The sequence below is a fragment of the Oncorhynchus keta genome, chromosome 35 (assembly GCF_023373465.1).
Source record: "Oncorhynchus keta strain PuntledgeMale-10-30-2019 chromosome 35, Oket_V2, whole genome shotgun sequence".
Lineage (NCBI taxonomy): Eukaryota > Metazoa > Chordata > Actinopteri > Salmoniformes > Salmonidae > Oncorhynchus > Oncorhynchus keta.
Genome location: NC_068455.1, coordinates 29073676 through 29359140, shown reverse-complemented (window position 1 = coordinate 29359140; position 285465 = coordinate 29073676). Strand labels below are relative to the sequence as shown.

The window sequence follows — 285465 nt, the reverse complement described above, 5'->3', positions numbered from 1 at the left end:
GTGGATTCCTATGTTAAAATAGCTTTCGGGGTGCAGTATGATTCTTTTAGGCTGGCAGGCGTGCCTGGATGTGTCTGTAAGGGGACCCAGCTAGCAATGAGGACGCGACCCTATTCCGGCGCGCCGGGACTGATTTAATCGGCCCGAATCCGGGTGCCGGGCTCGGACTGACATCATATTGAATGACTGCTCAGAGTAAGCCAGAACTAAGCCGACACTGCCGGTGTTTTGCCAGAATCCCTCCAGAAGTGTCCTGGTGCAAATTCATATTACTATTAACCATCCACCCCACTGATAGTTCTCAATTCAGTTGCATTACACTATAAAAAATACAAACAGCTGTAAACTAACACCTTACACAATGAACAAGTAGACAAGTACTCATTATTTTTTTTTTTTTAACTATACAAAACTGGAAAGATATTACATTTCATACAACAGTACAATGTAGGTAGGTAGTAGGGAGCAGAGACCTGAGCCAAACATCCCCAGCAGCACTGTCCCCTTATATGGTGTCTCCCCAATTATATGTGACATATGAATTGTCTATTTGTTATGCTCTTCTACATGTTCCTTGTTAATTGATTCCCTATTCGCCAGTCTGTAATCCACTATCTGCTTGCACCTGTTGGGCCTGTTACGCACACTCTTCTTAATTTGTTTGTTGTTTGTACAGCACTGATGAAGGCATAACATTCTGAACACATATCATTGGAAAGAGATGTAACATGCTGACCACACCGCTCGCGTGGCGCACTTGGGTGTTGCAAAATAAATGTATACACACGTCAATCATAGCACCCACACTGCTCGCTCGCGTCAACGAACGTCTGCGTAGCCAGCCGCTAAAATAGAACTTAGTTCTTTGTGTGATGCTTGAAGAACTGCAAGTCCCGCCTCTCCCATCACCTCATTGTTTTTTTGGAGCATATACCCACGTGCCATCTCCTCATTGTTTTTTTGGAGCATATACCCACGTGCCATCTCCTCATTGTTTTTTTGGAGCATATACCCACGTGCCATCTCCTCATTGTTTTTTTGGAGCATATACCCACGTGCCATCTCCTCATTGTTTTTTTGGAGCATATACCCACGTGCCATCTCCTCATTGTTTTTTTGGAGCATATACCCACGTGCCATCTCCTCATTGTTTTTTTGGAGCATATACCCACGTGCCATCTCCTCATTGTTTTTTTGGAGCATATACCCACGTGCCATCTCCTCATTGTTTTTTTGGAGCATATAAATCTCCTCATTGTTTTTTTTGAGCATATACCCACGTGCCATCTCCTCATTGTTTTTTTGGAGCATATACCCACGTGCCATCTCCTCATTGTTTTTTTGGAGCATATACCCACGTGCCATCTCCTCATTGTTTTTTTGGAATATACCCACGTGCCATCTCCTCATTGTTTTTTTGGAGCATATACCCACGTGCCATCTCCTCATTGTTTTTTTGGAGCATATACCCACGTGCCATCTCCTCATTGTTTTTTTGGAGCATATACCCACGTGCCATCTCCTCATTGTTTTTTTGGAACATATACCCACGTGGGTGATTGAAAGTTGAACTGAGGTCCACACTCCAGTCCAGTTGGTGGTGGTAATGCACCTTAAAGTTGGTTGCCAACCACCATATAAAGTCCAAAGAAGAAGAAGAAGCCTGAAGTAGGAGAGATCACTAGAAACTAACTCAGTTTACCATTTTATCTGTGGATTAATTGTCAGAATAGGTAAAGTGACAACTCAATGTTTATATCCCAGGACAAATTAGTTAGCAACAGCAAGCTAGCTGGCTAAATTGCCATAAATGTTTAATGCTTTTCGACCTGTCCCCAAATTAATATAGTTGGTTCAGAGTTAATTTTGATATTTCAACACATGTGTCCTGATCGCGTCTGGTGTGGTTGGACAAAATCAAAATGTGTAAGGCCGAAACAAAATCAACATGCGTGTAAGGCCGAAACAAATGCTCTGTTCTTTTTTTATTTTTATTAGCACCTTGCGCTTTCACTTTTTGTATTATTTTGAGCATGGATTAAATTAAGCCTCCTTAGGTTATTCCTTTTCATGGTTTTGAGTGCTAGTACTTTTCTCACTCTCTCACGCACCATCCACTTTTCATTCTAGCCTGAGCGCAAACCCTCTAACTGGCTTTCTAAACATATTATGACAACTTATTTTAAATGCAGTGTGAGACTGAGCAGACCCAAATTATATCCTCTCGGTTTTGTGTTGCAAGTGTGTGATGAAAATGTAAATACTGTTGTCTCCTGTGACAAACTATGGGGGGCCACAGTGCTGACGGGCCAAATCAGACCATTCTCTCTCTGGTCAAAGACAAAGTCAGCAGTTCTGCCTCAAGTGAATAACACAGAAACTGCATGCTCACTAAAATATACATTAGACACCCAATCCAAGGCTGCAATTAGTTGGCTATTTATAATGGGGGGAGCTGGGGCAAAGTACCCTGTTACCTCCAGGAGTGAATATCTCTGACTTACACCTTCCAGCAAGCATCTAGCCTCACTTCAATGTGATTCGCTGTTATTCAATGGTGAAATGCCATTTACTGTCAGTCTTACTGAGCTAAAAGTGGCAGCAGCCAAACCAATGTTAAATTAATCTCACATTTCCAACTAGGAAGTCCCTCCGGTTCCCCTATCCTATATGTCCAATCGTTGTCACACCTTTCTGATGAATGTGCCACTTCTACACTTCTGTCTACCACCCTCATCAATACATGGCTGTCTCAGTTGTTTTCACAAGGCTCTGCTTGGCTAAGTGCCCCATTCCTCCTAACTCTCCATTGTAAATAGCGCATTGAGCCCCCCTTCAGTGAGGTGGTGTTCAGTTTAGAAGTGCAATAACAGTTAACACAAAAACAAAAAGGTAGTGAGGGGAAACCACGGCAGTGTAATGAATCACCAAAAAGAGTTCTGACAACTTGATGTTATTTTTGATGTACTAATCCTGTCTATCCATCTGTAACTAATACAGCAACCAACTTTAAACCATGGCATTTGTTGGTTACGTTCATGGTTCTCCATATCATTCCATTAATACTACTGTTAATACTACTACAGATAAAACTCTAGGTCTGTCTAGCTGCTTGTGCTATATACCCCAATGTTCTTCCTCTTAGGCTAGTCTTAACAGCCTGGGGTATAATAACTATTTACAGCGCTTTTGTGTGAGACAGTCTTTGTCCCCCCATTTCATAGAGAGGGTATTGTCTGTTTAAAAGAGCACCATGAGACTCCCTTTCAATACCCCCCACACACACACACCACCAAACATACACACACACAAAGCAGGGAGATCAAAAGCTCTCTAGCACATACCACACTGATGGGGAGCAGATGCAGAGAGAGCTGCTCTGTGGAGGTGGGTCTGGCTTGAGTGTGTGTGCGTGAGTACAAAGTCAGATGTTTCTTGGTAATAGCCATGGAACAGAGACTCAATGCAACAAATTGCACAATAGTGACTAACTGTATGAGCCATGATGACGTATTGAAGACAAAGCTCCTATTTTCCTTCCTAGTTCCTCCATGCCCTCCCCCGGCAGCCTCCTCTACATCAGGAGTGGTCAAGTTCCCTGGACGTCTTAGACTGTGAGAGAGTGTGTACGTGTGTTAAGAGCTTGTGGGAATGGGATGTGATTGTAGAGTACTATTTCAGTGACAATTCCTTAAACTTCACATGGAACTCATTTAAACTACTTCTCCTCTCATACATTTTTATTGTATTTTTTATTTCACCAGGTAGTCTAGTTGAGAAGAAGTTCTCATTTGCAACTGCAACCTGGCCAAGATAAAGCAAAGCAGTTCGACACATACAACAACACAGAGTGACACATGGTATAAACAAATCATATAGTCAATAATACAGTAGAAAAAGTCTATATACAGTATGTGCAAATGAGGTAGGATAAGGGAGGTAAGGCAGTAAATAGGCCACGGTGGCAAAGTAATTACAATATAGCAATTAAACACTGGAATGGTAGATGTGCAGAATATATATATTATATATAAATAAATGTGCAATTAGAGATACTGGGATGCAAAGGAGCAAGATAAATAAACAAGATATGGGGATGAGGTAGTTGGATGGGCTATTTACAGATGGGTTATGTACAGGTGCAGTGATCTGTGAGCTGCTCTGACAGCTGGTGCATGAAGCTAGGGAGAGAGATGTGTCTCCAGCTTCAGTGATTTTTGCAGTTCGTTCCAGTCATTAGCAGCAGAGAACTGGAAGGCAGCCAAAGGAATAATTGGCTTTGGGGGTGACCAGTGAAATATACCTTCTGGAGCCCGTGCCATGGGTGGGTGCTGCTATGGTGACCAGTGAGCTGAGATAAGGCGGGGCTTTACCTAGCAGAGATTTGTAGATGACCTGGAGCCAGTGGGTTTGGCGACGAGTATGAAGCGAGGGCCAGTCAACGAGAGCGTCAGGTGACAAAACGGATGGCACTGTGATAGACTGCCTCCAATTGGTTGAGTAGAGTGTTGGAGGCTATTTTGTAAATGACATCGCCGAAGTCGAGGATCGGTAGGATGGTCAGTTTTACGAGGGTATGTTTGGCAGCATGAGTGAAGGATGCTTTGTTGCGAAATAGGAAGCCGATTCTAGATTTAATTTTGGATTGGAGATGCTTAATGTGAGTCTGGAAGAAGAGTTTACAGTCTAACCAGACACCTAGGTATTTGTAGTTGTCCACATATTCTAAGTCAGAACCGTCCAGAGTAGTGATGCGGGAGGGGCGGGCAGCGATCGGTTGAAGAGCATGCATTTAGTTTTACTTGCATTTAAGAGCAGTTGGAGGCCATGGAAGGAGAGTTGTATGGCATTGAAGCCCGTCTGGAGGTTAGTTAACACAGTGTCCGAGTGTAACGGATGTGAAACGGCTAGCTTAGTTAGCGGTGCACGCTAAATAGCGTTTCAATCGGTGACGTCACTTGCTCTGAGACCTTGAAGTAGTAGTTCCCCTTGCTCTGCAAGGGCCGCGGCTTTTGTGGAGCGATGGGTAACGATGCTTCGAGGGTGACTGTTGATGTGTGCAGAGCGTCCCTGGTTCACGCCCAGGTCGGGGCGAGGGGACGGATGTAAAGTTATACTGTTACACGAAGAAGGGCCAGATGTATACAGAATGGTGTCTGCGTAGAGGTGGATCAGGGAATCACCTGCAGCAAGAGCGACATCATTGATATATACAGAGAAAAGAGTCAGCCTGAGAATTGAACCCTGTGGTACCCCCATAGAGACTGCCAGAGGTCCGGACAACAGGCCCTCCGATTTGATACACTGAACTCTATCAGAGAAGCAGTTGGTGAACCAGGCGAGGGAATCATTTGAGAAACCAAGGCTGTTGTCTTGTCTGCCGACAAGAATGTGGTGATTGACAGAGTCAAAAGCCTTGGCCAGGTCGATGAATACAGCTGCACAGTGGGCATAAGACTTCCAAGAACAGACTAGTCATTATTTAAACAGAGTGAGATATACTTCACAGGACAATGCATGTGTGTGAGAAATCTAGACTGGATTCCTGGAGATCTGCATCATAGGAAAGTGAAACAACTGTTTATTAAGGTGTTTGACAGAGGCACTGATGTACGGTCCTGTATCATATCAGGGTAGAGAGGGTTATGCTGAGGTTATGGTGTGGCGCCTGTTTTGTCGATAGCTAGGTCTCTATGATGGCTAAGGCCCATAATCAGCTGACTGCAGCATGACAGTGGGAGAATTTTTGGAATGGGCTGATCCTGTGCTACTTTCTCCCCTGACCCCTGTGCTGAACAAAAGTCCTGTTATTCTTCAGTCCTGAAGGATCACATGCAGGTTTACAGGTGACAAGCGCAGAGCAATGAGTGTACTACATTGACTCACACACACACAATGTCAATTCTATGATCATGCCATTTTAGAACTGGTGTTTCCTCTCCTTCTTAGCTAAGGTAAAGTCGGAAACAAACACTCAAGGCTAATTCTTAAATGAACTACAATATATTGGAAAGGGATACCTAGTCATTCAACCGAGATGTGTCTTCGGTATTTAACTCAACCCCTCTGAATCATCTGAATGTGGTCAGAAGTATACGCCAGAGATGCGATGTCCTCCCTAACATGTTGAACTCCACCGGGAATGGAAGGTAAAAGCAGGATATGTAATTCACTGATCCACTGCTTGTACAGCTGCCAGTGACAAACCTGATAATATTTCCTTGTCCTTCTTGGCGATCTATTATTTCGTCACTAGTTACCACAGCCACAGTCATTATTATAGCTAAACCCCAGCTATTTCTACCATTTCAGCCCACAGCCATACTTCCACTAAACTATAGCATGATGAATCAACGTGTTGCACAATGTTTTGCAAAAATGCGGAATTAACCTGTTGAGTAACGTTTCGTTGCCATCCTGATGGCAACCTGGGTCACACAAAGTTTCATAATTGAGGTGTCATGCCAACACACCATAATCACATGAATCCCCTCCTGTGTCCTAAAATTACACCCACCACATGACAGCAACACGATTGTCTTGAAAGGGGAGGACAGCCTTACATTATTCTATTTATTAGTCATGCACTTAGAACGTTGGTCATCAGCGTAAAAACTGAGCAGAGTTGATGGCCTTCCCTTTGTTTAGTTCGGGTCTAAATTAAATTTCATAGGTCTGAAAGTATAGGTCCGATAGATGAATGCAAACGAAAAAAAGCTTCCCTCAAACCTCAAGTAGGCACAACATTTCAAGGTGGTTTCTAGATGTGTTGAGGGGTTGATTTTGTAAGTGTAGAATGGACAAAATTGCAATGAACTAGGCCCCATCTTTGCTCTTAAAAGCAGAGGTAAGGTCTGGAAGATTGGTGCCCCTCAGTGGTATGGCAAAGAAAGTGCAGTCAAGATGAGCGGAACTGAAGACAGGACACTAAGCAGATTTTTCAAGCATCCCTTTTACTAACGATCACCTGTTACAAAACCCCCCGAAATATTCAGTGTTAATGAAATGACCAACAATATAGCGAGCGTTGATTACAGATAATATGGGATTCCTCTAATAGTTACAGAAGGATTAAAAACCTCAGCTCGGTAGACCTGTCGTTCTGCTCCCACAGCTAGGCAAATCCACAGCCTCCCTCCTACTGGCTCTGCACTTACAGACTTCCTCTATGGATCTCCATGGTTACAGTTACTTAGTGTCCCATCTGACATGCTGGGACCCTCCCCTTCCCCTCCCAATACTCAGCCAAAGTATGCATGTACAGTAGTTATGTATTCATGAATCAGCACATGTACAGTACATGTTAGAGTTGTCAGGACAGGAGTCAAAGAGATCAACAATTGTAGTGTACAGTCAGCAGGTCCTAACAGTTACTTTTTTAAACAATGCATTTTTCCTTTTTTAACTTAAAAGGACAAAGAACCCAAAGTTAATTTAGGAATCCACTTCATCGCCTTCTTGACAAAGAAAACTAACAGAGAAATACGATGTATTCAAAGCGTTCCATTGAAAAAAGGGGGTACTAAACAGGGGGGATGCCACACAGTCTGAATGTGTAGGATGCCTTTAGTTCTGGCTGTGCTGTTGGGATCATGAGGAATGTGGTGGGACTTTGCAGTAATAAGGTCTGGTTTGGTGTCCGGCGTGTTTGTAGTTTAAGGGAGCCCCTCTGCTCTGGGGCCCAGCCAGGTCTCTCCCTGACCCTGCTGAGGAGGAGCAGGTGGGGGTCAGGGGTTATAGGTCAGCACTGGGCATGGGGTCAGCAAGAGGCTGCCTACAGTACAGGTGAAAGGGAAAGCGAGGAGTATAGCAGGAGAGGATGAGGGCATGATAGGAGAGGTAGAGGTGGAGAGGTTGTCTCTAGAGAGGGTCCATCCTCCCCTCCCTATACTTCAGGCGAGTCTGATTCCTGCAAGAAAGCACAGTTCAATATCTCTTTAGAGTTACAACGAACACTTACATGCCAGTTATACCCTCCATTTATTGTAAATTGACTCCTATATTTCAATGACTTCTTTTGATTGCTGAGTTATCCAATGTCCTACCGCCTCTTGTCCCTTGGTGAGTTGCCGGTTGACAGCCAGTAGCAGCTGCTGCAGTTCCCTCACAGTTTGGTTTAGGCCTGCAGTCTTCTCCTTCCTGTCAATATCCTCCTGAGGGACGGTTTAGTTACTCCCCTCTGGTCACTTTCAATATAACTACACCTACTGGTCAATAAAACTACCCCTAGGTAAAGACTGGTTACATTTAACATACAATATTACAAATACGCATAGCTACCTGTGTTTTTACCACGAATGTACACTACCTAGATCATATGCGTGACTGACTTTAAAACAAATATTTAAAATAAAAACTGCCACAGACAAAGTTCCCGTTCCCCTTCCCCTCCAATAAGTCTTACGTGTGATGAGAGGTTGCTGTTCTCTATCAGGTCACCCTGGCCGGTCTCTTTGCAGAACTCCTCCTGGATCAGATCCAGAGACTGCTGGGCCTGAAGTGGAGCAGGATGGGGGAAATTACAAGAAACATTTAAGCATTTCAGGTAATATAAGCGTGTTCCACATATTCAAATGTTCAGAGTGGATTTAGCTCCTAGAGTGTTTCATTCTAGACTTGGGACTGGTAACAAACTATTTCTCTAACAACATGTACATCCAAACATAAATTTATGGTAGTCCAATCCTGAGGGGTTGTCTTACCTTATAGAGATCCCCAGCCACCTTCTGCCTCTCACGCTCCTCAGTCTCCAGTTTAGACAGAGTCTCAGTCAGCTGGGTCTTCAGCTGCAACCAAACACCAACAGAGAGATGAGACACTTAACACATGACAATGACCGTTCCACTCCTGGTGAAATCTGATCTCAAACTGTTTGGAGGGGGGATTTGCATATGCATGAGGTGATATATTTGTACATTTCTACCAATAAAATGCAAACATCTGTTTTGCATACACCAAAACTGTTTTCACTTGGCTTTTAGAGCAGTTGAGGTAGACATGTAGCTATATCTACTAAACTAATAATAATTAGCTAGACACTGACAAACATTTTTATTTTTATGCATTGTCAAATGAAAAAACATAAAATGTTCAGGTATCCTTGAAGGCATTCACAGACAGAAGGGTGACAAGAGACAGACATTGAAAATGTTTCAACTGTGTGTGGAGGCAAATGAATGATAATGATGAAAGTGTGCATGCAGTTGAAGACATAGAATGTATCCCCAAAGTTGGCCAACATGGAGAAGCTCATTGGCTTGTACAGGAGTAGCAGAAAGCCACAGTCAACCTTTTAGTGGTAGTGATGGGATAGTGCAGGGCTATTCAACTCTTACTCTATGAGGTCCGTAAGCTTTCTGTTCTACCTGATAATTGCACCTAGCTAAATCAGTTCCTGACAATAGGAGAACAAGGGGGGAAAAAACAGTGGAACTGGCTTCAAGGTCCAGAGTTGAGTTTGAGGGGGATAGTGTGCAGGATGGAAACAGTAGCGTTTTAAGTCTGTCCTATCACGAGTAAGGAAGGTCCATCTATAACCAATGATACTAATAGCTCAGTCTATCGTTACACTAAGAATATAACTCCCCCCAAAAAGCAAAGAAAACCCACCTTACACATGCATATAAAAACAGTTTAGCCTGTTGCATTTGAACGTATATCACTAGTGTATCCAGAGGTTGTAGATACATAGCTGGAATGACTCCCAAAGGACATTGAGAACCATGTATTCCCCAGGCAGGTGATGACCCCAGAGATAATTGGGTGGTGGTGCTGGAGAAGTAGGGAGGAGGGACAGGTTACGGGAGCTCTACCTATATGGGTGAGCAAGGCTTACCAAATTCAACTCCTCATTCTGTCTGACTGCTTCTGTATAAGAGCCATCAAGTTAGCTCTGCAGTTCAGTCAACAGATCTTTAAACTGAAATGAAATGTGATATGTTTTTAATGAGCGGCTGTGGGACCCGGGGAAACAACGCTACACAGCCGAAGCAAGGGAACGGCTTGGGTGATCGGCTTCTAGGGTGTGTCCTAGTAGTGAATTAGGGTGTGAGTGTAATAGCATCTAAAGCTGTTTAGGAGAGTTCGATGGTTCTTGATCTGACCAATGATCTACAGCGATCTACATAAAATACTCTCACTCTCCGGAGAAACGTGTGATGATTTGAATGAATGCAGCTGGAATGTTTATGTTCTGTGTGCCTGCAAAGGGACTCCAATGGTTTTACAGGAAACAACTAGAAAAACACAACGTGCTTTAAGTTACTGTGTGAAGTTTGTAAACCCTCTAAAAACAGAGCATTCTACAATGAAAAATGTGTTGTGTGTATGAATGTAATGTTACATGTACAAACACAATGGTGGATACCACAAACAGTAAACAACACCCAGAAACAATGCAGAGGGGAATGACTACATTTGCATTTTATCAGACCCTCTTATCCAGAGTAATTACGGTTTAGTGCCTTGCTTAAGGGCACAGACGGACTTTTCACCTAGTCATCTCGGGGATTCGAACCAACAACCTTTTGGTTACTGGTCCAACGCTCTTAACCGCTAGGCTCCCTGCCGCCCCTATGACTACATAGATGGATAACCACTATGAAATGACCGAGTATGACAGGTAGATGACAGGAAGTTGAGTCGGCTCACCTCGCTGACCTCCGTCACATAGGTAGCGCTCTCGTGCTCTGCCCTCTCCAGCTCAGACTCAAGGTACTGCTTGTCCCTTCTCAACTATGGACAAACAAAATATTGCATTTTTAACTATGTATGAAAATCTATTAAATTGAATGTGTCAACTGATGTAAAGTGACTAAATAATACAATTGCTGAGCGGTATGTAAAGTATTAAACTGAAGGACTGACGTTGTCCAGCTCCCCGAGGTCACTCATCCTGTCCACCTCCTGCTCCAGTGCTGCCACTTTCACACTCATCTAGGAAAGAAAGGGCAGGAGAGTGACTATAAGCACCACACCAGTGGATGCTGGTGGAAGGACCTATAGGAGGTGATTGTAATTGCGGAAATGAAGGAACGGAGTCAAACGTGGTTTCCATGCGTTTGATGCTGTCCCATTTATTCCATTCCAGCCTTACAATGAGCCCGTCCTCCTATAGCTCCTCCCACCAGTCTCCACTGCACCACACATACCAATGATATTGTTAAAAGTGCAATATAAACAATTTGAGGTTAATTTAATGTTCTTCAGTGTTCACCTCTTTCAGCTCTGTCTGTGACAGATTCAGCTTCACCTTCCAGCGAGACTCCTCCTGCTCTACACTGCTCTGGAGGCGCTGCAGGATGCCCTCCTGTGGACAGTAGAGGTTATTACAGGTTAGTTTCACAGCCTCCTCACGACACCGTTTTAACGTCATCTACAGGACACTGATAGAGAGCGTCGCCTCACCGTCTCAGCCAACACTTTCTTGTATGTCTCACAATCTTTCTGTAGAACCTTCTGGGCCTCTTCTGATTCCTTCAGCTTATCAGCCAATATCTGGTGAAAGGAACAGCCCTGGTTTCACTTCTTTCCACCCCAGTTCTCAGACATTTTAAAACATACAAGTCTTTGTAAAAGGAAACCTTGGTGTCCTCTGAGCCCCCTGGAGCTGAAGGTCTGGGCTCTGCTGCTAGGGTCACCTCTGCTGCTGGGGCCTCTTTCACTGCAGTCTCAAACCTCTGCAGCCACTCCTGGTGGTTCTGAGAGATACACAACAATAGACCATGTGGAACAGATTAACTTAGAATTTAATATCACATCATGTGGTTCTCTGTATGGTAGTTGGTAGAGCATGGCTCTTGTAACGCCAGTATAGTGGGTTCAATTCTCGGGACACCCATATGTAAAACGTATGCATGCATGACTGAGTCGCTTTGGGTAAAAGTGTTTGCTAAATGGCATATTATATACTGTATTGTGAGACCTTACATGTTCAGCAGGCAGAGGCACGTTGGGTAGCAGTCTGTGCAAAACATCTCGACACTCTACCTGAGCTGTCTCCAGGGCTGTCTGGTGCTCCTGAAGGAGGTAGAGGAGAGCGAGAAGGAAGAGAAAAGGGGACGTTCAACATGGACTACACTCAGTGCTCTCTCACACACACACACACACACACACACACACACACACACGCTGTACAGGAAAACATCCAACACCTCAAATCGCTACCTCTCTGCTCGCTTGGTTTCACTTCTCCCATCTCAGAGTGCATACAGGAACATGGCCTGTGACAAACACAACTCCCTCTCCACGACACTCCAGTGTAACGAACAGCTAACATTTTCAACGGCTCATTTATTGAGTGTGCTTCAAGCAAGTATTCATCCACCCCAGTGTTCAGCAGCCACGCACCACCACACCAGTTCATTAAGTTTAGACCCCGCTCTGCTCTCCACAGGTTCACAAAGTTCACATTGGTCTCCTCTCAAGGAGGAACATGTTACTCACTCTTGTTCATTCAGTTGCAGTAATGCCCCAGAGGAGCTAACATTCTTCCCATAGAGCACCACACGTTCTTCATCACGGAAGCACCACCAAACAAAACCCACTACGTTGGTACCATTAATCACACTAGCTGCACAGGGCGTGAAACTCTCAGGAGAGAGATGTCCTGGCACATCCACCTCTACTCTCATTAACACCTTGTGTTGTAAGGGGAAAGGGATCTACGCTGTGACATATGCTTTGGATTGTGTATGAGCATGCATTTTCCTGAGAGCACACAACAGGTGCCCAGGAACTCCTACACTCAGCTTAAATGAAGGCCATTTTTACTGTACCAAGATGGCCGAGAGCAGCTGCTGGGAAAATCAGTTCACCATGTACCCGGTCTGCTTTATGGACATGAGGAGCGAGTCATTAGGGGTTAGAACTGTGGCAAGAATATACCGAACCCCCACAACTGTTTATAGTAGGAGAGCAATCTGTTAGTCTATGGTTTATTAGTGGGTCCCTAAATACATACGGCTAAGCAAAGGGTAATGGCAGATCATATTCTCACTGATGAAGAGGACTAGAAAAACCCCTAGGAAACAGCTGGGTGGATATTAACAACAGCTACAGCAGAGGAACTTGTCAATATTACTGTCTGGTTTCTACACTAAACTAAAATATAAAACGCAAAATAGTGTATTTCTCGCAAATCTGAAAAATTGCTGCAGTTGTCACACAATACGACGTCACAGATGCCAAAAGTTGAGGGAGCGTGCAATTGGCATGCTGACTGCAAGAATGTCCACCAGAGCTGTTGCCAGAGAATTTAATGTTAATTTCTCTACCGTAGGCCGCCTCCAATGTCATTGGAGAGAATGTCCAACCGGCTACACAACCGTGTATAGCATCGTGTGGGCGAGCAGTTTGCTGATGTCAGTGTTAGAAACAGAGTGCCCCATGGTGGCAGTGGGGTTATGGGCAGGCATAATCGACGGACAACGAACAGAATTGCATTGTATCAATGGGAATTTGAATGCACAGAGATGCCGTGATGAGTTCCTGAGGTCCATTGTGGTGCCACTCATCCGCCGCCATTACCTTATGTTTCTTCAGCATGACAACGCACAGCCACATATCGCAAGGGTCTGTACACAATTCCTGGAAGCTGAAAATGTCCCACTTCTTGCATACTCACCAGACATGTCACCCATTGAGCAGGTTTGGGATGCTCTGGATCGACCTGTAAGACAGTGTGTTCCAGTTCCCGCCAATATCCAGCAACTTCGCCCAGTAGGACAACATTCCACAGGCCACAATCAACAGCCTGATCAACTCTATGCAAAGGAGATGTGTCGCGCTGCATGAGGCAAATGGTGGTCACACCAGATACTGACTGGTTCTGATCCACACCACTACTTTTTTTTTTTAAGATACAGCATGTGACCAATCTGTATTCCCATTCTCATATGAAATCCATAGATTAGAGCATCTTATTTATTTAAATTGGTGTAAAGTACTTAAGTAAAAATACTTTAAAGTACTGAAGTAATTTTTGTGTGGATCTGTACTTCATATTTGACAACTTTTACTTTACTACATTCCTAAATAAAAGGATGCAATTTTTACGCCATACATTTTCCCTGGTCCAATTCACACACTTATCAAGAGAACGTCCCTGGTCATCCCCACTGCCTCTGATCTGTCGGAGTCACTAAACACACATGCTTTGTTGGTAAATGTGTTGGAGTGTACCCGTGGCTATCCGTAAATAAAATACAAAAATAAAATTGTGCCTACTGGTTTGCTTAATTTAAGGAACTTGTAATGATTCATAATTAAGTATATTTTACTCAAGTAGTATTTACTGGGTGACTTTCACTTTTACTTGAGCCATTTTTTATGAAGGTAACTTTACTTTAACTCAAGTATGACAATAGGGTACTTTTCCCACCACTGCTGATTTAAAATTGTGGCATGCTGCGTGTATATTTTTGTTCAGGATATAAGTCAATGCAGTAAGGTGGCGGCGTACACAAACTGAAAGATTTCTGTATGTTGATCAATAGTATCACTGTTATTTTAGCATGTTTTCAAAAATGATTTTACACAAAATAATGATAATGATGTTGACACTTTGCACATAATCTGGACATCATTTTCTAAATGGCAATTCTGCAGGATCAAATTTCTTGGAATAGAATTTCACTAGCGGCTGATGGCTGTATTGATGTCAGTGTATACACATCACAAAGCATAATGGAACACATGCAGAATTGGGGAAAGGAAATGAGAGAAGCACATGGCAGGAAGTGAGAGGACCATCACGAAGATCATGGATCACAAACTCATTATGACCATCCCGCTACATGAAATCTGGAGTCAGTCACTGCACACTCATTTTCAATTCACAGTTTTACTTTGCACTGGAATTTATGTAGTTATACAACTGTATAAGTAAAGCAGATTCTAGCGCAGAATAGCAAGCAGAACTCAAGAACAGCAGTGGTAAAGTGCATAAAGTTCATTAGTCTTCCTGATATTCCTGAGAGAGGAATAGTTCATGGAGACAATTATCCAGGGCCAGAGTGCAGAAAGAGGGGAGAAATCAGTATGCAGCAGCATATGTATGAAAAATGGAGTAATCTCACTGGTCGATTATGGCAATAGCTGTTTGGGGATGAATCAAGTTTTCAATCTAGAGTGAAGCAGACTGGAAGCAGTGTCCGAACCTTGAGGGCTTTGCCAAGTTTCCCCTGAAGCATGGACTCGGTGGCTGCCAGAGCCTCCATAGCGCTACAGCTTCACCCGAAGCTCCTGGTCAGTTTCAAAAGAGATACGACTTTCAGTTCAGCCTCAGGGAAAAGTATGTAGTGACCCACAAACACAATTCATATAGGGACGAACAGAACCATTAGCTAATACTATTTTCTACTCTCCTTTTCTGTACAGCGGTCCTATCCTGTTTCTGAGTGTAGGTTTAAAAGGAAATCCTCACTGCACTTTACCTGTAAACCAGTCTAAGGGTCAAGCGCAGCTTTATTTATTTATTTATTTATTTTACCTTTATTTAACAAGTCAGTTAAGAACAAATTCTTATTTTCAATGACGGCCTAGGAACAGTGGGTTAACTGCCTGTTCAGGGGCAGAACAACAGATTTGTACCTTGTCAGCTCAGGGATTTGAACTTGCAACCTTCCGGTTACTAGTCCAACGCTCTAACCACTAGGCTACCCTGCCGCTTAACATGAGCTGCCCATCTAACGATTGAGTCTTTGAAAGGATCGGCCACTAAATTGTATCGGCAAAAACAAACAGTGAAACAGTTAGTCACTCAGTAGAGGTCTTTGGGATAGACACTGAAAGAATCTGAAGGAGAGCTGCAGCTCACTGCCAAAAAAGTCAAATGTACCTAGATAGGAAAAGCCAAATCACGTTATACAGAGCTAGTCAACAAGGTAGCTCTCAGTCTCTGTAAAACAAGGCTGTTGTTATACTGTGGACACAGAAATAGGGACTCCTTGTAAACATGGCCATGAACAGAGAAGAGTAGACTGACAGCCCTTAACTATGCTGTTTGATTGTAGAAAGCCTTAGCCAACATAAGCATGGAATTTCAAATTAACAGGACTAAAATGTAAATGGTAGAGAAATTACTGACTTGAATAATTTCAAGTAGCTTAATTAATTTCATTCATAGTCTGCGACAAAATGCAATTTATCCACTTGGGAAAATGAGTAGAGTGAGATTATTCATTTGAAGCAGAGGTGCACAGGACTGCAGATGAATGGGTAGTGACATCACTGAGGGGTGTAGTTTAGGGCAGTGGTTCTCAAACCTCTCAGGGACCCCCCAGACATCATCAGGTGTGTTAGCTCCAGAATAGTTCAAATAAATAGAATGGCTGGTAGGTCCCCGAGGAAGGGTTTGAGAACCCCTGGTTTAGCAGAGTATATACAGGATGAGGTCTGCAGATGTATGTCAGGGCTAGACTGGAGAGGTAGGTAGTGTGGGTGTGGGCTGGGGAAGCAGCAGGACAGTCTGCAGCACAGGACGGGACACCTACGTTGTTCTTGTTCCTGTGAAGCTCCAGGGACTCCCTCAGCTTTGCCAGCTCTGCCTGGAGATCAGACACCTGCTTCTCCTTCTCTGCCAACCTGGAGGACAGAACACCACCACACATACATTACCAAGCATAACGCTGCTGGATAGCCCCATGCCAAGGGACACCTACTGTATACTGAAGGGAATTCTGTGAAGTATTGCTGTTACTCACGCTGTCAGCAGTTCCGGGCTTGGGGCTTCTGTGTGGGTCAGCTAGAACAAGAAAAAAAGTAAATTACTTATCTTATTATTTTTCACCCTCTCCCATTCAGCCAATACAGATGACCAATGAACTGTTTCCACCTCTTCCCTCACCTGTTGCTGCTGTAGCTCCTGCACCTTGTCGCTCACCTCCTTGGCCCTCGCCTCCAACTCACTCTGTAGGGTCTGGATCTCCTGGTCCTTAGCAGCAAGCCTGCAACAGAGTGTGTCAGTCTAATTTCTCAGGGTATAATGCAGTAATCGAGTAGGAAAGAGTAGAACAGTAGGCTTAAGGATAGTACTGTATGCTTACTGTGTCTGTAGTTCTAGGAGCTGGTTTCTGGCACTGGTGGTGTCCTCCGTCTCCTTCTGTCTCAGCTGCTCCAGCCCCACCACCTGCTGCTCCAGAGACTGCAGGGACAACAAACACAGGGTCACACCAAACACCCAGCAGGGAGACACAGCACAGTCTAGAACCAAAACAGTAACATTGGGAAAAGTCTAAACACATGCCAATAAAGCACTTCACTTGAATTTTGAGAGAGTGACTATGAACACACACCTCAATGGTCATCCCATTGCTGGAGTCACTCTCCTGTGCTGCCTGTAGGCTCTCCTCCATTGATTTAATCTGCTCATCTTTCTCTTGGATCCTTGAAACACAGAACAACAAAACTTAGCGAACACAGAACAAATTGACCATGAATATGGCAAGCTGTTTCATAGCAGTTGCTAAGGAAAAAGTGGTATTTTCATTGACTTACTTGCTCTGTAGTGCGTCCACTATCGAATCGGACAATGTCTGAGAGTAGGAAAAGACAAGAGGGAGAATCCATGAGGGAACAGAGTTGAGACTATCAAACGAGACAGTAGATCCGTGTGGGGGGGAAAAGTGTGCATAACATACCTGTTCAGTAGTCTGAAGCTTTAAAACCTCCATCTCTTGTTTCAGAACCTCCTTCTCTTCTCTTACAGTCTGACAGAGAAAGCAATTTGATTTCAAACACTTCAACATAATTTTTGTTTACAAAATGCACAATCAAAACTGTGTTTATCTGGTGGGAATGATCAAGCTCATTCCTGAACCCTGCTCACCTTCAATTCCTCCTCCTTATTGGCCACCTCAATCAGCCCCATCTTCAGCAGGTCCTCCACAGTCTTGATGTTCTCCTCCCGCTCTTGGAAACTGTGTGTGTGTGTGTGTGTGTGTGTGTGTGTGTGTGTGTGTGTGTGTGTGTGTGTGTGTGTGTGTGTGTGTGTGTGGGGGGGGGAGGGGTCAACAACAAAGACATAATGAGAGAGGGTCAATGTGAAGTAGAGCATTGTTTTCTGGTGTGGTCTTAATGCTCTCTGTTCTCACATACCTCCTCTGGAACTGATCCAAGGTCAGCTGAGAAGCAGTCTAGATGGGGAGAGAGGGTGTGTCAGAGTTATGCATACTGAGGAACTGGTAGATCACAGCAGGAGTTCCATCTAAGAAAACAGGCGTGTTTCACTTCTGACCTGTTCAGAAATCTTAGCCTGCAGATTCTGGAGCTCTACCTTCAATGACATGTTCTCATTGTGCATGGCCTGTGGAGGAGAGAGGAGGGTGAGGGCAGGAAGCCCAGATTCAACAACATTAATCTCACACAAAGGAGATATCACTATTCATTTGACAGTGTGCATGTAGGTCTACAGTAGGTTGATAATATCTTTATCCTAATGACCATTTTCAGCTAATTTACTTTGTTTTAATGAACAAAGGCAGCCCAGAGGGCTTATCATAGTTCTGTTTTATAACTGTACTAGCTACTATGCTTCACAAAGAAATAACGTCCATGTATAGTAAGCCCACAAATCAATTCAATGTACTGTGAGGAGCATTCCTACAGCTGAACACATTCCATCCGGTTAACAGACCGTATTTTACAGAGCTGGTGTAATAATGGGGGTTTAGACAGTACTACTGTAGGTACCTGCATGGTAGTTTCCCTGCTGGCGCCACTGCTCCTCTCACCATTCAGGGAGTCCTCCAGACTCTTCCTCTGCAGCTCCTTCTCAGCCAGCCTGGACACAACCACACAGGGCAAGAGTCAGCAACACAACCCATATGACAGGGACAAGAGTCAGAGAGGACATTATAAGGAACAGACGGACATTTAAGGATCAGGCTACACAGATGTGCAAGTGGGCTGGGGAAACACTTACAGCTTCTGTAGCTCCTCAAAGTGGGATACAGTAGTGGCCTGAAAGAGGAGGGAAGACAGTGGTCACAACACACTCACATATACAGTACCAGTCAAAAAGGGTTGGACACACCTACTCATTCAAGGGTTTTTCTTGATCTTTTACTATTTTCTACATTGTAGAATAATAGTAAAGACATCAAATTATGAAATAACACATATGGAATCATGTAGTAACCAAAAAAGTTAAATAAATCCAAATATATTTTATATTTGGGATTCTTCAAAGTAGCCACCCTTTTCCTTGATGACAGCCTTGCACACTTGGCATTCTCTCAACCAGCTACATGAGGTAGTCACCTGGAATGTATTTCAATTAACAGGTGTGCCTTAAATAGTGGAATTACTTTCCTTCTTAATGCGTTTGAGCCAATCAAATGTGTTGTGACAAGGTAGGGGTGGTATACCGAAGATAGCCCTATTTGGTAAAAGACCAAGTCCATATTATGGCAAGAACAGCTCAAATAAGCAAAGAGAAACGACAGTCCATCATTACTTTAAGAGATGAAGATCAGTCAATCTGGAAAATTTCAAGAACGTTTCTTCAAGTGCAGTCGCAAAAACCATCAAGCGCTATGATGAAACTGGCTCTCTTTAGGACCGCCACAGGAAAGGAAGACCCAGTTACCTCTGCTGCAGAGGATAAGTTCATCAGAGTTAACTGCACCTCAGATTGCAGCCCAAACAAATGCTTCAGAGAGTTCAACTAACAGACCGTCTCCTCTGAACAGTTGATGTTGAGTGAATCAAGCTTCCATGGTCAAATTGCTGCAAAGAAACCACTACTAAAAGGACACCAATAAGAAAAAGAGACTTGCTTGGGCCACGAAACACAATCAATGTCCAAATGTGAGATTTTTGGTTACAACTGCCGTGTCTTTGTGAGACGCATAGTAGGTGAAAGGGTGATCTCCGCATGTGTGGTTCCCACCGAGAAGTATGGAGGAGGTGTGATGTAGGGTGCTTTGCTGGTGACACTGTTGGGGATTTATTTAGAATTCAAGGCACACTTACCCAGCATGGCTACCACAGTATTCTGCAGTGATATGCCATCCCATCTGGTTTGAGTTTAGTGGGACTATTACCCAAAACACACCTCCAGGCTGTGTAAGGGCTATTTGAGTGATGGAGTTCTGCATCAGATGACCTGGCCTCCACAATCACGCAACCTCAACCCAAATTAGATGGTTTGGGATGAGTTGGACTGCAGAGTGAAGGAAAAGCAGCCAACAAGTGCTCAGCATATGTGGGAACTACTTCAAGACTGTTGGAAATGCATTCCTCATGAAGCTGGTTGAGAGAATGCAAAGAGTGTGCAAAGCTGTCATCAAGGCAAAGGGTAGCTACTTTGAAGAATCTCAAATATATTTTGATTTGTTTAGCACTTTTTTAGTTACTACATGATTCCATTTGTGTTATTTCATAGTTTTGATGTCGTCACCATTATTCTACAATGTAGAAAATAGTAAAAATAAAGAGAAACCCTTGAATGAGTAGGTGTGTCCAAACTTTGACTGGTACTGTACATATAAACATATGAACTCTTGTTGATGAACTAAAGGGTGAAACATACCTGTGAGCTCAACTGGTTCTGCAGAGTCTCAATCTGGGTCTGAAGGCCACTGTTTTCCCTCAGGAGATCCTGTCAGGATTAAAAGGATGTTATGTTGAGTGCATACCAGAATATGAAAAATATACATACAAAAATACTTCAAATATTTGGCCCATCTCAGTCTCTCAACTAAAACTGTTCCCCTTTAACTACTTCTCTCCCTCGTTTCCCTCGTGGTCTGAATGTGAAGTCCTGTTTATACCTGGCACAATAACTATAACTTCCAAGTTTAACTGTCAACCACTGGTGAATGTAAACACTAGGGAATGTGTTATTGTTATACACATCACATCTGTCATTACAACAATTAGGGCTGTGTTCCCCTACCTGGACCTGAGCTGAGTTGTCAGCCAGGCTGTGCTGGGACACCTCCAGCAGCTGCATCACCTTCTGCTCCACCTGGTCCTTGGACACTATGGTGTCGGTCAGGCTGCTGTGCAGCGTCTGGATCTCCTTGTTCTTGTTGCTCATTTCGGTCTCCACCGCCAGCAGCTGGCTCTGCAGCTCTGAGAGAGGAGACACCAGACCCAGTCATATCACCTTCGTCACATGTAACATTTGTTACATATTGGCAATGAGTCGTGCATTAGTTTGCGTTTCAGAGGTCTGTTTATAGAATCTCTGAGCACCTTCTTTAGCAGCATGAAGTTTCTCCCTCTCTGCGTTGACATTGTGGAGGTAGTTCTGGAGCTCGTCCCAGCGGCGCTTAGCTTCCTGCAGTTGAGCCTGGTGATCACAGGACAACACTTGGCACTGTGAACATACACTGACAACCTCTCAGAATCCATCTCACTGTACTGTGGTTATGAACACAGGAAAGGCCGACCTGGGTGTCTGTTGCAGGGAAGCAGTGTTCATACTGAGCACAAAGCCTCAAACAGGCCCACTTCCTGAGCTAACACAATCCTCCACTTCCCTGTTCTATTACACATCACACCCCCCCTTAGGAAGGGCGGACACAGGCCCTCCCATGGTTAGTGAGAAACCTGAAACAGTCCAGTCCAGGTCTGACCACGAAGGAGAGATTCCTTTGTGTTTAATCTCTGAGGCAGCCGAGTGAACTATGGGCTGAATAAATAACTAAATTAGATGCCCGTGTGAGTCATTTGCCCCTCCCCTGACAAACCACATACCTCCAGCTGAGACACATTCTGCTTGTAGTTGACCTCCAGCGACTTCCTCTGGTGCTCCTCCTGCTGCAGCTTGTTGTTGTTCTCCGTCAGCTCTTTCATCAGACCAGAGTACTCAGAGCGCAGCTGGTTCAGCTCCGACGACTGCCTGCCATGCACACCACAACCACTATTATAACCCACACACTCATCCATGCCGTGCCTCAAAGGCAACTAAGTATTCTTACAGTGCAATACAATACCTATCAAAGAACTTAACATCTTTATAATCTAGAAACAGATGGCTGGGAGGTGGCACTCACTTGCTCTCCATCTGGTTGGTGGCAGAGCTGACTGCATCTCTCAGGATGCCGTTCTCCTGCTGCAGCCTGGCGATCTGACCCTCCAGCTGCTCCCTCAGCTTCTGGAACTACACAACGTTGGGAGTCAGTACAACCAAACATACAGTATCATACAGAAAAACTCGTCTATACTGCCTCAGGACTGATGTTGGAATATAAAGCATGACAGTGAAAAGTGACAGCAGTTGAGGTTTGGCCTGTTTAAGTAAAGGTATCAGTGTGGTGGATGGTGGTCACCTTCATCTGTATGCCCTGGAGCTCTCCCTGGGATTTAGCCTGCATGACATTCAGCTCCTTCTCCAGCGCCCCACGCTGGTCCCTCAGAACAGCCTCCGCCCTCACAGTCTTCTGCTTCTCCTGCTGCAGCTCCTAACAGCAGACAGGGCAGAAATGGCAGCGGATCAGTACTGGAATGAAATGCCACCAAGCCACTGCCAGATTCCACAGGTAATAAACCAGTGCTGTAGTCAATGGATATATATTTTGGTACCGGTATGGTCAAGTTAAGGTCATCTTATGAGTATGTATAGGTGCACCTTGCTGAGCTGCTGGACCTTGTCCTTGGCGATGGAGGCCTCCTCCTGCAGAGTGGTGAGGAGCCTCTCTCTCTCCAGGGATGAGGGGTCAGCCTTAGCTGCAGACTTCTGCCAAGCGTCCAGGGCAGACGGGTTCTTCTCTTTAAGCACAGTGACCACACTGACAGCCTCTGCCTGTGACAGGGCCAGACTTCCCAGGCCCAAAAGCAGCTCCTTCAGCTTCACCTCAGAGTTCTCTACAAATACACACACATAAAGGCATAGGATGAACTATGATGTGTTACACAAGTGTTGAATGGCAGCGGAGTGGAATAGAATGATGCAGTTTAAATAGATTTATCAAATGTATTTTTCTTATGTCAGGTTTAAACATGATATAGTAGCTATATATTGGAGTGTAGGTTTCTCACCTTTATCCATCTCATTCTTCTGTTTCTTGACACTTCCCTTGGAGGGCGCATCACCATGGTGGTTAGCAGGACCTGCAGAGTCAGGCTGGATATCATCCACTTGGGCTGAGGGATACCGAAACATATTGTCATATTTGGGGCCAGACAAGGCACACAAATTGAGAATGGGCCCAAGGATTTCATAAATATAAATATTTTTTAAAAGGCAGAGTACGATTTTTTTGCTTTCTGCTAGTAGCTTCGAACAATGTCTGAACCTGCAGTATCAGTAGGTCTACATCCTCCTTACCATGCTCAGTCTTCTGCTTCTTGGCAGAGTTCTTCTTCTTGCTACTGGTTGAGGTGGCTGTGGGGGCCGCTCCATCCTGGGCTTTGGTTTCCACCGGCACAGGAACCTCCTTTTTGACTGGAGCTGGAGCTTTATCCACCTTAATCTCTTCTTCCACTAGACAGGAACCAACACGAGGACAATTAGGCTTTAGAGATGGAGGAAAAGAGGATGCCATTATGATGGCCTTGTGATCCATTTGTGTAGAAGGTCCTGCTCACTACTCATACTGGGCTTTAAATAATCTGATTTGATTCGGGAGGACACTAACAAGTGGCCTCGGGGAAGGCGCTAGCCCCGTCTGCAGACACAGGCAAGCGCATAGTGAACCACATCCTCTTATCCTATGAAACTCACCCTGGCCTTCTACTCACCAGCCTCTGTCTTCTGCTTCTTCTTCTTCTTGCCAGAGGACTGGGGGGGGGTCTGAGCCTGGGCTGGGGCTGAGGGTCAGGCTGGGGTATGGGGGGACTGGGTTTGGCCACTGGGGCAGGGGGCTCTGCTTTGTGGCCAGCTTGCTTGGAGCCATTCACCGAAGGCATCTCAGCAGGAGGAGCAGCTGCAGCAGCAGCTGCCTTTGCGGCTTTCTTCTCCTTCTTCCTCTCCCTCACCCCTGCAGGGGCCTCGGCTGGAGCTGCCATAGGGGCAGAAACAGGGGTGGGTGGAGCCACAGGTACAGGCTCCTCCTCCTCCTCCGCAGTGGAGCTGCTCACAGCGTCAGCCACGTCAAAGTCCCGCAGGTCTTCCTCAGACTCTCCTCCTTCCCCTCTACTACTGCTCTCTTTCTTCTTGCTCTTTTTCTTATCGTTCTTCTTGCGGGTTTCTGGTTTGGAGGGTGGCAGCTTGAGGTCTCGTTTCTGCCTGGCCAGCACCTCGTCATAGGAGGTCTCCTTCATGAAAAGCCAGAAGAAGAGGAAGATGAGGGCGATGACCAGGGAGGGGGCCAGGATCACCAGGTACTGAGAGTCATAGATGTCCAGCGCCATTCTGAAGAGAGAGCAAGAATAAGTCTTTGGTATCATGCACGTCATATGCACATAACCAACTTTCAACATAGCCAAGAAATAAAATAAATACAAATGGTGCATAGCTGCAAATATTGAATAGCAAAATAGCTGATCAGTTCATGCCCAAATGTCCTATATCGCTTTGTTGACACATATTTTAGATTTTAAAAAGTTGGTTTAATTCCAAACTTCAAGGCCAGCCAGACACTGGCACATCCCCATCCCATGCCAGAGCAGCCCAGTGAAAGGGAAATGGGCTAACGTGAAATGGGGCAGATGGTAGTCTAGGTTAGAGCACTGGGGCCAGTACCGGAAAGGTCGCTGGTTTGAATACTGGACCCGACGAGGTGAAAAATCTGTTACCCTGCCCTTGAGCAAGGCACTTTACCTAGTTCTGGGGGCGCTGTACAATGGTGACCCCACTCCTTGCGGGTGTCTCAATGAGAGTTGGGATAGGCAAAAACACACATTTGCACACACACACACACACACACACACACACACACACACACACACACACACACACACACACACACACACACATAATCACGCCCCAAAATTATTATTTAAACAGCTTTGGATACTTCCAGACAGCCTGATATGAATGCCAGAAGGCATTCCACCTCGCTCCCAGTGCCTCCCTGATGGTGACACGTCCTCAATACTTTATGGGTTTGATATACTACAGCAGAAAACCTAATGCCTTTTCCCACACCGCATTAATTGATTTGTAATAAATATAACTAAATTACTTTTTCTAGAGGTTGTCTGCTGAATGAGAGAACCAGCCCTGTGCAGTGAGAATGTGTGTGAGTGAGAGAGAGTGAGTGTACGAGGGGTGATCGTGTGCGTCCTCCCTCCCTCGTCTCTGTGATATGATCCTATTAGACTACACTGTCCCGGCCCACCTTCTTTACACACACACACACACACACACACACACACACACACACACACACACAAGCCAGCCAAAAAAAGTATCCAGCCAAGTGCCCTGGGGGGTCTGCCAGGGTTATTTAAAAACTTAAATATTACATTTAGATGTATTCAGACTCTTTACCCAGTACTTTGTTGAAGCACCCTTGGCAGCGATTACAGCCTTGAGTCTTCTTGGGTATGATGCTACAAGCTTGGCACACCTGTATTCTTCCCTGCAGATCCGCTAAAGCTCGGTCAGGTTGAATGACACCTCCCTGCACAGCTATTTTCAGGTCTCTCCAGAGATGTTTGATCGGGTTCAAGTCCGCGCTCTGGCTGGGCCACTCAAGGACATTCAGAGACTTGTCTCGATAGGCACCCCTGCGTTGTCTTTGCTGTGTGCTTTGGGTCGTTGTCCTGTTGGAAGGTGAACCTCCACCCCAGTCTGAGGTCCTGAGTGCTCCAGGCATTTCATTAAGGATCTCTATACTTAGCTCCTTTCATCTTTGCCTTGATCCTGACTAGTCTCCAAGTTCCCGCCATTGAAAAACAGCCCCACAGTATGGTGCTGTGGTCCGAGTCTTTTAGATGCCTTTTAGCAAACTCCAAGCGGGTTGCCATGTGCCCTTTACTGAGTAGTGGCTTCCATCTGGCTTCCATCAAGGCCCTCCTCCCCCGATTGCTCAGTTTGGCCAGGCTGCCAGCTCTAGGAAATGTCTTGGTGGTTCCAAGACACTATGTTCTTGGGGACCATCAATGCTGCAGAAATGTTTTGGTACGCTTCCCCAGATATGTGCCTCGACACAATCCTGTCTCGGAGCTCTATGGACAATTCCTTCGACCTCACGGCTTAATTTTTGCTCTGACATGCATTGTCAACTGTGGGACATAATATAGACAGGTGTGTGCGTTTCCAAAGCATGTCTAATCAATTGAATTTACCACAGGTGTCAAGTTGCGGAAACATCAAGGATGATCAATGGAAACAGGATGCACCGGAGTTCAATTTCGAGTCTCATAGCAAAGGGTCTGAATACTTATGCAAATAAGGTATCCGTTTTATATTTTTAAAACATTTGCAAACTTCTAAAAACCAGTTTTTGCTTTGTCATTATGGGGTATTGTGAGTATTTCTATTTAATCCATTTTAGATTAAGGCTGTAACGTAACAAAATGTGAGATTATATATCACACACAAAAGAAGGCAAGTGGCATTTAAGATGAATTTATTGAAACCGAATGTCAAATTATTATATTACGGAATACAATCTTCAAAAATGCAGTACCCTCAATGGCACAGCGTTGCTTTGTTAATTTAGAAGAAAAGGGCTCTGGAAATATCAGCAGCTTATCAAGGTCAAGACATCTATTTTATAGTAAAAAAAAAAACATGTAATATAAAAAGAGAATAAAATAGAACTGAATATTTTTCGAAAGAAAGTTGTCTGGAACAGTTGTTCTTAAAAAGTGATCATTCAAACCGGGCTCAATTTGGCAAGTTGAAACCATTTTTTATATCTTTTCGATATACAGGCTTTAGATTTAGTTTATTCTACCTTGTTTTTAGAGGTTTCTAACAATTCCACATTGAATACTGCATGGGGATGAATTACGGCCACGACATCCGTTTGTAGGCCTACACTTAAATATGCTCAGTCTTTATCAAACTAATGTTTTCACCTATTTTCAGTGTGGAAACTATATGTTATGGGGGGTTTTAGCATAGGCTAACCAATTATTATTATTATTATTTTTTTTAAATACAAGTAGTTTGCAAAGTAGCCAAAGAGGAAAATAGACAGGACAAATATTCCAAAACTTCAGCTCGTTGTTGGAACACATGTCCCTACTTCAAAATCAACCAATTTGTGATAAAAACGTATAATTTTGCAAGGATTGTAGCTTGTGTATCCCATCAGTTATGCCAGCACCAAACCACACTGCATCCCACCGCTGGCTTGCATCTGAAGCTAAGCAGGGTTAGTTTCAGTCCCTGGATGAGAGAAAAGATGCTGCTGGAAGTGGTGACGGAGGGCCAGTAGGAGGCACTCTTTCCTCTGGTCTAAAAATATATATCCCAATGCCCCAGGACATTGCCTTGTGTAGGATGTCGTCTTTCAGGTGAAACGTTAAATGGGTCTCCTGTAGGGATGTTAGCCAGGACACCGGGGTTAAATTCCCAATCTGGCACTCATACCATCACAGTCACCCAATCATTCCCAGCTTACAATTGGCTCATTCATGCCTTCTGTAACTATTCCCCAGGTCGTTGCTGTAAATGAGAATATGTTCTCAGTCAACTTACCTGGTAAAAATAAAAGGGATAAAAAAAAGTTAATTTATCTATGTAGGCCTAATGGGAGTGTGTGTGTGCACTCAGCACGTGTAGGGAGCAGTCGGAACGTGAATGAGACACGGAGGAGGAAGGGAATTGAGGTAAAAATAAATAAATAAATGCTTGGCTTCTTGTTTGTTTTGCCCCACATGTACAAATGGAACACTAGAGTCCAAGCAAGCTGTCTAAGACAAAATTTCACTTGACCATTTGGGCAGTCACGAAGCACATGCTACCAAATAGTTTTACAGTACTTGAACAAATTAAATCACTGGTTAAAGATAGCGCATAAACGTCTGTTCAAGTACTCGATTACTGATGCCCATCCCTAGTCTTAAAGGGATGCTTTGGGATTATGGCAATGAGGCCCTTTATCTACTTCCCCAGACTCAGATGAACTTGTGGATACCATTTTTATGTCTCTGCATGCAGTTTGAAGGAAAATGCTAACTAGTGTTAGCGCAATGTCTGGAAGTCTATGGGTATCTGCTAGCAGTCATTGCATCAACGCTAGTTAACATTGGCTCACAAAACTACCTCCAACTTCCTTCCTGCTGGACACAGAGCCATAAAAATGGTATCCACAAGTTCATCTTACTCTAGGGAAGTAGATAAAGGGCCTCATTGACAAAATCCCATAGTATCCCTTTAAGCATTCGATGTGGCACAGTGTGGAAATTATATTGAAAGTGCAGGAAATTCAGAAAATAATTGCTTGGAGTTGGATTGAACAGTATAAATGGAAAATCACTTTTAAATGTCAACTCGGCAAAAAAAGAAAAGTCCCTTTTTCAGGACCCTGTCTTTCAAAGATTATTTGTAAAAATCCAATAAAACTTCACAGATCTTCATTGTAAAGGGTTTAAACACTGTTTCCCATGCTTGTTCAATGAACTATAAACAATTAATGAAAATGCACCTGTGGAATGGTCATTAAGAAACTAACAGCTTACAGACGGTAGGCAATTAAAGTCACAGTTATGAAAACTTAAGACACTAAAGAGGCCTTTCTACTGACTGAAAAACACCAAAAGAAAGATGCCCAGGGTCCCTGCTCATCTGCGTGAACATGCCTTAGGCATACTGCAAGGAGGCATGAGGACTGCAGATGTGCCCAGGGCAATAAATTGCAATGTCCGTACAGCGAGGCGCCTAAGACGACGCTACAGGGAGACAGGACGGACAGCTGATCGTCCTCGCAGTGGCAGACCACATGTAACAACACCTGCACAGGATCGGTACATCCGAACATCACACCTGCAGGACAGGTACAGGATGGCAACAACTGCCCGAGTTACACCAGGAACGCACATTCCCTCCATCAGTGCTCAGACTGTCCGTAATAGGCTGAGAGAGGCTGGACTGAGGGCTTGTAGGCCTGTTGTAAGGCAGGTCCTCACCAGACATCACCGGCAATAATGTCGCCTGTGGGCCCAAACCCACCGTTGCTGGACCAGAAAGGTCTGGTAAAAAGTGCTCTTCACTGACGAGTCACCGGTTTGTCTCACCAGGGGTGATGGTCGGATTAACGTTTATCGTTGAAGGAATGAGCGTTATACCAAGGCCTATACTCTGGAGCAGGATCGATTTGGAGGTGGAGGGTCCGTCATGGTCTGGGGCGGTGTGTCACTGCATCCTCGGACTGAGCTTGTTGTCATTGCAGGCAATCTCAACGCTGTGCGTTACAGGGAAGACATCCTCCTCCCTCATGTGGTACCCTTCCTGCAGGCTCATCCTGACAGGACCCCCCAGCATGACAATGCCACCAGCCATACTGCTCGTTCTGTGCGTGATTTCCTGCAAGACAGGAATGTCAGTGTTCTGCCATGGCCAGTGAAGAGCCCGGATCTCAATCCCATTGAGCATGTCTGGGACGTGTTGGGTCGGAGGGTGAGGGCTAGGGCCATTCCCCCCAAGAAATGTCTGGGAACGTGCAGGTGCCTTGTTGGAAGAGTTGGGTAACATCTCACAGCAAGAACTGGCAAATCTGGTGCAGTCCGTGAAGAGGAGATGCACTGCAGTACTTAATGCAGCTAGATACTGACTTATTTTTTATTTTGAACCCCCCTTTGTTCAGGGACACACTATTCCATTTCTGTCAGTCACATGTCTGTGGAACTTGTTCAGTTTGTCTCAGTTGTTGAATCTTATGTTCATACAAATATTTACACGTTAAATTTGATGAAAATAAATGCAGTTGACAGTGAGAGGACATTTCTTTTTCTGCTGAGTTTGTGTTGCCACACTAGGGTCATGAACTACCCAGAAAGCATATTTTGAAATTGTATTTTTCAAAGACGAAATACAATCAAATACCATTATACCATCATTTATTCATTTTTTATATTGTGATATAATATTTTGGCACCTAGCAAGAGGCTGTTTTGTAGCACACGTGATGGCAGAGTTTGCAAAACAAAATACCCACTGAATTGATGGAAATAATCATAATATCATACTGCCAGGTATTCAAAGGCTACTTTGTGTCAGTATTGTTAACTTGCTTGGTAGTGCCCTTTGCTTAGTGGTGTTGCAGACTCTGAGGCCTTTCAGAACAGGTGTATATATAAACTGAGATCATGTGACAGATCATGTGACACTTAAATCCTGCCCCCTACACTCAAGAAGTTTCGTTTTTGGCAAAAAAAAAAACACCCATTTGAAATGGCCTATTTCTCAGGCCCAGAAACTAGAATATGCATATAATTGTCAGATTAGGATAGAAAACACTAAAAAGTTTCCAAAACTGTCAAAATATTGTCTGTGCATGTTCATTACATGAAATCCAAATAAAAATCTATTTAAAATTACAGGTTGTAATGCAACAACTCCCGAGATTGGGCTGGTGTAACGATGTGATGTGAAATGGCTAGCTAGTTAGCGGGGTGCGTGCTAATAGCGTTTCAAACGTCACTCGCTCTGAGACTTGGAGTAGTTGCCCCCCTTACTCTGCATGGGTAACGCAGCTTCGTGGGTGGCTTTTGTCGTTGTGTTCCTGGTTTGAGCGAGCAGAGGTACAGAAGCTATACTATTACACTGGCAATACTAAAGTGCCTATAAGAACATCCAATAGTCAAAAGTTATATGAAATACAAATGGTATAGAGAGAAATAGTCCTATAATAACAACCTAAAACTTCTTACCTGGGTATATTGAAGACTCATGTTAAAAGGAACCACCAGCTTTCATATGTTCTGAGCAAGGAACTTACAAGTTAGCTTTCTTACATGGCATATATTGAACTTTTACTTTCTTCTCCAACACTTTGTTTTTACATTATTTAAACCAAATTGAACATGTTTCATTATTTATTTGAGGCTAAATTGATTTTATTGATGTATTATATTAAGTTTAATTAAGTGTTCATTCAGTATTGTTGTAATTGTCATTATTACAAATACATATTTTTTTTAAGTCAGATTAATCGGTATCTGCTTTTTTTGTCCTCCAATAATTGGTATCGGCGTTGAAAAATCATAATCGGTCGACCCTCTAGTTGAGACTGGTGTTTTGCGGTTACTATTTAAATGAAGACGGCAGTTTGAGGATTTGTGAGGCGTCGGTTTCTCAAACTAGACACCCTAATGCACTTGTCCTCTTGCTCAGTTGAGCACTGGGGCCTCCCACTCTTTCTATTCTGGTTAGGGACAGTCTACCCTGTTCTGTGAAGGGAGTAGTACGAGATCTTCCGTTTATTGGCAATTTCTCACATGGAATAGCCTTAATTTCTCAGAACAAGAATAGACTGATGAGTTTCAAAAGTAAGTTTTGTTTCAGGCCATTTTGAGCTTGTAATCAAACCCACAAATGCTGACGCTCCAAATACTCAACTAGTCTAAAGAAGGCCAGTTTTATTGCTTCTTTAATCAGAACAGTTTTCAGCTGTGCTTACATAAATTTCAAAAGGGTTTTCTAATGATCAGTTAGCCTTTTAAGATGATAAACTTGGATTAGCTAACAACATTCCATTGGAACATAGCAGTGATGGTTGCTGATAATTGGCCTCTGTACACCTATGTAGATATCCAATTAAAAAACTGCTGTTTCCAACTACAATAGTCCTTTACAACATTAACAATGTCTGCACTGCATTTCTGATCAATTTGATGCATTTTTATTTATTTTAAAATCACATTTCTTACAAAAACAAGGTCATTTCTATGTGACCCCAAACTTTGAACAGTAGTGTGTGTGTGTGTATATATTAGATATATTTTAAATAACAGTTCCCAAATGTGGCTAGTGAATTAAGCATGATTATGTCTTAACTTCTTACGGATCATTGGGACGCTAGTGTCTCACCTCGACAACATCCGGTGAAATTGCAGGGCGCAAAATTCAAATGACAGAAATCGTAATATTAAAAACATTAATGAAAATACAATTGTCATACATCATTTAAAAGCGTAACTTCTTGTTAATCCAGCCGCGTTGTCAGATTTCAAAAAGGCTTTACGGCGAAAGCACACGATGCGATTATCCGAGGACAGCGCCCGCACACAAAAGCATTACAAGTTTTCCAACCAAGCAGAGGCGTCGCGAAAGACAGAAATAGCGATAAAATAAATCACTTACCTCTGAAGATCATCTGGTTGCAATCACAAGGGTCCCAGCTACATAACAAATGGTCCTTTTGTTCGATAAAGTCCTTCTTTATATCCCCAAGAAATCAGTTTCATTGGCACGCTCGAATTTGATAACCCACCGGTTTCCCTTGTTCAAAATGCATAAAAACTTCTTCCAAACATATCAAACAACATTCCTAATCAATCCTCAGGTACCCTAATATGTAAATAAACGATCAAATTTAAGACTGAGAATACCGGAGACCATTACCGGAGATAAATAACCGAAGTACGCGCACTCACCGGAACACGCATCAAACACTACAGCCAAAATGGGAGCCACTTACTAAAACTACAAATTCTAGCTCATTTTTTAAAAAATGAGCCTGAAACTCTTTCTAAAAACTGTTGACATCTAGTGGAAGCCCTAAGAACTGCAATCTGGGAGGTCTTCCTTTTATGCTCCCATTGACAGCCATAGTAATCAAGGGTGAGCTGAAATAAAACTAAATCTGGATGGATTGTCCTCTGTTATAGTCAGACATTATTTTAACAGTTTGAAACTTTAGAGTGTTTTCTATCCAATACTACCAATTATATGCATATCCTAGCTTCTGGGCCTAAGTAACAGGCAATTTACTTTGGGCACCTCATTCATCCAAATTTCTGAATACTGCTCCCTAGCCCGAAGAAGTGAAGAATGTCTCTATTCAGCTGGCGCCTAGCCGAGAACCGAAAGAGTGTGCTTGCACACTCCCTTAAAAAGACTGTAGCTTGGAAAATGAGAAAACAGCCGTTTGTCCATTTAGAGGCGCCGTAGCCAGTCCGAATTAAATCGGAGAACTCAAAAAATAAAAAATTGGTCATTAATTGACGTTTTTGCTTTGAAGATATTTTGCTTTGAAGACAAATATACTCTGGCTACAACCTTCAGCTTGCTTCTAGAAAAAAAAGTGTTGCCCGAACAGTCAAAAAAAAAAGAAAAAAGAAAAACTTAAGGAAGTCCATAACTACATAATATATGCACAAACTCTTCCAAACTGTTTTGGCTGGGAAGCATGCAGATAGATGCCTTTACCCGCCAATGACTAAATCCAACCCTGTTTGTCGTGAACGGCATTGAGGTACCACATAGTGCGGGCAGCATTTTAGCCATATACGTTTGTGCTAGCTGTCTAGTCTGTTTTATAAATGTGCAACATTGAGCATAAAAATACATTTATATAAGGAATTGGCATCTCGTTTTCATTCTGAGAAATAAGGCCAGTTGATTTTAACATCTAAACAAGTTATGGTGTTCAAACAGTTGGAGATGGACAGGAGGGTGTATTCATAATAATTCATAGTTCTACCTTGTTAGCAAGCGTATAGATCCAAGTTGGACTTGAAATATAAAAAAGATTAGCTGGCTACTCACTAGCAGGTGTGCTTGAGATGGTTTATGAGACCTGTTTATATTATTTTCTTTAACGCCTGCTGTAATACATTTGGTCATTATTCGTGAATGTGCATTACGCATGGTTCTGGTTGAATTTGTAACAAAAAAGGGAATTTTCATAGACGGACTTGGAAGCCAGATCAGCAATTTTCACACAAAAAAAATTGTTTATCAAATAAATGTGGGTTGAAGGCTTATATTCAGCTTAGGTATAAATTTAGCAAGCTCCGAATTCATTAGATCATTCACGACTGTTTGAAATGCAGTGTCTTGACCTTAAAATTGTGCAACAATGCATATTTACAGAAAAGACGTTGAGCGAGAGAGAACTATTATGAATCGCCCATAGGATTTAAAAATAATAATAATAATAATAACAATAATAATAACAACAATAATTAAAAATCAGCTTTTTAGGCCATGTAGCCCAGCCTTAATACTACACAACAAGAATGAGGAAGTGATTTGCTGTTTTGGGGCAAGTTTCTCCAAAACAAGTGAAACCACAAAAAAAGAAAAAAGGTGTCTGGACCCTTCTATACCATTTACATTTAAATGCATTTTTTCTGCCAGTCTCAATCCGAAAAATCTGTAACAGAATGACTGCAATTGAAGAAATCATAGTAGTCACAAGCCACAGTTGGGTCACCTGCTACTTACTGTCCTCCCTTCATGTTCAGCTAAACGCCTTTTTTTCTGTCTGGTGGTCAACGCAAGTGTGAAAATTCTCTTTCTTTCTATTTATTTTAATTTTATTTTACCCCTTTTTCATGGTATCCAATAGTTTTTTAGTAGCTACTATTTTGTCTCATTGCTACAACTCCCGTACGGGCTCGGGAGAAACGAAGGTTGAAAGTCATGCGTCGTCCGATACACAACCCAACCAAGCCCACTGCTTCTTAACACAGCGCGCATCCAACCCAGCCGCACCAATGTGTCGAAGGAAATACCGTGCACCTGGCAACCTTGTTTAGCATGCACTGCGCCCGCCCCGCCACAGGCGTCGCTGGTACGCGATGAGACAAGGATATCCCTGCCGGCCAAGCCCTCCCTAACCCGGACGACGCTAGGCCAATTGTGCGTCACCCCACGGACCTCCCGGTTGCGGCAGAGCCTGGGCGCGAACAAAGGGTCTCTGGTGGCACAGCTGGCGCTGCAGTACAGCACCCGCCACCCCGGAGGCCCTGAAATTCTCTTTCTTTAAACCAGCATCCTCACCCACTGAACACCGGACATTCATAGATGTTGAAAAGTAGTTGAAATTTGTTAAGTCCGCCCTGGCCTTTATTTCAATGTCCACAGATGTAGATTTTTGGTCTGAACCAATAATAGTTCATGTTTCACAAGTTCGGACAGCATAGTACTGTGTCCAGAAGAGCAGTGGTTCTAGGACACTTGGGGGTACTTGGCCTATCCACAAGGGGTACTTGAGAAGACTTGAGAGACCATAAGCTTACTGGTAAAATGCACACGAGTGGGCTTTCTGGGCAGAGAACAATTCAGTTGGTGGTAACAGTAACTGAAAAAGGTTGAGAACCATTGCAGTAGAGCACACTAAAGTAATGTACAGTGTAATATACTGTCTTGACTATACTCTACTGCACTGTACTCTATTGAGCTGTCCAAACAGGCATATATGATTGAATAAATGGTGTTTTTGTTCAAATAGCCTGGGTGTCAAATAATACCCAAATATGCAAAGGAGGATATTGCATATTGTACCTATTCAGGACACATCATCATAAAGAGAACAACATTCATATCCATAATTACACATTTCTGTGTAGTACAGATAAGGGACCCATTGTCATTCTGTTACAGGGTGTTGATCCACTCAACTTACTGTAGTCGAATAACCAAAATAGATGTATTTTCTACCCCAAGGTGTCAAGTCACAGCTGACACCCCATTCTTTCTGCAGACATCTTTGAATCTTAATTTGGAGTAGATATTTAACAGAGCTTTTGGAAAACTTGGTCACAAACAGTCAGATTTTATCATTCTGTTACCAAACTCCACATCAGCATTGTTCCAAGTGTTTTTGGAAAATGTTCAGTCTAAATTCCATGAATTTGCCCATATTCAAACCCCATAATGGTTAATGTGCCAGTTTCTAGTTGATCAGAAGAGCAAATATTGGCACAAGGTTTTTTGCCACATCTCTTTGTTGAATAAGATTTGCTTATCTGTTGAGTAAAATGAGCTTATTGGATACCTCATTTGAAAGTACTTAATCCATATTGGACATGATACCAGCAGTAAAAGGAACTAGAGGCTTTCAAGGCTAACAATATGAACCAAAGTTGCTCAGTAACAAGAGATGGGAGTAAAAGGGCATGATTGTCCTATGCCCAATGTATTCAAAATGTGAATTCTTCCATTGAGTACAAGGTCACACAGACACACAAAAAAAACATAATATATATAGGTACAAAAGCCAACACTGATTAGCAAGGGGCTGGGCCACAAACCCTTTCAGGGCCAAACTGGAGCAGCCAACGTAACATTTACTTCACCAGGAAACACCCTAGGCGGGACAACTGGAGCTGTGAAAGTAAACACCTCTTAAGCAGAAAAGAACACTAAGGCAGTGTGGACAGGATGGGTGGGGTAAATCGCATCATGCTTGCCTGCTTGCTTTCAGCCCTAGCTATGCTTTAGACTGGAGGGTGAAAAAGTTTCCCAGTACAACAGGAGCCATGTCCCAGCATGGAAATGAGCCCGGAAGACAAAGCCCTCTCGGGCCATTTGCTCTCCGGAATCCAGCCACTGGCTAGCTGGAGCTCCTGTTTTAGCATGGGCAGACATGGCAGCCTCTGTGTCAGGAACCCTTTATAAACTATCAGTCGTCAAGGAGAGAAAACAGAACATGACAAACCAGCCTTTAAGGGCACACTACACCTGACCTGTATCTGTAATATGTGTCAGTAATACCATGTTCAGAAATAACAGCAGTAAACTTGTTTTTAGTCTGCTAATGTTTCAGTAGGATATATTCTTGAACAGGCCAAAACATGCACAATTTAAGTCTTGCAAATAAACCCAACAGAGATACTGAGAGGAAGACATTGATAAGAACCAGCCATTACATCCCTCAGTATCCAGGTTACGCCATGAGGCTTACTGCAGCGCCTCTCTGAAGCCAGAGGCTGATAAGGTATCTCAGCAGTCAGCCCTGTGGGTGCCAACAAATAGAACCACCACCCCTTCAAGCCATATCTGGAATAAGATTCACAAGAGAAGGCTGCCATTCACACACACAGTCCTAACTGACCAATCACTACTGGGGTGTATTAATTACACCGAATTTGTTTCTTAAATGGTGGCAAACAGGGAAGAACCAAACTAAATTTGTCAAATAGAAACGCTTGTTTTAGTTGCAAAACTTCTTTGGACTAATAATTACAGCCCTAAAGTAAGGAAAAGGACCAGGGGTCTGGACGTATATCGCCTACTGCAAAAATACCTCATATGGCTGCAACATAAGGACAGCATTTACCAAATGTCACGCAATACAGATTTTGTAGATGGCCCCTGTCAACACAAGTCGCTGGGTAATGAATAAGAGCACTTGGGGGATTTTATCCAGTTCAAATGTTAGACATGACAAGCAGAGATCATCTTCAAAATACTGGAGTAGCCTAGCTAGTTAAACACAAACCTCAAGGATCACTCATTCTTCACAACAGCTGCAGATGGTGGGAGAGAAATGCACACTGATGTGAGGCTCACAACAATCATTGTATTAGACAATTAGAGATCACATGATAAACCTTAAACTTTTAGGTGCAGATGACTGGGACAATTCAAAACAGTCACCCCTCCACCCATTAAAACAGTGTAATGATGTGAATATAACCAGCTCGCTAATAAAACTATTCTACAGGTAAAGTAGTAATTTCCTTTACCCACAAAACTGCCTACAATGGGTGTTTTAGGCCATGCTTAATATGAGAACAGGCTCTGTTCTAAGCAAAACTCCCCTAGCTGGTATTGCATAAGGCCTAGCCCCTAGGTTAATCAGTTCTGTTTCAAGGTGATGAAATGTTCAGTCTCTGCTAGCATGCCTTCCTGTCCTTGCACGTAAGTTTGCAAGCAGCACTTGTGGTTAGATATTGTTCTGCTATTATCTTACTAACCATAATGTATTATCTATACTGAACAAAAACAAATACAACAATTAAATATTTTACTGAAAAACAGTTCATAAGAAATAAGTCAGCTTAAATAACTTAATTAGACCCTTTAACTATGGATTTCATTTGACTGGGAATACAGATATGCAAAAAAGGTAGGAGCATGGATGATTAAACCAGTTAGTATCTGGTGTGACCACCATTTGCCTCATGCAGCGCGGCATCTTCGCATAGAGTTGATCAGCCGGTTGATTGTGACCTGTGGAGTGTTGTCCAAACTCCTCTTCAATAGCTGTGCGAAGTTGCTGGATATTGGCAGGAACATGCTGTCGCACACGTTGATCCGGTGCGTCCCAAACATGCTCAATGGGTGACATGTCTGGTGAATATGCAGGTCATGGAAGAACTGGGACATTTTCAGCTTCCATGCGACGTGGGGCCGTGCATTATCATGCTGAAACATGAATGGGCCTCAGGATCACTTCACGGTATCGCTGTGCATTCAAATTGCCATTGATAAAATGCAATTGTGTTTGTCTGTAGCTTTTGTCTGCCCATACTCCCACCATGGGATACTCGGTTCACAGCATTGACATTAGCAAACCGCTCACCCACACGATGCCATACATGTGGTCTGTGTTTATGAGGCTGGTTGGAGAGCTTATGGTAGAGAAATTAACATTAAGTTCCCAGGCAACAGCGCTGGTGGACATTCCTGCAGTCAGAATGCCAGTTGCCCACGCCCTCAAAACATGAAATGTGTGAAAAAAACTGCATATTTTAGAGTGGCCTTTTGTCCCCAACACAAGGTGCATCTTTATGTAATGCATGTATCACTAGCCACTTTAAACTATGCCACTTTTATGTTTACATACCCTACATTACTCATCTCATGTGTACTCGATACCATCTACTGCATCTTGCCTATGCCGTTCTGTACCATCACTCATTCATATCTTTATGTGCATATTCTTCATCCCTTTACACTTGTGTGTATAAGGTAGCAGTTGTGGAATTGTTAGGTTAGATTACTCGTTGGTTACTACTGCATTGTCGGAACTAGAAGCACAAGCATTTCGCTACACTCGCATTAACATTGCTAACCATGTGTGTGACAAATACAACTTAATTTGTAGTGAGCATGCCATTTAATCACCTTGATATGCCACACCTGTCTGGTGGATCACATCTTGGCAAAGAAGAAACGCAAATTAATTTTAGCACATTTGAGAGAAAGAAGCTTTTTGTGCGTTTGGAACATTTCTGGGTTATTTTGTTTCAACTCATGAAACAAAGAACCAAAACTTTGCATGTTGCGTTTAGATATTTGTTCAGTGTAACTTGCTAGCAACGTACATCAATGGTGGACACGATACTGACGGGAGGGCTTTGGTAAGGCCTTGCTTTGGATACCAACTGGTTAGTTACAAAGCCGTACTGTCATTATTTGACTAGGGGCGCACATGTTTGTGGGTAACGTTAATAATGAATAGTTAACCACTCCGGCTTTTCCAATGAAGCCTACCTTACTTTAGCCACAAACGAAGTACGCCATCTTTTTGGGTCAAGGCGTTCAGCTAGCTAGGTAGTTTGCTGTCCAAGGTAAGCTAGCTAGCCAGCCAGCAATAAATGAAGTGAATAACGTTACGTTAGTCAGTTCCATCTGTGTCAACGTGCTACAAATCATGACACTTGCGGGAAAACTTGTCTGGTCAGTGAGTGACATCTCGATACGCACGGACATAGGTTTTATATTATAAAACAGGTGTAATGCTTTAAACAAAATCATTTGTAGTTTACAAATAACGTTCCCAAAACTGCTACTAACCCAGGAGTACAGCACCTGAGAAGCCGATCCCAACAAAAAGGCCTCGCCTAGTCACCCAGCCCTGTCCTGAAATCTGACCCGCTCTTGCGTCCCGATTTTCAGGCAGTGCGTTGGGGCTAGTGCCAGGCCCAGATTACTGTTTCATCTAAGCACAGCCTTGCGTGACTAGCTCGTTTTAAAATAATAATCATGTATGAGAAAATGCAATGTACATACCCTGAGGTGTTTTAGTGCCGCAGTTTCCTAAATGTTGAAATTAAATGGAGAGTTCCCCAGAGCAGCTCAACTCAACGCTGCCTGTGTATCTTGTTTCGCGGGGGCGGGTCGATGTGTCTCAGCACACAGCGTAAAATTCAACTAAGAGGACTGGAGATGAGGATATAGGAAAGGCAGGGCCTTCTTCTCTGATAGGGGTTTTGAAGCAACGTGGGTGTTTAAAATGTGGGCCCCTCCCTTGCCCCGCTCCATGTTAATAATAGACACTTGGAAAACATAAATGTTTTATTTAAATATTACAGATTAACATTGAGAAAACAAATACTACATATCTAACAACGTCATTGAATTTCATTATAGAAGATATAGTCAAACAGCATCACTCATAAGTCCACAAGCTCCCTTAAAATTCCTCTCTCCTCCCCACCCTTTGACATCCCTTTCCCCATCCGACTCATTCTTCCTCTGTCTCCATGGACACAGGCTCTCCTATGACCTGCAGCTCTGCTTCATAGTGTCTCTTCAGGCCCTTCAGATAGATGCGTAGGCTGTCAGGGTCCAGCCTGGAGTTCCTGGCTGTCTGCAGGAGCCGAGTGGCCAGGTGGTACACTGCTCTCTGCCGTTGCATTTCCGGATCACTGTGGTGCTTGGCCTGAGTTAGGGTTGGAGGAAGACGACAGGTTGACGGACCATCAGGGACTACAGAGAATAAGATGATGGATAGTAAGTTAGATCTAAATAATGATACTGGAAAGCATACCAAAAGCATGGCCTACTGGAAAAGCATACCAAGAGCTGTTGGCTGACTTTAGAGCTAATCGCCTTTGCTTCTTGGATTATGGTTGAAGGCAGTGCAGTCATCTCCGCAGCCCTCAGACCTGAACGTTGAACATTACAGTACACCTTATACAATTAAGGTGAATGATTGAGCTTGGACAATGTTAAGTGTCTGATTGTATTTCCTTACCGTAGTTTCTTTCCTCAGAGCTTCCACGGCTCAGCAGGAAGGTATAGATGACACGCTCTGTACCCGTGTCACCAGTGCGGGTGTGCTGAACCTCCATGTGCTGGTTTTCCACATTGGGGTACAATGTCTCCAACTCACATAGTTCCAGGAAGTGTGTGGCGAACAGCGTGAACGCCTGGGACCAGCAGGTAAACAGCTGAGCACACATTTATCTTATGATAGATTGTGAACTGAGCAGGAAGTCAAAGAAAAGAAAGGCCTCAATGATTCGTACACAAAAATACAATTAATCACATATTGTTTCAGACAGGAGAGAGGCACTGTGCTGGTTGGCCACACCGTACCTACCCTGAGGCTAAGGAGGAATTCGCAGACAGAGTGACAGATGCCGACACCCTCCTCAGCACTAGTACCACGCCCAAGCTCGTCTATGATAATGAGAGACCTATCACTCACATTATGGATTAAATATGAGACCTTGGGAGTACAAAGAAATTAATCAGAATTACTTTGCGGTATTTCGAAAATACATACAAACCACTGAGTGGCAAATATCTATGGGAAATGTACCTCCTTCATTTCCACCATAAAGGTTGAGGAGTTAGTCTCAAAGTCGTCATCCACCCCGATTCTGGTGAAAATCTGGTCAGCAATGCGGAAGGAGGCATACTCAGCAGGGACAAAGGAGCCTAGATCAGATTCATTATATAAGTAGCCTGTGAGTAAGCCTGTTGAATGGTTACAACACTGAAAATTAAGTTAATTATATAACTACATTCAATTTTAAATTAATTTAGTAGTTTCCCACCTATCTGAGCCATGATCTGGCACAGCGCCACCTGTTTGAGGTAGGTGGACTTGCCGCTCATGTTGGGCCCAGTGATGATGACAAAGTTGCTGCCCTCAGAGATGTAGCTGTTGTTGGACACGGGCTGCTGGCCAACGATGCGCTCCAGAATGGGGTGACGACCCTGCTTGATGGCCAGTGTGTCTGTAAACTCAGGACGCACTGCAGGCACAGAGAAGGAAAACAACTTTAGGAAGAACACAATACAAATTCATAATCACATGGTTAGTAAATAAATGTTTTACTCAGTGTTGAATTGCTGTGGATGACATTCAGTTGGGTTTGTTATTTTATGAGAAAATTCAAAACACTTCTAGCATGCAGTCGAAACAGACATCTACAGTAGTTGTGTCATGCAGAAAGATTGGTCTGGTCAAATACAGTAATGGTTTCTTGACCAGGGTAATCTGAGAGTGAGATGACAGGCAGAGAAGGCCGACAGTCAGCACGTGTCCCTCCAGAGATCTTGTTTCAGACAGCTGTGGGCCATTGGTCACCACCCACATGGTTATGGGAGCTGCTGCCCAGACAACTTAAGCTAGCAGGGCAACCAATGTTAAATAGAGAGCAGATCACAGCAGCCTCTTCGTCACTTATAGAAGAGAACAGGGTGCTGCTGCTGACACACTATTTACTCATGCTGCTATGAGAGATGGATGAGTGGGTGGGTTTCTTCAGATACTGTCTAGACTCAGAGCGAGGTCAAACCACTCCAGGGATAGCTTGAATCTGACTGAATTTGAGCAACACATATTTTTTGCAGATATGTAGGCAGGAAATGAATAATTGATTACATTTAACTTTCCTGCTTGATTTACCATAGTCTGAGATGGTGCATGCATTGGCTAGTGACAGCAGCATGTCTAGCATGGACACAGCATCGGACAGTTTGTAAAGACAGTGGATATGCTCATGAACTGTATTCAGCAGCTGACACACCACCCTGGAAAGAGATAGGTGGAAACAGGACAAAATTATCTACAATGCCAAACGCAATAGCCCCATCTACTGGGTAAACAATATTAAGTCAATCCAACTTCCCTCAAATACATTTTATGACACGTGATCATAACAGAAATAAAGGGTAGGTTTGACAGACAGATCAAAGCAAAGAATACATATTTTATGTACACATTATACACTGAAAATGTAGCCTGATAATTGTGAGACTGAAGCTGCTCTTTACTCACACATAGGACATGTGAAATATTTCCCTCAGGGCCTCATCACAGCGATCATTCATCTTCATCAGGTCTGCTGTGGTGAAGCTGTAGTTGTTCTTGTGCTTCGTCACCTGAGGAAAGTGTGAATAAAAACACAGCAATAATATGAAAATGTTGGAGAATTCCTGAACAAGTTTTAGTGTAATATAGAGCCAAAGCAATTGACAGGTACAACAATTTTAAACCATGAACATGAAGCTATATGACACTTTGTAATGGGTTCTCACTTAAAGCTCTGTATAATACCCCATTCACCATTGCCACAGTCCAGCATTGTCAGGTACAGAGGTGTTCATCAAATAAGTTATTACCTTGATGAAGTCAGCTGGGAGTTCCCCATCAGGTAAAGCTACCCCCTCCAGTTTCATCTGGATGAAGAAGCCTCGAGCTGTGCTGAAGCTGGTGCGTATCGGCAAGCCATACTTCTCCCCCACCTGGTCAACCAGCCCTGTGCATCAACATGGGTCATTATGTAATTCCCACCAGGAAAGATTGACTGTAGGCTACACATAACACATCAAAGTGTTTGAAATCAATTAGGCATAATCCGATAAGTGATTATACATTTGCATATCCCTTTAAGACATCATAACCATCTAGTGAACACCTGCAATGTCATCCACAATCTCAGTGTAGGCTCGCCGGGCAATGTCCAGGAACTCGTTGATGTTGGGGCGCACAGCGTAGCACTTCTGTGTGCGCATGTTGAGGCTCCCCTTCATGTAGCTGGTGTCATCATTAATCACTGACTTGATCTGCTCCAGGATCATGTCAAACCTGAGAACATAACAGGATCAATGGAGGCAATGTGCCTGAGAGGTGTTCTATCGAGAGGCTTGTTAACGGAAAATCCAATCCCTTTAGTGATTATGTACCTGTTGTCCTCCAGTGAGCTGCTGTAAGCCTTCAGCAGAGCAGTGTTACAGTTCTTCAGCACCATCTGTTTACACAATACTGGTAATAAAAAGGCACATGGTACAACAGTAATGATTTTGAATATTATAAGGACACCGAGCACTTACCCTCAGTGGTGGTACCAACTCCAGAGTATGCTTCAGCTGAATCACATGTGTAATCTTTGACTCTGCAACTTGAACCTTCATTGAGAAGAAAATGGACAGATTCTAACATTCCTCTCACTGTTCCATCATTATGGCTCTGACAACTCTAATCTTCAGGAAACCATTTTTAAAAAATCTATATGTACCGTTTCCTGCTTGGGGATCTGGACAAGAACAGAGAGCAGTTGGTCTATATCCAGAAAATGTCCAATGGCTGCAGTCACAGTAGAAATGAGCAAAGGAAATACACAAGTTCACACTAATCTGTACAGAACTGTCAATCAATATTGAAAACCTATCACTGTAATATAAGGTAATGCAGTTAGTAGCTGTTACTAACCATTCTTTAAGCCAAAGAAGAGCTCCTCATCCTGTAACAGCTCTTGAATGGTGTCTAGACGTATGTTTATGGTATCGACATCCAGCAAGGGCTCTAGAATGTTAGAGCGCAGCCTCCTTCCCCCACCAGGGGTTTTGGTGTAGTTCAGAACCCCTAACAGGGTATGTTCACTCCTGCACACACACACACTAGACGTCACATACTCTCTTGATGTATTGTTTCCTAGGAACGCGAAGCGAGGCGGCCATCTCAGTCGGAAGTATATATAGCCACTTTAAACAATGCTACCTTATATAATGTTACTTACCCTACATTATTCATCTCATATGCATACGTATATACTGTACTCTACATCATCGACTGCATCCTTATGTAATACATGTATCACTAGCCACTTTAACTATGCCACTCTGTTTACTTTGTCTACATACTCATCTCATATGTATATACTGTACTCTATATCATCTACTGCATCCTTATGTAATACATGTATCACTAGCCACTTTAACTATGCCACTCTGTTTACTTTGTCTACATACTCATCTCATATGTATATACTGTACTCGATACCATCTACTGTATGCTGCTCTGTACCATCACTCATTCATATATCCTTATGTACATATTCCTTATCCCCTTACACTGTGTATAAGACAGTAGTTTTGGAATTGTTAGTTAGATTACTTGTTGGTTATCACTGCATTGTCGGAACTAGAAGCACAAGCATTTCGCTACACTCGCATTAACATCTGCTAACCATGTGTATGTGACAAATAAAATTTGATTTGATTTGATGTATTGACCATGTTTGAAATACTGATAAGTGAGACAGTTTCACATCCTTCTGCCAAGCCACCATACCTGTGGTCCCTGTTGTTGACAACCAGCTCCAGGTTAGTGGCAGACGCTGAGTCGATCATGGCAGTATGCTCACTCCCTTTGAAGCTTACTTTCAGTGACTTTGGTGCATAAATGGAGTTCTGAATGAACTCAAAGTATTTCAGTAAAGCAGCCGCAGCTGCCAGGCAATAGTATCTGGGGATAAACACTGCAGTTTACTGGACGGGTTATTCTGCCTGATTGATTATTATGAAGTGACAGACTATTATTGTTGTGCTCTCTGAGCCCAGTGACATACTTAGCTTGCACCTCCATAATAACAGTGCTGTACTCTGGTGCAGACAGTTGCTGGATGTATTCCAGCCCTTTTCTCTCATTGAAGTACTTTCTCTGGATTGCAGTGAAAGCTACTGACTGAAACATAAAGAAGGTTAGGCAACAAATAACACATAAGACAAAAGTCTCACTTCAGCAGTATAGACAGACCACCTTGACTCAGCACCTGAAAGTTTTCTGTGATTAGGCTGTATAGCTTGGTCCCTTTGCCTTTCTCACTGGCAGTGTCTGGCATCAGTATCTCGAGTGGCACCAGGATGTGAAGCTTGGTGATAACCTGGTAGTGGATCAGAGACCAGTTTAACGCTCATTTAGTACATTGAGATAACCATGCACTTAGCTAGGCTGCATGGAGATGGATTTGCCTGTCTCTCCCTGTTCTGAGATACTGAAGACAGTAAACCAATTCAGCCTGTTTGTTTATTATGGTCTACCTTGGCATAGGTCCCAGTGTCTGCAAACTGATAGAGGACCAGCTCTGGGCATTTCAGGTTGATACTGGCCATGCCAATCTCCCCCCTGGCCAATCCACGCCCTTCTACCACCGCCACAATCACAGAGGCAGCAGTGGTCGATGTCACAGAGGAGCAGCTAGTGGTCACTGCAGGGATGGAGAGAGTGGAATAATTAAACTCTCAAACTGAGACAGCCCAGTGAAAAACAACTCAGTTGCGTGTGTCTTTATGGCTTTTACCAGAGGGTTCAGTCTGTGGCGTCCCTGCAGGGTGTATGCCTAGAGCCCCAGCTAAGCCTGGGGTCCTCCCAAGTCTGGGGGTCCCCCCCATGAGTCTGGGGGTCCCACAGAATGAGGAGCCACTGGATGGTGGGACAGATGAACTTGTCCTTCCCCCTCTGAAGCTGTGAATCACTTGACCAGAGTCAAAGAAAGAGGCCATCAACTTGTAGACTACAACTCAATCTAAATAAGCCTGCCTGGCTAAGTGCTTTGTAGCCTAGATAATAAAACATATGAACATGTGTATAAGCCTTATTTAGAGAATTTGGCAGTCCTTAACTTTGCCAACATGATTTCCATTTCATCAGAATCGTTAGCTTTGCTATCTAGCATGCTTGTTTACATAGCTAACGTTAAATAATGTCTGCAGACCTACCTCTTGTGAGCTGCCCTGCAGATGTTGATCCACGACCGAGTGACACAGGCCCACTTTGTCCGCCTCGATGATCCAAAGGTGACAGCACCGAGCTTCTTCCGGAGTCCGTGGTGTTGCCAGGTGTCAACTCCTCTGTGCTACTTCGAAGCATTTAAAGAGTTTTGATGGTGGTTCGGGACAGAAATTTAGAGAAATTATAATAAATGTAGGACACGCCACAGTTTGTTAACCTCAAGGAAGCGCTCGTGTATAACTTTCCCGCCACGTCAGGTGAATGGGCGCGAGTCAGCTAACTTATTCGGCGCACGAGCGTAATACCAGGCACAGTTCACACACACACACTAAACTGCATTTGTAATTGTAAAGCAAACATTAATGGTGCTTCCACAACTGGGATCTTGGGGAAAAAACCTAGGTCAAATCATCTTGCCATTGATACTCAGGTCGGAAAGTCGGGAGTTCCCCGTTCATGCCTGTTCAAAATATTTTCCCCAGTCGGAACTAGTTTATTTCCGAAATTCCAGCTGTATTAAACGCACTGAAGTCGGAGAAGACCGAGTTCCCAGTTGATATGAACGCAGCAGTAGACCAGCCCCGGCTGCTATATCACATTGGTATTTATGGGAGAGCCACCCCCTTAAATAGACCGGAACAGACTATTTTTTCCTAATGGTAAACGGCCTGAGGTACCTATCTTCATTTATCCACCATCTTCGGTAGCATTTCGCCAGGTGGGTTGTGCTACACGTCTAGGTGGGCGTAGATTAAGTGGCGAAGAGTTCACAACACCAGAGAACAAGATATCGGAACAAACAGAACAATATACATATTTTGTAAGAGATGTTGAGAAAACGACGGATATAAAGCAGTGTTTTAAAGGATGGACCCCAACATTATGTGACTGCGTTTAGAGGGTAGAGCACTAATATTGGAAGACCTCATCTAAAAATTATTTCTATTATATACAGTACATTCAGAAAGTATTCAGATCCCTTGACTTTTTCCACATATTGTTACGTTAGAGCCTTGTTCTAAAATATTTTTTCTCCTCTCATAATCTACACAAAATAATCCCTAATTAAAAAGCAAAACAATTTTTTTGTATTATAAAATATAAACGGATAACATATTTACAAAAGTATTCAGACCCCTTACTCAGGACTTTGTTGAAGCACCTTTGGCAGTGATTACAGCCTCGAGTCTTCTAGGGTATGATGCTACAAATCAAATCAAAGTTAATTTGTCACGTGCGCCGAATGCTTACTTACGGGCTCTAACAAACATTGGAAAAAAGACAGTGGAAAATAACAGTAGCTAGGCTATATACAGGCACTGGTTAGTCGGGCTGATTGAGGTAGTATGTCATACGATCGTCATATGAAGGAGTGGACCAAAACGCAGCGTGGTAAGTGTTCATGATCAATTTAATACTCAAAACACTCAAACAAAATAACAAAGAGGGATAACCAAAACAGTCCTGTCAGGTGCAGACACTATACAGAAAACAACTACCCACAAAACCCAAACAAAAAAGGACAACTTATATATGATCCCCAATCAGACCAAGATAGACAGCTGCCTGTGATTGGGAACCACACCAACATAGAATTAAATAAACTAGAATGCCTAGTCATACCCTTCCCTAACCAAAATAGAGAATAAAAACCTCTCTATGGCCAGGGCGTGACAGTACCCCCCCCAAAAGGTGCGGACTCCGGCCGCAAAACCTGACTCTAAAGGGGAGGGTCCGGGTGGGCGTAGACCCCAATCCACCCGCAGATCCCTCCACTTTGGTGGTGGCCCTGGTGCATGGACCTTCACTGGAGGAACTGGGCCGCAGATCATCGCCGGAGGAACCAGACCATCGATCATCGCTGCAGGCTCCGGACTGTCGCTGCAGGCTCCGGACTGCGGACCGTCGCTGCAGGCTCTGGGCTGGGGACCATCACTGCAGGCTCCGTGCCATGGATCATCCCTGGAGGCTTTGTGCCATGGATCATCACTGGAGGCTTTGTGCCATGGATCATCACTGGAGGCTTTGTGCCATGGATCATCACTGGAGGCTTTGTGCCATGGATCATCACTGGAGGCTTTGTGCCATGGATCATCACTGGAGGCTTTGTGCCATGGATCATCACTGGAGGCTTTGTGCCATGGATCATCACTGGAGGCTTCGGGCCATGGATCATCACTGGAGGCTTCCTACGTGGAGCCGGAACAGGTCTCACCGGACTGAGGAGACGTACTGGCAGCCTAGTGAGTGGAGCTGCCACAACACGTCCTGGCTGGATACCCACTCTAGCTCGGTGAGTGTGGAGGGCTGGCACAGGACGCACTGGGCTGTCGGCGCACTGGAGGCAAAGTGCGTAGAGCCAGCGCAGGACACACTGGACCGTGGAGGCGCACCGGAGGCCTGGAGCGTAGAGCTGGCATAACTCATCCTGGCTGGATACCTGGTAAGTGCAGGGAGCTGGAACAGGCCGCACTGGGCTTTGCTGGTGAACTGGGGACATCATGCGTAGAGCTGGCGCAGGATAACCTGGGCCAAAGAGACGCAATGGAGGCCAGGAACGCTGAGCCGACACAATCCGTCCTGGCTGAATGCCCACTCTAGCACGGCCACTGCGGGGAGCTTGCAAAGAGCGCACCTGGCTGTCGATGCGCACTGAAGGCATGGTGCTCAGAACCGGATAGCACGGTGCTTGACTGGTCACTCGCTCCCCACGGTAAGCAAGAGGAGTTGGCTCAGGTCTGAACCCTGACTCTGCCACTCTCCCCGTGTGCCCCCACCCAAAAAAAATATATTTTGGGGCTGCCTCTCGTGCTTGCCTCGTTGCCGTGACTCCTGGTATCGCCGCCGTTCCTCCCTTGCTGATTCCGCCTGTTTCTATGGCAGGGTCTTGTCCCCTGCCATAACCTCCTCCCATGACCATGAGTCCTCCACTCACTCTTCTCCCGGGTCCAGGATCCCTATTCCTGCTGGCCATGCTGCTTGTTCCTTTGGTGGTGGGTAGTTCTGTAGCGATTGTCGTATGAAGGAGTGGACCAAAACGCAGCGTGGTAAGTGTTCATGATCAATTTAATACTCAAAGCACTCGAACAAAATAACAAAGAGGGAAAACCGAAACAGTCCTGTCAGGTGCAGACACTAAAGAGAAAACAACTACCCACAAAACCCAAATGAAAAAGGACAACTTATTTATGATCCCCAATCAGAGACAACGATAGACAGCTGCCTCTGATTGGGAACCACACCAACATAGAAATAAAGAAACTAGAATTCCCACCCTAATTATTCATTATATGTTACATAATGTCACGCCCTGGCCATAGAGAGGTTTTTATTCTCTATTTTGGTTAGGCCAGGGCGTGACATTATGTAACATATAATGAATAATTAGACAAACGTCACTATTCGAAATGATTAGATTATGTAACATGTATAATGAATTAGAATGATAAACTTCAGTCTAATAAGGTTTGGTCGAGACAAGTAAAAACGTGTGTGTGTGTGACTAAGAAAATACAGAGAACAATTAAACTGTGTATGACCTGACCTGGTTAGAACTCTGAGAAACTTACGACGGGACAGGGAGTCCTGTCAAGGTTCCTCTAATCCCGGAAGGAGGGAACTGCCACCTTGGAAGTGATAAACGAGTGGTGAGAACTATGAGGAAAGATACATCCCACCTACTGTTTGTGTGTATGTATGTGCGTGTATTAGGTAGGGAGGGAGTGAGTTATTAAATGGCATGTCTTTGTATTATGGACTTTAGAACGTTCTCGTGAATAAACTGTACGGACCTTTTGCATAAACAGAGTCTTTGCCTAATTATTATTAAACCCAGGGTCTTACAAACCTCGGGGATTGGTCAAAGCTTAAATAAGTGTTAGTTATTATCATTAGGATTGAAAATTCCCAATGATAATTCTGCCAGTTGGTCAGCACATGCCCGGAGCACACGTCCTGGTACTCCGTCTGGCCCCGCAGCCTTGTGAATGTTGACCTGTTTAAAAGTCTTACTCACGTCGGCTACGGAGAGTGTGATCACACAGTTGTCCGGAACAGCTGATGCTCCCATGCATGCCTCAGTGTTGCTTGCCTCGAAGCGAGCATAGAAGTTATTTAGCTCATCTGGTAGGCTCGTGTCATTGGGCAGCTTGCGGCTGTGCTTCCCTTTGTAGTCTGTAATAGTTTGCAAGCCCTGCCACATAAGACGAGTGTCGGAGCCGGTGTAGTATGATTCAATCTTAGCCATGTATTGACGCTTTGCCTGTTTGATGGTTTGTCGGAGGGCATAGCAGGATTTCTTATAAGCTTCCGGGTTAGAGTCCCACACCTTGAAAGCGGCAGCTCTACCCTTTTGCTCAGTGCGAATGTTGTCTGTAATCCATGGCTTCTGGTTGGGGTATGTACGTACAGTCACTTTGGGGATGACGTCCTCGATGCACTTATTGATAAAGCCAGTAACTGATGTGGTGTACTCCTCAATGCCATCAGAAGAATCCCGGAACATGTTTCAGTCTGTGATAGCAAAACAGTCCTGTAGTTTAGCATCTCCTTCACCTGACCTCTTTTTTTATAGAACGAGTCACTGGTGCATCCTGTTTTAATTTTTGCTTGTAAGCAGGAATCAGGAGGATAGAATTGTGGTCGGATTTACCAAATGGAGGGCGAGGGAGAGCTTTGTACGCATCTCTGTGTGTGGAGTACAGGTGATCTAGAATTGTTTTTCCTCTGGTTGCTCTTCTTTGCCATAAGATACGGTTGCAGAAACATTACGTACAAAATAAGTTACAAATAACACAAAAAACCCCACATAATAGCACAATTGGTTGGGCACCCGTAAAACTGCTGCCATTACTTCCGGCACCATTTTAACCACTACAAGCTAGGCACACCTGTATTTGGGGAGTTTCTCCCACTATTCTCTGCAGATCCCCTCAAGCTCTGTCAGATTGTATGGGGAGCGTTGCTGCACAGGTATTTTCAGGTCTCTCCAGAGATGTTTTATCAGGTTAAAGTCCAGGCTTTGGCTGGGCCACTCAAGGATATTCAAGACTTGTCCTGAAGCCCCTCCTGCGTTGTCTTAGCTGTATCCTTAGTGTCGTTGTCCTGTTGGAATGTGAACCTTTGCTCCAGACTGAGGTCCAGAGTGCTCGTAGGTGTGCAGCAACGCTCCCCATCCAACCTGACAGAGCTTAAGAGGATCTGCAGAGAAGAATGCCAAGCTTGTAGCATCATACCCTAGAAGACTCAAGGCTGTATTCGCTGCCAAAGGTGCTTCAACAAAGTACTGAGTAAACAGTGTTTCTTCACTTTCTGTGAGTTTCCTCACAGTCCCCACTGTTCCGTAAGGTGTATTTATTTTTATTATATCTGATTCTACTGCTTGCATCAGTTACCTGATGTGGAATAGAGTTCCATGTAGCCATGGCTCTATGTCGTATTGGGCACCTACCATAGTCTGTTCTGGACTTGGGGATTGTGAAGAGACCTTTGGTGGCATATCTTGTGGGGTATGCATGGGTGTCCGAGCTGCGTGTTAGTAGTTTAAACCTACACCTCTGTGCATTCAGCATGTCAACACTTCTTACAAAAACAAGTAGTGATGAAGTCAATCTTGCCTCCACTTTGAACCATTTGAGATTTACATGCATATTATTCATGTTATTAAAGGGCTCCTGAGTGGTGCAGTGGTCTAAGGCACTGAATCTCAGTGCTAGAGGTGTCACTACAATCCCTGGTTGGATCCCTGGCTGTATCACAACCAGCTGTGATCGGGAGTCCCATAGGACGGTGCACAATTGGCCCAGCGTCGTCCAGGTTAGGGGAGGGTTTGGCCGGGGTAGGCCAACATTGTAAAATAAGAATTTGTTCTTAGCTGACTTGTCTAGCTAAATAATAAAAATAATGTTAGCTCTGTGTACACTTAAGGGCCAGCCGTGCTGCCCTGTTCTGAGCCTTTTGTCATTTTCCGAGGGCCCTCTTTGTGGCACCTGACCACAAGACTGAACAATAGTCCAGGTGTGACAAAACTAGGGCCTGTAGGACCTGCCTTGTTGATAGTGTTGTTAAAAAGACAAGTCTTGTCTCCATCTTAGCTACTGTGTTTTTACATTGACAGTTTACAATCCTGAGTTACTCCAAGCAGTTTACTTCCCTCAACTTGCTCAATTTCCACATTATTTATTACAAGATTTAGGGGTTTAGTGAATGATTTATCACGAAAACAGTGCTTTTCATTTTTGAAATATTTAGGACTAACTTATTCCTTGCCACCCGTTCTGAAACTAACTGCAGCTCTTTGTTTAAGTGTTGCAGCGATTTCACTTGCTGACATGTATGGTTTTGAGTCATCCATATACATAGACACACTGGCTTTACTCATAGCTAGTGTCATGTCATTAGAAAAGATTGAAAAAAGCAAGTGGCCTAGACAGCTGCCTTGGGGAATTCCTGATTATACCTGGATTATGTTGGAGAGGCTTCCATTAAAGAACACCCTCTGTGTTCTGTTAGACAGGATACTCTTTAGCCACAATATAGCAGGGGGTGTAAAGCCATAACAGATATGTTTTCCATCAGCAGACTATGATTGATAATGTCAAAAGCCACACTGAAGTCTAACAAAACAGCTCCCACAATATTTTGAATCATCAGTCTTTTCTGTAAGTGCTGTGCTTGTTGAATGTCCTTACGTATAAGTGTGCTGAAAGTCTGTTGTCAATTTGTTTACAGTAAAATAGCATTGTATCTGGTCAAACACAATGGTGTATAGCAGCTTTCCACAATAATGGGCTTTAAGTATGGCAGATGAACCTATATTACGTCAACAGTGTTTAACATGCAATCCTCTCTAAGCTTTACAGGAATGTGGTTCTAAATACAAACAGCAACAACTCCACCATTGGCTTTTCTGTTGATGTTCTAACCATGTATTGCTACCACTATATCATCAAAGGTAATATCTAAGTGAGTTTCAGAGATGGTCAGAATATGAATGTCATGGCGCAGTGGTTAAGGGCGCTGTACTGCAGCGCCAGCTGTGCCATCAGCGTCCCTGGGTTAGCGCCCAGGCTCTGTCGTAACCGGCTGAGACCGGGAGGTCCGTGGGGCGACGCACAATTGGCCTAGCGTCGCCCGGGTTAGGGAGGGCTTGGTCGGTAGGGGTGTCCTTGTCTCATCGCGCACCAGCGACTCCTGTGGCGGGCTGGGCGCAGTGTGCGCTAGCCAAGGGGCGCATTGGTGCGGCTGGCTTCCGGGTTGGATGCGCACTGTGTTAAGAAGCAGGTTGGGTTGTGTATCGGAGGACGCATGACATTCAACCTTCGTCTCTCCCGAGCCCGTACGGGAGTTGTAGCGATGAGACAAGATAGTAGCTACTACAACAATTGGATACCACAAAATTGGGGAGAAAAAGGGGTAAAAAAAAAAAGAATATGAATGTCATGTCTAACTTGCAATTGTTTATTGACCTTGTTTCTTAAGCTACATATGTTAATGTGGGCTATTTTTAGCACTTTTCTGCAATGCTTGATTGTTTTCATTGCTTTACTGGGAAGCTTAGCAGTAGACATGCTCATTTTATTTATGTTAGTGCATGGTGACCTGCACACAGTGGACTTCCTACTAGGGCACACCGCCTCAGTGCAAACAGTATCTCTGGTTCATAGGCACATGATTGCTGTGTTCAATAGCTGTAGGATTAGCAGAGGCATTTAGGACAGTTAGAGGGACATAAATTAGGTTACTTAAGTTGTGTCTTCCAACACACCTGGAGTAATGTACATTTGCTGAAGCATTATTACAACTCAGCAACATAATGGTAGGGATTAACTGAGCTGGGCTTGTGTCATTGTCTCAACGCAGCCTAATAATGCTGTGGAAGGATCCTGGAACCCAAATGATTTGGGTGGATCCCATTCTCCTTATAAAACAAGCTTTGTTTCCAAAAGCTATCAGAATTGTCAATAGATGTTACACCCACAGAGCTGCAATAGTCACGTAGCCAGTTATGGAGGTCTAAAAGTCTGCTGAAATGTTCAGTGCTATGATTTAGGGAGGGTACAGGGCCAGAAATTATGGGGCGTTTGTTGGTGTCAAGCAAAGACCCAATCAGTTCTTTAAAATCCATATTCAGCTTTTCTGAGCTACCCTTCATAATGTCATTGAATCCAACATTAACTATGATAGACTCAATTAGATTATGCAGATTTAAAATGTTTGGGAGCAGCTTATTGATGTCCTGTAAGTTTTTGCTCTAGAGACTGAGACATTTCTCACCATTAAACTACCCAATACATTTGCTGGAAAAGGAGATGGAAAGATCCGCCCATTCCTACTTCACACAATTTGTGGAAGCTTTCTCGGGCCCACAAGAAGCAGGATAGCGTATGCCCGCAGCTCCCAGCGAGAGGTCCAGACCTCCCACAGCAGGCAGTGCCCTGTCAGATCCAGAGAGAGGGAAAGGAGTCAGACTCGACTATGAAGCCGCTGCTGGAGTCAGCGTATTTGGAGTCATGACAGACACAGGCAGTACCAGCGATGAAGGGACAGGTAGATCAGGCACCAGGGCGGCAAAGCTGTTCCTCATGTCAATCTGCTCTGGACCTCTCGCAGACACTCCAGTCCGCTTAGCAGAATGCCGCTGCCTTCGGTTTCCACGACTTGTGACCAGCACTGATTGGAAGAATCCTCTTGCTGTTCTTTGTCTACTCCACTACAAGATGGAGGAGGAGAAGCAGATTGAGACGACTTCCTTGGCAGGCAAGTTCCAGGGAACACAGGCCATTCGGATAAGGCCAGGTGACAGATGACAGATACATCCATCAAGCCCAAATGGCATCCAGCCATAGGAGTTGGCATTTTCCCCATAAATTCACAAATAATGTAAATTGGCTGATTACTAGATTCCATGCAAACAGATACCTGGGGAACAGACCCGGTGGATGGGAATGGTTCTACCCATGTCCTCTCCTGTGACCTGCTTCTATAATTAGCACCCATTGCCTCTGTCGTATGTCACAAACAGATGGGTCCACTAAACTAACACATGAGACCTGGGATGATTTTTATAGAAATGACCACAGCCACCTCCATTCCTGAGCACTAGGGGGCAATAGTTGCTCACAATGGAAAAGGGTGACAAGAGGTGCTGCTAGATATGAACATGCAATGGTATCATTACCTAATTCTAAATTTAGTGTTAATGTTGGTTCAGAGGTTACATATAAGAAGCTAAAGTAGACATTCACCACAATTAATACAAATGAGCCATCATATAATTTACCATTTAATTTAGCTTTTGAGCAATTATACAAGTGGCATGTTCTATGTCTTTGTTATTCTATACTATACTATATTTCAGTGATCATGCCCCACCAAGTACATCCAGCATAAAACCATCTTTCCTAAATGACCTCCATGCAGAGGGAATTCCTCACCAAGCCACAGATTAGTAGGAAGATTATAGCTCTTTTTCAAGCATAAACCATGAAGCACGCCCCAAACTCCCACAGGTATACATTGGCCCCCAGGCAGCCTTTCATACTGATCTCTGTTTACACAGTGGGTCTGTAGTGTAGTGGGAAGGTTTGCCTCCAATGCCCTCTCTTCAGCTATATGGAGAGACTCAATATAATGTACAAATAGAGGTGGGTGGGGTTCAAACACCATGTTAAATACTTGCTAATAAATGACTTATATGAATCAAATTTAGCAGATGAATTATTGTTGATTAGGGAGTTTACCCTGGTAGTAATCAAACTCTACCAGTCATTGTCTGGGTCCAGTCAAGTGTTCCACTTGGCAATGATTCTAAAGAGGATTGAGAAAAACCTACTATCCTAAAACCTGCTTAAAGGACCATCTGTTATGTATACTATTCACTCCCCTGAGTTTGGGCTTGTGTTCCAAAGTTTAAAGTTTGACCTTTGTATTTATTTACAAAAACTTCTAATTTCAAATTCATTGGAATGTGAATTCAAACAGATTTGCTTTAATCTAAAGGAAATCGGACAAAAGGGTCAGACAAAGAATAATTAGCTCCACATAATCCAATTTTGGATGATTAAACAGTGGACTTAGTTAGATAATCAAGGCTTTTGGCATGGATTATTATGTGTTCTTTAATTGCTGTACTGGGTTAACCACTTAAATGGCTCTCACACGCTCAGCAAAAAAACAGCTTTTGTTGTCATCCCCCCAGCCACACACACACACACACACACACACACACACACACACACACACACACACACACACACACACACACACACACACACACACACACACACACACACACACACACACACACACACACACACACACACACACACACACATACAGGGATGAAAGGGTACGTGTTAGTTGAATGAATCACAGACCACCACCCCCACCCTCAAATCCCTCAAGGCCTTCTTGGCGGATAATACAGGAAAAGGCAGGAGGGATGTAGCAATTTCACTGAGAGATTAATTGCCATTTGTTGCTTGTGCTATAAATAACCAGAACAGATCATTTGAGATAATTACTCCCAGTGGCTCTCTTTTCTCCGTCTTCTCCCTCTGTATGCTTTCCAAGTGCCACTGGACTGTAGGGCTTCTTATTCGTCCCCTCTTCTCCTTGGCCAGCATATGTTTAGCCTAATTACTTTGACACAGAGCTGGTATTGAGTCTCCCGCTTCCCTGGGTGGTGAGGACACGACATGAGAGGGATGGAGGAGAGGTTCAGTACATGGTATCATTGAGCAGCATTTCAGATGGTCTCTCAACTCTTCCGCCTGTTTCTCCTGCTATACAATGTTAAAACTTAAGCTCTCTAAAAATGTTTTTATTTTTTCAATTTTTTTGACTGTAAAATAGATTTGCATGGGAGTGCAGAGTGAGTTATTAACGTCAACTAACTAGCATCTAAACTGGCTAGCTAACATTACCACCCGCCAATGAATAAGGGTGTTTGTTTCTCATATCAAAATGAATGACTGAACATAGAATGCATCTCTACGTATCCTACAAATAGAATATCAGAGTTCAGAGCGTAATATGTCATATCAGAATGAGTAATTCATCCAATAATATCACGTGTGACAGCTGTGAGCAGCCAGCCACATCCCCTAACGGCCTAACCAGCCATTAGTCTACTCAGCTGCTCTCCAGACCCGGCACCAAGATAAAGTGACTAAGGGGGCAGTTGAAATCGGTGATGGGGCAACATTTGGGTGGGTTCTTATATCACGCTATACCACAATGAACAAAGTTCAAATGCTGAGACTTTGAGACCATTGATTGAGTGCTTTTGAAGTGACAGGTTGACGTGAAATCTGTAGCCTATCTCCTATGCGCTGTATCAGCAGAATGGACAGCGCCCTAAACACTAAAGCAAGGCCGTTTTGGTCATGAATGTACAGTAGGCTACAAGATAGGCTCTTTGTAATAGGTGAATTACCCTATGTGAATGCAGCCGTACACACAGCTGTCTTCACAAAATAATGCAAACTAAATCTGAAAGTAGTAGTCTAGTTATTCATGCATGCAAACAATAATACTGAATAGCAGTTTGGCTTAGAATACCGACACAACTGTGAATGCAAACAGAACAAAACAGCGATACCAGGTGGTAGGCCTAGGAAACAAAATATCAGATGGATAAAGGCATGACACAATCTATATTTAGGCTAGTTACATTAACAGTAAACAAACGCAGTAAACATAAGGTGAATGGAAATCCAAATAACCAAAACATAGCCTACTACAGCGAGATGCAGCCTACAGCCTACTACAGCGAGATGCAGCCTACAGCCTACTACAGCGAGATGCAGCCTACAGCCTACTACAGCGAGATGCAGCCTACAGCCTACTACAGCGAGATGCAGCCTACAGCCTACTACAGCGAGATGCAGCATGCACAGCTCTCTTGCCAAACAAACAGGCCTATAGGCTGGTTTCAGAAAATCATGCAGCTCGTGAGAACAGCAACACCTTGTGATATGGCACACTACACCTCTGCGGATAAAACTTGACCCATGTAATCAATTAAGCAATGTCAGCCTACCACAAACATGTTTCCAGAGCATTGAGATTACATGTATTATGTACAGTGGCAAGAACAACTATGTGAACCCTGGAATTACCTGGATTTCTGCTTAAATTGGTCATACAATTTGATCTGATCTTCATCTAAGTCACAACAATAGACAAATGCAGTCTGCTTAAACTAATAACACACAAACAATTATATGTTTTCATGTCTTTATTGAACACACTGTGTAAACATTCACAGTACAGGGTGGAAAAAGTATGTGAACCCTTGGATTTAATAACTGGTTGACCCTCCTTTGGAAGCAATAACCTCAACCAAACGTTTTCTGTAGTTGCGGATCAGACCTGCACAACGGTCAGGAGGAATTTTGGACCATTCCTTTTTACAAAGCTGTTTCAGTTCAGCAATATTCTTGGGATGTTTGGTGTGAACCGCTCTCTTGAGACCTTTCCACTGCATCTCAATCGGGTTGAGGTCAGGACTCTGACTGGGCGTATTTTCTTCTGTTGAAGCCATTCTGTTATTGAATTACTTCTGTCTTTTGGGTCGCTGTCCTGTTGCATCACCCAACTTCTATTGACCTTCAATTGGTTGACAGATAGCCTAATATTCCGCTGCAAAAGTCTTGATAAACTTGGGAATTCATTTTTCTGTAGACAATAGCAAGCTGTCCAGGCCCTGAGGCAGCAAAGCAGACTCAAACCAAGATGCTCCCTCCACCATACTTTACAGTTGGGATGAGGTTTTGATGTTAGTGTGCTGTGCCATTTTTTCTCCACACATAGTGTTGTGTGTTCTTTCCAAACAACTCAACTTTAGTTTAACCTGTCCACAGAATATTTTGCCAGTAGCGCTGTGGAGCATCGCTTTAGTATTTTACGTGTCGTAAACTCGTCAACAGAGATGTTAGCATGTTCCAGAGATTTCTGTAAGTCTTTAACTGACACTAGGATTCTTCTTAACCTCATTGAGCATTCTGCGCTGTGCTCTTGCAGTTATTTTTGCAGGATGGCCAGTCCTAGGGAGAGTAGCAACAGTGCTGGACCTTCTCCATTTATAGACAATTTATCTTACCATGGACTGATGAACATCAACTCATTAATTAGACTCCAGGTTAGCTGACTCCTGACTCCAATTAGCTTTTGGAGAAGTCATTAGTCTAGGGGTTCACATACTTTTCTGACCTACACTGTATATTTTTAAACGATGTATTCATTAAAGACAAGAAAAATACAATAATATGTGTGTAATTAGTTTAAGCACCCTGTGTTTGTCTATTGTTGTGACTTAGATGAGATCAGATCAAATTGTATGACCAATTTATGCAGAAATCCAGGTAATTCCAAAGAGTTCACATACTTTTTCTTGCCACTGTACTTGTTATTCTCTGAAAATATTGTCACCTTTTTGGATCCTCACCAGTTGCATCCCTGTTTTAATATAATAGTACTACCTATATAAATATTGTTTTAGTGTGGGGGGGTAGAATAGAGTGGATTTGGGCCATTGCTGGGACGATCAGGCCGGAACCCGGCTGCTGGCTAGCAGTTTTAAATCTGGCATGCAGGAACCAGGCAAGATATGAGCCAGATGTTTGTGCTATCTGGGTGGTGGTGCAGTTGCGGGAGATGCCTTACCTATACCAACAGACATTGGCAGAGGTCGGCTGTCGAGAATGGGACCAGGTAATATGTGTTGGAGACTTTCTTCAGAATGCCCAGGATCAACTGGAAATGAAGTGCCACACGACGGGCCAATGGGAAGCTCTCTGAAGCGTAAGTGTTTTGGCTAATATTACTCACAGGTTATTTATATTACTCTCCAAGATAAAAATAAATAGCCTACCTAATGACATCCTTCCAACTGTGTTTTCGAGTGTCCTGCCTATACCCCATAATGTAACTGGCTACTGTCGGCCCTTTCAAATTTGTTTGACAATGATGGCTAGGTGAACAGTGTCTAGAACGAGTGGATGCGCGCCATAGAAATACACTGTATGGGACGCACACTCCGTAATCTGGGTCTACATGAAATAATGTATATTACCGAACAGTGTAAGAAGTATAAATCCTAACTGCTCCTGTTAGTTGCTCATCTGCTAAATTACCTAAATGTAAATGTGTTGTGCCATCATCAATATGGCTGATAAATGAATATGCAATTACCCCTGGGCCTGTTATATTTTATGTTGTATAGGCCTAGGCCTATTGTCTCTCCAGACAATATACTGGTCTCTTATCAGATCACCCTGGAGTGGATGCTGAAGGGAGAACATCTAGGTCAAGGCCAACAATGGGTTCTCCCAGCCTCTGTGGTGGCAGCAATTCCATCGAACTACCCTGACCCCAACAGCAGCTTCAATGGATTCCAGGAAGTTGGAGGCTCATTACTTCTTATACTAATAATATTTTCAGAAATACAATTGTAGTAAAAAAAATGTAATAACCAATGTAATGTTATTATAAAACATAAAACAACAATTACTCAGTTACTATGCCATTCACACTGTCATTCAGCATTAGTTAGACCAGAGATTTACAAACATATTCTTGGAGATTAACCGTCTTTTAGGTTTCTACTCCAACAGGTGAGCTTGATTAGGGTTGGGTTGGATTGAAAACCAATAGGACGGTAGCTCTCTGGGTACAAGGTTTGACAACAGTGGAGTTCCCAATTACATACGCTTGCATCCTCTCTCAAAACTCATTGGATGAGAAAGCCACAGGACCTCATGCAATAGAATCTCTTTTTTGTGATGTCAGTTGAGTTGATTCACCAAATTACAGCACAGACTTCCTGCCTTTATTTTATGCTTTTACTTACTGCTTTGCTCCTATGGTGTGATAATGTTGTGTTTAGGAGGTAGGTGAAGGAGTGAGGCGCAGGAGAGCAGAGATGTCTGAGAAGCATACTTTAATTGGCAAGTCCACCAACACAGGCATGGCACAATCAAAAAAGTACAACTCGACAACAGAGAACCCGTACAAACACACGGAGGATCAAACAAAGTTACGACAATAACACTCTTATGAAACCGTGAAAACAAAGAATGGCATAACGATCCGGATGGAGGCAGTGAAACTCTCTCAGCATAGATGGGTCCAATACGTCCTCCACCGGCACCCATCATCTTTCCTCCGGACCGTACCCCTCCCAATCCACGAGGTACTGAAGGCCCCTCACCCGACACCTCGAGTCCAGTATGGACCGAACTGCATACGCCGGCGCCCCCTCGATGTCCATGGGGGGCGGAGGAACCTCCAGCACCTCAGCTTCATCACCGGCCTGAGGAGAGACACATGAAATGAGGGGTTAATACGGTAATAAGGGGGAGCTATAACCTATAACACCTTGTTTATTCTCCTCAGGACTTTAAACGGCCCCACAAACTGCGAACACCGGGACCTCGCTGCGGTGGCGGTCAGCACATGCCTTCTGCCACCCTTCGGCCCGTTAAAGGTACCCGTGGGCGGCCTCCCAGGTCTCCCTTGAGCGCCTCACCCAATCATCCACCACAGGAGCCTCGGACTGGCTCTGATGCCATGGTACCAGAACCGGCTGATAGCCCAACACGCACTGGAAGGGCGATAGGTTCGTAGAGGAGTGGCGGAGTGAGTTCTGGGCCATCTCTGCCCATGGGATATACTTTGCCCACTCCCCTGGCCGGTCCCGCAGAAACGTACCCACATCCTGGTTCAGTCTTTCAAACTGCCCATTACTCTCGGGGTGAAAACCCGAGGTAAGACTGACCGAGACCCCAAATGTTCCATGACGTGAGAGTCCACACCCTGGATGTGAACTGGGGACCCCGATCAGAAACAATGTCCTTGTGCGTGCCGGAAGACGTGAGTAAACAGGGCCTCCGCAGTCTGTAGGGCCGTAGGGAGACCGGGCAAAGGGAGGACAGGACAGAAAACCGATCCACAACGACCAGGATCGTGGTGTTGCCCTGTGACGGAGACAGATCGGTCAGGAAGTCAACCGACAGGTGCGACCGAGGCCGCTGTGGAACGGGAAGGGGTTGTAACTTCCCTCTGGGCAGCTGCCCAGGAGCCTTGCACTGAGCGCACACCGAGCAGAAGGACACATAAACTCTCACGTCCTTGGCTAAAGTGGACCACCAGTACTTCCCACTAAGACATCGCACCGTCCTACCGATCCCCGGATGACCAGAGGAGGGAGACGTGTGAGCCCACCAAATCAGTCTGTCCCGAACCAGCGGAACGTACACCCGTCCAGCTGGACACTGTGGTGGAGTAGGCTCTACACGCAAGTCCACCTCCCACCTCACCGGTGCCACCAGACAAGAGGCCGGGAGGATGGGAGTAGGATCGATGGCCCGCTCCTCCTTATCATACAGTCGGAACAGCGCGTCTGCCTTAGTGTTCTGGGAGCCTGGTCTATAGGAGATGGTGAACCTAAATTGTGTGAAAAATATAGCCCACCTTGCCTGACGAGGGCTCAGTTTCCTCGCTGCCCGAATGTACTCTAGATTACGGTGGTCAGTCCAGATGAGAAAAGGGTGTTGAGCCCCCTCAAGCCAATATTGCCACACCTTCAGGGCCCTGACAACAGCCAGCAACTCCCGATCCCCCACGTCATAGTTTCGTACCCGAGCGCTGTGAGAGCACGGCTCCAATCCCAGCCTCGGACCCGTCCAGCTCCACTATGAATGCCAAAGAGGGATTCGGATGCGCCAGCACGGGAGCCAAGGTGAAAAGAGCCTTCAGGCGACCAAAATCCCTGTCCGCCTCAGCCGACCACCCCATTAAGAGCCCTCTGTTGCCACGAAATCCTGGGGTTGTGACGGGCCAACCAGGGTATCCCCAGTACCACCGGAAACGCAGGAGAATCAATGAGGAAGAGACTAATTCTCTCCTCGTGACCCTCCTGCATAACCATGCCCAGTGGAGCCGTGGCCTCCCTAACTAGCCCTGACCCTAATGGTCGGCTATCTAAGGCGTGCACTGGGAAGGGTTTGTCAAGCTGAACAAGGGGGATCCCTAACCTATGCGCTAAACCGCGGTCAATAAAATTCCATGCTGCACCTGAATCTACTAGCGCCTTATGCCGGGAATGAGGGGAAAATTCAGGGAAAAGAATCAACACTTACATGTGACCAACAGGGGGCTCTGTGTGAGCCTGGTGCCGACTCACCTGAGGTGTCCGAGCGGTGATCAGCCTGGCGTCTCGACTCCCTGAAGGATACCTCCAGCACCGGTCAGCAGTTTGCCCTCTACGACCACAGCTGGTAAGGGAACAGCCCCCTCCTCCGGTCGCCCTCCCTGCAGCACCTCCTAGCTCCATGGGCGTTGGAGTGGAGGGGCTGGGGGATGGAACTGACAGGACCCGAAGTTGTTCAACCGAATGGACATGTCTATCAGCTGGTCCAAGGAGAGGGTGGTGTCTCTACAGGCTAGCTCCCTACGGAAGTCCTCATGCAAACTGCACTTATAGTGATCGATCAGGGCCCTGTCGTTCCATCCCGCGCCAGCGGCCAAGGTCTGGAACTCTAGCGTGAAGTCCTGAGCACTCCTCTTCTCCTGCCTTAGATGGAACAGCCGTTCACCCACCGCTTGGCCCTCAGGTGGGTGGTCGAACACGGCCTGAAAGCGGCGGGTGAACTCTGGGTAGTGGTCCCTCACCGAGTCAGGATCGTTCCATACCGCGTTGGCCCACTCCAGGGCTTTGCCTGAGAGGCGGGAGACGAGGGCGTTCACGCCTTCACCTCCCGACAGAGTCGGTTGAACGGTTGCCAGGTATAATTCCATCTGGAGTAAGAACCCCTGGCACCCGGCCGCCTTCGATCGGCAGGCAACAGGGTACACATATACACACAGAAATTAAAGCAAATGAAACCAGGTGTGAAAAAGAACCAAAGACAAAACAAACAGAAAAAGAAAAAGGGATCGGTGACGGCTAGTAGACCGACGACGCCAAGTGCCGAGCGTCGCCCGAACAGAGAGATGAACTACCTTCGGTAGAAGTCGTGACATATGAGCACACTCATAGCAGAAAATAATGTACTATTTCTTATCAGTAACCTTATAATGAAGAAGGAAATTGCATCACAAAGCTAAATAAACTAAACAGGGGGGGCACAAATAATCTCTGCCCTGAATGACGGGTCATCACTGGATAGCTTCAACACAGCTTTTCTCTACCATCTACAGTATACTTCATAAACTATACATGTTGTTGTATCCCCATTCATTTCAATGGCGGAATGCAGGCTTCAAAATTCTAGACTGAAATCACTACCACAGAACTTCCATGTACTCACTCTAGCCTACTATAATAGCCCACTATAACCCACTATAATAACTACACACCTACAACCCACCTCAAAATAGGTCACTATAACTAATCCATAGCCTATGACAACCCTATTACTACCATTAGTGCTAACACCATTACAACTGCCATCACTACCACTGCCACTACTATTCCACAACCATAAATACTTCAAGACTAGCAAGCACAACTTTAGAAATAGTTCATTCTTATTATTATCTTTCCACACCTATAGCACTAAAATGGTTAAAGCTACCAACACCAAAACAACTTTAAAACGTGCAGTCTGACTGTCCTCTGTGTGCTTGAAAAAGCCTAAACGTTTTGATCCTACTTGTACTTTTAACACTACAGCCATATTTCAATAAATCAATGGGCCTAGACTTGGCATTTCAATGGGCCTAGACTTGGCATTTCAATGGGCCTAGACTTGGCATTTCAATGGGCCTAGACTTGGCATTTCAATGGGCCTAGACTTGGCATTTCAATGGGCCTAGACTTGGCATTTCAATGGGCCTAGACTTGAATGGTATAAATTCTGGTCATAACTAGTCTACAATTTGTTTTTACAAGAAACGCCATTCAAATTTTTAAACGTGCAGACTGGTCTGTAACAGTGTGCTTGTATACAGCTTTTTGATACCATTTATACATTTTGAACTAGAACCATTTTATATCTTCATAAAAACTCCATAGGCTTGAGGGGGAAATATTTGGATTCACCACTGCACTTGATCCGCTTCAGCTGCAAACACCAACCCAACGCTGACATGTGCAGACTGACAACATAGATTGCTTCAACACAGCTTTTCTCTATCATTTATTCTTTATAAACTATACTGCTTGTTGTATCCCCATTCATTTCAATGGCGGAATGCAGGCTTCGCCAAATTGAAATCACTGCCACAGACCTTTCAGAATGTTAAAACTAAAACATTTTCAGAGTTTAAATACACATTATATGGCATAGGATAATATAGTAACCACTCTAGCCTACTATACTATCCTGCTATAACCCACTATAATAACTCCACACCTACAAAACACCCCAAAATGTCTCACTTTAACTAAACCATGGCTTTGTCACGCCCTGATCTGTTTCACCTGTCCTAGTGATTGTCTCCACCCCCTCCAGGTGTTGCTGATTTTCCCCAGTGTATTTATCCCTGTGTTTCCTGTCTCTCTGTGCAAGTTCGTCTTGTATGTTTCCAAGTCAACCAGCGTTTTCCCGTTCTCCTGCTTTTCGCATTCTCCTTTTTCTAGTCCTCCCGGTTTTGACCCTTGCCTGTTTCTGGACTTTGTACCCGCCTGCCTGACCATTCTTTCTGCATTGACCACGAGCCTGCCTGCCCTTCGGTACCTATTGGACTCTGATCTGGTTTTGGCCTTTTTGCCTGTCCACGACCATTCTCTTGCCTATCCCTTTGGATTAATAAATATTGTAAGACTCCAACCATCTGCCTCCTGTGTCTGCATCTGGGTCTCGCCTTGTGCCTTGATAGGCCTATGACAACCATATTACTACCATTAGTACTACTACCATTACCACTGCAGTCACTACCACTACCACTACTTATTTTACAACCATAAATACTCCAAGACTCGCAAGCACACACATTTTCTTCAGGAAATGTAATTCTGTAGTTTTATAGTTATGCTGTATGTGTGAATGGTATAACTCTTTTTGAAATATACTAATCAGCAAAATAAGGACTGCTGGTGGCCAATGTTTGGGAAATACTGTATTCAGAGGCAATTTTTCCAACAGATGGCGCTATAACTGCAAAAACCTCAACATGTGGAGCATACTTCTGTAAGCCTGCCTACACAATTTCCAAGTACCACATCCTCCTTGTTCACAATTCTGTGAAAAGCGAAAACATGAGGTCATTATGATGATGACCATGTGATGGGACTACTGTTTCCCTCTTTGTGTGTCAGTCTTGCATGCAGATCCTAATCCGCAGGTTAGGAAGTGCTCTGTAAATGTGTTTAGCATTCTCGCTAGACTAAAACATATTTTCTTTGTAACACACTATCGGTGTCGAAACGTGTTGCACCCTTATGGAGCACATTCCCAAACCTTTGCATAAATTCCACAACCTGCATACCTCTTCTGGGTCCCTCTGGAAGGGTACTCAAAATAACATGAGGAAGCAGCCTCGCCCTAACTCCAACAGTGGCGAGAAAGAGAGAGTGGCGAGCGAGGCGAGAGAGAGAGACTGCTGCATCACAGCCCAGTGACACAGAGGAGCCTTTGTGCCATCGTCATCACACTGCTGCCTCCAGCTCAGCCCAGCCAGGAGATGCTGTCTCTGTGTCACAAAAGAACACTTATTTTCTTGCCTACTTAAGAAAGAAACTGAATAGAAATCAGATTGAGATGATTAAAAATAGACCGGGAAGGTTAAAGTGCGGCTCTACTTAAGATAGAAGTTGAAGAATAGATATCAGATTGAGATGATTAAAAATAGACTGTGAGTGTTAAAGTGGGGCTCCTCTGATATGACAAAATCCCTCCCCAGAGACCTCCTACCTAAGATTGCTTTGACATGATGGGGTATTGTGTGTAGGCCAGTGACACAACATCTAAATGTAATCCATTTTAAATTCAGGCTGTAACAACAAAATGTGGAAAAATTCAAACTCTGTGAATACTTTGTGAAGGCACTGTATCTACCGCAATTACCTCGTAGCCCTAGAAAACATCTCAGTACTGATACCCTGTGTATGTAGCCTAGTTATCATTCCTTATTGTGGATTTATTCCTTGTGTTATTAACTTTCTATTATATTTCAATTTTTCTCTCTGCTTTGTTGGGAAGGGCCCGTAAGTAAGCATTTCACTGTTAGTCTACACCTGTTGTTGGGAAGGGCCCGTAAGTAAGCATTTCACTGTTAGTCTACACCTGTTGTTGGGAAGGGCCCGTAAGTAAGCATTTCACTGTTAGTCTACACCTGTTGTTGGGAAGGGCCCGTTAGTAAGCATTTCACTGTTAGTCTACACCTGTTGTTGGGAAGGGCCCGTAAGTAAGCATTTCACTGTTAGTCTACACCTGTTGTTGGGAAGGGCCCGTAAGTAAGCATTTCACTGTTAGTCTACACCTGTTGTTGGGAAGGGCCCGTAAGTAAGCATTTCACTGTTAGTCTACACCTGTTGTTGGGAAGGGCCCGTAAGTAAGCATTTCACTGTTAGTCTACATCTGTTGTTTATGTTATGATGCATGTGATGAATAAAATGTGATTTGATTTAAAAATGAGTGTATAGTGCCAATGGAGCAAAGCCCAGTTCGAGAGAATAAACGGATGGAGCAACGACATTAAAACTAGCTGATGCAGCCACAGTGTTGACTCCACCCCTCCCTGCAGGCAGGAAGATGGAGGGGAGCCAGCCCCAGTGTTTCCCTGAGTCATTACCTCTCACCAGTCTGAGTCTCTGTAGTGTGAGGCTGTGAGCAAAGCAGTGCCGGGCTGGTTGTAGGGGCTGTGGCTCTCTGGAGTTCCTTCAGGCAGTCAGAGGCTGCTGTATAACGGGCCACGCTGTCACTCTGAACCCTGACACTACTGCAATTAGATGGGATCCTGTCAGTCACACAGACGTAGTCAGTCATTGAGTGTGACACTGTGGTGGTGAGCTCCTCTGTCGATGGAGTGTAATGAGAAGTCTCTGAGCGGTGAATGCTGCATCTCCATCACCCTGTCACTGGTGGAGTAAGTTAGTCCCTGAAGTGCCACTCAGTGAATATCACCAGCAACCACCAGTCTCTGCAAACACCACTTATATGTATATGACATAGATAATGAGAGATATAATGAATAAAAATATAAATGCAACAATTTCAAAGATTTTGCTAAGTTACAGTTCATATAAGGAATCAGTCCATAGAAATAAACTCATTAGACCATAATCTATGGATGTCACATGACTGGGCAGGGGCACAGCCATCGGTGAGCCTGAGAGGGCATAGTCTGGCCCAACCAATCAGAATGAGTTTTTCCCTACAAAAGGGCTTTATTACAGACAGAAATATTCCTGAGCACCCGCCTCCCCCCTCTTCAAAGCCCCTGCGAGTGTCAAGTTAACCTCAACTGAGTATGAGAAGTGTCTGTGTTCTATATGTAAATCTAATTTATTCCATTATAAACAGAGGTCAGTGCTGCACCTCTACTCTAAGTCTTGAACAAAGGTGCGAAACAAATATAGGCCCTTTAACTCACAGTACCTGATACAGAGAGAAAACACACACATACTGTACTCACACACAGAAGGTGGAGGGTAAAAGATCCAATGAGGAAGTTATTCATGTGTAATAAACTAGATTTAGAAATGACTTATTTTCCCCTCAACAACAGAGGTAGTCTGAAGTGCTGTTCTTCCTACTGTACAGCACACATCAAGGAGTGAGACCAGCATTGGATCCATCACTTCTCTCTACTCCTTATCCTGTACAGGTGATCAAACACAGTGCTCTCTCCATATGAGGCCAGGCGTTCTGGGACAAATATACAGTACTGTAAATCAGCTTTTCTGTGTGGTCACTCCCTTACACAGCTGTGATAGGCATGCTACAATACCCCAGGTGGCCTATACAGACAAACTTCAGGCTTTCATATAATATGATATAAATAGAAGCCCCCTACTGAGTTCCTCACAAAAGAGTGTTATGTGAGTCATAATGCATTGCTGTTTAAAAGTAAAGATCATGATTATGGGTCAATGCACAAGCTGCCAACTAGACTGTGCTCTTCTTTAGTTTAATTTATTAAATTGCTATGGTGGTTCCTCAGTCCACCAAAGAGCACTGACCACTAGTCGCTATTTATTTATAAGAGGACTCCATTCAACCCCTGCCTCCCTACTGTTTGCTATTTCTATCCCGGTCTTTACCCCTCTCTGTCCCTCCCCCTCTCTGTCTCTCCCTCTATCACTGTCTCTCCCCCTCTCTGTCTCTACTTAAGTAGTTTTAAGTACGTTTTAAGTACTTTACTTTACCATTTCTATTTTTTACAACTTTTACTTTTACTTCACTACATTCCTAAAGAAATTAATGTACTTTTTACTCCATACATTCACCTGACCGAGTCTGTAATACCTACACGTTTCAAGCAGACCACCATTGTCGCTGTGCCCAAGAAAGTGAAGGTAATGTGCCTAAATGATTACCGCCCTGTAGCACTCACATCGGTAGCCATGAAGTGCTTTGAAAGGCTGGTCATGGCTCACATCAACACCATCATGCCAGAAACCCTAGACCCACTCCAATTCGTATACTGCCCCACAGATCCACAGATAACTCAATCTCAATCGCACTCCACCCTGCCATTTCCCACCTGGACAAAAGGAACACCTACGTGAGAGTGCTGTTCATTGACTACAGCTCAGCGTTCAACACCATAGTGCCCACAAAGCTTATCACTAAGCTAAGGACCCTGGGACTAAATACTTTCCTACTGCCTCTGATCTGGCCAACTCAACTAAACACAAATGCTTTGTTTGTGTTGGAGTGTGTACCTGGCTATCTGTAAATAATAATAAATTGTGCTGTCTGGTTTGCTTAATATAAGCAATTTGAAATGATTTACTATTTTTTTTTATGATTTACTTTTTCTTTTACTTTTGATACTTAAGTATATTTATAACCAAATACTTTTAGACTTTTACCAAAGTAGTGTTTTCCCTATTACTTTAGTTATTTTCTACTAATGTATCTTTACTTTTACTCAAGTATGACAACTGGGTACTTTTTCCAGCACTGGTATTTACACCGACATACATTCATTAGTGATAACCAATCCTCAACCTCAAGTCTCTATTTTGCTCACAGACAGCAGCTGTATGTATGTTCACCCTGGTCTGCACGTATGACTTCATTCAAGCCTCTGAGTCCCAGCAGGAAACCCAGAGCTAACTTCAAACCACTTCCTGTCCCAGCTTTAAACTGAGCACCTCTGTGTCTGTGTGTAGATTATTGACAACGTAGCATTAGAGGTAGCTAACTCGCTGTGGGTTGGGATTACCCAACGCACATTGACTCGGTACCGGTATCCCCCTGTATATAGCCTCGTTATTGTTATGTCGTTTTCTTGTGTTACTTTTATGATAACATTTTTTTACTTCAGTTTATTTAGTAAATATTTTCTCAACTCTATTTCTTGAACTGCATTTTTGGTTAAGGGCTTTTCAGTAAGCATTTCATGGCAAGATCTACACCTGTTGTATTCGGCACATGTGATTACCAGAGGAGAGAGGTTCCCTCACTGGGTTGAATAATGGATGTTTTACTGTTCTTGAGGATAAGCAGTTACCCAACAGAGTTTTGTGGAATGTGGTTTAGAGTGGGGCTCCCTTGGCAGATGTAAAATAATCTGCCTGAATCACTGTGTGTGTGCATGACTCACGAACCGAACCACAAACTGATTATCCCCCTGGGTGTGGTGGCTGAACATAAGCTACAGCATTGGACCATCAGTTGACTACACTCACAGCCCAAACTAAGAGCAGAGGAGAGCGGGACAGAGGTGAGTTACTCACAAGGCCTGATACTTGAGTAAGCCTAAACACCATAGACAGGGATCAGGCTGAGGTCATTTCTACAATGCTGTACCACTCAACAGGTTTATCACAGGTCATGTTAAATATTCGCCTAGACCGGGCAAAGACTTCAATCTGGCCAAGAGTGCAATGTGAAATTGTTCACGTTTACTGTATCTTTTGTTTTCTTTGCCTATTTCCCCTTTCTATGTAGCGTAGAGTAACTCCAGTACGGGAAACAGTTGAAACTGTCTTACCTCAGTGATACCAAAACCACTCCACTGGCCCCATTATGTAGTAACCATAGTCACCGGCCCAGCAAACAGCGCATTCTGTCCTGCTGATGAATTTGTCTGGCACATTCTTGGAGAGACCTGTGAAAGGGTGTGCACGTCGAGCTGTGCCCTTTGCATATAGTTACGCCCTCACCCTCCTGCTATGTCAGTTTACCATACAGAAGTCAAGTGCTTAACACTTTGCCAGATTCAATGAGGAGATACTTATGATTGAGGCCTCATTGGTAGGGTTCCAAGAACACGTGGCCGTACACCACTGGTAACACTGAAGTTCAGTGAACACATGCTTCCTGATCCTTTTCCATATCACTGTCATATGCTGTGGTTTACTTGGGTCCTGGAACACTGACACTGCACATGCTCCATGACCACATCTATGATCATTCCACCTTGGCAGCGTATCTAAGACCAATCCCAACTGTTGACACATCCGTCAGACATTGGTGCATCTATCAAGTGCATCACATTGGCATGAAAACCCATTCCTCGACATCTTGTCCTTTCAGAAAGTCTCTGGGATTCCAGCCAACCCCAGCGGGAGAAGAGATGAATGGTCATAAAACCTGTCTGACTGTCTCTGTCCTCCCCCTCAGGGACATGTGGCTATCAAAGGTTGTGGAGAACATGTGGTAGTAATGAAGCATGGAGAACCACAGTAGCCATTACTGCCCAATTAAACTGAAGTTAGTGTCCTAATGAAGGCCCTTGACCGAGCTCCTACTGGGAGGAGGGCGACAGAGTGCATGTGTTGACACCAACACACAAACACACCAGCTCCTTGATCTGAGAAAATGCAAGTAAGCATGTTTCAATGTTTTTACGTGTGTGTTTTACCAGCGCTATAAATCACTTTTGCTTGTGGCATGTGGTTTGTGTGATACATCTCTCCAGTGCCTGTATCATATGTGGGTCGACGCCACCTGACCCGTTTGACGGAAACCAGTGCTAAAACAAATACCCTCGCCTCTGCAATAGGCTAGTTCTGCAGCAGCTTTCCCACACACTGAATGAGGCCAGAATCAGTCCATAGCCAACTGACTGTGTGTGGATATGGACACACACATGTGCATGGATAATTACCTCTGTTTGTCCTTAGCTCCGCCTCCTGCATGCCTCCACTTGTCCCTTTGGCTTTGACTTAGAGGCTGTATGCACCGATCTTAATGCTAAGGCAGTACTCTTTATGTACAGCAAAATTACTTGACATGTTAAGTGTGACTGTTGTATTGAATGTAATACATGAAATGCATGGTAAACAGTATCACTTATTGCTTAATATCAAACCAGTAGTGTAATGGAGGGTAAACGCAAGTAAATGCAGTTTACCCACCTTTTGTGGGAAAATGCATTGAGAGTATCGGAAACTTTATTTTATTCAACGTGACCGGCAATCAGAGTTTACCCACCTATTTCTTACCACTTCATGACTGTATCAAACCTAGAAAGGACACTGTCCCCTTCTGTGCTGCCGAGAAAGGAAATACCCGTTGCTATCTGTTGAATAAAACAAACTAATATTCTGTTGCCCAAAACACCAGGGCCTACCCGCATCTAACACCATCAATCCCGTCTTTGTCAGGATTGTAAACACTCCCTTTATTGTTGTTAATCAGCTTTAAGGGGAGAACTACAGTATTCCTTCTATCATGCCTCCTCGGTGTCTCTCTGTCTGTCTCTAATGGAGTACTATTGCTAATCTTGTTAATTAAAGGTACAATGCAGCCGTTTTTATCTTAATATCAAATCATTTCTGGGAAACAATTAAGTACCTTACTGTGATTTTCAATTAAAATTTAAAAAAAGAAAGGAAAATAGCTAAAGAGCAATTTTACAATAAATAATTTTACTAGACTGGAAGTGGTCTGAGTGGGGAGGGGAAAACTGAAAACTAGCTGTTATTGTTAGAGAGGTTTGGAACTTAACACCTGGTGATGTCACCAGGCAGGACAAACCTCCATCTCACCAAAATGGGCTGAAATTTCAGGCGGTCTTTTCAAACAGCTCTTACACCAAAAGGACATTATCACCATTTTCACAATTTCACAGTATTATTCCAACCTCATAGTGTGGAAATATATATAAAACGTAGGAAAATCACGTTTTTAACTGCACTTGGACTTTATACATGGGGCATACAGGACTACACAGACCAAGCAGTTAATCATATTCATAGAGCCTGTGACCTCAAGAAATAATGCTCCAACACAATATAGCAATATATGTACAGTATATAATGGTGCATGCACCATTTGTATTTACATTTACAATGCTATTTTAGGCAACCATTTAATATACAAAGACTCAATCAGCATGTTTAATAGTTTTAAAAAAAAGGTTAAATTAAAAAAAGAACGTACATGACATCAATACAAATTCAATCCAATCAGTCAGATTATTAACAACATAAAAACAATATGAAAATGATTGACAATGTTCGAAAAATGACAGTTGGCCGCGGAAATGTATGACTTGGAGGGGCTTGGTCTGGGTCTTGTCCTCTCCTATAACAAGCATTAATGCGGGATTCTGACAATTCTATTGAATTTATTCCTCAGACCTTGCCTCTTCACTGCAATTTTCAATGGGGATCAATAAATATCCTATTGAATATCTCTCTCTGTGGCACGGCCAGGTATTGATTTTGTGGGACGCTGAAAGATGTGTCCTCCGTCCTTCAACATCGATTGGAGAGGGATCAGACTCCTCTTACTGTTGAGGGATGCCAGTCACACACCCCAGGCTGATGAGGTTCTATCCATACCATCCATCCTCTGTCCAGGAAGAGGAGACACATCCCATAGCCACTAGTCTTGGTCTATCTTTACTTGTGAACACCAGTCAAACAAAAGCCATATTTTACTGATACTGACAACCTCCCGTTGCATGGGCTATGAGAGTCATTCAGGTTGTACATCAAATCAAATAATACCTTTATTTGTCACGTGCGCCGAATACAACAGGCTTACTTACAGGCTCTAACCAATAGCGCAAAAAAAGGTATTAGGTGAACAATAGGTAAGTAAAGAAGTCACACAACAGTAAAAAGACAGGCTATATACAGTAGCGAGGCTATGTAAAGACACCGGTTAGTCAGGCTGATATGAGGTGGTATGTACATGTAGATATGATTAAAGTGACTGCATATATGATGAACAGAGAGTAGCAGTAGCGTAAAAGAGGGGTTGGCAGGTGGTAGGACACAATGCAGATAGTCTGGGTAGCCATTTGATTACCTGAGAAGCCTTTTTGTCCTAGACATGGCACTCCGGTACCACTTGCCATGAGGTAGCAGAGAGAACAGTCTATGACTTGGATGGCTGGGGTCTTTGACAATTTTTAGGGCCTTCCTCTGACACCGCCTGGTGTAGAGGTCCTGGATGGCAGGCAGCTTAGCCCCAGTGATGTACTGGGCCTTACGCACTACCCTCTGTAGTGCCTTGCGGTCAGAGGCCGAGAAATTGGCATACCAGGCAGTGATGCAACCAGCCGGGATGTTCTCGATCTTGCAGCTGTAGAACCTTTTGAGGATCTGAGGACCCATGCCAAATCTTTTTAGTTTTCTGAGGGGGAATAGGCTTTGTTGTGCCCTCTTCACGACTGTCTTGGTGTGTTTGGACCATTTTAGTTTGTTGTTGATGTGGACACCAAGGAACTTGAAGCTCTCAACCTGCTCCACTACAGCCCCGTCGATGAGAATGGGGGCGTGCTCGGTCCTCCTTTTTTACATCTGTCCTTCTATGACTTTCTCAGGTTTAAAAGTCAAGCCTGTCTCTCTCTGGGCTTTTGACTCCAGGTTCAGTGAACTTCTCTCCAAATAAACCAGTAGGTAGGCTGACTACAGATGATGGCCTTGGCACCCCTGTTCAGTATGTGCCAACCAGACAAGCTCCAGCTGGTTCTTTGGCTGATCGAGTCAGTGTGTCTGTGATTATAAAGGCCTGAGTCTCTGGTCCTATTCTTTTGACTTTTAATGACTACTCAATAAGACTGATTAAGTCAAGACTTGAAAAACAATAAACAGTAATTAAATGACCAGAAAATGTATTGCTGGGTCTTACAAGGCCAAGGCACCATTACTGCCTGGTGTGAGATAGTACACAGATGAATGAGTAACTAGAGACCTTGTCCCATTGTGACCTTTTATTAGAATCCTTAATGTATATATTTTACCTTGAGGCAAAGATAAAACACCCAATAAAAAAAGCACATTTAGCAGGACAAGTTTTACAAACAAAAACAAGTTTTCAGAGTTTAACCAATCTGGTGGACAGTTTATAATATTCACAGGACCCCAGACAAGATACAAACCAGCATGCAGCTGGATTGCTTACTGATTCTAACTGGAGAGGACACAAGAACTTGGTAACAGATGTTGACCACTTTCGGTAAGTCTGATTCAGCCCAAAACCCTTGACAAAACTGTACAAAAAACAGGATGTTTATTTCTAAACGATGCCGTAAAGTACCCCAATAAACTAGATTTAACATGTATAAATGTTTTTCTTACACTTTTTTTTGTACTGGGCATACATGAATTATGTAGGTTCTTTCTAAACAAAGATTGAGGGGAGGGCAGAATTTGTAGCCTATTTTGAACCAAAGGCAGAGGAAGTAACAGCTGACAACCCAGCATTATTGGCTCAATATCAAGCACAAACAAGTGAGCACAGAATTCACAAACAGCTGTATTGCTCCAACAATTTGTGCAGCCAGTCAGTCACCCAAACCTCAATGGAGGCTAGTCATGTGGCTCTGTAGTTATTCCGCTGAGACCAGTTGGACTTCCTGTTTTTGTTTTTTTACATGGGGTAAAAGGAAAAACATATTTCCCAATGGTGACAGAGTGACAATACAGGCTTTTTTATTTTGGTGGACAGCTATATAAACTGCCCAGGAAAGTTTCAATGCAACACTTCACCAAGACATTGTGTTCTTCACATAACAGAATAATGACTCATTAGGCCTACTTATTTGAATGAAATGCTGTAAAAGTTTGTGTTGGATATTGAACATCTGCATTCTGCAGCACATCAAGTGCAAGCTCTGCAAAACATTCCTCAAAGGGGGAGGGTTGTGTTCACATCAATCAGATAACAATTTTCACAGTGCAAAGGTAGTCAACTATTAGCAAAGACCAATTACAATCTTGTCTCTAGCATTCTTTATGATGGATTTGGAGTCCTAAGGAAGATGTGGAATATGAGAACTGTGTTCCTTTAACCACTTTTGAGAAAGTTCAGGTTATGATAAATCAAGAAAATTAAGCATTTAACATGACTTTATTATTTATTAGACATTACAATGACATTGTTCTGTACATGGTTCTCAAAGTCAACATGAGTAAGAAAGCTGAACCAAAAGATGACTTATTTCACCAGGGAGCTGTTCTCTCCCATTGAATGACAAGGTCCACTTTGCTGTAGGGTTACTGTACTTCTGTACTCATGCTGCAGATTTAGTCAAGTGATAGGTCTCGTATCCTGAGACATATTAATGGTAGTAGGTTGAGATCTCAGAGCTGAATGATATTCCGTTGGAATATTGAGTCAATTGGCTACATAACCATCAATGTTAGGCTCCCCATTAACAAAGCCTGCATTCTAAAAAAGCATGTTTGAGTTACCAGAAGCCTGTTTCAGTTTTATGCTTGAGCACAATTTGGGATACATCACAATATAGCCCACTGAAGGGAATCACTTGTGCAAATGTGTTCCAGATGGTTAGTCCAAGCACTACACAATGTATTTTCAGACATAATTGTCACAATGTCCAGAATACTGAAAATGAAATGTAAGACATGGGATACCTCAATTTGCTACTGGGTTTCTGTATTAAAACATGTTTAATATAAAAAAGGTGTTGTAGCTAGTTGTACAGAACAAGCTTGACTAAACAGACTTTAGTTCTGAAAGGAAAAACTAGGAAACTGACACTTGTTACTCAATCAATCCAAGTGTGTCTTAAAAGCATAACCAAGCCTTAGCCCAAATTAAAATATTAAAATCCAGCTCCATTAGAAAATCTATTAAAAATGGGGTAAAGAATAGGCAAAGGCAGTAAACTCAAGTTTTGAATTATGAACCCATTTAATTGTGTATTCATCAAGCCACAAAAAAGTATGTGACATAAGCTTGCTACAGAGTAGAGGCAACCTATAAACCAGCAAACCCAGTTTATAAAGATAAATTAGCTATAGGATCATTGTAATCAAATAAATGGATAAATCAAAACTTATTTATTGTATTCATTTTAGAAGTTAAATAACTTAACTTCAAAGTATAAAATAAAAAAAAAGTATTCTAAAAATAGTCATCACTCAATCATTAAGATTTGTAATTTGATGTTAGCCATGTCAACCCCTCATATAGTCCGTCTCCCGTGGTCGCACAGGAGGGCTGAACATACCAATTCCTATCTCTGATGCGGGTCAATCCTAGTTTCTCTTGGATTTCATGCGGCTTCATGGCATCTGGCAGGTCCTGCTTATTGGCAAAAATCAAGATGATGGCGTCCCTCATTTCACGGTCATTAATGATGCGATGGAGTTCCTGCCTCGCCTCATCAATGCGATCTCTGTCTGCACAATCCACAACAAAGATTAACCCTTGAGTGCCCGTATAGTAGTGTCGCCACAGGGGACGGATCTTATCTTGGCCTCCAACATCCCATACATTGAATTTTACGTTTTTGTAGGTGACAGTCTCGACATTGAAACCAACAGTGGGAATTGTGGTGACTGACTGTCCAAGTTTCAGTTTGTAAAGGATGGTGGTCTTTCCAGCAGCATCAAGTCCAAGCATCAATATTCTCATCTCCTTGTTGCCAAAGATTTTCGAAAGCATTTTCCCCATCATGAAAACAGTGCATAAATATTCCTTGTCAAATAAATAAAAAAAATGGTTGGGTTCTTCAGTACGTCCCGTATTACTTCCTTAATGTCAAAACCATGCAGCTTTCAACTTGATTTATTTGCTTAATCAGGTGTAACCCTGCAACTAACTATCAATGGACATGGTGTGAAATATGAAGCTCACCCTGAGCAGTCAGGATCAAATCAATGCTTAACGAATGTGTCGGTCTGTCAAATAAACTGGCAACAATAAGCTTATTCTTGGTGACAAATCAGTAACTATGAGGATTGCTGCTAATAACTTACTGCTCAGAGTTTAAAGTTCAAATATGTACCCAAAGGTTTGGAAAGTAAATTGTATGACAAGCCGTATACTTCTTAATTGTAGCTGTCACAAAATGTGAACATTATCGATTTCTTATTCCTATCGATTACTATTAAATTCCGGGTCAGAGGGGCGGGGGCTGTTGATAGACCAAGGAAATCGAATAGGCCCTCCAAAAACACTGCGGTACTCCGGACTTCCTCTTGGTGAGTGTGTTACGAGGTCCCCCTCCTCGCCCTTGTTTCGATCAGCACCACCTGAGGAGAAAGGCAATTGTCTGCAACTATTCCATCAAACGTCGCACTGGGCTACCCACTCATTCGTAGGAGCCCGTGATCCGAAAGTCCCGGTGACTAAGGTGATTGATTTAAAAAAAAAAATACCCCCTCTTGTCCCCCTGAAACAGAAAAGGTTTGGGATGAGTGTCAGAAAGCTCAATTTAGCAAGGTGACGGCTGCTAGCTAACGTCAGCTAAATGCTAACTTCTAGCTTGCTAGCTACTTCACGCTGCATTGTGGATAGGTCAACGAAATTGAAAATGCAGACGTTAGTATGTACCCATTATAATATTTTACACAAACCTCAAAATAAAATAAAAATATATTACCTTCTGTTTCCCCCCTCCTCTCTCAGTAATTTCCAACCTGCTTTCGTTTCTCTCCTTTTCAGTCGAGTTGAAGTGCAACTACCAAAGATTATTATAGCAAACCCAAGATAGACCAGAGCCTGTCGTTTCCAATGGGAGCAAATTAATAGTGGGCAGGACAAGCAAGGAGGTGGGCAGAGCCAAGCACAAGCTAGTTAGATACTATTGGTGCATTTTATCATTTATTTGCGTATTTCAGTTAAGGAACGCCTACTCTGAAGTGCGCTTGTGCAATAACTAAATTCGCCCTTGCACTCCTAAACAACGCAATTTTTAACAACTTTGGCAAAGGGTAAAGTCTATAAAACGCAGTCCACTCTGTTTGTTACAGATTATAGTTTGGGAAACGGTATCAAGATTAAATGTTTCATTGATGAGAAAATTACCTTAATGACCTGTCGGTCAAAATCTTTCTCGCTCCATCTTCTCCGACTTTCGGGCTACTGGACTTCCGTTCATCACCATATTTGGTAGTAAGTGGAACCGGGTTTCACATTTATACGTCTGGTGAAATATCTGTCTCATTGTTCTGTCTGTGCTTACAACTCTGATCTACCGGAAAGGTGTGGACTACATCACCCGCCACTTCCTCTGGCTCATTCAGTTGGTTTGCGCACGCTGTGTTCAGAGGAGCCATTTCTGCTCCCCGGATTACTCTGACATCACAAGCATTCAAAAGCATTCAAAAATGCGGTCCATTGATTAAAAGTAAAGGCATGGTGCGAATGTACTAAAAATCATGGCCATTAATTAAAGAACGAAATTGCATCAGTAACAATATGTATTTGTAAATTAAAATACTACACGTGGTATGCTTAACAAACATATATATTTAAATGTAGGCTTCCTATGTCTTTCCTTAACATTTTTTTTATGTAGACTAGGTTACTGTATGACTACTGTCCTCGATGCAAAGTGTAATATCACCACCTTGTGGCATACATCAGCGTTGTCTTTCATTTTACTGAAATTATTTACCAACGATGCAGGAGATCGGTAGCCAGATGCCCCACTCAAGTTCGGTGGTAGGTGGACTAATATCTATCAGTTTTGTTCGGCTGTTTGAACCTCTGTGTGGACGCATGTGAGAGGGATACTCTCTGTTCTGATGCTTGCTGGAGTTATGACCTGTGGGCTGGTTAAAATGAAATTGTGTTTTTCACATGAGCCTAATACCTTACGGTGAAATGCTTAATTTACAAGCCCTTAACCAACATTGCAGTTCAAGAAATAGAGTTAAGAAAATATTTACTAAATTAACTAAAGTGAATTTTATTTGTATTTTTTATAAAGTAACACAAGAAAATATCATAACAATAACGAGGCTATATACATGGAGTACCGGTACCAAGTCAATGTGCGGGGGTACAGGTTAGTCGAGTTAATGCAAATAGTCCAGGTGGCCATTTGCTTAATTGTTCAGCAGTCTTATTACTTGGGGGTGGAAACTGTTAAGGGGCCTTTTGGTCCTAGACTTGGCTCTCCTGTCCCGCTTGCCGTGCAGTTAAAGCCATTGGTTGAGGCCGTTGGTGTCTGGATGACCTATAGATGACAAAGATCATGTGTTGCCATTTCCTGAAGGGTTCCATCGTCTGGATGATGGCCATGTGTCTGTGTCTTATATCTGCAAACGTCAAGGTTGCCCAAGTAGCATACCATGTTAGTCTCAGTACCGGCACAGTGGTCCAAGGCCAATCTCATGCCGAGTTGAGGTTCCTTTGTGTTACAGATATGGTCATCTGGGCCCTGGTGCGCCCTGTTGGAGCACCAGGGATGGAGCTGCAGGGAGTCTTTGCTCTGGAACTCTGGGACGAGGGACAGCAGCCAGGCCTCTGTTTCCCCAATGCCCTTTAATACTGTCTCTGCTGCTGCTCGATCCCCCTCATACAGTATCTATGAGCCAACTCCAGGCTACGGAGCAGGCCCTTATTGCTGCTGGACTTGGTACCTGTGTAGTCCATGCTTCGTGGCAGTCAGTGGCTTCTGCATTTAGTTGTCGGTGGCTTCTGTGTATCACCTTATGGAGGAAGGAATAGCAAAACAATGGAAGTTCAATAATAAGCTATACCAGTATAGTAACTGTTTATTTCCTGTGGTAGAACCATTGTATTAACATGTGACAATTGCATTGTATTTGCATAGCAATGGAGATGAGCATTTCTTTTTTATATTATTACACAAGTTGAGAAATGACAGTTGTGTAATAACAAAGATCTTCATCAATTCATCTTTCTCATTTAAAGGAATGTAAAATCATACTATGAATAGATACAATACATAGACCTCATAAAATTATCCTTTTGATTCATCAAAGGTTATTTCACAGTAAGTCAAATAAATGGCACTCGCTTGAGAATGAAATCAGCATCCCTTTGAATAATTTAATGAGACACATATCTCTGATACCCCATATCTCTGATATCCCCTAATCTCACAGGGATTCTCCAGAGTGGAAAGTTGGTTGTGTTAAATTCTACAACCACCTAAAAGGAAGTGATTCCCAAACCTTGGGAATCCACTTTGGGAATCAATGCTATCACCTACAGAGAGATGAACCTGGAGTTGAGGCCTCTAAGCATGGTGGACCTGGGACTCTGTTCAAAAACACAAACATAGAGCCCCAAGACAGCAACACAATTAGATCCAAATCATTTGAAAACAAAAAAATAATTACTTAAAATATTGAAAAGAATTAACAAAAAAACCCAGAACAAACTAGAACGCTCTAAACAGAGTACACAGTGGCAGAATACCTGACCACTGTGACTGACCCAAAATGAATTAAATGGCTATCCTACGTCTTGAGGCAGGGGACGAGGAGCGCACAGGAGTTCACCCTGGACTTACGGGCCCTGTCCGCCGGAGAGGGATGGAAGACAGGGCCCTGATCAACCACTATCGCTGCAGCTTGCGCGAGGATGTCCATCGGGAGTTGGCCTGCAGGGACACCACCCTCACCTTTGACCAGCTGGTGGACCTGTCCATCCAGCTGGATAACCTGCTGGTCACCTGCGGACGTTCAGACTCGGCACTGTCGGTTCCATCTCCCAGCACCACCGCTCCGGTGCCTATGGAGCTGGGGGGTGCTGCGCTCAGGGAGGCCGGAGGGGGGGCCTTCACGTGCACCATCTGTGGCCGCAGAGGGCACACTGCCGGTCGGTGTCGGGTTGGTCCACTGGGGGTTGAGGCATAAGGAAGAGCGTTCTGGCGTCATCCCAGGTGAGCTTGCACCATTCTCACCCAGAGCCCTCTGTTGCGCACCTGTTTTTGCAAGCCAACTTCCCTGAGTTTTGCCCATATTCCCAACATAAGGCGCTCGTCAATTCAGGTGCGGCTGGGAATTTTATCGACAGAGCATTCTCCAATAGTTTAGGGATCCCCATTGTTCCAGTGGTTAGGCCCTTTCCAGTTCACGCGTTGGACAGTCGACCATTAGGGTCCGGCTTTATCAGGGAGGCCACCACTCCTTTGGTCATGGTGACACAGTGGGGTCACAGGGAGAGAATCAGTCTCTTCCTCATTGACTCTCCTGCGTTTCCCGTGGTGCTAGGCCTTCCCTGGTTAGCCTGTCATGACCCCACTGTTTCATGGCAACGGAGGGCTCTCACGGGGTGGTCGCAAGAGTGCACAGGGAGGTGTTTGGGGGTTTCCATTGGTGCTACTACGGTGGAAAGTCCAGACCAGGTCTCCACCGTGCGCATTCCCCCTGAATATTCCGATTTTTTTATTGCACAATCGTCAGGGGGATTGTGTGATAAACCTTCAGGTAGATGCCGCACTTCCCAGAAGTCACGTGAATCCCATGTCACAGGCGGAAACGGCAGTTATGGAGACATATGTCTCTGAATCTCTGCGTCAGGGGTACATTCGGTCCTCCACTTCGCCTCCTCAAGTTTCTTTTTTGTGAAGAAGAAGAAGGAGGGAGGTCTGTGCCCGTGCATTGACTATCGAGCCCTTAACCAGACCACTGTGAGGTATAGTTACCCGCTACCGCTCATAGCCACAGCGATTGGGTCAATGCACAGGGCGCTTCTTTACTAAACTAGATCTCAGGAGCGCTTACAACCTGGTGCGTATCCGGGAGGGAGACGAGTGAAAGACTGTGTTCAGTACCACCTCAGGGCATTATGAGTACCTCGTCATGCCGTACGGGTTGATGAATGCTCCGTCAGTCTTCCAAGCCTTTGTGTACTAGATTTTCAGGGACCTGCACGGGCAGCATGTAGTGGTGTATATCGATGACATGCTGATATGCGCCATTGCATGCGCCGAGCATGTGTCCTTGGAGTGCAGGGTGCTTGGTCGACTGTTGGAGCATGACCTGTATGTCAAGGCTGAGAAATGCCTGTTCTTCCAGCAGTCCATCTCCTTCCTAGGATACCACATTTCCACCTCAGGGGTGGAGATAGAGAGTGATCGCATTTCAGCCGTGCGTAATTGGCCAACTCCCACCACGGTAAAGGAGGTGCAGTGTTTTTTAGGGTTTGCCAATTACTACCGGAGGTTTATCCGGGGTTTATCCCATTACCTCACTGCTGAAGGGGGGCCTGGTGCGTTTGCAGTGGTCGGTTGAGGCGAACAGGCTTTTGGTCACCTAAGGGCTCTGTTTACCTCGGCTCCCGTGCTGGCGCATCCGGATCCCCCTTTGGCGTTCACGGTGGAGGTGGACGCGTCTGAGGCTGGGATAGGAGCCGTGCTCTCTCAGCGCTCGGGTACGCCACCGAAGCTCCACCCCTATGCCTTCTTTTCGAAGAAGCTCAGCCCGGCGGAGCGAAACTATGATGTGAGGGACCGGGAGCTGTCGGCTGTGGTGAAGGCGTTGAAGGCGTGGAGACATTGGCTTGAGTGGGCTCAACACCCTTTTCTCATTTGGACTGACCACCTCAACCTGGAGTACATCCAGGAAGCGAGGAGACTGAATCCTCGTCAGGCAAGGTGGCCATGTTTTATACCCGTTTTGTTTTCACCCTTTCTTTCAGACCAGGTTCCCAGAATGTTAAGGCAGAAGCATTGTCCCGGCTGTATGACATAGAGGAGCGGCCCATGGATCCTACCCCCACACTCCCGGACTCCTGCCTGGTGGCGCCGGTAGTTTGGGAGCTGGACGTGGACATTGAGCGGGCGTTACGTGCAGAGCCTGCTCCACTCCACTCCCGCTGGGCGTCTGTATGTTCCGACTGCTGTCCGTGACCAGTTGATCTATTGGGCCCACACATTACCCTCCTCTGGTCGTCTAGGCATCGGACAGTACGCTGTCTGAGAGGGAGGTACTGGTCGCCCAACTTGGCTAAGGACGTGAGGGTTTATGTTTCCTCCTGCTCGGTGTGCACCCAGTGTAAAGCTCCTAGGCACCTGCCCAGAGGTAAGCTACACCCCTTACTCGTTCCACAACGGCCTTGGTCGCATCGGTCGGTCGATTTCCTCACCGATCTTCCTCCCTCACAGGGTAACACCACGATCCTGGTCGTTGTGGACTGTTTTTACAAGTCCTGCCGTCTCCTCCCTCTGCCCGGTGTCCCTACGGCCCTGCAGACTGCGGAGGCCTTGTTTACATACGTCTTCCGGCACTAGTGTCTGATCGGGGTCCCCAGTTCACTTCGAGGGTCTGGAGAGCGTTCATGGAACGTCTGGGGGTCTCGATCAGCCTTACCTCGGATTTCCACCCCGAGAGTAATGGGCAGGTGGAGAGAGTGAACCAGGATGTGGGTAGGTTTCTGCGGTCTTATTGTCAGGAACGGCCGGGGGAGTGGGCGGCGTTCGTGCCCTGGGCCGAGATGGCTTAGAACTCGCTCCGCCACTCCTCCACTAACCTCTCGCCCTTCCAGTGCATACTGGGATACCAGTATTGGCATCAGAGTCAGACCGAGGCTGGGGCCACGGTTTGTGGAGACTGTCCAGAGGAGACTGAACGAGGTTAGTTACCGGTTACAGCTTCCTCCCGATTACCTTATTAACCCCTCATTCTCTTGTGTCTCTCCTCAGGCCGGTGATGGCTTGCCCGCTCCAGGAGTTTGAGGTGCGGGAGGTCCTTTTGGACATCGAGGGGGCCCCGGCGTGCTCCATACTGGAATCGAGGCATCGGGCGAGGGCCTGGGAGGGGTACGGTCCGGAGGAGAGATGCTGGGTCCCGGTGGAGGATGTTTTGGACCCTTCTATGCTGCGGGAGTTCCACCGTCTTCATCCGGATCGCCCTGCACCTCGCCCTCTGGGTCATCCCCGAGGCCGGTGTCGGCGCACTGCTGGAGCCACGCGTCAAGGGGGGTACTGTCTCGACTTCCGCTGAAGTCGGTCCTTCTCCTTGTTCGGGCGGCGTTCGGCAGTCGACGTCACCGTTCTTCTAGCCATGGCTGATCCACCTTTCATTTTCCATTTGTTTTGTCTTGTTTTCCCGCACACCTGGTTCACATTCCCTCACCAGACTAAATGTATATTACCCTCTGTTTCCCCCATGTCGGTGTGTGGAATTGTTCTTTGTGTAGGGTGTTACGCTACAGGCTGGTTTGTTTCAAACCTAGGTTTGTTTGTTTTGTTTAATCCGGTTCATGTTGCCGTGGTTGTGCTTTGTGTTGCCTCGCCTGTGCCTTTGGGTCAGGGTGTATATTAAAGTTCTCCTGTTATCACCCATCTCTGCTCTCCTCTGCCTGACTTCCCGGCAACCAGTCACTCACCCCGTTACAGTGCCTCACAGCAGCAAGATTTGTGACCTGTTGCCTCAAGAAAAGGGAAACCAGTAATGAACAAATACCATTGTAAATGCAACTCATATTTATGTCTATTTATTTTACCTTTTGTACTTTAACTATTTGCAGATCACTACAAAACTATATAGCCAAAATATGAGTGTAATGTTTACTGTTCATTTATATTGCTTATTTCACTTTTATTTATGATCTGTTTAATTAGCTTTCGCAATGTAAACATGTTTCCCACGCCAATAAAGCCCTCTGAATTGAATTGTGTCTTCTCTTCTTTATAGGGAGTCTCTCTCTCTCTCTATATGTATAGTCAGAAGTTTACATACACCTTAACCAATTACATTTAAACTCAGTTTTTCACAATTCCTGACATTTAATCCTAATAAAAATTCCCTGTCTTAGGTCAGTTAGGATCACCACTTTATTTTAAGAATGTGAAATGTCAGAATAATAGTAGAGAGAATTATTTCTTTCAGCTGTTATTTCTTTCATCACATTCCCAGTGGGTTAGAAGTTTACATTCAATCAATTACTTTTACACCTGCATTGTTTGCTGTTTGGGGTTTTAGGCTGGGTTTCTGTACAGCACTTTGAGATATCAGCTGATGTACGAAGGGCTATATAAATAAATTTGATTTGATTTGATTTGATTTGATTTGATTTGATTTGAATTAGTATTTGGTAGCATTGCCTTTAAATTGTTTAACTCGGGTCAAACGTTTTGGGTAGCCTTCCACAAGCTTCCCACAATACGTTGGGTGAATTTTGGCCTATTTCTCCTGACAGAGCTGGTGTAACTGAGTCAGGTTTGTAGGCCTCCTTGCTCGCACACACCTTTTCAGGTCTGCCCACAAATCTTCTATAGGATTGAGGTCAGGGCTTTGTGATGGCCACTCCAATACCTTGACTTTGTTGTCCTTAAGTCATTTTGCCACAACTTTGGAAGTATGCTTGGGGTCATTGTCCATTTGGAAGACCCATTTGTGACCAAGCTTTAACTTCCTGACTGATGTCTTGAAATATCGCTTCAATTTATTCACATAATTTCCCCAAATTTACTTTAACAAGGCACACCTGTTAAGCATTGTTTTTGGGGCATGTACACAATTTTACTGTTAAGCACTTTGGATAAAATGTCTGATGAAGGGTATGTCTACGCCAGGGATCATCAACTACATTCAGCCGCAGGATGATTTTATTCTTGAGCGGATGGTGAGGGGGCCGAAACATAATTACAAAGAATTTGTAGACTGCAAATTGCCCGCAAGATGCCCAAAAGGATATATTTGACTAAAACATTTCTAACCCTCCTTACATTTGTATGTGATCACATACTGTATATCCCTCTATTTTCTAAGAAAACTTGGGGGGACAAATAAATCTCCTGCAGGCCACCAGTTGGGCAGCCCTGCTCTAGGCTGACCAGCCCTTTTCATTTCATTCAGCATCCACTGATGTTGGTGGTACTTGGAGTAAACAGTAAACACTACACCATAATTCATGTGACCATAGTTTCTAGGTATAGGGCCTACTGTATAAAAACACTATTCCAAAGGCTCAGTTTGGAAGTCTAAGGTTTTGTCTTTATGCAGTCTTTACATCTAGCCAGTGGCTAGTGGTCCACAGTGGCTAGCGGTCCACTTTTAGTCAGCCGTCTCATTCCAATGGCTTGACTCAGGTTTCACGCCTCTCAGCTGCCCTGTCTCACCTCTCCCATTGAAATGCATTAGCAGTCACGTGCCAGCATACTACGCTGCATGCATCCTTCTCCCACTTTAGGAACTCATTTATTGGAAAAGGCACTAACTAATTTACCATTGAAGTCTGTCCCTGGTGTATTACATTAGCATATTCTGGTGAGCTGTTGTCCTATGATGAGTCATATAAGTTATTTCACAATACATGAATGATTAGACTAATGTAGCTCACAGATCACTGCACCTGTACATAGCCCATCTGTAAACAGCCCATCTATCTACCTACCTCATCCCCATACTGTATTTATTTATCTTGCTCCATTGCACCCCAGTATCTCTACTTGCACATTCATCTTCTGCACATCTACCATTCCAGTGTTTAATTTCTATATTTTTATTACTTCGCCACCATGGCCTATTTATTGCCTTAACTCCCTTATCTTACCTCATTTGCACTCACTGTATATAGACTTTTTGTTTTCTTTTGTTCTGCTGTATTATTGACAATGTTTTGTTTAACTCTGTGTTGTAACTCTGTGTTGTTGTATGTGTCGAATTGCTATGCTTTATATTGGCCAGGTCGCAGTTGCAAATGAGAACTTGTTCTCAACTAGCCTACCTGGTTAAATAAAGGTGAAATAAAAAAAAGTATTTAAAAAAAGTCATTTTCTAACACAGCCTACTTTTCATGTCGAGATGATTCTCATGTTTGCCACTAGAGTTGAGTATAACACAAGGCATGATAAACTGAGAATGGTAAACCTGATAATGCCCCCGGAAAAGACTTGATTACTTACACATTTTATTTATTTATTTGCGTTATTGCAAAAATGCTCTTGAGGTAGTCTTTCTGTTTGAATTGCCTAATTCAAGATAGTAAACAAGATAGTAAACTCTACTAGGGCCTGGACAATAACAGAATGGGACGATACCAGTATTGCCATATTTTCTTCCTATGGCAAAAATGAAAACACGAAGTAGTCTTCATGACTTGGTCCTTTTAAAAACCTGCTGTATGTAAAATATTTAGTGCTATAGCTCAGAAAATAAATAAATGACTCTGGGTGACCCAGTGACTCTGGGTGACATGATGTTTGTTTACAACATTAGGGCTGTTTTCCTAAAGAAGTTACATCTACTTCATGTTTTGTTTCCAACATTAGGGCTGTTTTCCTAAAGAAGTTACATCTACTTCGTGTTTTGTTTCCAACATTTGGGCTGTTTTCCTAAAGAAGTTACATCTACTTTGTGTTTTGTTTCCAACATTTGGGCTGTTTTCCTAAAGAAGTTACATCTACTTCGTGTTTTGTTTCCAACATTTGGGCTGTTTTCCTAAAGAAGTTACATCTACTTCGTGTTTTGTTTCCAACATTAGGGCTGTTTTCCTAAAGAAGTTACATCTACTTCGTGTTTTGTTTCCAACATTAGGGCTGTTTTCCTAAAGAAGTTACATCTACTTCGTGTTTTGTTTCCAACATTAGGGCTGTTTTCCTAAAGAAGTTACATCTACTTCGTGTTTTGTTTCCTTGCCATGATACTAACGAATATCGCGATACTGGTATCTTCCCGGCCCTAGACTCTACCATATTGCTACACTCTCCAACCCAAGGTCCCTAGGCTATGTCAGAGCCCCCTCTTTACAAAATAAACATCAGATTCAGATCTATATAGGCTGTTGTTGAGCTCACCCTACCTGAACTCTGACTGATTTGTTGCTCCATACTCTAATGGTAACGTCACCTTCTCAACTCTGTCTCTCTCTGTCTCTCATACACAGTGCTGTCCCCAGAGCCTAATGCGCTTGTGAAAGCCCTGCGAAAGCTTACCATCCTCCATGATGAGGAGTATGCTCTGCAGTCCCATATGTACGAATACTACAGCACGAGTGGCCCAAAGGGAGAACAGCCTGGTCCTGCCGTAAGTCACCCATGCACTCCACCTCTCTCCTGGCTCCACCTCTCCCTTCACCTCACTCCTGTCCAGGGCTCCTCTGCAGCCTTCTATCCCTATTTCTGTTTATTCTTTTTACTTTGCCTTTTCTGTTATTAATATATTGGCTAGTTAAATGTCGAGATGTTTTACTTTATTTTACAATCTTTGTACAGTGTACAATCATTCAAACTGTGAAAAGAGACATGTTTGACCTCCATGCAACAGCTCATCATTGTAGATTTAGACTAATGTAGCCTTGTGCTATTTGACTGATAGACTTCAGATGGAGAGCTTTGAGTTCGATACAGATAATAAAAGACGAACAGACTAGGCTAATAGTAGTTCTATCTACTCTTATAGAAATATCTGAACCTCTACCTACCTCTACTACCGATACATAAATGTTTACGCCCTTACCATTTCTTTACACAGGAGTCTATTGTATTGTTGTGACTTTATTTTCATTAATCTGATGACTGATGTTTATCTAATAAACTAAATATATGTAATTGTTACCTGATTAAATGAATCATGTAAAAATTAACTCATTAGAATTTGGGGCACCATGAGAGCGGTTGTTTAAAATAATTGCCATCTCCCGAATTAAACTCTAAAGGTCTTTACCTATCACATCCATAAAACAGTCAATGTATTAATCATAACCTTGTATCATATCATCATTCTGAACAGTCGTAACGTCCTGCATCTGCAAAAAAATCCAGCCTTACTTATGATTCAGTACTACACAAATTGGTTTAATGATTTATTTACTAGCTAACTAAATGATAACACAGGATAAACATACATACTTATTACATTAGAAACAGGTCCCTAGCGGACTGACACAATAGAGATGGAGAGGGAGGGAGGGAGAAAGAGAAAGAAAGAGACACTTATCGTTGGTACATTTTTAGAAACTACTCTCACAGTAATCATATACTTTTCACACGAACTGCCACCCATTTTGAGTAGGAAATTGCTGTGTATCGCTGTCGGAACTAGATCTTCTTAGAAAGGGTGTTAGGCCTTTCCGCGGCACGCTTGTAACGCTCTGATAGTCCAAAAGGGGTCATCACCCGTCTCTTCTACTGTTGTTCTCTGCCGTCGTCCGGTATCCGGTGATTTGTCGTGTAGTCCTGAACAAAACTACAGTTTATTCTACTTTCCATTCACTCCTGAAGCTGCCTCTTTGAATATAAGCTATCCAGCCGTGTCGATGGTTCCCATTGGGTGATGAGAGTAGCGTAATACGATGTTTTGAGAAGAGTAGTAGAATGGTTCCACTTAAATTCACTTTTCTAGATATTTTACTTAGGACAGCTAATCAGCCGTACCAGTGATTTTCCGGGAGGTGACGTTATTGTCTCTACCTCGTGTTGAGATTTCAGAGTTCAAACCACTTTGGACGTGAGCTGCAGCTACACGCCTCTCTGGTCTGATATGTTAATTCTTAACACACCATTTTATGCAGTTCATTCAAAAGGGGCAGTTTGTGACGCTGACACTCTCTCTGACTTCACTCAAGGTGCGGTGACTACTCAGTTGTACAAAGTTATAGAAAACAATTTCCTCTTATAGTTTCTAAGATCACATCCCTCTCTTAACAAAACACTTTCATAATTTTTCATATTTCATACACAACGTCAAGGATGGAGACTTTGTACATGTAGTGTATATACTTTTCTAGTTACAGTATTTCCTTTATAACCTTTTAGAATGTGTTAGAGTTTCGGTGGGAAATGGCTGTGAAACAGAGGCACATTCCTGTGTGAATTTGGAGAGGGAGATAGCTTAAAGTTCTTACCCCTGATTTACAACAGGGTGTCAACTGTTGCTTAATTTGAGCTGCTTAATTTGACAGTCAAATTCAAAGATAAGACATTGACAGATTTCAAGGCTTTTTCAATCTACAAGGCTTTTTCAATCTACAAGGCTTTTTCAAAGGTTCCTTGAAAAAACACACTGTCGTGTACAGTAATCATGTCAGGATAAAGGTTGAGATCCTCCCCCAAAATCAGTTCAGTATGGCTCCTCCATAGCAGTAGACCTACAGGCTATAATATCACACGTTTCTATTCCCTGCATGCCTGGGAACATGTCACTCTAAATCTCTCTGTGTTGTTTTGACAGAGTGCTGACACACCACGCTGATGAACTATCAAAAGGGTCCTGTAGTACTCGTAGCATACTGTATTCCTGTGTTACACTACGCTACGCTATGCTGTGTGTCGGAGAGTGGTTTGATTCCGCTGTATTCGTCCCACCTGGTGTCAAAACGTGCCTGGCAGGAACAGTTTGCTGCTCAGTCGTGTCTGTGTTTGAATCTATCAGGGAGTGATCCTACGAGCACACACCTGCAGGGAGTTGTGAAGCAGCATGTCTGTAGTGGTTTTCACGGCTGCCTGACCTTATGCCCTTATTCCATCTCTTCAGATAATTTGTTTCGCTCCCTCTAGAGAGAGAGGTAATCTCATTGGTTCATGTCTAACTAAAAACAGTGCAGCACAGTCGAGTTATCACAATGTTTCTGTAATACCCCAAGCACCCCCAGGAGCTTTCTGCTGACGGGGAGTGAATAGGCCTGCGAGGGGTTGCTGGTGACACGCTTGCAGGGAGTGAGACTAATCTGTGTTAAGTGTGTTTCATCCTTGTAGTCTGGGTCTGTGTGTTCAGGAGCAGCGAGAGGGCCCTCTGCTGAATGGGGTCCTGGCAGGTCGAGTCCAAGGGGTGCCCACTATCGCCCCTCCAGATGGAGGCTGAGCCCAGACCAAGGAGCCTTGGGTCAAATCCCTCCCAGCAGCCTCCTCTTCTCTCTTGGCCTGCAGTGTTGGGGCCATTGGGGGCGCCCCTGTCTGCCTGCACGCTAATCCATACAGATACACATGCAGGGCTCAGCCCCTCAACCTCAAACCCACTCAGAGCAGCTCTGGACCACAGATAAAGGCTGGCAGGATGGGGCTGGGTTATAGGGGACTGATAAGAGGACTACACAAGCACAGTATTTTTCAAGCTAGTCTGAGCGAGGCTGTTTGTGTGTGCGCATGTGCATGTGTGTGGAGGGGCTGCTGGCACTGTGCCTGCTTGGATCATGGTAGTGTCTGTTGGAGAACTGCCATGTGTCACCTCCCTAGCCCTTTGTTCCTCACCCCCTGATCACTTCAACAGCCTCACAGGGGATTCATAGGACATCACCTTCTGGCCCTAAAAATAATTATATCAGTCTCATTAAGTTCAGTAGTTGATTCAATCATCCTCTTTCCTCCTTGCTTCTGTGAGGTTCTTTTTCATTATTACCATCATTATGTTCCTTTGTGTGGCAGCACAGTTTGATTAACACAAACAAGCTGTCCCTAAACATTGCTAATAAATGTCCCTAATGCCTGAAATACTTAGTTTGCACATTGCAGTGAGCATGTGCAGTGGACTTGAAATAAAATTGGCAAAGCTGATATCATTATATCCTAACATTACTTGAATTTTGAAGTGTGTGCAGTAGGAAATTGGTTTATTGATTTATTGAAAAGCTGCGAGTGAAAAGTGGTAGTGAAATTCTCTGTGGGAAGCCTTTACCTCAAACTCCTGTTTGCTCCTCTCCCTTCCCAATACTCTGCTCCTCATCAGCAGGTTAGGCCACGGGGCAGCAACCTACCCTCGGTATGCTAATACCTGGTTCCCTGCTACACTGTTGGCTACACCAGGAGATAAATGAATAATTGGTGATTTTAATATTGTTTCCAGCGGCACTATCGCTTTAAGATTATCAACAACATATGTTTGAGGATTGTGTGTGGAGCCAGGGCTAATTAGGGCGGTGTCTTTAGGCCCCTGGTTAGGTGCTGAGGGGTGAACTTGCTATTCCCCTGCTGTTCTATTGAACCCCCAACTAGGGGATGATGTGCACCCCCCATCCGTGTTTCTAGCTGTCTTATGGTAATGTGGGGGGGGGGGCGTGTCCCGTCCCGTGTCTTAAAAAGGGAGATTAAATTGAAAATCTTTTCACAGCTGCTTAGCAGAGGCACACTATCTTATTAGGGTGCTAGGACAACATGGTTAGAGGAGTCATTAATATGCATGGGAGGCCAGGAGCAACTGACCCTATAATTAGAACATGGGGTCTCGCTAAGACATGAACTCATCCCTTTTTTAAAGCGTCGCAGAGATCTAACTAGTCATCCCCCTCCACACATCTAACAACCACCCCTCAGAACATCCTCAAATTAGTAACTCCCCATACAGTGTCATACTGAGCAGAAGAAACAACAAAACTTCCCAGGGCGTCTCCCCCTTCCCCTCTAAAATGAGCTAATCCATGCCCCCTCCACCACACGTCCATAATTCACACCTCACGCTTTGGAACTGGTTTGGGCACCCTGCTGCTGAAACAGAAGGCCAAATAGACTTTGTCTTCATAAAGTTGACTAGGCTTGTCTCAGTCTTTTCCTTTCTTTAACCTTGGCCTGTTCCTCTCTAATGTAAACAGAACCAAGTCTCACTGCCTTTGTAAAGTAAACAAAACATCCAAGACAAAGACCCCCTAAAGTGATTTCCATTTTTAAAAACGTGATCGCCTCATTTGCTTAACCTTGATTGTTTATGTGTATCCGTGTAAACAGTCTGCTCGGTTGTAAATGCACTGCGTTTCTTTCGGGGTGTTTTCTGTGATTTGTGTATTATTGGATGATTGTGACTCAAAGTAAACGTTTGTCTTTTCACAGGCTGTCAACTGAATAAGAGGATAGTGTACACTTTTTTTTAGAGTATAGCCCTTTGCAATATGACCATAGATGACTGGGCTACAATTGGGAAGGACATTGAGGTACTTGGTGTTGTCATTTCTCACTCTAACACTAACCATAACCCTGACTTTAACCATATGCATAAGCAGATGCATTATGTATCACATAATGTATTACAATAATACAACAGTCTCAAATCATTCCCTGAAGTAAAAGTCAGTTATCACAATTTTTTTATTAATTAACCATGCTGTTTTTGGTACTGTACTGTCGCTTTTGTAATAAATGCAGTAGTCATTTCAAAAAGCATGTGGCAAGATGTAGACTACACATTTTGACCTTGGAACTTCAAGTCTGATCCTGTTCTCTTTGTTGTCTCTTGGTTCCAGAAACACTACGAGAAATATGACAGTTTTGTCATCCTCCATGGCACGGACACTATGGCCTACAAAGCATCTGCTCTGTCCTTCATGTGTGAGCACCTGGGGAAGCCTGCCATCCTCACCGGCTCCCAGATACACCTGCCATCCTTATGGCTGAACTGCCTGATGAAGATAACAGAAGTGTGATATGTTGTTTATATGACCTCTTGCAGGTGCCAATCTATGAGACGAGGAACGATGGAAGAAACAACCTCTTGGAGACACTGCTGATCGCCGGTCAGTTTTCAATTCCTGAGGTGAAGAGTGGTGTTAGGAGCCTCCTTAAAGGAGGGAGGTGCAGGAATCAGGAGCAGGAGAACAAGGAAGCCCCAGTGGCACAATCGTTTATTTAAGACGTCCCAACTCAGCAACAACATGGGGGAGAATATGCCCAAACGAGGTCGCCACCCACAGGGAAATAAATCTTACACACGGAGGAGAAACCTCTACTCCTAAACATATACCAAACGGTACAAACTGCCGTGTGAAAGAAAACCCTGTGGTGCAGACACGCACCCCTAACAAAGATACCACAGCAAACAATTCCTCACAAAGACTAGCAGGCAGCGGAGGTAAATAAACCCCCCGAAATCAACTAATAGGACACAGGTGTAAACAATACAAACGAAAAGGAAAAGGGGATCGGTGGCAGCTAATAGGCTGGCGATGACGACCGCCGAGCACCGCCCCAACAGGGAGAGGAGCCACCTTGGATGGAAGTCGTGACAAGTGGAGGGAAGCTTCTTGGCAGCTCAGTTGCCTACAAGTCACCGGTACCTGTTTTTGAATGTGAATTTGAATAATGTATTTTATTTGAACCTTTATTTAACTAGGAAAGTAAATTAAGAACAAAGTGCCTTAGACCGCTGCGCCACACAATCATCAAGTGTTGATGAATGAAATCTTCAATTCCCAGTTGCTATTATTTATATCAGACTAATTCCCCATTGCATATATTTTGTACTAAAAAAAAATTCATCTTGCTGAACTGTGTCTGTCTAGCTTTTTAAGCTGCTGTGGATTTGAGCTTTTGTGATATAACTTATTTCGAATTTCAACATAAATCAAATCCACTGAGATAGTAGAGGCTATGTTGTACCTGATTGATAAAGGTGTGAGGATGAGCTATGTTGTCAGACAATAGGCAACAAAAGCCTTAAACCTCTTGTCTAACAAGACTGTTCAGTAAATCATGAGAATGTGCGAGTGTCGCAATACAGGACCTGATCTGAAACTGCCAGACAAGACTTCAGAGTTGTGTCAAAGGGTGTTTTGTCTTTAAGAGTCGCGGAATAACAAACGTATACACTCTCTGGGGCCTTTAACGGATGCTGTATCTAGAGAATGGGCTGCTATCAATCAAGATGGCTTGATACATTTTAAATGAAGATATGAGGAAAATGTAGTTGTAATTGTGTTTTATCAATGGCTCTGTCATATGCTCCGTTAAAACCTTTCTAGGGCAGGCGTTTCGCTAGCGGAACCCCTCGACAACATTCTGCTGAAAAGGCAGCACGCGAAATTCAAAAAATATTTTTTTTAAATATGTAACTTTCACACATTAACAAGTCCAATACTGCAAATGAAAGATAAACATCTTGTTAATCTACCCATCGTGTCCGATTTCAAAAATGCTTTACAGAAAAAGCACAACATATGATTATGTTAGGTCATAGCCAAGTCCAAAAACACAGCCATTTTTCTATCTGATCTTCATCAGATGACACTCATAGGACATCATGTTACACAATACATGTATGTTTTGTTCGATAATGTGCATATTTATATCCAAAAATCTTAGTTTACATTGGCGCCTTACGTGCAGTAATGTTTTGATTCCAAAACATCCGGTGATTTTGCAGAGATACTCATAATAAACATTGATAAAAGATACAAGTGTTTTTCACAGAATTAGAGATAGACTTCTCCTTAATGCAATCGCTGTGTCAGATTTTTTTTAAGCTACGGAAAAAGCATAATCTGAGAACGGAGCTCAGAACCCAAAACAGCCAGAGGAATATCAGCCATTTTGGAGTCAACAGAAGTAAAAAATAACACCATAAATATTCACTTACCTTTGATGATCTTCATCAGAAGGCACTCCCAGGAATCCCAGTTCGACAATAAATTACTGATTTGTTCCATAAAGTTCTGTAAAGTCCATCATTTATGTCCAAATAGCCAAATAGTTGTTAGCGTGTTCAGTCCAGTAATCCATCTTCATGAGGCACAGGCACTTTGTCCAGACAAAAACTAGAAAAGTTCTGTTACAGTCTTTTAGAAACATGTCAAACGATGTATGGAATCAATCGTTAGGATATTTTTAACATAAAACATAATAATTTTCCAACTGGAGAATTGCACTGGAACGAGAGGTAACTCTGTCGGGAGCGCGCGTCATGAGACCGAGGCACTCTGCCAGACCACTGACGCAAAGAGGTCTAATGAGCCCCTCCTTTATAGTAGAATCCTCATTCAAGTTTCTAAAGATGGTTGACATCTAGTGGAAGCCGTAGGAAGTGCAACTTTATCCATATCTTAATGTGTATTCGGTAGGCTAAGCTTTGAAAAACTACAAACCTCAGATGTCCCACTTCCTGGTTGGATTTTTCTCAGGTTTTCGCCTGCCATATGAGTTCTGTTATACTCACAGACATCATTCAAACAGTTTTAGAAACGTAAGAGTGTTTTCTATCCAATACTACTATTAATATGCATATATTAGCATCTGGGGCAGAGTAGGAGGCAGTTCACTCTGGGCACGCTATACATCCAAATGTGAAAATACTGCCCCCTATCCCAAATCAATGGCACAAAATAGCCAAGCGTTAATTTACCTTAGCGTTGTGTCTGTTGAAGGGCATATATATAGTGGCAAGAAAAGTATGTGAACCCTTTGGAATTACCTGGATTTCGGCATAAATTGGCCATAAAATTTTACCCTATCTTAGCAAAGGAGAACAGGGATGTAAACAAATATGTTCCGGAAATTTGTGAGAAATAAGCTTTTTGTGCGTATTGAAAATGTCTGGGATCTTTAATTTCAGCTCATTAAACATTGGACCAACACTTTACATGTTGCGTTTATATTCTTGTTCAGTATAGTAACATCCTGCTGTAGAAAGACTAAATCAAGATATCCCCATTTGGAGCCACCTTCATCTAAAAGTCTTCATTGCAGCTGTGTTGTGGTGAATCCTCTCATGAAGGCGTTACTGTGTTTTCTGACAAGCCACCATCATATGGGTGTTCCAAGTGGTCTGCATACAGCCAGGATCTGCTCTGGGGTTGCCAGCAGCACTAAGCCCAGTGACAAAATGAGACAGGGTTATGGGGCATGTCCAATTACCCACTAAAGACGAGGGTCTTGGCACCGACATTTAAACACTTAGATACACCTCCCTAACTACAGACTGAGGGGAGGATGACTTTACTGTCTCAATCTGGTCCCTCTGCCATGTTGCTTTTTTATCTATTTGAATCACTTGCTTCTTTTTTGATTATGCATCAGGCTCTCCTCTGCCTTCCACGGTCTTTGCCATCATGGGGGTTATTTAGGAATCTGTGTTGCACACATTTTTGGCTAGCTAGAGGCTTGATCCGAATCCAATAGAGAATTTGGGGCTATGCCCAGCTCTTGCTATATTTCCCTGCCTGCACAAGTTAGGTCTAAGGTCCAAGGGTTGCCAGGTGAAATGACGCTGTCTCTTAGCACCTCGATGTTAATGGTTCCCCATGCCTGGCCATTTGAGCAGTCTCCTCTCCAGATGCCAGGCTGGTGTGGTAAAGAGCTTTCCTAGAGCCAGTGAATCACCCTGAGACTGAGAGACAGCCTGGGTGGCATGGGCACCAGATGGACTGGGGGGAGGCAGGGGGGCTGGTAAAGTCTGGGCCTATTGTTAAACCCTATCCTAGCTTGCGCTGTACACTTCTCTCCCTCTTTTCCTACCAGCCAGACTAAAATGGCCTATCTTCTCGCTCTCTCTTTCTCTACAGAAAGATATACAAGTCCTGACTGTGTCGGTGTGGTGCTGTCTGTGTTGCCCTGTCTGTGTGTTGTGCTGTCTGTGTTGCCCTGACTGTGTCTGTGTTGTGCTGTCTGTGTGTTATGTGTCCAGATGCTGAGTCAGAACCTGCGGGGGGAGATGATCGGTGACCTGCAGGGGGCCAAGCTCACTCTGGGCGACAGTCGCTTCATTCAGGTCATCTCCAAGTCCCTGAGCATCAATAGTAAGAAGGTGAGGCCACGTCACACTGTCACCACCACTGAGACTTCCACCTAACAGGTTTTTATCAGGCTCTGGCTTATCTGAGAGGACAGAGTTCCCATTGTAGTACAAAAAAACAGCTTTCTCCAGTCGTTGCACTGCCCAGCGCTAGGGGAACAATGTCACAAGTAGTCTAAAGTAGAGTTGAAAAAAACGTGTTGAATCCAACTTTATAGTGTATTTTTTACATCACTCATAACACATGACATAAAACATGAATGTACTGATTGTCAGCCTTTGTATTGGCATGATGTTTCTCTACTGTTTCTCTATAGAAGCCATAAGGGATGCCCTGACCCACACCTTAGCTTGTGCTGCTTCTAAGATTGGAGACGTGGGGGCCTTAGATGCCTTAAAGGAGATGGTGAGGAACAGTTATTTAAATACAACCTATCACAATTTTATTTTACTAGGCAAGTCAGTTAAGAACAAATTATTATTTTCAATGACGGCCTAGGAACAGTGGGTTAACTGCCTGTTCAGTGGCAGAACAGATTTGTACCTTGTCAGCTCGGGGATTCAAACTTGCAACCTTTCAGTTACCAGTCCAACGCTCTAACCACTAGGCTACCCTGCCACCCCAAAGTCTGTTAGTAAAAATAATAACTGCAACAAGCTCAACAATATTTTATTGTTGGAGAGTTCAGTCCATATGTTGTTAGTGTTCTTGGACACGCATGTTCCCAGACTGATAACACAGACAATGCACTGTCAAATGTGTGTGATTTTATTACTCCCTTAGTCCCACGGTTCATCTGGTTGAACCTGTCAGTGCAGTGCGTACCAAAGATTCCTGCTGAGTTTCATGAGATAGCCGACTGGAATCTCAGTAGTCATAATGTGTTAGATGTAAAGATTCATTTTGATATGGTCTCCTTGGCAGTTAACTTTAGACATGAGGATGATTGCCTAGTGTATCCAGTCAATTTCATTTGAAATAACCCACTTATTTTGTCTTTGGAGCTTGTTTTATTGGGGTTATATTTCAGTATGAATAGAAGAATGGGTTGGCCTGTCTTTGAAAAATGTCTATCAATTCAAGATGAAACTGGCTGTGTCAGAAATCTGTCTTCCCTACTACTTACTAAAACGCCACGCTGTGTGCTAATCGTACTGCATACTATTTAGCAATACTGTTTAGTGAAAACGAATGCAGTAAGCAACAAATATCAACACACTATGCTCATTCATACATTCACCCACTTATATGATTATCAGCTTTCTTGCTGTCAAACACACGTGGGTCTGGAAAGACGATTATCTTCCTCCATTCTACTGGACGAAATGCCGAAATTAGTATGTCCTGGCATTTAAGCATTCTCAAATGTGAAATTTCACATACTATCAAACGTTCTATTTTTGCATACCCAAAAGGCCTACTATTTAGAACCCAATTACAGGTATTCAGACACAGCCACTGTCACCATTCAGCAAGGTATGCTCCAGGTACATGTGTAGCACACCGTGCACTACATGGGTTTGATACCTCAATACACTGTTTTATATACAACGTGGTGCCATCACAACGTAATCTACGGTATGTGATGCGTTTCTTGTCATCAGGGCAGTAACCTGAGTCTGGGGGACTATGATGGACGCACCCCTCTGCACATCGCTGCCAGCGAGGGCCACCTCAAAGTGGTGCAGTATCTACAGGACCAGGGAGCCACCGTCCATGCCAAAGATCGCACACCCCTGCGCAACGCTATGCATTTCAGGTAGGAATAAGCTAACATGTGGGCCAAGACAATAGCTTTACATTTCTTTGTGTGTGTGTGTGGGGGGGCATTGGGAGGTTGGGTGAATGGAGTATGATACGTCCTTAACAGCTTTGCCTCTACAATAGATGTTCACCCATCCCTTATGATTCAAGCCCCCAGTAGCCAATTCTAACTGACTTCTTCTATCTGCCCAGGGAGTGGTGTGTGCATCACACAGTAATGATATCATTCACACAGAATTAAGTGGGACATTTGAAATCCCCCGTTGGCCATTAACAACCTCCTTATATTTCCATGGCAGTCTTTAGAGCGAATGGTGTACAAACAGCAGGCAGTTAGACGGCAGCTCATTACAGTGTCTGAGGCAGGGAGTCTGGGCCTGCTAAATGACTATCATGTCCAGGAGGGAATGACTGCTACTGGGGCTCTCAGATGGGGGTTGAAACCAGAGGAAGAGTCCTAATGGAGTTTAAAGGCCACCACAATAATTAGCTGCCAATTGGGCTAATTGTAATCTTCTAATACCTCCAGTATTCATTTTTACCCCACATTGTTATTATTTTCATGTTTTTTTAATCATCCATTGACATTGCTGTGTGCTCATATCATTTCTTTGGGAAATGTAAGACATTCAAGGCTGCAGTGTTTAGTATCATGCTGTGGGTGCCTCAAGGAGAAATGTGTGTGTGTGTGTGTGTGTGCTTGTGTGTGTGTGAACTAGCATTGAGAGAGGTGGATGTAAACCGTTGGCAGGGCAGGCACAGACAAGCCCATGTTGTCTTGGTACTGAAGGGCTGAGGGTTGCTGAGTGGGACCTGGTAGCATAATTAACCTCTGACGCTTGGTTGGGGAAATTGCCAAATCCCATTCTGTCTCTCTTACACTGTCAAAATCTCTGTTTTGTTACAGCTCTTTGTGATAATGCAATATGTTCCATTTTGTAAGAGTTACTTGAAATAAATATCCATTTTATTTCAGACAGATTTATTTTTCGTTTTTAGGCTTTATGCCATTTCCTCCTAAGTTTAAACCACATTTCAAAAGCCAACTATTGTTCCTTCCCGATGACCATATAAGGATTGAAACACAGTACAGCGAAGGGTAGTATCTTGAACCAGTCTTACCTGCCTATCCACAGCTTCATGGATGACAGAAACGGTCCCTTGTCTCTAGGAAAAGGACTGAAATACATTAGCCTTGGCTTGCCACTGTCTCTATGGCCAAAACCTATCTCAAAGTAGATTTAAACGTGCATGACCAACACATACCGTAGTGTGTGCATTTAACCTTTTAAACATTTGATGGATGTTCTAAGTTTAAATTCTATGAAAGTCCCTGGTTCTGGCCATGGAGCTGTGCCTTCTGTCTCCACCATTGTGTAGTGCATCCTTGGAGCTGCTGAGACGTTCTGCTCAGGCTCCATGTGTGGGTGGTTAACTGTGGGGGCATCTGGAACTTGTCCCTACTCGTTTAGCACCCAGTCACAGTGCCACAACTTGTCACTGTCAACAGAGACTATGAGAACTTGCTAGAAAAATGACTAATACACATTGCAGTCATAATAAAGCATAGCTCAAACAATGATGGATCACTAGTGTTCCACCTAATCGTTTCAGTTTCAACTGATCTCTGACTCGCACTGTGAGCTTGATTCTGCTTTGCACGTGTCATCTTTTCCTTGATTGTAGTACACTGTATATAGCATCTGTACTTGAAAACTGTGTCTCATATCTCTATGTCTGTCTCTCTGTCCATCTAGACACAAAGTGGTGGTGAAGTTGCTGAGAGAGGCAGGAGTCTGTTTCTCCAGCGATGAGCTGAAGGATGCAGGCACAGAGCTGTGCAGGTGAGACACACACACACACACACACACACATTTTTTTAATTTATTATTATTATTATTATTTTTTACCTTTATTTTACTAGGCAAGTCAGTTAAGAACAAATTCTTATTTTCAATGACAGCCTAGGAACAGTGGGTTAACTGCCTGTTCAGGGGCAGAACACCAGATTTGTACCTTGTCAGCTCAGGGATTCGAACTTGCAACCTTTCGGTTACTAGTCCAACGCTCTAACCACTAGGCTACCCTGCATTGCCCGAAGGCCCATCCCACATAGTTTGTGCAGGTACGACCAATTGTCCAAGTTGTCTTGCATAAAAACTTGAAATGCCCCCTGACAGCATAGCTCTGGACCACTGCAGCATCCAAACGTCACCACCACAGAACCCTGAACTAATCAATTAGTGTGATTATACAATAAACCCTGATGTAATTACTGTAGATATCTGGTTGTTTTAGTCCCTTTATCATGAAACCACTTGAATTCACTGGTGGTGTTTGATGTGTTAGTCTGGCATCCAATGCTGACATCGAGGGCCTGGAAATGTGGCACCTGGCCGGGGGAGACCTGAACATACGAGGCTACGACGGGAAGATGCCCATGGATGTGGTGAGTGTTCGGGACTGGGAGCCTCTCTCCCATTTACAAACATGGGTAGTAAAGGATGGGTACGGTTAAGATCCCACATAAAATACAACAGTTTTTCATTTGCATATACCCTGCTCATTCCCCTCCCCCAAATTCCAAAAAGTGAGAAACTTATATGCCAAGTTTAGGACATATATTGTGTTCCCTGCAAATATTTTTTGTCACAGTCTATGGCTTCAGCATTTTTTCGGGCCTTTCTCTGACACTGTCTTATATAGAGGTCCTGGATGGCAGGGAGCTTGGCCCGAGTGATGTACTGGGCTGTCCGCACCATCCTCTGTAGCGCTTTGCGGTGAAGGGTGTTCCATTTGCCAATCCAAGCGGTGATGCAGCCAGTCAAGATGCTCTCGGTGGTGCAGCTGTATGACTTTTTGAGGATCTAAGGACCCATGCCAAATCTTTTCAGCCTCCCGAGGGAGAAGAGGCACTGCCGTGCCCTCTTCACGACTATGCGGGTGTGTGTGGACCATGTTAAGTCCTTAGTGATGTGGAAGCCAAGGAACTTGAAGCTCTCAACCCTCTCAACAACAGCCCAGTCGATGTGGATGGTGACGTGCTCTCCCCTCTTTCTCTTATATTCCACGACCAACTCATTGGTCTTACTGATGTTGAAGGAGAGGTTGTTGTCCTGGCACCACACAACCAAGTCTCTGACCTCCTCCCTGTAGGCTGTCTCATCGCCGTTGGTGATCAGGCCTACCACTTTCATGTTGTCAGCAAACTTGATGATGATGTTGGAGTCATGCATAGCCACGCACTAATTACACTCCCTGAGGGGCCCTCGTGTTGAGGGTCAGTGTGGCGGAGGTGTATTTGCCTACCCTCACCACCTGGGGCAGGCCAGTCAGGAAGTCCAGGATCCAGTTACAGAGGGAGGGGTTCAGTAAATCAAATCAATCAAATGTATTTATGAAGCCCTTTTTACATCAGCAGATGTCACAAAGTGCTGTACAGAAACCCAGCCTAAAACCCCAAACAGCAAGCAATGCAGGTGTAGAAGCACTGTGGCTGGGAAAAACTCCCTAGAAAGGAAGGAACCTAGGAAGAAACCCAGAGAAGAACCAGGCTATTAGGGGTGGCCAGTCCTCTTCTGGCTGTGCCGGGTGGAGATTATACCAGGACATGGCCAAGATGTTCAAACGTTCATAGATGACCAGCAGGGTCAAATAATAATAATCACAGTGGTTGTAGAGGGTGCAACAGGTCAGCACCCCAGGAGTAAATGTCAGTTGGCTTTCATAACCGAGCATTCAGAGTTCGAGACGCAGGTACGGTAGAGTGAGAGAGTCGAAAACAGCAGGTCTGGGACAAGGTAGCATGTCTGGTGAACAGGTCAGGGTTCCATAGCCGCAGGCAGAACAGTTGAAACTGTTGCAACAGTACGACCAGATGGACTGGGGACAGCAAGGAGTCATTAGGCCAGGTAGTCCTGAGGCAAAGTTCCAGGGTTCAGGTACTCTGGGAGAGGAGGGAGAGGGAGAGAGAGAGAATTAGAGGGAGTATACTTAAATTCACACAGGACACTGGCTAAGACAGGAGAATTACACCAGATAAAAGACTGACACTACCCCCCCCCCGACACAAACTATTGCTGCATAGATACTGGAGGCTTAGACAGGAGCGATCGGGAGACACTGTGGCCCCGTCCGATGATGGCCCCGGACAGGGCCGACCAGGCAGTATACACCCCCCCCCCACTTTGCCAAAGCACAGCCCCCACACCACTAGAGGGATATCCGCAAACCACCAACTTACTATCCTGAGACAAGGCTGAGTATAGCCCATGAAGATCTCCCCACGACACAAACCCGAGGGGGCGCCAACCCGGACAGGAAGATCACATCAGTGACTTAACCCACTCAAGTGACGCACCCCTCCTAGGGACGTCATGGAAGAGCACCAGTAAGCCCCTGTAATAGGGTCAGAGGCAGAGAGTCCCAGTGGAGAGAGGGGAACCGGCCAGGCAGAGACAGCAAGGTCCCTAGCTTTGGGATGAACTTGAAGGGGACTATGGTGTTGAACGCTGAGCTGTAGTCTATGAATAGCATTCTCACATAGTTATATCCCCTCTTGTCCAGGTGGGAGAGGGTAGTGTGAAGTGCGGTATGTGAATTGGAGTGGGTTTAGGGTTATAGGTTCAGAAATTCTGCTCTTTCTATCTGTTCAGATCCCAGTCCTACTCACTTACAGGTTAACTTCTTGCGGCGACCCATCCCGGATCCGGTATCGTGACTACGGCTCAAGCTCCTTACCATAACGCAAAATTCAAATAAATATTCTTAGAAATATTTAACCTCCACACATTAAAAAGTCCAATAGCTCAAATGAAAGATAAACACCTTGTTCATCTACCCAGCAAGTCAGATTTCTAAAATGTTTTACGCCGAAAACATAGCACATATTTATATTAGACCACCACCGAAACAATAGACGAGAAACGGTAAACCAGACTAGTTATGTAACATGGATAGTAAAGGATGTGTAGGGTAAAGGTAAACCAGACTAGTTATGTAACATGGATAGTAAAGGATGTGGTAAAGGTAAACCAGGTAAACATGGTAAACCAGACTAGTTATGTAACATGGATAGTAAAGGATGTTATGTAACATGGTAAAAGGTAAACCAGACTAGTTATGTAACATGGATAGTAAAGGATGTGTACGGTAAAGGTAAACCAGACTAGTTATGTAACATGGATAGTAAAGGATGTGTAACATGGATAGTAAAGGATGTGTAAAAGGTAAAACCAGACTGGATAGTAAAGTAAAGGTAAACCAGACTAGTTATGTAACATGGATAGTAAAGGATGTGTAGGGTAAAGGTAAACCAGACTAGTTATGTAACATGGATAGTAAAGGATGTGTAGGGTAAAGGTAAACCAGACTAGTTATGTAACATGGATAGTAAAGGATGTGTAGGGTAAAGGTAAACCAGACTAGTTATGTAACATGGATAGTAAAGGATAAAGGTAAACCAGACTAGTTATGTAACATGGATAGTAAAGAGATCAAAGTAAACCAGACTAGTAGTAATGTAACCAGACTAGTTATGTAACATGGATAAACCAGACTAGTTATGTAACATGGATAGTAAAGGATGTGTAGGGTAAAGGTAAACCAGACTAGTAATGTAACATGGATAGTAAAGGATGTGTAGGGTAAAGGTAAACCAGACTAGTTATGTAACATGGATAGTAAAGGATGTGTAGGGTAAAGGTAAACCAGACTAGTTATGTAACATGGATAGTAAAGGATGTGTAGGGTAAAGGTAAACCAGACTAGTTATGTAACATGGATAGTAAAGGATGTGTAGGGTAAAGGTAAACCAGACTAGTGGATAGTAAAGGATGTAAAAGGTAAACCAGACTAGTTATGGGATAGTAAAGGATGTGTAGGGTAAAGGTAAACCAGACTAGTTATGTAACATGGATAGTAAAGGATGTGTAGGGTAAAGGTAAACCAGACTAGTTATGTAACATGGATAGTAAAGGATGTGTAGGGTAAACCAGACTAGTTATGTAACATGGATAGTAAAGGATGTGTAGGTAAAGGTAAACCAGACTAGTTATGTAACATGGATAGTAAAGGATGTGTAGGGTAAAGGTAAACCAGACTAGTTATGTAACATGGATAGTAAAGGATGTGTAGGGTAAAGGTAAACCAGACTAGTTATGTAACATGGATATGGATAGTAAAGGATGTTATGTAACATGGATAGTAAAGGTAAAAGGTAAACCAGACTAGTTATGTAACATGGATAGTAAAGGATGTGTAGGGTAAAGGTAAACCAGACTAGTTATGTAACATGGATAGTAAAGGATGTGTAGGGTAAAGGTAAACCAGACTAGTTATGTAACATGGATAGTAAAGGATGTGTAGGGTAAAGGTAAACCAGACTAGTTATGTAACATGGATAGTAAAGGATGTGTAGGGTAAAGGTAAACCAGACTAGTTATGTAACATGGATAGTAACCAGACTAGGAACATGGATAGTAAAGGATGTGTAGGGTAAAGGTAAACCAGACTAGTTATGTAACATGGATAGTAAAGGATGTGTAGGGTAAAGGTAAACCAGACTAGTTATGTAACATGGATAGTAAAGGATGTGTAGGGTAAAGGTAAACCAGACTAGTTATGTAACATGGATAGTAAAGGATGTGTAGGGTAAAGGTAAACCAGACTAGTTATGTAACATGGATAGTAAAGGATGTGTAGGGTAAAGGTAAACCAGACTAGTTATGTAACATGGATAGTAAAGGATGTGTAGGGTAAAGGTAAACCAGACTAGTTATGTAACATGGATAGTAAAGGATGTGTAGGGGTAAACCAGACTAGTAAAACATGGATAGTAAAGGATGTGTAGGGTAAAGGTAAACAGACTAGTTATGTAACATGGATAGTAAAGGATGTGTAGGGTAAAGGTAAACCAGACTAGTTATGTAACATGGATAGTAAAGGATGTGTAGGGTAAAGGTAAACCAGACTAGTTATGTAACATGGATAGTAAAGGATGTGTAGGGTAAAGGTAAACCAGACTAGTTATGTAACATGGATAGTAAAGGATGTGTAGGGTAAAGGTAAACCAGACTAGTTATGTAACATGGATAGTAAAGGATGTGTAGGGTAAAGGTAAACCAGACTAGTTATGTAACATGGATAGTAAAGGATGTGTAGGGTAAAGGTAAACCAGACTAGTTATGTAACATGGATAGTAAAGGATGTGTAGGGTAAAGGTAAACCAGACTAGTTATGTAACATGGATAGTAAAGGATGTGTAAACCAGACTAGTTATGTAACATGGATAGTAAAGGATGTAGGGTAAAGGTAAACCAGACTAGTTATGTAACATGGATAGTAAAGGATGTGTAGGGTAAAGGTAAACCAGACTAGTTATGTAACATGGATAGTAAAGGATGTGTATGGTAAAGGTAAACCAGACTAGTTATGTAACATGGATAGTAAAGGATGTGTACGGTAAAGGTAAACCAGACTAGTTATGTAACATGGATAGTAAAGGATGTGTACGTTAAAGGTAAACCAGACTAGTAATGTAACATGGATAGTAAAGGATGTGTAGGGTAAAGGTAAACCAGACTAGTTATGTAACATGGATAGGTAAACCAGACTAAAGGATAAAAGGTAAACCAGACTAGTTATGTAACATGGATAGTAAAGGATAAAGGGTAAAGTAAACCAGACTAGTTATGTAACATGGATAGTAAAGGATGTGTAGGGACTAAAACATGGTAAACCAGACTAGTTATGTAACATGGATAGTAAAGGATGTGTAGGGTAAAGGTAAACCAGACTAGTTATGTAACATGGATAGTAAAGGATGTGTAGGGTAAAGGTAAACCAGACTAGTTATGTAACATGGATAGTAAAGGATGTGTTATGTAACATGGATAGTAAATGGTAAACCAGACTAGTTATGTAACATGGATAGTAAAAGGATGTGTAGGGTAAAGGTAAACCAGACTAGTTATGTAACATGGAAAAGGATGTGTAGGGTAAAGGTAAACCAGACTAGTTATGTAACATGGATAGTAAAGGATGTGTAGGGTAAAGGTAAACCAGACTAGTTATGTAACATGGATAGTAAAGGATGTGTAGGGTAAAGGTAAACCAGACTAGTTATGTAACATGGATAGTAAAGGATGTGTAGGGTAAAGGTAAACCAGACTAGTTATGTAACATGGATAGTAAAGGATGTGTAGGGTAAAGGTAAACCAGACTAGTTATGTAACATGGATAGTAAAGGATGTGTAGGGTAAAGGTAAACCAGACTAGTTATGTAACATGGATAGTAAAGGATGTGTAGGGTAAAGGTAAACCAGACTAGTTATGTAACATGGATAGTAAAGGATGTGTAGGGTAAAGGTAAACCAGACTAGTTATGTAACATGGATAGTAAAGGATGTGTAGGGTAAAGGTAAACCAGACTAGTTATGGATAGTAAAGGAACATGGATAGTAAAGGATGTGTAGGGTAAAGGTAAACCAGACTAGTTATGTAACATGGATAGTAAAGGATGTGTAGTAAAGGATGGTAAAGGTAAACCAGACTAGTTATGTAACATGGATAGTAAAGGATGTGTAGGGTAAAGGTAAACCAGACTAGTTATGTAACATGGATAGTAAATGGATGTGTGTAGGGTAAAGGTAAACCAGACTAGTTATGTAACATGGATAGTAAAGGATGTGTAGGGTAAAGGTAAACCAGACTAGTTATGTAACATGGATAGTAAAGGATGTGTAGGGTAAAAACCAGACTAGTTATGTAAATGGATAGTAAAGATGTAGTTAAACCAGACTAGTTATGGACATGGATAGTAAAGGATGTGTAATGTGTAGTAAAGGTAAACCAGACTAGTTATGTAACATAGGGTAAAGGTAAACCAGACTAGTTATGTAACATGGATAGTAAAGGATGTGTAGGGTAAAGGTAAACCAGACTAGTTATGTAACATGGATAGTAAAGGATGTGTAGGGTAAAGGTAAACCAGACTAGTTATGTAACATGGATAGTAAAGGATGTGTAGGGTAAAGGTAAACCAGACTAGTTATGTAACATGGATAGTAAAGGATGTGTAGGGTAAAGGTAAACCAGACTAGTTAAACATGGATAGTAAAGGATGTGTAGGGTAAAGGTAAACCAGACTAGTTATGTAACATGGATAGTAAAGGATGTGTAGGGTAAAGGTAAACCAGACTAGTTATGTAACATGGATAGTAAAGGATGTGTAGGGTAAAGGTAAACCAGACTAGTTATGTAACATGGATAGTAAAGGATGATAGGGTAAAGGTAAACCAGACTAGTTATGTAACATGGATAGTAAAGGATGTAAACCCAGACTAGTTATGTAACATGGATAGTAAAGGATGTGTAGGGTAAAGGTAAACCAGACTAGTTATGTAACATGGATAGTAAAGGATGTGTAGGGTAAAGGTAAACCAGACTAGTTATGTAACATGGATAGTAAAGGATGTGTAGGGTAAAGGTAAACCAGACTAGTTATGTAACATGGATAGTAAAGGATAGTTATGTAGGGTAAAGGTAAACCAGACTAGTTATGTAACATGGATAGTAAAGGATAGTAAAGGATGTAAAAGGTAAACCAGACTAGTTAAACATGGATAGTAAAGGATGTGTAGGGTAAAGGTAAACCAGACTAGTTATGTAACATGGATAGTAAAGGATGTGTAGGGTAAAGGTAAACCAGACTAGTTATGTAACATGGATAGTAAAGGATGTGTACGGTAAAGGTAAACCAGACTAGTTATGTAACATGGATAGTAAAGGATGTGTATGGTAAAGGTAAACCAGACTAGTTATGTAACATGGATAGTAAAGGATGTGTACGGTAAAGGTAAACCAGACTAGTTATGTAACATGGATAGTAAAGGATGTGTACGGTAAAGGTAAACCAGACTAGTAATGTAACATGGATAGTAAAGGATGTGTAGGGTAAAGGTAAACCAGACTAGTTATGTAACATGGATAGTAAAGGATGTGTAGAGTAAAGGTAAAGGTAAACCAGACTAGTTATGTAACATGGATAGTAAAGGATGTGTAGGGTAAAGGTAAACCAGACTAGTTATGTAACATGGATAGTAAAGGATGTGTAGGGTAAAGGTAAACCAGACTAGTTATGTAACATGGATAGTAAAGGATGTGTAGGGTAAAGGTAAACCAGACTAGTTATGTAACATGGATAGTAAAGGATGTGTAAAAGGTAAACCAGACTAGTTATGTAACATGGATAGTAAAGGATGGATGTAAACCAGACTAGTTATGTAACATGTAGTAAAGGATGTGTAGGGTAAAGGTAAACCAGACTAATGTAACATGGATAAAAGGATGTGTAGGTAAAGGTAAACAGACTAGTTATGTAACATGGATAGTAAAGGATGTGTAGGGTAAAGGTAAACCAGACTAGTTATGTAACATGGATAGTAAAGGATGTGTAGGGTAAAGGTAAACCAGACTAGTTATGTAACATGGATAGTAAAGGATGTGTAGGGTAAAGGTAAACCAGACTAGTTATGTAACATGGATGTAAAGGATGTGTAGGGTAAAGGTAAACCAGACTAGTTATGTAACATGGATAGTAAAGGATGTGTACGGTAAAGGTAAACCAGACTAGTTATGTAACATGGATAGTAAAGGATGTGTAGGGTAAAGGTAAACCAGACTAGTTATGTAACATGGATAGTAAAGGATGTGTAGGGTAAAGGTAAACCAGACTAGTTATGTAACATGGATAGTAAAGGATGTGTAGGGTAAAGGTAAACCAGACTAGTTATGTAACATGGATAGTGCATTCAGAAAGTATTCAGACCTCTTGATGTTTCCCACATTGTGTTACGTTACAGCCTTATTCTAAAATGGATTAAAAATATATATTTTTTACACACAATACCTTAAAATGACATGACCCTAACATGACAAAGCAAAAACAGTTTTTAAAAATGGAAATATGACATTTACATAAGTATTCAGACCCTTTACTAAGTACGTTGTTGAAGCACCTTTGGCAGCGATTACAGCCTCGAGTCTTGTTGGGTATGAAGCTTCAAGCTTGGCACACCTGTATTTCGGGAGTTTCCCATTATTCTCTGCAGATCCTCTCAGGCTCTGTCAGGTTGAAATCTGACACCATCCCTACAGTGAAGCATGGTGGTGGCAGCATGTTTTTCAGGGACTGGGAGACTATTCAGGAACAAGGCAAAGCTGAACGGAGCAAAGTACAGAGAGATCCTTGATGAAAACCTGCTCCAGAACGTTCAGGACCTCAGACTGGGGTGAAGGTTCACCTTCCAACAGGACAACGACCCTAAGCACACAGCCAAGACAACGCAGGAGTGGTATCGGGACAAGTCTCTGAATGTCCTTGAGTGGCCCAGCCAAAGACCGGACTTGAACACCATGAAACATCTCTGGAAAGACCTGAAAATAGCTGTGCAGCAACGCTGCTTATCCAACCCGACAGAGCTTAAGAGGATTTGCAGAGAATAATGGGAGAAACTCCCCAAATACAGGTGTGCCAAGCTTGTAGCGTCATACCCAAGAAGACTCAAGGCTGTAATTGCTGCTAAAGATACTTCAACAAAGTACTGAGTAAAGGGTCTGAATACTTATGTAAATGTGATATTTCATTTTTTTAAAATATATTAGCAATCATTTCAAATGGTTTTTGCTTTGTTGTTATGGGGTATTGTGTATAGATTGATGAGGAGTAAGGCTGTAACCTAACAAAATGTGGAAAACGTCAAGGGGTCTGAGCACTTTCCGATGGCTCCGTATATTAGATTCAACATGGGCTATATTTAAAGTAAAACCATGTAGGCTACAGAATAGGGACGTAGTTTCATTAAACTTCACCATGTGTTCCAATGATGTGTTTTTTTGCTTACTTACAGCCTTTGTTTGATGAAAATGATGAGGTAAATGTTGTGATTTTGTGTTTTCCCCATGTTGATTATGAGCTAATGCTGAGGTAACACTGGAATAGCCACAGCTAGTGCTTTGGGTTCTCCTCTGCTTGGTGGTCATGCCTCACTCTGTGCTGTGACTCACCTGTGTCTGTCATTTCAATGCATGGTGATGTGTTGCATCACTGTGTGATCTACATGAGTATCACTCATTGTAGCCTAGCTTGAACAGGTGTTTTTACAAAATGGCTGCCTGGGTGAGTTCGATTAGACTGTGACACAAAACCGTGCTGTGTGGTAGTCTGCCTGGCTTTTGTGAATGTCTGTGATGTCTGGTGTGATGACAGCCTGGTGCCTGCAAACATTTCCTGTATGCAGTATGTGGATTAGTAGCAGAGATTGCAAAACCAGCATTCCTTTGACGTTATCGCAGCTGGCCTTTGTTTTGAACAGCACTGCTCCAGATTCAACTTTGAACTCTTTCTCCTTCTGTGTTTCAGAATGAAGAGTACATCGAGTTCTCAGCCTGTCCAAAAGGACCCTGAAGACAAAGATCCTCAACACTTTTTCCTTTCTCTTTTATCTCTCCGTCCATCCCCATCACTCTCTCTCTGACTTTCCATTTCACTCTTACAATGGACAATTTTATATAGAGATTCATTCAAGCCATTTATAGTTTATATATTTGCGTCCATCCCAAGTACAGTTAGAGAACTGTACGCTGTAAAACTACTGGTAGAACAACAACATGTCAAGTAATATTGATACACTGTGCCTAGAACGGGCAGTACTATATCTATGTGTATGTTTTGTATGTATCACCGTATACTATCTTGTATGTGGAAGCAATTCACTCTGTTTGTATTATTAGAGTATAATCAGTGTTCATTGGAAGCACAGAGTACAACGCTGTACCTTATACTAAGCACTTCATAAAGCACATCCAAAGTGCCATTTATTCTAAGCTGAAATCGTTGTGAAATTTGCCTAGATGTTTATTTTCCCAATTATGTATCATTCACGCAGTCCATATTTTAGCTCTACCTCCTTCTGAAAGTACAGATAACTGAGGTGTTTCCTGTTTATAAAACAGTGCAATTCGTTCCTATATCCTGCTAACACACAGCTCTCCTAGCATATAAACCCAGCTCCCTCTGTAGTCTATAAAAATGTCATTCAGCAGATGCTTTTATCTAAAGCAACTTGCAGAGACATACAGTTACTAAAAATTCCATCGATGTAAAACTCCAACCCACATCGTCTTCCATAGTTTTGTACTTCCTCTTCTGTTTCTGTTGCCTCCTGCTACCTTGTTTCTTCTCTCTGACAGCCCAGACTGAGAGGAAGGTTATAGCTGGATATCAAACCAGCTGTTGTCCCCCCAAAACACAATAAAAGTCTGGAAAATTGTGTGTGTGTAGGTGAAAACAAGTAAAAATGTAACAAAAAAAATGTACTGTGTGCCTTCACTCTGTCGTCCTCCTCCCTGGGCCTGTTGTTTCAAAATAGCACCAAGAACCTGTCTGTCTCCCTGCCTGTCTCCCGCTTATCTCACACTCTTTACCCTTTGTAAGTGTGTGAAACTACACAATGTCTTGCGGGAACCTGTACAATGTTTTTACAATACATTATTTTGATACATTGTAAAAAGGTCTGTATTTTCCCACACTCTACCCCAGCCAGGTGCAAATTGGGTGAGGGACACAAACAAATAAATAGCTTTGCATGTGTGGCTCCTTACCACAATCAATTAATATGGCAAAAATCAGCTCTGCTCATAAGGCTTTGGAAATCATTTTTGCAGAGAGAGAAGCTAGTGTGGATGGAGCATCTTCCACTTTGGAAGATAAAGAATTTTCCAAATATGAGCATCGTGTCTCTGTCAATTCGGAGTCTGACAGTGAGTTGGAAGAAGAGGATGAGATTGACCCTCAGCCAGCCCCAAGACCAGTATGGTGGAAACTACAAGATTGTTATAATACTTTTATTGCATCAAATGGTTGTTTTTTGAAACAGAATAAGGGGTTGTTAGAACGCTCATCTGTGTGTGTTCTATTGAGGATGGGCCTCTGGGAGATAACACTGACAGGCGATATACGATGTCTTTGGGGATACCGCATTCCAGAACATGAGTGAATGTTTCTGTTTTATAAGGAGGTACCAGGGAGAGATGACTCCAGAGCCAGACCCTGGTCTCACCAGCCCGTCAGCAACCAGCTCATCAGCAGCCAGCCCAAGGACCAGCCCGTCAGCAACCAGCACATCAGCAGCCAGCCCCAGGACCAGCCCGTCAGCAACCAGCTCATCAGCTACCTGCAGGAGAAGAAATGGGGATGTAAAAAATTTGTGAAATTGAATGGTCTTCTTGCCCAAGGAATTGGCCTGCCCGTCTGGCTGCCAATGTGATAAGGATGCAACCAGGGCCGACGTGGATGGTGGTTCCTCATGTGCAGAACATAAAGTCTTCTTTTGAACAGTTCATCCTAGACACTATCCAGAAAATCATTCTGAACTGCACTCATTTGGAGGGAATGTGTGTTTTTGGAGAGAGATGGAAGGAGATGGACTAAACTCATTTACTGTACATGCATACTTTGGGGTTCTTATCCTTGCTGGTGTTTTCAGATTCAATGGGGAATCCACAGAATCCCTGTGGGATGCAGAAACTGGCAGAGAACTTTTCTGTGCAACAATGTCTCTGGAAAACTTCCACATTATTTCCAGGATTATCTGCTTCGATAACCGAGACAACAGACCAGCTCGGCGGCAGAAAGACAAGCTAGCTGCAATCAGGACAGTGTGCGACAAGTGGTCGTACCGCCTTCCCCTGTTTTACAACCCTGGGCCCAATGTTACTGTTGATGAGCAGCTAATGCCATTTAGGGGCCGCTGCCCCTTCAGGCAGTACATACCGTCTAAACTTGCAAAATATGGAATCAGATCTGGGCTGCCTGTGATGCTGCTTCATCATATGCGTGGAACTTGCAAGTGTATATGGGGAAGCCAGATGGAGGAGCCCCTGAGAAGAACCAAGGGATGCCGGTTGTCCTGGGGGAGCCCCTGAGAAGAACCAAGGGATGTGGGTTGTCCTGGACGTGACATGGCCTCCATGGCCACAACATCACATGCAATAACTTGTTCACTTCGCACAAGCTGGGACAGAAGCTCCTTAAGAGCAAGCTGACGATGGTAGGAACAGTACGAAAAAACAAGCCAGAGCTCCCACCTCAGCTGTTGAATACATGGAATAGGCCTATCAATTCCTCTAAGTTTGTGTTCACCGCCGACACGTCCCTAGTGTCCTACGTAACAAAGAAAGACAAAAATGTGGTACTCATGAGTACGCTGCATAGGGATGGGAGAATCTGTGGCCAGGAACATCAAAAACATCATGAGGAGGATTCAGGAGGAGGATGCTGGTGCTCAAATACTGGAAGTAAGTGTGAGTGATGTTGCATGTGTGTGTGTCTGACTCACCTGCCTTGGCCTGCTGTAACTATATATGTGAGTGAGATGTTAGAAAAATACCTGAACTAAGTGTTTTCATCATTCTAGATTACAGCCGGTAAAAACAAGAAGAAGCGCTGTGATGTGTGTGGACCCAAGAAGGACAGGAAGACACAGTACACATGCATCAAGTGCAAGAAATACATTTGCAACACACACGCAGTAAAACTCTGTCCCTCATGTGGTGTGTAGACTCGCCTTAATTTGCGTTCAATGGGGCTCATTTGTCATTTCCGTAAAATACTGTATGTAAAATGTGTCCTTCCAATTTGTTCAGTTCAAAGCAATAAACATCAATAGTGATGAAAACCTTGTTTAATATATATTTGTTCAAGATAAACATGATTTATTCTACCCATATCTTGATTATAATTGATTTTTTAAATACATTTTATTTTACAAAAACGAATAGCGCTTTTATTGATAAATGTGATCTAGCAGGGGTAAATGGCAAATATGAACCATGTATGCTGTCTATTTTTCTTGTAAATTGATATAAGTCAACATCTTAATATTAAGTATTTTTACATAAATGATGGTCGTATTGTTTTAAAAACCCAATAATGTTGTGGGCCCATCAGACCAGCGAACATTGGTGGATAACAAAAACATGAAGACCAAACAAGGGTTAACTAAATGTGAATAACATTATAATGTGTCTGTGTCAGTCCACGTCCATGGTTGTTGTCATGCATATATCTGTACTATTGTGTAACTTGTAGAAGAGGTATCATATAACTTTATACTGTTCTGTGATAAAAGGAATACATGTATGATGTAAGTGAAGGTTACAGGTTTTTGGACAACAGGACGTTTCTATGTTCTGTTTCCCCCCACTGTCACATGTTAATCAGCTCAGGATCGTCAGCTGCCTTCATTAATTCAGAGAGAATCACTGGAAATCTCACATGCCGTTGTTAAGTTTAATTAAATGCATTGGGTCCATTTACAATATATATTCAAATATATATTCAATGTGTTACGATATAAATGACAATTTTAGTCTTAGTCTTAGTCACCAGTGGTTTCTAGTTTCTGTAACCAGTGGTTTACTGCTGTAAGAGAGGAGAGGTTGAGAAGTTGCCAGGAGAGATGTTGAATATCATGCAGTTCCGTTACAGCAGATGCACTTCAATTAAATACTAATGTAGCCAGCGTTGGAATCTGTATTGTCATTGTGAATGAATCATGGGGGAAGTCAGGCTCTCACACAATGCATTCTCAGAGGAAGTCTCACACACAAGCCTGACACAAACATCTTTCAATACTTGCCTTTCTGAAATATGCCAGAAGACAAGTTTTCAGGGCCGGTTGCCTGCTTCCTCGAGTTTATTTTCCTGTGGTAATGCTTTCCATATGAAGTATTGAAGTATTTGAATTCTGTTGTTGGGGATCATTTGCATTAGCTACCTGAAATCCCTCCCTGCATTCTCCCAAGGAGATCAAGGTATATAATAAGGGGTTGGGGCTGCGCAGTACTCACGTAAATTATAAAACCATTCCCCCTGGTGGAACAGCATGGGGGAGAATACTGTATGTGTCTGTGCGGGTGACGATAATATACTCTATGAATGGATAAAGAATCATAATTCAAGACTACTCCACTGTTCCCTAGTACCTGAAAGTTAAGCAACCCAGGACACCCAAAAGTATGCTGCCTATTGTTTGGCTATAGAACAATGTTAAATGGAATCCGTGCAGTATTTCTCATTCTAGAACTGTATATTTAAGTCATTAGCCTATGTAGCCTAATGTAGGCTACTCTTGTGTGGTATAAATCTGATCAATATTTAGCAAGGACTATTATTCATTGTTTGGTACAGATTTGATACTTTAGATAAAAAGCTTAAAGCAATGTGCAGAGAGTATTAGTGACTACACTTGGCTTGGCTTCGTCATGAAGGCGGCTGTCTGACAGGCAACACAAGTTGCTGGTGGAACCCAGCTCAGCCGGTCAGACCTGCCTGGCCTTCATTCCTCGCTGAATGAAAGGCTTGTATGAACCTACCCCAAAACACTATATATAAAGAGCCGCGGCTCACCAAAGCCACACAGACACAGCATAGGCATGGACTGCTCAGATGAAACCGCAACTCACGGTGAGATAACCTTTGAAAACCTATGCCTAGTATTTAGCTTACTATAGTAGGCCTATGAATGAACTTTGTCAGTTCAGGCGACAATAAAAGTATTTCAAACTGCTGTAAAATATGAAGTAGGCTACTGTTTCTGTTGGTGTGACATGGGCAGACAGCGATGGTTGCAGACACTGCTCTTTATGCCAGTTTTGGACTGTGCGTGGTCACCTGAAGAAGTGATGACTCGTAGTTTGGTCTCTCTGGTGGAGTGGTTCTTAACAGTTCAACAGTTCTTTGCCAAAATTGTGAAATGTTTAGGACCACTTGATCAGGCAGACAAATACTTCCAAGGCAATACATGGAGTAGAGATCAACAAAAAGTGCTTTCTGTATCGTTAGACTTTCGTTTTTTTTAGCCTGCACTGCTTTGAAGATCTTGAATCATTGAGTAGCTTAGGCTGATATGCTATAGTAAAGTGATGAGATTCTTAATTCAATTGTGTGGATTAGACTCATTTCATGTCATGTCTTTAGCATAGTCTAATATAAGAGTTCGAGACCATTTTTGAAATCTGAAAGCAGTTGGTTACATTCATTGTTTTATTTTTTACAAGATTGACCTACGTGTTTACACTAATGTTCACCCTAACCTTGTTTGATTTGTAAGCATTTCTCGCTCTCTATATCTCTCTCCCCCACCCCTGCTCTCTCTCCGTCTCCTCTCTCTCTCTATCTCTCTCTCGTGTGCCACCTTGTGTTATAATGTCAATATAGCCTCGTGGTGTCCGACTGTTCCTGAAGTCCAAACAGCGCATTGGGCATGGTCGCTGTCCGAGGTGCTGAAGGAAAGGGCCAATTGGATTCCAGACAGTTGTACTTTTTTCCCCCCGGTGGATAAATATATTTTTTGGTTTCAGAAGGAGAGTACAATGAATGTTGTTTTGTTTTCAATAACTGTTTTTAATTTATTGATGGACAAATATAAGAGAATAAAATCTTACACCGCTCGGAATAATGATGATGATCTTGATAGTTCTAAGGGAATAACATTTGCTTTGTTGTATTGACGTATGAATAATTTATTAAAGAGCCATCCACAGATTATTCTCTCCAGTCTCCGTCCCAGACGCCGCTTTATTTCCTCTGATCTCAGCAGTGTGCCAACAACATTACGGTTATTTGCTAAACGGTTCTCAAGATGCCCCGTGCACTGCGAAGGTTTGCAAGTTGGGTAAGATATTGAGCAGTATAATGAGATGCCCATAGCGATTTTCCTACATGCGCAAAGGCAGCAGATGTAGGGGTAGTAGTTCCACGGGATGCGATCCGGAAGTTCATCAGCGGTCGGGGTGACCCGAACCTCCTCCAGGTGGGAACGGAGTTTCGGTCGGACATGGTAAATCATCTTTACTACAGAGAACAGGCCAATTATCGGTCTCCTGGAAATCCAGTGAATCCGTTCAAAAAATAATGAGCTGTGGTTGTTTCCGTGCGTAATAGTGTGTGTTTGAGTGAGTGTCTGTTTGTTGTGGGTAGGCAAGGGACATAACTGGGCCTTAGAAAGGGTCACATATAGAGGTTATTATGGGTATCCTCACAACACTAATAAGCCAACCATCATTTAAGCCACCATGATATCCCTCAGGTTAATCTTGCTTTTAAAGATGTTTTTTTATTTAAATGGCCCAAATCGAAATAAATAAAGGTTGAATAATATAGCCTACCCAATTCCTACATTTTGATTAAACCCATGATCACACAGCATTGTGTATCGAATTGTATTCTGCTCTCGCATAATGATGAAATTAAATATAATTTAAAATCAGACTTGAAAACATTCACACCCCCCAAACTTTCTAAGTGCTTTAAAGAAATGACATTTTCAAAGGGTGCCGGGTACCAATGAGTTCATTATGGCGGTTAAGACCGTCTGCTTATAAACGAAGTCCTCGGTCTGTAAGCGATTTCCTCCTCTTCTTCCGAAGAGGAGAGGCGAAAAGGATCAGAGGACCAATATGCGGCGTGGTAAGTGTCCATGGTTCTTTTAACACGTAAATGTACACATGAACAACTGAATACAAAAAACAAGAAACGTGAAAACCCAAAACTGCCCTATCTGGTGCAAAACAGAGACAGGAACAATCACCCACAAACGCACAGTGAAACCCAGGCTACCTAAGTATGATTCTCAACCAATGACACAACCAATGACACCTGCCTCTGATTGAGAACAATACTAGGCCGAAACATAGAAATCCCAAATCATAGAAAATCAAACAATTACTGCCCACCCAACTCACGCCCTGACCATACTAAATAAATACAAAACAAAGGAAATAAAGGTCAGAACGTGACACGGTCTGTGTACAGCAGATAATATTTGTATTAAAAGAACATCCCTGTTCAGCTTTCAAAGCACACAAAATAGATATTATCTACTTTATTAAAATTGCAACTCAAACAGCTCTGTATTTGAAAATGCTTTGAAAATAAGACATTAATATGTCTTTAAAAGTCCCAATTGTATCTGGAACTGGAAGGCAGCTAAGCCATCTATTAGCCTCGTAATTAATAGCCCAAACTCCACTAAGCCATCTATTAGCCTCGTAATTAATAGCCCAAACTCCACTAAGCCATCTATTAGCCTCGTAATTAATAGCCCAAACTCCGCTAAGCCATCTATTAGCCTCGTAATTAATAGCCCAAACTCCACGAAGCCATCTATTAGCCTCGTAATTAATAGCCCAAACTCTACTAATTAGCCATCTATTAGCCTCTATTATTCTCGTAATTAATAGCCCAAACTCCACTAAGCCATCTATTAGCCTCGTAATTAATAGCCCAAACTCCACTAAGCCATCTATTAGCCTCGTAATTAATAGCCCAAACTCTACTAAGCCATCTATTAGCCTCGTAATTAATAGCCCAAACTCCACTAAGCCATCTATTAGCCTTGTAATTAATAGCCCAAACTCCACTAAGCCATCTATTAGCCTCGTAATTAATAGCCCAAACTCCGCTAAGCCATCTATTAGCCTCGTAATTAATAGCCCAAACTCCACTAAGCCATCTATTAGCCTCGTAATTAATAGCCCAAACTCTACTAAGCCATCTATTAGCCTCGTAATTAATAGCCCAAACTCCACTAAGCCATCTATTAGCCTTGTAATTAACAGCCCAAACTCCACTAAGCCATCTATTAGCCTCGTAATTAATAGCCCAAACTCCACTAAGCCATCTATTAGCCTCGTAATTAATAGCCCAAACTCCACTAAGCCATCTATTAGCCACGTAATTAATAGCCCAAACTCCACTAAGCCATCTATTAGCCTCGTAATTAATAGCCCAAACTCCACTAAGCCATCTATTAGCCTCGTAATTAACAGCCCAAACTCCACTAAGCCATCTATTAGCCTCGTAATTAATAGCCCAAACTCCACTAAGCCATCTATTAGCCTCGTAATTAATAGCCCAAACTCCACTAAGCCATCTATTAGCCTCGTAATTAATAGCCCAAACTCCACTAAGCCATCTATTAGCCACGTAATTAATAGCCCAAACTCCACTAAGCTACACACAGACGTAAACGCAAGAGCTGACTACGTACAGTGCACTGACAAATACAGGGTTTTCTCTACAAAATAGTTTAATAAAAATGTAAAAAACAAGACGATCCAACTAAGTTAAATGGGTCATGGCACAAGTTCCACCAAAGATCTCAAACCGGGTCATTGGGAAGCTATTGGATTCCGCTGTCCTCTAGTGCGTGTTTGCTTTGATAAATACATGTTGGAGCCTCCAGCAAGTCGGCAGGAAGCGCAGCAAGGATGAATTACACAACTGGGTGAGTGAGTGAGCGAGCGAGAGAGCAGGAGAGAGGGGTGCGGGGGACTGCAAAAGGTGATCCTCCTTAGGCGCATGTGATTGCGTTCCGAGACCTGCGAGCTGAAAGACCAGGCGTGAGGAGTTAAAAAACAAATACTCTACCTGTGGATATAAAGGTTTGGATTACGGATGGATTGTATCGGTGTATTGTCTTGCTGGACTGCTGGCCATGCACAGGAGATTTTTGCGCACACGCCGCAATTGTTGGGCATTGAGTGGAGCGGTCATGGAGAGACAGTAAGCTCTCTCCGAGTCATTGTTGGATGTCCGGAATACCTTTTGGATTGAAACCATGCAATTGTTTGGGATCTATGAAAATATATCCTGAAATGGAAACGAATATACAACTATAGATGTCAATTCGGTAACCCACGGCGTAGAATATTACGCACATTTCCCTCATGGCTTTATCAAACTCCTCGGGCTCATCTGGAGCTGACAAGCCCAACCCCAGTCTCATAGATCTGGGTACATTCTTCGTGGACTCCGATATCATATTTGGATTTACCAGTCATCTTCTAAGGAGAAAAGCAAAGGTGAGTGAGTGCACGCTACACTAAATAGCTGAAACATAGGCTGCTCAAACATAAAATGTAGCCTAATCCACTCGCCCAACTACCTTGAAAAATCTAACGTTAATAAGTAAGTAAGTTGATACACAAAGTGACCAGTAAAGCCACAGACCTGGATTTCCAGTACATTTCAGGACCATGAACAGCTCCCCTGAGTGTCAGCTGCGCCTTATCTACGTTGCCAACTTCGTAGCGTGATCACTGACTTGGATTTCTCTTCTTTAAAATAATTTTTAAAAGTTTGAACCAAGTATAGAGTAGCAGGGTGGATGGGGCTTTGTGGTCCCGAACATTCAATGATTTAATAGACAATAAGGCTACTGTAATCTCTGCGCTCATTCGCTGTTGAAGGCGCCGAGCAGTTATAACCAAAAATGAACACTCGTAATCAGTACAAGCGCACGCAAGAGTCAGTAAAGGCCACAATGACAGACTTGATTTCCCTATCACTGTCCAACATTTAATTTGATGATATGATAGAATGATTCATTTCTAAATGCAATGAGAGTCACACAAAACTGAAGTGGGGAAGAAATGGAATAGCCTATCCTGATTCCTGATTCCTGATTCCTGATTCCTGAGACTGTGTAACTATCAATAATATTAGGCTACCTATTTTTTGAATTGTGACTCCGGCTCATTTGTCTATTGTGTCTGTGGTCTGATAACCATGGCCGTAGCTTCAGATAAAAACATAATTTTCTTATCTATGATAAATTATTCAGAGAATTTTGTATTTGCCTTTTGTGGTGAATAGCTTATGTTATGCTGCATGTGTAATTACAAAATAAACGTTTGGCAGTATTAAATTGGCCTCATTCTGTTAACCCCATAAGGACGCCTATAATTTGCAACCAGTTGCACTGCCAAGCGTAAAGCCACTCAACCCAGTCGACGACACAGACAGACAGACAGACAGACAGACAGACAGACAGACAGACAGACAAAAGTCTGCAATTGGGTCATGTGAGGGTAGAAAGGATTCTCACAACGAAGTACGAGGCTTACATCATCCATATCAAATATTTAAAGTGTGTTAATTAAATATTTAACTTGTACCCCTTATTTTGCGAAAACCATCCTGCAATCTTTCCATTTACCAGAGGATGGCGCCAAAGTAGCAAGAACGGGACGCATTGGCTTTAAAGCTAAGTAGGCTCTGTACTGCACCCATTATCTTGTCAGTGAAGCAATGTCTGCAACTGTGTCTGCTCGCGTGACTGACAACAAGAATGGATAAAACCATTGATTACTATAATCTAAAATAAAAATCACTATATTTCAAATAATATTACGAAATTAAGCTATATGAATAACTTAGTCATTTTACTAGGGTAATGCATTGATAATAGAAGCCAATACAATGGCCAATTTCAGCTTTATAAATAGCTAGCCTAATAACATACAAACCTAATACAACTCACACGTTGAATTACCCTGTCTGATCCATGCACCTACAGTTATGATTTTAAGTGATTTACTATTGCGGTGTCCAATCATGCGCCAAAAAGTTTTTCAAAAGTTTCCCCCACCCATTTAAAAGAGTGTGTGCCAAAACTTCTCTCGGATTGTCCCGTCATAGCACGGATCGGGACACAACCATGGTTAGCCTACAATATGTTTACTCGCTGGCAGATTTAGAAGTGACACTTCAATTTACAACTACGACTACTCTTCATTGTACAAATTATTCTTAATAATTGAGTGTATGTGAGAACCACGTCTACTAGGGGTACCCAGACCCGGGAGAATGAACTCATTTTGGGGAAATGCAACTCATGGACTGGACCCTGACAACCGCATGTTTACTGTAAGTGTTATATGCATAAAGCTAAAATGACCAGTTCCGATTTTCAATAGAACTTGTCGCAGCAGCGCAACCCTTTTGTCTTGGCATCCATTTAGCCTGCCTCTTCAAATTGGTAGTGCTCATGTCTACCTACCTATGACATTCATGCAGGTTGTCAGTCAACCAACAACTCCAGACAAGTAGACTTCCACACCTGGGCTTGTGCGTCTCGCCAGCGTATTGTCCTACCTGTGAATTTATTTTAACCGAGTTGCTTTTCTCTAATGGCGAAGGTGGAAGGTTGTCCTAGCGGGGAGTCGCCGTTCCCTGTTGATCTGAGTCCCAGGAAACTACTTCACTTGGCAAAGGACGCGCGGTGCAGCAGCCGGCCACCCCCGGAGGGCGCAGGGTCCGTGACCGTCTCAGAGTCGGAGAGAAGGGATGGAAAAGGAAGCTTTTGCCAACAATGTCAAATGAATGTGACAGAGCTGAAGAGGCAAGCGCTGGCCTTGACAGACCCAAGTTCACTAAAGGTTTGTGAAGCAATTTTTTACTTTAATATGAGTCTCAAGTGCTGATTGCCTTTTAAGTACCAATAATGCAAAATAATAATTTTCATAAACGTTACACCAAGGTTACATAGTTGATCATGTTGTTGGTTGATTTTTGGATAATATTGCAATGGCATGGTAATAACCTCCTTCCCCCACTCACTTGAAATGATTCCAGTGAGGTTGGCTCTTTCATTATGAGGCAGGTAGTAATGGGAGATGTGTTGGTTAACCTCATGCTCTGCTGGTGTAACAGGGACAGGCTGCCTGGGTTCCATACAGCAGGTCACAGAGGGGCACACAGATGGCATGCTAAGAATAATTATTTTTGCCATCCTCCTCCCAGTGTAGCTAGCAGTGAAGGCATACAGTGTGATTCTGACTAAGTCAGGGTCATGACCCTTTCCCCAGCTTTGCTCTGTGGCCCTCATCACTGACGGGCACCTCAAATCAAATCAAACTTTATTTGCCACATGCGCCGAATACAACAAGGGTAGACTTTACAGTAAAATGCTTACTTACAAGCCCTTAAACCAGCAGTGCAGTTCAATAAGAAAATATTTACCAAGTAGACTAAAATAAAAAGTAATAATAAAAAGTAACACAATAAGAATAACGAGGCTATATACAGGCAGCACCGGTACCGACTCAGTGTGCAGGGGTACAGGCTAGTTGCTAATAGGTTTGAGCCCACTGCCCACATGTTTATGCCATAGTCTAGACTCTATTATGATGGGTACACAAAGGCAGGGTGAGACATGGCTGTGAAACTCCTTGTGAGCTCTGTATTCCCAGCATGTAGTAGCTGTGGCTATAACTCCCCATACAAACACACCTTATTATAGAGCTGCGGTTGTCCTCTGGCTGGGTGCAGAGGTAATACATATCAAGTCCTTCTCCTCTGTGAATACTGGAGTCATGAGAAGCTGTAGGGTAATGACACTGATTATAATGTCCCAGTCTTCCTGTGAAGTATTTTATTTCGCTGCTCACAGCCACACGCTGTTTATGGATGTGAAAACTCAGCGTCTGAGACTGAAAGGTCTCTGGAAGTGGCCCATTGTCTTGCTAAACAATGCTTATGTCTTTATTTTGCTGTCGGGGAGAGTAGGGGGGGGAGGAGGGAATAAGCAAGCTGCTAGTGGCGGAGTCTGAGGAGGAAGTCAAGTCCCAGTTGACCTTCGCAATGCATTGAAAGTGTTCCTGTATGGCTCGCCCCACAATTCCCACCGCTGTTAAATTTAGGCCCTTTTTGTTGATGTCACTGCTGCGTAAGTTTGCCCCAGGGTTTGTACTCCTTTGTTGTCGTGTTGGAGGGACTGTCTCATGCTTAGCTTGGATTACAAGCCCTCCAGCCTTCTCTGAACCCCCTCAGCACCTCGTTTCTTATGGGAAAAGGGAGATGAGATAAACGATTGGGGAAAACTTTTGGGAGGAATTTAACTTTATCACTCAAGTGTTCATCTGTATGTGGTCGAGTTCCTCTGTGGGGGTGGTCTAAATCATATCAGATCCGGGTAACCCCCCCCAACAGATGTACACTATCCCACCTGCCAGTCCTTCTCCATGAGAACTGAACCCTCCCCTCTCGGTTACCTGTGTGGTCCTCTCCAGGTGTGGAGTGGTTGAAGGGTGGGATGGGGGCTGCCCCTTCCTTCTCCCATTATGCACATGTTGATGGCTAAATTGGGCCCTAATTCTAAGGTGGTAAACAGCCAAGGCAGGGTGCTCTTATAGTGCTCCCCTCATAGTATCGATTTCTCCATCTTCAGGAGAAAGGGTTCCATTGTCCCATTGGGCCTGTGCTGCCCACCTGGATGGTCTAGCTGGATGTGGTCGTAGATGGATGGCTTTCACAGATTTTCTTTGGTGGAAGAGGGCCATGTGATGTGTGGTGGAAAGATGACTGTTGTGGGATGTTTGAGCTCCTGGCATCAGAGCTACAGAGTTCTGCTGTACCTGTCATAGTGGATGGGGGCCATCTGAGTTTACCCTGGGAAAGTGAGAGTGGGAGCTGTTTATGTGAGGGTTTCCCTCTATCCTCCTGCCGTCCCATTTTTCTGTGATGAGGAAGTCAGCCTGCCTCCCCAAACAACCCCTCCTCCAGTTCCAGAAGACTTATTGTTTGAGTACAGTATCAGTAGCAGCCAGCAGATACATTCAAGGAAGACCATTTGGGTTGAAAGAGTGTACTATGCTGAAGCCTGGGTTTACTGGGAAATGCACAGACAGTGAAATGCCTCAGAGGTGGCTTTCGTGTTATCCTGTTTGTCCTTCAAAGAACCCTCTCAGATCAGTCTAATGTTGTTAGGAACTTGAAGAACTCCTGTTCTTCCTAGTGTCTCTATGCTCTGGGCCACTGACTCAGTGTCAACCTGAAGGAGCTCAGAGTAGCAGCAGCCAGCATACACTACAGCTGGGCTGGGAGGGAGACGGTTGCTGCATTGCTGTGAGGTGTTGTCGAGGGAAACGCAGGGTCAGCATTAGAACAATGAATGTGACACATTATTTTCTTTATGGTCTGCTGCAGCCTGAACAGCCAGTGGCAGCAATTAGTCTTTTTCCACGCTCTCTGCCATTAAGTGCCTGTCTCGTTCACAGAGGAGCAGTTCCTGTGTCCCCCACATCTTTTGTTTTCATATTTATAGCTGGCATGTGCTTTGTCTGACATCACCCATACCACTTCACCTCACTTAATGCTCTACAGTAAAATACAGTGACTTGGACACACATTAACCAGACATTGTTAGACAGCAGCGCATTGAAGCCCTGGTAGAATGGGTTTAGCTTAAAGGACAGATACCGAAGAGGCAGATTAAATGGAGACACAGGTTCTGCAGACTTGATTTTCTCCCTTAATCAAAGGCGTTCACCCGGTTAATGTACAGTATTTGATTAATATAACTAAAAACCAACAAACAATTTGAATAGTAAACATCAGACATTCCGGATGGCTGCAGCAGAAATCACACACTGTATTTCAGGTGGCTGGACATGAAGGCAAGGTGAGGTATAATCGGGGGAAAGATGATCACGTGAAGGCTAACCTCAAGTTCAAAGCACTAATTACCCCTCAACCGTAATCAGAGGATCTGTCAACATTCAACATGCCTATAGAAAGACCAGACCTGTACACCTGGCTCAGATCCACCTGCATTTAATGAACAATACCCCCTTCATCCACTCCTTCCGATGGTTTCTGCCCTGAAAGGGTTAGTCAATATTTTGGCCATGCCGTTTGATGAATTGGGAGGAGGACGTTTTTTTGTTGTCTGCATTGTCAGCTGTCTCATGAAAAGGTGAGGGGGCTGTCAGTGACAACAATGGTCTGTTGGGTTTCTACAGGCCCTAAAGCCTGGCAGTATTGTGACCCACAAGGGCTTTAATTCCTCAGCCATGGCCAGGCAGCAGCTTCTAAAGCCACTGGTCCTATTCTAGACAGGCTGACAGTTACTTGATATGGTGGTTGAAATAAGTATCCTCCCTCCCTATCTCTGACTATCACCCAAACATTGAAAGAAAAGAAAGGGCTCAGTGAAAGAAAAGCAGCCAGGCTATTGTTTGTTAGGTACTGTACACAAGCAGGTATATCGTCACTCTGCTTTCAAAGCATGTATCCTTGAAGCTCCTTGTGAAGCAAAATGTATAGTTCATGAAATGCACTGTACAAAGAAAACATTTCCCTTACAAACTTTCTTTCGTGTTTTCCTTTAGGTGAGTTTGTATTCTCATTGCGTTTGATGTAAGAGCATTGTAAGTTATAATATATATATATTCAATATATTCATAGGTTGGAATGTTTTTTTAGATTCCTGTCACTTACATTGTGCATGTCTTAGTCTTTGTGTGTATGTCTTTGTTCATAGTACAGTCAGAGCCAGTTCCAGGGCCAGTGTGAGATTATGCAGAGTTGTTGTGATGGCTGGAAGAGATAAGTAGATATTGTTTTAGTACTAAACCAAGGGGTACAGGTCAGTGAAACAAGCACCATAACCAACACCCCCACATAGCTACTGTTTTACTAACACCTAGGAATATGAATACAGTGTGGACTTCATCAACTGCAATTAAGTGGACTTCATGATACACAGAATGACTAACAGAGAAAGCCTTGCAGGGGTTTATGGGCTTGAAGACTTGGATTAATCCGAGCAGTTGGAGGTAGAGGTCAGTGGAGAGCTGGCCTTATTGGTGTTTGCAGTCTGACTGAACAGGCCTGCTATTTCCTCACAAGCTGATAATGAATCATTCTATTGATGTGTTAGAGTGGACGATGAACAGGTACTCCTAGTTAGTTGACTATGTATTTAGAGTGTGTGTGTGTGTGTGTGTGTGTGTGTGTGTGTGTGTGTGTGTGTGTGTGTGTGTGTGTGTGTGTGTGTGTGTGTGTGTGTGTGTGTGTGTGTGTGTGTGTGTGTGTGTGTGTGTGTGTGTGTGTGTGTGTGTGTGTGTGTGTGTGTGTGTGTGTGTGTGCGTGTGGCTGTCTGTCTGTCCAGGCAAGGTACACTTTCCTAAATCCCACTATGAGCTTATGTAAGTGTCTGGTAGAGGATATTTCAAGAAAGTTTTTGGTTGCCATGAACAACAACCCATCTGGACCATTTCAGTATGTATGCATCACCACCTTTGTAGCCCTGGGTGACGTTTCAGAGCTTACACAATCACCGTGTTAATTTCTCATCTGCCTATTCAGAGTTGAGTTGACAGGGTAAGTGCCAGGGATCACCAGGCATCCAAATCAAGAGATTTAAGTTTCTGAAGAGGTATCATTAGTGTCCAAACTTTAGGGAACACATTTCTACTGAACTTTGCATAAATTAATGTGTTTATGTATGTGTGGGTACATGTGAGGGAGAGAGAGATAGGGAGAGAGAGAGCGAGAGAGAGAGTGAAAGAGAGATGGAGGGGTCAGACTGAGTGAACCTGTCCACCTGGCTAGCTGCTGTTTCTCAGGCTTGCCTGGGGGGGTTATCTCTACCTTTGTTGATTGACCTCTGACCCGTCTGTCAGCTCACCCAGCCTCTGCTGTGGGATAGGGTGGGATAGGGTTTCAGGTAGCCGGGCTGGGCTGGAACAGGTGTACACTGCCAGGTCCACCGCAGGGGGGTTGTGGACAAGACTGATGAGGACAGGGGAAGGAAGGGGTTGTGGGAGGATTGTGGGAAGTCATAAAACCTAAGGTAGATACAGAGTATGACCACATTGAAGAAAAAAAGTAAGATCATACATTATTTTGTTCACTAGTAATCATATGAGCTATGGATGGGTTGGTTGTAATTGGTTGGGCGGGGATGGGGGTAGAGGTGAAGGGGTGAGGTCCCACCCTACAGAACCTGCTGAGAGAGAGCCTTGCCTGGGGAGAGGAGTGCACTGTGAGGTGGGCTGCCTCCTTCTCTATGTCCTTTCTGGTGAGGCCAGCTAGGCTGTGCTGCTGTGCTTTATGGCATGTGCACAGTATTAAACTTGCAGAGCAATAATCTGATGTCAACCAGCAGAGATAACACAGGCATCAATCACAGCCAAGCCCTGCGGTATCTTCGTGGCTCAGTCAACAGTACAGAGTTGGAGCAGAGGACAATCTCATCACACTCTGCTTCTGCACTCAGTGACTCTTTTGTTCTCCTTTTGATTTGCTATTTTCATTACCTGGTCACCTCATTAATACATCATTCCCGGACTGTGCCATTTGATTGTTTCTTCTGCTGGATGATTGTCTGCACATATGACCACATTTGTGGTGTCTAAGAGACAAGTGTCTGTAAACAGGACAACGTGTGGCTGAGAGAAAGCAATAATGTGTTGGTCCCCCCCCACCTACACCCCGTGCCCCTCCGGATTCTATTCCAGTCTGGCAACAACAAGAGGAAACGGCCGTCCACTTCAGGGCGGGGCCACAGGAAACAGCTTTCGAGGGGGACTTTGGTTGGTTGGCCTGTTTGGCATACCTTGGCTTATACATACAGCATGGAGGCTGATGCTCATCACTGGTCATCAGGGCAGGGTAGAGGAATCTGTTTAGGTACTGGAATAGCTGCCATTCCTCCCCTCTCGGCAGCACTTCTCACTGTGCTGAGATAGTCTACAGCAGACGGACTCTGGACAAGATTAGACAAGCCACAAACACAGACGTGCTCCGCTCAGACCATCTGGCTCTACTGCTGCTGGCTGGCACTGGAGATGATGTTCAACCTGGTGAAGGGGCAGCTTAGTGCTGGGGTTTAGCTTCAGAATGTTCTCCCATTTACCTGGTGAAGGGAAGCTCCAGATAATCATTCAACATGCCTTAAACGATTCAGCTGGAAAGGGTTTTTAGCAAAACTGAAAACAGATCATAACAAACTTTAGGCACAAAATCACACAGTAACTTTTTCACCAGTGTTTTATCTAGAAATACTTCATATAAGGCCTTTCACAATGCATTACTCACAATACTTTTCATGATTCTCTTTCAATTTATTTAAATACATTTTACCATCACATTATCCAACTGCGCTTAATGATTAATTACTTGGCGTTAGGTAAACCTATAGATTTCAAATTGGTTTGTTACCATATATCTTTTCTGTCAATTTTGATGAGTAATGTAAGTGTATTGCCTAATGTGAAAACCGTGTAATCTACTGTAATTTACAGTACTGTAGCATGTTACTTTCATCACTTCTAAAGGGCCGTATCTTGCATTATTTGCTATTGGATTAACTGGTAGTTAAAACAACTAAATTGAAACGAGATCATTATGTTGTGTTTTGGGGATTAAACCAATGTTCTCATTACATTTAACAATAAACATGTATTTTGATCAATAGCTGTGTTGTGAGAGATGTTTACAATCCAAATGAATGCACAATGACAGGTTTTGAATGAAAAACTGACTGCGTTACAAGTGTGACCGGTTTGGAGTTTTGTACTAAGAGTAAAAAAAACTGTAACATGAAGGAGACCAGCAATGACAAACATTCCCCCTGTTGTTGTCTCTTTGAGAAGAGAGAATGTTCAGTTTATGAAGTAGTCCCATTTCGGAATGTGACACAATGTGACACAAATACGACAGTGACACAAATACGACAGGCTGCATGACATCAGCAGCCTGGTGGTCCAAAATAGCATAACTAGTGTATTTTAACACCAATAAACCCATTCCTTTAAAAATTAATTTAGTATATGGCAATCAAGCAAACCAGCCAACTTAAAGCAGCTTTCCTAACAATGTTTTGGTTTGTTTCTAGCTTGTTTAGTTAACTGGCTAGCCAGTTCAAATAATAACCATATCATATAGCTGGCAACGTCTTAACTTTAAGCAATTTGTATTCATTATTACAGGAAAATAAACTCACAACAAGATCATGATTTACAAGTTAATGGCAAGCTAATTACAGAAAACGGCTTGCTGTTGTGAGTGTGACGGATTAAAAGCAACGCATTCTACAGGGGAATTTTAGAACTTGGACACTGTCTCGTTGACCTAACTTTATATCCTGATTTTACTTTGGTTCAGGTCATGCTGTTCTTCACATTACTGTCTTTGGTAAACACACAATCTATCAAATATAATCTAAGTTTATTTGTCACATGCACAGAATACAGAATGTGTAAACAGTACAGTGAATTGGTTAGTTGCAAAGTGGAGTCTTTTGTTTAGACATGTAGCTAGCTAAACAATGAACTCATAACATTACTACCCTGCATGAATCTACAGGCAGCTAAAGCTAACCAACTAGGTTCAGTATTAGCTAGCTAGCTAACATTAGGCTATGAATAGCAATACAGGAAGTACAGTTCCCGCTCAGCCCAGTCAAAACTGTTCGCTGCTCTGGCCCCCCAATGGTGGAACAAACTCCCTCACGACGCCAGGACAGCGGAGTCAATCACCACCTTCCGGAGACACCTGAAACCCCACCTCTTTAAGGAATACCTAGGATAGGATAAAGTAATCCTTCTCACCCCCCCCTTAAAAGATTTAGATGCACTATTGTAAAGTGGCTGTTCCACTCGATGTCATAAGGTGAATGCACCAATTTGTAAGTCGCTCTGGATAAGAGCGTCTGCTAAATGACTTAAATGTAAATGTAAATGTAAATGGCTCTGAGATACGAATAATATTACTACAAAAATCATACACGTAACTTTAGCTAGCGAGCTAGTCAGCCAGCTAAAGTTAGCTAGCTAGCCAATAGTATGCCTTTACTTACAATGAAAATTACTTTCTGACAGAATTAGAAATGTATCATATCTGAAAATGTAGCTAATGAGACACTCTTACCCAAATACATGAATGAATGCTTTTCCCTCTCTTTCACAGATGCCATGGTTGCCCTTAGTTTGAAGATGTAATCCAGAGACAGGTGATCTATATAACAGCCTTTGTGTATTCTCTTTTCGACGCCCTCCGCATAAACAAACGCCTGAATTTCCTCCATCTCCTGAGCGATCATACTTTGCTTCCACAGGGAATTCCACTGATTTCAAAACTTGGTCCTCCAGAAAGTGGAGAGTGGAGAGCGTTAGCAACATTATCACAGTTCGTCCTGATATCTTTATAAAAAGCTGCGTTAGATATGATTACCTACACATACTGAGCAGTTTATGTTATAAACAGAAGCATACTACATGGCAGATCAATCCGAACTCATCTCTCGGCATATCCAGCCCATTCATTATCTCAGCCTAACATGGCTAGCGGGAATGTCCCTGTCTTTTCTGTGGCTAAGCCAACTTGGCTGGTAATTTAAATTTTTTATTCATAATTACAGATGGCATGCAAGTTTGTTATTGATGCACATAAAAGTTCATATGTTCCAGAATTTTTTTGATAATGTTTTGTTGTTGTTTACGTTCAAATGCCTCTTCTGTGAAGTAGTGATGCTCGACATATGCCTAGTCTCCTGAAATGAGTCACAAATCAGCATGACTAGCTCATGAGGAAGAAGTATGGGTGTGTGCTCCTGACAGCCAGTGTGTTTGTGTTTGTGTGTGGACATAGATTGTCGTGTGCTGTCAGGCTGCCCTGATGCATCATAATGAACTGAGATGTACCATAGCCTGGCTGTCAGGAGCACATCTCTGGAATTGATTCAGAGTATCGGAGAAAACATAATTGTTCAGATAAATTTCCAGTGTGATTATCAGAGAAGTGGGCTGAGTTTGAAGTATTCTTCCCCTGGCTCCATAAAGCGCAATAAATTGGTAGAAGACAAATCACCAGCCTTAGAGCAATGTGCAGAAAGAGAACGCCAGCGCTGTGTATCCTTGCCAAGATGGATCTGCATTCGGCAAACTCTAAGTCCAGCCTCTCGGGGCGTGGCAGGTGAGCCTCCCCTCCTCCGAACAAACAGATTGGATCACTATGGGCATTGTGGCTAATCTAGACTTGACATTGTCGTGTTTGCTTTCCCCCCTCAGTCTCAACTGGACATCTGTTTATGGAAAGCTGCTTTGTCTCTGGCTCACCTGCCAATACAAGACAGCCCTGTTTGACAGTGTTTACCAATTGTGAGTGCACGTGACTGTGTGTGTGTGCCTGTGTGTGTGTGATGGGGGTTGAGCAGCAGTGTTAGTTTGTCTCCAACTGCCTCTTTGGTATACGCTGGCATATGCTGTATTGTTGGGAGTTTACCCTGATATACGGTGCTCCGTAAATATCTACTCTGTGTGAAAATGCCAGTCAAAGTTCATGTTACTGCTCATTTCATGGTTGAGCATCCCGCTCTTTAAGCAGAGATGAGTGTGGATGTGTGTGTACAAGTGTCACGCTCGTTGAAATGGACCAAGTGGACCAAGATGCAGCTTGGTATGCGTGGTATGTTTCCATCCTTTTATTTAGAAGAGAAACTTAAAGCACAAAAACAATAAAGCGAATAAATGAAACGTGCCGCTACATGCAGTGCAGAAATCAACTACACACAAACATAGTCAAGATCCCACAAAACACAATGGGAAAATGGCTACCTAAATATGATCCCCAATCAGAGACAACGATAAACAGCTGCCTCTGATTGGGAACCAAATCAGGCCACCATAGAAATACAATTCCCCTAGATAACCCACCATAAATCACACACCGACCCAACCAACATAAAGAATAAACAGCTCTCTATGGTCAGGGTGTGACAACAAGAAAGAAAAAGATAGCTAGAGAGAGAGAGAGAGAGAGAGAGAGAGAGAGAGAGAGAGAGAGAGAGAGAGAGAGAGAGAGAGAGACATTGGATGAAGTTGTGCTGAGAATACTCTTAAATCTCACTACAAGAGCAACAAGGACAATCCTAATTGTTTAGTTGTCAATACTTCTCATTGAAATACAGTCTCTAGGCCATTTGGCTGGTTGAACATAGAAAACCAACTACTATCAGTCTATGCTTGTATTTGTATTATTATCAAACCTTTATTTAACCAGGAAGGGCTCATTGAGATTTAAAATCTATTTTTCAAGAGCATCCTAGCCAAGATAGGCAGCACCAAGTCATTACAAAAATTACAGACAAACCTCATGAAAAACTACAAGTAATCTAGTAAAAGCCATAGAATTCACAAGAGTATAATAAAATCAAAAACAGCTAATTAAAAACAGAATCAGTCTCAAGATCATTCATCAGTGATTTTAAAAATACCAATCGGGACAAGTTCTTCCAGTTTAAAAGTATTTTGTAAAGCGTTCCAAGACGATGGCGCAGAGTACATAAAAGCCCTTTTACCAAATTCAGTTGGGACATTTGGAACAGTTAGCAGGATAAAGTCCAGCGAACGAAGACAGTACCCACCACATTTCTGAACAATAAAAATGCCCAAATAAAAAGGTAGTAAACCCAAAATGGCTTAGTAAATAAAAGTATACCAGTGACTGAGCCTACGAGTGACGAGAGAAGGCCAGCCAACCCTGGTATACAAAGTGCAGTGGTGCGTAAGAGTTTTGCAGTTTAAAATAAATCTCAAAGTGCCATGGTAAAGGGTGTCAATTGGTCTCAAACACTGAGCGGAAGCATTCATATATAAAATATCCCCATAGTCTAGTAAAGGCATAAATGTAGCTGATACTAGCCTCCTGGCTTCAAAAGAAAAACAGGCCTTATTCCTAAAATAAAATCCCAATTTCTGCTTCAATTGTTTTTGTAAGTTGTTGAATATGCAATTTAAAAGTGAGGCCGTCATCAATTAAAGTTCCAAGATATTTACAGTGCCTTGCGAAAGTATTCGGCCCCCTTGAACTTTGCGACATTTTGCCACATTTCAGGCTTCAAACATAAAGATATACAACTGTATTTTTTTTATGAAGATTCAACAACAAGTGGGACACAATCATGAAGTGGAACAACATTTATTGGATATTTCAAACTGTTTTAACAAATCAAAAACTGAAAAATTGGGCGTGCAAAATTATTCAGTCCCTTTACTTTCAGTGCAGCAAACTCTCTCCAGAAGTTCAGTGAGGATCTCTGAATGATCCAATGTTGATCAGTCGTATATTGCACAAGTCTGGCCTTTATGGAAGAGTGGCAAGAAGAAAGCCATTTCTTAAAGATATCCATAAAAAGTGTTGTGTAAAGTTTGCCACAAGCCACCTGGGAGACACACCAAACATGTGGAAGAAGGTGCTCTGGTCAGATGAAACCAAAATTGAACTTTTTGGCAACAATGCAAAACGTTATGTTTGGCGTAAAAGCAACACAGCTCATCACCCTGAACACACCATCCCCACTGTCAAACATGGTGGTGGCAGCATCATGGTTTGGGCCTGCTTTTCTTCAGCAGGGACAGGGAAGATGGTTAAAATTGATGGGAAGATGGATGGAGCCAAATACAGGACCATTCTGGAAGAAAACCTGATGGAGTCTGCAAAAGACCTGAGACTGGGACAGAGATTTGTCTTCCAACAAGACAATGATCCAAAACATAAAGCAAAATCTACAATGGAATGGTTCAAAAATAAACATATCCAGGTTTTAGAATGGCCAAGTCAAAGTCCAGACCTGGATCCAATCGAGAATCTGTGGAAAGAACTGAAAACTGCTGTTCACAAATGCTCTCCATCCAACCTCAGCTGCCAGATTTAAAAAGCAGGGATCCTAAAGATCAGGACCTGCAGGCTTTCTCTGATCTAAGGATTTCATGGCTTTATGTACCATCTGCACTGAGAATGGCAAAAAGCTAAAAGTTTGACCAGCTATCACTGGTTCATCCACACAGGGTTGTACAGAGGCAGAGGACACTGAATCAAACACCATTACTGTTACCAGACATAGACTTAATAGCCTTCCAAAACATTCTAGGGTCATTTAGGTTATCAGTGGTAACAGACATAAAATATTCAGCCTTCATGGAAGGTAACTGCCTAAAAATAAGCCAATCAGCATCAGAACATGATTTCCTAGCTTTAGCCCAGGCTAGATTACGGTCGTGAATAATACAAGACAGCTCAGAAGAAAACCATGGATTATCCCGCCCTTTAACCCTGAACCTGCGGAATGGGGCATGTTTGTTTACTATTTGGGAAAAACCATCATGAAACCATCATGGAAACCATAGTCAATAGTGACACATTTCTTGGCAATGCCCCTATACAGGTGCTATGTCCTTGGTTACTATGTGACTGTAAATGCAGACTTTGGGAAGGTGATAGGCCAGTTCCATACGACTCTGCCTGCTAGACCTATGTGTGTGTCCGAATGTGTGTATATGTCAAATCAAATCAAATTGTATTTGTCACATGCGCCGAATACAGCAGGTGTAGACCTTACAGTGAAATGCTTACATACAATCCCTTAACTAACAATGCACTTTTAAGAAAATAAGAGTTAAGAAAATATTTTCTAAATAAATGAAAGTTTAAAAAAGAATACCAAATAAGCAACACATGAGGCTATATACAGGGGGTACCAGTATCGAGTGTATGTGTGTAGTGGTGGAAAGAGTACCCAACTGTCATACTTGAGTAAAGGTAAAGATACCTTAATAGAAAATGACTCAAGTAAAAGTGAAAGCCACCCAGTAAAATACTACTTGAGTAAAAGTCTAAAAGTATTTGGTTTTAAACATACTTAAGTATGAAAAGGAAATGTAATTTCTAAAATGTATCAAAGTAAAAGTACAAGTATAAATAATTTAAAAGTCCTTATATTAAGCAAACCAGATGGCACAATTGTGTTGTGTTTTTTATTTACATTTAGCTAGGGGCACACTCCAACACATCATTTACAAATTAAGCATATGTGTTTAGTGAGTCTGCCAGATAAGAGGCAGTAGGGATGACCAGGGATGTTCTCTGTTTAGTGAGTCTGCCAGATAAGAGGCAGTAGGGATGACCAGGGATGTTCTCTGTTTAGTGAGTCTGCCAGATAAGAGGCAGTAGGGATGACCAGGGATGTTCTCTGTTTAGTGAGTCCGCCAGATAAGAGGCAGTAGGGATGACCAGGGATGTTCTCTGTTTAGTGAGTCCGCCAGATAAGAGGCAGTAGGGATGACCAGGGATGTTCTCTGTTTAGTGAGTCTGCCAGATAAGAGGCAGTAGGGATGACCAGGGATGTTCTCTGTTTAGTGAGTCCACCAGATAAGAGGCAGTAGGGATGACCAGGGATGTTCTCTGTTTAGTGAGTCCGCCAGATAAGAGGCAGTAGGGATGACCAGGGATGTTCTCTGTTTAGTGAGTCTGCCAGATAAGAGGCAGTAGGGATGACCAGGGATGTTCTCTGTTTAGTGAGTCTGCCAGATTAGAGGCAGTAGGTATGACCAGGGATGTTCTCTGTTTAGTGAGTCCACCAGATAAGAGGCAGTAGGGATGACCAGGGATGTTCTCTGTTTAGTGAGTCTGCCAGATAAGAGGCAGTAGGGATGACCAGGGATGTTCTCTGTTTAGTGAGTCCACCAGATAAGAGTCAGTAGGGATGACCAGGGATGTTCTCTGTTTAGTGAGTCCACCAGATAAGAGGCAGTAGGGATGACCAGGGATGTTCTCTGTTTAGTGAGTCTGCCAGATAAGAGGCTGTAGGGATGACCAGGGATGTTCTCTTGAGTGTGTTAATTCAACCATTTTCCTGTCCTGCTAAGCATTCAAAATGCAACAAATACTTTTGGGTGTCAGGGAAAATATATGGAGTTAAAAGTACATAATTTTTTTCGGAACGAAGTGAAGTCAAAGTAAAAGTTGTCAAAAATATAAATAGTAAAGTAAAGTACAGATACCCCAAAAAACGACTTAAGTAATACTTGTATGTGTGTGTGTGTGTGTGTGTGTGTGTGTGTGTGTGTGTGTGTGTGTGTGTGTGTGTGTGTGTGTGTGTGTGTGTGTGTGTGTGCGTGCGTGCGTGCGTGCGTGCGTGCGTGCGTGCGTGCGTGCGTGCGTGATGGGAATACCAACAGGCTATATCTGCTTGGGTGTCTGGCTGCTGCCTCAGCACTTTGCCCTTGCAGTGTGACAAGGATTCTGGGAGGGTGATGGCTTTTTCTGGGCTTGCAGCCCCTCACAGCTCCTCATAGCTTCTCACTGGACCAGGCAACACTTACACTGACTGCAGACTGACTGCTTCTAATAGACAAGAGACAAACACTGCTGATGTGGAACTATTCATTACTCACATTAGACGAGACAGGCTGAGGGAAGTTAGAACGGTTTTGGGAATCTCGAAATGCCTCACCCCGTCTCTCTGTACTTCTCTGTTCCATAACATCAGGTCAGAGGTCAATGCTGCTCTATTAGAAATCAATTCAGCCCTGATGAGGTGTCTGATTGTGTCGTTATCTCTATGGCAACCCTGATTAAGTTGACTCAAATAGGCTTCAAGGATATTTAGCATTTTCTGAATCTGGCCCCTTGTGTGAATATGTCTATTCAATTACTCGTAAAATGACTGAGCAATATACCAGTGGTAAGCCTTCATTGAAGAGAACGACATTGCACTCCTCCTCACAATGAAAGGAATGTCACAATTACATTGAGAAACAGAAGCTAAATTATTGGAAAGAGAGAACTATGAGGAGGCCAACTCTGGCTGCAGCACCGTTCGATGAATTTTCATCAGATACTATCTGCACAGTTGTTACATGAATGTATTTTCCCAAGTGGCAGGCTTGACTACTGCTGCCCTGGCAACTGTAGCTATGGAGTCTCTGTAGTCTCTGGATCATTTCCAGAGCTGCCAAGACTAGACTGCCTTATCATTGTTTGACTGACTGGGATATTCAGAGAGAGAGTGTGTTTCTTTGCTTACACAAACAGTAGATGAACTGTAGCATAAAGAGCTGATAAGTCTCCCTCCCTCCTTGGTGACCATGATGTTATGAAAGTCGTTATTATTTACAACGTGGTTATGTCACCCCTCATCTCTTTTGATTTCTCTAAACACTTTGTCCTGAACGATAGCTTCAAATTGGCACAGAAGGTAATAAATGACACCTGATAAATCCTCCTCCTTATTGTCTCAGGTAGCTCTTTATCTGTCACCTGGCATGCTTGTGCCAGTGTTGGCTGAGTTTACAGAATGTTTTTGTGTGATGAGCAATCCTTAGGTGAGCCTTCTGCAGAGCACTGGGGGGGATTGGGAGGTACTGGGAGGTACTGGGAGATACTGGGAGGTACTGGGGGGTACTGGGATGTACTGGGAGGTACTGGGAGATACTGGGAGGTACCGGGAGGTACTGGGAAGTACTGGGGATAACATCAGAGGACAGGCAGACACTCACTCACTGACATACCAAGGTGACTAGACTAGGAAGTGTGAACACAGCACAAAAACACACACCGAAACGCGTTCACACACTCATGCACACACACCCACACACTTCACTGTGACACTCTCCGTAACTAACACATAAATGAGGATGATTCTTTATTCCTCCCCTCTGTTACCGTGGCGCCAGTTTATGATGTCACTCTGTCTTTACATGGTTCGCCAGAAGAGCCCTAGTTTAATCCCCTCACTGTGCTGGGCACTTAAACTCACACCTCTGTCTCTTTACGAGTCCCAATCTGCTCCCCTCCTCAATGCTCACTATCAATTCACCACAAACAATAAAAGCCATCCAGTTACTCCTCATTCTCCTCTCCCTGTAGCCTGGGAACTTATACTCAGGGCACACAATCCGGACCTCCAGCCAAGTCCTACTCCTCATTCTCCTCTCCCTGTAGCCTGGGAACTTATACTCAGGACACACAATCCGGACCTCCAGCCAAGTCCTACTCCTCATTCTCCTCTCCCTGTAGCCTGGGAACTTATACTCAGGACACACAATCCGGACCTCCAGCCAAGTCCTACTCCTCATTCTCCTCTCCCTGTAGCTTGGGAACTTATACTCAGGACACACAATCCGGACCTCCAGCCAAGTCCTACTCCTCACTCCCAAGCTGTGTGTGTTTGTGTGAGCCTTCCTTACCTTATTTATAGCTCTCTATAACAGCCAAGTGTATAAATTGCTTTCTCCTAAGTTGCCAGGGCGTTGACTGTGAGAGTATCTCTGTGAGAGGACCTGATGCCCTACTAGGTGTTGAGCTGGTTCCTCATCACCATCACTCCTCTCCCTGGTTCTGGTTCCTCTCACTGCTTATCTCCAGTCCGTTGCTAAAATACGCCCTGATTACAGCCTCTGTTTCTAATGGGATGTCATTAATTGGCCTGCAGATATTACTCTGATGTTATACTGGAGTTGGTATCAGTGGGCGTTTAGTTGGGGGTTAGAGTGCTTCTGATAGCGTGTCCAAACACTGTATTCTCACATTGAAGCTAGAACCCTGGAAAGCAAGGCTAGCTGAATTCCAACCAAGTTTTGCTGTGTCTCATGATCACTAGACATATGGTTGCTATGGAACTTCCCAGGCCAGGGTGTTTTGTGTACTTCAGAGAATTAGTTTGGACTCCTGTTTTACCACTCTAAATGTATGTATCCAACAAACATAGCTGGAATGCCTTTGAACGGCAATCCTTCCCTTCTTCAGAAGCCCCCTTGACAGGGAGGGAAGCTCTTGGGGAATACACCTATGTGTGTGACCTTGATGGATTCCTGCACAACTATACTGCTGGGAGGGGGGATGGAGCGGTAGAGGTGGCGGTGCAGGTGGTGGATGATGGCCTGGCCATAGACCCTGGGCAATCTCCCACCCACCTCCCCTCTCTGAGTCCTCTGTGCCTGGAGCCCTGGAGTCTGTGGTGGGAAGTAGCTCCTTTACAAAACCAGGGTCATCTTGTAATGTCCACCACAAGTCCAGACAACAAATGGGCAGTAAAACTATTATGTGGTCAAACTGAACTGCATTGTTTTATTTACGCACAGTGTTTTAATGGTTGCGTCAGCTTCAGTTTAGCATCCAAGTAGTGCTCTGGTTACCAAGGGAGGCCTTAGTCATACTTAGCAATGTTGTTCTTTGACTGGACCTTAAGAGCCTTTCAGGCCACTTTGTTGTGTTGTCAATGATCATGGTCAATTTCAATTCTGTTTCAGTTGATTTGCTCTGAATGGATGTAAGGGATACCTGTGAGTCCTCACACAGGGTTATAACTTCAATTGATTATGAAACCGTTGTATTGTTCATCACTAACTTTGTCTTTTCTATTCCTTTCTGTGTTCCTGGAACTGACCTCTCCTAAACCGGTCGACATTTCCTTCACTCTGTTTGTCCTTGTTCCTATTTTAGAACACCCCAGTCCTCAGCTATTAAGCTCCTGTTTTTTTTTTTAAACATCCAGTCCCTACTTTGTCTCTGAGTAGTATATTGCACAAACATAACTTACAGGCTATGGAGCAGTCTCCAACATCAGAGATACTACACATTACGTCAGAAAGTCCTGCCGTTGAGATGTGGTCCGCTTTCACTGACCGTCCAGTGACCCCCCGTGTCTAACACGGGGCCGTCATGCCCTCATGTCTTTGTTCCTGCAAGGCTGGTGAGGCCCCAGCGTCGTATGGTGGGGTCAGACAGGGCCACACTTGAACTCCCAATAAAAGACTGTAGGTCACTTAAGACATGAGAGCACATTTGAACTGGATTTGAACTGGTTACCTGTGGATAGGAGCCCTCTGTTTCTGTCTCTATCTTTTTGTCATGTTTTCTCTCTCACTCTATCTAAAGTATATCTAAAGGCTACATTATATTTTTACATCCACATTACAATATGCCCTAAACGTGCCTTTGCAGTGTAATCTACATGATATTGCAGTCATGAGTTAGATAAATGTTTATTAGCCCCAGTAGGGAAGGGGTGGCCATAGTAAGCTGTAGTTAGAGGGTAGAGAACCACAAAGAAAGCTGTTCTAAAGGGGGGGTTATGTTATAGAGGGGGCCGTAAAGGAACGAGTTAGCCAATTGAAAGTCACGGTTATAATGAGTAGCAAGAGGAATGGGGGTGTTGTGGAAATAGAACTGAACAACGCTTAATTAGCTCATAAACAAGGGGAGTGGAGATGAGAGAGGGCAGTCAAGTGTCCCGCTCCTTCTTTGGCTCACGCTCCGTCAACAAAGGCCCCAGAATGGCCCCGACACTCTTGTTGTGTCTCTCTGCGTGGGGCTTCCTGAGAACATGAAAGGCACACATTCCAAAAAAAGGTCCAAGAGTCGGACAAGAGACGGAACCCGTCCACACCTCCCTTGGCCTTCAAAGCTCTCCTCTCAGCCCCAGCGTGGTATTGACATTGCCCTGTCGCTGACCCATCCAATGTTGTCCTAGTGGTCCCGTAGCGACAGACCACCATGACATTGGAGGTCTGTTTTATTACCCTCCTTTGTCTGTGGCCTGTTCCTCTGAAACACCACTGAGAGGCTGGAGGGATGTGTTTTATGTGATGACTTTTGGTGTTGCGCTCAGGAAACCAGGACACTAGACTGGTCATCCAGGGATGACTGTGTAGATGTGTGTGTTAGTGTGTGAGTGAGCTCTCCTATGGAGTGAGATTTCCTACCCAGGCACTGCCACCTGAGGACTGCTGCTGCCGTGGCGCGGAGGTAATCTCTGCTTGTTTGTGTCGATGTGCTATCATCCCCTGCTTCCTGACAAACAGGACCTGACAGAGGCTGGAGGGAGGATAGGAAAGTGCTGCCTTAATGTTCTGTTGGCTTGAAGTCCAACAGGCCTCCCTGACAGTGACCATCCTAGCTGGGAAAACAAGCCTGTAAAGGGCGTGACCCACAGCAGGATACTCCACCGCGTTATTGAGCGACTCGTCCCTTCAGAGAAGTAGACACGGGCAGTGGAGATTGAGCAGACTCCACCTAGCCAGAGCGGGTGGCCAGTTCAGCCTCATGTGATTTCAGCCTCTGTTTAGGAAAGGAAGTCACTGCCGGCATTTCGCTAATCATTTTTAAAAATGACCTCAAAACACAATACGTTTTCCACAGTGTAGGGAATGGTCTTTTATCGTATTCCATCCATCCATCACACCTATTTGTTAATAGGTAGAACAGGAAGACAACTCCTCACACCTAGTGAGCAGTGGGAGATGTGCTTTTAAGTGTGTGTGCATTCCAGCGTGAGCTAAACTAGCAGTGTGGTGCAGGCAGCAGAGTCAGAGCTGGCGCTATGGAGGGTCAGGGCATAGCGTCTGCACTCACATGGGTAAATGGAAAGGTATGCTGCACATACAGTTGATTAGAAAACTGGCTAATTATTGACTGGTGAAAAAATGATAACCATCTCCTGCTCTGCCTGTTTTACTTTATTGTTTAGAAGCCAGCTGGAATAGCTGCAAGGTATTCCAGTCGAATACCAGGAGTTTGTGGCAAGATTTAGTTAGGTTGTTTTATGGGCCTTTAAAAAGGCTGCTTACTCAAGAATGTCATTGTTAGATTACACAGATTGAACCAAGGGCCCTGTCGTCCGGTCCTGCATTGTCCCAGCAGCCTGTGTACCTGCTCATTTAGGTGACAGGTTGACCAATATGCTTGGCTGTTACAGAGAGATAGAGGGGAGCAATTTCAGCAAATTTAGAAATAGATCACTGTCTCTGCACTGAAGCCCTGAGTGAGTCTGGAGAGGAGTCGCTGGTCATGGGCTAGCCATAGAGGGCCACTGATGAGACTGGCTGAGAGATGAGATGGAATCTCTCATCCAAAGGTGTCTGTGTTTCAGCCTTAATATTTTAGAACTAACTGAGAATATGATCGCCAGAGGAGTATCCATCCCAGAGGGCCCCACAGCCCTGTGTAAACGTGCATGTAGCAGCATGACCCAGATTAAGATGTGGCCCGTGTTTGCTGACTGGGGTCGATGTCATCAGCAGAGAGGTCGTAGTTCATTTGTCTTCCTGACAGAGCTTCAGGTGGTGTTCCACGGCTCTGTCAGAAGGCCACACTGATGCTGACCTCCACGAAGCGCACAATTAGGTGCCCTTTGACCCCACAGCCCCACAATCAAACCCAGAGCACGGACAGAGCATGCTCCTGCATCTCTGAACACTGTGTGCGTGTGTGTATGTGCATATGTGTGTGTGTGTGTGGTACCATTAGATAATTTCCAGGCTCATTTTGATGTTCTTCGTGCAGGAGACATTGATGTAGTATGTGTTTCGGCATGACATAATGGTAATACCGCCGAATTCGCGTTTCCCACTTAAAATGAGAGGATATGAACGGGCAGCTTTGACATGCATAAGCCCAGGCTCCCCAGACATTATGCTGATTTCAGTTGTTCTCCACACTCCTGGTATCATAAATATATCATAGATATATTGCACTGTGATGCTCTCCTCTCCTCTTGCTGTGAAGATTGTTATTTATCTGCTCTGTTACTCATGCTCTTTAGTGGAGTAAAAGCCTAACATCAGTATCGAGCCCGGGGGTCGTGTAGACAGAGGCTTAGACAAATACCACTGGACCCTTGAGCAAAAGTAAAAATCTTGCTGCTGGAAAGCATTTTCCATGTTCCATGTTCCTCCTGTGGAGGGAAGGCCATGTCCACACCAAGCAGCTATGGGCCTGCAGGTCTGAGCAGAATGCATCCAGCCTGTTTCTCTCATTGCCCCTTCTGTGTCAATGCCAGCCTGACCTGCACTCCCTGACTCCCTGACTCCTACAGGCTCTGTTCTGACAGGCAATGTGTACAGATAGATCTGGAGGGAAGGGAACAGCAGAATCTAGAATCAAACCCCATTAATTCATATGCAGATGAGAAATGACTGTTGCGCCTGTTTTTATCTGCTAATATTAGCTTTTGTGCCATGACAATAGCAGTTGGATTGTAACTCTTTTCTTGTGTAATTGGTTGTGCAGACTGAAGGCCAGTCTGGTGCTGTCGGTTACTGTGGCTCTAATGTGGCAGTGATTTGTCAGTGCCTTTCAGCACATGTACCGGCTCCCTCAGACAGGTGGATATTCCGTAAAGCCTCAGCAAATTGTCACTATTTTGGGTGTGTGTGCACGCGCGTGCAAGTGTGTTTGCCTGTGAACGCACAGTATATCTGTCTACAGTATGTGTAGGATTATACAGTACAAGAGGTTGATTTTAAAAGGTGTATTAGATACCTAATCCTCACTGTAGAGAGGAAGAATATTCTGTCACTGAATTAATGGCCCTTGAGTGAGCCTGTAAAATGTATAATGCACATTTAGCAAAAATCACCTATTTATTTCTGTCTCTCTTCAGGTCCAATTTGGTCACCCGTCAACCCACCAGACCACCCCCAACTCATTTGAATGTAAAGTGAAATGGTGGAAGTAGCTCCCTGGTTTTTATTGTGGGCTACACAGTATTCCATTGTTCCTAGCAGACAAAGTGGTGAAATGGCCATTGTAACCAGTCTTGATAAGCATAGTATTCACTGGGAAAAAGAAAGAAAAGTCTTTACAATCATTAAGTGGATTAGTAGTCCCGTTTCCCTCACCAGAGAAGGGGAAAGGCAGAACCCCCCCTCTATCTTATGGAGATTCAATTGTATATGTCTAGACAACTCAATTAGCCAGGAGAAAACAGCCAGTCCTGGTAAGCCACAGCACACTTTTCCTATCAATACTCTCTCACCATCAACATGTCTACACACCATGGCTGCAACCTTCAATTAACATGTCATTCCCTGACTGCCAACTCGAAATTGATGCTGAATGCTCAACTTAATGAAAATGGGCCATTATTAGCATGGTGATATGTTCTTTCGTGGTTAAATTGGTATTTCCTATATGCTAACATGTGCTGCAGTTGCCATACTGTCACTTGCCACTCTCTGTTCTATTGTTCTGCTGACACTGCATCTTTGTGGATGCACAAAGGATGCCAGTCACAGAGATAACAACCCCATAGAAGCCTGGGATGGAGCAGGGAGGCTCAGTACAGCACAGCTGAGCTCAAGGAGATAGTACAGTGGAGCAGAATACAGTACAGAGACCTGGCAGTTTGCCAGCATAATTACTGTACCATCCATTCCACCAGGGGAGTGGATAGAATAATTGTGTGAATGTACTCAACATTTCACCTTGTCTCGTCAGTTGCATACAGCTTTATTCTGACAAGTACATAGAAATATGCATTCAGTCATTTTTTCTTTCTTCTGACAGTCAAAATTATTTCAATACAAATAATTAATGTTGTTTTACAAAGACAGAGTAGGTTTTAGCGATCTGCTTTTCTTTTGCTCATATGCAAAAAAAAATAAATAATAATATTTCACCTTTATTTAACCAAGTAGGCTAGTTGAGAACTGTCACGATTGTCATATTGATGAGACCAAGGCGCAGCGTGATATGAATACATTCTTTATTAAACAAAGAACACTAGACAAACTAACAAAACGAACGTGAAGCTATATAACACGAGTGCTGACATGCAACTACACATAGACAATAACCCACAAAACTAAAATGGCAACCTAAATTGGATCCCTAATTTTGAAACTATGATAAACATCTGTCTCTGATTGGGAACCAATTCAGGCCACCATAGACCTACATTTACCTAGATAATACCAAAACCCCATAGATATACAAAAAACCCTAGACAAGGAAAAACACACATACCACCCTCGTCACACCCTGACCTAACCAAAATAATAAAGAAAACAAAGATAACTAAGGTCAGGGCGTGACAGTACCCCCCCAAAGGTGCGGTCTCCCGGCTGCAAACCTAAACCTTTATGGGAGGGTCTGGGTGGGCATCTAACCTCGGTGGCGGCTCTGGTTCTGGACGCCGCCCTCCTTCTTTACACTTAGTCCGCTCTTGTAGCACTGACCCGTGGATCATCATCGGATGCTCTGGACTGTGGATCCTTGCCGTAGGCCTCGGGCTGGGGACCCTCGCTGCCTGGATCATCGCCGGATGTTCTGGACTGGGGACCCTCGCGGGAGACCTCGGACTGGGGACCGTCGCTGGAGGTTCTGGTCTGTGAACTGTCGCCGGACGCTCCGGACTGGGTACTGTCTCCGGACGCTCCGGACTGGGTACTGTCTCCGGACGCTCCGGACTGGGTACTGTCTCCGGACGCTCCGGACTGGGTACTGTCTCCGGACGCTCCGGACTGGGTACTGTCTCCGGACGCTCCGGACTGGGTACTGTCTCCGGACGCTCCGGACGCTCCGGACGCTCCGGATTGGGTACTGTCTCCGGACGCTCCGGACTGGGTACTGTCTCCGGACGCTCCGGACTGGGTACTGTCTCCGGACGCTCCGGACTGGGTACTGTCTCCGGACGCTCCGGACTGGGTACTGGCTCCGGACGCTCCGGACTGGGTACTGGCTCCGGACTGGGAACTGTCTCCGGACGCTCCGGACTGGGTACTGTCTCCGGACGCTCCGGACTGGGTACTGTCTCCGGACGCTCCGGACTGGGTACTGTCTCCGGACGCTCCGGACTGGGTACTGTCTCCGGACGCTCCGGACTGGGTACTGTCTCCGGACGCTCCGGACTGGGTACTGTCTCCGGACGCTCCGGACTGGGTACTGTCTCCGGACTGGGTACTGCCTCCGGACGCTCCGGACTGGGTACTGCCTCCGGACGCTCCGGACTGGGTACGGTCGCCGGACACTCCGGACTGAGTACGGTCGCCGGACGCTCCGGACTGAGTGCTGTCGCCGGACGCTCCGGACTGAGTGCTATCGCCGGACGCTCTGGACTGCCGCGGCACACTGTAGGCCTGGTGCGTAGTGCTGGAACTGGTGGTACCGGGCTGGTGACACGCACCTCATGGCGAGTGTGGGGAGGAGGAACAGGGCGTACTGGCTCTGGAGGTGCACTGGAGGCCTGGTGCATGGTGTTGGCACTGGTGGTACTGGGCAATACCTTCATATTGTCGCTGTTCCTCTATTCTCCGGTATTTCTCCACGTAGTATCGCCGTTCAGCTTTCGCTCCTTAGGACGGCGATACTCCCCCGGCTGTGTCCAGGGTTTTGCTCCATCTAATATCTCCTCCCAGGTCCATTTCCCCATTAAGCGCTGTTCCTCCTTTTCACGCTGCTTGGTCCATGTTTGGTGGATTATTCTGTCACGTTAATCATAACGAGGAGACCAAGGCGCAGCGTGATATGAATACATTCTTCTTTATTAAATGAAGAACAAAACGAACGTGAAGCTATATAACACGAGTGCTGACATGCAACTACACATAGACAATAACCCACAAAACCAAAATGGAAAAAATGGCAACCTAAATAGGATCCCCAATCAGAGACAACGATAAACAGCTGTCTCTGATTGGGAACCAATTCAGGCCACCATATACCTACATTTACCTAGACAATACCAAAACCCCATAGGTATACAAAAAAACCCTAGACAAGACAAAAACACACATTCCACCCTCGTCACACCCTGACCTAACCAAAATAATAAAGAAAACAAAGATAACTAAGGTCAGGGCGTGACAAGAACAAATTCTCATTTGCAACTGCGACCTGGCCAAGATAAAGCAAAGCAGTTTGACACATACAACAACAGAGTTACACATGGAATAAACAAACATACAATCAATAATACAGTAGGAAAATCTGTATACAGCATGTACAAATGAGGTAGGATAAGAGAGTCAAGGCAATACATAGGCCGTGGTGGCAAAGTAATTACAATATAGCAATTAAACACTGGAATGGTAGCATGTGCAGAGGATGAATGTGCAAGTTGAGATACTGGGGAGCAAGATAAATAAATAAAGTACGGGGATGAGGTAGATTGGATGGGCTATTTAGAAATTAGCTATGTACAGGTGCAGTGATCTGTGAGCTGCTCTGACAGCTGGTGCTTAAAGCTACTGAGGGAGGTAAGAGTCTCCAGCTGAATTCTGATCATGCTGATGTGCTGATTAATTTGAGACAAATGCTATTGAGAAATCGTATTAAATGAATAATGTTTTAATATTTTTCTCTCTGTGCTTGCATTTTTATTTAATAATTAAGGTTTTCCTCTCAGTCAGTCTGCTACTGGCTACAGCTAAAGTTTGCCATCTCTGTGGCTTTAAGAGAGCTGTTCTGTGGATTACCAGCCGTAAAGACCTGTGCTGCTTCTTCAACCTTCACCAGTTCGTTTTGTGATTGCAGGTTTGCTCATCATCATCTTGTCTTCTCAGTTAGTTTGTCTAGCAGAATCTTACATGAAGGGAATGAATGATTAACAGATTCACAAACAACCAAACTCTCAGTGACACGAATGGAATGGGACTAATGAAATGGGTCTTGAAGGGTGGGATAATTCACACAGGCGAGGAGAGACAGCTGGCTGTTTTTACTCTGTAAATATTGGGTAGGAAGTGAAACACTATGCTGAAGCCACTTTAGCTACAGCTGTTGTATCAGCATCCTCCTCTGCACTGAAAGTCTGGAGTGGGTTCTCTTCATGTACAGAAATAGGTCTCTTTACAAGCCCCAGTGTATGGCATCGAATACCAATATACACTTAGTTTACAAAACATTAGGAGCACCTTCCTAATATTGAGTTGCACCGCCTTTTGCCCTCAGAACAGCCTGCATTTCTTTGGGACATGGACTCTACAAGGTGTCAAGCTTTCTACAGCGATGCTGGCCATGTTGACTCCAATGCTTCCCACAGCTTTCACCTGGATTCACCTGGTCAGTGTATGTCATGTAAGGGCAGTGCATTCAGTGTATAAAGTGAAAGCTTTTGGAGCCCACCTACTACAGCATAAAACACCTCTATCGCACTGCGTTAATCCAGATGGTTCTTCTTGAGACTAAGCCTGTACCACAGGGAACAAGGCCTACCGCCTCCCAGCTGTAGCCTAACTATCCATACCAAACTACATTTCTGTTGAGTCTCGCCTCAAAAGCTATCAGACTGATCTGACAGACATTTTATTCTGGGAGCAGACGTGATCCTCTGTCTCTGTTCAAACCCCTGCTGCTCCCTGGGGCACAGTGAGTCTAGGAGCAGCAGGATCTGAAAAACTCAAAACTGGACAGGGAGAGAGAGAGCGATAGATGAGAGCGAGATGTTCTTTTTCTTCCTTTTGACACTTTCAAGAGATTTACTTGAAAAATTTACTTTTCTATTTCACTAGCAGCAAGCACCAACAAGGAGGGCAAGATGGAGTTGGACTGATTCATTGACAAGGGTCTTCCAGTGTGTAGAACTCCAACCAGTACAGTTCTCATTAGTAGGGTGCTCCTGAGCTGAGATGGGGACTAGCCTCTTCCTCCTTCCCCCTACCCTCGCCTCTTCCTCCTTCCCCCTACCCTCGCCTCTTCCTCCTTTCCCCTACCCTCGTCTCTTCCTCCTTCCCCCTACCCTCGCCTCTTCCTCCTTTCCCCTACCCTCGCCTCTTCCTCCTTTCCCCTACCCTCGCCTCTTCCTCCTTTCCCCTACCCTCGCCTCTTCCTCATTTCCCCTACCCTCGCCTCTTCCTCATTTCCCCTACCCTTGTCTCTTCCTCCTTTCCCCTACCCTCGCCTCTTCCTCCTTTCCCCTACCCTCGCCTCTTCCTCCTTTCCCCTACCCTCGCCTCTTCCTCCTTTCCCCACCCTCGCCTCTTCCTCCTTTCCCCTACCCTCGCCTCTTCCTCCTTTCCCCTACCCTCGCCTCTTCCTCCTTTCCCCTACCCTCCTCCTTTCCCCTACCCTCGCCTCTTCCTCCTTTCCCCTACCCTCGCCTCTTCCTCCTTTCCCCTACCCTCGCCTCTTCCTCCTTTCCCCTACCCTCGCCTCTTCCTCCTTTCCCCTACCCTCGCCTCTTCCTCCTTTCCCCTACCCTCGCCTCTTCCTCCTTTCCCCTACCCTCGCCTCTTCCTCCTTTCCCCTACCCTCGCCTCTTCCTCCTTTCCCCTACCCTCGCCTCTTCCTCCTTTCCCCTACACTCGCCTCTTCCTCCTTTCCCCTACCCTCGCCTCTTCCTCCTTTCCCCTACCCTCGCCTCTTCCTTCTCCTCCATACCTGCAGAGCTGAAAACAGCACCTGGCTCCTGACTCTCCAGTTGCCTGCTGAATTTTTCATGGTATATTTATTTTTGTTTGTTTCAGTAAATCTAGTAAAAAACGAGAATTATTTGGTCTGGAGAGTTTCCAGGGGAAATGGTATATCAGGTATTCTAATTAGAAGTGCAGAGTAGCTGGTGAGCAGCATGCATAAATACACTCACAAGTGTCTCCCTGGTGGGAGAGATGAGCGTGAGTGCTGCTGCTGCTTCTGCTTGGCCTCCTCCAGATTGGCCACAGGCAACAGGGTAAAGATCTCTGGTGTAAGAGAAAAACATATATCCTGAAAATATAAACACAACATGTAAAGTGTTGGTCCCATGTTTCATGAGCTGAAATAAAAGATCCCAGAAATGTTCCATATGCACAACAAAGGTATTTCTCTCAAATTTTGTGCATAAATGTTTAACTTCCCCGTTAGTAAGCATATCTCCTTTGCCAAGATAATCCATCCACCTGACAGGTGTGGCAGATCAAGAAGCTGATTAAACAGCATGATCATTACACAGGTTCACCTTGTGCTGGGGAAAATAAAAGGCCACTCTAAAATGTGCAGTTTTGTCACATCACAATGCCAAAGATGTCTCAAATTTTGACTGCGGGAATGCCAGAGAATTTAATGTTATTTTCACTACCATAAGCCTCCTCCTAAGTCATTTTAGAGAATGTGGCAGTACATCCAACCGGCGTCACAACTGCAGACTACGTGTAACCACGCCAACCCAGGAACTCTACATCCGGCTTCTTCACCTGCAGGATCGTCTGAGACCAGCCACCCAGACAGCTGATAAAACTGAGGAGTATTTATGTTTGTAATAAAGCCCTTTTCTGGACAAAAACTCATTCTGATTGGCTGGGGCAGGCTCCCCCATGCCTGCGCCCCTGCCCAGTCATGTGAAATCCGTAAATTAGGGCCTATGAATTTATTTAAATTGACTGATTTCCTTCTATAGACTGTATTCAGTAAAATCTTTGAAATGGTGCATGTTGCGTTTCTATTTGTGTTCAGTATATTTCATCATACTACTGTAGGTGTAATGCTACACTGGTGTAATGGAAACACACTGTCACACAGATGTATCCCTGTCTGTGTTGTAGAGGGGTTGCAGTGAGACCATTTTCAGCGAAGTTTCTTTTCTCTTCTCCAACGTGGTCCGCTATGTTTGAATCCCCTGCTCCCCACTGAAACAGAATGTTGCTCTATGGAGTATGTCCCTATTGAAAGCCTGAGTAGTAATTACAGTAGTGTCCACTGCCATGATGTCATTGATGAAGATGTCAGTTGGTGAAGTCATTCACTCTCTCACAGGGGAGTCTAGCTCCCCAGCTTATCCGTAGCCTGTAGCCTAGCCCAGACGATGACAGCTTGACTGATCTGGAGTAAAAACAGTGTGCCGACGGCTGCATCGGATCCATGCGGGAGAGAGAGAGACGTTGAAAGGAGCAAGGGAGGGATGAAGTTTGTCCAAACAGTCTGAAAGGAGCTTGTTTTCTTTGTGTGCATGAGTGAACAGGAAAAGGTAATTAACTGACCAAGTGAGGAAAGGTTGGAGTGATGGATGGATGTGGTGTAAACAGACAGATGGACACACAAGGGGCACACACACGCACGCACACACGCATGCACACACACGCACACACAAATGGGGAGCAATAAGGTTCAGTCAGTCACTCTCCTTTTCACCTATTCCTCCCACCTTGATAGCAGTGATTCATATAAGGCACTGCACATTATTGTAATCGCTGACATGACAAAGTTTTAGTATGAAAGGGAGCTAGAATCCTATTGCGTTCTCTCTTGGGTAACATGAGTGACAAGAACAAATGGGCCAGCCGTGACATGTCATTATATGAGGTAATTTGATTGCAGGAAGCTTGCTTGACAGGGCTCCATTAAATCATACATTCTACTTCATCCATAGTGTCGAACTATGGCTGATTGTTTGATAGACAGTGGCATCTGCTTGTTTTATAAATAATAGAAAAGGAGTGGCACTGTAACATACAGTAATATACCCCTGCTATCATATTCAATGTGATACATAGCACATTATACACATCCTGTAGCATTATCTATGGCTAAATACTGTACGTAACAATCATTTGAATACTGCACACACATATCCACTGCACAAAAGGCAGGAAGTAGCTTGACAAATGTGTATTTATTTGAACAACTCTCACTTATGCCCAGCGCTTCCATTTGTCTTGATGTTTAGGCTCTAATGCATTGAAGATGCACTATGCAGAAATCGCTCTGCCATGTCCTGGTTGCTAAAATTCTAAGTTTGCCTAATTTCAGTTTATGATACAAAACAAGCAAGTATAGGGTAGCGAATCGTTGTACCATCTAAACCGCTGTTTAAATATATTTTCCAGAACCAAAAATGTTGTATTTTCAGATGTTTGAAGCTGGTGTACAAAACCGAAATTAAAAGAAGCAAAAAAAAAAAACGAACGGGAAGCATTTAAATAGCACACATAGACCTTATCTACCGCGTCTTAGGCTTGCTTTCAATGAGAATAACGATTTATAACACACATTTCTATGTGAATTTGGTCGTTGACCAAAAAGTGACATATTGCAGCTTTAAATGATGAGATGTTTGAAAAATGTCAAAACAGACATAAATTGTTGATCTAGGACTGTCCTGCTAAAATATGCTTCTTTGAGATACGAATCGATTCCATGGAAGACTTGATCGTATAGGCCTTACCATTGAGTAAGTGGGCCAGGTTGACTTGATCGTGTAGGCCTTACCATTGAGTAAGTGGGCCAGGTTGACTTGATCGTATAGGCCTTACCATTGAGTAAGTGGGCCAGGTTGACTTGATCGTATAGGCCTTACCATTGAGTAAGTGGGCCAGGTTGACTTGATCGTGTAGGCCTTACCATTAAGTAAGTGGGCCAGGTTGACTTGATCGTGTAGGCCTTACCATTAAGTAAGTGGGCCAGGTTGACTTGATCGTATAGGCCTTACCATTAAGTAAGTGGGCCAGGTTGACTTGATCGCCTTACCATTAAGGGTTGACTTGATCGTGTAGGCCTTACCATTAAGTAAGTGGGCCAGGTTGACTTGATCGTATAGGCCTTACCATTGAGTAAGTGGGCCAGGTTGACTTGATCGTGTAGGCCTTACCATTGAGTAAGTGGGCCAGGTTGACTTGATCGTATAGGCCTTACCATTGAGTAAGTGGGCCAGGTTGACTTGATCGTATAGGCCTTACCATTGAGTAAGTGGGCCAGGTTGACTTGATCGTATAGGCCTTACCATTGAGTAAGTGGGCCAGGTTGACTTGATCGTATAGGCCTTACCATTGAGTAAGTGGGCCAGGTTGACTTGATCGTATAGGCCTTACCATTGAGTAAGTGGGCCAGGTTGACTTGATCGTATAGGCCTTACCATTGAGTAAGTGGGCCAGGTTGACTTGATCGTGTAGGCCTTACCATTGAGTAAGTGGGCCAGGTTGACTTGATCGTATAGGCCTTACCATTAAGTAAGTGGGCCAGGTTGACTTGATCGTGTAGGCCTTACCATTGAGTAAGTGGGCCAGGTTGACTTGATCGTATAGGCCTTACCATTGAGTAAGTGGGCCAGGTTGACTTGATCGTATAGGCCTTACCATTGAGTAAGTGGGCCAGGTAGACTTGATCGTGTAGGCCTTACCATTGAGTAAGTGGGCCAGGTTGACTTGATCGTATAGGCCTTACCATTGAGTAAGTGGGCCAGGTTGACTTGATCGTATAGGCCTTACCATTGAGTAAGTGGGCCAGGTTGACTTGATCGTATAGGCCTTACCATTGAGTAAGTGGGCCAGGTTGACTTGATCGTATAGGCCTTACCATTGAGTAAGTGGGCCAGGTAGACTTGATCGTGTAGGCCTTAACATTGACTAAGTGGGCTCGCGTGTATCAGGTTCCGGAAACACTCCAGTCAATCATGTTGTACGCTAACCCAGGCTACTCCTCCTACTCAGAAGCGCCTTGTGAAAGTTCAGCGCTAGCGTTTGCAGCAGTCCGTGTTCACAACATCAACGCGGATAAAGGATTAATCAACTCCTCGCCCTGTCATCTGAAAAGTACAGGTAAAATTCATTTTCTGATAGCGCTCATGTTAAATAGTGATGCAATTTGCTGTTGCTCTTTTGTTGGAAAGTGATTTAAGGTAGTTCTGCATACATTGGTTATACTTGAAAAAAATATAGTAAAATCATTGGCAAACCCAGTATTTCCGCGAGTAGAGTTATCGCCTAATAAGTACTTACACATGAAAGCATTTGTTCAATATTGATCAATAGGGATTCATTTTGTTGCGGCATAAAGAGGATTTCGCAAGGGCTACACTTGGGGAATATGCCGTAATGTACTATTTGAATGTTTTATTTTCTATTACAATGGGGTCCAGATATACAACATCATGAATCATGCTGAAATTAAGGTGGATATTCTATCTCTGGAATTGTGTTTTTATTTTATCATGCAGACAAATAACTACAACCCAGTGCTGTTGCTACAGATGTAGGATATACATTTGATCAACCTGTTGCAGGAGAACATTCCTGCAATTCAGGAAAGGTTTAACTTGTAGTGTATTTGAGGTTTAAAAAAGGCGTATGAAGTTAGTAATTTCCTGCAATACATGAATGTTCTCCTGCAATGCAGGCAACATCTGTTTGATGTTTGTTTGATGACACATCCCAGTTTGTGTGCCACAGGAGAGTTCCCACAGAGGTAAACAGCATGCTAGTGTGAGATCCTGACTCATTGTCTTCTCTAGCGGCACAGGACTCAACAGGAATGGTTAAACTTAGTGATCTGTGGCCCACTACTACTGGTGGTTCAGCATTAAATGCTCCTGATGTCAAATGAGATGTATGGGTCTGCTGGGGATGGCTGAGGGGGGAGAGAGTTTAGGGTATTGGTATGGGGGGTGAGGATAGGAGGGATTACCACTAGATGTGCTTCTTTTATCCTGGGAATGTAATCTGTTTTAATGGCCTGTGGTCATCCAGGGGCAGGCCTGCAGCTGTGCTTGTTTCTCTGGCCTGGCTGTCAGAGAGAGCCCAGGCTACCTATGGGAAAGTAGCCCTGTTGGCAGCTCTCGTCCTCACTGTGGGACCTGTCCGTAGGCCCCTGTGGTTTATTAGGGCCTAGTCCCATTGAAACACACTGGGACAGCACTACTGATGGGGCCAAAGGTGTCAGAGGCCAAGTAAACAGAGACAGCTCAGACTGTCTTAAGCTGTCCTTATGGAGAAATTAGAGAAGGGAGAGTGGAGGATTTCCAGTTTTTAAAAGGTGCCAGGTGCGGCAACTGTGTTGTTGTGTGGTCGGTCCTGTTGGTTTTATACACTATAGGAAGTATGAAAACTCTGAAGTATTGCTTGTGTTACTGTTAACAATGATAATGCTGTTGGTTATGGGCTCTAGTGTGGAGAGACGCAGCACAGTTTTGACCTACTGAGTCATCATTGTAAAAATATTACAAATGCAAACTGGAAGAAGAAATGGGACTTAATCTTATGAAATCTTGTGGGTGTGCTGTGGCTGTACTGCCTCTTGTTTCTTTTAAGTGAATGGCCACAGAAACACAGTGAGCTGCTCTGTGGTGAAGGTCACTGCTCCCCATCTAACAGGCACTCCTCATCTCGATGGAATAGAAAGTACTGTTTCCCAGAGTGTCTTACATTTTAATGGAGCATGCTTAAAGGTCTTTAGTCTGGCGATGGGCCTGAAAGTCTTTAGTTTGGCGAGGAGCTTCATGCATCTTCCTGATTTTAAATAAGTCACGGGTCAGCTTTCTGTATCCGGTTGGCCGATCCGTGGCTGAATTTCATCAAACGGTAAACGTAGGCTTCCCACCCTGCTTGCTCCGTCTGTGGTTTTCATGTGGGTGCAGGAAGGGAGACAGTGAGGCGGGGTAAATTGAGACGATTTCCCAAATCATTCCCTGTGTGACTTTGCCTGGCTCCATTTGCATCGAGGTACCCAGAGGACCCAGGCAGAGAGAAATCATGCACATCTCTTTCTCTCTCTTTCTCTCTCTCCTCTCTTTTCTCTGTTAAAGCTATGCTTCTTCCCATCAGCCCCTGGGCAAAGGCTTTCTGATGACACTCACCACCCAGAACATTTTTCTCTGACATCTCCTGCTCCCCGTCTGCTGTTTCTCCTCATCGTTTGTGTGAACAACTGACAGAAAGACAAACGTGTGTGTCTATGTAGACCTACAGTCCATTCCACAGGCACTTCTTTTCCATTGCATGCCGGCCTCCTTTCCATAATAAGGCCACAGCATCTGACTTCATTCGTCCCCAGAGTTAAATAAAGATCCTTGTTGACAGGCAATAACCCAACACAACGACCCACAAGCCCAAAGGCAAGGGGCACAACCCCAACCTGCCTCCCCCTTCTTATTCTCTCTCTCTCTCTCTCCATGTCCCTAACTCGCATTCCCTCTCTCTAGAGTGCTTGAGCTCTGAAGCCTAGTCGTCTTCCACTTGTACCTAACAATGGTTGAAGAAGCCTAGGACATCATGTCTCTCAATGGCCTGGCGTGTCTGGAATACTTGTATTGTGTTGATGCAGCTCGTTAAAAATGTCTCTCAAACTGGGCTTTTCTTTACACTCACAACAAACAACCCTGCAAACAATAATGAGTCATTAGGACGTCCCGGTTGGTCTCGGGGACGTCCCTCGATGATGTTTTAGGATGTTCTTGGGATGTTGTGTCATGATCCCCTGGAGGTTTTGTCCCTGGGATGTCACCTGATCAAATCAAATCAAATCTTATTTGTCACATACACATGGTTAGCAGATGTTAATGCGAGTGTAGCGAAATGCTTGTGCTTCTAGTTCCGACAATGCAGTAATAACCAGCAAGTAATCTAGCTAACAATTCCAAAACTACTACCTTGTATTTTTATTTATTTATTTTTTTACCCCTTTTTCTCCCCAATTTTGTGGTATCCAATTGTTGTAGTAGCTACTATCTTGTCTCATCGCTACAACTCCCGTACGGCCTCGGGAGAGACGAAGGTTGAAAGTCATGCGTTCTCCGATACACAACCCAACCAGCCGTACTGCTTCTTAACACAGCGCACATCGAAACGGGAAGCGAGCAACACAAATGTGCCGGAGGAAACACTGTGTACCTGGCAACCTTGGTTAGCGCTCACTGTACCCGGCCCGCCACAGGAGTCGCTGGTGCGCGATGAGACAAGGACATCCCTACCGACCAAGCCCTCCCTAACCCGGACGACGCTAGGCCAATTGTGCGTCGCCCCACGGACCTCCCGGTCTCGGCCGGTTACGACAGAGCCTGGGCGCGAACCCAGGGTCTCTGATGGCTGTGTAGGTGGACCAATTCAGTTCGTCTGTGATGGCTCTGTCCCGGGGATATCACCTGATTGTCGCAAAGAAACGTCCCCCAAAAAAAAAAAAAAAAAATGTTTTACCCAGGGAACACGCACCCTCGTTTCATTGCACATCACCCCTTGTTACAGTTGCCAAGCCTATCAAGGCCCTGATTGGTGAACCACTGATCCAGTCACAGCTCTTTGTCAAATGCTAGGGACACCCACACACAAACGGTGCTTTAACATAGTGTTCTAAACTAACATATTTGACATACATGATTACATTGTGTATGTTTATTCATACAGTAATTATTATTCAACATGTCCGCACCTGGGATTTGAACTCGCCACCACTTGGTTTACGGAATTCCGATCTTCCTGCTCCACCACCATTTTCTGATTTCACCTGTAGGCCTATTCCTACACTTTGCACTTCAAAGTAAATCTCAGCTCTGTTAAAAATACACTGAAAAACTATTATATTTATCCTAATTATTCAGGAGTACCATTAAAACAGAATAATATGTCCCACCAACATTAGACTACAACACTGAAAACCCAATGAAATCAATGAGAGAATAGTCAGATTAACTGATAATTAGAGGTCGACCGATTATGATTTTTCAACGGCGATACCGATTATTGGAGGACCAAAAAAGCTGATACCGGTTTTAATCAGCCAATTAAAAAATAATAATAATAATAATAATAATTTTTATATATATATTTGTAATCATGACAATTACAACAATACTGAATGAACAATTAACACTTTTTTATTTTAATATAATAATATAAAACATAAAATTGATTTAGTCTCAAATAAATAATGAAACGTTCAATTTGGTTTAAATAATGCAAAAACACAGTGTTGGAGAAGAAAGTAAAAGTGCAATATGTGCCATTTTAAAAAAGTTTACGTTTAAGTTCCTTGCTCAGAACATGAGAACATATGAAAGCTGGTGGTTTAATATTCCCAGTTCTTCAATGTTCCCAGTTAAGAAGTTTTAGGTTATAGTTATATTAGGAATTATGATGCATCGACTATTTCTCTCTATACCATTTGTATTTCATATACCTTTGACTATTGGATGTTCTTATAGGCACTTTAGTATGGCCAGCCTAATTTCGGGAGTTTATAGGCTTGAAATCACAAACAGCGTTGTGCTGCAAGCATTGCTAAGAGCTGCTTGCAAATGCAGTAAAGTGCTGTTTGAATGAATGCTTACGAGCCTGCTGCTGCCTTCCACCACTCAGTCAGACTGCTCTATCAAATATCAAATCATAGACTTAATTATAATATAATATCGCAGAAATACGAGCCTTTGTTCATTAATACGGTCAAATCCGGAAACTATCATTTCGAAAATAAAACATTTATTCTTTCAGTGAAATACGGAACTGTTCTGTATTTTATCGAACGGGTGGCAACCTTAAGTTTAAATATTGCTGTTAAATTGCACAACCTTCAATGTTATGTAATAATTATGTAAAATTCTGACAAATTAGTTCACAGTTCGCAATGAGCCAGGCAGCCCAAACTGTTGCATATACCCTGACTCAGCTTGCACTGAACGCAAGAGGACACAATTTCTCTAGTTAATATTGCATGCTAACTTGAATTTCTTTTAACTAAATATGCAGGTTTAAAAAAATATCTACTTCTGTGTATTGATTTTAAGAAAGGCATTGATGTTTATGGTTAGGTACATTTGGAAAGATTGCGTTTTTGTTAAATCATCACCCGTTTGGCGAAGTTCAAGTAGGCTGTGATTCAATGATAAATTAACAGGCAGCGCATTTATTTTCTGCAACGCAGGACAAGCTAGTTAACTACACATGGTTGATGATTTTACTAGGTTAACTAGTGATTATGTGAAGATTTTTGGCGTCCAAAAAGGGTTACCGATTTTGTTATGGAAACTTGAAATCGGCCTGAATTAATCGGCCGATCTCTAGTGCAGATGGCACTTTTTTGCTAAGTGCTGAGATGTATTAAAGGTAATGAATGTGTCGGGGACTTCTGAAATTCAGCAGAAAGATTAGCATACACCCCAAATCCAGAGGTTGTGAGATCACATCCCGGGTGGGGGTCATTTTGAAAAGTCGTTACTAGTGATCATGTTAAATGCAATCATATTGTTATTTTATCTGAATAGTGTACCACTTACCTTACAACCCCCATACCATTTCATTACTTTACTATATAATGGTTTGGGACACCTGGGACCATCACTTGACAAAAACCTCCAGGGGACCATGACACAACGTTCCAAGAACGTTCAGGGGACCATGACACAACGTCCCAAGAATGTCCTTAAAATGTTCTCGGGGACATCCCCTGGACCAACCGGGAACTTGACAAAACCTCCAGGAACCATGACACAACATCCCAAGAACGTCCTAAAAACATCCCCTGGACAAACCGGGAACTATTAAAAAGGTCCCCCAGAGAACGTTCTCTTGGGGCCATCACATGTCGTCCTAAAGACGAGTAAAATGAAAGTCTCAGAACGGCAGTGGGATAACGTCACGCCTGAAATGCTTAAGGGCCCAAACTGAAACGTTGCCGAATGTCCTCAGGACGTTCCCTGCTTGCAGCGAATATAGTGTCAGGCCTCAATGCATGTATAGTATGTCACATGTCTCATGTATTCTACATTAGGCATTACACAACCTCTTCAGGCCATCGGTTTGTGTTTAAAATATCTCAGAACTTGCCTGTAAAATCCAAAGAGCCAAGGTCTGACTTAAAGTCATGCCCTATCCCATTATTTTAGTTTGAAGGCTCGCTGATGTCATACTTGATGTGGAGACAATCACATATTATCTGCCCTTCAAACTCTCCACCTCCAAGCTGGGCTAGCATCATCCTCTCCACTATCATAACCATCATCATCATTATCATCACCATGATCCACTTCCTACCCCTGACCTCCGGCTCACTCTTCCCCAGAGCATAAAGCTCAGAGACAGCTTCACAAGGGAAGCCCATTCTCTAACCTACAGAACCCTACAGAATAGCAGATGGGCGGAGCTTTGTGGCTGTTTTTATTGGCTCTCCTAAATCAACAACTAACAAATGCATGGAGGAAGGTATGGGGAGAGAGGAATTGATTTCTTCCATATAGTCATGGCCTGAAGTGAGGTATGGTTGGCTTGGTGGGAGGCTGAAGGGTAAGGAATGGGTGGAGGGGAGCCCAGGAGACCAGGGTAGGTTACTCTGATTATGACTGCTTTAATGTCCACTCTCACAACCAAAGACCGTTTCCATCTGTGGTGATATGTTCTCCCCCCTCCTCTCTCGCTGTCTCTTTCCGATTTCTCTTCTGATTAGTCTCAGACCTGGTGAATTCAGAACCTGCCCTTTTGTTAAACAGGTTGAAATAGAAGGCCTTCAGGTTAGGTCCCTCGCATGTATCAGTGTCTCCCGGCCTCAGATCGTTCTCCAAAGCTTTATGGTGTTTACATTTTAAGCCACCTTACATAAATGCATGTTCATTGGAATGTTGTCATAAGTGCTCTTAAGAAGATAATTGTAGCAAACATCTCCTCCATTAGCCAACACAACCCCACCCAACACTACGATAAGACCTGGGACATCATCTACAGTAAATGCTCAGACTTAGTCTATTCCAGCCTAACATCAATTCTGACTATGCATTACCAATAGTGTCAGTATCGTGGGATCAATAATTTATTAAAGTATATCACTAAGTAAACCATATTAAACCCATATTGCTCCTTTGAATTCTCCCTTGAAAAACCATTCACTTTTACATATTTACATTTTTAGTAATTTAGCAGATGCTCTTATCCAGGGTGACTTACTAGGGGACCAGCACAGCCGTGTCCTGCCAAGGGCCAAGCCCAGCAGCATCCTCTCTCCAGGGGCGTTCTGTGGGCACTGTATGTCCCTCTCTGGATCTTTGTGCCTGGCGATCGATCTCTCTTATCATGAAGACTGGATCTGTGCTGTGGATAGAGCATTGATATATAGGGGCTGCTTACACTGCTTAGACTCAGGGACCAAATGAAGATGATGATTCAATGTCCTCTGCCGTGGCTTGGCTGTTAGTAAGCAAGAGCAATAGAGGGAGTGGAGTGCAATATACTCATAATAATGATAACCATTTATACTGTAGGTATAAGCATAGGGCTCTAACATAGAGGTCACCTAAAGGTCTCTGTATTGAGCTGTCTTCAGAGGGAAGAGATTTAAAGTCCCTGGGTTGTGGCTCTGTGGAGACTGCTGTATTAAGTGGTACTGCGTTAAGGCAGTGTCGTTGTTTGGCCAGGCCGTCTCACTCATCCTGATCACCACAGAGGCTCTGAGGAACAGAGGCCCCATAAACATTATGTATCTGTGGGCTCCTGTCTTAGAGCTCTGCTCCAGTGGCCGGGAGGTTACTGCCCCTTTATGTGTGTGTGTGTGTGTGTGTGTGTGTGTGTGTGTGTGTGTGTGTGTGTGTGTGTGTGTGTGTGTGTGTGTGTGTGTGTGAGAGAGAGAGAAAAAAAAGGAGTGGTCTTAGAACCTCACTTGCATGATAAGAACAGCGGAGACCACTTGACTTGTAATCGCTAGTGAAAGGCTGGGTTTTGGGAGTTGACATCAGGAGGAGATGATTATTTTCACACTGGGCGTTTTATCATATGTTTTCATGCTGGGACTGTTCTCATATGTAAATATTCCACACTGAGCTCCTAGGATTGGCTCAGCTGTTGTTTTATTTTGTAGTTCCCTCTCTAAACCCCCACAACTCCCTTCTTCTCCAGCTGAGGACACTTCAGGGAGTCTTTTAACAGACAGAGGGAAAGGACACACTGGTCTCCTTCTATAAGGCGGTGCCGCGCAAAACCCTTCATGAGGTTCATTTGTTCTGGGGCCTTAAACAGCCTTGTAGAAAGTTGGAGAAGGGTCTGACTGAGTTGGTGTTCCAGAGGAATGCGTCTTTCACTAATGCCTCAAACTTCCTTTTATCTCTTCATTTGCCCTTGTTGTTTGACTTGGGTCCAAGGCCCAGGCAGGCAGCTATGAGCACCTCTACCAGCAACATGATCTGCTGTCTCTGGTTTCAACCAGAGCAGCTCAGTCTAAACAAACTGAATTCCTGAGGGGGAGGATGTGGATGTGGTTAGGGCAGACATGGAGGGAGGTAGAGCTAAGATCAGAGGGCAGCCTCTGGGAGGGACCACACTGATAGCCATTGTCTGGCACGCCTGGAAAATATGAACAACACCCAGGAAACCCCCCAATCATGCTGATATGGAGATATGACGTAGTATACCATGTTTTTTTTCTGAATGGAACCATGTTAAGTTGACCACCCCCTCCCTCTCTGTGTGTTTCCTCTGCAGGACCCTGGCTACGCAGCCTTCGTCTTCGACCAGCTCCAAGTGCCTGGGAGCCATGATGGATGCTGCCAGGTGTGTTCTACTCCCCTCCACCAGCTGAGGCAGGAGGCCCTGCAGACAGTAGGCGCCCCAGCCCTGATCCTGAGCCACAACATGCCCGCTTTGCCATCCACCACCCTCACTGGGCAGCCCCATAGACTGACACACTCTTCCTCCAGTGCCTATGTGAGGCAGCCCTCCAAAGCCCACCCCCATGCCCACAATGTCCTGCCCCTAGGGGAGAGGGGGCGCCGGGAGCTGGGCTGTCTGCAGGGCTCCTCTGTCTCTGCTGGGCCCAAGTCCAGTGTCCAGGTGATGGTTGGGGGAGGGCAGCTGACCGGGACCCTGGGATCGGTCACCATCCAGGCCCAGCAGTACCTGGAAGGCATGTGGAGCATCTCCAGAGTCAACAACTTCCTCCCTCAGTCCAGCCCGGTACGTGCTCTGCCCTTCAATGTTCATCATTATTACTATTTAAACAGATACACTGTTTACCCTGTCTGGGGGTAGCATGCATCCAAGCACATCTAGTAAATGTTTTGAAAAGACAGCTTATTACTCTTATCAATGTTGTCTTCAACGTTTTTCAATAACCTTGGTCAGAACAACGTCTGACGATGGACAATCTTAAACCTTTAGAGAAATGAGAAGAACTTCACGTAGACCTTGGACCTGTCATTCCTCAGGGGTAATGGCTCCTGTGTGGTACTGTCTACCTGGGGAGACCAAGACACAATGACCACCTTACAATCTTCCCTTTAACACTCCTCTCAGGCATACTATATGGCTCCATACAGACACATTCCCCATGTAATATACATGACTCCAGGCTTATCATTATGGGATGTTGTCCTTTTATATTCAACAGGTTTCTTCCTGCAGTGAGAGGGACATTTGGTCCAAGCCTCTAACCTGTGTCTTACACACTGCTGTGACATTCTACACTAGGGAGTCTGAGTGCACTGAGCAAACTCACCAGCTAATCTTTTCTACTTTTATGTTGTCAATCAGAAGCTGTTAATGGCTCTTCAGTTTTATTTTTGTTTTTGCTGCCTCTACTTAATATGGCATTGGACTCAATTACGGCGTCTGCCAGTGTTATTCCTTATTCTGGAACAGGTTTTTCTCCTCTTTGACTGTCAACAAGTGCCTTTAGTGCCAGTTTATGTGAGGCCGCCAGAAGCTTTTAACAGCATCTGTGCAATCTAGGGCAAATCAAAAGGCCCTGCATATAGGGAGAGAGACCGACTTGTGCTCTCCTCCTACATGTCTAAAAGCAATTAGAGCCGATGGGAGCTGGGATGAAGCGTTGCACAATGCCACATGGCTGAGCCTGGGCCTCCTCAGAGACACAAATGGCCCTTCAGGATACTGACTTACAAACACAGCAGAAATGTTCCTGGCATTATTTTTTAAAGCCCATTTCTTTCATTAAAAACAAGATCCCTCAGAATGACAGAAAACCCACATGGGCCATGGAGGAGTCGGAGCTGCGCTGTGCCCGAAAGGCTTGCGCTTTAATTCACAATTACCCACTTGATTTCTTTGGGGGGACAGTGTAAAACTCTTCAGAGCGGTGGGCAGACTAAGGAAGGGAGAAGGCCCCTGTTGACAGCAATCCTACAGAGTGTCTTAGACTAGAGCCTGAGGCCCCAGAATATCAGCACACAGCCCATTATAGGGCACCTTGAAACCTTCACAATATATATAGTAAAAATGCTCTGGCTTGGAATTACATTTGGGGTCCACTTTACACTACAATAGAATCTAAACAATCTATCACAGTTAACAGCTGGGATAATGGGCTCACTGAGAGAATGGGTCATTGTGTTAAATGGAGGAGACTGCACATCCTACCTCTATGAGGTCGGCTACAGAACTCCAGTCTCCCGAAACCTGACAAAGTAAAAATCACAGCATCTGTTGTTGAATTCCCCACTCCATTGTTCATTTAAAACCTCTAACTTCTAACCCCTGATGTTGGATGTGGTTAGATTAACAGTTCAGTCATTCTAAGTAACATTAGAGTGTGAGTAGTGAATGCTGAACTGAACAGTGCACACTACAAAACGACTAATTGATTGACCCAAGTCTGTGATTTGCCCTCTGCTCTGCAAAATCCACAATCACATGCGCAATAATCTGCTAAAACCGCTGCTCTTGACCCTGGGGGTTTAGTGTGTGTTGTTGGCCCGGTGTGACCTCTCCACTCTTCTGCTACCCACTGGATACCTAGAGGAACATCTGGGCTGCTGCCTGCCACGGTACAGCTGGGCCTGCATGGCACCCTGCCACACAGAGGGAGAGGGAGACTGTTCAGTCAATTTGAGGAAAATTCAACATTTTTGTTGTCCACTATTCACATGAAATTGTTGTCCATTTTTCTGTCTATCTATACACACCTATACACTCCTCCACCAATAACAGCGGCTGAGGAAGCCATTGGATCAGGATGGGCCCAGATTAGCAGGGTCTATTTCACCTCGGCAGTAATGGCCTGTCGAACAGTGGAATCAGAGGTCACTGGGGATCGCTGCTAGGCTCGGGCTCTGAGAGGAGGACGCTCTTTAGACTGCTGATGGGGAGGGAGTCACTGAGCCCGGTTGGCTTGAGACTGCCTGTATTGGAAGCTTACTGTCTCTCCTTCTCCACATCACCCTCCTCCTCTCCCTGGGAAGCAGTGGCAATCAGTCGGGCCATGGGGTTGGGGGTTTAAAGGTGGTAGGTCCCCTCATTACTGACACTCAGTGTCAATGGTCCTGGACACATGATACCCCTGAGAGTGCCTAATTACCTGACCAGGACATACAGCAGCATGCTTATCCCTTAACCAGGGACTCAACCAGGGACATCAGTGGTCATAACGGCCTACTGCATTGGAGAGCAGGTTGCCTGAGTCGCTCTCCTGGGGTCATGCTCTCTGACATATATGTGTTAGTGTGAGCTGTCTATTCTGGTCCCCCCCCCCCAACGAGAGCTTCAAACCTGCTGCCACTTGATTCTAAAACCTGACACCATCATTGGCTTAATCTATGACAGGGTTGTGGATGAGCTGTCCAGATAGGCTTACTGCCTAAGTGTGTGAAGTACATTAGTCTTTCTGGATGATGTCACACAGGTACATCTCTCTTGTACGTGTTGAGTTCCTGTCCTGTCACAGACGCCCACATGCTGTCGTTAGTCTTTCTGCTTCCTCTGGTGCGTGACAAGAATCTGCGCTCGGGGCGCAAACTGAAATGAGCTGTCTCTCCATCATGCACTTCAGAAATCATAACCCTGACATGTACATGTACAAGAGGCCCTTGCTGTCCCATCATGATGGACTTTCTTTTTTCTGGTACTTTTTACCCCCTTTTTCCTCCTCAATTTTGTGATATCCAATTGGTAGATACAGTCTTGTCCCATTGCTGCAACTCCCATACTGACTCGGGAGAAGCGAAGGTCGAGAGCCATGCGTTTTCTGAAACACGACCCTGCCAAGCCACACTGCTTCTTAACACAATGCGCGCTTAACCCGGAAGCCAGCCGCACCAATGTGTCAGAGGAAAAACTGTCCAGCTGGCGACCGAAGTCAGTGTGGCCCACCACCAGGAGTAGCTAGAGCGAGATGGGACATGGGTCTCCCGGTTGCAGCCGGCTGCGACACAGCCTGGGATCGAACCCGGACCTTGATGGACTTTCAACACAGCGGAAATGCCTTCCTAGATAAGCATGTTCAATGCGTAGTCTTATATATCCATGGACATCAGGAACAACATAACATGGATGTCGGGCGTCTAATAAGTTTGGTTATTAATAATAACAGGCGAGCACATGGCTCTCTGAGATATAGTCAATGAGTTATTCCCTTGGGATTAGAAACAACCATGTGGTGATCAGGACAAGCTTATAGTGTCAGTGCTTGTATGAGGTATAGCCTTTCTGCCGGAGGTGCCTGTGTTCATGTGAATGTTTGAATGTATGCCGCTGCATGTTGATGTATAGCACTCGCATGTCAGTATATACAGCACATTCGGAAAGTATTCAGACCCGTTGACTTTTTCCACATTTTTTTTACATTGCAGCATTCTTCTAAAATGGATTTAAAAAAAAATGTAAGTCATCAATCTACACACACTACCCCATAATGACAAAGTGAAAACAGGTTTTTAGAATTTTTACAAATGTGTTAAAAATGAAAAACAGAAATACCTTATTATTCAGACCCTTTGCCATGTGACTCGAAATTGAGCTGAGGTGCATCCTGTTTCCATTGATCATGCTTGAGATGTTTCTCCAACTTGATATGAGTCCACGCGTGGTAAATTCAATTGATTTAAAATTATTTGGAAAGACACATCTGTCTATATAGGGTCCCACAGTTTACAGTGCATGTCAGAGCAAAAACCAAGACATGAGGTCAAAGAAAAGCCATGAGATCAAAGGAATTGTCCTTAGAGTTCAGAGACAGGATTGTGTCGAGGCACAGATCTGGGGAAGAGTCCCGAAAAATGTCTGCAGCATTGAAGGTCTACAAGAACGCGGTGGCCGCCATCATTCTTAAATGGAAGAAGTTTGGAACCACCAAGACTCTTCCTAGAGATGGCCGCCAAACTGAGCAATCGGGGGAGAAGGGTGTTGGTCAGGGAGGAATCCAGTGGTAACTCTGACAGAACTCCAGAGTGCCTCTGTGGCGATGGGAGAACCTTCCAGAAGGACAACCTTCTCTGCAGCACTCCACCAATCAGGCCAGAAATAAATGTCACGACAGCCCGCCTGGAGTTTGCCAAAAGGCACTTAAAGGTTCTCTGGTCTGAGATTAAACTCTTTGGCCTGAATGCCAAGTGTCACATCTGGAAGAAACTAGCCACCATCCCTACGGTGAAGATTGGTGGTGGCAGCATCATGCTGTGGGGATGTTTTACAACGGCAGGTCAAGGGAAAGATGAACAGAGCAAATTACAGAGAGATCCTTGGTGAAAACCTGCTCCAGAGCACTCAGGACTTCAGCCTGGGGTGAAAGGTCACCTTCCAACAGGACAATTACCCTAAGCACACAGCCAAGACAATGCAGGAGTGGCTTCTCTGAATGTTCTTGAGAGCCCAGCCAGAAGCCGGACTTGAACCCAATCAAGCATCTCTGGAGACGCCTGAAAATAGCTGTGCAGCGATGCTCCCCTCCACCCTGACAGAACTTTAGAGGATCTGCAGAGAAGAATGGGAGAAACTCCCCAAATACAGGTGTGCCAAGCTTGTAGCGTCATACCCAAGAAGACTCTAGGCTTTAAACGGTGCCAAAGGCGCTTCAACAAAGTACTGAGTAAAGGATCTGAATACTTATTTAAAAGTATTTGTTTCTTTTATACATTAGCAAAAAAAATCTAAAAATCCTGTTTTTGCTTTGTCATTATGAGATTTTGTGTGTAAATTGATGAATAAAAAAAATAGTTTAATACATTTTAGAATACGTAACAAAATGTGTAAAAAGTCAAGGGGTCTGAATACTTTTTGAATGCACTGTAAATAGTTCAGCTGTCTGCCTCCGTTGACAGATGGCATACACTGGAGGGCCTACACTTTATAAGAAGATTGTAAATTATGTTGTTTTAATTATGAAACATGAATCGAGGGCAAACACTGAGCGAGTAAATATGCAGAGGGACTGGTTGGTGTTGACAAAATATATCCTGTCAAGCGACATACCGTGTTTGACTTCAGGTTGCTGGTAACCCAGTGGATGTGTCACCAGGATGAATGTGAAGGGAAACTACAGGCGTAACTCTACCATTTGTTCAAACTGGTTCTTGTACACTTTCACTGATCAGTGTACAGTTTGATATACTCGTTATTTAGGGTGAGGATTAACCCTGTGTTGTTATGGAGACCCTGGTAGGAACCGTGCTTTTTATTATGGGCTGCCTGGGTGATCAGTGGACTTTGTCAGCACTCCCTCTGCTGGACCAAAGAGAGAGAGATCACTGTTCTACTTCCAGCTGAACCCCACTACCCCCTATCCCCCTACTACCTGTCTCTCTCTCCCCAGACCAGCACTCCAAGAGCCTGTCTCATCACCCATAGTCATTACCACTCCTGGGGCCAGGCTGAGGCAGCTTCCTTCTGCTTCTGACTCATACCCCAGCTGGCAGGCAGCGCTGCAGACAGGCTCTGCTTTGTTGCCCCTCTACATCTCAACCTGTAACATACTTTCACACAGCAAGATCCATGGGCCTACCAGAGATGTGTCCACTGTAGAATTTCACTGCTTATGGTTTGTGTGTAGATGTGTAGGTTTCTTTCGTTGTTGGGTGTTAAATATTTATTTTCCTGTTTAAGTCAAGCTGTGCGTTAAGTTGTTCACACATGGCAAATTAGCTGCTGATGTACAGTAACACTCATTCCAGGGTTTTTCTTTATTTTGACTATGTTCTACATTGTAGAAAATTAGTGAAGATATCAAAACGATGAAATGACACATGGAATCTTGTAGTAACCCAAAAAGTGTTAAACAAATTAAAATGTATTTGACATTCTTCAAAGTAGCTGTCCTTTGCCTTGGTTACAGCTTTGCACACTCTTGGCATTCTCTCAACCAGCTTCATGATGTAGTCACCGGGAAGGCATTTCAATTAACAGGTGTGCCTTTGTTCCTTCTTAATGTGTTTGAGCCAATCAGTTGTGACAAGGTAGGGGTGGTATACAGAAGATGGCCCTATTTGGTAAAATACCAAGTCCATATCATGGCAAGAACAGCTCAAACAAGCAAAGAGAAATGACAGTCCATCATTACTTTAAGACATGAAGGTCAGTAAATCCAGAAAATGTCTTGGAAGTTTCTTCAAGTGCAGTTGCAAAAACCATGAAGCGCTATTACGAAACTGGCTCTCATGAGGTCCGCCACAGGTAAGGAAGATCCAGAGTTACCTCTGCTGCAGAGGATTAGTTCAGTCCTGTCCAGTACACTACAGTCCTGACCAGTACACTACAGTCCTGTCCAGTTTACTACAGTCCTGTCCAGTTTACTACAGTCCTGTCCAGTTTACTACAGTCCTGTCCAGTACACTACAGTCCAGTACACTAAAGTCCAGTACAGTGCCCTTGCCATCTTGTGGGTAATTAGTTGGTGCTGAGGTGAATAGTCCTGAGAGAGGGAGTAAATGGACTGGAAGAGAGGTGTGGAGGACCAGTAGTGGTGGTTAACCCTTGAGGCCCACTCATTGCTAATGCTCTGTCTGTCTCTCTGTCTCGCTTTGTCTCTGTCTGTCTCTCTGTCCCTCTGTAGGCACAAGGTCTGATGGAGGAGGCAGAGAGGGACATCCCTGGCCCTACCATGGCCCCTGTCCCCAGCTCCCGCTGTAACCTAACACCCAGCCGACAGAATAGCCCCGTCCAGCTGGGACAGTGTGCCGTCGGCCCCCCTGGCCCCACCTCCACTCAGAGCGCATCTGCGGCGGCCTCCTTCTTCATCAGGTAAGCTGCGTCCACAGTACACAACCCCCCTTTCACTGAAATCACACCTGAAGAGAGAGTCTGACAAAGGGCTGAGAGTGATGATGATTAGGGTCTGCTGTGCTGTATTGTGGTGGCTTTCGGGTGTGTGTGGTTGGCTACCTCGGTACGGCATGCTGTTGTGGAAGGGATCTGTGTGGAGACTTGTCTTTACACAATAAGGTCATGGTTCATTGCTGCACTACACTCTTAGAAACAAAGGTTCCATCTAGAACACATGACTGTAAGTCGCTTTGGATAAAAGCGTCTGCTAAATGGCATATATTATTATTATTATTATTATTAAAGGGTTCTTCCACTGTGCCCATAGGAGAACCCTTTGAGTTCCATGTAGAACCCTTTCCATAGAGTTCTACCTGTAACCAAAAAGTGTTCTCCTATGGGGACAGCCAAAGAACCCTTTTGGAAACCTTTTTCCGAGGAGTGTAGAGTCTAGCGTGATGTGGACCTAATCCATGAAGATGTTGTCCTTGCCATTGTTGAATTATGGCATACTTTAGGCTGTGCTGGAACGCTGTGTGGAGAATAGATTGTGAGCATACATTAGGCTGTGCTGGAACGCTGTGTGGAGAATAGATTGTGAGCATACATTAGGCTGTGCTGGAACGCTGTGTGGAGAATAGATTGTGAGCATACTTTAGGCTGTGCTGGAACGCTGTGTGGAGAATAGATTGTGAGCATACATTAGGCTGTGCTGGAACGCTGTGTGGAGAATAGATTGTGAGCATACTTTAGGCTGTGCTGGAACGCTGTGTGGAGAATAGATTGTGAGCATACATTAGGCTGTGCTGGAACGCTGTGTGGAGAATAGATTGTGAGCATACATTAGGCTGTGCTGGAACGCTGTGTGGAGAATAGATTGTGAGCATACATTAATTAGGCTGTGCTGGAACGCTGTGTGGAGAATAGACTGTGAGCATACATTTAGCTAGGCGCCAGTGCCCGTGAATGGATAATGGTATTATATAATGTTATACATGTAAAGACAGTGTCTCACAAAGGGGCTTAGGTTCAAGCACATAGTTTGTACTATTGTGCTCTTCTTTAGTATGTATACCTGTACACACAGTATGTACACACAGTATGTACACACAGTATGTACAAACAGTATGTACACACAGTATGTACACCTGTGTTTTTTGTTGTTTGGTTCCATTAAAGGTTTCTAGTGCAGTTTGTTGTAGTAACATATTAATGTAGCTTGTATTCAGTGTTGATCTTGTGTACATTCAGAATGAGTTGCTCCATTTAGCTATGGCAATGCTAATGCTCTGGAGGATATATGTGCCTCCACTGTGGGTACAGACAGCTCTCCATAGGCTGCTCTAATGCGGTAAGATGTCATTGCTAGAGTCTCAGGCAGATTGGTCGGTGTGTACATTCCCTGTACAGCCTCGATTCCCCAAGGAGCTGTGTGACATAATTAATTTTATCCTGAGGGAAGCTGGGTAAGGATGATCTATTGGGTTGTTAGAGCATTGCACCCTGGGAGGCAGAACCCTGGGAGGCAGAGAAGACAGGAGAGGGGGACGTTGTGTAGTGTGACGGTGACATCCTGAGGGAACAGGGAAGGAGCTTGGCTTTCTCCAAACTCTCAAAGTGAGCTCCCCTCGCCAACCTTAGTGGGGTCAAAGTATAAGACTGGGACCATGGGGCCTCTCACTTGGCAAGGAGGATATTCCAAATGCTCTTCTAAATGTGTCACTTCCTGGACGTGTCACTTCCTGTGAGATACTTGGCGGGTCAAGCGTGAACAACAGTGAGTTGTGACCTAGATGTGGACAGGGTTCGTTTCAGAGGCTGATTTATTATTTCTACTGTTTTCTTTGGACGAGAGCTCAAAAAGAGAGGGCTGGACAAGCCGTGCTGTGTGTGTCTCTCAGTAAGGGAGGGGGACTTGTTTTTTTCCCATCAGTTGTGTCCTGGTGGGACAGGAGGGGAGGTGGTGGAAGCAGTGAAGGGTTCCACCTTTCATTTCATCCCAGAGATACTTCCCTGCCAAGAATGTGTGTTGTTTGACTTGGCGAGGAGAAGGATGGTGATGACGGGGCCCGGACAGCTTTAAACAGCATCACATTCCACAGATTCAGATACAGGGCGGTGGACGGCTGGGCGGTAGGCGGTTGAGATGCACTGGGCTAGACCGGAAGCAGACCCACTTCCTCAGGTACTGCAGCTGTTGCCTCCACAAGCACCTGCACTGCTTTAAGCACTAGAATGTAAGCCTCCATCATCATCGTCATTCATCATCATCGTCATCACCGTCATCTTCATCTTTACTCTAGCATCAGGGTCAGTGTGCAGGCTAGGGTTGTGTTCCACCACTGCTGATTGCAGTAACAGTGTTTTAGTTCTCAGAGGTCAGCAAGCACAACTGTGTTTAACAAATCTCCTTCTTCTCACTCTCTCCCATTGACATTTGAATGAACAAATTAGCCCTTCATCTTTTGGGGCTGATTGAAAACATATTTGTGATTAATATTCCTTTTTGTCCTCTAAAGATACAATTAGTGAAATCCATGTGAAAGTGCTGAGAGGCCAGGATATTTGAGCAGAATAACCAAACAATGGTTGCTCCTGTCTGGAGTGTAGCTCCACAGACACTTGTCTGACATTCAGGAAAGCTGTCCAACTCACAGATGACATTTTAATTAGAATGCAATTAGGTAGATGCTGAGGGAAAAGAGGAGACTGAGAAAGAGGCAAGGAGAGAGAGAATACCACTTCCTCTTAGTGATTGCCTCTGGTGCAGATAATACATTTTTTAACTCAAGCATTCAACATTATTTTAAACTTGTCTGGTCCATTAAAAAAAGCATTTGATTATAAATGTTCATTTGACAACCCAGAAACTCCAACTACCATTACTCTCAGTGTTGTCGTCTGCTGGGAGACTCAGTTAAGCTGAGTGTTCTCTCATGTGGCTCCCCTACTCCCTGCCCAGGGAAAATGGTTTAGGTTGGGTCTCCTCTCCATAATGTCTCCGATCATTATGTAGGCAGGAAATGGGTCTCAATATGAATTCAACAATTGAAGCTGAACTATTACTCTCCTTTTACTACACTGTCATTACTGGTTGCTGATTGCTCATCAAAACACTTCTAAGCTTTCATTTTTCCATTAATTTTTTCATTCATAAATCTGTTATTTTCTCAAACTCACCATCATTCATGAAGAATGGTGTCTTATAGCTTCAGTAGGGAGACATTTTTCACAATGTAAAGGTATTGTTCAATGACATGAAATGTTTTGGTCAAAGCAAATAAGCATACAACATGTAGTTTAGTATTGACATTTTACAATCTCCATTCAACTCTTGCTGTCACCCATTATTTTCCCCCTATCAACCAGAGTGTGCTGAAACAAAGATTGGCCCGGGTCAATAATGAGCAATTGGCTATTAGATGGACCATAAAATAGCCTCTAGACAGGAGGGGTTAAAGGTCAGGGTCTGTCCAAGCAGAGTGGTCAGTGTGTGTGTTTCAGTATACAGAGGGAGGATGACGGGAAGGAGGGAGGGGGTAGGGAAGGGCTGGGAGGCGAGAGGAGAAGAGGAGGAGGATGGGGGTGCTCATTCAGCTTACTAGCGTGTTGAATACTGATTGCTTTGTGACGGAGCATGTGATTAGTGTATTGACACAGCGTTTAGTAATGAGAGCAGGCAGTGTTCCCAGCAGGGGCTCTGGCTGCTCGACTAAATGACGTGTCCACTGCCGACACACCGTCCACCCTGCTCATCCCTCTGTTCTATTAACACCTGATGATTGGGAATGAGGTGTGTTTCTATCCCTTGGGACCCATGAGGGGAAGGGGAAAAGGAGAGGAAGAGGGAAGGGAATGCTAACCGCAGAGCAGTTCTTCTCAATGCTCGGAACAACTTTTGCTGTTCTGAGTAAGAGAGGAGAGCAAACCTTAAAGCTAAGAGGAGTGTTTGCAGTGTCCAGGGACAGGTGGGTTCAGTGTAGGGGCGTGGGGCAGGGAGAACAGCTGTTAGCAGGAATGTGGCCCTGGAGCAGTGTCCTCACAGGAGGAAGTGTCTTTACGGCCCTGTGCAGCCCTGGAGCTGCTGCTGCCCAGGTGAGTGTGTGTGTACTGCAGTAATCACTGGGATTGTGGATTGGGAAGGCTTCTCCCCAGACAAGGCCTGCCTAGTCTTTGTGTCTGAAGTATAGTGTGCTGCTTCATCACTGAGACTGTGCAAAGTAACCATAGAAACAACTCCCCATGACTAACATGAAAGCTGGCCAATTAATGTGAATAAATATGCCTGAGGCACGCTAATCAACATTTTTGGAGCTCTCCATACAAATATCTTAATCAACATTTTGTTGCAACAACATCCCCTTGGAAGCTGTAGACCCGGCTACAATTCATGAATGTATAACCAGGTGATTGTTACTGTAGAGATGTATCTCTCTCTCTCTCTCTTTCTCTCTCTGTTTCTCTCTCTCTCTCTTTCTCTCTCTCTCTTTCTCTCTCTCTTTTTCTCTCTCTCTCTCTTTCTCTTTCTCTGTCCTCTCTTTCTCTCTTTCTTTCTCTCTCTTTCTCTCTCTCTTTGTGTGTGTTTGCGTGCCAATGGCCTTTTTCCTGTGTGATTGTTATTGGAGTTGGGGTTTCGTTGGTGAAGTGGTGGAGGTTGGTGTAGTGGTGGAGGTGGGTGGGAGGTTGGTGTAGTGGTGGAGGTGGGTGTGGAGGTTGGTGTAGTGGTGGAGGTGGGTGTGGAGGTTGGTGTAGTGGTGGAGGTTGGTGTAGTGGTGGAGGTGGGTGTGGAGGTTGGTGTAGTGGTGGAGGTGGGTGTGGAGAGTGGTGGTGGTGGGTTGGTGTAGTGGTGGTGGTGGGTTGGTGTAGTGGTGGAGGTGGGTTGGTGTAGTGGTGGGTGTGGGTTGGTGTAGTGGTGGATATAGGGGTGGGGGTGGTATAGTGGTGGGGTTGGGTTGGTATAGTGGTGGGGGAGGGGGTGGGTTGAGGTGGTGGGGGTGGAATAGTGGTGGGTTGGTGTGGAGGTGGGGTTGAGGGTGGGGGTGAAGTGTACCATGGGCCACTCACACACACTCCACTTCGACTAGAGGAGATAGGAGAGACAGGGAGATTGTGAGGCCGGATATAGAAGGGAAATGCAGTGTTTGTTTGTCTGGCTGTGTTGTGAGTGACAGGGGAGATCTGTGTCAGGGATATATTGTCTGATAGATGAATGCTGAGTGTAGGGAGCTGTGGAGCGGCTCTGCTCTGGGCTGGGCCTGCTGGCCAGGGGATAAAGGGACTGAGTGGATGCAGGCAGGGAGAGTGGAGTGCTGCCGAGAGCCTCACTCACACACACACACACACCGTCAGCATGCTTGGGGTGATGCTCCAGACCACCGGTTTCAGGAGGAGGAGCTCAGAACCTGTGGAGGGGAATGCTGGACACCTCACCACCATGGGACTCAAGTAAGTCACACACACCCCAACCCAGGGCTGGAGGAGATACACAACTTAGTTTGATGGGCGATGCAGCTGCAGTGTTTGGGTGTGTTTATACTCCTGCTGCTGATTGTGCTGCAGTCAGTGTGTAGTGTTGATTTTGTGGTGGAGTTGTTCTGTGTGATCCCTGAAGGTGACAGGGTAATGGTTTTGTCGAGCTTCACAAAGATGGGTGTTTCTAGCGATGTGAGAATGTGAGCAGAATGCTTAGTCAGGAGAGAACACCATTGAAATGCAAGTTAAGACTCAGCTTTATTCTGAGGGGGGTGAGTGGAGTTGCAAAGTTAACACTAGCTTCTGTGTTCAGCCTGGCCTGACTGTCAGGAATTCATTTATCCATACCTTTAGTTGGTTTTGTTTTTTGGAAGACATAGAATCTAAAAAAGATCCTGAATAGATCAACAGAAGCGTTGATGAGTGGGTTGGTGGATGGTGAGTGGGTTGGTGGATGGTGAGTGGGTTGGTGAGTGGGTTGGTGGATGGTGAGTGGGTTGGTGGGTGGTGAGTGGGTTGGTGGTTGGTGGGTGGTGAGTGGGTTGGTGGGTGGTGAGTGGGTTGGTGGGTGGTGAGTGGGTTGGTGGGTGGTGAGTGGGTTGGTGGGTGGTGAGTGGGTTGGTGGGTGGTGAGTGGGTTGGTGGGTGGTGAGTGGGTTGGTGGATGGTGAGTGGGTTGGTGGGTGGTGAGTGGGTTGGTGGATGGTGAGTGGGTTGGTGGGTGGTGAGTGGGTTGGTGGGTGGTGAGTGGGTTGGTGGATGGTGAGTGGGTTGGTGGGTGGTGAGTGGTGTTGGTGAGTGGGTTGGGATGGTGAGTGGGTTGGTGGGTGGTGAGTGGGTTGGTGGGTTGGTGGGTGGTGAGTGGGTTGGTGGGTGGTGAGTGGGTTGGTGGATGGTGAGTGGGTTGGTGGGTGGTGGAGTGGGTTGGTGGATGGTGGTGAGTGGGTTGGTGGGTGGTGAGTGGGTTGGTGGGTGGTGAGTGGGTTGGTGGGTGGTGAGTGGGTTGGTGGATGGTGAGTGGGTTGGTGGGTGGTGAGTGGGTTGGTGGGTGGTGAGTGGGTTGGTGAGTGGGTTGGTGGATGGTGAGTGGGTTGGTGGGTGGTGAGTGGGTTGGTGGGTGGTGAGTGGGTTGGTGGGTGGTGAGTGGGTTGGTGGATGGTGAGTGGGTTGGTGGGTGGTGAGTGGGTTGGTGGGTGGTGAGTGGGTTGGTGGGTGGTGAGTGGGTTGGTGGGTGGGGAGTGGGTGGTGAGTGGGTTGGTGGGTGGTGAGTGGGTTGGTGGGTGGTGAGTGGGTTGGTGGGTGGTGAGTGGGTTGGTGGATGGTGAGTGTGGTGGGTGGTGAGTGGGTTGGTGAGTGGGTTGGTGGATGGTGAGTGGGTTGGTGGGTGGTGAGTGGGGTTGGTGGGTGGTGAGTGGGTTGGTGGGTGGTGAGTGGGTTGGTGGGTGGTGAGTGGGTTGGTGGGTGGTGAGTGGGTTGGTGGGTGGTGGGTGGGTTGGTGGGTGGTTGGTGGGTGGGTGGTGGGTGGGTTGGTGGGTGGTGAGTGGGTTGGTGGATGGTGAGTGGGTTGGTGGGTGGTGAGTGGTGTTGAGTGGTGGGTGGTGAGTGGGTTGGTGGGTGGTGAGTGGGTTGGTGGGTGGTGAGTGGGTTGGTGGATGGTGAGTGGGTGGGTTGGTGGATGGTGGTGGGTGGGTTGGTGGGTGGGTTGGTGGATGGTGAGTGGGTTGGTGAGTGGGTTGGGGGTGGTGAGTGGGTTGGTGGGTGGTGAGTGGGTTGTGGATGGTGAGTGGGTGGTGGTGGGTGGTGGATGGTGGGTGGGTTGGTGGGTGGTGAGTGGGTTGGTGGGTGGTGAGTGGGTTGGTGGGTGAGGGGTTGGTGGGTGGTGAGTGGGTGGTGAGTGGGTTGGTGGGTGGTGAGTGGGTTGGTGGGTGGTGAGTGGGTGGTGGGTGGTGAGTGGGTTGGTGGATGGTGAGTGGGTTGGTGGATGGTGTGTGTTGGTGGGTGGTGAGTGGGTTGGAGTGGGTTGGTGGATGGTGAGTGGGTTGGGGTGGTGAGTGAGTGGGTTGGTGGGTGGTGAGTGGGTTGGTGGGTGGTGAGTGGGTTGGTGGGTGGTGAGTGGGTTGGTGGGTGGTGAGGGGTGGTGGGTGGTGGGTGGGTGGTGGGTGGTGGTGGGTGGGTGGTGGGTGGGTTGGTGGGTGGTGAGTGGGTTGGTGGGTGGTGAGTGGGTTGGTGGGTGGTGGTGAGGGTGGTTGGTGGGTGGTGGGTGGGTGGTGGGTGGTGAGTGGGTTGGTGGATGGTGAGGGGTTGGTGGGTGGTGGGTGGGTGGTGAGTGGGTTGGTGGATGGTGGGGGTTGGTGGGTGGTGAGTGGGTTGGTGGGTGGTGAGTGGGTTGGTGGGTGGTGAGTGGGTTGGTGGGTGGTGTGGGATGGTGAGTGGGTGGGTTGGTGGGTGGTGAGTGGGTTGGTGGATGGTGAGTGGGTTGGTGGATGGTGAGTGGGTTGGTGGGTGGTGAGTGGGTTGGTGGGTGGTGAGTGGGTTGGTGGGTGGTGAGTGGGTTGGTGGGTGGTGAGTGGGTTGGTGGGTGGTGAGTGGGTTGGTGGGTGGTGAGTGGGTTGGTGGGTGGTGAGTGGGTTGGTGGGTGGTGAGTGGGTTGGTGGATGGTGAGTGGGTTGGTGGATGGTGAGTGGGTTGGTGGGTGGTGGGTGGTGGTTAGGCTGTGCCATGCTATTGGTCTCTTTTCTGCTATTCCATTGAGACTTACCCCCTCACCGGTGTTTTAGGTTCATGTAGGCTCTAGTGTTACTGTGTTTCCATCAGGACTAAAGACTTGTGAGGCGCATAATTAACAACCTCTGCATCATTCAAGACTGTTGTTTTCTGAGAAGGTTTACAGTTCGACACAGTTCGACATTGTTATATATTGTAAATGCCAGCTGAAAGTACCCAGGACCTTGCCTTGGCTCCAAGTCTACACATGTTGTATTCGGCATAGATTTTGATTAGACCAGGTCTACCGGAGCCATGGCCCAGTGAGACACGGGGGCCAGCCCAGGCGTAAATCCTCAGTGGAAATAAAGCATTAGTTTACTCTGGGTTAAAACACCAGCTATTTTCCTGTCATAATCAGGCTGGGGCTAATGTCTGTCAGTGGAGAGCAGAGCAGCGGTAGCAGCAGCAGCTGAGCCAGGGAATGGGGAAGGGCTCTGGCAGTGTAACCCCCAGATAAGGCCAGGTGTCAAAAGCTATCAGGGGCCTGTCTAGCATCATCAATGGGGAGGTATTGATGGAGATTCAGCCTAGACACACCGCCTCAGGGATCTGCAGCAGGCCACCAGGCAGGCCCCTTCCTTTTCTTGGGGGGCCTACTATCACCACTAGCAATAACCAGGTGGATCACCCCACATCCATTCTACCCCAATATCACAGCCTCCACCCCCTGCCTATAGCCCACACCCCCACCCACCTCTCAACTCCTCCCTCAGACCCCCTTCTTCTGTTATACCCAACATGGTACTGTATATGGAATGGGTCAGATGATAGATCCCCTCATTTGCCCATTTAACCTTTTTAGTCAGTTAGGTTGAACTCAACAGAAAATGCCAATGAAGTCATTTATCCAGTTTTGCTAAGTTTGTTTAATTGATTTAGTATCGGCAGCTGTAGATACTGTAGTTTTGGTTCTTGGTTTCTTGGAGGAAATTGGAGGGATTGTAAGTCATCTTAGAACAGCCTGAGTGTATCCATATTGCAGACCCTTCCTCTCAAGCCAATCACTTATACTTCATCTGGCTGTCTTGGGCAGTGTAGTGCAGTCTGCTGCACAGTAGAGATAGTGCCACCTCATCAGACCACCACTGCTGTGGTATAGACTGGCACTGCCCTCCCCTGGACATGCCCATCTCTAAGGATAAGATGCCAAGGCATGATGCTGCTGTGACCCCTGGGTATCTGTGGGAAGGCCTGTGTTGTGACAGTCATGGTGGAGGCGGTTGTGGCCTGCATGGTAAACATACACAGAGAGAAGACTGGCGGGGAGGGACAGGGATGGGAGAGATAGCCCCGAGGAGAGTGCTGACTGGAACCGTGTCCATTCCCCCTAAACACCTGAGTCAGGAAGTCTGGCTGGCCTGGCCCACTTACATAGCAGGGGGGATGTTTGCTGGAGCTGACAAAAGGCTGAAATGCTGACTCTAAGCGCTGGCTAACACTGGGCCATAGAGTCAGCCCTGTGGGGCAGTGGTTGGGCTGTGACCGATTCCTTTCACGCAGGGGGAAACGAGGGGATGTTAGAGGGAGACCCACTACATCCTGTGTGCCTGTCACCTGACATGACAGTGCCTTTGTCTCAGCGTGTGCTGGTGGTGATGATCTAAAAGGCCAGGATGTGTTAAATGTCATGTGGGTAGGAGAAAGACTGTGGCCTCAGCATTTAGGCAGCACATAACCAGGCCTGTTAGACTGTTCCCTGGCCCATGGCCAACCAGGACTTCCCATTCATACAGATGATGAGGCTACTAATGGAGGTGCCATAGGAACCCTGCTGGGCTGCAGTGATCTGGGCATTAGTGTTAAGTGATAGGAGCCTCTGAGCTGATATTCTCCCACCCGGCTGGATTCTATGCATTACAGTAGTTGGGGTTGAGGCCAGCTAACCCTACAACATGTACTGTAAATCTCTATGGCATCCCTCAGTGAGAGGTGTCATGCAAATTCAGACTATTATCATTGTCATTACAATTGCAGGCCTCTCTGGATTGTGCTGGAGACAAGAGAGAGAGGCTGGAATAAGAATACAAGTTAATTGCAATAGCTGCCTGCATGGAATATGCATTGAAGAATGTTACGACCTATTGTCTCCCTGAACCACAACATAGCGTGTGGTCCCTTCTCCCATGAGCTCACCCTGGCTTTATTTCCTCAGTCTGCAGAAACAAGATGGCTCCCACTGGGCCGCTGTGTTTCTGTGTCCTCCAGCCCCTCCGCTCCACAGTGTCAGCCTGCCTGCCTCTCCCAGGTCCCGGTCTTGCACTAAATATGAATAACTAATAGCGTCTTAGGCCTATTCAGTGTGAGTTGATTTCCCCAACCGGTAGTTCTCTATATATCAGACCACAGTCATTCTAATTCACACAAACACAGTGCCCCTGGACTCCCTGTGTGTGTTGCTGATCCATCTAGAGGACAGAGGGCCATTGTCAGGACAGGTAGATAAGCTCTTACCTGATCCTCAATAACAGGGTGAATAGATGTACTACTCCACCACCTCTCCACTGTTCTCCTGCTTGTCTTCCCTGGCTTCGGGGCTTTGGGCCTGGATAACTGTCCAACAGTTGAATGGGAACCACAGTTCTCTGCACATGGATCCAGGGCAACAGTGTTGCCAGTGATTGTCTACCTCCACTATGGGAAGTCTCTCATGAACGTCTCCTGCTGTTCTTCTTGCTTGCCTTGGGGGTACTGTTGATCTGCTACAGGGTCCTCTTTATGTTGGGTAATACTGGCCATGGTTGGAGTTTTGAATCAGAGATGGGACAGTGTAAAAGGCTATTCTTTATCTTGGTCCTTCTGTCCTTCTGTGGTCCTTCTGTAGCTCAGTTGGTAGAGCATGGCGCTTGTAACGGATCAATAAAACCCTAGAATGTATGCACACATGACTGTAAGGGTTTAAATGGCTATTATTATTATTATTATATTATTATCTTGTGTTTGTGTTTGCAGCCTGCCTGCCTGCCACTGGCTCCATGCAAACTGTCTGGAATGGATTGGATTATAGTTCATAGTCAGTTCATGACCCAGCACGTGAGAGCCTGCTGCAGTGCTAGAAATCCCATTATCCCTAGCTGACTATGTGACTTTGAGTGTGTGTGTGTGGATGTGTATGAGTGTGGGAGTGTGTGTGTGTGAGAGACTATATGTGTGTAAGCCTGGCTCTGTCTCTGAGCTCTGGCTCTGTTTAATATTTACGGTCACACCTCTACATTACCAAACCTTAAAGCTCACCAGTGTTGCTGTTGTACAACACTGTAGACCCTCTCTATCTCTCCCTACCCCATACTCTTAGAATAGCTTTGTTCAGAACCTAGGAATTCCTCTAGCCTTTTTGGATTCCCAAGTCCCAACCATGCTTCTATACGCTCTCCTCCCCTCTAACCCATTTTTACTAGACTTGGAGGATTCCTCATGTTTTCCCAGCATTGCGTATTGACTGGTATATAAATGGCAGATTAAGGAACACATGTTTGAATCCCCTCACCCCCCCCCTCGATCCACTGATTAATCACTCCCAAATGTTCCCAGCAGCCTGTGGGGCTCGGCCTGGCCTGGTTGTTGTGATAGCCTCGGCGTGGACGAAAGCAAATAAATAATCGCTAGGTGTCTTACCCTGCCAGGCTCTGATTAATGACAGAGAGGAGTGGCGCAAGAAAACGCCCTCCCCATCCCTCTCTTGTCTTTCTCTCCCTCCCCATCCCTCTCTTGTCTTTCTCTCCCTCCCCATCCCTCTCTTGTCTTTCTCTCCCTCCCCATCCCTCTCTTGTCTTTCTCTCCCTCCCCATCCCTCTCTTGTCTTTCTCTCCCTCCCCATCTCTCTCTTGTCTTTCTCTCCCTCCCTGACACTCTCTTGTCTTTCTCTCCCTCCCTGACACTCTCTTGTCTTTCTCTCCCTACCCATTTCTCTCTTGTCTTTCTCTCCCTCCCCATCCCTCTCTTGTCTTTCTCTCCCTCCCCATCTCTCTCTTGTTTTTCTCTCCCTCCCCATCTCTCTCTTGTCTTTCTCTCCCTCCCCATCTCTCTCTTGTCTTTCTCTCCCTCCCCAACTCTCTCTTGTCTTTCTCTCCCTCCCCAACTCTCTCTTGTCTTTCTCTCCCTCCCCGACTCTCTCGTCTTTCTCTCCCTCCCTGACTCTCTCTTGTCTTTCTCTCCCTCCCTGACTCTCTCTTGTCTTTCTCTCCCTCCCTGACTCTCTCTTGTCTTTCTCTCCCTCCCCATCTCTCTTGTCTTTCTCTCACTCCCTGACTCTCTCTTGTCTTTCTCTCACTCCCTGACTCTCTCTTGTCTTTCTCTCACTCCCTGACTCTCTCTTGTCTTTCTCTCCCTCCCCATCCCTCTCTTGTCTTTCTCTCCCTCCCCATCCCTCTCTTGTCTTTCTCTCCCTCCCCATCCCTCTCTTGTCTTTCTCTCCCTCCCCATCCCTCTCTTGTCTTTCTCTCCCTCCCCATCTCTCTCTTGTCTTTCTCTCCCTCCCCATCTCTCTCTTGTCTTTCTCTCCCTCCCCGACTCTCTCTTGTCTTTCTCTCCCTCCCCTTTCTCTCCCCTCCCCGACTCTCTCTTCTTTCTCTCCCTCCCCGTCTTTCTCTCCCCCGACTCCCCTCCCTCCCCGACTCTCTCTTGTCTTTCTCTCCCTCCCCGACTCTCTCTTGTCTTTCTCTCCCTCCCCGACTCTCTCTTGTCTTTCTCTCCTCTCTCTCCCCTCCCTCTCTCTCTTGTCTTTCTCTCCCTCCCCATCTCTCTCTTGTCTTTCTCTCCCTCCCCATCTCTCTCTTGTATCAGCCAATGACAGCTTGATGTTGTGGTCTTCGTGGTATTGAATGAATATTCCACATTCACTGCACATTCTGCTTTACAGTACTGTGTTGCTCTGAGCACAAATGTGCTCTTGAGGCTTTCAGCGAAGACGTGGGCGAGTGGGTTTCAGCTCAAGACATGTTGGAAGTGTAATTTTATTCCACATTCTCTGCAACCTGTGAAGACAACATACCAGTGTGGTGGAGTACCTGGAAACAGCATCAGTGGAGCAGTAGAAAATATACCGCAGGAGATGAAAGTAGCTGTTAATCTTTGTAAGCAGTAGGGGGTGGGGATGCTTACAGCCCAGAAAGAAGGGAGGATCATATCTTCATTATAATCTGTCACACACTGCATCAAATCAGAGGAAAAATATGATTTTCTCCAAATAGTTCAAATCAGCAGTTTACACCAAGTCAGCAGTTTACACCAAGTCAGCAGTTTACACCAAGTCAGCAGTTTACACCAAGTCAGCAGTTTACACCAAGTCAGCAGTTTACACCAAGTCAGCAGTTTACACCAAATCAGCATGGTGTATTTTCTCCTTTTCCTCCAACACTTCTCTCCTCTCCTGGTGTGTAAGACTATCTAGTAAGTCAGTTATGGTCAATCTGCAGAATATATATTTTCCTACTGTATGAAGACATTTTGACAACGATTTGTAGATCTCTCCTCCAGGGGCCAAAAATTGGTCCCTCTATCTCAGAATAACAAATGGAGGCTACCGAGCTAAAGTCCTCTACTTGGGCTTCCCCACCTGGGCTTAAGCAGACGCTTGGAGAGCCCACATTAGCACAGCGTGTTTGTGGATACCATTAAGGAGGCAAATTGAATGATTGACTTTTACCCCCTCCAATCCCTCCTGTGGCCACTCTAAACCCTCCTTGGAGGGGTGCTTGACCTCTCAATTGGATGGGCGCGAAGTGGGATGGAAGCTGGGGAAAGGAGGGGGGCTGTAGGGTGTAGGAGTTCTGGGCTTGACTTCTGGGGACACAATTCTTTATGGGCAGTGAGGAAACACAAAGGCACAGGAAGCTGTGGCAGGGAGGTGTTTCAGCTCACACATCCCTTATAGGTCCCTGGCTGCAGCTCCAACAACACTCCCTCCCTCCGCTAAGGAGTCAACCTTGGCATTGTAGATTCTGTTTCATGCTACATTCATTGGGATTGATTCTATTGGCATTGTTGGCATAAACCTTGATTCCTTGAGCTGGTATCCAACAAAATGACTCCAGGACCTAAAAAGACAAACTTCCCCTCAGTGGATACAAAGCAACTGCCAAAGTCTACCTCTGCCCAGTGCAACACTCCCGAGTGGCGCAGCGGTTTAAGGCACTGGTTTAAGGCACCCAGGCGGTATCACAACCGGCCGTGATCGGGAGTCCCATAGGGTGACCCACAATTGGCCCAGCGTCGTCCGGGTAATGGGAGGTTTTGGCCGAGGGGCTTTACAAGTAGGCCGTCATTGTAAATAAGAATTTCTTCTTAACTGGCTAGACTAGTTAAATAAAAAACACAACTAGGAGTTTTGCAATTTTAATTAGAATGTTTTCCATTTAGACTCCAACTGTTCCATGTATTTTAGGTCGACAGGGGATTCCCGTCTTGGTGCACTTTGGGAATAAAGCAATTCCAAGCTGACTGTGGCGGAGCCCCAATGATAATTTTTCTGTGTTACTTTCTCAGGCAGAAAATGATTTACCTCCTCTCAGACAGCCCCTCACTGGCACCAGGCCAACTCAGTGATCCTAGAGAGGACCAGGCTGTACAGACCACCGCACAAACACACTCACTATCCCCCTCCCGCCGAGACACACCCTCGTCTCCCTCCCTCCCTCTCTCTCATTCGTTCTCCCCCTCAAACATTCTTTCTCTCTCCTGTGGTCCCTGTCTATTTTCTAGTCTATTTCTCTCTCACCTATGTCAGCTCTCTTCTCTCCATGTCATTTCCCTTCCTCCCCATCTTTACCTTACTCTGTTTTTTTCTCCCTGTCTCTCCCTTACTCCCCCTTTTTCTGTGGGTCGTCTGTTCTCTATCTCGATCGCCTTAATCGCTCCTTTCCCACCTCATTCCACATGGAGTTTCACATGAATGCTAAGGAGATCATGAGAGATTGTGGTGTTTTTACACAGAGTGGTGCCTTTTTTGCTTTACTCAAGCGAAAGGGAGAGAAATATTCTTTATATGTCGTATAGATCAACCATATTTTCACAGTTTCTGTGCTTTGCGTTGCATTTTAGCAGAGAATAACCAAGAGCTGTGATGTGACAGCAGTCCAGTCTTTATAGCGCAGCTATACCCTTTACTGTAGGTCAGTTAGTGGACTGTGTAGGACTGAATGTACCCTGTACTGTAGGACTGTCTGTGGACTGTGTAGGACTGAATGTACCCTGTACTGTAGGACTGTCTGTGGACTGTGTAGGACTGAATGTACCCTGTACTGTAGGACTGTATGTGGACTGTGTAGGACTGAATATACCCTGTACTGGAGATCTTTGTATGTGTGTGGATTCTGCTTGGCTAATTGACCAGAGATCAGTGCAGCAAAGATACCCGCAGCCTTGGGCAGTCAGCATACAAATGATGCCCCATTTGGTATTCTGTGTCCAAGGCCAGCCAGCGTGTCGACACAAAGAGCATGTTGGACATCCTGTTGGAACAAAAGGCTTTTCTCCAAAGCTTCAGTCCAGTGCGTTTGTAACGATGTAAGCAGGTTATTGGTCAGGTTACAAGACATCACATTCATAGCTGCCTGGTTGGCCTGCCAGGGATTCATCTATCTATTTCTGGTTAGGCTTTATAGAAACTCAATAAATCCTAGCCTAGAGGTATTTGTCCACTTCCTCCTGGACGGAAGTCAGTTAAGAGGTAGAGGCTTAAGATTGATAAGATTTTGACGGACAGTGAGATAAGCCTGTTTTCTCCTCCATTTTAATGTTCTGCAGAAAGATGACTGGAGAGACACACTCTTCTATAGTGACCAAGTAGATATTGAACTAGAGTCGCCATCCCTTTGAGTTGGTTTGTTGAAGTGAACCTGAATATGGATGAAAGACAGGAACAAATAAGGACAGGGTGAAAAACAGAGATGAGAAACTAGAAGTTATTGCCAATACTATAAAACAAGCAAATATGCAAAAATATTCAGGGCCCCATTGTCTGTGGTCTAAATGCTCTTTGAACAACATTCTTTGAATTTTCTGTGATGAGTTGCGGTTTTAGGCATGAGTTGCATTTAGTGAGATGAGGTTATGTAGAGAATAGAGAAAGGTTGAGAGACACCAGAGGAACGTTTATCCTGGTAGATTTCACTGAGGTTAACCTGTAGTGACGCCCAGCCCGTGAACGGGACCGTTATCATCATCTGACACTAATTAGCATAACGCAACGGACATAAATCTTCCTAGAAAATCTTCCTATTCATGAAAATCACAAGTGAAATATATTGGAACACAGCTTAGCCTTTTGTTAATCACCCTGTCATCTCATATTTTCAAAATATGCTTTACAGCCAAAGCTAGACAAGCATTTGTGTAAGTTTATCATAGGCTAGCATAGCATTATGCCTTGCTAGCAGCAGCCAAACTTGTCACGGAAATCAGAAAAGCAATCAAATTAAATCGTTTACCTTTGATGAACTTTGGATTTTTTCACTCACGAGACTCCCAGGTAAACAGCCAAAGTTAGCTCCGTTTGTTCTTCATGTTTGGCTGAGAAATTGCCCGGAAATTGCGGTCACCACAACACCGACAAATATTCCAAATTAGCTCCATAATATCGACAGAAACATGGCAAACATTTAAAATCCATCCTCAAGGTGTTTTTCTAATATCACTTCGATAATATATCTGTCGGGACAATTCCTTTTTCTCTAGGACCAATTGGAGTAATGGCTACCTCTGCACTTTACGCGAGAATCTCTCTCGGCGCCATCATGTGACCACTTACACAATGTGCCCCCATACGGCTATTCTTCAACAGAAATGTGTAAAATTACGTCACAATGCTGTAGACACCTTGGGGAATACGTAGAAAGCATAAGCTCGTTGTTGGTACATTCACAGCCATATAGGGAGTCATTGGAACGCAGCGCTTTCAAAACCTGGGGCACTTCCGGATTGGATTTTTCTCAGGCTTTCGCCTGCAACATCAGTTCTGTTATACTCACAGACAATATCTTTACAGTTTTGGAAACGTTAGTGTTTTCTATCCAAAGCTGTCAATTATATGCATATTCTAGCATCTTGTCCTGACAAAATATCCTGTTTAAAACGGGAATGTTTTTTTTCCAAAAAAGAAAATACTGCCCCCTAACATCCCAGCTAAAGAGGAGGCAGAGCTCACAGCCAGACTAAACCATGGGTGACACACTGATATCACACGTTGTCACGCAGGACTAGGTGGGTGCAGGAATCAGATGCAGAGAGAGAGAGTAACTGAGTTGAAGTGCTTTACTCTTGCACACCAAAATAATAAGCCCAACAAAATACAGGACGCATGATACTATACAAGACAACCCAAAACCACAGGGTGCCAAGTAAAGAAAATAAAATACACCACTACCTAACATGCACACACGTAACATTAAGACAATCCCGCACAAAACAAGGGCGGGTCAAACTACTACATATAGGGAAGCTAATTAAACCAAAATAAACACAGGTGAAACTAATAAGACAAAACCAACAGACAAACGAAAAAGGGATCGGTAGTGGCTAGTAGGACGGCGACGACGACCGCCGAGCACCACCCGAACAGGCAGGGGAGCCAACTTCGGCGGAAGTCGTGACACACGTCAGCCTTGTCATTCCACAGCTCCAGTTTGAGAAGTGGACATGCAGAGCCCACTCTCCTCCCCCCCATGGGGCCCAGGTAACACTAGACCCCTCCACACTGTATAAGCAGCCATTTTCCCACATTGACACAGGTTATTTAAGAGCCCACTCTGAATGACCTCCACTCTATACACTCCACATGTAGTCAGTGTTGGGGCTAATGCATGTATATATACAGTGGGGCAAAAAAGTATTTAGTCAGCCACCAAATGTGCAAGTTCTCCCACTTAAAAAAACGAGAGAGGCCTGTAATTTTCATCATATGGAAAACTTCAACTATGACAGACAAAATAAGAAGTAAAAAAATCCAGAAAATCACATTGTAGGACTTTTAATGAATTTATTTGCAAATTATGGTGGAAAATAAGTATTTGGTCACCTACAAACAAGCAAGATGTCTGGCTCTCACAGACCTGTAACTTCTTCTTTAAGAGGCTCCTCTGTCCTCCACTCGTTACCTGTATTAATGGCACCTGTTTGAAATTGTTATCAGTATAAAAGACACCTGTCCACAACCTCAAACAGTCACACTCCAAACTCCACTATGGCCAAGACCAAAGAGCTGTCAAAGGACACCAGAAACATAATTGTAGACCTGCACCAGGCTGGGAAGACTGAATCTGCAATAGGTAAGTAGCTTGGTTTGAAGAAATCAACTGTGGGAGCAATTATTAGGAAATGGAAGACATACAAGACCACTGATAGTCTCCCTCGATCTGGGGCTCCACGCAAGATCTCAACCCGTGGGGTCAAAATGATCACAAGAACGGTGAGTAAAAATCCCAGAACCACAGAGCGCTGGGACCAAAGTAACAAAGCCTACAATCAGTAACACACTATGCCGCCAGGGACTCAAATCCTGCAGTGCCAGACGTGTCCCCCTGCTTAAGCCAGTACATGTCCAGGCCCGTCTGAAGTTTGCTAGAGAGCATTTGGATGATCCAGAAGAAGATTGGGAGAATGTCATATGGTCAGATGAAACCAAAATAGAACTTTTTGGTAAAAACTCAACTCGTTGTGTTTGGAGGACAAAGAATGCCGAGTTGCATCCAAAGAACACCATACCTACTGTGAAGCATGGGGGTGGAAACATCATGCTTTGGGGCTGTTTTTCTGCAAAGGGACCAGGACGACTGATCCGAGTAAAGGAAAGAATGAATGGGGCCGTAAGAATGGGGCCGTAATCGTGAGATTTTGAGTGAAAACCTCCTTCCATCAGCAAGGGCATTGAAGATGAAACGTGGCTGGGTCTTTCAGCATGACAATGATCCCGAACACACCGCCCGGGCAACGAAGGAGTGGCTTCGTAAGAAGCATTTCAAGGTCCTGGAGTGGCCTAGCCAGTCTCCAGTTCTCAACCCCATAGAACATCTTTGGAGGGAGTTGAAAGTCCGTGTTTCTCAGCAACAGCCCCAAAACATCACTGCTCTAGAGGAGATCTGCATGGAGGAAGGGGCCAAAATACCAGCAACAGTGTGTGAAAACCTCGTGAAGACTTACAGAAAACGTTTGACCTCTGTCATTGCCAACAAAGGGTATATAACAAAGTATTGAGAAACTTTTGTTATTGACCAAATACTTATTTTCCACCATAATTTGCAAATAAATTCATTAAAAATCCTACAATGTGATTTTCTTATTTTGTCTGTCATAGTTGAAGTGTACCTACCTATGATTAAAATTACAGGCCTCTCATCTTTTTCAGTGGGAGAACTTGCACAATTGATGGCTGACTAAATACTTTTTTGCCCCACTGTACATCACCCAACATACATCAGGAGAAACTATCCCTCAGTGGAACCGGGGATTCATGGGAACTTAGATGGGGTCTCTGGTCCACTGAGATATAGCTACCTACCTCTATTCCCTGTGGTGAAAAGCTTTGTGTGTGACTGTTTTTTCCCTGTTCTTAATGATCTACCCAGTGGCCCTGATAGTACATTTTGATCTGGTGCACGTGCCTTCCTGCTGCCAGGCCAGGGCTACACTATTACATCATACATCGCCTTCTGTCTTTACTACTGCAACTCACTAGTCTCCAGCATCAACTCAAGCTCAAGATGTTTTGTTTTGTCTCAATCACATTTCAGGGAAGACCCAGATGCAGACAATGTCGAAGTAACAAAAGTTTATTACTAGAACAGGGGGCAGGCAAAACAACAGGCCAAGGCCAGGCAGAGGTCCGTAATCCCGATCAGAGTCCAAAAGGTACAGAACAGCAGGCAGTCTCAGGGTCAGGGCAGGCAGAGGTCAATAATCCAGTGTGGTGTGACAAGGTACAGAACGGCAGGCAGGCTCAGAGTCAGGGCAGGCAATAATCCAGTGTGGTGTGACAAGGTACAAGGTACAGAATGGCAGGCAGGCTCAGGGTCAGGGCAGGCAGAATGGTCAAAACCAGGAAAACTAGAAAACAGGAACTAGAAACAGACTGGAGCAAGGGGAAAAACGCTGGTTGGCTTGACAAAAAAATAAATAAAAAATACACTGGGGATAATGGGGAAGATGGGCGACACCTGGAGGGGGTGGAGACGAGCACAAAGACAGGTGAAACAGATCAGGGTGTGACAGACTGTTTTGTTGTTTTCTTTTTAATTTCTATAATTGTAAAGTGACTTTGTGTCCATGAAAAGCGCTATACACTAAGTCCCATGTATTATTCATATTATTATTTATCATCTCTATGTCCAGTCCCCTGCCCAAGCCTGTCCTGATGTCATCTCGGCTTAATCAGAGAGAGGCTTAGCAATGGTCTGTCTGTCTGTCTGTGTGTCTGTGTGTCTGTGTGTCTGTGTCTCCGGCCAATCCAGGCCACTGCAGAGATGCAGATGTTGTTTACTCCAACATAATTTTTGGCGAGGTGCTGTTGATGTCCTCAACACTGTCAGTGTTCTGTAGAGGTGGACGATTGGCCTTGTTTTGGTGCCCAAATGTGGTGATATAAAACAGCAGTCCAACAAACCCTCTGTTTCTCCCCTACAGTTGAGTCACCGTACATAGGACTTCAAACAACATGCATATATAGTATGCTTCTCTCACACTTATGGCACCATGGGAGTCCATGTCAAGGTCAGCCCATCAATAGGATTATGTATACACCAGATCTGAGCTCCAGGGAGAAATCCTATTGATGGTTCCTTTAATCAAAACACACCATTGCTGATTGACAAACACATGCATGCAATCAAATCCAATGTATTTATAAAGCCCTTTTTAAATCACCAGATGTCAGAAAGTGCTGATACAGAACAGCAAGCAATGCAGATGTAGAAGCACAGTGGTTAGGAATAACTCCATAGAAAGGCAGGAACCTAGGAAGAAACCTAGAGGTCAATCAATACTGAACACATATGCTGATGTGGCACTTCTTTGTTTGCTACACGTAAGACACTGTTTTGGCCATTCCTTTAATCCATTACAAACCTATAACTATTAACCTCTAGTCTTACCTGTTGAGAGCAGGAGAGACAGACTCCAGCAGGTCTGCTACTGCATTGAGGGGGGTTCATTGTGATGTGGTTGTTATCAGTGTGTTTTACATGTACGGTCCATTCAGACAGACAGGAGCTTGGTTGCCGCTAATCACCAGAGAAGGCAGACCCACACTGGAGGGGTTAATGCAGTCTGAAATCAGCCCCAGTGATCTGATCCGTGCATGAATGGCCAGAGCACCGTTATCTTGTCTGGTGAGAAAAGAGGGGAAACCAGAGAAAGAAAATGTCAGGGATTGTAAATGGAGCCAACATGGTAATTAGGCTGGAAAAGGTCCTGCTACCTAAAGAGCTTTGGAGCTGGGCTGAGGAACAGAGACACATTTGCACAAACAAGCTAATGGGTGCGCCAACTAATGACTCTCCAGGCCAGTGGAATTTCTCTTGCTAATTTGACAAAGCGTGAAAAGGGATTCAGAGAGATTATTGACAACAGGCCAAACTGTGAAGCTTTGAAAGCAGCAGACCCCCCCCCCCTCTGCTACAGGCCAGCCCCAAATGTAGATGTCCATTCTATCATTAACAAAAGTCTAGCAGAGCCTTTATTTGGGCTGCCAGTGCTGTTCTTGCATTTATCTTACCTTGGCTCATTTCTATATATTATAGTCGTTATCTGTCCAAAGGGTCTGTACAGAGGGTGACGTTGAGAGGCTGTATGGAGAGTTTGGCCCAATGGTGACACCCTATAGTTACCCTGTTTTGATGTACACATGAAACCACACCGAGCCTGATCCCAATGGGTTTAAAGGAGTCCGTATGCATATATTATGACAACGTTTTGGTCTTCGGCAAGGGCTTTTCGGCTGTTTGTGCGCACAACAATTTTTCTCGAGGCAAGCCGAGGTCGGTAGACGAAGTCTACACCCTTTTGTCGGTGATTGGTCAACAGTAGGGATTCCCCAATTCTTCAAGTGGTTGACATTTCACATATTCCAGTGAAACAAACACCTGTTCTATGTCCACGCCTCTCCCCTCACCAAAGTTGTCACGATGACCAATGCCCACATTAGGTTTGATCGCTGTCAGTCTTGTTCTGAAGGGGGTCAGTGGATCTGTAGGTAGGAGGTGGCCAGGGGTCGGTGAGGTTTTCCATATCACTGCCCTTCAAAAACATCCAAGGTATCATATGTGAACTAAGTCACTCTATACTGATTTTAGTTTACATTATGGGGGATCGTGTAGATTGTTTTATTGCCTCCAGAATCCATTGGAGCTCAGATGGGGCAGTGTGTCAGTGGGAAAGCTCTGTAGTGACTGTATTTGTCTGCTGAATTGCAGAGCCACTCTGCTCACCCTAATGGTGTGGAAATCAGACTGACTTTTAAACAAGACCAGAGGAGAGCTTTTACCTTCTGGTAAATTGGCAGTCATGGAAATACAGGCCACTGTCATACTAGCTTCGCCCAGTCATACACACTGCTTTCCCCCTTTTCCCCTTGGCCAGATTGAGTGTCCTCTCTGTCTCTGTCTGCCCAGCATAAATCTGCCTCTCATCTGTTCATTGTCTGTCCTCCTCCCCTCCTTCTTTCCATTGAGTCAAAGCATCGCTCAGCCAGCATCTGATTCAATGGTCTATCCGTCTTCACACACTTAAGTATCTCGCTTCTTATCTATGTGTCACTCCTTATAATTAATGACATTATCTCATTCATCTAACTAACTACATTCTCAGCTAAAAACAAAGAAACACACACACACACACACACACACACAGTTTTGTATTGCTACCCTTGTGTGGACCAAATAATTGATTTCCATCCAAAATCCTATTTTCCCTAAATCTAACCTTAACCCTTAACCTAACCTAACCATAACCCTAAACTTAAGCCTAACCGTAACCCCAAAACCCTAACCCTAAAACTATACCGAACCCAAACATCTAAACCTAACCGTAACCCCTAACCCCAACTTTAATTGTAAGCCTAACCGTAATTGTAACTCTAAACCTAAAATAGCATTTTTCCTTGTGTCTGAATTGTCCTTGTTTTACTATCCTTGTGAGGACTTCTGGTGCCCACAAGGATAGTAAAACAAAAATACACAGACAGACAGGCACACACATGCATGTGCTGTAGGCATACTAACCAAATCTGTTTGAAGTCTTGGATAGGCAAAAGTAGAGAGCGTTCATTTATGCATGAAGTGTGTGTGTGTGTGTGTGTGTGTGTGTGTGTGTGTGTGTGTGTGTGTGTGTGTGTGTGTGTGTGTGTGTGTGTGTGTGTGTGTGTGTGTACGCACACGCTCGTGTCAGTGTGTGGAGAAAGAGAGCGAGAGCACTTGCCGATAACACCGTGAGCAGCCAGCAGTAGAGTGCTGACACCTCGTATGGCTGTCGGAGAGAAAAGGGGCTGGGCTGAGAAGAGAGAGCGAGAGAGAGAGAGAGAGAGAGGGGAAAGGAGAGAGAGACACGGCAGGACAGCTGCCAGCATTTCTCCGGCAGCAGGAGCAGGATTGAGAGCCGGAACGGGAGTAGGAATTCTCCCCATTCCCCTGAAGCCCCCCTAGCTCAGGATCCACACTGGTTCTCTCTCCCCCTCCTGGATGTCTCTGACTGCTGACTGCTCCCTTATCCCCACAACCAGAGGCACGGGGCACAGGGAAGGACACAGCCACCAGGACTCCCTGCTACAGCCACACGGCAGAGATGTAACAGCATGGATGGGAGGGAGTAACAGAGGGAAGAAATAAACACAAACCAGTTGGATGAAGAGTGAGGAGAGAAGTGAAAGGGAAGAAAAAGGAGAGGCTGAAAGAGAAAAGGACTGAAAATGAAAGGCTGAAAGAAGAGGGCAGAAAAGGAGAGGCTGAAAGAGAAGAGGGCAGAAAAGGAGAGGCTGAAAGAGAAGAGGGCAGAAAAGGAGAGGCTGAAAGAGAAGAGGGCAGAAAAGGAGAGGCTGAAAGAGAAGAGGGCAGAAAAGGAGAGGCTGAAAGAGAAGAGGGCAGAAAAGGAGAGGCTGAAAGAGAAGAGGGCAGAAAAGGAGAGGCTGAAAGAGAAGAGGGCAGAAAAGGAGAGGCTGAAAGAGAAGAGGGCAGAATATGAGAGAGTGAATTAGAGAGATAGGAGTAAGAGCATCTTGTCAAAGTGCTGGAGAATCTGCTTCAATTGGAGGTATTGGATCTCTGAACTGAGACTGAACTTTGGAGAGGCGTGGACACAGAACACAGACGCGGACACAGAACAGGTGTTTGTTTCACTGGAATATGTACAGAGTACAGAGAGGTGCTTATCTCCCCTCTGATCTCTTCTTCTCTGCCTTCTCCTCTCGCTTCAACCTGAACACCTGTCTGGACCCCCTGGACCTCCTCACTGGGACCTCTTTACTATCGCCCCCCTCTCCTAGTCAGCTAGGATGACGTTGGTTCTCACCCTGTCCCCTTTGCTCCTTACAAACCGTTGTGAAATCAAGTGGAACCCTCGATAATTGTGATCAGAGTAAAAAGGACCCCCCTTTTGCCCCAGCAAGGGATCGGCCCCGCCTCTTTCTACTTCTCTCATGCTAAAGTAATGGAGAACCTTGGAAATGGAGACTTGGACCCTAAAGTTGAGCTTGAACACTTTTGCGCTCTTTGACTATGACAACTAACTAGATAATGGATTGGAAAGAGCTGTAAGTACTCTCTATCTCTCTGTCTTTTCTACTGTCTTTTTATTAAATTGTCCAATAGTGGCCAAATACAATGTAGTATTTTAACTAAACCTTCATAATTTGACATGCATGTTGTAGAAAATATTTGAGAGCGACTGAAGCTGGTTGTTTGCTTCCTACTTACAGTGCTGTATTGCTTGATAACCCTCTAACTTGCAGAATCTCTCTTCCCTCTTCTGTGTTGCGCTGAAGTGCAGTTAATGTGTTTGAGCATGAATTCAGACCCACGGTGTGTGTACTGAAATGCAGTTAATGTGTTTGAGCATGCATTCAGACCCAAGGTGTGTGTACTGAAATGCAGTTAATGTGTTTGAGCATGCATTCAGACCCACGGTGTGTGTACTGAAATGCAGTTAATGTGTTTGAGCATGCATTCAGACCCAAGGTGTGTGTACTGAAATGCAGTTAATGTGTTTGAGCATGCATTCAGACCCACAGTGTGTATACTGAAATGCAGTTAATGTGTTTGAGCATGCATTCAGACCCACGGTGTGTGTACTGAAATGCAGTTAATGTGTTTGAGCATGCATTCAGACCCACGGTGTGTATACTGAAATGCAGTTAATGTGTTTGAGCATGCATTCAGACCCAAGGTGTGTGTACTGAAATGCAGTTAATGTGTTTGAGCATGCATTCAGACCCAAGGTGTGTGTACTGAAATGCAGTTAATGTGTTTGAGCATGCATTCAGACCCACGGTGTGTGTACTGAAATGCAGTTAATGTGTTTGAGCATGCATTCAGACCCAAGGTGTGTGTACTGAAATGCAGTTAATGTGTTTGAGCATGCATTCAGACCCACGGTGTGTGTACTGAAATGCAGTTAATGTGTTTGAGCATGCATTCAGACCCACAGTGTGTATACTGAAATGCAGTTAATGTGTTTGAGCATGCATTCAGACCCACGGTGTGTGTACTGAAATGCAGTTAATGTGTTTGATCATGCATTCAGACCCACGGTGTGTACTGAAATGCAGTTAATGTGTTTGATCATGCATTCAGACCCACGGTGTGTGTACTGAAATGCAGTTAATGTGTTTGAGCATGCATTCAGACCCACGGTGTGTGCACTGAAATGCAGTTAATGTGTTTGAGCATGCATTCAGACCCACGGTGTGTGTACTGAAATGCAGTTCATGTGTTTGAGCATGCATTCAGACCCACGGTGTGTGCACTGAAATGCAGTTAATGTGTTTGAGCATGCATTCAGACCCACGGTGTGTGTACTGAAATGCAGTTCATGTGTTTGAGCATGCATTCAGACCCACGGTGTGTGTACTGAAATGCCTTCATTAGTATGGAGATGTGTGTTGAACAGGTGGGCAAGCTGTAGTGTGTGAGGGAATCTGAGCCTCTCCTCTCTGCACATGTTCCATTGAAGGTGAGAGGGAAATAGAAAGAGAGGGAAAGCCATGTGACAAGCAATTAATTTCTCCATTAGGGTGTGTGTGCGTTGTTACAGAGGCGAGCGCTCACTGTTATTGCTTATCACCCATTGAGTGGCTCTGACAGAACAGCAGAATACAAACCTGACTCTCTCGCCTTTCAAGCAGACACACGTGCCTTTTCTTCTCATTGTGTGACTGGCTTTAACCCTCAAGGTTACAGGCATACCCTGCAATGCCGTATGGGCTCCCAGAGGGACAGGGGGAAAAAGGGAACCTATGACTCCTATCCGAATGTTAATTGTATTTTACTGTTTGTTGCTGTGTGCCTTTGTCATGTTGGCAGATTCCTTGCATCTCTACAATCGCATCTCAATGTGACTCATCTGAGAGAGAGAGAGAGAGAGAGACTTTCTGTTGAACAATGAATGTGTAATGCAGCCTCTCTTTCATACATGTGCAGACTGAAATGTGCAGACTGACATGTACACAAGCACAAACACACCAAATGGCACACACACACTGTATGTGCCGAGTTTCTCTTTATTTTTTACCATCTCGCATTCATCTATTCCATCTCATTTTCTCCCTCACACTCTCTTCCTCATACTATCATACACAGGCTGGTCCCTGGGGAGAGCCTCCTCCTGTAACCCTCTTGGATGCAATAATTATTCCATCAGCCAGCGGTGTGTTCCCTGATTGTGCTCTTGAGCTGTCGCTGCATGGGGCGTGCTGTACTGGGGAGGGGGCAAGGTGGGGAGGGGTGTGGCTGTCACTCCAGGGGGTAGAGAGGGGTATATTTTGGCAGCAGCCCACCCTGTCCGAAGGAGCCCAGAACAGGACTAATGAGCTCAGGATGCTGGGCTCTCAGGCTACAGCCTCTCACTGAGAGAGACACACATGAACTGTCTCTCTCTCGCTAGCTGTAACCCTCCCTCTTCACATTTCTCCTCTTTTCATCACTCATACCATCTTTATTTCTCTCTGTCACGCTCTCCCTCTTATTGACAACGGCTTCTTTGTCTCTTGCATCTCTGATTCTTAACTGTGTGACTGAAAAGCATTCAATGCATTGAATTTCCTGTGCGTATTCCTTTACTCTGACCTTGACTTTAAAGATGAAGTTTGGTGGTAACTGATACACAGTGGTGCCATATCACTGGCTGTTATAAGTGTGGCTGACTGTTACAGAGCTGGTAGAGTTGCAGTCAGATATTGGCACTGTCTTGCGAGCAGCAAGAGTTAAGACTGAAAGGAATGCGTGCGTCTCACTCAGCTGGCCAATCTATTCTTCTCCAGTGCTCACTCTCCGCCTCCGAGAGAGCGAGAAGGATGACAATGGATTTTAATAAGTCTCATCATAGAGCTAGATCTTACCCTGAGAGCCCTGCTAAACGCCAGAACAGCGGAACTGCTTAAAGACAACCACTTAATGAGACTTCTGGTCTAACTTGTCCACAGTACCAGGAGAGATCTATTTCTCTCACTCTCCTCACCAAATCTGTCCATCACGGGACTCAGTGAATGGGAGATTATGGAATCAGTCATTGATTCTATGGGACATGGTCAGGAGCCCCCAACAATCTGTATACCAGAGTAACATATGAAATATGAAACGTTTCTTGTCACAATCACTTTTCCATTGCCTGTAAGTAGGGCTGTGGTGGTCCTGAAATTGTGTCAGTCGGTTATTGTCATGCAAATATCTGCCGGTCTCACGGTAAATGAGCGTTCATTAACATAAACATGTTTAGCATCTCCAGGCCTCATGCATACAAGCCGCTGATGCGCACCTTTGGAACATTTACTTTTTAAAAAGTCAAATAAATCCATTTAATATACACCATCACAATAAATCCCTCATTTATTTTAGGCTGATCTAAAGAAACATGATATGAAGAAAATGTATGTCGGAAGAACAGAATGTGAAACAGTCTATTGTATGTTATCTGGCCATGCTGTAGGCTAGTTCATTTAGCAGACAAGATACGTTTATAAGTCACGTGCCATTATTTTATATTATGATTCTATACTAAAAATAATATAATTGAACTGAATAAAATAGAAAGGATATTTTTCGTATTCCTGAGCGAGTGTGAAGTGGCTATGTTGAGTGTAAAAGTAATAATACACTAGATTGAGTTGTTTGGCAAATTTTGTTGTGAATAATACAAACTGTAGAATGTCTTAGAAATCACAACATACATGGGCTGCATGGTGTGACTGTAGACCATTGACTATTCAAAAAAGTCCCCAAAAAGCTTTAGCTCTATTCCATGCCTCAGGCTGCACACGCTGTTCTCTCATCAAAGGATCATATTTTACCCAACAGACTGTTCTCAATTTAATCTTGTCTTTAATAATATGTCAAATGTGTTGGTCCCATGTTTCATGAGCTGTAAAAAAAAACATCCCACAAAAAGCTTGTTTCTCTCATTTTGTTCACAAATGTGTTTACATCCCTGTAAGTGAGCGTTTCTCCTTTGAAAGATAATCCATCCACCTGACAGGTGTGGCACAAGAAGCTGATTAAACAGCATGATCATTACACAGGTGCACCTTGTGCTGGGAACATGTCTAAAATGTGCAGTTTGGTCTCACAGCACAATGCCACAGATGTCTCAAGATGAGGGAGTGTACAGTTGGCATGCTGACTGCAGGAATGTCCTGTTGCCAGATAATTGAATGTTCATTTATCTAACATAAGCTGCCTCCAACGTCATTTTAGAGAATGTGGCAGAACATCCAATACAACTGCAGACTACATGTAACCACGCCAACCCAGGACCTCCACATCTGGCTTCTCACCTGTGGGATCGTCTGAGACCAGAGACTCGGACAGTTGATGAAACTGTAGGTTTGCACAATCGAAGAATTTCTGCACAAACGGTCAGAAACCGTCTCAGGGACGCTCATATACGTGCTCGTCATCCTCACCAAATCAAACTTTATTTCTCACATGCGCCGAATACAACAAGTGTAGACATTACCGTGAAATGCTTACTTACAAGCCCTTAACCATCAGTGCAGTTCAAGAAGAGTTAAGAAAATATTTACGAAGTAGACTAAAATAAAAAGTAATAATAAAAGTAAAACAATAAGAATAAAAATAACGAGGCTATATACAGGGGGCACCGGTACCGAGTCAGTGTACAGGTTAGAGCACAATTGGTTGGGAGAATGTAAAACGTCTGCCATGTTCTTCAGCGCCATCTTCTTCTGTACCAGGGTCTTGACCTGACTGCAGTTCGGCGTTGTAACCACTCCTATTCAATGGCCGTGCAAAGCAAATTAATTACTTAAAAATTATACAATGTGATTTTCTGGATTTTTGTTTTAGATTCCGTCTCTCACAGTTGAAGTGTACCTATGATAAAAATGACAGACCTCTACATGCTTTGTAAATAGGAAAACCTTCAAAATCGGCAGCGTATCAAATACTTGTTCTCCCCACTGTATATGCACTCAAATAGCGAATGGAGGCTGCTTTTCCTCAGTTCGTTCTTAAATCATCCCGGGTAGGCTAATCCGGTTTTATAGCGGAGTTGCTGAGAAATAAATATTGTAACAGCTGGGATTGTCGTCGTTTTAGTGGCAACCACACAGGATATAGACATGTCTGGGTTTATAAGAACACTTATTTCACTTCACACGTCAACCATTGTTTGAGGAGAATGCAGCCTCGCTGCGCGACAGGTGATATTCTGCACAAACTCAGTGCCAAGGAAACGCACGTTGGTGAGATATTATGTAGTTAAAGGTAATATCAGCCAATTAATTATGAAAATATAAGAAATTGCCTATTACTAGGCTATTCAAAATCAAATATAAAATGTGCTGTAACTGAAGGCTAACTCTGTAAGCCACCCTGCACATCAATGAACCAAGAAGCATCCCCTAGGCCTATACGTTCTCTCCCAGACTCATGGATAGAAAGTTAGGAGTGTAGCATAAGGTAACCAGTCCATCCAATATGCATAATAATACAGTCCACACTCAAAGGTGTTTACTAGAATTAGTTTAATTTTGGAGTATAGGCTAGACCAATTATGTTCCAAAGACACCTTAGATATTTTTGTATGTGTTTTTCTGCCGCGCATAATATGCTGTAGGCTATTACACAATCATTATTTTAATTCGGGTGGGGGGTTTCGGACTCATAAGCATATGCATAAGCTCTAATATGCTTATGGGTGTTCTACATGCAACATCTTAAACGCTTTGAGTTAATAATCACCTTAGAAAGCATAGTCCATTTTGTTGTGTTTGGCTTTGAAGCAACCTGTTGTTGAACTTCTTTCTTCAAACTGATCATCACAGTGAGGTAACTAAATGTTGCCTAATGGTGAGTTTTAAAAACATAGTGCTGTTTTGATGATAAGTGTTTGATGTGATTCTAGATTGCATTTGCATTGAAGTCAGAGTGGTTTGAGGGACATTACCGGCAGGTCGTTAGCAAGTTGGGTACTACAAACGCATGTCCAGAGTGCCATCCTTACCTGTCATGTTCCTGACAGGTGTGTCGTGTTTGACGAAGATACATTTATTAATTTAGTGTACATTAGCACCATGAAAAGCATCTGCTGGCCCACTGACAACACAGGTGTCAATGGCTGCTTTACTTATGTAGACACCTGCAAACCCCTGCTGTAGAATTGGGCTTCATTGTGTCTTTAGCAGTGCATGAGCAATTGGAGTGCTGAAATTAAAGCGTTTGAGAATTCTATGTTGCTGTTTTGAAGTGAAGAACTGAAGCGTTTTACAAAGCCTTGGCCCCAGGTAGGAAGTGGGGAGTTGAAAGGGAGGGAGCACTGGGAGTGGAGGAGGGTCGGGAGCGCGCTTTCCCAGTCGACTGGGAAAAAAGAGATGCCTGGTAGCTCCTATGAAGTTTCTTCCTTCCTGCCCAGCATATTACAGATGGCTGGCTAAATTGTATGTTTTTGAAGTTAGGCTAAACTCTTGTGTTTGCTCCTCCCAGGGCAGCTCAGAAGCTGAACCTCTCGTCTAAGCGGAAGAAGCACCAGTCTCCCTCCCTGCTGCATTCCGGAGCCCAGCAGCCCTCCATCTACCCCACCAACTTCAGTGGCACCCTGCAGCTCTCACCGCCCCCCGCCCCACCATGCCTGCTTCACGCCATCTCAAAGGTCAAGGAGAACCCCGGGATGGGAAAGGTAAGGAGCAACAGGCACACACACAGACACATACACACAGACACATACACACAGACACATACACGTTTGTACATACACGCATATACAGTATGTATAAGTGATTGACATTCTAAATGGGAGAATGCACAGTGGCGACACATTAGTCTATAGGCAGCCAGTCGTCTGGTCTAGTCCATACAGATGCAGGCAGATAAGCCTGCTGGAATGTCATGAATTCACTCAGTTTGTAAGGACCACATTTCTCCCTCTGAATTGACTACAGTTTGTGAGGGAAAGAAAATACAAAAATCCAATCAAATTCACTTTAAGCTGAAAGTTTGCAAACATTATTACAGTGGATTTCTGCTAGCTGCGTTCCATAAACCTGATGATGAAATCGAACAGGATGTCGGTGATTGGTCTGTCATTAGCGTCAGTGCTGTATAAACACATCTTTCCTCTCGGGTTTATTGGGTATTGTTTGCTGGACTGAGATTCTGTATTTATAGAGTAGAAGTCCCCGAACAAGATTAGATCCCACCTGGTTGGGAAGTCGCTGCTTACTCTGCCAAATTTCCACACCATTGAGATTTTGTCCCATGTTGTAAATCTCACTTCATAAAAGACAGGCGTTATTAAGAAGCTTCCTCTCCCTACACCTGATTTACTGAGTTAGACATCTGTGACAGCCATAGGCTTGTTTTGAAAAGAGAAATCAGCTTGTTTACGGCATTGTTCTGAGTCTATAACCCCAGGTTTCCTCTTCATTAAGCACACTGTTACGGGAAACTCAACCTGTCATTGTGTCTCAGACATTTTTGAAGTTTGCAGTCACCTGGTTCAGACTACCAAGAGTTCACTGCTGTGAAACAATGCTTGTTTGAGGAACCGCAGCCAACACGATTTGAGTTGCCAACATTCTTTTGTCTGCGGTAGACAATTCATCCCAGCTCCTTTACACCTAATCTACAGTGTGCATTTCTGAAGAAATTACTGAAACAGTGAGGGGAATGGGTGCTGTGATGTTTTCTTATGCATTTATTCAAGACACGCATATCCATCCATGAAGAGTTGATGTCAATGCTGACCCAGACTACAGCCATTCAATGTGTTTTGTGGAGGGTTTGGACATGTAGAGGGGTGGCTGGGGGAAAATCCCAGCTAATGGATTTCTTGGTGGGATCAAAAGATAGGGGAACAGGGCCATTAGCAGAGAGGCCCGAGGTGTTAAAATGCAGCGGCTCCAGCCGATCCTCGCCGGCCCTGGTATCACATCTCTGCCAATGTAAATATAGCAGCTCTAGACGTTAGCTATCGCTCCATCACCCGGTTGGCTCAGCAGTCATATATGGAAGCCCGGTTTTAAATGTCATAGCAAATGTAATTTGCTCAACATATGTACACGTCAGTCACGATAACAGCCCCCCACGGAGCACAAAGAGAGTTTGCACTTGGCTGCCGGAACACTGGAGAGGAATTCCCTCTGTGGCAGAATGGAATCGCCACCACACATTGTTCCTTAGTGCCGGAGCCAGGATTTGTGGTAATATTTATAAACAAGCCATGGGAACAATAGGTCTTTTGTGTTGCGTGCTGCGAATGACATAGGAGAGACACACAGAGGATGAAAGGACCAGTCTTAGGTGTAGGTGCTTTTGCAGAAAGGGGAGGTGGGGGAACAGTTAGAATTATAATCAGCTGCTTCATACCACAGAGCCTCTCACAGGCATCATAGTCATTTTGTTTTTTTTGCGACAGAGGTTTTAGTTATTTTTATTGTCCCAGATTGAACTCCTTATCAATGTATGGTTGTTAAATCTCAAGCTGTTTGTAACCATGAAGGAGTGGGGGAGCGTGCCAATACACTGGTTCAGTGGATTGACTACCATTATGCTAAACCCAAAACGCACTGAGCTTTCAGGGATTTTTCAGAGCGAGGAGAAGCACCATTATCCATTCCTCTGCCTGACAACAGAGATGTTTATGTCTCCTGTCTGTCATACTACAAGATAGTCAAGGTTGAGTTTTCACAATAAAATGTTGACAGAGTGAGGATGTTTCTCTTATCAAAGGAATCATCCGCTCCTACATGTTTTTTATAAATGGTATTGCAGTTGTCAGAGAATAAAAAGTGTGAATTTGTTTGAGGGGGTTAGTCAGGGAGACTGACATAGATTAAAACACGAGCAAACACCACACACACACAGCTTCACCTATAACGTGGTGTGCATGCAGATGAAACCTGCTCTCTCCAGTTCAGGAAGTGCCAACAGACACAGCTGGCAGAATAGCTCCACTTGTCATGGCCACAACATAGTTCCAACATTAGACTAGATGAGAGATGTCACAGTAGAGGTGTGCTAAATCAACACCTTAAACACGACCAGTGACATACCATCCTGCTAGGATCATGGTGTATCGTGACAACTGAAGCGACACAGAATCTATGGACTCTAAGTTTAGACTCAATACAAACAGATCAGAGAGAGAGGCCATATGTTCCAATGCTACAGAGTTGCTCTTGGTCCAGAGAGCAGCCTGCTAGTTGAATAATCCCTCAGCATGGTGGTCGGCTCAGAGTCACAGTCATTACTGTTATGATTTACAATCTCAACCGTACACTGACACCATTAGGCTTTGTGTTGACTCTGTTCTCTCTCCATTACAAATTCCTCCCATGTCTGTGTGTACTGTATGTGCCATGTTATCTGCCTGTTATATCTGTTTTTAATGTGTGTGCTAACACATTTGCCATATTTACTTACATCTATGTTCTCTCGCTTTCCCTCTCCTCTCCTTGTGTTGCAGGTGAAAGTGATGATGCGTATCTGCCCCTCCCTGGAGGCTCCTGATTCGTCCGAGTCCATGTCCTTCCTGAAGGTGGACCCCAGGAAGAAGCAGTTGACCCTTTACGACCCCTCAGTCAACGACCACACCAATTCAGGGCACAGGAGAGCCACCGTGGCCATCCCAAAGATCTTTGCTTTCGACGCAGTGTTTACCCAAGATGCCTCTCAAGTAAGGACCAAGAAGTTGCAGACTGTGTATGCTGGCTGGGTGCAGTCCAGGGACTTAGTGAAAAAATGCCTTTCTTGGGTCGGGAGCATTCTTCCCAGTATGGGCCTCAACAGCTGGGGCTTTTAAGTCTGGGGAATGAATTGAATTCAGTCCACTTATATCTAAGCTCTCCTTTCATAGTCCAGTTATATCTAACCTCTCCTCTCCCAGTCCAGACCTTACAGACTAGTAGAACCATGGCCAAATTAAGATCAAAGTGGAAGGGCCAGACACTGAGGACATGTTTACTTGACGGTGATTGAGTAACATCCAGGCAACTCTGTTCTGCCCTCTAATCCCCCTATCGCTCTCTCTCACACACTCTCTATGTTTCTCCCTCTCTGTCTCCGTCAGGCGGAGGTGTGCTCAGGGACGGTGTCTGAGGTCATCCAGTCCGTGGTGAATGGTGCGGACGGCTGCATCTTCTGCTTCGGCCACGTCAGGCTCGGTAAGTAAGCCCCTCTTCTCCCCTCATCAGGCAAAGAAAAACATTATTTTTCACAGCCTGGTTCGATGTTCACATTCACAAATTGTTTAGTGGTGCACAGGAGTGAGCTGAGGAGAAGACAATATAGAGTTTGGATGAGCAAGGGCTAGTGAGAGACGGTGGTGAGGTGTGTCTTTCATTTTACCCACTATCATTGACCTGGATTCTTCACCCAGTCTGAGGGGCTGTCATTTCTCAAAACAAGCTTAATTTTCCCTTTTGTTCTCCACTGTGCTCATCCTACAGTGATTGTTCCTTGAATCACCCCCTTCACAAGTTCTTATAGACACAGTAGATTCCCAATCAACTGTACCCAATCCAGACAGCATATTACAAGTCTTCACAGTTTTATGAGAGACATGAGCAGCAGGCCGTATTACTTGTATATTAATGTCTCCATACGCCTTTCCTCTCACCCTCTCCTCCGTCTCCAGGCAAGACGTTCACCATGATTGGCAAAGACTGCTCCACCCAGAGCCTGGGCATTGTGCCCTGCGCCATCTCCTGGCTCTTCAAGCTCATCAATGAGCGCAAGGAAAAGACGGGCACGCGTTTCTCTGTCCGCGTGTCTGCCGTGGAGATCTGTGGGAAGGACGAGGCTCTGAAGGACCTCCTGTCTGAGGTGTCCATAGGAAGCCTGCAGGATGGACAGTCCCCAGGGGTCTACCTGCGTGAGGACCCCATCTGTGGCACTCAAGTGAGGGGAAAAAAGGCGTCTAGACATGTGCCCGTTTTCTTGCCTTTCTTTGTTCTCCCTCTCCATTTCTCTCCCTCTCCGTCTCTCTCTCCCTGTCTGGTATATATTAGTGTCTGTGTATTGATCTGATTCTCACTGCCATCTACCTCTGTCTGCCCCAAAGATTTAGGCCTTTGTATTGTCAGTTCTTTCATCTCCCAGGTCTTTCCTCTGTGTACTCTGAGCCCACATAGCCCTGCCTTACCCATCTCAATAATCCCTGCTCTATATTTTCACCAAAGACATCCACAATATCGACGTCTTTTCCATACCTTTTTATTGACTCCCCTGTCAGCATCCATCAGCATCTATTACCTCTGTGTTAGCTCTGGTCCTCTGCAGCACAACGGGACTAGTTGGGGGGATGGGGGATTGAAGGCACTGACAGGTGTTGCCGTCTGATGTTGTTTTTTGGGGTTCTGTGTGGACTGTGACTTCAAAGGCTGCCTGGAGTCCTGTGAAGATCCTCACAACTCCTCCTCCTCTTAGTAACCACGTGATGTGGCCTCCCTACTAGATGCCCCCCTCTCTACACCCATCCACCACCACATCCGTGTGGAGGAAAGTGCCCCTGCCCCCTGATCCTCCATTACCTCCCCTAATCCTCCTCCCTCTGTGTGCATATCTGTTTCCCTATAATTGCCTCGGAGACCCAATCTAATGGGCAAGAAATGTGTGCTTGGGTCCAATTAACTGTCTCCCCTCTCTCTCTCTCCTTTTTCCTCTCTCCTGCCTCTGTTCCCTTCTCACTCTTTTCCCTCACTCTCCAACTCCATGCTCTTTCCTTCTCTCTACCCCTGATCTTTTTTTACCCCCCTCTTACCCTCTCTCCCTCCTCCCCCCTCAGCTCCAGAACCAGAGCGAGCTCCGCGCCCCCACGGCAGAGAAGGCAGCCTTCTTCCTGGATGCAGCCATCGCAGCACGCAGCACCAGCAGGCCAGACACAGATGAAGAGGAGAGACGCAACTCTCACATGCTGTTCACACTGCACATCTACCAGTACCGCATGGAGAAGAGCGGCAAGGGAGGCAGTGAGTACAACTACTACTACAACACTATTACTACTATACTATCTATCAGTACCACATGAAGTGAGGCTCTCTCTGAACTCTAGTGTCACTCTGTGTGTCCTAGTGTCTTTGACTGTGATAGTTTCAGATTTTCATTCTGCTATTCTATTAATAATTTCACTCGATTCAACAAGTGCTCTGACCTTTTCGATTCTTCCGCAAGAGATAAATGCACAGAACCATATTGCTGCACATGAACAGAAAAAATATTTCACTGGCTGATTATGGACTTAATCGAGTAAAAATAATGACCTACAGTAGTTTAATGATGATGACTTTATTATGCCTTAATGATAGTGTTAAGTAGCAGATGTAATTTCCCTCATCAGTTCTGGTGCTGATGATAGTTCTTCAAGTGTCTGTGTTCCCAGAGGTAACCACCATAGCCATAGGAGACTGCACCACACTGGGCTAGATGGTGGATAAATTCTGAATAACTCTGAATGGATAAAAAACCTGAAGTCTCTCATTTGTAGTGTTTATGGATGGGTGCGCACTAGCCTCTTTATAAAAAAGTGTCTTGCTTGCATCCATGTGTTGTGCTAAGCGGAGGGAGAGTGTGCGCAGATTTTTTACATTTAATTTGACCTTTATTTCAAGCACTCCACTCCATAAGTATTGCTGACAAGAGTTTAATGGTTCGCCGCCTAGTCTGAAACTCTGTCATTTTCTCCCAATCATGTGAAATAACATATCAGTGACCTACATTACATTACAATGTGCTGCCTCGCTGCTTAATAACATTTGGAGAAATTCTGCTCATGTTCCGTCTACACTGAATTACTGTATTCATTTTGTATTTTATAGCACAGCCCCCCAAACTAGTTTTTGTATCCATGTGACAACAAGAGCCTTTCATTTCTGGAACCTTATTACCTGTCTGTTAAACTGAGACAATCTCAGCCCAGATTTGAATCACTTCAGACCGAAAGGCTTACTTGTGAATAAATCAGACTGCCATGTCTGGTCTGGTTTGGGCTGTGCCACTCCTGCCTAAATGGCGCAGCAGCACGTGGGAACCCTGTCTTCCTTCAGAGGGAGTGTCTGAATGTGTCTGTGCTGGGATATAACCTCACCTGGCTCTTCCTCCTGTGTCATCTACAGTGTCGGGCGGACGGAGCAGGCTGCACCTTATAGACCTGGGGAGCTGTGAGAAGGTGCTAAGTAAGAGCAGAGACGGAGGGGGAGGCCCATGTCTGTCTCTCACCGCACTGGGCAATGTTATCATGGCTTTAGCCAATGGAGCCAAGCATGTACCTTACAGGTAGGGGAACTAGTACTTTTTATACCTTTATTATGTAAAACCAGTGTCAGGTATGAAGTCGAGTACGTAATCAAAATGTTCGAGACAAGTTTATTCATGTACATTTACCTTCACTATCAAGGCTGTGTTTATCTAGCTTGCTATAGATTTAAAGCTATGTATCATTCTCAGCCATGTAGTTTTTTTATTTAATTTAACCTTTATTTAACTAGGCAAGTCAGTTAAGAACAAATTCTTATTTACAATGACTGCCGACACCGGCCGAACACGAACGACGCTGGGCCAATTATGCTCGGCTTATGGGACTCCCAATCACGGCCGGTTGTGATACAGCCTGGATTTTGCTACACTATGGAATCAGAAATGAGGTCAATAGACAGATAACATTTAATTTGGGTAATGCAATGCATACTGAGGGCTCTATTTTACCAAACCTAGTGCAATGGTAAATCTAAGTGCTGGTGGTGGCACTATAGGTTCGTGGGTGTGTCAGATATATTTTTGCTATTTTCACCACCACAATTATAGGCACATTTGCTGGCGGTGGGTTTTGCTGAAAACCAGTTAAAGGTGTGTCAAGGTTTGGCCCCTCACTGGCCAATCAGAACATGCTTCATGGCTAAATATGTGGTTGCTTCAAGTTGTGTATTTACGGTCTTGTGTATTGCATTGTCATCAACTCCAATTGGAATGTTAGTCCGTTATAGTCTAGTTTTAAGTAGCATGCCCCACATTTGCTAAATATGTTGAACATGTTCTAGTTGCATTGCTTCAATATGGAAATACATTGATAAACATATGCTATAGTATTCACACTGATATAGGGGCTAGGCCTACTGTAAATTGCAGTCTGGGCATGGACATGCCAAATGTAGTAAATAAGCTAGATTAAATTCACAAGGCTATTGCTAAGGACTAAAAGACAGTTTATAGCCTAATTGTTATCAAATTTGAATCAAAACTAAACAATATCTTGTTTTAAATAGGCTGTCTAAATACAGTTACAGCACCATAGTTGCTCCCTTGTGGGCATATAACAACGTAACTTAGACCATGGAGGTTTTTACGCACATTCAAACTTTTCACAGAAGCTGGATAAAGATCCAATGTAAAGGGAAAGGGGGAATATCAATTCACCATTATACTGCTCGTAAATGTAATGTTTTATAAACATCGTGGAACCATCCTACAGATCATATTTGCACTTCTCCAGAAATAGCAGACGAAATTCCAGCCATGTAGCCTACGTTATCACCATAAACCCATGGACGGGTAATATTTGTGAAAAGTTTGGTTATTAATCAAATTAAACGAAAAACAATCCATCTGCTTTATTTATTTTAATTTGACATTTTTACCCCTTTTTCTCCCTAATTTCGTGGTATCCAATTGTTAGTAGCTACAACTCATAGCTACAACTCCCGTACGGGCTCGGGAGAGATGAAGGTTGAAAGTCATGCATCCTCCGATACCAAACCGCACTGCTTCTTAACACAGCGCGCATCCAACCCGGAAGCCAGCCGCACCAATGTGTTGGGGGAAACCAATAGTTTGTTTCTAAATAGAAGATTCACAAAATGCACATGTCTCTACTATGGGTACTACTGGATAGGCTGCGCTTCTGCTCTCAAAATCCATGCCATTATCAGATGTGTTACCGTTAAGAGTCTTAAAACTTCCCATTTAGCACTGCATGAAATTGTCCTTTTTGCAAGTATTTTTAAGGACACGCCTCAAATATTGCCAGCCATCCCACCACAGTGGTGGTGAGCTGATGTTAGACAGGTAAATTACCAAACCTGGCGTTAGGACTGGAAAATGCCAGTGCACCAGTTTTTACACGACAAAATTGCAAACTAACGTGCATTTGACATTGTGCCTCCTTACCACCAGCCGAAAATAGAGCCTGTAGTGTAAAGGAAATATACTAAGAGGTTAGAACCAAAATAAAAGTTGAAGAATATGAAATGAGTCTCTGGCAGACTAATATTACGTGTTAAGGACACTGGTTGAATGTCAACCAACACTAACGTTTGTTTGCTAGTCATTAGCACAGACAGGGATATAAGGCACTGAAAGATCCTGCCGTTTCATGAGCAGTAATGATAATGATGGTGTGTGTGAACGTGTCATCTCTAGGGACAGCAAACTGACGATGCTGCTGAGAGAGTCGCTGGGGAACATTAACTGCAGAACCACCATGATCGCCCACATCTCTGACTCCTCTGCTAACTACGCTGACTCCCTCACCACCATCCAGCTGGCCTCACGCATCCACCGCATGAGGAAGAAGAAGTCCAAGGTCTGTGTCTCGACTCGAAGAGCTTTCAGTATCATAGGCTGTAAACAGTGGTATAGCCGCATGGGTATTCTCTATTTGAACATATTTTGATGAACACAGCACTTACTGTTTTGATGAGGGAAAGGCATAGATTCTCACAGTTATATACGTTTTTAGTGATCTCAAGAGTGTATTACAGTGGTGTTATTAACAGAAGTTGCATTGTTCACCATTTCATGGCATGAAATGAATCGGGACCTCTGTTAATGCAAGGTTATTAGTGCCATAATTCAGAGCTAGTTTTTCTTGGCTTCAACACATAATCATGTAATCAATAGGGCTGCCTAAGGATTAGGGAAATAATTACTCCAGATAATTAGGTGGAACGACAGCATGTATTTATTTTGCATTGGTCTCCGGCGTGATTATAATGCATTCCACGCACACCAATTCATATTATTGACATAAATTTCAGTGTGCCTATTGATGTGCACTTTTAACCTTTAAATGTATTGACTGGCCATTTTAAAAGGGATTTATTATTACACGATTGAATTAAATATAAATTGAAAGAGAGACATGCGGAAAAATGATATAAAGACTGTTTAAATAAGTCTAAAGTAATGATGTTATATCTTGAATATAAGACGTGTGCAGACATTCTAATTATGTAGCAGTCTTGTACTAAGCATTTTACACATATCCCATATACACTGTTTTGTACGTTTCTGGCTGTCTTGCAGTATGCATCCAGCTCCTCTGGAGGGGAGAGTTCCTGCGAGGAGGGGAGGATCCGTCGGCCGCCCCACCTCAGACCCTTCCACCCCCGGACGGTAGCCCTGGACCCGGACTTGCCCTCCCTGCTCAGCGACCCAGACTACTCTTCCAGCAGCGAGCAATCCTGCGACACCGTCATCTACGTGGGTCCGGGCGGCGCCGCCATCTCTGATAGGGAGCTGAGTGACAACGAGGGCCCCCCTGCCTTCGTTCCAATCATCCCCTCTCTGAACAGGAAGCGTTCTGGGAAAGAGGGCCCCCTGGACAGAGACCACTTCTTCATGTGCAACACGTTTGCTGAGCTGCAGGAACGCCTGGAATGTATTGACGGCAGCGAGGAGCCTACAGCGTTCGTTGGAGAGGGTAGGGGAAGTCAGGCTAGCCCACAGATAGACAGCAAGGCAAAGGAAGGCCCTGGCTCAGCTTCCCTAAAGACTTTAACTAAAGCCTCCTTCTCCCAGGAGAATATCTCACCCAAACTTCCTCCTAAATCTGTAGCCACTCCGCCATCCAGCAGCCCCCAGGTAAGCCCCTCAAAGTCTAAACTGGAACATTCCAGAGGGGTTTCAGAGAGCGTGTGCAGAACGAGTGCTGATGGTGAGAAGGTGATGATGTCAGAGAGCCGGGCTAGCCCAATCGAACAGGATGTGGCCACGGTGCCAGCCTCTGAGCCAGTGGTGCGGGAGAAGGTCTACTTCAATAAGAAGCCCTTGCCCAAGCCTGCTCCCCCTCCCCCACAGCAGAGAGACTCACGCAGAGGCAACGGAGAGGCAGAGGAGAGGTCCACCACTAGAATGCCGCCCGTGGGAATGAGCCATCAGACTGGGAAACGGGGGGAGTCTGGTAGAGTCCAGACCAGGGGACCAGTAGAAGTGTGCCAGCTACGCTCCACCCTGAGAGAGAGGTGCCTGGACAGGGACATCCTCCGGGCTACGGTGACCCTGCAGCAGCCTGTAGAGCTGAACGGAGAGGATGAGTTGGTGTTCACTGTGGTGGAGGAGCTGTCCATCGGCAGCATCATAGACAACGGTCGGCCCTCCAGCATCATCAGCTTCAACAGCGACTGCTCCCTGCAGGCCCTGGCCTCCGGCTCCCGGCCCGTCAGCATCATCAGCAGCATCAACGATGAGTTTGACGCCTACACGTCAGCTGTGGGGAGTGAAGTCAACATTGAGGTGCACACCCCCTTACAGGATGACGCATTTGTGTGTGTGGGCAGCAGGGGCTCGTCCATCAGCTCCTGGCTCAGTGAGGTCAGCGTCTGTACTCTGGAGAGTGAAGGGGCCCACTCGGCAGACGTCTTCCTCCCACAGACTAAGCACATCGGCCCAGAAGGCACCTTGTATCTGGATTCCCTGGGTATGTTTCACTGTGAATCATCCCCAAGGGACACCAAGAACTCCCTGAATGACAGCGGCTTTAGCTTTTCTGAACTGGACAGTGACAGCACAGCGTCTAGCAAACTGTCCCTGACAAAGTGCCCTCCGTCTCCCGACTTAACCAAAGGATCCCTCAGATTCCCATTCAAAACAGCGAAAGTGAACTTTATCAGTTCCTCTTTACAACCCTCCCAGGGCCCTTACATAGTCCACTCCAGTCTTCCCAGGAAAATTAAACCTACCTCATCCATCACCCATAGTAACAGCAACAGCAGCAGTCATGAACCACAGAGACAGGAAGTCAAGCAGGAGGACCCCTGGCAGCGCATTGACAACCACTATGAACCTCAGCTCCCAGTCCCCAGTGCCACTGCCACAAGCAAGCTCCCCAGAACCCCAGTGAGTGGCATTCCCTGCCGAAAAGCTGGTGTTTTCAACAGCAACAGCGTACCTCGCCAGCCCACGGTGCAGGGCTCTACCTCAGCCCAGAGGGTGGTGGACGGCTGTGAGAAGTCGCCCAGCAAGAAAGCAGGGTCCCCCAGCAAGATGCCTCAGCTCAGACGAGGGGCCACCACCCTAGGCACTGTGCCTGTCATCCATGCCTCCCCGGAGACCAAGGTCACCACCCAGGACATCACAGCTACAACCAACAGTCTCAAGTTTTCCTCTCTGGGGAAAAATGGGAAGACCAATGGGCAGAAAGCCAGCATGCTCCCCAAACCTGGTGGTAACTCACCTCCCCTCCCCCCAGTGCGCAAATCCAGTCTGGATCAGAAGAACAAGACCCTGCTGCACCAAAGTGCCTTAAAGTCTGCGTATGGAGAAGCAGGGAGGTCCTTACTCACCAGGGGGACAGTGTCAGAGGATGAGCTAGAGGTCCGCTGCAGAGGAGACTCCAACAGCCTCAAAACATCCAGCCTCAAGGGTGACTACACCTCGGCCAAAGCCACATCCAGCCTGAAGGCCAGAGGGGATGCTGGACAGAAGCATTACAGCAGTCAGACGTCTCTGGAGAGATGTGACAGCATGTCCATGGTGGGCTCCAAACCCACCCTCAGCCGAGAGAACAGTGGGGCCAGCCTGGGCAGCAGCATATCCAGCAGGCCAATTCCCAGATTTGGTTTACCCATCTCAAGCAGCTCTGCCATTGCTACCTCCCCACCTTCCCCACGTTGCACCACAGGTGCTCTAGGTAAACCTGGGCAGGTCAAAGGTAGTGTTAACCCCAGAGCGTTAGGAGCGGTCAATGGAAGTAAGGCCCGTTTATTGTCAGCGAGCAACTCTAAAGGCCTGAACTCCTCCACCAAGTCCCTGGCAGCTCCAGCCACCAGGAACATAAATGCCAACCTCCCCCCAACTGGTAAGACCTCTGCCCCTCGGGCCACCGCAGCCGTCAACAGCAAGCCTGGCCGGGGCACCATCATGGGCACCAGGCAGGCCATGCGGGCAGCCAACAGCCGGGTCAGTGAACTGGCATCAGGCAGCACATCAGGCAAACACCTGAGGGGCTCAGGGGACTCTGATAGTGGTAATGACAGTGGGGTGAACCTGAGTGATGACAAGTCCCCTGTGGCCATGCTGCCCTCCCCCTACAGTAAGATCACAGCCCCCAGGAGGCCGCAGCGCTACAGCAGTGGACACGGCAGTGACAACAGCAGTGTTCTGAGTGGAGAGTTGCCCCCAGCCATGGGCCGAACAGCCCTCTTCTACCACAGCGGGGGCAGCAGTGGTTATGAGAGCATGATCCGTGACAGTGAGGCCACAGGCAGTGCATCCTCTGCACACGACTCCATGAGCGAGAGTGGGATGTCTTCCTCAGGCCGCCCCAGGACCTCAAAGTCCCCGAAGAAACGCAATGGTAAGAGCTCTGAATCTGTATACATCATTATGCATAATCTCTGATAATATCCTGTACAACCGCATACTGTTAGGGAATCAAAAACATGTGAAAGTTCCATAAAATCCCAAGCATTACTTAGGTCCTTTTACAAGCCTTCTTGTTTAAGTCCAGTCTTTGATGTTTTTTTACAACCCTGTATGTGATGTCAAACAGTCCACTTGTTAAATAATGGAGAAGGTCATTAATGGAGGACATATGTCCAACTGTCTCTGTAAAAGCCTCTTGTCTAGAAGTCACAAAGCACGTCTATAAATTCCCCCTAATTGCTTTGGAAAAGCAGTGTTCTTGCACAGAGCAGCTTAGAAAATCCCTAGTTAAGGGTTGTTAAGGGTGAAGGTTCACTGCTTTTGACTTTAACTAGATGTGTCATGCTGAAAAGCAGACTGAGTGGTGTTCCCATCTGAAATAAGAACTACAGTTCTGCAGTTCTCCAGATCGAAGCAGCATGGCAGAGAAGTATAGCACAGAATCCCCAAACAACATCGAGTACAACCTGTCGCTTTCTCCAACTTCCCCAGGCAATCTTGTAAAGATAGCTTCTTAAAATGTGATTCTTAGAGTTTATTGGTTTTCTCTTTCTGATTCAGCAGAATACATTACTCTTATATGGGAAATGTAATTAAGGTATGTAATGAGCTGACTTTGAACTAAATTGAACAGCACTGGAAAGTCGTGACCGTGTTTCAGCTCTCGTAGATTTATATAGTCAACCTTTTCAATTCATATAATGTGGTAGGACTATGATATAGACGGTGGTGAAAGCCTTATACATATGCAATCAACAGCACGCTCAGGAGGTCTGTGTTAAAGCCTGCTATCGCTTTACATCTCCATCTCAGCCTCATACATATTTACTGCTCGGCCCTGGCAGATATTGCCATTTGTATATTTCCAGCAGTAATTGATGTGCCTGTTTGTCTGTGTCTCGCCAGGGCTCCAGCGACGGCGACTCATCCCGGCCCCCCTGCCAGACACCTCATCCCTGGGGAAGAAGACTGGCACAGCTGGCCAGTGGGTGGATCTGCCGCCCATGTCAGGAGCACTAAAGGAGCCCTTTGAGATTAAGGTGTATGAGATTGATGATGTGGAACGGCTCCAGAGGAGGCGTCAGGAGGACTCAGCCGAGGTGAGCGAGGGGTCACGCTTACTGTCTGTAATACAAGCTCCCCATACTGTAACAACTTATTTTAGAGTCCTGTCATTAGGTTCATGTTCATCACTACATACATGCTGCTTAGCAATGTCAGGCTCAGCAATATTCTGAATGTGCTACATTGATTTCAGCAATATTCTGAATGTGCTACATTGAAGCCAGGCATGGCATCGTGGGAAGGTCTTGGCTAACTCCTTCACCAGTTTCTTATTAAAGAACAAGATGGTCCTTCTGTAGCTCAGTTGGTAGAGCATGGCGCTTGTAACGCCAGGGTAGTGGGTTCGATTCCCGGGACCACCCATACGTAGAATGTATGCACACATGACTGTAAGTCGCTTTGGATAAAAGCGTCTGCTAAATGGCATATATTATTATATTATATTAAATATGCATCTTAGACGTTTGACTTTCAGTCTGCCCAATGGTGATTCCCGGCACCTTTAAGTGTCTGTGTGACCACAGTCAGAGCCCAGTGTTACGCTATCCGGACTTTTGAAGGAATGTGAAGAGATCAGGACGCAATTACTGTCTGGGGTTCATTGGTTTAGATATGACTGAGGCTGGTGCTGGTTGACGGAGGGGGAAGGGGTGGTGGTGAAAAGAGCAGTCCAGGAATTTGTGATGAATGTGCATTCCCCCCTCCACAGCCCATCAGCCATCACCATGGCCCATCCCTGGCTGCCTGATGGCTCTTTATGGCTGGCGCTACTTGCTATGGGTCATTAACTGCTCCCACAAGTTTGAGGTAGCCAGACAGGGATTTGTTAAGAGAAGATATTAAATCAGCTGGTGGTGGTTTGATTTAGTTTCAATTAGGAAAAGATTATCTTCAATTTGTCTTTCCCAGCCATCACTGGTTGAATGGCTGTGAAAGCCGAATTGGGGACCGTCATTCCCAGACCAGTTTTGGAATACCATGTAATGTGTGCATCAAGGCTTGTTTCAATGTGTGTATATTCACATGTCTATTTGTGTTCTCATGGATTTTTCTGTGTGTATATATACACAGGGTTCAGTACTCTGTATATTCATGTCTGTTTGTGTGTTCATGTTTGTTTGAGTTCTAACTGTTAGATCATAACTCTGTCTAGAGTAAGATAATATTTTTGATCTTTTGTATTTACTCTTCTTCCCTTTTCTCCTCTTTAACAGCCATTCCTAGATGTTGAGAAGGTATGTTGATTTTTCTGGATGGCTGAGGCTTCATTATTATGTAATGGGAGTTGGGGAATAGTTTGGAGTGAGGGAAGAACAGGCATTAATTGCATGCACAGATCTCAAATGAGGTTTCGGCCCATTGTGACAGGAAACCAGTATTCTTATATTACAATACCTGGAAAATGTCCAGAAATGTTAATATACACAACTGTGTCTGTATATCCTGCAATTCTTTAGCAGCAGTAAAAAATGCTAGTCCGATGACGGCCATGAATCTTCATCTTCAAGCTTACTCTGAATTTCAAACCGTTCCTGTCACTCACCACCCTATCATTTCTCTCTCTCTCTTTCTCGCTGTCGCTCTCTCAGGGGCTGCTGTACTTCAACAGTAAGCTGAAGGTTCTGGAGCGGCGGCAGCAGCAGATCAGGGAGCTGAAGGTTAAACACGAGACACTGAAGGAAGAGCTAGAGGACACCAAGACCCGGTTGATGATGGACCCTTGCAAGTGGATAGGAGAGTGTGAGTATCTGCTAGACTATTCCAGGATAGGGGAATATGGGAATTTACACATTTTTATTCTTCATATTCCCCACCAAAATAGAAAGTTATCTTCCTATTGATAGTTAACTTGATTCTGTGGCTGTAGGTTTCTGTTGATTTCTGTTGACTGTAGGTGACCATGACTTTACTCCTCTGCTCTCCTGTCTCTTCTCTTCCAGTTGAGGTGGACCAGGATTTGGACAAGGAGTCCCAGGAGTACCTGGAGGCCCTGAGTCAGGTCACAGAGGAGCTGGATTTCTGTGTCAACATATGCAAGTCACGTGTCATGATGGTGACGTGCTTCGACATCAGTGTGGCATCACTGCCTGACACTCAAGAGGGACTTCGAGAAGTGGAAGTCTGAGAAGGTGCGAAATGAGAGATGGAGAATCCAGAAAGTGAGAAAGGAATGATGATGAAATGTAGCAGCCAGTTCATATTGCTGGAATGAAGTGACAAGAAAAACTAAAAGACAAAAGATGAGACAAACAGGATGAGGGTCTTTGCATGAAGACAGAGGAGATCTGAACCGACTTATCTACAGTGCCTCGTTGTTCTGGACATGTTCTTGTTGGAATGGGAGAGAAACGTGTGCACAGACAACAACGGTGTCTGTGTTTCCTGCATGATGAGAGAGAGGCCATCATTTACCCAAGAGTCATTCAACGACAACCAGAAGTGCCTTTTTCACTCAACTTATTTTGAGTCATAATTTTTTGTATGGTGCTAGTATCATAACCAGCATACCTAAGCAAACCCTGAACATATTCCTTTTAAGAAATAATAATTTTATATTGCATTGTATAGTGTATTTATATGATTATGTGTGTAAAAATATAATTTGTAGGTAAAAAAAAATGTAAGAAGAAAAAGGAAGAGCAATAAGCTAATGTTATTGCGTTCCCAAACTTTGCCTTTTCTCATGTTTCAAACCAACCTCAGTCAGCATTTTTCCCATTTATCCAGCCTCTTTGCGCCTTATGTTATCTTTCTTGTTCTGTAGTTTTTCTACCTTTTTAAACCAGGTCTGTGTTATCTTGTCAAGGACTTGGTTTGCTGTTATCACTCAACCACTGCCAGCGGAGCTGTGAAAGCTAGCAGGGTTGAGTAAATGTTTCCTCCCTCCAGTTGCCTTGATCCCAAAGGGCCCCAGTGGAGGTGCTGAGATGGGTGATGGTGGAGGTGTAGAAAAGGGGAGAGGAAAGTATGTGGAGCTGAGCTATGTTTGCCCCTTGTTTATTTAATAGAAAATTTGGCAATGGCAGAGCATATCATACACCATACAGGGCTGCTCCCAACAGGCTGTGTGTACGCCATGATTCATGGGTGTGACAGTAAGCTCTCTCTGGTGCTCTGTGTTAGGGGTGTCCAGAGTCCAGTGCGCACTGACGAGGCATAGTGGTGCTTGTCAGTGCGTACATTTTTATCCCTAGATGAGCCTCAACTAGGTTCTACTGACACGAACAAAAGGGCATAGATGAGATGCCACAAGCAAAGGTAATTCTACGGCTCGTGTTGTACTCTTTTTACTGGTGCCAAGCCTTGGTTCTATGCATTCCAACATTCTCACTCCCACTATAAAAACCTCATACACTATATATACAAAAGTATGTGGACACTCCTTCAGATTAGTGGATTCGGCTATTTCAGCTACACCTGTGGTGTATAAAAGTGAGCACACAGTCATGCAATGTCAATAGACAAACATTGGCAGTAGAATGGCCTTACTGAAGAGCTCAGTGACTTTTAACATGGCACCGTCATAGGATGCCACCTTTTAAACAAGTCAGTTAGTCAACTTTCTGCCCTGCTAGAGCTGCCCCGGTTAACTGTAAGTGCTGTTATTGTGAAGTGGAAACGTCTGGAAGCAACAATAGCCCAGCCGCGAAGTGGTAGGCCACACAAGCTCACAGAACGGGACCACCGAGTGCTGAAGTGTGTAAAAATCCTCTGTCCTCGGTTGCAACACTCACTACCGAGTTCCAAACTACCTCTGGAAGCAATGTCAGCACAAGAACTGTTCGTCTGGAACTTCATGAAACGGGTTTTCATTGGCCGAGCAGCCGCACACAAGCCAAAGATCACCATGGGCAATGCCAAGCGTCAGCTGAAGTGGTGTAAAGCTCGCTGCCATTGGACTCTGGAGCAGTGGAAACGCGTTCTCTGGCGTGATGAATCACGCATCACAATCTGGCAGTCCGACTGAAGGATTTGGGTTTGGCGGATGCCAGGAGAACACTACCTGCCCGAATGCAAGGTGCCAACTGTAAAGTTTGGTAGAGGAGGAATAATGGTCTAGGGCTGTTTTTCATAGTTCGGCCTATGCGCCTTAGTTACAGTGAAGGGACATCTTAACGCTACAGTATACAATGACATTCTAAACAATTCTGTGCTTCCAACTTTGTGGCAACAGTTTGGGGAAGACCCTTTCCTGTTTCAGCATGACAACGCGCCCGTGAACAAAGCGAAGTCCATACAGAAATGGTTTGTTGAGATTGGTGTGGAAGAACTTGACTGGCCTGAACAGAGCCCTGTTCTCAACCCCAATCGAACACTTTTGGAATGAATTGGAACGTCGACTGGGAGCCAGGCCGAATCGCCCAACCACAGTGCTGAACCTCACTAATGCTCTTGTGGCTGAATGGAAGCAAGTCCCCGCAACAATTTTCCAACATCTAGTGGAAAGCCTTCCCAGAAGAGTGGAGGCTGTTATGGCAGCAAAAAGGGGGGGCAACTCCATATTAATCGTCATGATTTTAGAATAAAATATTCGACAAGCAGCTGTCCACATACTTTTGGTCATGTAGTGTAAATCAACAGCACTGACAGTTTGCAATGACTCAGAACCCTCCCTTAGATCTGCTTCAAAGCTACATATATATAACACTTCTCTCCAACATTCTATTTTCTTTGCAAATTTAACCTGATGTCTCAATCAAAGACTAGGATAGGCTCTAAGAGTAATGTCCTAACTAAAGTCCACGAGAAACCAGTTTATACATGCAATGAAGCAACTTCAGATGTTGATGTTGTATGGCAAATAAAATCAATCAACCAATTGTATGTAGTGGCCAGAATGTGTGTGTCTGAATTACTTCTCTTAAAACGGTGAGAACAAAGATGATTGACTGATTTTAGTTATCTACTAAGAAACTAGCTTTTGTTGTATTTTGGTGTTTGATTTTTAACTAAAATATTAATTTGTTTTCTTTCAAAGATACTCTCAGGCCCTTTCTGAAGATGCTGCATGAGATTTTATTGATTTCTAAGAATGATTTCTATTCCATTTTTACCATTTTGATTTTTATATAGCCTCTGCTCTCCCTAATGTGGGGTTTGTTTCATGAATTAAATTACTATTACCAAACCGAAACATTTCAAGAAAGTTTAAGTATGTCATATTTCATATAAAAACCCATATTTTCTAATGTCCTTGGTTTTGTATAGGATTTTCTGACCTTGTGTATAAATGTATGATATGGCAGCTCGTGTTGAGTTTTATCTGTGAATAAATTAGGTTTCTTCTTATTGCTGACATTGTGAATATATTGTTCTTCATTGGTTGTCTTGAAACAAACCATTCTGTTAGGCCCAATGGTTTGGCCTACATAATTCAAAGCCACAATAATTGGTCGTCAAACTAGATTGAAAGCCATGTTTGGTTGATAACGTAATGAAGGCTTAACAGTTTTCAACCTCAATTGGAACGCAAATGTATCAAAATAGTTCAGTTCTAGCGAAATAAAAAGGGTCGGGAATATCTGGTTGGCGTTTGTCAAACGTATTTTATTTAGACTTTCAATGTTTTCTGCCAACGCGAAGCGGGAATTGGGCTTGCGCAGGAGGAACTGACCATTTGCAAATGCAACACCGGATGAGCAGAATTGCCTACAATAATGAATACATTAGTTCGTATATGTTACTTCAAAGACTATGCTCTCTTTGACCAAGTAATTTGAGTTTCATTTGCGGTTAATAGCCTAGCCTACATTTGCCACGATAGGCCTATGAGCCAACTCTGATCGTGTAGGGATTTATCAGACAGATTGGTGGCCAGAAGAAAAAGGGAGGGGTGAGTAGGCGAGTGGTATTGAAGAATATAAACCCATTTATATCTCTCTTCACCCGATAATTCGTCCACCACCACACACAGTTGAGTGACCTGTTGGCCTCACCTGCTCAACAGTTCACACTCAGATGCTTGATTTGATTGGGAGTCTACCTTAATTCCACACAGTCACTGTTTGGTAAGCTCAGTAACCAACCGTGTTGTTTGTTGTAAGTCTGGACTCGAGACCGGTTCGTAATTTCTTCCGGAGATCAGCGGAGTGGAAAAGGTCATTAGCTCCCATTGTCAGGCCATAAAACCACGTTGCCAGGTCAAATATCAGCTATTTTCACGACATTAATATTTGATCGACTATTGAAGCCTAGGCTTACAACTTTACTCGTAGCATTACGGTCCTTTACTTTCGTTGAAAAACATCTTCAAACTTTGTCGCGCTCGTCAGAATTTCCTTGACTCCTGGTAGGAAATAGTGGGAGATATTTGAACGCTCACTATTAGTAAGCGCAGAGTGTGGGAATTTGTAACATATTGTGTTATCTATTATAATAGCCCTGTTTGGGTTGGTGATAATTTGTCAGTAGCTTTCCATTTGCCCCTCAACATGCATTTTTTACCAGTCAATGTCTAAGGAATCCATATGTTGTTCTGAAAAATGAACACAGAAATACTGGACATTTTGAAGTCATATTATGGTGGTGATTTGACACCACTACAATCCTGGTCTTGACTTGGTCTCCAACCCCTCGACCCTCCCTTCTGGTCTTGACATGGTCTCCAACCCCTCGACCCGCACGCCTGGTCTTGACATGGTCTCCAACCCCTCGACCCGCACGCCTGGTCTTGACATGGTCTCCAACCCCTCGACCCGCACGCCTGGTCTTGACATGGTCTCCAACCCCTCGACCCGCACGCCTGGTCTTGACATGGTCTCCAACCCCTCGACCCGCACGCCTGGTCTTGACATGGTCTCCAACCCCTCGACCCGCACGCCTGGTCTTGACATGGTCTCCAACCCCTCGACCCGCACGCCTGGTCTTGACATGGTCTCCAACCCCTCGACCCGCACGCCTGGTCTTGACATGGTCTCCAACCCCTCGACCCGCACGCCTGGTCTTGACATGGTCTCCAACCCCTCGACCCGCACGCCTGGTCTTGACATGGTCTCCAACCCCTCGACCCGCACGCCTGGTCTTGAATCGGTCTAGCTTTAGTAGTCTTGAGCCCAAAACTGGTAACTAACCAATATTCACATCACCCCCTTTTCTAAAAAGAAACGGTTTCCACAGATGTATTATTGCTGCCAAATAACTGCTTGTGATTCATCTCCCAGGTGCATACATAAGCATTTTTGTGCAATGATAAAAGTTAAATATGCAGCCATCAAACAGATATTAGAAGTGTAGCAAGATTAATGGCACCGCTATCAAATATGGTTCTCAACTATGTGATATTCCAGGTGTGTAATACAGATGAGTGGAGAGGTAGACCTTCCGCCATGCTGAGCGATACAGTCTTGCCTCCCTGTTCTTTTAATTTGATTAAAAGCATAGGAGGGAGACGTGGCAGGCTGGCAGGAGCAGCTGGTTGCAGTGTTTCAAATCCATTCCACGGGTGGGCTGGGTTTAGCCTTTGGCCATATTCGGTCTGGGTGCTCTTTGACTCAGGAAAGGAGGGCCAATTCAGAGTTCTTAGTGGTTGTTACACACGCCTCTATGAAGAGGGAACGCAACACCCTGCTACAACTAAACTCTCCGTGAAGTGAAAAAGGTATGGACTGTAGGTGCAAGTAAGAATGACAGACAGAATGTGGTACCGTTTACAAGGACTTTATTCCTTTACACGGTAGTATGGGGAAAAGGGGCTGGACGGAACCAAAGCGAAGAAAGTAAATCTCAAAGCCCCCCCCTCTTACCTGCCTACCCACTACTTACCTAATTTAGCACCACCACCTGGTGCCCTAACCAAAATACAGGGGGTGGTCCACCCAGGTCTTACATAGTGTGCCTAGACAGCGAATATGCTACGGGTATATGTATGCCCGCGGGCCTCTTGCCTAAGCACTCCCTAGGTGCCTTCCCCTCCCCCCTCCCCCCCTGGGAACAAATGAAACAGAATATTAAACAATTTCAAACAAACTAAGAAACAAAGGACATCAAATAAGCTCTCTGAGCAACAAACTCACAAAACATACCAACTCTCAGCATTGAACTCCCAGCAAAATCTCTAGCAAAATCTCTCCAGCAAAATCTCTGCAATGACCTCCTAGCAAATCTACCTCTAGCAAATCTACCTCCAGCAAAATCTCTGCAAATTTACCTCCCAGCAAATCTACCTCCCAGCAAAATCTCTCTCTCCTGAACAGAACAATGGCTTTTATATAGCTTCAGATTGAATGGGTAATTGGAGACAGCTGTCTTGACGAGGGGGCGGGGTCAATTAGCCCTGGAGTCGACCAATCAGCTGCTTGAGGGATTTCAGGAAGCCATTTCCTGAAATAAACACATGCAAACATACAAACTACAACACAAACTGGGGAACGTAACAGTGGTGAAGAGAATATCTCTATCTCTTGCACATTTGATTCTTGGTGATAAGCACCATAGTACTAGATACACTACAAGTATATAGACACCTCTTCAAATTGTGGATTCTGCTATTTCAGCCACACCTGTTGCTGACAGGTGTAAATAATCGAGCACACAGCCATGCAATCTCCATAGACAAACATTGGCAGTTGAATGGCTCGTACTGAAAATACATTTCTGCCCTGCTAGAACTCTCCCGGTCAACTGTAAGTGCTGTTATTGTGAAGTGGAAATGGCTCATCAGCAAAGTGGTAGGCCACACAAGCTCACAGAACGGGACTGCAGAGTCCTGAAAAATCATCTGTCCTGGTTTGCAACACTCACTACCGAGTTCCAAACTGCCTATGGAAGCAACTGTAAAGTTTGGTGGAGGAATAATGGTCTGGGGCTGCTTTCCATAGTTCGGGCTAGGCCTCTTAGATCCAATGAAGGGAAATCTTAATGCTACAGCATACAATGACATCTGATGGAAAGCCTTCCCAGAAGAGCGGATGCTGTTATAGCAGCAAAGTGGGGACCAACTCCATATTAATTCCCATAATTTTGGAATGAGATGTTCGATGAGCACATTCTTTTGGCCATGTAGTGAGAGAAATCATCCACATTCTCTTGCATTTCTACCTTAAAGTATTGTTTTTAACTTATTTTACATTGGCTAATAACTGTATGAGTTTTTTTCTTCTTCCTAGATTTAAGCCAGCAGTTGTTTGGCAGACAGTGAGTTTCTTATGATAAGTCATTAATTCCCCTGACAGCCCGGACGGTTTCCCACTGCTCTGAGCGAGGTGCTTTGTGTCTACATGCAGACAGTTGGTCAGGCCTGTTGCTGAGTACTGATAGCTGCTGAGTCTGTGTGCTCCTGGTCCACTAGACCCAGTCTTCCCCTTCTCCATTTGTCCTTTAGGGATCTCCTTATACGAACAGGGAGTCAGATTTGTTATGAGAATAAAAATGAGTTCATGGAGAAGTAAAGGAGTCCCTCGCTTCAAACAAGTTTCATCATAGTTTAGATTTTCCCTTTTCTGTGTTAGCACGCACTGTCATCTGAAAATAAATGTAACATATTTTTTTTCCTCACACTGGACCAAAGTTGTATCCTAATACTGTCCCACTCAATTTAAAATGTATTTAGCTCCTTCTCCCTCCCCATATGAGTGCAGCTTTGATTCATGAGTGAAACAGACTGATGTGATGTCTGTATTTCCTAGTTAATTGAGAAGAACATTACCCAGCTGATGACCCATATTCCCAGGAGTGACTGAATGTAACCATTTCATAAATGAGATGGTAATACCCCAATGGCTTGTTTACAACAACAGCACAGACTGTCAATCTGATGTAGTGGTAAATTGACCAGTTATTTGCCCTACCCATTGTCCACGTAGATGGAAAACAATAGAATGTAGTCCCCGTGCTCTGTTTGGGTACCTGGAGGCTGGAGCTACCCTGGGCATTGTTAGTGACAGCTCATGTTTGGATTTACAGCTACAGCTGCAACTGCAATCCCACAGATTGCACCGTCTAAACCCAAGCCTGCTCTCTCAGGAAGAGCCATAAACCTGACCAAACGCTGCCATTTTCCCAGTAATTAAAGCAAGCTGGTTTGGGGAAATGTCCTTAAATTATCAGAGGCTTGAGTAGATGTAAGGCTAACACATCTCCGTCCCTGCTTTAGGGGGCTCGTAACTATTGACTAATTCTCCCCAAAACGGATGACATTAGTGAGTCCACCTCCGCTCTTAAATAGGGCATTAAGATCTAGGGTCCTATTGGATTTACGGCTCTTAAGTTCTGGGTGTATAGACATAAAGGTCTAACACTCTGATATTGAGTTCAGATAAAATCAAATCAAAGCCAGACCACTTCATTATGTGAAAGGGAATGAATTGCCTTTTTGGAGACAGCTGGAGTGATCTGTAACTAAAGACTTCATCTTGTTTATGGAATCTTGCTCGAAGCAGAGCATGTGAGATGTGAGCTAGGCCTCTGTGACAATGGGAATATGATTGTCATCATGGCACTAGCCTCAAAGTGAAACATCTTCAGGCCTCATGAAGACCGCCCTTCTTCAACAGCTTGTGTTTTGCCAGTCATAGGGCTGAGGGGTTGGTCTGGACATAGGTCAGTGGATGGGTTGGCCTGGTGTGTTTTGATCTGGGAGCATTGGCAAGCTGCTGTGACTATCCACCTCCAGGAGCCCAGAGCTGAGGTAATGGAGATACACACACACACACACACACACACACACACACACACACACACACACACACACACACACACACACACACACACACACACACACAGACCAGTTCTGATAATTTCCGACAGGAGGCTGGCAGTGGCATCAGACAACAGAGCAGTGTCATCCTCATCCTTTATATTATGCTCTCACTTTGCCTGACTGACCTGCTGGTTGTCTAGAATGGACACATACTGTCTGCCTCTGAATTGGCTGTCATGGTTACATAGATGGAGTACTTTGACTTGTTTTACAATATAAAAAAACTTATTAGTATGCTTGCAGTCTACATTTATAATCTGTCCTGTTGACAAGTATTTGAAGTAGGGAAATAGCTTGTAGTAGCTACATAGTGGAGTTTGGGTTCTTCTTTGATCAATAAAGGTTCAAATGCCAAATGGGCTGATCCATCTTTAACCCAGTGGGCCTGTCTAACTTGGGTATTTTGTGCAAAATTCTCATTATCTGGCAAAACAAATGGGGTCATCAAGGGGAAAAAAATGTGCCGGTGTGGGTGCCTGGAGGGAAAAAAATGGGCTGGTGTGTTAGAAATGCCAGGGCCCTGGCCTCCTGAGTGGTGCAGCGGTCTACAGACCCGGGTCACTACAGGCGCACAATTGGCCCAGCGTCGTCCGGGTTAGGGGAGGGTTTGGCGGCTGGGATTTTTTTCCCTGGAATTTCCTTGTTCCAACGAGCTCGATTGACTCCTTGTGGCGGGCCGGGCACCTGCAAGCTAACTTCGGTCACCAGCTGGACAGTGTTTCCTCTGACACATTAGTGCGGCTGGCTTCCAGGTACGGCTTGGCAGGGTCGCGTTTCGGAGGATGCATGGCTCTCAACCTTCTCCTCTCCCGAGTCCGTAGGGGATTTGCATCGATGGGACAAGACTAACTTCCAATTGGGGAGAAAAATCCTGTAAATCACCATCTGCTGTCTCTTGCCTTTCCAACTGTTAACTACGATGAAGTTGTGGTGGGGAGTTGACTCCCAATGTCGACTTCCATTTCTGTGTCAAGAGTCGATTCCACTAGGAATAAGATTCAGTATTTTTGGTACGGAGGTGACTGATTCGTTGCCGTACTTCTGAGAACACAAACACTTGCATCTTTTATAGCAAACTATTGAGGAACGGAGAGCGAGGGGAGGGGCACAGTATAGGCAGTTCGGCCAGCAGGCAAGTAGTCAGAACCGTGCACTAGGCCCATCTATCGGTAATCAAAAGCTGTATCTTGCAATGGAATGCTGTAACTCGCAATTTCTTGGCTTGCAATTTTTTTAAGCTTTCATCAATGAATAGGCTAGGATATTGAGATAATCGAGATGCAACACAGCTCTCTCACACAATATTTACGCATGTGCACAGGTTCGTTTCACGGCTAGCGCACCAAAACAGCAAAGAAGTTGACATGTTTCATTGACATGGTAATGGACTAATAGTACACTGCTCAAAAAAATAAAGGGAACACTTAAACAACACAATCAAACTCCAAGTGAATCAAACTGTCCACTTAGGAAGCAACATTGATTGACAATACATTTCACATGCTGTTGTGCAAATGGAGTAGACAACAGGTGGAAATTCTAGGCATTTAGCAAGACACCCCCAATAAAGGAGTGGTTCTACAGGTGGGGACCACAGTCCACTTCTAACTTCTCAGGCCCTGGGTTCCTCCTAATGCAAGACAATGCTAGACCTCATGTGGCTGGAGTGTGTCAGCAGTTCCTGCAAGAGGAAGGCATTGATGCTATGGACTGGCCAGCCCGTTCCCCAGACCTGAATCCAATTGAGCACATCTGGGACATCATGTCTCGCTCCATCCACCAACGCCACGTTGCACCACAGACTGTCCAGGAGTTGGCGGATGCTTTAGTCCAGGTCTGGGTGGAGATCCCTCAGGAGACCATCTGCCACCTCATCAGGAGCATGCCCAGGCATTGTAGGGGGGTCATACAGGTATGTGGAAGCCACACACACTACTGAGCCTCATTATGACTTGTTTTAAGGACATTACATCAAAGTTGGATCAGCCTGTAGTGTGGTTTTCCACTTTAATTTTGAGGGGGACTCCAAATCCAAACCTCCATGGGTTGATGAATTTTATTTCCATTGATCATTTTTGTGTGATTTTGTTGTCAGTACATTCAACTATGTAAAGAAAAAAGTATGTAATAAGAATATTTCATTCATTCAGATCTAGTATGTGTTATTTTAGTGTCCCCTTTATTTTTTTGTGAAAAACAAACCCCTCTGATGCGGTACGTTACATCGTGATGTGTCACTACTTAACTTACGGCATGCATTTGCAACTCATTTTGTGCTGTACAGCCTCGTTCCACCAGTTTAAAAACAAGAAAGGGACAGGCTAGTCAATAGTACAACTGAATGCATTCATTTTTTAATTTAAATTTTACCCCCTTTTTCTCCCCAATTTCGTGGTATCCAATTGTTAGTAGCTACTATCTTGTCTCATCGCTACAACTCCCGTACGGGCTCGGGAGAAACGATGGTTGAAAGTTATGCGTCCTCCGATACACAACCCAACCAAGCCACATTGCTTCTTAACACAGCGCCCATCCAACCCGGAAGCCAGCCGCACAAATGTGTTGGAGGAAACACCAAGCACCTGGCAACCTTGGTTAGCACGCACTGCACCCAGCCCACCACAGGAGTCACTGGTGCACGATGAGACAAGGATATCCTTACCGGCCAAGCCCTCCCTAACCCAGACGACGCTATGCCAATTGTGCATTGCCCCACGGACCTCCCGGTCGCGGCCGGTTACGACAGAGCCTGGGCGCAAACCCAGAGTCTCTGGTAGCACAGCTGGCGCTGCAGTACAGCGCCCTTAACCACTGCACCACCCGGGAGGCTATGCATTCTTTTTTTTGCATCATCATTGCAAGCCATCATGACTCTCAAAAGCCGTGACAGCCGCTGTTTACTTCTGAAGATCACTTTAGCGCCGCCCTAAAAACCTGACTCAAATTCGACACAAACATTCAAATAGGTACATTATATAAACTCTTTATATTTATTTACATTTTAGATGTGATAAGTTGGACATATCGGGTGGGAAAAAAAGTTCCCCTTACACTTTAACGCAGTAGGTTTCACTTCCCCCACCTGCCATTTTTAAAAAGGCCCGATGGAGTTTGTTGCCTTTTTTCAGTCATGCAGAGACGGGCAGCATGACGGTCTCGTCATTGATTTTGCTGGAGAAGGGAGAATTTTTACTTTACAATGTTATTCATATTACAGTTGACCTTTTTTGGGCACTAAAATAAGGTCAATTGTACGAAACAGTGCCATGTACAAAAGTGATGCAGTTTCTAGTAATCCCTCCACCTTCACTCTTCTTGTTTGGACTTTATATGGCTTTTGGCAACCAACTTTAAGGTGCATTACCACCACCAACTGGACTGGAGTGTGGACCTCTGTTCAGCTTTCAATCACCCACGTGGGCAAATGCTCCTAAAAACCAATGAGGGGAGAGGAGAAGCGGGACTTGCATGCTTAAAAACAGCACCTGGCTACGCAGACTGTAACGCGCGCAGGCAGTTTGGATGAAATTATTGAATAATGTATGTGTCAATTTATTTTGTAACTCGAGCGGTGTGGTTAGCATGTGAGCCTTGCACTTTAACGCTAGTTGTTGTGGAAATTGACCCACTATGCTGTTTACTTACTTAGTTAGGCTTCAACGTGAAATCATGTTTTGCACTGTGGTCCTTCGGTAGCACAGTTGGTAGAGCATGGTGCTTGTAACGCCAGGGTAGTGGGTTCGATTCCAAGGACCACCCATACGTAGAATGTATGCACACATGACTGTAAGTCGCTTTGGATAAAAGCGTCTGCTAAATGGCATATATATTTTAATTGTGTGTGTGTATGGACACACACACACACACACACACACACTTTTTCGGTTAGAGATTTCTCAATGTTAAGGATCCCAATTTCGTTTAAATGTTCACACCCCTAAAATGATCATTGTTCTGTGGATTTCCACTGACCTGTACTAGACCTTGTGGATACGCCATCTAGCAGTGCAGTGCATGAATAGATGAGTAAGATACTAAAGCAAATTAGTGTGGTCACCTGCTGGCCACCTGCTAGCCCCTCCGTGTCATATCTAATCCTCCTCAGTGGATTTTAATCAGTCTCTATCTTTGTATCTTACAGCAGGTGGGAGAGACTGGGCCCAATGGGGATCTAACGCTCAAATTATGCACTGACAAATATTTTTAGAAGTTGACCAGACTACCACAGAATTCTTGACCTTATGAAAATGTTGATGAGGGCGGGGAACCATTGTCTATCACAGTGCCCTTTTTGTTTGGTGGTCTTTGTATCCCTGGGTAGATTTCTTAATGTCGATAAACTGAAGATTTCCGTAAACATACTCTTTGTTTAAGGAGTAATGTGACATACTTTTAGAATACTGAGGACAATGTCATCTTCTATTTGTAGTGCATACGCAAGGGTATTTGTGATTAACCTATTCTAATTGGCTGTATTAAGTTGCATTACATCCAAACAGATAGGTTGCTCTCTACATCAGATGAAATCAGTCGAATGACTGTCCTCCTGCCAGAGCTTTGGTGTGTAAAAGTTGCCAGCCCAGTTAAAGATCTGTAGATGGTCCTCCTAAGACCTGGTGGCCATAAAGAAATCTCATTAGTCCCATATACATACCTAAATAATGTTATTGGACAAGAGGTGCAGCGTTGGGACGGCTTCAGGACGTTCTGTTGTGGATCTGACTAGTCAGTGAGTAATTCCATCATGTCCTCCCCTTAACAGATGGGCTGCAGTAATGAAGAGACCCTTTTTAATTAGTCTGTCTGAAGACATTTATTCATATAGGACGGCCCCCTCCCCAATAAAGTTTCATTGACCACCACCAGGCAGGCCCTTAGCTGGATCCCAGCAGCCACCATCTGGTGGACAGCAGAACCAGGACTGCAGGGTGGCTCCCTTGTTCTTCCCACTCCAGTGAGCCGGAAAGGGGCCCAAGGACACAGGCGAGTGGCTGGCTTCAAGGGAGGCCTACTTTGTTGTTCTCTATTGGTGACTTTCTTGTCAGCAGGACACAAAGCCACCTTCTGAACTAACTCTGGTTATTGAGGTGGAGCATAGGGCCACAGATAGAACATGGATATAATGTTCTGAACTGATCTCAAAGTCCGATGGATTTGTTCAGATTATGAATTTTGAGTGTCCCTACATTAGTTACAGATAATGAGATGTGTAACAGGCTTATCTGGCTCTGTCCTCATGTTTATCTATAGATCAGATCTTGTAAAAAGTGTGGGGAAAATACTGTGGATTAGCTCTCTATGCTATAACTCCTGGAGATCATATTGACAGCTGTGCATCCTGCATATTTTTGGCAGTAATGGAACTTCAAATCGTAACCTGACAATACTTTTCCCTTATTGGCTCCATTCTATATTTTTTGCTCATGCTCCACAGTCACATTCTGTTATTTTGAGAACTATTTTGGTTGTGTCATGCGTGTTCATCTAAAAAAAAATGGTAGAGACATGAATTGAAGAAGTATGCATATTATTTGTCACATCTAGGGGTTGAATAATCTGATTTGGCTAGGGTTTTACTTGTTACATATGCATGAAAGAGGAACAATGGGAACATATTGAAGATTAGCATTCTCATCTCCAGAATCTTTTCACATGTCAATTTTCAAAGAATAAAGCTAAAAACATTAACAGCTTCATAAGTTAAGAACACTCCAGCAATATGAATGAAAATAAAATGGATTTTACAAGAATCAATATCACTCCCTAAAAACACACCCCTATGAAACTATCCTTGGGAAGCATTGCATAATTCACAGATAAATGGGCCCCTTATGGAAACTAAATGTATATAAACAGTACATTACCTGGTAATAGGAAATATAACTTAAGTTTCTTGTATTTGTTTATCACAAAATGTAGATCTGCACTCTATTTGAGTCAGAAAAGGATACTAACATGATAGGTAGGCTCTCTGTAAGGTTTTATATTTCCTGTCTGATTGACAATTTCTTAGAAATATTAACTATTGGAACCATGCCATGAAAGGAACTGATGATATTGGTACAAGATGAAACCAGATGTGGGTTCAAATACGTCTATTAAAAATACCTTTTTCAGCGTATTTTCAAATACACAATACTTTAATTTGAATGGTTATTTGTAATAAAAACATTGTTAACCAAATTTGTGTTTAAAAGGACTTTAAAAAATTAAAAACATTTAACCCAGGATTTCAAATACCTGGGTTAAACACATAGGAGTGTATTTGAGTTGGTGTATTTACATTTCTAATTCTTTCTAAATGTATTTGCAAATACATTAAAATGTTCTGTGCAAGAATGTGGTGTCTTTGTCCTTTTATTCTTAATTTTTCTTTGACAGTTATGCAATAAGTCCTTGAAAATGTCATGTCTAGTTTTGTGGATCTGTCTGTGAACCTTTTTTGGTTTTGTCTAATAAAAAATAGTTTAAAAAACAAATCTTATTTGGCTGGAATTACTTTTTGGTGTCCTGTGCCTTTTCATTTTAAATGAGGCTTGCCCTTTCCATATACATAAGTTGTCCCATTTCTTTGGGTTAACTGTATTTGCAGATATCCATTATAGAAGTAGATAATATTTATTGGATTTCCTGTTTTTGCTCATAGCAGAGCAGAATGGAGTGTTTGGCTTCACTCTCTTTTTCACCAGGATGAACTCTTTGTAAGGCAGCATGTTGTCGGAGGGAGACATTTGATTTCACAGAGCTTTGATTTCTTTCTCAGCAGACCTTATGCAGTTGGCAGGCAGGTCACTCTGCTGTCTGTCCGTCTCCCTCCATGATGAATCGCCTGTTCTGTCCGAACAAAAACAACTTTCACAAAACACACAAGTTTCTCACCCAGCCTCTCAAATAAAGTTCCTCTTGTGCCTTAATGTTTCATTTGCTCTGTGATGCCATCTCTACCTTGAAGTCCAAACAGGAGTGCTATATTGGGAATTATAAACTGGGTGATTTGAGCCCTGAATGTTGATTGGCTGACAGCCGTGGTATATCATACCGTATAACACGGGTATGACAACTTATTTTTACTGATCTAATGCTGTTGGTAAACATTTTATAATAGCAATAAGGCACTCCGGGGGTTTGATATATGGCCAATATATCAAGGCTAGAGGCTGTGTCCAGGCATTCTGCGTTGCGTCGTGCTTAAGAATATGTATATATATATATATCATATGTATATAATGTACATATTCTTTATTCCCCTACACTTGTGTGTATAAGACAGTAGTTTTGGAATTGTTTGTTAGATTACTTGTTGGTTATTACTGCATTGTCGGAACTAGAAGCACAAGCATTTCGCTACACTCAAATTAACATCTGCTAACCATGTGTATGTGACTGATTTGATTTGAAGAACCGTTCTTAGCTGTGGTATATTGGCCCTATTGGTCTTTGGCCTTTGGTCATTAATATGGTCGATTCTGGAAACTATCACTTTAAAACGTTTATTTCAGTGAAATATGGAACCGTTCGGTATTTCATCTAACGGGTGGCATCCCTAAGTCTAAATATTCTTGTTACATTGCACAACCTTCAATGTTATGTCATAATTACGTAAAATTCTGGCAAATTAGTTCGTAATGAGCCAGACGGCCCAAACTGTTGCATATATATATACTTCTGTGTATTTATTTTAAGAAAGAAATTGGTGTTTATGGTTAAGCACAGTCAAACGATTGTGCTTTTTTTGCAAATGTGCTTGTTAAATCATCCCCCAGCGTTGCATTGATTTATAAGCAACGCAAGACACGAGTAATATCATCAACCATGTGTAGTTATAACTAGTGATTTTGATTATTTACATTTTTTTTACAAGATAAGTTTAATGCTCGCTAGCAACTTACCTTGGCTTCTACTGCATTCGCGTAACAGGCAGGCTCCTCGTGGAGTGGTTGTTATTGCATTGGACTAGTTAACTGTAAGGTTGCAAGATTGATCCCCCGAGCTGACAAGGTGAAAATCTGTCGTTCTGCCCCTGAACAAGGCCGTTAACTCACTGTTCCTAGGCAGTCGTTGAAAATAAGAATGTGTTCTTAACTGACTTGCCTAGTTAAATAAAGGAAAGGTATAAAAAAATGTATATTTAATCGCGCCCAAAAATACCGATTTCCGATTGTTATGAAAACTTGAAATCGGCCATTCCGATTAATCGGTCGACTTCTAGCATCCACTGGTGAATTGGGAGAGAGTGAAGTGATTGCCATCAAAGAGGAGTATTGTTTCTTCATCCTATGTAGGGTTGCACATTTTGGGGAATATTCATAGGTGGAAACTTTCCGTGGAAATATATGCAGATTAATATTAATACCATTTAAATGTAGATGCTTTTTGCGTTGGCTATATTTACCATATCACATGGCGACAAACATAAACCTTTTACCTTATCATAAGTAGACATAATTGCAAATGATTAAATCCTTCCAATAGGAAAAAAAAACAATTTAGTTACTACTTGAACTTTAATTAAATGAGTTGACTCTTCACATGGGATGATTTTACTGAACAACAAAAGGGAATATTGAATGATCCCCAATGATCCATCGCATCTCCAAAAACATTTAAGACAAACATCTATGAATTGATAGTCTAGAAACTAAAGCTTTGGTTGTCTTTCTCTCAGGCTTCCATGTCTTCTCCCTGGACCTCCTCAATGCCCACCTCTTGAACATCAGGCTCTTGAGGCCTCGTCTTCACTGTCACTTTCCAACCTTATTGAGGATGGCTCGCTGTCAGGCTCAAAAATCCTCAAATTTGTCCTGATTGCTACCAATTTTTCAACCATTGTATTTGTCAGCCTGTTGCGTGCTTTGGTGTGTGTGTTCGCAACCGATCCTTGTTTGGGGTCTTAGGCAGCTGATGTTGGTGGAATTTGGAGGATGGAGGCAACAGGGGTAAGAGCCTCAGATCCACAAAGTCCCTTCCACCAGGTGGCTGATGAGATATGTTGGCACGACCGCCATATTGCATCGCCATCCCAAAGCCCTTGCTTGGAAGTGTACTTCGTCAGACTGCCTAGAAACTTGCCCTCATCCAGGCCAAGGTGGCAAGACACCATAGGCCTTGTTGATCTCTGCACCAGACAGGATGCTCTTGCCAGCATACTTGGGGTCCAACATGTACGCTGCGGCGTGTATGGGCTTCAGCCAGAAGTCTTCACGCTTTTTGATGTTTTTCAGAACTGCACTTCCCTCTGCTTGAAGCAACAGTGAAGTGGGCAGGGCAGTACAGATTTATTCTGTTACATCTGCAATCAGAAATGGTTAACAAGTTAGAAATGATTTAAACACACTTTGATGTAGGGTACTAGTTAACAAAAAATCATGTATGACGTATAAAATATATTCACCCCACCCAGTATTGTGATCAAAACTTACCAGAAAGTAGTAGTGTGGGCTCAAAAGCATCTCATTAGTGTGCAAGGTCTTGAGAATAAGCTGCACATGTGATGGAAGGATGTACTGTGCATGCTGAGGGTTGCAATTCCATTGTATTGGGGATTGTTTAACCAAAATATGCCAGAAGTCCTAGAATTGCTTTGTGTATCCCACAGAAAAGTTTCACTGTTATAAGCTAACCTTTTAAAAATGAATTTAAGCAAAATTCCCAAAATCCAGGGCTTAACTTCCCATGAAAAAAATTCCGGAAATTTCCAGGAAAGTTTCCAACCCTAATTTGATGTTTTTATTTAACCCCGTTCAGATAAACCTAACAACTTTAATTAATAATTCATGTCCCATCCTACATCCTGTTATTTACCAGGTTCTGACCACTAGATGGTACTGTTCCTGCTGTTCGGTGACTTTCTTGAAATAAAAGCCCCTCAATGTTGAAGGCATAGTTTTTCCCAAATTACAATATGATTTATTGGTTTCCTTACCAGAGCATCCTAAGCATTTCTGGCACAAACCCAAGTCAATGGTATCTATATAATTTCTGCGCTTTAAATAAAAAATAATCTATATCCTAAATAATAAAAATAAAAAAATATATACTTTAGGGTGATTTGAACATGAAGCGTGACAATGCTAATATAGATACCATTGACTTGCATTGTATTTGTGCCACAAATGCAAAAGAAGTTAGCATTTTAAACAGTGGCCTACAAAACCAAAGCATGGGTTGCTGTCATACCTTGTCAATAGAGTAGGCTAAACCTAGGGTATATCAAAGTGACAAAGGGGGTGGGGATTGAGTGGTGGAACTATCCCTTCATCATTAGGGGGAAGGGAAAAATCTTCAAACATTTTTTCACCTAATTGCAGGAACAGCACATATAGTGGTCTGAACCTGGTAATATCAGGATATAGGATGGAACATAAACCTTTCTGTGAAGAGAGAAACTATTACCAAATTCACTGGGAATACATTACATAGGATGAAAAACAATACTCAGAGCCGCAGCTCCATACTACTTGTCAGACACAGAGAATTGATACTATGTACTTGTTGTTGGGGTGGGATTGGTGTGGGGTGTTGTGGGTCCATGGCTGGCTTTGGACCATTCCTTTGGATTCCTCATGTCAAACTCATTGTTAGAAAAAAGTTTAGTCTAAATTGGATATTAGGTGCTATAATTATTGAATATTATATAAATCCTACAAATTCAAAATTGCAATTTAATGCAATCAATTCGCTTAATTTCTGAGATCAAAATAATGTTGCAATCTTCTCTGTGATGGTGTCACGTTCTATCAACAAAACCGATTTCAGAACATTATAAGATGGTGGGAATTGAAATCCTCTTTCTTGTTGTTTTTGAGGTGGAGTCATCCCTTACCCCATCCTCTTTTGCTTTTCTGTCTGACTCTCCTTTGTTTTGTCTTTTTAATATTTAGTTTTGTATTTTTTAAATTTAAGCAGTTAACCCACTCTTCTCTGGTAGAATTAGTTCTTAACGACAGATTTCGGTTACTGGCCCAATGCTTCAGGCTACCTGCCGCCCCAATATGCACTCGTATGATGAGGATGCTTACTGAGGATTATTTGTTTAAATTGCCCAAAATGTGCATCTCCGCAGTGAGAATGCCTTTCATTGTCAAAACGAAGTCGTTGCTATATGTCAGCAGTGTGGCTCCTCATTCTGTCAGTGACACCACGACGGTGACGGGCTCAACACGGTCTTTGTGTTTTCTCTCTCTGCTAGGGGGATTAGGGGCTGATTGGTGCAGGCTGCTGACAGGAAGCTGTCAATCGTTTTGATTTCTGAAGTGGAATACAGAGAAGTGAAGAGGTTAATTACATAACATTTAAGACCCCCGCCATCCCTTCCTCCATTACTCTCATTCTCTCATCCTGACATCACATCCCAGCCTCCGCTCCGCATGCTGATCAAACCAAGCCTGGCAGCTCTGTACCGTGACAACAGTTGCCGTGACGGTGGCCTGTCTGGCAGGACGCATCATGTCCTGCTGTTTGCCTATTTGAATTGGCTTGCAGACTGGTACAATCCCCTCACTTTCTCATCACTATTCATCCACAGCCAAAGAAGGTGGAGAATCAATGCATCCTTTGATGCCATGATGGGTTGGATCATTCTTCCTTGTGTCTCTGGTGCTTCACTAGTCAGGTCTGAGGTACTAGTAGGTACTCCCCTGCTCTGCATTTGTTTACAGCAAAGGGGCTTACAATCTATCGTTACTCACTCTCTGGAATTAATTTAAATGAGTACTTAAGACTCAACTGGTGAATGCTTACATAACTTACCAACTATGTTGTGGATATGCTCTGTTTTTATTTGCCATCTGTTTCAGTGTTTTCCACTAGTGTCGGCTATACAGCAGATTACAGACTAATTGTAAGTACTTTTCCGGCTTAAATTAACTAGGCTACTTTTCAATTTGCTAGTCAGAAAAAAGTCTGCCAAGCCCTCTCTTGCTAGACTTAAGATAGTGTATCATGCGTAAGAGAAACGCTAGAATGAACGATATGCATCATCTAGCAATCTATTGATAGGATAGGCGCCTGTCAGTCACAAAGTGAGCGATGACAGGGAAACTGCTGGTTTGACAGTCTGTCTGTCCCGCCTCTTGGTACCTGGGTGTGTATGTTGTGTGCACTGTGGTTCCAGTCCAAATAATGTACACCAAGGATGAATTTGCATGTCCCATATAATGTGAGTGAATTTGCACGTACCATATGTGGTAACGTTGAGCCGAAATTCACGTAGCCTATTCTTTTCTTTAGGCTTAAACGGTATCCAGATTGTCATACCTTCATACCGACCTTGTGCCATACCAGGATATTTGGTACTACCGGCACTTAACTCAAGGGGTGCTATTTTCAAACCCCACTGAGTTTATGTAATCCGAAAGTTAGCAATGCCAACAATTACATGTAAAATCCCATAGAGAATGATAACTAAATGATAACGAGCGCATTGCCAAAATGTTATGCAGTCTCTGACCTAAATATTTGCAGGATAGACAGGATCTCAGCTCATGAAGTTATACAAGTAACTCAAAAAATGCCACTCAGTATGCTGCACGCAAAAAAACTAATATTAGACAGCAAGGCTCTTGAACCAGGATTCTCTACTGTAACCAAGCAAAGTGTGATTTTGGAAGAAGCTAACCACTTAACTAGATAGCTAACTAGCTACAAAATCAGCGAACCAAATGCATTTAGCATGTTTTTTTTAACCTTTATTTTACTAGGCAGGTCAGTTAAGAACAAATTCTTATTTTCAATGACGGCCTAGGAACAGTGGGTTAACTGCCTGTTCAGGGGCAGAATGACAGATTTGTACCTTGTCAGCTCGGGATTTGAACTTGCAACCTTTCGGTTACTAGTCCAACGCTCTAACCACTAGGCTACCCTGCTGTAACTTAATAATTATGATAAAAAGTAAGTGGACACCTGCTCGTCAAACATCTCATTCCAGAATCATGGGAATTAATATGGAGTTGGTCCCGCCTTTGCTGCTATAACAGCCTCCACTCTTCTGGGAAGGCTTTCCACTAGATGTTGGAACATTGCTGAGGGGACTTGCTTCCCTTCAGCCACATAAGCATTAGTTAGGTTGGGCACTGATGTTGGGCCTGGCTCGCAGTCACATGCTGACCACACTGCTCGTGTCACGTGCACTGTTAAGTTGGTTGCCAACCGCCATATAAAGTCAGAAGAATAAGCCTGAAGGGGAGAGATTACTAGAAACGAACTCAGTTTACCCTTTTATCTGTGGATTAATTGTCAGAGTAGAGGACCTTGTGCATGTCAGGTAAATTAACAACCCTAGTGGTTATATCCCAGGACATACTAGCTAGCCACATCAAGCTAGCTTGCTAAATTGCCATGAATGTTTAATGCTTTTTGATCTGTCCCCAAATGAATATAGTTGGTTCAGAGTTCATTTTGATATTTCAACCAGCGTGTCCTGATCTCGTCTGGTGTGGTTTGACAAAATCAACATGCGCGTGATGGCGCACGGTCTGTGATGGTGCACCGGCTGGTCAGCAAGTCAGCGTTCCAATTCATCCCAAAGGTGATCGATGGGGTTGAGGGCAAGGCTCTGTACAGGCCAGTCAAGTTCTTCCACACCGATCCCGACAAACCATTTCTGAATGGACCTCGGTTTGTTCAACGAGGATACCTAGTCAGTTGTACAACTGAATGCCTTCAACTGAAATGCGTCTTCCACATTTAACCCAACCCCTCTGAATCAGAGAGGTGCAGGGGGCTGCCATAATAGACGGTGGGTTAACTGCCTTGCTCAGGGGCAGAACAATATATTTTTACCTTGTCTGCTCTGGGATTCGATCCAGCAACCTTTTGGTTACTGGCCCGCTCTAACCACTAGGCTTCCTGCCTTCCCCAAACTGTTGCCACAAAGTTGGAAGCACAGAATCATATAGAATGTCACTGTATGCTGTAGCGTTAAGATTCCCCTTCACTGGAACTAAGGGGCCTAGACTGAACCATGAAAAACAGCCCCATACTATTATTCCTCCTCCACCAAACTTTACAGTTGACACTGCATTCGGACATGTAACGTTGTCCTGGCATCCGCTAAACCCAAATTCCTCCGTCGGACTGCCAGATGGTGAAGCGTGATTCCTCACTCCAGAGAACACTTCAGCCGACCCTTGGCATTGTGCATGCGGATCTTGTGTGCGGCTGCTCGGCCATGTAAACCCATTTCATGAAGCTCCAGACGAACAGTTCTTGTGCTGATGTTGCTTCCAGGGGCAGTTGGGAACTCTGTAGAGAGTGTTGCACCCGAGGGCAGACTATTACTTGCTTCAGCACTCGGCGGGCCCGTTTTGTGGCATGTGTGGCCTACCACTACGCGGCTGAGCCATTGTAGCTCCTAGACCTTTCCACTTCACAATAAAAGCACTTGCTATTGACCGGGGCAGCTCTAGCAGTGCAGAAATTTGACAAATTGAATTGTTGGAAAGGTGGCATCCTATGACGGTGCCACGTTGAAAGTCACTGAGGTCTTCAGTATAGCCATTATACTGCTAATGTTTGTCTATGGAGATTGCATGGCTGTGTGCTCACTTTTATACACCTGTCAGCAACAGGTGTGGCTGAAATAGCCGAATCCACTAATTTTAAGTTTGTCCACATACTCTTGTGTATATGTACTGTGTATGCAAAAAAAGGATTTGAGTCACTTCAAACAGCCAATGTGAACTTTAAATGCACAGTGCAAATGTTTTGTGTGTTTTATTCCATATTGTAAAACAGCTGATGAAACTAACACTTGAGTGTTGTTTCCTGATAGTGGTTAAAAGTACAATCTTACTATCATTATCGGAGGCCAACAAAATAGAACTTGTTCGGCAAACATTTCTTGGACACCCAGGCCCGGGGAGCATGACTGGCTACACTGCTGTTTCATGGCTTTCTTTAAATGGCTGACAGGCAGTGTGATTACCTGCCAATGGAAAGCAGCCTGTTTACTGTTGTGAGTAGAAGGAGTAATGGTGTGAAGTGCAAACAGATGTTAAACAACAGGAACTCATTCCAGGAACCCATGTCAGGGAAGATCTTTGAAGTGGTTCTGGGCTGTGGAGAGACATGGATTTCTCACACGCCCTCTCATGTGCTGACACCTAAACACGATGACCCACATCCACGGCTTAAACCATGTGGCTCTCACCCCCTGGCCCCGTGTCAACAGCCCCATCACTCTCCCGTCCATTCCAGCCCAGGAGTACTCCTTTCATCCAGCCATAGCTCTCATTAGAGCCTGGCCTCCCTGACCTGAGACCCACACATCCACTCCTCTCACACTCAGGGTATCTGTGGGGCCACTTGGCACACTGGTAATGAGTGGGGGCGAGGAAACTTGAGACGGGGTGCATGGGTAGGATGATGGAGAGGGTGGGAGAATCCAGAGAACGCTCTCTGTCTCTTCTCTCGCTCTCTCCAACTTCAGTTCAACTCTCCCCTAGTGATTTTATTCATTTACATGTGATCTTACTACCGTAGTGAGTTTGCCTCTCTGGTCCATTGGCATTCCGAGAGACTAGGCCTTCTCTCAGATCTATGTCAGATGTATGTGCTGTAATCATGTTTTACCAAGGCTCTGATGGCAATTTCCCCATGGGGTTTCCTCAATCTATGCTCTGGAGGTAAGGTATATAGGGCCTTGCTCTCCAGCGGCCCACAGTACCTGCTTGTTCTACAAAGACGTTTGGATATCAAAAGATGCATAGATGGCTTTGATAGGAGTGTTCTAATTATTTTCCTTTACCGATGTCTCTCCTGTGGAAAAGTATATAGAAAAAAGTGGACGGCCTTTGCTTTTATGAGCAGTGCTACGGTATGTGCTATAATTCTGGTGGCATGACTGAACTGAACTTTTTATAGTCAAAGCTAATTATTTCAGACACTCCAACATACCAGTAATTTGTTTGGTCATTCTGGAAAAATATTGAATGATATTTGCTTGTTTGATAAGTGCAATCCATGTTATACTGTGGACCATTATGTGAGACTGCTGAAGTTAATGGGATTATACATGCCGGGTGATGAAAAGGACATATTTTTTAGGTACTCTGATTGATACACACGTGTGCGTTCTGTATTGTATCAAAGGAATGTATGTTGACTGTGGTGGATGAGTCAACTCTCCAGTCCATTGTGTGACCACAGTAATGAAAGTACAGATGTAAGGCTTTGGAGACTCGAAGGGGACAAAATAAATGTTCTTGACTACACTACACACTGCTCCTTTTACACCAGGCATCTTTCTTAAAGCAAAATGTCTTTATCAAAAGAACAAGAACAAGATGCTCTTCCATCTCCCCAAGGAAATGTTCTTTGTATTTTAGTATATGTTGTTCAGAGCAACCCAGATGAAATGGTTTTATTGATTTGGTTCAGCAGCAAATTAGGTTTCAGCCAGGAGTCTCAGTACAATAATTTTTGCTCTCCCTGCTGCCTCCCACTAACAGGGATCTTGAATAGATATTTATCCCTGCTTTTAATTACCGATGCCTACCTGACTAGCCGACAGTACAGACAGAACTGCCCTAGTAATTAGCTGTCAGATGTTTTGGGGCCACATGTCATTGATTAGGCCATGATGGCTAATAGGACGTGAAATCCTGCTGCTCCTTAATTGAAATGGATAGTATAGAGGGAAGGGTAGAATTAACATCATCCTTAAACAGGATTGGTTGCTTTGAATGTGGCTCTTGATGCTTACTTTGAAACTGTAACAGTATTTGCGCAGCTCTACAGTTAATTGGTGGAATTCAAATTCTACCAGCACTTCAAAATGCAAACCTTCCCTTTTGTAATCCACTGCAAATGAAATGCACTCCTCTGCTGATGGCAGCTGTATGCCAAATCACATCCTGGGATTGAATCGTTGACCCTTTGGGTCTGTGGACAAGTTAAGGATCTGCTGCTCGGCCATGCTGATTTATCAGTTGAACATTGTAAACCCCGTTTCTAAATCTAGTTGCCAAATAGGATAAAGCTTTTGGGCTTATTGCCTTCATTCATTGACTTATTGTCCAAAAGCAGTTAACCGCCAGCTGCATTGCTATATCGACCCAGTATCGCTTTTAAACATGGTGGATTTGGCTACTGAGAGGGAATTTGGGGAGTTGAAGGTTTCACTAGCTGACTCCCTTTCCTGCTACGAGTCCACGGGCAGTGTGGTTGGTAACTCTTTATAGATCCAGGAGTGCACTTACCACTCTGCTCTCCTCCCAGCCTTTTACAGTATGTGATTCAAAATGTCAGGAGCAATGATAAATGCATCAGATATCCAAAAGTCAGCATGTATTTCCTTTGTTCCCGTTCAGCCAGTAATCGTCTGCCTGGTCCTACTGTACTGTACAGGTGGGCCCTACAGGCAGGTGAACTCTGCCTTTGGCAGCTCTGCTCTCCAGACTTCGTGCCTGGGAGAGTTTTGGCATTGGTACACCTAGTGGTGCTCCTCCCACTGCTCCCCTAACACAGTTCATGAATATGGATGGCAGGCATGGCTCGCTGGCATCATTAACGTGCCACAAGTCCATATACAGTAAATCACATCATAAAACCTCCAAATGCTTTGATAAATAAGGTTACATGATAACAACCGAGGGAGCTCTAGAACATAAATAGTCTTGAGCACATACACACTCACAGATATTGTTACTGCAGTATGGCTATGGTTGATCACAAACAAAGCAAATCTCATGAGGCAGAGATGCGCACACAGACACTTTCATGGATGTGATGTGGTATCGTTGGGTGGTGCACAATCGAGAGTTGTGAGCCCTTAGAAAGCTTTCCTACATGTGGTAGAGGGATCTGACATGTCAGATAGAAGGAAAATGAGTGCATACTGTACAGCACTCACTATCTCTCACTCTTAACCTCCATCCCCCTCTTCCTCAGGTATTGCACATGTGAATACCATGTCTGAATGCCCTGGATTGAGAGTTTGGAGATGTTACTGTTATTCAACCCATTTGGCAGTATAATGTTCTTATTCAAATGAAGTCTCTTTTCGCTCGCTCTCAAATCAAATGTTATGTCACATGCATCGAATACAACAGGTGTATAAGACCTTTACAGTGAAACGCTTACTTACAAGCCCTTAACCAACAGTGCAGTTTTTATTTTTTAAGTCTTAAAGTATTTACTCAAATAAACTGAAGTAAAAAATAAGAAAAATAATTAAGGAGTAACATTAAAGTAACAGTAGCGAGGCTATATACAGGGGGTACCGGTACAGAGTCAATGTGCGGGGGCACCGGTTAGTCGAGGTAATATTTACACTACCGTTCAAAAGTTTGGGGTCACATAGAAATGTCCTTGTTTTTGAAAGAAAATGTCTTTTTTTGTCCTTTTAAAATAACAAATGTATCATAAATACAGTGTAGACATTGTTAATGTTGTAAATGACTATTGTAGCTGGAAACCTCTTTATTTTTTTTAAATGGAATATCTACATAGGCCTACAGAGGCCCATTATCAGCAACCATCACTCCTGTATTCCAATGGCATGTTGTGTTAGCCTTTTTAAAATGATACACTTGGATTAGCTAATTGATCATTAGAAAACCCTTTTGTAATTATGTTAGCACAGCTGAAAACTGTTGTTCTGATTTAAAGAAGGTATAAAACTGGCCTTTGGACTAGTTAAGTATCTGGCGCATCAGTATTTGTGGGTTCAATTATAGGCTCAAAATGGCCAGAAACAAAGAACTTCTGAAACTTGTCAGTCTATTCTTGTTCTGAGAAATGAAGGCTATTCCATGCGAGAAATTGCCAATAAACTGAATATCTTGTACAATACAACAAGACATTTGCCAAGAAACTGAAGGTCTGTTACAACACTGTGTACTACTCCCTTCACAGAACAGCGCAAACTGGCTCTAACCAGAATAGAAAGAGGAGTGGGAGGCCCAGGTGCGCAACTGAGCAAGAGGACAAGTACATTAGAGTGTCTAGTTTTTTTTGCAACTGTTCCAAGAAGGCCAGCATCCTGGAGTCGCCTCTTCACTGTTGACGTTGAGACTATTTAACTGAAATATCACATTCACATAAGTATTGAGACTCTTTACTCAGTACTTTGTTGAACCACCTTTGGCAGCGATTACGGCCTCGAGTCTTTTTGGGTATGACACTACAAGCTTGGCACACCTGTATTTGTGGTGTTTATCCCATTCTTCTCTGCAGATCCTCTCAAGCTCTGTAAGGCTGGATGGGGAGTGTCACTGCACAGCTATTTTCAGGTCCCTCCAGAGATGTTCGATCACGTTCAAGTCCTGGCTCTGTCTGGGCCACTCAAGGACATTCATAGACTTGTCCTGAAGTCACTCCTGCGTTGTCTTGGCTGTCTGCTTTAGGGTCTGAGGTGGTCCTGAGTACTCTGGAGCAGGTTTTCATCAAGGATCTCTCTGCACTATGCTCCGTTAATCTTTCCCTCGATCCCGACTAGAGGTCGACCGATTATGATTTTTCAAAGCTGATACCGATTATTGGAGGACCAAAAAAGCCTATGCCGATTAATCAGCCTATTTTTATTTGTAATAATGACAATTACAACAATACTGAATGAACACTTATTTTACCTTAATATATTTAGCCTCAAGTAAATAATGAAACGTGTTCAATTTGGTTTAAATAATGCAAAAACAAAGTGTTGGAGAAGACAGTGCAATATGTGCTATGTAAGAAAGCTAACGTTTCAGTTCCTTGCTCAGAACATGAGAACATATGAAAGCTGGTGGTTCCTTTTAACATGAGTCTTCAATATTCCCAGGTAAGAAGTTTTAGGTTGTAGTTATTATAGGACTTATAGGACTATTTCCCTCTATACCATTTGTATTTCATTAACCTTTGACTATTGGATGTTCTTATAGGCACTTTAGTATTGCCAGTGTAACAGTATAGCTTCCGTCCCTCTCCTCGCTCCTCCCTGGGCTTGAACCAGCAACACAACGACAACAGCCAACATCGACAAGGGGAACAACCACTCCAAGGCTCAGTGACGTTAGCGCGCGCTAATAGCGTTTCAAACTAGCTAGCCATTTCACTTCGGTTACACCAGCCTCATCTCAGGAGTTGATAGGCTTGAAGTCATAAACAGCGCAATGCTTGATGCACAACGAAGAGCTGCTGGCAAAACGCACGAAAGTGCTGTTTGAATTCATGTTTACGCGCCTGCTTCTGCCTGCCACCGCTCAGTCAGATACTTGTATGCTCAGTCAGATTATATGCAACCCAGGACACGCTATATAATATCTAGTAATACCATCAACCATGTGTAGTTATGATTGATTGTTTTTTCTAAAATAAATGTAATGCTAGCTAGCCATTTACCTTGGCTTACTGCATTCGCATAACAGGCATTCTCCTTGTGGAGGGCAACGAGAGAGAAGCAGGTCGTTATTGCGTTGGACTAGTTAAATGTACTGTTGCCAGATTGGATCCCCGAGCTGACAAGGTGAAAATCTGTCGTTCTGCACCTGAACAAGGCAGTTAAACCACCGTTCCTAGGCCGTCATTGAAAATAAGAATGTGTTCTTAACTGACTTGCCTAGTTAAATAAAGGTTAAAAAAATAATATATATATATTTTTAAACCTGTAACTCGGCGCCCGAAAATACCGATGTCCGATTGTTATAAAAACCCTAATTAATCGGCCATTCCGATTAATCAGTCCACCTCTAATCCTGACTAGTCTCTGTCCCTGCCGCTGGAAAAACATCTGCACAGCATGATGCTGCCACCACCATTCTTCACCGTAGGGATGGTGCCAAGTTTCTTCCAAATGTGATGCTTGACACTCAGGCCAAAGAGTTCTATCTTGGTTTCATCAGACCAGAGAATCTTGTTTCTCATGATCTGATAGTCCTTTAGGTGCCTTTTGTCAAACTGTCATGTGTCCTTTACTGAGGAGTGGCTTCCGTCTGGCCACTCTACCATAAAGACCTGATTGGTGGAGTGCTGCAGAGATGGTTGTCTTTCTGAATTGCTCTCCCATCTCTACAGAGGAACTCTGTAAAAGTGACAATCAGGTTCTTTATCACCTCCCCCAATTGCTCAGTTTGGCCGGGCGGCTAGCTCTAGGAAGGGCCTTGGTGGGTCCAAACTTCTTCCATTTAAGAATGATGGAGGTCACTGTGTTCTTGGACCTTTAATGCTGCAGAAATGTTTTGGTACCCTTCCCCAGATCTGTACCTAGACACAATCCTGTCTCGGAGCACCTACAGACAATTCCTTCGACCTCATGGCTTGGTTATTGCTCTGACATGCACTGTCATTTCAGTTGAAGGTATTCAGTTGTACAACTGACTAGGTATCCCCTTTCAACTCTGGGACCTTATATAAACAGGTGTGTGCCTTTTTTCAAATAATGTCCAATCAATTGAATTTACCACAGGTAGACTCCAATCAAGTTTTGAAACTTCTCAAGGATGATCAATGGAAACAGGATGCACCTGAGCTCAATTTCGAGTCTCATAGCAAAGGGTCTGAATACTAATGTAAATATGTTATTTCTGTTCTTTATGTTTAATCCATTTGTAAAAAAAAATTATAATCTGTTTTCGTTTCATCATTATGGGGTATTGTGTGCAGATTGAGGATTGTTTATTTGATACATTTTTGAATTAGGCTGTATTGTAAACTAAATGTGAAACAATTGAAGGGGTCTGAATACTTTCCGAATGCACTGTATGTATATAGATAGGTCATTGTCACTAAGGATTTTGCCTTTTGAGTTTTAACTGAATGTGGGTGTTACCCATTTTTATTTGACTCAATATAAGGTCCTGTTTATACCATATGATCATTCCTCCCGAGTCCCTGCCCTGTTTTTATGTTTGGAATGATGGAAGTAGAATTCCCCTATAGCCTCAAGTCCCATTTTTCATGAGCTGAAATAAACAATCCCAGAAATGTTCCATATGCACAAAAAGCTTATTCCTCTCAAATGTTTTACATGCCTGTTTTTGAAAATGTCTCACTTGACAAGATAATCCATTCACCTGACAGGTGTGGCATATCAAGAAGCTGATTAAACAGCCCTGATCATTACACAGGTGCTGGGAACAATAAAAGACCACTCTAAAATGTGCAGTTTTGTCACAAAACACAATGCCACAGATGTTTAAAGTTTTGAGGGAGCGTGCAATTGACATGGTGACTGCAGGAATGTCCACCAGAGCTGTTGCCAGAGAATGGAACCATAAGCCACCTTCAATGTAATTTTAGAGAATTTGTCAGTACATCCAACCGGCCTCATAACCGCAGACCATGTGTAATCACGCCAGCCCAGTACCTCCACATCCATTTTCTTCACCTGCGGGATTGTCTGAGGAGCGGGGGGGACGCTGCTGAGGTGGGTCAGCCTATGCCCACCCATGGCCCACATCCCTCGAGTCCTGCCCTGTTTTTTTGGGGGGATGACAAAACTTAATATCTACCAATATACTGTTTTAAAGAGGGTAAATGAAAGTGTACTTTTTCCACAATGAATTCTCATAAATTTACATCAAAAAGAGCAATTGTCCAATAACGGTTTCATACGTTGTGATAATGACACACCATGAGAATGGCCGCAAGTGTTCAGATAAGAAGAATACCTTTTTTCATCCTATTTATTGAATATTGGTTAAATTATCGTTCGGTACGATAATATAGCGATGAAAGGCTGACAATATTGGTGAATGGTTGTGCTCTATAGGCAACGTCAGCAGTAAAAGACGGCGCAACAATTTGTGTACCACTATGCCCCTATCTCTGTATTGAATATAACATACCACTTTCCAGTTGATAAAAAAATGAATGTTACCCAAATGCCGCCTATAACAAAAGCCTGTGACTGCTCTCGTCAATGTGTACAGGAATGTCACTGGTTTCCATCACACAGAAAAGTATCCAAGGCAAGGATCCTGCCTGTGCATCCAGATGCCCTGACTTAATGACTTCATGACTTAATGAGGGCACACATCAAAAAAGTTCCCATATCCAAAACGAGAGCGGTTTTACAAAAGGGAATTTTTGGGAGGGGGGCTGCACTGGGTCTGGAAAGCACCACAATGCCAGCACTCTAGAAAGAGCTGTTTCTGTCTTTCAAAGAATGAAAGGGCATGTAAAATTCATAAGTGTGCGTCCTACAAAGGAAGAGGCATGGAGTAAACATTATGGTATTGTATGGGAATTGGGCCAGTGTTGCACAGTACTCTTCCATCCTCTGTGTGTGAGCATGATGCTGGGATCCACCCTCCAGAGGATTTCATTTGTGAGGATTTCTCTACTTTGACAGGTCAGTAGGCTTTTGGTAGGTCATCTATCTTCCCAAATCAATCTAGTCTTCATTGAGTATTATTCAATACTGTCAAATATTTGTGCACATAAAGAGACCGAGATATTAAGAGATTTGTCATGAGCTCCACTATTCATGGGGAATAGTTCAATTGATCTCAACTGTCTTCTAGTGAATATAAGCAGATGGGTGATCATCCATATCTCAGCAAAAAGACGCTGAACATACTGAAACTGAATTCTTTATGCAATTTTGAAGGCCTTTTAAAAAATATATAATTCTACAGAGGACCGCGGATTGACAGGAACAGTTGAGTTGCACAATTCTTCGCCAATCATGAGATGCCAGCCTGGTTTGGAGCCAGTGTAAGCATTAGAATGAGTTGTTATTGGTGAGGTGTGCCTTCCGTTGTTCCTGACTCCTCGCCTCTCAGGAACCACTGATGCTCTGGATATGTGATTTGGATTAAATACTGAGAAGAGCCTGTGCGATCTGGCCGATGCCAAGACTATCAGAGTGGGATAATGGGGATAATTAGTCAGTGTGCATTTTAAGCAGCGGCAGTTTGTGTGGGTTGGTGAATGTTTACGTCGTACAAGAGCTGTAAAAGTGTGATTGTCTTATTTTGAATCAGTGATTCATCTGTCACTTGTGCTTCATGTCTGCTGGGGTATTGATTAGATTAACTTGGGAAAAGCATGAGCCAGTGAATCACCCATTTAGTAGCTCTGAAAAATATAGTCCATAACGCAATCAACAGGATTTAACAGCTATGCTCACCCACTCCTCCCATAATTAAATTAACAGAAGCCCAATGCTGATATTAACCTAGTGATGTAATTACAACTTCAGGTTGAGTGCTAAACCAATTATCAAGACGAGGAAATATTCCCTAACCAGATTAGGACGGCGACCTCCACCCTTCCTGGATTGAATTTGGCCTAATGTGTTGTAAAGGAACACAGCCGTGCCCCTCTTTGCCTTTTAAAGAGAGGGCGAAGAGTGTCCATCTGACCCAATCACTCACCACGGTCATGTCTTGTCGGAGTGACCTGCTTTGATTGATTGACTTGACTAACAAATAGAAACAAGCTGGATAATTTTGCGTTAATGATATGTATTCAAGAATACTTCAGAAATCTATTGTTAAAATATATCTGTTCTAGCTGATGTATATTTGCAATCTATGTCCAAATTCTATTTTTAGCTATAATAAAATACAAATGTTCTCTTACTGTGAGGAAGGATAAAGGAATGGACGGGAGAGAGGAGACTAGAAACCAAACCAAATGAGATTCAGGAAAACTCAATATATTCCAAATTAAATGGATTGACTGATTATCCAATAAACCTTCTCTCAGAAAGTATCCAAAAGCTTTTGTTGCCACTTTAAAAGATAGGTGAGAGTAATCCAAGTGACTAGAGTGTTGTTGCATTGGGAGAGGAGAGGTATTTCATTATTAAACAGGATGTAGAGGAGAGGCCTCTCAAACACAAACAGCCAGGTTGTTAATAGTGCCCAAGGTCAGGATTATGGAAAGGCTCATGTTAAGATATGCAGCCGTATAGAGACCAGAGACCAGGTCCAGGCAGGCCGGTCTGGGGCCTGAGTCCTTAATGAAATTACACCCACACAGGGGACAGAGAGGGCAGGGGATTTGTGACAGCAATACAATAGTGTGTGGTTGTGTGTCTCAGGGTTGAAGGTCAGCCTCATGCACTCTGGCCAGCCACTGGAGAAAGGATGCAGGTCCAAGGCCTTTGGTCCCAGAGACCTGACATGATGGATGGAATTATAATAGGAGGGCTGGAGCGCTGTGTGTACTGTTCATTGCTATTCCTACTATGCACAGACCTATCTATCTGTTCTAGTATGTTGAGAGCATGTAGGAACTTAAAGGTGCACATGCACTAACACCGTGTACTGTACTTTGGCCTCCATGTTGAGTCTCCTCTCTGCCAGTCCTCTCAACTCTCCTTCCTCTCCCCTCTTTGGATCCCCTGGTGAGCTGGAAAAGAGTTTCAATTTGGACCCCCAGGGCACCATTCACTGTCTGGATTGCCCACAGTTGCACAGGCACTAATTTTACACACAGGCTGAGCCAGAGAGATGGAGAGGAGAAAATAGAAGAGAAAGGCACTTTGACGGCACTCAACCCAGCTCCCCCACCCTCTCGTTCCGATGCCCGCTCTCTCTTCTTCCCTTTATTCGCCCTGTGCAGTTAATCTGGTAAAGAGGGTGGCAGACAGCATCACCAGACACAGGCAATTTGCAGAAAAAGGAGCAGGTTCCTGAGTGCATGGTGCCATGTCTTCTTCCCCTACTCCTCTGTGTGTGTCTGTGTTTGGTGGTGTCCTGTCAGGTACAGTATGGCAGAAGAAGCCCCCAACCCATAGGGCTGGCAGCCCCTGTCTCAGTCATGGTACAGTAGCAGTAGCTGTGTCCCACGTAATATCAGCCACCTCCATGCCCCTGGTGACAGCACAGACTGTCTATGGGAGGACCCACCTACCTCTACCTCCCCTTTGTTTGTTGACACTGCCACTCTTACCCCTGTAAAAGGCTTTTGGCAGCACCTTTGAACACAGGGAGGGACTGGGACTATGTCTTCTGTCTGTATGATTAAGTCCTCCCCCTGATGATGTCAGATTAGCAGGCCTTTTGGGAACTGCTTCACTTGGTTCTGCTTCTGAAAACATAGTGAATATAGAATCTGAACATTGCCTCATGTATTCCTACTGATCTTTAGAAAGGATCAACATAGCTGTAATAATTGCATGATTAATTGCTTAAATGGTTTGTGGCATTTATTCTGACTGTAACAGTTAATGAACTGTCCACAAACTATAGTTTTTGTTCTGTAATGATATTTGTCATGCTGGTGACACAGGCTTGTTTCTGCTCTCCACTGTAATGTGTTCAATAAATCCTCCAGCCACAACAGATTCACAGTTTGGAGGTTGAGCCTATCCATTGTAGCCCATCAATTCTCCTCATCCAGGCCTGAGCAGATCAATGAAATCAAAGTTCATCTCATTCTCAGCCAGACGTTAATTACAGTATTTAATAAATGGCATATGTATTCTGAGTTTGTCCATGCAGGGGAGCTATGATGTGGAGTAGTGGACTGAGTGCAATCCAGTATGTTCTTATTCCTCAGCTGCAACACCTCCTAAACAGGTGACAATGGAGCGGACAGTTGTATAGTTTATAGACAGGAAATGTAGACCAAAAGGGTCTAAAGCATTGAAATCTTGAATGCAACCCAGATCTTGTATTCCTCTAAAGATGTTGTAGCTAGGCCATTTTTCTTCAGCCTATAGCTGAAGGTGGTGGTGGAGACTAGTAAGTGACTCTAATTCACACAATGATGCATCAGCACATGCTGTGCCCTGGATCTATATAAACCTGGTATGGACCGTCAATCAATACACCCCCCTGACATGACATGTCCTGCCCCATAGATTGAATTACTTGCTGTTTATCTGCTATAATTGTTTTACTCTCATACCAGTGTTACGCTTTTGTTCTGGGGGACACGTTTGTCTTGTCCTTGATAACATCTGCATTAAATTTGTCAGTAAAAAATGGAATTAAGAAATGTCTAGTTGATATGCCAGCTGTTTTTGTACTGCTGGAACACCCTGCATTTGAAATCTACTAACATAATGTAATCTATTTCATTCGTGCCTCCATTTTTAAAACCTTGTCTCCTTTTGTTTAGTCCTGTCGGTCATTTTTGTTTCAACAGCAAAATTGAATTTAAGTGACATGATTCTTTGGACAAAGCTCAGCTAAATTTCTAGTGGCACTGCAATTATGTCCAGTAATTTCCTCTTTGTAATGAATTAGATTGTATCTTTATTACAGTTTGATGGATTTAGTGGAACTCAATTGTCTGCATTGTGTAAAATATGTGGTTAAATCTTTGACAAAAGCCTAGCAACTGGTTTTGACCGTCGTCTGGACAAAGAGTTTATCTGGTATTTGTAAAGGAAGGATATTGGGTTGTGCTAGAAACTGGGATATGGTAATTACCCAACTGGGCTGACATTTTGAATGCTGCCAATAAAATACTGTTGTGAAAGGGCATCATCATGGTAATAATGATCTCTGGCCAATTAGAAGAAGTTTTCTCTACTACTACTCTGTATTCCCTGTTCCTGCTGTACACAGCTACTGTACCAAGGCCAATATATCAGGGGACACCCTAATCAAGGATGCTCATGTTGCATTGTGCATGTTTACGATTACATGCATATTTATGTAACATGTTTTTGCACGTGTTTGCAGTTTTGTGTTTTACCATAACCCAGTTTCCAGTTTATTACTAGTGAGTGCATGCAGAATGCAGTAATTACCAGACCAGGCTGCCGTATACTGAATTACGATTAGTGCAAGTAAATAAATAAATTGTATTTTGGGACTTTATTTGGAAGAAATACTGTCTGAACGGTTGACAAGCCTTGCATATTCTTCTCTCTAAATTGGGGCTGTAGACTGGTAATGGACAAGGACATTGCCTTGCAGACTTAGAGTACTGTATGTTTATATCTAGACTCTGTTCAGTGAAGTTACAGCATATCTGAGCCATTTTAATAACACCACAGTGTTATTCATCAAATCAAATGTATTTCAATTCATTGGCGTATATTAAAATGCAATGTCTTGACACTAATGGATGTCTCAATTCACGCTCAGATTTGAGCGTAGTGACTTTTACTTCAGCATGCTATTATATTTACTAGTTGGCTCGGCTGTTTGCAAAACTCCTGTATGTGCTAGTCATCGTGAAGCAGGTCAATTGGGTGATGCTTATATGTCATAATGTAGGTCGCAGTGGGACAGATGAGTAACAGGGAGATCGACCGGTAGCCTAGCGGTCAAGAGCATTGGGCTAGTAACCCGAAAGGTCGGAAAAAGGTGGAAAAAACTGCCGTTCTGCCCTTGAGCAAGGCAGTTAACACCAACAACAACTGGTCCCTGCGAACCGATGACATGCACGTTTATTAAGGCAGCCCCCTGCACCGATCTGATTCAGAGGTGTTAGGTTTAATGTGAAAGATGCATTTCAGTTGAATACATTCAGTTGTGCAACTAACTAGGTATCCCCTTTCCTTCCCCTCATGTACATAATGACATACCCATATACTTAATGTACATATTGCCCCTCATATCTGTTTTATTTGTTGCTAAAAGGTGGGGAGATCCATTCTACTCTCTTACTCTCTCGCCTCGATGATCACTCCACAACCTTCTGCTAAAAATCATAGACAGTTGTTAATAATTGGGGCTAAGAGAAAATATGTACATAGATTTTCACCCCCTCTCCAATTGTGTTCCCACACAGAGTGAGTATGATTTTAGATTAAAAACACTGTGTTATAGCTCATACAGGGAAACATTTTTGAAAATAACATGACTATACAGTGTACAGTGCCTTGCGAAAGTATTCGGCCCCCTTGAACTTTGCGACCTTTTGCCACATTTTAGGCTTCAAACATAAAGATATAAAACTGTATTTATTTGTGAAGAATCAACAACAAGTGGGACACAATCATGAAGTGGAACGACATTTATTGGATATTTCAAACTTTTTTAACAAATCAAAAACTGAAAAATTGGGCGTGCAAAATTATTAGATTCCATTAAATTGGGGATTGTTTAACCAAAATATGCCGCAAGACCTAGAATTGCCTTATGTGTATCCCACTTGTGAGGCATCTGTTTCTCAAACTAGACACTAATGAACTTGTCCTCTTGCTCAGTTGTGCACCGGGGCCTTCCGCTCCTCTTTCTATTCTAGTTAGAGCCAGTTTGTTCTGTTCTGTGAATGGAGTAGTACACAGTGTTGTACAAGATATTCAGTTTATTGGCAATTTCTCGCATTGAATAACCTTCACCTCTCAGAACAAGAATAGACTGAGTTTCAGAAGAAAGTTCTTTGTTTCTGGCCATTTTGAGCCTGTAATCGAACCCACAAATGCTGATTCTCCAGATACTTCAACTAGTCTAAAGAAGGCAAGTTTTATTGCTTCTTTAATCAAAACACCAGTTTTCAGTTGTGCTAACATATTTGCAAAAGGGTTTTCTAATGATCAATTAGCCTTTTAAAATAATAAAGTTGGATTAGCGAACACAACGTGCCATTGAAAAACAGGTGTGATGGTTGCTGACAATGGGCCTCTGTACGGCGATGTAGATATTTGATTTTAAAAATCTGCAGTTTCCAGCTACAATAGTCATTTACAACATAAAAAATGTCTACACCTTATTTCTGATCAATTTGATGTTATTTTAATGGACAAAAAAATGCTATTTTCTTTAAAAAATAAGGTCTCTTAGAATTGACCTCAAACTTTTGAACGCTAATGTATATCACTTTTGAGTGGATTTTCCCTAAGACAAAGGACTCCTTTGCATTCCGATGCAGAATGTAACTAACCATAGTTAAGTCTTGCATGTAAATCTATCTTTACAGCTTTTGAGAGCTTGGAGGAGGAGGATGCTCTGTAACAGAACTTCAGATGAACTCCTGGCTGCTCTTAACTCAGCGGACAGAGTTTTCATCACATAGCATACTTTACCTCGGCCCTCTGATCACAACCTGATCTCTTTGGTACAATATTTAACAAGGAGATGAATGGACGATTGGGCGGTGCTCATGTGTCATTGCATAGGTCACAGTGGGCCAGATAAATAACAGGGAGAAACCGACAGGACAGTAAAGTAGTGGAGACATCAACATCAACACAGCCTCTACCGCAATGTAATATTGTAAGGCGTTACATCAGCGACAGGAAAATGAGTCCAAGGTTATTGAGCCCAGTGAGTGATGGCGGCTTGGACTGGTCTGTGCGGCTGAAGTTGCCACCGAAATGAGATTTTCCACAGTGCCAGCTCAGGACCGCAGCTGAGCCGGGGGGAAAAAACTATATGTATTTGTTAATGCAATACTTGAGATATTTGGTGGGTAGGTAAATGTAGTCTCTCGTTCAATCAGGACATCCAATCTGTGGCATCTGGATGAGTGATGTGTAGGTATTCTATGTGCCCAGGAATAATTATATCGTATAATATGACACAAGGCAGTATGGTTTTATGCACAGAACTCAACTGCTTTCTAAGGGGGAGGAGAGGGGCAAAGGGGATGGAGGTAGGGGGTTCTATCCAATTTGTGGTGGGACAGCTGCTGTACCCTTGAGCGGGGTTCTTTACAACAAACAGTACCAATAAAATGCCCATCTGTTGAAACGGGCCCTGGAATATGTCAGCACTGTCTGAAGGCTCTCTTAATGTGTGAGTGTTCACTGTCTAACTCACAGGAGCATGTGTTACAGGCTGTGTCCTGTGGGTCCAGAGAGAGTGAGAGGATGATGAGGAGAGAGGGCAAGAGACGGGCATGACATTAACTGCCTCAGCCTGTCAGCTCTGCGGTCCGCGTCTCCAAAGAAATTGAGAGGGATACAGAAAGAGCCCATATCATATCCTGATCCCACACATGTAATGGGGTGCTGGACAGAGTGGAGCACAACTCCTCTCTCCTTACCTTACAGTACATGTCTATCATGTTGATCTCTCCAGTAGTATACTGTGTGTACTAGAGTCATGTGTCAGTAATTGAGTCTACAGCCTGAAATATTGCTTGGCGCAAGCCATGGGATAAAGGAAATACTGTAATGAACAAAATTAACTGTAACATCCCTGCTCATAGATATCATTCACAGGGACTTTGACAGTCTGAATGGTACTTTTTTAAACTAGTGCGCTCTTTAAAAAAAAAATCTGTTGGTTTTGTAGACCACTCTTTTCCATTTGACAGTCACGGAGCAGGTTTCTTCAAAAAGCTCCAGCTCTGAGCCTCCTTTAAGCAAGCCTCAGGCTCAGCCCTCCTTATGAGGACATTTAGAAAGCCCTCCTAGAATATTGAAGAATTGTTACAGGGCAAAGGTTCTTGCTTGAAACATGAATGATCTTAGTGTTTTACTGGTATGCCACAGCTCATATTGCATCAGGAGAAGATTGAGCAATTCCATAGTTTATTTTTTATTTTTTAAAGATTTGTATGTACACTGCTCAAAATAATTAAGGGAACACTAAAATAACACATCCTAGATCTGAATGAATGAAATATTCTTATTAAATACTTTTTTCTTTATTGAATGTGCTGACAACAAAATCACACAAATGATCAATGGAAATCAAATGTATCAACCCATGGAGGTCTGGATTTGGAGTCACACTCAAAATTAAAGTGGAAAAAAACACACTACAGGCTGATCCAACTTTGATGTAATGTCCTTAAAACAAGTCAAAATGAGGCTCAGTAGTGTGTGTGGCCTCCACGTGCCTGTATGACCTCCCTACAACGCCTGGGCATGCTCCTGATGAGGTGGCGGATGGTCTCCTGAGGGATCTCCTCCCAGACCTGGACTAAAGCATCCGCCAACTCCTGGACAGTCTGTGGCGCAACGTGGCGTTGGTGGATGGAGCGAGACATGATGTCCCAGATGTGCTCAATTGGATTCAGGTCTGGGGAACGGGCGGGCCAGTCCATAGCATCAATGCCTTCCTCTTGCAGGAACTGCTGACACACTCCAGCCACATGAGGTCTAGCATTGTCTTGCATTAGGAGGAACCCAGGGCCAACCGCACCAGCATATGGTCTCACAAGGGGTCTGAGGATCTCATCTCGGTACCTAATGGCAGTCAGGCTACCTCTGGCGAGCACATGGAGGGCTGTGCGCCCCCCCCCCAAAGAAATACCACCCCACACCATGACTGACCCACCGCCAAACCGGTCATGCTGGAGGATGTTGCAGGCAGCAGAACGTTCTCCACGGCGTCTACAGACTGTCACGTCTGTCACGTGCTCAGTGTGAACCTGCTTTCATCTGTGAAGAGCACAGAGCGCCAGTGGCGAATTTGCCAATCTTGGTGTTCTCTGGCAAATGCCAAACGTCCTGCACGGTGTTGGGCTGTAAAGCACAACCCCCACCTGTGGACGTCGGGCCCTCATACCACCCTCATGGAGTCTGTTTCTGACCGTTTGAGCAGACACATGCACATTTGTGGCCTGCTGGAGGTCATTTTGCAGGGCTCTGGCAGTGCTCCTCCTGCTCCTCCTTGCGCAAAGGCGGAGGTAGCGGATCTGCTGCTGGGTTGTTGCCCTCCTACGGCCTCCTCCACGTCTCCTGATGTACTGGCCTGTGTCCTGGTAGCGCCTCCATGCTCTGAACACTACGCTGACAGACACAGCAAACCTTCTTGCCACAGCTCGCATTGATGTGACATCCTGGATGAGCTGCACTACCTGAGCCACTTATGGTGGTTGTAGACTCCGTCTCATGCTACCACTAGAGTGAAAGCACCGCCAGCATTCAAAAGTGACCAAAACATCAACCAGGAAGCATAGGAACTGAGAAGTGGTCTGTGGTCACCACCTGCAGAACCACTCCTTTATTGGGGGTCTCTTGCTAAATGCCTATAATTTCCACTTGTTGTCTATTCCATTTGCACAACAGCATGTGAAATTTATTGTCAATCAGTGTTGCTTCCTAAGTGGACAGTTTGATTCCACAAAAGTGTGATTGACTTGGAGTTACATTGTTGTTTTAGTGTTCCCTTTATTTTTTTGAGCAGTGTATTTTGTAGTGGTAGATGCAGTGAAGAAGTGATTGAGATGGTGAAGGACCACAGTCGGAGTTGGAACCGTGCCTCTAGGGGCAATGTGTGGTCTTCTGCGACACTCTACCACTAGCCCTGCTCCCTGCACCAGTTCCATTGTTTTAGAAGAGTATGTAGACGTAAGCCTATTTTCAAATTACTTTGATTTTCTTAGGTCGGTGTTTTTTGGTGTAATTATATTTAAGTAAAATGACTACTCATCATCCTTGCTCTGTCTCCACTCATTGCTGATGAGCCTTATTAGATTGACTATGTGGGCAGTTTGAATCTAATCATGTTTCCCATCAAATAGGTTTGGCTGGAGGTTTAGTTCAGGTTATTGCTGGTGAGAAGGGGATAATGTTTGTCCCACTTCTGAATGAGCCTGAAGGTGAGCTGGGGGATGAGATCCACTCCAGTAATCTCCAGAGACCGAGGGAGTGTTGGCTGATTACATAAGACACTAGCTACCACTCTACTCTCTCTGCCACACAGCACACATTTTCAGCCATCCTACTCAATTTAACCAGGCAATTTCACTTTGTCCAAATGATCTGTTTTGGTAAAGGGCTGCAGATGGAACAGGTCAAATTCCTATCTCCGCCTGTGTCTGTGAAATAGCTGTACCTGTGTCATTTAGGTGCAGGGCTAAAATAGGGGTTTTTCTCCCCACTGGCTCCAATCATAAGATGAGTATATCAGTGTGTTACTGTTGGCCCTGTGGGGAGGTCAGGTGGTCCACTGTGTTCCATGACTCACAGGGAGGATGGTGGTGGTCACTGACATGGCTCCCCACCAGAACAACCAAGCCAATAATTGCAAACCAGCACTGTGACCTCTACAAATGTCCTCTGTGCTTGTCGGTATGGGCATGAGTAATCGAATACTTGAACTGACGTCAAAACTCGATCTTTAACCAGAGATCATGTTTTATTGTCCTGTACCCTTTCAAACATTCAACCTCCAGCTGTGTACCCCCTCTAGCACCAGGGTCACTGCACTCTAAAATGTTGTTTTTTTGCCATCATTGTAAGCCTGCCACAGACACACTATGATAAATGTATTGAACATAGGAATGAGTGTGAGTTTTTGTCACTACCCGGATCGTGGGAAGTGACAAAGAGCTCTTATAGGACCAGGGCACAAAATATAATAATAATCAATCATTTTCCTCTTTATTTAGCTATCTGAAATATAAAACCTTTTTTTGTTCATCAAAAATTGTGAATAACTCACCACAGGTTAATGAGATGGGTGTGCTTGAAATGATGCACAGAACTCTGCAATGTTGGGTTGTATTGGTAGGAGATCTCAGTCTTAAATCATTTTCCACACACAGTCTGTGCCTGTATTTAGGTTTCATGCTAGTGAGGGCCGAGAATCCACTCTCACATAGGTACGTGGTTGTAAAGGACATCAGTGTCTTAATGTCTTAACAGCGCCATTTGCCAAGGCAAGAAACTCTGGGCACAGCATTATCCAGAAATCTGGCAGTGGCTTCAATTTTCACAGAACCGTTTCGGGGAAGTACCTGCGTAATTGCGTACCCAGCTCAATCAGGTGCTTCGCTATATCACGTTTGACATTATCCATAAGCTTGAGTTCATTTGCACATAAAATCATACAATGATGGAAAGACATGTTGGACCTGTTGGAGAAGAGCTCCAACATCTTAATCATAGCCTCAATTCTGTCCCGCACATTGAATATAGTTGTGGAGAGTCCCTGTAATCCTAGATTCAGATCATTCAGGCGATAAAAAACATCACCCAGATAGGCCAGTCGTGTGAGAAGCTCGTCATCATGCAAGCAGTCAGACAAGTGAAAATTATGGTCAATAAAGAAAATACTTTAAGTTCATCTCTCTATTAATAAAACGGGTCAATCATTTGCCCCTTGATAACCAGCGCACTTCTGGTTATCAAGGGGCAAAGTATATTTTGTAAAAGCGTTACATGGTCACTGCCCATGTCATTGCATAATGCAGAAAATACACAAGTTTTCAGGGGCCTTGCCTTAACCACATCAACCATTTTCACTGTAGTGTCCAAAACGTCTTTCAAGCTGTCAGGCATTCCCTTGGCAGCAAGAGCCTCTCGGTGGATGCTGCAGTGTACCCAAGTGGCGTCGGGAGCAACTGCATGCACGCACATTACCACTCCACTATGTCTCGCTGTCATGGCTTTTGCGCCATCAGTACAGATACCAACACATCTTGACCACCAAAGTCCATTTGATGTCACAAAGCTGTCCAGTTCTTTAAAAAGATCCTCTCATGTTGTCCTGGTTTCCTTAATTAACCCCCCATAAACATAACAGACATATACCAGGAGTTGTGCCAGGCCCGCCACATCTGTTGACTCATCCAGCTGTAAGGCGTTCACTGGCTTGAATAAGCAGGAAGCAGCCTGTCCTAGCCACTCACCATATAATATGCTTCTAGCCCCTTATTTTACCAGGTAAGTTGACTGAGAACACATTTTCATTTACAGCAACAACCTGGGAAAAAGTTACAGGGGAGAGGGGGATGAATGAGCCAATTGTAAACTGGGGATAATTAGGTGGCTGTATGAGGGACAGCTTGGGAATTTAGCCAGGACACCAGGGTTAACACCCTACGATAAGTGCCATGGGATCTTTAATGACCTCAGTCAGGACACCCGTTTCATGTCCCATCTGAAAGACGGCAACCTACACAGGGCAGTGTCCCCAATCACTGCCCTGGGGCTTTGGGATATTCTTTAGACCAGAGGAAAGAGTGCCTCCTACTGGCTCTCCAACACCACTTCCAGCAGCATCTGGTCTCCCATCTAGGCAATAGACCAGGACCAACCTTGCTTAGCCTCAGAAGCAAGCCAGCAGTGGGATGCAGGGTGGTATGCTGCTGGCTTATTAATGGTATCTGTTGCTTTTATACATGTCTTACTACTGAAAAGTTATGTTTATTCTCGCTCAAAAAACTCCCGTGTTTCGTTTCTAAATGTCTGCGCAAGAGTGAAGGTTTCCCGCGAGAGAGTTATAGTCAATGTGATTGGATGTTAATTATTTGACTCGGCTACCTGTATTTGACATTGTGTTTTTAGTTCTCTGAATACTAGATGGTTTCATTTTATTTTTGGCAGTGAAACGAGGCTACTCAGGCAAGAAAAATCCTCACCCAAATGTATAGCCTAGTTGGAAAATATAAATGGAAATGTTTTTGAAAATGTGAAGATTTTATAACATAACAAAAAAATGTAAATGTGAATCACATTTTTATTTGGTGTACTCCTGACGGCATTGTGCGTACCCCTGTGGGAATTCTGCAGTTTGGGAATACCTGTCCTAGGCTATTACCCCCCCTAAGCATAGGCAGGTTAAACACTGAAAATATGCAAAAACGGAGTGTATTTTCAGCAGAATCGTTAAGCCTAGGCCAACTCACCAGACAGATGTCCAGTCCATAACTCATCCCCATGCAGTGTTCAATGGAGGATTATTAATCCATTTAGAAACTTCCAGGGGATAGATGTAATTAACTACTGTACACTGAACAAAAATTATAAACGCAACATGCCACAATTTCAAATATTTTACTGAGTTACAGTTCATATAAGGAAATCAGTCAATTTAAATAAAGTTAGGGCCAAATCTATAGACATCACATGACTGGGAATACACATATGCTTCTGTTGGTCACAGATACCTTAAAAAGAATAAGGTAGGGGTGTGGATCAGAAAACCAGTCAGTATCTGGTGTGACCATCATTTGCCTCATGCAGCATGACACATCTCCTTCGCTTAGAGTTAATCAGGCTGTTGATTGTGGCCTGTGGAATGTTGTCCCTCTCCTCTTCAATGGCTGTGTGAAATTCCTGGATATTGGCGAGAACTGGAACACGATGTCATACATGTCGATCCAGAGCGTCCCAAACATGCTCAATGGGTGAACTGCTGTCAGGTCAAAACCCTGGTGAGGACGAAGAGCACGCATATGAGCGTGCCTGAGACGGTTTCTGACAGTTTGTGCAGAAAGTCTTTGGTTGTGCAAACCTACAATTTCATCAACTGTCCGACTGTCTGGTCTCAGACGATCCCGCAGGTGAAGAAGCCGAATGTGGAGGTCGTGGGCTGGCATGGTTACACGTGGTCTGCACTTGTAAGGCTGGATTGGACGTACTGACAAATTCTCTGAAACAACATTGGAGGCGGCTTATGGAAGAGAGATTAATTAAAACATTCAATTCTCTGGCAATTGCTCTGGTGGATATTCCTGCAGTCAGCATACCAATTGCATGCTCCCTCAACTTGAGACATCTGTGGCATTGTGTTGTGTGACAAACTGTGCATTTTGGAGTGACCTTTTATTGTCCCTAGCACAAGGTGCACCTGTGTAATGATCATGCTGTTTAATCAGCTTCTTGATATGCCACACCTGTCAGGGGTATGGATTATCTTGGCAAAGGAGAAATGCTAATTAACAGGGATGTAAACACAATTGTGAACAAAATTTGAGAGAAATAAGCTTTTTGTGTGAATGAAGCATTTTATTTCAGCTCATGAAAAATGGGACCAACACTTTACATGTTGCTTTTATATATTTGTTCAGTATAAATCCAACGTCTGTTTATAGTAAAGAAGACAAATGTTGGTTTATAACCTTAAAAATGTCTTTGAACTTGCCAAATTTAGCCCCGTTTTCAAATGATCACTCTCTGAGAGGAAATGTCCAAGACACGAGATGCAAATCACTTCGCACTATTCTGTTGTATTTCATTCTGTTGTATTTTATTCTGTTTTATTATTATTATTATTATTATTGATACATTTTTACAATAAAATGGGTGTCTTGATTGTGATAAGGGCTTGGTAATTAAGATTGTCTTGTCTGCTAAATGAACAAAACAAGGCACAGCCATAGGCTGTAATAAACTTTTTTTTTAAAGTTATATGCATAATATTGACAAAGCATAGTTTATTTTTTATTTTAGGAGGTTTTGTTTTCTGCAGTTTACAAAGCTTCCCTCATTAGGACCAGTTTTCACACCTGGAGCACTTTTATGCTGTGTGAAAACAGAATAAATCCCCTAACAGTCGTCAATGGGGGAGAAGTGTCCTGTAATTTAGTTAATTAAAAGCTGGAGGGCATCAGACAATACTGGGCGTCTGATCTCCATTTTAGGGACTGATATAATTAACTGCAGCACTCTCTTTAAAATGGCTGGTAGGAATTCCCTCCCTTGTAGTACAGGAGATGTTTGAATATTCATCAGGCATTGTTTAAGGCAGCGTCTGGGCTGTTCGTAGACATAGACACTTGTCTACGAACAGTTGAAAACATGAATGTCAAACAAAATGGTTACAGTGTACAGTTTATTGTATGCAGGTATTTTAATATCAAACATTACATATTTTCCATTTGAGACATTCCTGAGATTGTCATCTTTCCTGTCATCAGGCAAGATCAATTAGCCACAATCTGATGCTTTTAGAAAATGGACTTATTCGAACAGAATTTTAAATAACAAACCAGAAGAGTTAAATCCCTTTAGTTTAAAGTCATTTTGAGGGAGAGGCACCATAAATAGAGAACATTGCTGTGCTTTAGTTCAACCTAAGTGCACTTTGCTTAAGATAAATGGCCAACAGAGACGAGGAGGTGTAAATCGGTCCATAATTGTGTTCCCCAAAGAGGAAGTTGGGCACAAATCTGATACCAGGCACATTCAGCCTGGCACCTATGCACACAATGACTCGATCTATTTTCATGCGAGTCATTTCATACATATGCTAACTGCCTCACGAAATGTTGCAGAATAGTTCTCATCTATTCTGATGGCTTCCCTCAAGAATTTACATTTTAGCTACATTATTTAGGAACAATTGAATTATGCAGAATACTACAAAAATTGAGAAATCAAATTTCAGAATAAAGCAACAAATAATCTTGAATTGATTCTGAATCCTTTTTTCTGAGGTTTCTGTAATTACAGTGCTTTATACTGTAGCTGGTTGTGTTCTCCTGTACAGTTGGAGTGCCTTAAACCTGTTTGGCTGATGTCAGGCTGCATGTCCTCCCAAACCTGGTCTTTGAGTAGAGCATGAGGGGTTTTGACTAAACGAAAACTAACTGTACTCCCGTCTCCTGCCTGGTCATTTCTCCACAACACAAATCTTACAGTACACAGTTTCGCCTTGACAAACACACCGCATCCAACTCATTGAGGGTTTGATGATTCGTTGAATCAGGTGTTCAGGGTTACAATACAAATGTATACTGTTGGATGTACTCGAGGACCAGGGTTGGGAAACCCAATATGTACTACCCGATGTATCTCAGCTCGACAACAAAACAATAACAGTGGTGTGGCGGCCAGAGGATGCGGTTTCCCCCTACTGCAGATTCCATCTTTAAGGGGCCTGTGCTCGCTATAGCTGTTGCTTATGCTGTAAGGGATTTTACTTGTACAACATGGCAGTGATGCCTCAGTCATCTGTCCCATGTGCTGAAAAGCTTTACCAAAAACATTCATCATATTGGATTCATCTTTGAGAGCTTCTCTTTGTGAGTCCTGTTCAGGGCCCACTATGACAGTCTGACCTGTGAAAGAGCACTTGTGCCCTCGTGCCAAATATTTGGGTTAAGCTTCTTGATTTGCTCCAGTCTCTTCTGTTGCTGTAGTGTAGTTGGCTGGCCAGTGAGGGATGGGCAGGTGGAGCAGGGCAGTCTAGATGGAGACAGTTGCGTTAAGTCTGATCCTATCACGTCTCCATCCCAGCGGGCCCTTGACATCCTCTATAGGGGGTGCTGGGATAGGCCTGCTCCCCTACAGGAGGATGGTACCCTATCGTGTACCCCACCCTGGCAGATATATTGACTCAGAGCTTTAGTAAGTAACCTGACAACAAGGTTAGAGTCAGAATACTACCTCTGCAATATGGTCAGATTCTTGACCTCACAAGGAGTCTATTTTGCCAGCTACAGTATAGAAAAAAATGGGACAGTAAGGCAGGAATAGAGTGAAAATGGAGAAGGCATGTATGGGGGGTTTAAAGAGTATTCTATCTAACCCTCAATCTATTTACTGTACTTACAGTACCAGAGAAAATGCATTCAGCCTGAATAAATTCCATTGCAATACACTGGCTGCTGTTTGAGACCACCCATTTATTTGAGTTGTGTGTGTGTGTGTGTGTGTGTGTGTGTGTGTGTGTGTGTGTGTGTGTGTGTGTGTGAGAGATAGACATCTCTATTGTAAGAGTGATTTTTCCTTCTGAGTGTCGTTATACATTGGACATGAGCTCATTATACAATAGGACATGAAATTATAGGCATCAACCATGAAAAGATTAAATCAAATAAATAGATATTTTGCACCATAAACCGTGGCATGTCTTTCTGTCCATAATGCTTTCAGTTTGAATAAATAGTCACGTTGCAAATTTATCAGAACATCAGATGCTTCTTTTGAAATTCTAATCGCGCAAAGGAAAATAGATATTAGTGATAACACTGTTTTTCTTGTTTCTGATATAAAACATATATGGTTAGATTCTCATTGCTAATTCATGAGATCTTTAGATGAATAATAGATGTTGGTCGTTTGGGACCAGTGCTCTTGTGCCTACCCTTGTTATTAAGAGAAATCCAGATCATATCAGACACTGGCTCGTTTCCTTTGGTGTCGTTTTAGAAGGTATTTTCAAAAGAGCGCATTGATTCATCAGCATACCCTGGCGTTGCGCTATGCCATACAATGCAGTGGAGATTTGTGATTTAGTACTATTACCAGTCCAATTATGGTAGTATGCTTTACAGCAACATACCACCCTGCATACCACTGCTGGCTTGCTTCTGAAGCTAAGCAGTGTTGGTCCTGGTCAGTCCCTGGATGGGAGAACAGATGCTGCTGGAAGTGGTATTGGAGGGGCAGTAGGAGGCACTCTTTCCTCTTGTCTAAAAAATATCCCAATGCCCCAGGGCAGTGATTGGGGTGCCGTCTTTAGGATGGGACGTTAAATGGGTGTCCTGACTAGAGGTCGACCGATTAGGATTTTTCAATACCGACACCGATTATTGGATGTTCTTATAGGTACTTTAGTATTGCCAGTGTAACAGTATAGCTTCCGTCCCTCTCCTCGCTCCTCCCTCAGCTTGAACCAGCAACACAACAGCCACCATCGAAGAAGCGTTACCCATGCAGAGCAAGGGGAACAACTACTAGAAGGCTCAGAGCGAGTGACGTTTGAAACGCTATTAGCACGCGCTAACTAGCTAGCCATTTCACTTCGGTTACACCAGCCTAATCTCGGGAGTTGATAGGCTTGAAGTGATGAACAGCACAAGGCTTGACACACAACGAAGCGCTGCTGGCAAAACGCACAAAAGTGCTGTTTGAATGAATGTTCACGCGCCTGCTTCTGCCTGCCACCGCTCAGTCAGATACTTAGATACTTGTATGCTTGTATGCTCAGTCAGATTATATGCAACGCAGGACACGCTAGATCATATCTAGTAATATCATCAACCATGTGTAGTTAACTAGTGATTATGATTGATTGTTTTATATAAGATAAGTTTAATGCTAGCTAGCAACATACCTTGGCTTACTGAATTTGCATAACAGGTAGTCTCCTTGTGGAGTGTAACGAGAGAGAGGCAGGTTGTTATTGCATTGGACTAGTGAAATGTAATTTCGGGGTTGGAGCGAGCGGTCGCATTCGCACTTCGGTCCGCAGGTAGTATTACTTTTCATTACTTTTCATTACATTTCATTATAGTACAACGGTTTGATTTGTCTAATCTTAGCAATTTCTTCTTAGCTAGCTACATAGCCGTCTTTGTATCAAAGATAATTGCGTAATTATCGTATTTCGTCGTCCTAACGTAGTCTACTGCAGCTAGCCACATAGCTAACGTCCACCGTATAGCACCACCGTAGAAACTATTACACTCAACTGAACGACTTGATTAGTGTAGTGTTAGCTAGCTACATAGTTGTCTTTGCTGTCTTCGTATCCAAGATAATTGTGTAGTTTATAGTGTGTAGTCTTAGAGTGATTATCTTAATTTACCGAGGTTAGCTAGCCAGCTATTTGTCGTCCTTAACGTAGGAGACACTGCTAGCTAGCTAACAGCTAACAGCTAACAGCTAACAGCTAACAGCTAGCCAACAACAACCCGGTCGCATTCCGCTTCGCTCCACAGGTAGTATCACATTTTCATTTCATTTCATTACAGCACAACGGTTTGATTTGCTTGATCGTAGCTAGCTACATAGCTAGCTACATAGCCGTCCTTGTATCAAAGATAATTGTGTAGTCTAGAGCGATTTTCTAGGTTAGCTAGCCAGCTATTGTCGTTCTTTTAACGCAACGTAACGTAATCAACACTGCTAGCTAGCCAGCTGGCCCCCGAATAGTAGCACTGTAGAAACTATTACACTCAGCGGAACGACTTGATTAGTGTAGTGTCAACAACGCAGCCACTGCCAGCTAGCCTACTTCAGCAGTACTGTATCATTTTAATCATTTTAGTCAATAAGATTCTTGCTACGTAAGCTTAACTTTCTGAACATTCGATACGTGTAGTCCACTTGTCATTCAATCTCCTTGCATTAGCGTAGCCTCTTCTGTAGCCTGTCAACTATGTGTCTGTATATCCCTGTTCTCTCCTCTCTGCACAGACCATACAAACGCTCCACACCGCGTGGCCGGCCACCTAATCTGGTGGTCCCAGCGCGCACGACCCACGTGGAGTTCCAGGTCTCCGGTAGCCTCTGGAACTGCCGATCTGCGGCCAACAAGGCAGAGTTCATCTCAGCCTATGCCTCCCTCCAGTCCCTCGACTTCTTGGCACTGACGGAAACATGGATCACCACAGATAACACTGCTACTCCTACTGCTCTCTCCTCGTCCGCCCACGTGTTCTCGCACACCCGAGGCTTCTGGTCAGCGGGGTGGTGGCACCGGGATCCTCATCTCTCCCAAGTGGTCATTCTCTCTTTCTCCCCTTACCCATCTGTCTATCGCCTCCTTTGAATTCCATGCTGTCACAGTTACCAGCCCTTTCAAGCTTAACATCCTTATCATTTATCGCCCTCCAGGTTCCCTCGGAGAGTTCATCAATGAGCTTGATGCCTTGATAAGCTCCTTTCCTGAGGACGGCTCACCTCTCACAGTTCTGGGCGACTTTAACCTCCCCACGTCTACCTTTGACTCATTCCTCTCTGCCTCCTTCTTTCCACTCCTCTCCTCTTTTGACCTCACCCTCTCACCTTCCCCCTACTCACAAGGCAGGCAATACGCTCGACCTCATCTTTACTAGATGCTGTTCTTCCACTAACCCCATCGCAACTCCCCTCCAAGTCTCCGACCACTACCTTGTATCCTTTTCCCTCTCGCTCTCATCCAACACTTCCCACACTGCCCCTACTCGGATGGTATCGCGCCGTCCCAACCTTCGCTCTCTCTCCCCGCTACTCTCTCCTCTTCCATCCTATCATCTCTTCCCTCTGCTCAAACCTTCTCCAACCTATCTCCTGATTCTGCCTCCTCAACCCTCCTCTCCTCCCTTTCTGCATCCTTTGACTCTCTATGTCCCCTATCCTCCAGGCCGGCTCGGTCCTCCCCTCCCGCTCCGTGGCTCGACGACTCATTGCGAGCTCACAGAACAGGGCTCCGGGCAGCCGAGCGGAAATGGAGGAAAACTCGCCTCCCTGCGGACCTGGCATCCTTTCACTCCCTCCTCTCTACATTTTCCTCCTCTGTCTCTGCTGCTAAAGCCACTTTCTACCACTCTAAATTCCAAGCATCTGCCTCTAACCCTAGGAAGCTCTTTGCCACCTTCTCCTCCCTCCTGAATCCTCCCCCTCCTCCCTCTCTGCAGATGACTTCGTCAACCATTTTGAAAAGAAGGTCGACGACATCCGATCCTCGTTTGCTAAGTCAAACGACACCGCTGGTTCTGCTCACACTGCCCTAACCCTGTGCTCTGACCTCTTTCTCCCCTCTCTCTCCAGATGAAATCTTGACGGCAACAACCTGCCCGCTTGACCCTATCCCCTCCTCTCTTCTCCAGACCATTTCCGGAGACCTTCTCCCTTACCTCACCTCGCTCATCAACTCATCCCTGACCGCTGGCTACGTCCCTTCCGTCCTCAAGAGAGCGAGAGTTGCACCCCTTCTGAAAAAACCTACACTCGATCCCTCCGATGTCAACAACTACAGACCAGTATCCCTTCTTTCTTTTCTCTCCAAAACTCTTGAACGTGCCGTCCTTGGCCAGCTCTACCGCTATCTCTCTCAGAATGACCTTCTTGATCCAAATCAGTCAGGTTTCAAGACTAGTCATTCAACTGAGACTGCTCTTCTCTGTATCACGGAGGCGCTCCGTACTGCTAAAGCTAACTCTCTCTCCTCTGCTCTCATCCTTCTAGACCTATCGGCTGCCTTCGATACTGTGAACCATCAGATCCTCCTCTCCACCCTCTCCGAGTTGGGCATCTCCGGCGCGGCCCACGCTTGGTTGCGTCCTACCTGACAGGTCGCTCCTACCAGGTGGCGTGGCGAGAATCTGTCTCCTCACCACGCGCTCTCACCACTGGTGTCCCCAGGGCTCTGTTCTAGGCCCTCTCCTATTCTCGCTATACACCAAGTCACTTGGCTCTGTCATAACCTCACATGGTCTCTCCTATCATTGCTATGCAGACGACACACAATTAATCTTCTCCTTTCCCCCTTCTGACCAGGTGGCGAATCGCATCTCTGCATGTCTGGCAGACATATCAGTGTGGATGACGGATCACCACCTCAAGCTGAACCTCGGCAAGACGGAGCTGCTCTTCCTCCCGGGGAAGGACTGCCCGTTCCATGATCTCGCCATCACGGTTGACAACTCCATTGTGTCCTCCTCCCAGAGCGCTAAGAACCTTGGCGTGATCCTGGACAACACCCTGTCGTTCTCAACTAACATCAAGGCGGTGGCCCGTTCCTGTAGGTTCATGCTCTACAACATCCGCAGAGTACGACCCTGCCTCACACAGGAAGCGGCGCAGGTCCTAATCCAGGCACTTGTCATCTCTCGTCTGGATTACTGCAGCTCGCTGTTGGCTGGGCTCCCTGCCTGTGCCATTAAACCCTACAACTCATCCAGAACGCCGCAGCCCGTCTGGTGTTCAACCTTCCCAAGTTCTCTCACGTCACCCCGCTCCTCCGCTCTCTCACTGGCTTCCAGTTGAAGCTCGCATCCGCTACAAGACCATGGTGCTTGCCTACGGAGCTGTGAGGGGAACGGCACCTCAGTACCTCCAGGCTCTGATCAGGCCCTACACCCAAACAAGGGCACTGCGTTCATCCACCTCTGGCCTGCTCGCCTCCCTACCACTGAGGAAGTACAGTTCCCGCTCAGCCCAGTCAAAACTGTTCGCTGCTCTGGCCCCCAATGGTGGAACAAACTCCCTCACGACGCCAGGACAGCGGAGTCAATCACCACCTTCCGGAGACACCTGAAACCCCACCTCTTTAAGGAATACCTAGGATAGGATAAGTAATCCTTCTCACTCCCCCTAAAAGATTTAGATGCACTATTGTAAAGTGGCTGTTCCACTGGATGTCATAAGGTGAATGCACCAATTTGTAAGTCGCTCTGGATAAGAGCGTCTGCTAAATGACTTAAATGTAAATGTAAAATGTAAATGTAAACTGTAAGGTTGCAAGATTGGATCCCCTGAGCTGACAAGGTGAAAATCTGACGTTCTGCCCCTGAACAATCTAGTTAACCCACCGTTCCTCGGCCGTCATTGAAAATAAGAATGTGTTCTTAACTGAATTGCCTAGTTAAATAAAGGTATAAAAGAATATATATATTTTTTTTAATCGGCAAATCGGCGCCCAAAAATACAGATTTCCAATTGTTATGAAAACTTGAAATCGGCCCTAATTAATCGTCCATTCCGATTAATCGGTGGACCTCTAGTCCTCAATCTCTGAGGTCATTAAAGATCCCATGGCACTTATCGTTAGAGTAGTGTCCTGGCTAAATTCCCAATCTGTCTCTTAAACCAGCACGGTCACCTAATCATCCCCAGTTTACAATTGGCTCATTCATCCCCCTCCTCTCCTCTGTAACTATTCCCCAGGTCGTTGCTGTAAATGAGAACGTGTTCTCAGTCAACTTACCTGGGAAAATTACGGATGGATAAATAAATACACAAACTTTTCAGTCTAAAGTTAGTTGCTTGGTGGTCCTTTCTTTGGAAATGTCAATATTTTAATTCATCTGAGTGAGTAGCCTTCTCAGATATAATTATTCCTAGAGGTAGTATTCTATAAACGGGGTGTATTTGCGTTCAATGTTTGTGCTCAGCTTCTGTGCCTTTATGTGTGGGAATCCAGTTTAATAAAAGGGGTGATATAGAGATACTTAATGAACATTTAAGAACTACATTTACACAAGAAAAAACAAACACTCTATAGTCTTTATATTGGGCATGAAGGAGAATATGAATATGATGGAGGGTAATGTAAGGATAATACACACTTCATTATGATCTGTTTTGTTTAAAATAACAGTAATTAAACATCTGCCACATTACAATTATTTCCACTTGTGGGAAGGAATGGGCCCTAAGCGGAGGGGAGGAGCCGCTCTGCTCCACACAGCCTGAATAATAGATCCTGAATAATAAAGATAATTATCTCCCCCATCAACAATGTTTCCCAAAAATAATTACCATAAAACACTGCTCATTTTAATGGGAGGCCTAATGCACCTCAAATATTGATGGAGGGAGGAGAAGGGGGGCGTAGGGAGGGTGGAACCATTTGCCCACTTTTGGAGGAGTAGGAGAAAGGTTTGGATATGAAAGGTGGAAAGAAGGGATTCAGGCCTATCCTGCAGAAATCACTGGAGGGATCACTAATTGATTTATGGGATACTGTTTGTTCAGTAGGTCATCAAGCTGTGCCTTCAGATCTGTAGGTGGTTTAGGCTGGGTCATGAGGTTGGTTGAAATCATGGTCTTTCCGTAAGCCCATATCTGTCTGTCCTATGCCTTTCTCTCAAAAGAGTCAGACACGCATGCACATGTGGATGCACATACACTGACAAAAAGGTCAAGCAATTAATCCAACCATAAACTTCGATAAATTACAAAACCCAATTTTATGGGATAATCCATAACAATATCAGTGTGGGGCAAGCAGGCTGTAAGTACAGAGGCTAGATGCTGTGACTTTGATGCATGACTGCTGAAGTCTGTGGCGGAAATAACCTCCTAGTGGTGTGCTGTCCCCTGCAGACTAAATTAAATTCAGGGTCAAGTTGTTTCCATGATCTGTTCTCTGCTGTTGCATCCAGTTGCCCATGTTTCAGATGATATGTAATAGAGGTCGACCAATTCATCGGAATGGCTGATTTCAAGTTTTCATAACAATCGGAAATCTGTATTTTTGGACACCGATTTGGCCTATATATATATATATATTTTTTTTTTTTACACCTTTTTATTTAATCTTTATTTAACTAGGCAAAGTCAGTTAAGAACACATTCTTATTTTCAATGACGGCCTAAGAACTGTGGGTTAACTACCTTGTTCAGGGGCGGAACGGTGGGTTAACTACCTTGTTCAGGGGCGGAACGGTGGGTTAACTACCTTGTTCAGGGGCGGAACGGTGGGTTAACTACCTTGTTCAGGGGCGGAACGGTGGGTTAACTACCTTGTTCAGGGGCGGAACGGTGGGTTAACTACCTTGTTCAGGGGCGGAACGGTGGGTTAACTACCTTGTTCAGGGGCGGAACGGTGGGTTAACTACCTTGTTCAGGGGCGGAACGGTGGGTTAACTACCTTGTTCAGGGGCGGAACGGTGGGTTAACTACCTTGTTCAGGGGCGGAACGGTGGGTTAACTACCTTGTTCAGGGGCGGAACGGTGGGTTAACTACCTTGTTCAGGGGCGGAACGGTGGGTTAACTACCTTGTTCAGGGGCGGAACGGTGGGTTAACTACCTTGTTCAGGGGCGGAACGGTGGGTTAACTACCTTGTTCAGGGGCAGAACGACAGATTTGTACCTTGTCAGCTCGGGGATTCAATCTTGTAACCTTACAGTTAACTAGTCCAAAGCTCTAACCACCTGCCTCTCATTGCACTCCACGAGGAGACTGCCTGTTACGCGAATGCAGTAAGCCAAGGTAAGTTGCTAGCTAGCATTAAACTTATCTTATAAAAAAACAATCAATCAATCAATCATAATCAGTAGTTAACTACACATGGTTGATGATATTACTAGTTTATCTAGCGTGTCCTGCGTTGCATATAATCAGGTTAACCAGGTGAAATTGTGTCACCTCTCTTGCGTTCATTGCACGCAGAGTCAGGGTATATGCAACAGTTTGGGTCGCCTAATTTGCCAGAATTTTACGTAATTATGACATAACATTGAAGGTTGTGCAATGTAACAGAAATATTTAGACTTAGGGATGCCACCCGTTAGATAAAATACGTAAGGGTTCCGTATTTCACTGAAAGAATAAACGTCTTGTTTTCGAGATGATAGTTTCCGTATTCGACCATATTAATGACCAAATGCTCATATTTCTGTGTGTTATTATGTTATAATTAAGTCTATGATTAGATAAAGCAGTCTGACTGAGTGATGGTAGGCACCAGCAGGCTCGTAAGTATTCATTCAAACAGCACTTTCGTGCGTTTTGCCAGCAGCTCTTTGCTGTGCTTCAAGCATTGCGCTGTTTATGACTTCAAGCCTATCAACTCCCGAGATTAGGCTGGTGTAACCGATGTGAAATATTTAATGCTTGTGTTATAACCTGAGGTGGGACCAAGTCACTGTTATTCGAGCACAAGCAGGTCACAAGGTTCGAGTCTCAAGTCGAGTCCCAAGTAGAATGGTTCGAGTCTCGAGTCCAAATTGTGCATTCTAAGAGCAAGTCTCACGTCAAGTAAAGAAGCTATACATGCAATGACACGCAATACATGCAACATTTTGTCTATTTATTGAGGGTACCAGACAGCCCTTTTCATTTTTTTGTCTACAACGCATTTTGATTGGCCTAATAATGATAAAATAGGGATTTGCAGTTGTAAGGGGAACAGAAAGCAAGGCAGGTTGACGTGCTCAGTGTACATTTATTTACGTATCTTGTTGATCCAATGGTGAAAGCACCATATCATATAAATTATACAAGTAGATTTACCAAATATACACGGGTCAAAAGAAATAGCGTCTGTATCTGGCTTAACCTGTCCTGTCTCAACGGACACAGAGGCAAGACTGCACAGCCGCTTCTTGAGAAACCAAGTTGAATCTGTCTAACAGGAGCTCCAACAGGTACATATTTTTTAAATATTTTTTTATATTTTACCTTTACCTTATGCATGACTGCTGAAGTCTGTGGCGGAAATAACCTCCTAGTGGTGTGCTGTCCCCTGCAGACTAAATTCAATTCAGGGTCAAGTTGTTTCCATTATATGTTATCTGCTGTTGCATCCAGTTGCCCATGTTTCAGATGATATGTAATAGAGGTCGACCAATTAATCGGAATGGCCGATTAACTTCGAAGCAACCTAGTGGTGCCCAAAGCCCTGGTCTACCCTAGAAAGCCTATGTAAATTACGATTGAGATATTGTAAATAGAGATCCATTCTAACGACCTCATTTGTTGTCACACGTGCTAACAGACCAATTACGGGCCTGCAAACAATGAGGACGCTGGTGCCCTCATGCCATAGACATTAAGGTTGACTCTCTTAGGATGAAAACGACTACATTGAGCATGAGCCTAAGCTATTTTTGGAGCCATTCGGCCCTATTATGCTTCAAATTCAAATACTTCCGACGTCATGCGACATCGGGAGTTTTCCATAGGAATACAGTGGAGGATGTCAGCGCCATCACTCTACTGGTTTTAATGTCTATGATTAAAACCAATAAACTGGTTCCATCCATTGTTACATTGGCACATTAGTCTTAATCAGACTTGATTATTAATGATATTTCATTGATTGATGAATGATGAAACACTAGTAGTTATTGTTTTTTAATTGTATTTATTTATTTAACTAGGCAAGTCAGTTAAGAAAAATTAAGAACAAATTCTTATTTATAATGGCGGCCTCCTGCGGGGACGGGGAATTAAAAATAAATTAAATAAATATATAGGACAGAACACGTATCACGACAAGAGACAACACAACACTACATTTGAGAGACCTAAGATGACAACATTGCATGGTAACAACACATGACAACAACGTGGTAGCAATACAACATGGCAGCAGCACCGGGTATAAACAGTATTTTTTTATTTCACCTTTATTTAACCAGGTAGGCTAGTTGAGAACAAGTTCTCATTTGCAACTGCGACCTGGCCAAGATAAAGCATAGCAGTATGAACAGACAACAACACAGAGTTACACATGGAGTAAACAATTAACAAGTCAATAACACAGTAGAAATTGGGCACAGACAACAGCACAAAGGGCAAGAAGGTAGAGACAACAATACATCACGCAAAGCAGCCACAACACGTTCCAGTCACTAGCTGCAGCGAACTTTAGGATTAGATGGAATATAGTTTTACCACATATGCATTTAAATGTGTGAAAGCAACAGCAAACATTTCCAAAAGAGAACAAAGTGCTCTCCACTGGCAGGAGTTTGGAGAGCGCTAGTGGAGACTAATCATTTTAACAAGAAAATTCCAAATGCAAGCTTCAAATCAAATCAAATTTTATTTGTCACATACACATGGTTAGCAGATGTTAATGCGAGTGTAGCGAAATGCTTGTGCTTCTAGTTCCGACAATGCAGTAATAACCAACAAGTAATCTAACTAACAATTCCAAAACTACTGTCTTATACACACAAGTGTAAGGGGATAAAGAATATGTACATAAAGATATATGAATGAGTGATGGTACAGAGCGGCATAGGCAAGATGCAGTAGATGGTATAGACAGTATATACATATGAGATGAATAATGTAGGGTATGTAAACATTATATTAGGTAGCATTGTTTAAAGTGGCTAGTGATATATTTTACACCATTTCCCATAAATTCCCATTATAAAAGTGACTGGAGTTGAGTCAGTGTGTTGGCAGCAGCCACTCAATGTTAGTGGTGGCTATTAAACAGTCTGATGGGCGTGAGATAGAAGCTGTTTTTCAGTCTCTCGGTCCCAGCTTTGATGCACCTGTACTGACCTCGCCTTCTGGATGATAGCAGGGTGAACAGGCAGTGGCTCGGGTGGTTGTTGTCCTTGATGATCTTTATGGCCTTCCTGTAACATCGGGTGGTGTAGGTGTCCTGGAGGGCAGGTAGTTTGCCCCCGGTGATGTGTTGTGCAGACCTCACTACCCTCTGGAGAGCCTTACGGTTGTGGGCGAAGCAGTTGCCGTACCAGGCGGTGATACAGCCCGCCAGGATGCTCTCGATTGTGCATCTGTAGAAGTTTGTGAGTGCTTTTGGTGACAAGCCAAATTTCTTCAGCCTCCTGAGGTTGAAGAGGCGCTGCTGCGCCTTCTTCACAATGCTGTCTGTGTGGGTGGACCAATTCAGTTTGTCTGTGATGTGTATGCCGAGGAACTTAAAACTTGCTACCCTCTCCACTACTGTTCCATCGATGTGGATAGGGGGGGTGTTCCCTCTGCTGTTTCCTGAAGTCCACAATCATCTCCTTAGTTTTGTTGACGTTGAGTGGGAGGTTATTTTCCTGACACCACACTCCAAGGGCCCTCACCTCCTCCCTGTAGGCCGTCTCGTCGTTGTTGGTAATCAAGCCTACCACTGTTGTGTCATCCGCAAACTTGATGATTGAGTTGGAGGCGTGCGTGGCCACGCAGTCGTGGGTGAACAGGGAGTACAGGAGAGGGCTCAGAACGCACCGTTGTGGGGCCCCAGTGTTGAGGATCAGCGGGGTGGAGATGTTGTTGACTACCCTCACCACCTGGGGGCGGCCCGTCAGGAAGTCCAGTACCCAGTTGCACAGGGCGGGTCGAGACCCAGGGTCTCGAGCTTGATGACGAGCTTGGAGGGTACTATGGTGTTAAATGCCGAGCTGTAGTCGATGAACAGCATTCTCACATAGGTATTCCTCTTGTCCAGATGGGTGAGGGCAGTGTGCAGTGTGGTTGAGATTGCATCGTCTGTGGACCTATTTGGGCGGTAAGCAAATTGGAGTGGGTCTAGGGTGTCAGGTAGGGTGCAGGTGATATGGTCCTTGACTAGTCTCTCAAAGCACTTCATGATGACGGAAGTGAGTGCTACAGGGTGGTAGTCGTTTAGCTCAGTTACCTTAGCTTTCTTGGGAACAGGAACAATGGTGGCCGTCTTGAAGCATGTGGGAACAGCAGACTGGGATAGGGATTGATTGAATATGTCCGTAAACACACCAGCCAGCTGGTCTGCGCATGCTCTGAGGGCGCGGCTGGGGATGCCGACTGGGCCTGCAGCCTTGCGAGGGTTAACACGTTTAAATGTTTTACTCACCTCGGCTGCAGTGAAGGAGAGGCCGCATGTTTTGGTTGCAGGCCGTGTCAGTGGCACTGTATTGTCCTCAAAGCGGGCAAAAAAGTTATTTAGTCTGCCTGGGAGCAAGACATCCTGGTCCGTGACGGGGCTGGTTTTCATTTTGTAATCCGTGATTGATTGTAGACCCTGCCACATATCTCTTGTGTCTGAGCCGTTGAATTGAGATTCTAATTTGTCTCTATACTGACGCTTAGCTTGTTTGATTGCCTTGCGGAGGGAATAGCTACACTGTTTGTATTCGGTCATATTTCCGGTCACCTTGCCCTGATTAAAAGCAGTGGTTCGGGCTTTCAGTTTCACGCGAATGCTGCCATCAATCCACGGTTTCTGGTTTGGGAATGTTTTAATCGTTGCTATGGGAACGACATCTTCAACGCACGTTCTAATGAACTCGCACACCGAATCAGCGTATTCGTCAATGTTGTTGTCTGGCGCAATACGAAACATATCCCAGTCCACGTGATGGAAGCAGTCTTGGAGTGTGGAATCAGATTGGTCGGACCAGCGTTGAACAGACCTCAGCGTGGGAGCTTCTTGTTTTAGTTTCTGTCTGTAGGCAGGGATCAACAAAATGGAGTCGTGGTCAGCTTTTCCGAAAGGTGGGCGGGGCAGGGCCTTATATAGGTCACGGAAGTTAGAATAGCAGTGATCCAAAGTTTTGCCAGCTCTGGTTGCGCAATCGATATGCTGATACAATTTAGGGAGTCTTGTTTTCAGATTAGCCTTGTTAAAATCCCCAGCTACAATGAATGCAGCCTCAGGATGTATGGATTCCAGTTTGCAAAGAGTCAAATAAAGTTAGTTCAGAGCCATCGATGTGTCTGCTTGGGGGGGAATATATACGGCTGTGATTATAATCGAAGAGAATTGCCTTGGAAGATAATGCGGTCGACAGTTGATTGTGAGGAATTCTAAATCAGGTGAACAGAAGCACTTGAGTTACTGTATGCTTTTGTGACCACACCACGTCTCGTTAGCCATAAGGCATACGCCCCCGTCCCTCTTCTTACCAGAAAGATGTTTGTTTCTGTCGGCGCGATGCGTGGAGAAACCAGCTGGCTGCACCGACTCCGATAGCGTCTCTCCAGTGAGCCATGTTTCCGTGAAGCAAAGAACGTTACAGTCTCTGATGTCCCTCTGGAATGCTACCCTTGCTCGGATTTCATCAACCTTGTTGTCAAGAGACTGGACATTGGCGAGAAGTATACTGGGGAGTGGTGCACGATGAGCCCATCTCCCGGAGTCTGACCAGAAGACCGCTACGTTTCCCTCTTTTACGAAGTCGTTTTTTTGGGTCGCCGGCTGGGATCCATTCCGTTGTCCTGGGTGAAAGGCAGAACACAGGATCCGCTTTGCGAAAGTCATATTCTTGGTCGTACTGATGGTGAGTTGACGCTGCTCTTATATTCAGTAGTTCTTCTCGACTGTATGTAATGAAACCTAAGATGACCTGGGGTACTAATGTAAGAAATAACACGTAAAAAAACAAAAAACTGCACAGTTTCCTAGGAACGCGAAGCGAGGCGGCAATCTCTGTCGGCGCCAGAAGTTGAAGAGTAACTTCAAGCAATTTTGACATACCATTAGAGCAGTAGGCCTATGATATTAGGCCTAATTGTTGCTTGATGTCCCATTGCTGGGGAGCTTATAAAGTAAACTGTTTAAACCTATTTTTGGAGCTGAATTTTGATGTATTATGGCAATCCCCTCTCCCTATAATTCGACGTTTGCGCTGCACCCGATCCTGTTGCTGATTTGCTGTGAAGCTATCTGTTAGCTCGCTCACCTGAACTGTGTTGCTTGATAGTTTGCTAGTCCAATCAGAGGGCCAAGTGCATTTCACTAACCAATCTGTTGCACATTTTCTTTGCATGGGAGATGCTGCAGCTACTGTCTCTGGTTGCATGGCAGGTAATCCACCGAGACTGTGCCACTAAATGAGTGACAAAACAGATAATTAAGTAATAGGTCTCAAGTCAAAGTCAATTCCCAGGTCTTGAGGCTCTAAGTCAGGTCTCAAGATATGTTATTTTCTGTCGAGTCACGAGTTAGATGAGTCAGACTCTAGCCTAAGTCATTTAACTCGGGTCCACAACTCTGGCTATAACAACCTATAGTGATTTGTTTTTTTAATTTTTTTTTATTAACAGTGGATACATTTAAAAAAAATCTTAGTGTAGTGATACACTTCTCTGATAAATGGGCCCTCTGCCATTACCTCTCTGAGTTGTTTATAGAGATATAAAGCAGGGGTGGGCAAAGTTTTTGGCTCAAGGGCCACGTCTGGATTTAAAAAGGGTCCGCACAGCGTTCTGCTCCGTTCCGCCAGCACATCATCTCAATGATATACTCTGTAAAGTGGTGGTATTTACTCAATATTGAATGTTGAGAAATAATTACACTCACAGAAAGCTGAGACCCTCTCTGTAACAAAAGTGACAGTAGTTGTTGTTTTAAAAATTGTGTTTTACCCGCAATTACATCCTGAAATCTTGCTCAACCGTCGTGAGCTTGTGGTTATCAGAATGCATCTAGTATAAACAAATGTAAAGATCTAAAGTCGGGGTGGCCACAGGTGATTGAAAGACTACTTGTGCCTCTCAATGCAGTAATTCTACTCCGATGTGCTGTGCAGAGATTAGGATATCAGTGGGCAACACATCGCATCCACTTTGATCCAATTCTGATCAGAGTAATTGGTTTATATCGTGTTTCTTTTTTTTTTTTGGTCCATTTGGACAACTTAAATCTATATTGCACTTGTCCGGGACAAGTCATTTTTTTTTGTATAGTTGGGCAAGTGGATAAGTGTTAATGTCAAGCCCTGGTCAAGGATGTGTGTTTGGAAGGTGTTAGGGTAATTACACAATCTGTTCTAGTCGTCCATTAGAATTACCACCCCATGTCATGTTTATGTACATTTATTTTAATCTGCTAATGATTCAGTATATAATGCCTGAACAGTAAGTTATTCTCTCTCCCTGTCACTCATCTCAAACAGATGTTGTTCTGAGTGAGTAGGAGAGGAGTTGATGGTGGCTGTAGCAGAAGCAGCTCCAGAACAGAGTGTATTATACTGCATCTGTCGGCCTGTTAATGAAGCTGCTATAATCACAATTGTGCAGGACAGTCGTCTCTCATTAGTGAGTTGGTTTGAGAAACACACTGGAACTCTTTGATATTGTCAAAGATGTTCACCATTATGTTCAGAACAAAGAGAGCCTTCCACTGGGATAAGGGATGGTTACTCTTTCCTCTGTTCTGTTGGGGGTGGCAGGAAAATGTTTTGAGTTGGAAAATCCTTTGTTTCACTGCCAGAACAATCTTACATTTAAAAAAAAATATTGTTTTGATTTGATTTGATTTTCGGGAATTTAGAGTACATCTTTAATTTGAAATATCTCTTAAACAAATGCAATGTGAACGTCTATTTTCCTTTTGAAGGGGAAAAGGCTAATATATAAAGAGAGAATGTGGTGTGACAGAACTGTAACAAAGAGAACATGAGCCAGCCTGCTTACTATGTACATTTACACATGCAGAGATATCCACTACCATTAGAAATGACAGACAGTCAGGGCAATGCAATACTCATGTTATACTTTCAACTATTCTCTGATTTGCTTTACCCAAATGCAGACATTTAGAGAACACTAAAATGCCTGAAAAAGTTTGTAAAAACCACAAACGGTGGTACTTTTTGCCCAAATCTCAGCACAATCAGAGCGGACTCATTCCTGGGGATATGATAAGGTTAAAGCCTAAGACAGTGAGGCAGGATAATGTGTGGTGTCTGCCAGCCCCAGTCTCCTTCACTAGATCTACGCTGCTGTCTGGAGATAACAAACCCAGAGGAGTCCCCAGCCTCCAGTCACACAACCCACAGACAGAGAGACAGAGAGAACGGTGAAGCACAACAACACTTATTTTTGGTTTGTCCAGAGGGC

General features: G+C 44.2%; 4 protein-coding genes, 2 long non-coding RNA genes and 1 pseudogene across 10 annotated transcripts; 3 read left to right on the top strand and 4 right to left on the bottom strand.

Annotated features, from left to right (window-relative positions):
• Positions 1-6932: 6932 nt before the first annotated feature.
• LOC118368273 (kinectin-like) lies at positions 6933-39929 on the bottom strand. Its single transcript, XM_052495669.1, is given in 35 exon segments — positions 6933-7909; positions 8046-8153; positions 8405-8494; positions 8703-8786; positions 10651-10734; positions 10867-10935; positions 11216-11308; positions 11407-11496; positions 11583-11699; positions 11929-12018; positions 15159-15228; positions 16483-16584; positions 16704-16744; positions 16847-16946; positions 17046-17143; positions 17295-17385; positions 17497-17534; positions 17640-17708; positions 17828-17918; positions 18097-18134; positions 18236-18304; positions 18691-18781; positions 18923-18960; positions 20534-20602; positions 20900-21078; positions 21202-21298; positions 21706-21850; positions 22005-22111; positions 22281-22412; positions 22580-22815; positions 22990-23094; positions 23279-23434; positions 23692-23761; positions 23764-24304; positions 39761-39929. Coding segments are annotated over 34 exon segments (3621 nt in total). The 5' UTR covers position 24304; positions 39761-39929; the 3' UTR covers positions 6933-7885.
• A 103-nt stretch (positions 39930-40032) lies between these two features.
• Positions 40033-49161, bottom strand: msh4 (mutS homolog 4). Its single transcript, XM_052495668.1, has 21 exons — positions 48715-49161; positions 46487-46623; positions 46069-46232; positions 45809-45975; positions 45541-45651; positions 45337-45452; positions 45060-45233; positions 44199-44371; positions 44005-44072; positions 43820-43894; positions 43673-43737; positions 43405-43574; positions 43109-43245; positions 42765-42868; positions 42393-42517; positions 41536-41736; positions 41298-41416; positions 41076-41204; positions 40728-40902; positions 40550-40638; positions 40033-40412 (listed from the first exon to the last, which is right to left on the bottom strand). Exons 1-21 carry the CDS (start codon positions 49159-49161, stop codon positions 40215-40217), a joined length of 3144 nt encoding a protein of 1047 aa, XP_052351628.1. The 3' UTR covers positions 40033-40214.
• A 27750-nt stretch (positions 49162-76911) lies between these two features.
• LOC118368271 (ADP-ribosylation factor 6-like) lies at positions 76912-79975 on the bottom strand. 3 transcript variants are annotated; one of them, XM_035752246.2, is made up of 2 exons: positions 79859-79975; positions 76912-79083 (listed from the first exon to the last, which is right to left on the bottom strand). In XM_035752246.2, exon 2 carries the CDS (start codon positions 78503-78505, stop codon positions 77975-77977), a length of 531 nt encoding a protein of 176 aa, XP_035608139.1. In that variant the 5' UTR covers positions 78506-79083; positions 79859-79975; the 3' UTR covers positions 76912-77974. The 3 variants fall into 3 exon arrangements, with proteins under 3 accessions (XP_035608139.1, XP_035608137.1, XP_035608138.1); XM_035752244.2 differs by lacking the exon at positions 79859-79975 and adding an exon at positions 79434-79570 and having other exon boundaries at positions 76912-79223; XM_035752245.2 differs by lacking the exon at positions 79859-79975 and adding an exon at positions 79434-79558.
• Positions 79976-83059: 3084 nt separating this feature from the next.
• Positions 83060-114361, top strand: LOC118368269 (60 kDa lysophospholipase-like; annotated as a pseudogene).
• A 473-nt stretch (positions 114362-114834) lies between these two features.
• Positions 114835-117787, bottom strand: LOC127915581 (uncharacterized). The gene is made up of 2 exons (XR_008091377.1): positions 117642-117787; positions 114835-115175 (listed from the first exon to the last, which is right to left on the bottom strand). It is a non-coding gene; the product is annotated as an uncharacterized LOC127915581 (long non-coding RNA).
• Positions 117788-118332: 545 nt separating this feature from the next.
• Positions 118333-119553, top strand: LOC118368268 (uncharacterized). Its single transcript, XR_004822287.2, has 2 exons — positions 118333-118472; positions 119226-119553. It is a non-coding gene; the product is annotated as an uncharacterized LOC118368268 (long non-coding RNA).
• Positions 119554-124465: 4912 nt separating this feature from the next.
• Positions 124466-223652, top strand: LOC118368267 (kinesin-like protein KIF26A). Of its 3 annotated transcripts, XM_035752240.2 has the most exons (16): positions 124466-124718; positions 124991-125230; positions 165272-165742; positions 172566-172753; positions 204141-204333; positions 207121-207330; positions 207724-207817; positions 208291-208553; positions 209440-209623; positions 210767-210926; positions 213066-213228; positions 213951-217221; positions 218196-218389; positions 219569-219589; positions 219944-220094; positions 220295-223652. In XM_035752240.2, the coding sequence occupies exons 1-16, from the start codon at positions 124659-124661 to the stop codon at positions 220477-220479; spliced, it is 6048 nt and encodes a 2015-aa protein (XP_035608133.1). In that variant the 5' UTR covers positions 124466-124658; the 3' UTR covers positions 220480-223652. The 3 variants fall into 3 exon arrangements, with proteins under 3 accessions (XP_035608133.1, XP_035608134.1, XP_035608135.1); XM_035752241.2 differs by lacking the exons at positions 124466-124718; positions 124991-125230 and adding an exon at positions 156393-156643; XM_035752242.2 differs by lacking the exons at positions 124466-124718; positions 124991-125230; positions 165272-165742; positions 172566-172753 and adding an exon at positions 197521-197737.
• The last annotated feature ends 61813 nt before the right edge of the window (positions 223653-285465 follow it).

Bases quoted from the DNA above. Each gene is read 5' to 3' on its own strand.
- msh4 (XM_052495668.1), bottom strand. From the start codon at position 49,161: ATGCCTTCAGTGCGCATCGACAGCCAGGTGCGCTCTTTGCAAGCTCCC. The intron at 43,246-43,404 runs GTGTTCACTAGA...GTTGATGCACAG, and splicing joins GATTGTGGATGACATTGCAG to GGCTGGTTGACCAGGTGGGG. The intron at 41,417-41,535 runs GTGGGAAACTAC...AATCTGATCTAG, and splicing joins CCAGATCATGGCTCAGATAG to GCTCCTTTGTCCCTGCTGAG.
- LOC118368271 (XM_035752246.2), bottom strand. From the start codon at position 78,505: ATGATGGGGAAAATGCTTTCGAAAATCTTTGGCAACAAGGAGATGAGA.
- LOC118368267 (XM_035752240.2), top strand. From the start codon at position 124,659: ATGAACTCATTTTGGGGAAATGCAACTCATGGACTGGACCCTGACAAC. The intron at 165,743-172,565 runs GTACGTGCTCTG...GTCCCTCTGTAG, and splicing joins TCCTCCCTCAGTCCAGCCCG to GCACAAGGTCTGATGGAGGA. The intron at 210,927-213,065 runs GTAGGGGAACTA...TGTCATCTCTAG, and splicing joins GCCAAGCATGTACCTTACAG to GGACAGCAAACTGACGATGC.